The sequence below is a fragment of the Camelus ferus genome, chromosome 6 (genome assembly GCF_009834535.1).
Source record: "Camelus ferus isolate YT-003-E chromosome 6, BCGSAC_Cfer_1.0, whole genome shotgun sequence".
Taxonomy (NCBI): Eukaryota; Metazoa; Chordata; class Mammalia; order Artiodactyla; family Camelidae; genus Camelus; species Camelus ferus.
In genome coordinates, this window is record NC_045701.1 from 51711705 (window position 1) to 51953923 (window position 242219).

The following is a 242219-nucleotide window of genomic DNA, read 5'->3' on the forward strand; positions in this document are numbered from 1 at the left end:
ACTGAAATCTGTTCAAGTCAGCACTTTCCCCCTCTAGCTTGGGAGTGGCAGCGGGGCGAGGGTCCTTGATCATTGAATTCCACTCTAACTGGGCCTTATAACGTGGGAGATGGAGGATTACAGAGCCTGCCTTGTTTTATGTTCCTTATTTCCATCCTTCTCCCAACTGGCTCCTACTTGAAATGGTGGAAAGTTAATGGATGTGGGAATTATGAAAATAGGCAATTTGACACTGGATATATTACCTCAGTACTTTACCATCTATCCCATTCCAAATGCCCAGCATCGGGATGGGTGTTTGCCCTGGAAGCAGTACCTGAAGAGAGAAAATTAGCATACTGTCTATGAAACAGGGACCAATCCGGTGCCAAGCAGAATGCCATTAAACATAAATCTGAATACCATTCAGGAAGAAGCTGGAGCTGGGAGGAGAGGGATTGGTGGCTGCCTTGAAAATGGAGTGGCATACAGATGGGGCCAGGGATGGCCTAGTGGTGGTCTGTGAACCTCTTAGAAATTGTATGCAAATGGCAACCACTGATGTGTTTTTTGTCTCTATAGCGTTGCCTCTTCCAGAATGTCATGTAAATGGAATTACATGTTATGTAACTTTTTGAAGCTAAGCTTTCATTTAACATAATATAGTTGAGATTCAATCCCTGTGTTTATCAGTAGTTACTCCTTTTTATTACTGAGGAGTGTTCCATTGTACGGATAAACCACTGTTTATCCATTCCCAGTTAAAGGACATTTAACATGTTTCCAGTTTTGGTGATTATAAACCAAGCCACTATAAACATTCATGCGTGGTCTTTTGTGTGAACATACTATTTTCATTTCTCTTGGGAAAATAATACTTAGGAGGAGTATTGCTGGGTCATACGTTAAGTATATGTTGTAAGTAATTGCCAAAATGTTTTCCAAAGTTATTGTACCATTTTACATTCCAGCCAGCAATGTTCCAATGACTCTACATCTTTGCCATCCCTTGGTATTTCAGTTCTTTTGATTCAGCCACTCTAAAACGTGGGTAAGTGGTTGCTTGTGGGTTTAATTTGCAATTGACTAACATTGAGCAGTTTTTCATATGCTAATTTGCCATCTGGATGTTTTCTCTCAAGTTCTGGAAGGTTTTTGTAAATTCCTTGGAGTTGTCTGTGTAGACAATCGTGGCATCTGCAAATAGGGAGAGTTTTCTTTCTTTTTCTTGCCTTACTGAACTTGGTACATCCTCTAGTGTAGTATCAAATAGGAGTGGTGAGAGCAGGCATCCTTTTTACTGATCTTAGGAGGAAAACGTTCAATCTTGCACCACTAGTTACCATGCGAACTAGCTTCCTTTGTAGATGCGATAGGCAGCCTCTAAGATGGCCCCTAATGACCCCTGCCTCATGGTATTCATCGTCTTGTATACTCTCCTTCCATTCAGTGTAGGCTTGATCTAATGACTTCATTCTAAGGAATAAAACATGTTTAAAGTAATGGAATATCACTTCTGAGATTAAGTTACAAAAGGGACTGTGATTTCTGCCTTGAGGATTCTCTTGTACTCTCTCACTCACTTCCTTTGACGGAATCCAGATGCCATGTTATAAGCTGCCCTATGGCAAGGAATTGAAGAGGCTGACAGACAAGAAGAACTTAGGCACTCAGTCCACCATTCGGTGAGGAATTAAATCCTTCCAACAAACTTGTAAGTGAGATTCAAAGGGGATCTCCCTGCTACCCCCACTCCAACGAGTGTTCAGATGAGATTGTAGCTCCAGCTGACAACATAAGTTCAATTTTGTGAGAGATTTGATTCAGAGGCACCTAAGTCATACCTAGATTCCTAGCCTCCAAAAATTGTGAAATAATAATCATTTGATATTTATGTTTCAGGGTTATTTGTTACACAGCAATACAGAACTATCACAAAAGCCCTTTATTAGATTGAGAAAGTTCTCTTTAATTGCAATTTGCTGAAAGGTTGTTTTTGTTTTGTTTTGTTTTGAATAAGAAGTGAGTGGCAAATTTTTTGAAATACCTTTCTGCATCTATTGAAAAGATAATACAACTTTCCTTGTTTAGTCTGTTGATACAGGGAATTATACTGATTGATTTTAAAATGTTGAACCAACCTTACATTTCTGGGATAAAATTAACTTGGTTATGGTCTTCTATAATTTTGATAGATTGCTGGAGTTGATTAGTAATATTTTACTGAGGATTTTTACATTGTTCCTGAGAAATACTGATCTACGGTTTTATTTTCATGTCTCTGTCTGGTTTTGGTATCAAGGTAATGCTGATCTCATAAAATCAACTGGCAAGTGTTTCCTTCTTTATTTTCTGGAGAAGCTGATATTAAATTGGTATTATTCATTCTTTAAATGTTTGGTAGAATTTGCCAGAATTTTCATTGTTGAATGTTTTTAATTTTAATTTCAAATTCCACTTCTTTAATAAAACGTAGGATATATATTTCATCTTGAGTGAGCTTTGGTAGCTTGTGTCTTTCAAGGAATTTGTCTATTTCATCTAGATATTTGAATTTATGGTCATAAAGTTTCTCATATATAATAATATTACATTATTATTCTTTTAATATCTACAGGATATATAGTGTTCTCTCTTGTCATTTTTTATATTAGTAATTTGGGGTTCTTTTCTCTTCTTTTTCCTGATCAGTGTGACTAAGGCTTATCAATTTTATTGATTTTTAAAAAGAAATAGCTTTTGATTTAACTGAGTTCCTCTATGGTTTTTCAATTACATTGATTTCATCTCTTTATTATTTTCTTCCTTCTTTTTGCTTTGCTTTAAGCTGCTTTTTCTGTTTTTTTTCAGTTGGAAGCTTAGACTATTAATTTTAGATCTTTTTTCTTTTCTAATATAAGTCTTTTAATGCCATAAAATTTCCTCTAAGCATCACTTTAAATGCATCCCAGACATCTTGATATGTGTCATTTTCATTTTCATTCAGCTCAAAATAGTTTATAATTTCCCTTGTGACTTTCTATTTGACCCCTGGGTTATTTTGAATTTAAATGACCCCTGTGTCATTTAATTTCCAGCTATTTTTAATGGATTTTTCCAGATATCTTTGTGTTATTGATTTCTAGTTCAATTCTATTTCTTTCAGAGAAACCCCTTTGTGTTATTTAAATTCTTTCAAATGTGTTGAGGTTTGTTTTATGGCCCAGAATATGGTCTATGCTGGTGAATGTTTCTATTTGACAATTTAAAAAATTATTTTTAAATGAGGTGGGAAAGTCAATGTGAATTTCTCCAGAACTACCTTGTCTGAAGTTCATTCCAGGCTAAAGTTAGTCTGGAAAATTAATTTTATGGACTCCACAAGGTTCAGTACCCAAGAAGCCTGGAACTGTGCCAAGCCCAGTGGTGAAGCAGGGAGCAAGTGTACCAGTTATTTATGCCTAACGAAGCAGTGAACCAGAAAGCTGGCCGAACTTGCAGCTGCACCAGTTGTTTTGTTTGGAGGAACCTGGAGCAAACTATGAGAGAACAACTTTGAAAGAAAGACAAACAGTTGATGTCACCATTTGGCCCCAAACAGAGAAGATACTATGGAAGATACACTGTCAAATCACAGGCAGTCCTTTCACCTGGCAGGGCTGAAACTGGTTTTGATATTAAAGAATTACAACTTCTGGGAAGTACAGTTCCTGGGAGGCTGAAAAATGGTCCGATACATGGGCTGTTTTTCTCAGGCAAGTGCAGAGGACAGTGAAACAACATTATTATTTTCCATTTGCAGTGACTGTTGATTTGCAGCTCTGCATAATTAGAGTGAATAATACATCAGTGCTCCTGCATAGCACAAACAGTACTGCGGTGTTTTAATCATTTAAGGAAGCAATAAACATTCAGCAGAGTAACACATGGTAGGAGAAAGAGCCTGGGATTTGGAGTCAGAAGACCTTCTTACTAGTGTTTGATCTCGTGCAAGATAATTACTATTGCCTGAACAACAGCAACAACAACAGTATTTATTTAAATAGTGCTTACTTGTGGCAGGCATTACGCTAAGAATATTTTACATGCGAGCCTCACAACAACCCTAGGAGACAGGCATCAGTACTATCCTGGGTCTCAGATGAGGAAAGTGAGTTTTACAAGGATAAGTCCTGTGTCTAAGGACACAAAGCTAGTGAGTCATGAAGCGGAAATCAGAATGGGGCAGTCTGACTCCAGAACCTTTGCTCCTAACCATTTTGCTAACACTTCCTAGCACAATAGGGGTGGTTGTCAGGATTTTTGAGGTAATTTATAAGACATTGGGAGTTGAGCCAAAGTACTTACAGTGCACAATGTAGTACCCTCCATTTTTTTTTTTTAGTTTTTATTTTTTTCAGTGAAGTATAGTTGATTTACAATGTTTCATGTGTATAGTAAAGTGATTCAGTTATACATACATACATATATACATATATAAGTATGTATTCTTTTTCAGATTCTCTTCCATTATAGGTTATTATAAGTTATTGAATATAGTTCCCTATGCTATCCAGTGAGTCCTTGAGGTTTACCTGTTTTATATATAGTAGTATATCTGTTAATCCCAAATTCCAAATTTATCCCTCCCCTGCTTTCCCCTTTAGTAACTGTAAGTTTGTTTTCTATGTCTGTGAGGCTATTTATGTTTTATAAGTTCATTTGTATCATTTTTTAGATTTGACATATAAGTGATATCATATATTTGTCTTTCTGACTTACTTCACTCTATATGATAATCTCTAGAACCATATATGTTGCTGCAAATGGCACTATTTCATTCTTTTTTATGGCCGAGTAATATTCCACTGTGTGTGTGTGTGTGTGTGTGTGTGTGTGTGTGTGTGTGTGTGTGTGACACCTTCTTTATCCAGTCATCTGTTGATAGACATTTAGGTTGCTTCTATGTCTTGGCTATTGCAAATATTGCTGATATGAACACTGGGTGCATGTGTCTTTTCCAGTTGGAGTTTTCTCTGAATATATGCCCAGGAGTGGGATTGCTGGATCATACGGTAACTCTATTTTTTATTTTTTAAGGAACATCCATACTTTTCTCCATAGTGGCTGCACCAATTTATATTCCCACCAACAGTGTAGGAGGGTTCCCTTTTCTCCACACTTTCTTCAGCATTTTTTATTTGTAGAGTTTTTGATGATGGCCATTCTGACCAGTGTAAGGTGATAACCTCATCATGGTTTTGATTTGCATTTATCTAATAATTAGTGATGTTTAGCATCTTTTCATGTGCCTGTTCCCCATCTGTATGTCTTCTTAGGAGAAATATCTATTTAGGTCCTCTACCCATTTTTGATTAGGTTGTTTGACTTTTTTTTTGATATTGAGCTGATGAACTGTTTGTACATTATGGAAATTAACCCTTGGCACTCGCATCATTGGCAAATATTTTCTCCCATTCTGTAGGTTGTCTTTTTGTTTTGTTTATAGTTTCCTTTGCTATGCAAAAGCTTTTAAGTTTAATTTCATTCTTTTACATGGAGCTGCCCAGTTTCCCCAGCTTCCTTCTCACAGTGGCTCAGCAGCTTCTGTATGCAGCTCCCACACTCTAAAGAGCAAACCTCCATGAAGTTGGGCAGAATACTGAGGCCTCATCTGAGTCCTGAATCTAGGGCAATGCTTCTTTCCCCCCACAATTATGTTTCCCGTAAGGAAAAGGGAGCTTAGTCACTGTGATCTTAAAATGACCCTATACAGTCACTTGAGGAAGTACTTGAATTTACTGTCTCTGCTTTAAGTGGATTTAGAAATTATTTCCAGGGCACATATAGAAAATAGTTAATAACTACCATTTTGAGGGTACTTATGTTTCAGGCCCAATACCCACATTATCTCTAATCTTTATAACAGTTTTATCTGGTTAACTGGTTGGAATTATTAATTGCCCCATTTTATTAAAGAAGAGCCTCTGAGAGGTTGGTCCACACAGACAGGGCCACCCAGCTGTGTGGGGCAGACAGCAGGTTTCAAGCCTGATTCCACCTGTTTCCAAAGCCCATGCTCTGGGGGGTGGTGAATGGAGTTATGACAACTAAAAATACCTTGTGAACAACCTAAAGAGAAGCCAGGTGTCAGCCAGGTTCCGCCTGACCAGTCACTGCCCAAACGTTATGAAACCAGGCATGCAAATAACTTTCCCCTTTACCTGGAGATAGTAAAGGTAAATCAATGTAAATATTGGAAAATCAATTTAAATAAAACAAGTGCCTACCATCCTTGACTGTATATGTGGGCCCAGTCAACGATGGAGTACAGTGTTCTCATCCCTAACTAACACACCTTTAGTTATTTTGTGTATATTTTTCCCTTTCTTTACACTCCTTGCATTTTATATATGGTAAGCCACTCTTTTAAAGCACCTCTTTCTAACAGCTTTCTTTATTTCTGAGTCTTCCTTTAATAGATGCAATACTTTTTGCATTCTCAGATTTTAAAACAACCACCCCAACACTTTTGCCAATGAACTCAGAAGCTGGGAGAGCTCGGCAATATTAACATGAAACCTTGGAGGGTTTGCGTGGGCGGCACTGGAACACCAGTGGGTGAGTCAGTGTTACGGTGATCCTTCTTCAGGAAATAAGTCTCCAGCTGTATGTCTCTTTGCCCCTTTGGACAGATTACTGCTAACTACACCTAATCATAGGTGATCTATGTACATTTCTGTGCTTTTATAATTTTTGAATCATTATAATCTAGGGAAAAGGTAAATTTCTAAAAAAAAAAAGTATGAGAATAAATAAGAAAGAACATTCATTACTTTCTGAACTTTGGCTTACAGCTGTGACACAGAAATAGCTGTTTGGACAGCAGGCTTTTCCTGAATGCTGACAGGGGTCAGACAGCATGCTGGGCTCTGGAGACTAAGAAGAGACTTTCCTCAGATCAAACACGGTGTCAGTGTGCAGAGCCTGCTCTCCTGCCTCCTCACCCAGTGAGTTTCCTCCATGGAGGAAACTAGACAGGAGACCTAAGAGGGCTTGAACATTGTACTTCTGCTTTTCAAAATACTTCACCAGGCTCTGTGAAGGAGAGAGGGCATGTCTGGCATTTGAGGAAACAGATACAGAAAATCTAAATTCTTTTCTCAGAGTCAAACAATGAATTGGTTCTAGGCAACAAACAGGTCTCAATTCTGAGTTGTATTCTTTCTACCTGTTGTACTATACTATACCTGCAATTAGATAGCTCTAATTTTGTGGTTAAAGAAATATAAATTTACCTTAAGGGAACCCAGTTTCAAAACAAACATTCATGTGTTTGACAAGGTGCAGAAAGAGGGGAGGAGAGGAGAGTAAGTTAGTAGTGAGATGTAATAACATCTAAAATGAGGCATCTAAAATGAATCCACATGTAAGTCCTTGTAAAAAATTAAACAATTTAAATCATGTTCCAAGTAATAAGAGATTCTTCACTTTAAGCAGCAACATATTTATTTTTCTACAATATCATCTGACCTGATGTTCCCAGTAAGAGCATAATTCCAGAGGCAGACGGCCTGAGATCAAATCCAGCTTTTCTGTGAAACATCTGTGAGGATTCGGGCTAGTTCTGCAACCTCCTTCGGCTTCATTGTGTTATCTACAACACAGAAAAGAGCTACCTCTTCTAGCTGTTGTGAGGGTTAAATGAGTGCTGTAACTGTGTTAGCTTTGATTGTTACGATCGTTATGATACTAGTAATCTTGGTATACTATTTTCTGTTCAGGTGGGAATTTCATTTACACTAAAACGTATTCCATACTTTACTGATAACATGTAAATTTATAGATTCACTTGACACCTACCAGTTAGGGAAAACATCTTTCTCACCACTCAAAGAACTAAGCAACACTCCCAGGGGTTTCTACTGAGGAAACCAGCACTTCCCACTGGCAGCTATACCTTCCAGGGGGAGGGTATAGCTCAGTGGTAGAGTGCACGCCTAGCATGCATGAGGTCTTGGGTTCAATCCATGCTACTCCACCACATCATGCAGCCCATGGGACGATCTCTAAGAAAGGGGACAGTGTGTGATGGAGGACAAACCAGACCTGGGCTCTTCTCTAGCCTCTACCCTTTTTGGTTGTGTGAAATCAGGAAAATTACTTCATGTCTTGGTCTGGGATTTTGTGAAGGTTTTTTTTTTTTTTTTTTTTTTTTTTTTTTTTTTCAAATGAACCTTTCTTAGAGTATAACTCGGTGGTAGAGTGTATGCCTAGCATGCACAAGGTCCTGGGTTCAATTCCCAGTACCTCCATTAAAATAAATAAATCTAATTACCTCCCCCCAAAATTAAAATAAAATTAAAAAAAATTAAACGAATCTTTCTAATTTGAGATAATTGTAGATTTATATGGAATTGTAAGAAATGGCACATACAGATCTCATAAACTTTCCCTCCAGATTCCTCCAATGATAACATCTTGCAAAACTATAGTATAGTATCACAACTGCATATCCACATTGTAGCTTGATTTTTCAAGCTACAGAACAGTTCTGTCACCACAAGTATCCCTCATGTTGCCCTTTTCCCCATCCCTGACCCCTGGTTGTGAATAAATTTTTCTGTGGGCATACGTATTCATTTCTTCTGGGTAAATACCTAGAATTGGAATGGCTTGATTGTGTGGTAATTATGTTTAACTTTCTGAGGTAATGCCAGATGGTTTTTCAAAATGGCTGTACCATTTAGCATTCCTATCAGCAAAATGTGAGAGATCCAGTTGTGCCACATTCATACAACATTAAAAAAAAAAAACCCAACAAACTATAAAGCTTTATTTAAAAAAAATTATAGTAAAATGTACATGACCTAAAATGTACCATCTTAACCAGTTTTAAGTGGATAACTCGGTGGCACTAAGTACTTTCACACTGTTGTACAACCATCACCACCATCTGTCTCTGAACTCTTTTCATCTGGTGAAACAAAAACTCCGTACCCATTAAAGGATAATTTCCAGGGGGAGGTACAGCTCAGTGGCAGAGTGCACGCTTAGCATGCATGCGGTCCTGGGTTCAGTCCCTGCTACTCCTCTAAAAATAAGTAAATAAATAAACGTTATTAACTGCCTCCCCCCACCAAAGCAAAGCAAACAAAACAAAACAAAACAAAAAGAATAATTTCCCACTCCCCTCACCTCCAGCCTCTGGCAACTACTGTTCTACTTTCTGTCTCTGTGATTTTGACTACTTCATGTAACGTTCACATTTTAGTTATTGTGAGTAATGCTGCTAAGAATATGGGTGTACACATATCTCTTCAAAACCCTGCTTTCAATTTTTGGGGTATATACTCAGAAGTGGGACTGCTGGATCATATGGTAATTATATTTTTAATTTTTTGACGAACCACTATACTGTTTTTCATTGCAACTACACCATTTTACGTTCCCACCAACAGTGCACAGGATTCCCATTTTCCCACATCCTTGCCAATACACCTTTCTTTTCTTTTCTTTTTTCCTTCCTTCCTTACCTTTCCTTCCTTCCCTTCCTCCCTCTTTCTTTCCTTTCTTTCTTCCTTTCTCTCTTTCTTCCTTCCTTTCTTTCTTTCCTTCCTTCCTTCTTTCCTTCCTTCCTTTCTCCTTCTTCCTTCCTTCCATCTTTCTTTCCTTCTTCCCTCCCTCCCACCTCTCTTTCCTTTTTCTCCTTCCTTCCCTTCCCCTCCTCTTTTCTCTTCTCTGCCTGTCTGTGTCTCTCTCTCTTTCATCGTAGTCATCCTAACAGTTGTGAGGTGAATCTCACTGTGGTTTTGATTTGTGGACTGGGATCTTACTTGCCAACCACAGAACCCACTTCTGCTAGTTGAAGGATTTGTTAAGGGATATTAAATAGTTTGTGGAATCTCTGAAAGAGTCAGAGTCTCTTGTGAGGCTACACAGCCAGAACTAATGCCAAAATCACTATGCAGAATTGCCTCCGCCAGACCTCAGTGCTGCTGCGCCTGGCGCTACAGATCACTGGACACTACATACAAGACTCTCCATCTTTCCTGCCACTGAAGACCACACTTCTCTCCATCATCCAAGCCAGAAAAATGGGTTCAAGACAGCACTTGCTTCCTCATGCTGCTCTCTTTTCGACTGAGACGTGTGTATGAGTAAGTCTGGTTGAGAGAGCCCGCACTCTAGCTGCTAAGGTGTTGGGAAAGGGAGTCTGGGCTTCTGCCTCGGAGAGTCTAGACTCATACGGTGGGAAATTGATCTGATGTAGTAAGGGTTTTCAAAGACAGCCACAAAGCATGAGAAATATCTACTGTACTTTTCTACCCTATTTCTAACTATATGACTTATTATATTATGTAAAACTTTATAATATAAATATATGTTTATACATATAAATAGGGATAATAATAGCTACCTCATTGACTTGCTTTAAGGATGAAATGAAATCCCATGTGTAAAATGTGTAACACTGTCTGGCGCAGCACAGGGGCCAAGATGTTACACTTGTTTCTCTCAGTAAGACTTGAGCTGTGAGTCGTTACTTCCTGTGTGACATAAGGCTGCTATGTAGGCAGCTCTGTAATACAATTTTAGGAACCTCCAAAGAGCTCTATAACCTTCCTCTAATATCCTATTGAACATAAAGTTCCAAGTTACTGTTTTAGCTTAAGTTCTGATCTTGAAAGAAGGCAAATATCTGAAAAAGGAGTGCTATTTTAGGCTATAAATGACATTAATGCAAGGCTACATTATATGTTAGAAAGAGCACTCCTTTGGACATTAAAAGGCCTGAGTTCAAATCTCATCTCCTTGTAACTAACTGTATGATCCCGAGAACTGATTATCCTGTCTTGGCCTCTCTCCTCTGCTATGAGGAGGGAGAGGTACCGACTCACCATTTAGCTCCGTAGTGCCATGCAGCCATAAATGGAGGCTCTTGAGAGCAGGTTTTTGTGTGAAGCAGAAGGGAGAAGGCAGGAATGCCCTGGTCCCTTGAAGAAGTATTTAAGGGCTCCTGGGAAAGAAAAGGACACCAAAGTGATGGAGGGAGGGGTGCTTTAAGCTGGAACTCAGGACTGCTACCAGCTGGAACTCAGTAAAAACATTACACAGTAAGTGGCAGAAAAGTTAAGATTTTGTGGATTACTTATACTGAAATTCTCTCTTGGGAAGTAGATAGAAATAGAAATAGAAAGTTACTGAGTAACTATTTCCTGTAGCACACTGTAGATACAAAGTCAAATTAACAGTTTTTATTCCCAGGCATTAATTCCAGAGGCTAAGACAGAAATATAAATAATTAGAATACAGTTTGGCAAGTCTCAACAGAAGCAAGTACCACAAAGTGTGGCATTAAGTTATTTGCATTTTGGAGAGTTATGTATGGAAAGATCAACAATTAAAAGCAATTTCTTCAAGTTTTCTGTGGTCTCGTTCCTATCATTATCTTAAAATCAAGCAGAGATAGTCTGATAAAAAAGAGTACATGTGTGTTAATCTAACACACACACACTGTTTCAAGTTGAGAAGACAAGATATAGCTTTTAATATAATGGGAACCATAGCATGCTTGATGCTTGAGATAACATTGGCAAAGCCTTCTTCAGTTTGTCTCACAAAGAAAAGCGAAACCAACGCTAAGACCCAGGTCTAATGCCAGATTGTACAATGCGTCTTACCAGATCTCCCAGCTGGAAACGATCTCCACTACACCACTAGCCTGCCCGGGCTTAGAGCTATTTTGCCTGTGTTCATCTCAAATTAGACTCTATGCTCATCAAGTGCCGACTCTGTTTTACTCAGGTTTGTGTCTCTCCAAGTCTGTAGTTCGTTGCCCGACTCATAGAGGGGATTGATACAAATATGCTGAATTAAGCTGACTGTTGGAAGGCTTTCTCAAAGGATATGCCAGCCACAGGCTAGAAATTAGAATCCATGGGTATTTTCAGAGGCTGAGAGCAGTTTAAGCTTATCATTCGATTTGTGGAACTACAGTGAAAAAGTAGACTGAGTAACTGTCTTTTGGTTAATCAGAATGGATTAGCTGATATTTCATTCATTGTAACATATACGTCTAGACTATCAATTTACTGTTGCTTTACCAGATGCTGAAAATGTCTGTTCTAACTTGCTCTGCTAAAATTTAGTGGTATGGAGGTATAGACACTTATGCTGAAATGTAAAAAAAAGAAAAAAGAAAAAAAAGAAATCTGCAGAGATTTTTTTTTAGACATTAGTTGCCTATCAATATCACGAGTCTTCCCTTATTAAGTCTTCCTAAGAAGCTGTTTAAAGGGCCACAGTAAAATGAATGTAAAGCAATTATACCTACACCTAGTGTTTTTAAAATTCCAACTTTATTGATATTAGAAAAGAAAGTGCTAAGGGAATGTGACAGAGATAGAACAAGTGACATTCTTGCCATTTGCATCGTTTTAGGTGGCGTGTTAGTCCCTCTTGGGGGGTCATATTGAAAGTGGTCCCTACATAACAATCTAGGTCAAACACTGCCCCTATGTATGTTACTTGCCTGTTCAATGTCTTTCAGCTCCAAATGAAACCTTTTATATTCTGTTCTGTTATACAGGGTCTAGAACTCTGCAAACTGTATTTTCCAGAATCCATCCAGTTAGGTTGGACCAACTGGAGACACTAAGAGAATGGACAGGAAGAGGAAGAAAAACTTCCTTCCCTTATCTTTCTATTCCTTAACTATGGAAAAATTCCCTAAGTCTAGCTTCTTTTAGCCCTTCCAGAACCAGCCTCATTACACAGCTTCACAGGTACCAGCAGCAGTTCCTCTCCTCAAGCTCTGAGCCCCAACTCTGTGGGGCCTCTCCTCTGAGCTCCTGATGAGCTGGTAGCAGCCAGGCAGCAGACCCTCCCTGGGGCCAGAGCTCCAGCATCGCAGCTCTTCTCTGAGCCCCCAGGTTCTAGTAATCCCAAGCTTTATCTCTTTATTCCTCCATCAGTGGTAACTGCCTCTTGTGGTTGTTCTCTCTGTTATCTTCATGTTCTATTTTTGTTCTATCACTCCTCCAACATCTGTGTAACAATTCCCTGTATCAATTCTTTAAACTCTCCTCTAGTAAAATACCTATTTTGTTGCCTAGACCCTGAATTACCCTAGGTTTTGAGCCTAGATACCTAGGCTTAATACTCTCAAATAATTTACCCACAATACTTTCCTCATTTTTAGAAAACCGGCACATTTTTGTAATGTATCTGCATTTTGCAGGAGCTAGACTCTAATAAGAGTCAAAGAAAATTTTTCTTAGAGTTACACCCATGAATGAGTTACTCCATGACTGACTCACGATGCTCATTCTATTGCCATTTGACTTAACAAACATTTACTACTCACCTACTATGTGTCAGGAACTGTCAGGTGTGTGGGATGCAAGTATCATTGTTCTTATCCTTAAGAGAAAATAGAAATACCTACTTATTATGTAGTACTAGGAGCTTCAATCAAGGGTGCACAAGGGGTTCCGGGATCTGGAGGAGACTTTGGAACTGGGCTTTAAGGAATTTAAGTGGACACTGGTATCCACTGTGGGTTTTCAGAAACCACGAACTGAGAATAATCATATATTTAAAAGCTTGATACAGAGTCAGTGCTTTATATGGAGCATTTAAATGTCAAATGGCTGGGATGCTCTGGCTCAATGACTAACAGATCACTGGATTCCCTGTGTCCTCTTGTCATCACAAGATAATCACAGGAAGTAACTAATCCAGGATGAAGTCATGTACCCAAAATTAAATGTCATATTTAGAACGTGCTAAATCTTACACTTACCAAAATTACTGAGGAAAGAACTGGTTGGTTGAAGATCATAATGCTTTAATGAGCATTTCACTCACACTTAGTGAGTGGATTTTTTTTTAAGCTTCACCAAATGATGGTTTATAACTGTACAGGACATCGGCTTCTTTTATCAGCCCAGCATCCACTCCTTCTTCTGCTCTGGTTTCTGTCTCAGTGGGACTATCGTTCAAGGTACCGCACTTTTCATGACCAACGGATGACCAGACCTAGGTGGAGGAACCTGAATCTTGCATGAAAGGACACACTGGAGAAGTCTTTCGGAGTGGATTCCTTCTGAGGGCCCAAAGAGACTATCCACTGGCTCCTGCCCCTAGGTCTTCTCTGAGCCCAGTTCCTCAGCTTTTTAAATCCTTAACAACCAAAGAACCCTGATACAGGAGCTTAACTCTCAATTATGTTTATTTCAGATACAATTTCCTCTTCCCAGAATGCCCTTTATGTTTCCAAATACTATGTTCCCTTTAGAGATATGGACTTATTTAAAAGTTTTCTTAGATATTTGAGCTACACTTGATAGGTCTTCATTTAAGCAGTCATAAAGGGGCTGTCTGGATTCAGACAGACAGATGGACCTGAGATTCATCCCATCTTTCCAACTAACTTAAATGTGTGAGTGTGGCAGCTAGAGACATGCATCGGTCAGATCTCCCTTCAAGAGAGAACCTGCTGTGAGACATTAATCTTCAGAATTCCTCTCAGCATAGGCCAAGCCTTCCCCGGGCTATTCCCAGCCAACAACCGAGTTCTGTACAGGTGTGAAAGCTGAGCAATTTCTTTCTAACATGGGATTCCTCAAGCCAGCAATCTGCTCTGGAGCTCCCTATGACTGGCCAAGATGTTCTCAGAGCGCATTGCAGTCTGCGCCTCTCTCCAGTCCCTCTCCCTCCCCTTCTCTTTTCACACGTGTCAGATCTGCAGTCTCGCTGCTTACACTGCTCACTCTCCCTTTTGTTCTTCACACAGATGTTTTCCCAAATAAATCTGCACTTTTAATTCCACCTTGATGTTTGCTTCCAGAGAACCCAAGCTGCGACAATGACTAACCTCTGGTTTTCTCATTTAGAGAACAGGAACCCTACTACATCATAGGATTAATATGAAAATTACATAATAGTTCTCCCCAGTACGGTTCTTGGCACAGATTCTAATAAACGTTTTTATTGAAGTATAAGTACATACAGAAAAAAAAAAGCATCAATCATGAGTGTACATCTTGCTAAGAATTGAAAAATGTTGCATTTCCAGCACCTCAAAAGCATCCCTTCATGCTCCATCTTGATCATTATTCCCTTACCGCTCAAAGGTAACCATTATCCTGACTTCTAACACTACAGATTAGTTTTCCTGTTCTTGAACTTCATTTATGTGAAATTATACAGTATACTTTCAATGTCTGGATTCTTATGAAAAATTTTAAGTTTCTTGAGGATTAAAATCCATGTTGTTGTCAGTAGGAGTTCATTCTTTTTGATGGTTCTGTAGTATTCCACGCTGTGAATATACCACAACTTACTTATCCTTTCTACTGTCGAGGGACATTTGAATTGCTTCCAATTTTTGGCAACTAGGAATCATGCTGCTGTAAACAGCCTTATGTGTCTTTTGGTGAACATGTCTTTTGGGTGCAAATCTAGGATTGGAAATGCTGGATTATAAGGTATGGGTGTGTTCACCTTTGGTTTTTCAAAAGCATTGTACCAATTTACACTCCAATAAACAGTGTATAAGGGTTCCAGTTGCTCCATATGCTCATCAACACTTCATATTGTCCTCGTTTCATTTTAGTCATTCTGGAGGATGTGTAATAGTACTGTATTGCGGTTTTATTTTGTAGCAGCATTATTGTTTAATTTGCATTTCCCTGGTAACTAATGAAGTTAATATCTTCTCCATTGTTTACTGACCCCTTGGATGTTCTGTTTGGTTTTATTGAGGTATATTTTACATACCATAAAATTCAGTCATTTTAAGTGTGTAAAGAAACAATTCTTAGTAAGTTTAGAGTTATGCAACTATCACTATGATATAATTTTAAAATATTTCCATCATCTCAAAAAGAAACCTCACACTCATTTGCAGTCACTCTTCATTCTTAATGCTTGCCCCATGCAATCACTAGTCCACTTTCTGTCTCTGTAGATTTATCTTTTCTGGACAGTTCATATAAATGGAGTCATTACAACATGTGATCTTTTGTGACTGGTTTCTTTCACACTTAAAATATTTTTGAGGTTCATCCACATTGTAGCATTATCAGTACTTTGTTCATTTTCATTGCTTAATAGTATTCCATCGCATGGGCAAGACTCATTTTATTCATTTACCAGTTGGTGGATATTTGGGTTGCTTCCAATTTTGGGCCATTGTGAATAAAACTGCTATGGAAATTGGCATACAAATCTTCATGTGGATGTGTTTTTTCCTGGACAGATACCTAGGAGTGGAATTCCTAGGTCATAAGGTGAATCTATGTTCAGTATTTTTAAGAAGCTGCCAAACTGTTTTCCACCATTCCCACTAGTAATGTGCAAGCACCCCCATTTCTCCACAATCTCACTAATACTTGGTTTTATTCTTTTGTTTTAATTTGTGTTTCTCTATAGCCAAGGAAGTGACTACATCAGCACATATTTATTAACTACTTGGATGTTACCTTTTATGGAGTGTTTGTACAAAACCCTTCGCCCATTTTTCCATTGGCTTGTCTTAGTTTATATCTTCTTGGTAGGTCTTTTATGGTTGTATGTAATGCAAGCCTCTTTTCCATTTTGTAGCTTGTCTTTTCATTCTTGTAAAGGTGTCTTTCGATGAACAGAGCATCTTAAGTCAATTTTACCAGCTTTTTCTTTTATAGTCAAAGTGTTAATGATCTGTTTAGGAAATCTTCGCTTACCCCAAGTTCATGAAGATATTATGCTTTATTTTAAAGCATTATAGTTTTATATTTTAGATTATTTACAATCTATTTGGTATTTTTGTTTACTGAGTGAAGTAGCAGTCAAGATTCATTTGATTTTCCATTATTGTTTTCAATAATTTTTCAACAGAATTTATTGAAAAGGCTATCCTTTCCTTCACTCCGCTGCAGTGTATCTGTCATCCATGAGGCGACTAAGTGTGGGTCTGTTTCTGGACTCTCAATTATATTTCATTGTCTATCTTCATGCTAATGTCACACTGTCTTAACTGCTATAGCAGCTTTATCGTAACTCTTTAAATCTGGTACCTAAGATTCCCAGGCTTGTTTTTCAAGATTGCCTTGGGTATTTCTGGCCTTGTGCATTTTATAACTTTTTAACCAACTTGTCAATTTCCACAAAATATCTGCTTGGATCACAGAGAATCTTTAAATCAACTGACACTTTTACAAAAGCAAATGTAATTCATTGACATGGAGTAATCTGCCATTTATTTAGGTCTTTTTTTCAGTGACAGAGTTTTAAGTACAGAGATCTTGCATTTAATTTTCTTAGATATTTGACAGTTTTCAATATTGTCAAGGTATCCTTTTAAAATTTCATTTTGTTTATTGCAGTAAATGTACATATAGTTGTTTTTTACGTTGATAGTGCATCCAGCTGCTTTTCCAAATTCACTTATGATTTCTAAGTTTATTTGCAAATAACGGCATTTTTATTCCTTTCAGAATCTTATTTTTTTCTCAGTTTTGCTGGTTTCTTTGATCGACTAGGACCTCTGGTACAATGAGTAACAAGCGGTGACAGTGAGAATATTTGATTCATTCTTGATATCAATATAGTAGATTTTAAACAAAATTTCTTACTCTTCTTCTAAGTAAGTTCCACTAACAACAGTTTGAAATTCTCAGTAAAACTTAAAATGATCCCTTGTGCTAGGGTTGGTATGCAAGTTTCTTGGACCTTTGACACAGATACCAGTTATTTTTCTAATGAAAAAGCAGGTAAGGAATTAGAAAAAAGCAGAATTCTAAAAAGCCCCATGATAAGTCTACTAATGTGCGACATACTGAAAGGAACAACTAAAGAATCAAAATGCACTCTCTATGCCCTTAATGAACTTTTTGGTGAAAAATAAAGGAGCTGACTTTTTTCCCCTCTCACCATGAGCAAAAAACTTTTAATGTATGTGATCTCATTTAACCCTCCTAACAACGGTATGAAGTGGCCATTATTTCCATTCAACAGATAAGGTGATGGAGGCCTAGACAGGCTGAGTAATTTGTCTGAGGTAAGTGGTAAATGCTAAATGGTTTGGCTGATAAAGTGGCAACTGAGTATTATGCTGAGATGTATAATCTATATGTGCTGTAGAAGTTCTAGAAAACAGAAAACAGTCTGGCTAAACAGTCATGTAAGAATTATAGCTTGAGTGAAGTAAATTGAGTGCCTTGAGTGAAGAAAAGGATTTAAATTTTTGGTAAAAAATCAGAATTTCACAGTGGGAGAGCCATTATGAGTCAAGCAATAAGGCTCAAATGGTCATGGTCTCTATGTGCCAGCGTTCCAGGGTGTCTGTGGAGTAGGAGAGAAGGCTGGACAGGAGGTTTTGCAAAAAAAAAAAAAAAAAAAAGTTTGATAAAAATGCTTTCTCTCACAAGACCTTCTGGATTTATTTAACCAGCTCCCCACCCCATCCCCTAATTACCTAGCCTTCTTCCACACTGTGCATAGATCAGCTATAATCAGTATTTAGTGAATGCCTACTATGTGTAAGGTATAGTATAAAAAGATGGACCTGTATGTTTGTTCATATTGTTTGAAAAAACAAATGTAGGCATACACATAAATAACCAAATAGTCCTATAAGGTTTGTCATTAAAAAAAAGCTCCTCCCACAACTCTCTTTTCAAAAACATTTTTTCCTTCTTTCAGCAGATTATTTTATTTTGATATCACTACATAAGCTACTTCTTGACTTTTAATTTTTAGGTTTTATCCGTTGATTTCCCACTGTAGAGATGAGGATTCAGAAAACTTTTCTACCTCATCTCCACAATACCATATCCTCTCCCAATATAATTACGTTATAATTTTGACTGGATTATTATTTACTATTAACACTGTCATGCCATTCAACCACTGGTCATAGTTTACCTTATCTTTCCTATACAACATTTTACTTTCCTGGAGTTAATAACTGCATTTTTTGTTTGATTTCAGTGTTAGATAAGTTTTTGCTTAGAAACAGTATCATCACTGACTGAATCCCTCCACCCACTTGATTTCAGCCACAGGGCAGTGGACAGTTCTATTTGAGCTCAGATTCGTCTCCTGCTCTTCCAGTGTTCTGCTTCAGGGTGTTCTCTGACACTGAAGGGACCCATGTGGCCCTAGCGCAAGATGCAACTTAGTACTTCAGGAGGTAATGCCCTGGCGGCAGCTCAACCAGGGAGGACTGAGGGTCTGGATAAATGCTCCAGCCACTTGTCTTTCAGGAGACGATTGGGGGAACTATTATGGAGCTTCTTAGAAGACCTGGTGGAATCCTACTTTCACTGTCTACACAGCAATGACCTCAATAATGCACCTTTATGTTGACCATTCCCCTTCTCCATTTCAGTATCACAAGTCCCTCACTCTGACTTTTTGGAGTGCGGAAGATGCATCAGGTAGTTCATAAGTTTAAACTTTCTGAGTCTCTCTGGAGCTTCTGATCTGCTTCACTATGTTCTGTATGCCTGGTGTGGTGCCATCCTTGGATATCTCATCACCACTGTCTGGGGACTTCCTTCATCTCTCTCTTATGCTGAAGCCCAGTCTTTGTACCTTATGTCTTCATTTTGTTTGGTTTATGCCCTTATTTTTATGACGCACATCTTCTAGTAGCTTCTTGAGAAAGACCATATGAGACATAAAGTTTGTGGGACCTCACGCAAATAAAAATGTCCTCATTTTACCCTTAGGTTTGATTAATAGTTTATTTGGATCCAGAATTTTAGGTTGGAAATTTTTCAGACTTTTGAAGGCATTGCTTCCGTTCAAATTTGAAGCTATTCTGATTCTTATTACTTGGTATTTGACTTGTTCCTTTTCTTCAGAAACACAACAGATCTTCTCTTTGACCCCAATATCCCTGAAATTTCATAATGATGTGCTTTGGCATGGATTTTTTTCCCATCCATTGTGTTCTTTCGATCTAGAATCCGAAGTTCTTTAGTACTGGAACTATTTCTTGTAATACTCTACTGATTCCCTGTTTTCTGTTCTTTTTGGAACTGTGGGAGAATGGATATTGGGCTTCCGGGGCTGTTAATACTCTTAACTTTTCTCCAATATTTAAATTTCTTTTTGTTTCATTTTCTGAGAAATTTCTTTAACTTCATACTCTAAATCATCTCCTGAATTATTCAGCTGTGCTATATTTTTTCTAATAGCTCTGTTTTTTGAAAGCTTCTTTTTTTAGTGTCATACTCTTGACTCAGAGTTGCAACATCTTTCCAAAGATATTTTTTCTATTGACATTTTCTTCATCTTGCATAGTCTGTTTCCTTTAAGTGCTTTTTCCCCAACTGTTTTCTCTCTTTCATGTTAGAGGCCTTCCTCAGATGTTTTCTAACTCCTGGTTGTTTAATCGTTTTTAATTGCACGAGGCTAAAAGACTAACTGCAGGCTCTGGATGCATGCATGGGTAGTGGGCACATAGCTATGATTATCACTGCAGAGTTACCTAGCTGAGCAGCTTAGAGAGAACACCTCTGATGGCAGGATTTGTTTAGGTCTTTCCACTTGCACTGGCCAGATGGCACAGAAAGACTTCCAATATTGTTAGGATGGGAAGATCTGGCTGCCAGGATTCAGTGAGAGAAGGAGGATACCAGTCTTTGTATACAGAAGGTAAATACTTCCTGTTTTGAGTATGGTCCCCTGCCATGTGTTGTATCCAGTGTCCTTCATTCCAGAGGCCCCATTTAACAGACCCCCCAAAACAGCGAGACACTTACCAAAATCATATGTGCATTTGTAAAGGACAATACTTTATATTTCATTTGCATAACCTTTTATTGTTTGCATATTGCATAGTGAAAAGAATAGAGTCACAAGACTCATGGTGTGGCTCAACCATCAACTTGCTGTGTGAATTGGGTAGTCTTGTAACCTTGTTAACCCCTTATCTTCTCATCTGAAAAGTGGAGATGGTGATAATACCAAAGACTGAATGAAAAAAACTGTCTTCCTCTCAAGTAATTTCTCAAAATGAATCTATAGTTCGCTGTTGCCAACCCCCTGTTCATCATCCCAACAGTAACTGTTTTCAATAAATGCATTAAGACAACAGGTACCAATGTGAACCTTTAATTTTGAATACTAACAATAGCAGAAAGGAAGAAAACTCAAGAATGGCCCTATCCTTTCTTATTTTTAGAATACTGGTTTTTATAGTACTTATTTATACTATCCCATCAGGAATTAAACTTCATTTAAAGATTTTTTTTCCTTAAACCTACTCCACATGAATACCTACATATGTGAAAAACCCAAGAATACATGTGTAGTTGCTTTACAGTTTCCCCTATGGTATAGTATAAGTAAAATACATATCATGGGCAGTTAAATACTTCCCCCCCAACATTAGGGATGGTAATATATATGAAGATTAATTTCTTATGTATTATCCCTAATGTAAAAAAAATCACAGGTATATTATACTGCTTGTCAAGAATACATACACACGGTAGTCACATCTAGACATACACACTCCTTCTAATAATATTTCAACCATCATCAATACCTTCTGTATGACCCCCTACAACTATTTGTAGTTGAAAAAACAAAACTCCCTTTTAAGGCAATTCTGGATGATATTATATTACAAAATACTTGAGTTAAATAAAACTGCATGTATGTACTGAACCTCCAAACACACTGCCTTTAACCCCTCAAAGTACTAGTCTTAAAAGGTAAACAAAATTTTTATACATTATAAAAAAATTAAGCTGCTCTGCAACCCTCCTTTACTAAAAGTTAGATACATTACACCACTCCAGCAAGAGATTAATAAATAAGGATTAAATATTCTATTTTACAAAAACATACAGAATGGCCAATGTAAAAGTGAAAGGCTTATCTGATAATTTCTTTATCGAATTATGTTCATTAAGAAGGAATAAAACATGGTATAAAATGAGAAAACTGTCACTAAATTTCTCTCTCTCAAGATAATCACATGAGTTGTTATCTAAAAATATCATGGCACCCTTGTTACAAACATTATTTTTTTTTTAAAAGACCGTGTCTCCTGGAACTAGAGGACTATTTGTCTCATAGCTTTTATTAAGCAAACTTGATATAACCACCACACAGTGGCAAGAGATAGAATAGCTGTTTCCAGCTACAGAAAATATTGAATTTTACCTTAAAGTACACATCACTTGAGTTACCACCCATGACAATTAAAGCAAATAAGTGTAGTCTGTACTGAATTTCCTTAAGATTTTTTTGCTTTCAATGGAATGTATTCACTTTCCTGTCATTTGAGACCAGTTTCTGTCGCTTAGTAACTATTTTCATGTCCAGCCAAGATGTAAAGATTGCTGTGTGCAGTAGGATTTTCCGTTGGCCTACTTTCCAAAACGACAACTCTGCAATTAAACCAAAACAAAAGTCTTGTTAAAGAGTAAAAACAGAGGTTTCATCTTCAAATACGAACATCAAACCAGGAAAGAATATCACTGTTCACATTCACATAAGATTATACAGTGATCATAGGTGCTCGGTCCAATTCAGCTTTACATTTTATAGCATAAAAACAAAACTGAGTAAGAATCGATGAATTTATGAATATAAAATATTGAAAGCATTTCAGGATAGTCTCATTCTAACTAAAACCAAATTTGCTTACTTGTATATGCCAACAACAGGTATAATAAAGCTTTAGAATATACACTAAAAAGAAGGGGATGGAAGAAGGGCTGAGAGACTAAAATAGGATCCTAAGAGACACCCATTCACAATGTTCTTCAAGGTATTTGAAAATAAATAGTTTAAAAAAGTATGAAATAAGGCCATCTCCCTTGTCACTGGAACAAGGGCAGGGAAAGAGTTCCATCAAGGGACCAATAGGAAGAAAAAAACAATCAAGTGTCATATCATAGGATTGACACTGTGGGGAAGACAGGTTTGAGAACAAAATAAAAAAATAATATACACAGGCAGAGAAAAAAGTCTAGAAGGGGAAATGGGGAGGGGGGAAGTTGCAAATACACTTTATAATTTTCTAGTGTATGAATTTCCTACAACTGGCATATTATTACTTTTGAAATGAAAACAACAAAAAAGTAATATGTACTTAAATTATGCATTACAGAAAAGTAGGTGAAAATAAAATTACCTATAATTCAACTGTGCAATTTACCATTATTAATATTCCGACAAACTTAGCTTTTTTTCTCCTAGACACTAATCCCTGTATTTAAACAGTACCAATTTTTAAAATTACTTTAAAAATTAAGACAAAACAAAAACTTTGGTTAAGATATGTATATCTTAAAATCAAGGAGATGCTCAAGTAAGAAGATAACCAGAACAAGGCAATGGTCTAAAAAAAAGTAGTGGCAGAGAATGGAGAAACAACACAGGCAAAGAAGGGAATAGCTGAAGGAGAAAATTCCGGGGGAGGGGGTGGAACGATAACAAGTAACTATGAGGAATGGCTTCTAATGTGTACCCTCTATCAAGCAGACTTCTCTCCTACTATGTCTCACTAAAGTGCTGTCTGCGCCAGGATCACTGGAGGACCCACAATTCTCTTGTCAGCCCTTCCTGGAGAAGCAAGAGCCTCCCATTCCAGAGTCATTTACCAGGTGGTCCTCAAAGTCCTTCTTTTTTGAAGGACTAGTTAGTTGGTGGCCATGCTCTATGGGCTTACCTTTTTTTCTCACTGAGGTAGATGCCATTTTCCAAAAATCATCTTTCCCCTCACAAAAACCTCTTAAAATTTTTTCTGGAGTCATAACTCCATCCCCACCCCTTTCCTTAAGTGTGTAATATTTAAGCAATGATTCTGTGATAGACCGAACTTGGAAGATCAGAGGTTCTCAATCCTTGCCTCAGGACTAATGCACACCACTATGGCCAATTTTGCTGCAGTAACTACTTTTGGTGGCAAAATAGGGAGAATGGGTATTTTATTCACTATAGAGGTAGACAAGATAGACTTGAAGAACAAAAGCTATAAATTTTTTTTCATAAGATAGCACAGTTTTGGAACTTATCTTTCATTTTGACCACAGAGACCACATAATTCCTTCTAATTTAGAATGACCTCAGAAACTGAGTCAAATATTTTTTGATATAAAAGTAAATGTAAGGAGGTGCATATTCTGTTGGATTTATATAGTAATAGTTAATAGAAGTTAACATGCCAGGAAGAAATGACAAAAACCAAGGAGCCTGAACTACATCATGGTACTACAGACATAAAAACCTACATTAACATATTTCATCTTAGCTGAGTGTAACTATCTCTACAATCATGATCCTCACACTGACAAAAGATTGCTTTATTGGCTAATTAAATAAAACATTGCACTCTCTCTCTCAATAAAGATATTGGGACATTTCTGTAAGTTCCTGAGCCCTTTGAGAATTTTGTTTCACACACACACACAAATAAATGAACAAACCAAACAAGAACAAACACGTGGATACAGAATGGCTACCATGGGGAAGAGCTGGGGGCAGAGGGAGAGTGAAATAGGTAAAGGGGATTCACTGTATGGTGATGGAAGGAAACTGAACTTTTGGTGGTGAGCACACTGTAGGGTATACAGAAGTAGAAATAAAATGTTGTACACATGAAACTAGTATGTTATAAACAAATGTTACTTCAATAAAATAAGTAAGTAGGTAAATAAAAAAAGTTTTGTTTGAAACACAGTCAGAGGTTGACAATATAATTAAAAATACAATCGTTAAAACTTCTTTGGTAATAAAATAACCAAACTATTACCTGTCTGATCCTAATAAGCGGAAAACTCTTGTTTCATCTGAAATTTCCTGGGTAACCTATGAAAAAGGATACTTATCAGTAACACTTTAGTTCCCATATTATTTAAATAATAATTTAAAAGTCACTTCGAGTAATTATTAAACAGAATGATAATTTTTGATAGACTTAATTCCTCAAATGAAAGAAATTTATTAAGTTTTTTTTGACTGCTTACTAGTAGAAACAAACCAACATTTACGGAGCATCTGGTATGGGCCAGGCACTTTCCTTAGAAGAATTCTTTGTGATATGTATTATCATTCCCACAATATTAAAGATAAAACTAAGACACAGAGAAGTTAAGTAACTTGCTTAGGTCATATGACTGTAGACCCGAGATTTGAATACAGGTCAGCTGGACGGCACTGCCCTACTCTTTCTTTTCTATCACATCCCACGGCCCACCTCATTTCAGCAGAGCAGCAGACAGTCCCATGCACCAATGTTTTACATCTGTGTACCTGTGGCATTCCTCCACTCTGTCTTCTCCAAAGCTAGAGAAGGTACTCAGCCATGCACAGGTACTATTCTAAAGTGTGGATGTTTATACCCCTGGGGGTAACCCTTAACTAACAAGGAGAGCAGCTGGTATATAAATACACCAGCCTCCCCACATTTAAATGAGTCAATTCTGAGGTGTGTTCCACACTGTTCCTCAGTGGTCCTTAAGGGGTTAAGCCCTGGTTGTCCATAGTGGGAACCAGTTTACTAATCTGCTCTTTACTGGCATTCTGCCCCTCTCCATCTTACATTCCTCACTCTAGCACTTGTTTTCTGGGATCTACTCCCAAATAAACTACCTGCAGTTGAGTCCTTGTCTTAGGATCAGCTTTTGGAGGAACCCAAACTATGACAGTGTGGATATTAAATAAGTATCTGTCTGATATTAATGTAAGTAATAAGTAATAGTCTGATATTAATGAGTTTGCCGTCTAACTGAGAAGATGCAATCATAAACCCGAATGAGAAAATAAATTTGGTGCTATCCTAAGTGGAGGTGATTTTCAGAGTATTAAGTTCAGAACGTTCCAATCATTGTGGACTAGAGTGGCTGAAATGTTACTTTATGAATATTACAGCCAGGCCCAAGTCAAAGAATGAGAACATAAGCAGAAAGAAATAGGTAAGCAAGATGACTTAAAAACAGGGAGCAGAATCCGTACTTGATACGGTAAATACCAAGTATCTTCTATAGATCTCTAACCACAGTAGTGACACAATGAAAACAGCACCTAAGGACAATCTTTTGCAGCAGGTGGGACTGTAGGCTTCATTAAATGCAAGGGCCTGGGGACACTTAGTGACACGGTCAGTGACTAAAACTGACATATTCAAAGACAGATAATGTCATTTTCTCTGGGAAGCATTCTAATTCCACATTCATAGAAAAGGTGGAAACAGTTATATGTAAACAACAGTGTAAAGGTAACTCAAATAGAAGATTTTAAGCTTCAAAGTAAGTCCACAAATGAGGCCCTGGTGTATAAGAATTACACAGGCCCTCACACAAATGAGAAATGTCTCTGTTAGTACTATCTAAATTATTAGGATTCATCTCTCAAGGTGGGAGCCCAAGTCTCAGCTACATGAAATGTATCCTGATTATCTCAGTAGAAGTGATTTTTGGAGACCCTTCACATCCAGGCTCTGTCACTTAACTAGCTCTGTGCCTGTAAAAATGGGTATATGAATAGTACCTAACCTTACTGGATTACCTTGAATAGTACCTAAACCCCACTATGTTACTAGCCTTAAGTAAGTTAATAATTGTAAAGTGCCCAGAACAAAGACACATAAAGGTTTGACACTTAGTAATAGTGTCTTGCATGTAGTTGATACTCAATAAATACTTACTGATGAGTTAATTTTCTTAGTTCTGTGATCCAAAACATGCTAATTTAGCATTTTAAATATAACATTAAAAAATAAGTTGCATATTTATAGATTATGGAAAAAGCTTATTAAGTTTAGAAACGTTTAGTAAGCTTAGAAACCATATTTGTAAATTACAAATAAGAGGACTGAAGTTGTGTAAAGTCATGTTGGACAATTCCTTGTGGCTACTGAGAATTATACAATAAATACAAAACTGAACATTTGAAGGGAAAATCCTGGCAATTTTGTTCTACCAGTTCATAGCATTAAAGGCACTGTGAGCTGAAAGAAAATGCATAAAATGAATGTTTCAATATTTAAAATTATTAGTGGGAATCACAGGAGGTAATCTGAGATGCCTTACCTCATCTGATTTGAAGCTTTTACCCTGCATTCCATGTTTCCAGAAAGCCAGCACACTGTCTTGAAGGCATACTAAAAAAGATAAGGGAGAAGGGAACTAAAATAAAGCAGAGTAGTGCATTATACATCTTCCTTAGCAGTTTTTAATAAATGATGATGTAAGGCTATTCAAGTACGTGGTGCATAATTCCACTGTCTAGACCATTAGTTCCCAACATTTTTGTGGCTAAGTCATGTTGAAGCTCAAATAATTTATTGAGGCAGGGTCATGCAAGTTTTCAAAGATACATATAACAGGCATTTATTTAACAACGGGCTAACTTCTGATGAGCTAGATATCAGCATATTAACTTTTCTTTTATACAGTATCTATTATCTCAGGTAAATAAAATAATAAAAACATATAATTGGGTTTTTGGATTAAAACATGGTTATTTAAATACTGTCGTATATTTAAAAGTAGCTATTAAGGAAGCATCTTTTATTTATGCTCACATTTTCCCTATTACTAAATTATTAAAAATAAACCTGTCTCATAATCCCGAATTTAACAGCACACTGAATATTTATGATCTGTGAGCCAATTCTGATTCAGAGGGGCTCTCACTTACAGCACTCTGCTGCTGCCCTGGCCCTCTAAGGCCTCCAGAGACCCTGGGCCTTTGCCTTGGTCCTGTAGGCCCCAATGCCCCAAGATGGTTCACAGATTTGAGTCAAACTTGCCCACCTTCCTGACGGCTTTAGGTTCAGGAACGAACATGACCCCAAAGTGTGGCCACCCCACGACATGCCATGTCACCTCCTACTCCCCAGCCACTCCCACGACCCCCTGGGGTGGCCTGAAGGTCTTGGAGGGAAACCTGTTCTTGCTGCGCCTTGTCCAATTCTGTGTCCTGTTTGGTGCTAAGCACAGGCCTGGGCCCATGGAGGGACACATATGGGATCATTTAGTGAGTGGTTTAGAAACAGAGTGGCAGGACCCCCAATTTGGGGCCCAGAGTGGGGTAGAGCAGGGCCTCTGGGTCCTTCCTGGCAGGAGGCTGAGTCATTAAAGCAGTGAAGGAGAGAAAGAGAGAGGGAGAGAACCCATTTGATTGTTGGAGAGTTAGCCATAAACCCTATACCAGTAAAGGTGACAGGAGAAAGTGACTAAAATTTATTATATTTCTTACTAGAATATTGATCCTGTAAAAAGTTAATGTAAGAATGTCCTGGAAACATAATTTAGCTCAATAAAATCAAAGTATTTTACAATAACAAAACATACAAGTTTCACTAACCATGAAGTAAAACCCAGTTACTGATTTTATTTTTAAAAGGCGATTTAAAGGGACTCTTTTTACACAGGTGGGTCCTTGTAATTATTTCAAGGTTCACTGGAAAGGAGAGATGGTAGCCTCAGAAGAACAACTTTTACGTAACAACTAATATTCCCTAAAAAATGGGGCACATAGGAAAAAGCTGAGGTAGGGACTAGAGTGTTTCAGTTAAAATCAAGAGAATCTAAAGATCTGTATGTTGGAATCTCTACTGAAAATATTAAAACTCAGAAACTGGCATGCAATATCTAGCATATAAAGCAGTAAAAGAAGAAACTAGTTCCAAAATTCCTTTTGTCGTGGTATCTAAAGAAAGGTTAGGTTTTCTGCTTGAATACGTTAAAATTTCCAATCAAAACCAAATTACTTCTATGTAAGATGTTTACTCAGAGGGATGAATGTATTTTGCGACAGGTCAAAACTACATTTGAGAAGCCATTAAAATATTAAAAAAATAAACAGAAAACTTTCTAAATAATGAGAAACAACATTTTTAAGATTGTATACAATTGTAAAATACAGATTTTTTTTTTATGGCCCAAACGAAAATTGCCAACTTTGTTTTAACTGTTTTTGACTTATGGTAGAATCATATCATAAATTGTTCAAAATGTTTCCAGCCACAATATTTTTTTCATAAGTTCTATCACCCCTGAGGAAAATACTTACTGATATATAACCAATGAGGATGCAAATAAAATATAATTTTTACTATAAAACCAATGAGTATTACAGAGTAAAATACTCATTGAGACAAGGAAGCAAATTAAAATGGCACAGTAGTTTTCAGGTCCTGTGGGAAACTAGTTATTTATAGACCTAAAAGCAAAAAACCATCAACACACTTCAACCAGAATCTTATACGGCAAAGAATTACAGCATACCTAACACTGTTAATCACAACACACAAATACCTTCATGACTGGGAAAGAATTAGACGAAGTATAACTCACTTGACGCAGCAAAGGAAACAATGAACAGAAACTTAAGAAATGATTTCATGTTTTAAATATTCAAGAAACAACAATAAAAGATTCATTATGGTCCAGATCTGCACGGTCCCATATGATAGCAACTAGCCACATGTGGCTATTTACATCAAATTTTAAACTAATTAAAATTATAAAAATTAAAATAAAAATGTAGCACTAACCATGTTTCAAGTACTTAACAGGTGTGGTTAATGACTACTGTATTTAAGAGTACAGAGAACATTTCTAAATCAAAGAAACGTCTGTGAGACACAGTGCTGGTCTAGATAACCCTAAGTAGAGAATGAACAAAAAATCAAGTACTCTAAATGCATTATTTAAAAAAGGAGACTTACCTACAGATTCAATGCGAAAATCAAAACTTAGCTCAGAGGCCAGTTTCTTACTTGATTTTAGTTTTCCTTGTAGATTTACAATTTTTACAAATTCTTAAAAAAGAAAAAAACTGTCAAGACTGGAAATACAAGTTTGCTAAAATGAACATAACTTGATATGTGGATTTTACATAGATATGGAACAATATTCTTAATAAAGTTCAACCATTTGATTCAAGCATGCACAGTGAAAAATTCTCATTGACATGTTCTGTAAGAGAGCCTCCTTTAGTAAATGGCAGTTCCACTGCCATATTTTTCTTTTTTACGTAGTATATACTGAATACCTACATTCTCATTTTTTTAAAAGTACAATGCGTCTTTAATAGTGGTTACCTTGGTGCCCAAATATTTAGCAATAAAAGTTGATTTTTTCCCCTTACAAATTACATAAGGTATTATAAATAATATTTGCAGTACTTTTATTTTTTAACAGTTTAAATCTTATTTTTTATTCTCCTGTGGTATGCTATGTTTAATGTTAACAGTATGGTTGCCAAAACTATTGAAATGTGACCACATGTCCATGTCTAAATGCTGCAGAACAGTATAACTTTATTTAACAAAAATGGTATTTTACAGCTGAGGTCTTAAACTGATGCCTACGTGTACCGCCAACCACAAACCTGGGTGATGTTTATTACCTAGTACTTCTTAACTTAGTATATGAGTAATATTCTACAGAAGTACAAGGGAGAAAAAAAGTACTCTTAGGGGTCATAATTTCTTTATAAGTAAAACTCTGGAATAGAGAACACACACGAATAATTTTCTTTCATTAATTTATTTTTAATTAACCATCTTAGCTCTGACTTAGAAGAATCTTCTCTCTGCATTACTTTCTCATCTGTCTGCCATGATTTGTGATTACAGGCCCACCTCCGTTGCTGCCTAGTAAGACTGATTTGTACTGTATACTTGACAAGTAATTTTTGAAATCTTACACTGCTCCTTAAAAAAAAAAAAAACCAACTCAAGAAAGTCAACTTTCCATTTATCAGGAATAATTGGGAAATAGAAGGCCTATTTAATCAAAGGTTAAGAAAAATTTTTGATAAAGTACATAAATCAACAAAATGAAAACTAAGTACAATTTATTTTCCTTGGATGACTCAGAAGGTATTTAGGGATTTAATGTTAAAAGTTCAACATTATTAAATTTTGATTATCGGATTATTTGGTTAATCAGTACTGAGCTTTCTACTTGTTTGGGTAAAAAAGAATTTATCAAATTCACTTAAGGGTTACCAAATAACACTCCAATCTTATCAGTATTCAAAGAATCAAAAGTACTTAAAGAAGGGATGATGGGCAAATGAAACATACTGGGTTCTGGTTTCCTTATCTATAATATTAGATGATCTTTATGATTCTATAAGGTAAGTTCACTAGGGAAAACTTTAGAGAATAAAAATTAAGACAAAAATACAAATTCAGTAATGGAACAATTTAAAAAATAACCCTAAATATCTATGGGCAGGTCTAGTAATTTTAAAATATCAGAATGAATCAAACCATAGCAAATATTGCCAAGTTTCAAATACAATTCCAAGTGTGGGTAAATTTCACTTGCAGGATTCACTGCCTAAAAATAAGATGGGTTTCAAGAATTAAAGTGATTTGCTTGCAAAACTGAAAATACTTCTTGTTAAAGAATTTTTTCTGTCTCTCCACTGCATACATAGTACAACACACACATCTATCAGTAACATCTCTCCCTGCATCCAAAGAATCACATCTAGCAGATGGAGGTGTCAAATCTATTTGTACATTAGAATACCATACTGACATGATTCCAAAAGTTCATGTTATATGACTGTAAGTGACCATATTAGTATAACCTGCTATTTTTTAATTAATTACAATGAGTTATGTGTTAAAACCCTCAAAATAGTTTATACAGAATAATTTTATACAGAGGTTTTATCCCAAGGTTATGGTAAGCTGTTCTAGTATGTTTGTCCCTCCATGTATCCATGGGGAAATTGGTTCCAGTAACCCTCAGATACCAAAATCCATAGATGCTCAAGTTCCTCATATAAAATGTCCTAGTATTTGTATATAACTTATATACATCCTCCTGTATACTTTGAATCATCATGAGATTACTTATAATACCTAATACAATGTAAAGGCTACGTAAATAGTTGCCAGGCACTCAGCAAATTCAAGCTTTGCTTTTTGGAACTTACTGGAATTTTTTTTTTTCTGAATATTTTCAATCCATGGTTGGCTGAATAGAGAATGTGGAACCCACTGATACAGAGGGCCAACTGTATAATGTTTCCAAACAATAAACAAAAAGGTCACAGAGGATAGTAATAACAAATAGATCAATTAATTACTGTATCTGTAGCCAATTTAGGTTTTTCACCAATAAAACAAGCCACTCAAGGTAGAAAAGTGAAAGTCTACTCTCTTGATTCTATCAGATAAATCCATCAATTCCATGAAAAATGTTGTATCAAGTAGTATACTTAGAATAAAATTTAAAAATAATACTTACTATCTAAACACACTAAAACAGTATCTCTCTCCAACTGTGTTACATGAATGGAATCTAATTGCTGACTGCCTTGGGGGAAAAAAAACAAGGTTACAGTTATGCAACATGCTTTAAAAACTATAACTTAGAAGAGAAACACAAATTTTGACTTTATTCTGTGATTTTAAACGAGTCTTTGAAATTTAATACAGAAATTATATTTTGTAACGCTATATTATCTTCTCAAAAATATATGTACCTTGATTTAAAAGAACAAAGGAAAGTCTTAAGCAAGGCTGAGTTGAAAAAGGCTCAATGTTATATTTAATTAATACCTCAGCTAGTTCTAGAAAGGCGAGTTACAGAAGTAAAATGAAGCAAACGGTAAATATGGGGAAGAAAGAAAGATGCATGTTCTACAGTGACTAGATTTTGCTCTGCATTTTATCATAGCCAGTGGGAAGATGAAAACACCAGTTAGTGAATTGCTGTGTTTCTGATATAAAAATAAGTCAGTAATTCAGAAAAAGTAAAAGGATTAATTAATTAAACTACGATCAAAGAGAAATTTTCCTGGTACTGGTGTATGTGTGTGTGTGTGTGCATGTGTGTATGTGTGTAGGTGGTACGTTCTTTATTAGCAGGACACCAAGTAGCGTAATGAACAATTCTGTCAACATCTTTGCAGGAAACAACTTTCATCACTGTGCTACTTCTCTTAACATTCACAGGGCTACTTCTCTTAACATCTACTAATAGAAATGATGACATTTTTGCAAAACATTTTTGGTAAAACAATTCATTTTAGCCACTCAGATTGCTTGAATGGTCTAGCGGAATCTAAGAGAAGATTTTAGATTATCTGGAGTAGTCATTATTAACTACATCTCTTCAGGAAGCCCATGGATCCTCTCTCTTAAAAACTACACATCTAAGCATAAGCACAAAATCTTACACATTATTTTGGGGTGTTTGTGGACCTTCTAAAGCACATATAGTGAAGAATCCAGATCTACAGAATCAGTTAAACTGTTTGTCCCTCACGCAACATTTCAAAAATTAGCTTTTCTCAGTAAATCTATGTTCATGCATTTATTCAACAAATATTTATTGAGTGCTGATGACAAGCGCTAAGCACCATCCTTGGGGATTAGGATACTGAGATAACAAATCAAACTAAGATGAAAAGAGTCGTTGAATAGGGGATCACTTTAATTGTTACAACTGCTGCGATTTCAAGGCATGGCCCCAACAATAAACACAGCTGGGAGGTAGATTAACAATCATTTGTGAAGATGGAGAATTCTAATAAAGACAATCTCTGCTGTAGGGTGATTTGACTGTTTACCCTCAGACAGAGTCCTGGCTCTCCTCAGGAAGTAATTTTGGGTCTGCCTTAATTGAGTCTAGACAATGTTAAAAGTGGGTAGAGCAGTATACCTCTGGCATTTAAAGACAAAGCAGACAACAAAAAGCCCTCTACCTCGACCCCCCAAAATTCATGAGAAAACTCACTGACTGCCTAGCTTTGAGCAATGTAACTTTCTAATACATCATACAGAAGAAAGTAGTTGCAAACTCACATTAGATAACTGTATGAAATGACTTTCTCTACACTTTCTATATACCTAACCAGCAAAAACAAGTTAGGGCTGTCTGCCAAGTATGATCTTGGCTTTTAAATAAATTGACCTAAAATGCTTCTTTTTAGCGATAACTACATTATAGGAACACGTTTCTATTTGGGCTGATAAAACAATGTCATTTGCACCTTTCTCTTAGCTATACCAGGAGGGTATGCATCTAACTCAACCAAAAGCATTAAACAATAAATTAAAAAGAAAGGTGAGTGCAGGTGGGGTGGGAGGGGAAAGAATACATTCCTCTTTTGTTCTACTGGAAATTACAACTTGGTCCATAAAGACAAGGATCATAGTCCAGGGCATGCTGGAACTGCCTTGTACTGGGATGATAAACGTTTAAGAATTTTGTGAGCAGGATGACATCAAGTTGGTAGTTTGGAATGGGCCATGGTGGGAGTATTTATACCACAGAAACAGGCAACTGCTACAAACCAGGCTTCTCTGCACCCCAAGAGTCTGCTGCTAAACACTTACTAGGACACCACTAGTTCATACTGATTCTTATTCTGAAAGTGACATTAGCGTGGTTCTACATTAACTTCAATAGCTGGATTGTACAAAGAGTTCTTATAATTTAGCCTATAAATGATCAAAAGCCAAAGATACTTAATAAGAACCTTCAAACTTGTGATACTTTTAACAGACTTCTTCACAAGGTGATAAAGAATATAACAGTGGTCAGTAATGAAATAGTTATAACTAAAGCTTGCTTGACTTCATGTGTAAAAATAGCTTGATAAACCTGGGGTGACAAATGATCAAATAATATACCAGCACAACAAAAACAGTAAGCTGGCAAAATGAAGACCCTCTTCATTTTACTTATTATGTTGATTTTTTACATGAATTCTTGATTGATTTATCCCAATTTTAAAGTATGAAAATAAACTTCCCAACCTTTTCAGAGCTTTCATTGAAACACGCTTGATAAAATCCTGGGCTAACAAATCATTCTCAAAAAATCCAAGTGATATTTCACTGTATCTTTAAATGGTAAAGCTTGGACCCCACACACGAGAAGCTTCTATTCAAGTCTGAAAAGTACTAGAATGCAATCATTTTAAGAATGTGCAGGAAAAAAACTGACAGGAAAAAAAAGGTAAATTTCTTTGCTTTAGAAGTTGATAAAATTTGAAAATTATTTTCGAAAACCTAATGATTTAGTAAGTTCAAAGATTAACTGATAACAACTAAGACTTTAAAATATCAGGACTCATTAAAAGTTTCCTTGGTAAAATACTTTGTATCAACTTGCCTCAAGCAAATAGAGATCAAAAGTATATGCCCATGATCCTCTGGGCTTACTTGGGAATCTTTATTTGAAGAGCTCACGCAGGTTGAATCTATTCTGCTACTTTCATAAGCAAAAGCATTAATATTTTAACATAAAGTAAAAAACACTTACCTGCACCAATTTCTGTAAACCATGAAGAAGCAGAGTTCAAATTGATTGTCTCAAACTGAACGACCTGATTTGATTCAGTGCCCTTGCTAATAGCTACACAGACCATAGGGTATTCCTGTTCTGGTATGACCAGCATTTCAAAAACATTCAAAGGACTTGGCAAGGGAAAATCAAAGTGCTGCAAAAAATAAACAGAAGTGTAATTTAGAAACACTTTACCCATTCATACTGTTGTTGAATAAATTCAACAGAAAGGCTTTCCTTTTCTTGAAAAAAAATGACTACCTCTTACTGGCACAAAAATAGACATACAGATCAATGAAACAGAATAGAGCCCAGAAATAAACCCACACACCTATGGTCAATTAATCTACAATGAAGGAGGCAAGAATACACAATGGAGAAAAGACAGTCTCTTCAACAAGTGGTGCTGGGAAAGCTGGACAGTTTCATGTAAATCAATGAACTAGAACACTCATTCACACAACATACAGAAATAAAATGGTTTAATGACCTAACCATAAGACATGACACCATAAAACTCCTAGAAGAGAACATAGGCAAAACATTTTTTGACAAAAATCTTAACAATGTTTTCTTAGGTCAGTCTCCCAAGGCAAAAGAAATAAAAGCAAAAACAAACAAATGGGACCTAATCAAACTTAAAATTAAAAGCTTTTGCACAGCAAAGAAAACCATAAACAAAACAAAAAGAAAACTTATGGAATGGGAGAAAACTCGTGCAAATGATGATGCGACCAACGATTACTTCCCAAAATATACAAACAGCTCACAAAACTCAACATCAAAAAAACCAAACAAACAAAAAAACAAATACACCCTAACTAACACAACATTGTAAACCAACTATATACTTCAAAAAAACTCAGAATACCCAAATCAAAAAATGGGCAGAAGACCTAAACAGACATTTCCCCAAGGCACATGAAAAGATGCTCAACATCAGTAATTATTAGAGAAATGCAAATCAAATCTACAATGAGGTATCACCTCACAACGGTCAGAATGGCCATCATCGTAAGTCAACAAATAATAAATGCTGGAGAGGGTGTAGAGAAAAGGGAACCTTCCTACACTATCGGTGGGAATGTAATTTGGTGCAGTCACTATGGAAAACAGTATGGACATTTCTCAAAAAATTAAAAACAGAGCTACCATATGATCCAGCAATCTCACTCCTGGGTATATATCCAGAAAAGACGAAAAGTCTAACTCAAAAAGATACATGTACCCAATGTTCACAGCAGCACTATTTATAATATAAGACATGGAAACAACCCAAGTGCCCATTAACAGAGAACTGGCATAAGAAGATGTGGTGTATACATACACAATGGGTATTACTCAGCCATAAAAAGAATGAAATACTGCCATTTGTAGCAACATGGATGGACCCAGAGAATATTATGCTTAGTGAAACAAGTCAGAGAAAGACAAATGTTGTATCACTTACATGTGGAATCTAAAAAATAATTCAAATAAATCTATATGCAAAACAGAAACAGACTCAGAGACAGAAAACAAAGGGGAAAGGGAGTGGAGGGGGGAATATTAGAAGTATGGAATTAATGGATACAAAATACTATATATAAAATAGATAACAAGGATTTACTGTATAACACAGGGAAGTATATTCAATATCTTATAATAACCTATAATGGAAAAGAATCTGAAAAAATATACATGTATATCTGAATACTTGGTACATCTGAAACTAACACAATATTGTAATTCTTCAATTAAAAAATGACTACCTCTAAATGATCATAAGAATCAGTTCTCCATAAAAAATGTTTTAGAGAATTGGCCATATTCTTCTTTATGGATGTGATGTTTCTGGAAGTTTAACATAAGTTAAAGATGAAATCTTAAGAAGAACACAAAAACCACAAGTCAAATAAACACCTATAAATAACTATAAATGTGTTGACCATAGATGGTGGCAATGGGATCTTATTATTTTAGGTTCAGTTATGCAGCGTTTTCTAAAGAAGAAAAATGTGAACAAAGTAAACTATACCTTTATCAACATGAATTTCTGCATTGGCTCATACCACTGAAGTAAAACAATTCCAGACTGCAAAGCTCCACAGAGGTATTTATGTCCTGTGTAAGGGTTTCTTACTGGAAAGAAACAAAACAGATACAACCAAGACACTATTTTTATATGAAAACATAAAGTTTAGCTAAAAGCAATAACTGAGTTATATTCACCTAAAAGCTAAATGAGATTTCTTTATAAAGGCAGTGTTGATATATGGGATAAAAACAATTAAATGTGGCCTGCCATATACCAAAATATGAATGGAAGAAGAACCAACTGAAGTGTTAACTTAGCTGATAAAGGTTATGTTCACTGGAATGATAAGAGTGGGCAGAAAGTAAAGAAAGATGATGTCTTTTTCTTTTGGCTTTGTTACCCTTCCCTTTCACCTTATTATCTCAATTTTAATTTATACATTTACTTCTAAACATCTTTAATGTACTAGATTCTTAAACACAGGAACTTTTTAAAAGAACAATATTTTAAGCACTAAAACACCTAAATTATTATACAATCTAAAGATCTGCTTCTTAATTAAACTGACCAAAAGAATACATTCTGACAAGAAAGTCTAGGAGACAACTGAAATGTATGATTCCATTTTCCGTGTATTAGTTTACAGCTGTCCACTTCAGACAAGATGAAAATAACTAATTATTTTACAACTAATAAAGACGTAACTTCCTTGACTCAAACTATAGCAACTCACCGGGTCCTTACTTCTGCCCAATTTGATTCCAATCAACAATAATTTTTTAAAATTATAATAGTAGTTATTTGCAGTAAGCTCTATCTTAATATATTTATGAGTTTATATCTCAGATTCTAAGTGTCTAGACCTTTATTAGAAGTCATAGATCTTGGGAATCTGATAACAGATAAGGACCTGATTCTCCCTAGAAAAATGCTCATGAAATTTACTTATAACTGGAGAGTATGCTGTGCAACTTACACAGTGCGAAGATCAATGTGTAAGCTCACTGATTAAACAAAAAGAATACACAAAAAGTTAGGAGCCCACGATCTGAAATCATAGACCAGGTCTGATCGAAGGTTCTTCTACCAGTGACATATGTACCATGAGTTGTTTGAGGGTTAAGTAAGATAAAATAATTATATAGCACAGAATTTAACCTTGTCCCAAAAGAGGTCTGGTCTTTGCCCTCCCTTTTGGGAGTTAACCTCTATACTTCAGGAAAGTCATGCCAGATAGGAGTGCCTTTGCTAGCTTGGGGCTGTGGGTCACTGTATACTCAACAATATGATTTAGAGTGGGGACTGGCGACACTCGATGGTCTCAGGGTGGAGGATGGTCATGCCAGGAAGACCAACTATGCTATTTAGGCTAGGGGCTTTGGGTCAGGCAGTTACCACCTGACCTCCAGAGGGTCTAGACATTGAGATCAGCCATGTGGGCAAGGTCTGCATCCTTGTTTATAATAAACACAAATATCTAGGGGGAAAGCATGCCTATGTGATAGAGCCCTAATAAAACCTCTGGACACTGAGGTTCCTGAGTAAGCCTCCCTGGTTAGCAGTGCTCTGTGTGTACTGTCACACATCACTGCCATAAAAGTAACGCGGTCCATATGTTGTCCATTATTCCCCAGAGAGAGGACAAAAGAAAACTCTACATCTGGTATTTTTCCTGGACTCTACCCTATGTATTTCTTCCCTTGGCTGATTTTACTCTATACCCTTTTCCTGTAATAAGCCATAACCAAGAGTATAACCACTTTCAGTGAATTCTGTGAGTCCGTCTAGTGAATTTTTGAACCCGTAGGTTGTTCTGGGAACTCCCCAAACTTGCAGTTGGTGTCAGAAGTGAGAATGGTCTTGTGTGGACCATTCCCTCCAGCTTTATAGTTGCCAAACTCATGAAATAAAAATGCTCATAAAGCAATAAACAGTAACTGTTAAATAAATGGAAGTGTTAAATGAAAACTAGGATATTAGCAGAGATAGAGCCTTATGGGCTATGGTTAAAAAATTCGAGGAACATTATGCTCTGAGAAAGCATCAGGGATGTTACCTTCAAGCATTTTTCTGCCATGTCACACTCACTATACATTGTTGAGTCTCAATGGTCCCTGAACTCCTTATTTAAAACAAATATAAAGCCTACCTTCCTTCAATTAACACTATAAGAGTCTTCAGAAAATTTTAAAGATGTTAAAAGTTCTAACCATGTAGTTTGAGAAATAGCATTTACTCACCTATGCAACATTTGTGGCAGCCTTTTGTATCAGGAATCTTTGTTGTTAAAGCGAACTTTCTGAAAACACAGGACAATATAAATGTACTCTCCTACAGTGGTTCCCAAACAAGTGATCTGTGAATCACTTCCATTAGAATCAGTCAAGGAGCTTAAAAAAAACTGTCTTAAACTCTGACCCTAAACTGCCTGATTTTATAGACCTGAGGCAGGGCCTGGGAATCTGTACTATAAAACTTATATGGGTGATTCCCACGGACAGGCAAGTTACAGAAACACTGATCTTTTGAATTCTACATGACATTTACTTTAGTGTAAACTACCTTTCAAAATTAAGACAAAGGAGTTTTTCAGTGGGCAGGGAAGATGGGCTGTTTTAAAAATAGACACTAATTCCCCTCAATACCAGTAGAATCAAAATATTTTGTACCTTGGTAGTATGCGGTCTGGAAACCTATGAGTTTGAATATGGGCAGCAAGTCCTGGTTTTTTGGCTTGTTCAAACAAAGCTATAAGATTATGAGAGTAGAGCTGAAAGGTTTTTCCTATAAAAGAGAAACATGTTATTTTTATTAGAATTATTTACAGCAAAGAAATATAATTTTCAAGCAAAAAAAAAGATAATTACCTTCTAAAATGATGAGTCCAGAAATGTTCAAAAAGCCAAGCAAAATAGAAAAACACAGTTAATACTATTTTGAAGATAATAAATAAAATGAATTTCAAAGCAAATAAATAATTGTGTTTCCCAACACATAAATTAGATATACTCTAATAGGTGATCTGGGCAGAATATGTAAACCATAATGAAGCCAACATAGAGAAATTGTTAAACATCTTTGTACAATGGTTTGAGTTACAATGATGTACATGTGATTATTTTAGTACGACATGGACAATTCCGTAACTATATTACGTTATCTTTCAGAGACAGTCCTATTTACCAGTAATCTACCACACTACCTTGGATTAAAGCTGTGAATGAAGTCTTAAGGATAACAGATTGAAATACTAAGAAGGGGATATATGGTAAACATCTTCTGACTCCTTATTATACATGATATGGTATTATAACAACCCAAATTAGTATTTATCACTTTACTATTAGAAAACATGAAAAAAAATATGGTCTTATCCTCAACAAAATTTTCTGTATTTTTTCAACATGCAAACGTTCTGCCTGACACTATACCACCCTTTCTCTCTCCAGTCCCCCTTCATATATAGCTCGCTACCCAGGCAGCTACACCCATGTACATGTATGTGTGTGTATGCACACAAATGCAGACCCTTAAGCAGAACATTTTCTCCTACCGAGCACTGCTACCTACCTTCATTCAGTGTTATGGGTCATTCTAACTAGAATTTGGGAAGAACTATCTTACAGGCTAACGTTTCCTTGCTTTTCTAAATATATAAGATGCACTCTGTGTGACTTTTAAGGCTATTCCCAAAGACAGGTATGAGTAGGGATAAAAGCAGTAAGAGTTAGAGGAAAGTGACCCTATACGTATATAATTCAGAATTGTTAACCCAAACAGAATTGGGTTTAAATCCGTTTTCATAATAGTAATGTAATATATTAATGTCTTATTAAATAAAAGTTAAAAAATGGGGGAAAGCATAATCAAAATCAAAGAGATTAAGTACTCTTTTGAGGACCCTGGCTTTTTAAAAGACATTTACACACAATCAAATAACATGCTCTTCATCAAATATACTTCAATTAAAAAAAATGGCTCTTTATAAGCACTGACATCAGCTCAAATACACAAATTCCTGAAGAATCTCTACTATGCGATGGTTGGTAGAAGAGTTTAAGTTATACACACACACACACGGTTAAAATTATGAAAATGACATTTCTTATAATAGGCCACAAATTACTCATCTACCTGTCAGTGAGTTAAAACGGTATCAGCACTGATGCTTTAAAGCGTAAGTAGCTGAAAGGTACACTTAAAAACAAAAAGCTTGACGGCACAGTAAATAGGAGCCCAGGATATAATCATCACACATCTACTGAGATACAGACCACAAAAGAGTATCAAATAAAACCACTGAAAAAAATTTAAGAAAAGGTAAAATAATTTAATTATTCAAAGCAAAGAAAAGAATGAGTGCTATTTTAAGAGCTGATAGCATTAGGATTAGCAAAGGACAGAGAGAAATAATTAACTGTCTTGTACAGTGGTCCCTCCATATCTACAGGGTACTGTTTCCAGGACCCCCTCTGGATACCAAAATCTGAGGATGCTCAAGTCCCTTATTCAAAATGGTGTAGTGTTTGCATATAACCTGTGCCCATTCTCCTGTATATTTTAATTTGTCTCTGGATTACACATAATACCTAATACAATGTAAATGTTATGTAAATAGTTGCCTGGTGCCTGGCAAATTCAAGTTTTGGTTTTTTTTTAAACTTTCTCGGATTAAAAAATAATTTCTATCTGTAGTTGGTTGAATCCGTCGATGTGGATACAGAGGGCCATACTATTAGAATGAAAGCAAGCAGCAAACCTCTAAAATGTAAGAAAACAGGTTTTGGCAGGTAAGAATTAGGGGGTAAAAAGCCTAAAACATCACCCACCCACCCACAACAACAACCAAAAAAGAAAAACACAAATAACAAAATTAGAATAGGTTGCTCTGGAACCCACTTGCTTACTTATAAGGCTTTAAAGCATTGGTCCAAGTTGGTTAATATGTGGTACAGAATGACATGAACTGTACCAGTGAACACCTGTAATACAGTTTCCTAAGTACTCAGGGTATCTCACTTAGTCCTCATGGCCACGTCATGAGGCCGTTATTGTTACTACCATCCTCATTTTACAATTAAGAAAACAGTGGAGGGACAGTGGCTGGCTGGATCCTCCGATTCATTCCCTTCAAACACTGATTCTCAATAGAAGGAAAGGATAGTGACAGTAATAGGACTGTGGAGAAGTCTGAGTAGAGGGGACAGTTTAAGGTACCAGTCGCTGTCATGTTGCCCAACTGTGTAGTCCCTGAGCAGGAGTAGGAAATACTACTGTTAAGTGGCAACAGGGTCCCTTCTTAAAGTTTCTTCCCATTCTAGATTGGTAAAAACGTCTTCAAGTCTCAAAGCCAACTATACAAGATTACAATTACCCCAAATAACACTTAAAAATAATGTGTATTAAAATTACATTTCTTTGTCTATGGTTTATTTTTCATATTATTTTCATTATATACATACCTGACAATGACATTAAAGTATTATTGATAACATAGAGCCAAGTACATTTCCGTGGAAATAACTATAAAGAAAAAAAGATTAATTAAAACTCTCCAAATTTCATTCCCTTACTCCTTAACCTCCAAATTCCAACAGTCTGAAAGGGTAGAAAAATAACTAGTTTCTTTCAGTAAAATATCAAAACCTTATGGAAAAAAATCTTTCAAAATGAACATGTAAAGAGTACAGGTTCAACCCTTTAAATAACTTACATCAGAAAAATGAAAACTGAGGCCCATCTACATTGATTTAAAATTAAGACATTCCCTTTATTCAACTGACCTAACCCAAATTTTTTAGTTAAAACTTCGAAATTACCTGTTCCATCGTTGCCTCATGTAGCTCATTGAGATTCAATGTGTAAATACCATCTTCAGTTCCAAAAATAATGTACTGATCTAAAATAGTTGAGATAAATCACCAGAATTTACTATCATTTTCTGAAATTATTCACTAAAATGATGACTCTATATTTTAACGGTATGAAGAGTTAGAAAGCCACCCACCTATCCAAAGAAAAATTATTTTCTAAAATCCATGCCACCCTGTTTACCTGTTTACCTAGAAAACAGTAAAACAAATGCAGCAAGACAGAAACAAGTGACGACTCTGAGCACATAGGAGTTTCTTGTACTATTTCTCTAAATTTTTTGTAAGTTTAAACTTAAATCAAAATACAAAGTTAAAATTATAAAAAAACCTCATTTTCTTACTGTTAAAAATATTTTTTCTGTTATACTTTATAATAGTGGCATTTAAAGCAGAAAATTATATGACCTGTCTTTATGACTGTGTTGAGGTAGAAACAAACATTTTCCGAACACCCTCTACTGCCTAACCTCTGTTTGCTAATTTCCAGACAACTAGGTAGGCTCCTTTCTACCTAGCAACAGGTGAGTGTTATGAGTATTTATCTTATAAATGATCATACTTAGAACCAGAGGTGTTAAGTATCTTTTTGAAATCACACAGTAAGACAGAGAGGTATTTCAAACTCAGATGTATTTGATTCCAAGTTTTTGCCTCTGTGTACTATGCTTCCTTATTTTAAAAATATAAGCCTAAATTTTTTTAAATAAAATTTTTTCAAGTTATACTATGTGTGGCCAATTCATTTTACTTTATTTTTTTTATTGAAGTACAGTCGATTTACAATGTTGTGTTAGTTTCTGGTGTACAGCATAGTGATTCAGTTATACATAAACATATATATTCCTTTTCATGATAGGTTATCATAAGATATTGAATACTGTTCCCTGTGCTATACAGTAGGTTCTTGTCATTTATTTGTTTTATATATAGTAGCTAGTGTCTGCAGATTTCAAACTCTCAATTCATCCCTCATACCCCTTCCCCACTGGTAATCATGTTTATTTTCTGTATCTGTGACTCTGTTTCTGTTTTGTAAATAAGTTCATTTGTGTCATTTTTTTAGACTTCACATATAAGTGATATCATATGGTATTTGTCTTTCTCTTTCTGGCTTACTTCACTTGGTATGACCATCTCCAGGTCTATCCATGTTTCTGCAAATGAAATTATTTCATTCTTTCTTATGGCTGAGTAGTATTCCATTGTATAAATATACCGCAACTTCTTTATCCAGTCATCTGTTGATGGACATTTAGGTTGCTTCCACATCTTGACTATTGTAAACAGTGCTGCTATGAACATTGGGGTGCATGTATCTTTTTGAATTAGAGTTTCCTCTGGATATATTCCCGGGAGTGGGACTGCTGGATCACATGGTAAGTTTACTTTCAGTTTTTAAAGAAATCTCCATACTGTTTTCCATAGTGGTTGCACCAAATTACATTCTCATCAACAGTGTAGGAGGGTTCCCTTTTCTCTACACCCTCTCCACCATTTACCACTTGTGGACTTTTTAATGATGGCCATTGTGACAGGTGTGAAGTGATACTTCATTGTAGTTTTGATATGCACAAATTTTATTTTGCCATCATTTCAGACTTTCAGAAAAGTTGAAATAATACAACAAATTCCTGAATCTCCTTCATGCAGATCCCACAAATGTTAACAATTACTGGTTTTGTTTTTATCCTTCTTTCTCTATCTGTATACACAGTTTTTCTTGTTTTCTGAATTTTTTAAGTTATTAAGTAGGATGCCCCTTTATTCCTAAATAGTTGTGTGCATTTCTTTAAAAAAAAAAAAAAAAAGAAAAGAAAAAAAAGGTCTTACATAACCACAGTACAATGATCAAAATCAAGGTATATATAAAATATATAAACAAGTTCATACTGTATAGCACAGGGAACTATATTCGATATCTTGTAGTAGCTTATGGTGAAAAAGAATATAAAAATGAATATATGTATATTCATGTATGACTGAAGCAATGCACTGTACACCAGAAATTGACATAACATGTAAACTGACTATACTTCAATAAAAAAAAAATCAGGTTATTAACACTGAAACATTATCTAATATGTTGACTTTACTGATTGAGACTATCAGTTGTCCCAGTATTGCCCTTTTACATAAAAGAAAATCCCATATTATGGTTACAATCAGTTGTGAAGGCTCTTTAGTCTCCTTTAATCAGAAACTGTTCCTATATACTTTTAAATTCTAATGCCTTAAATGAAAACTATTTATTTGGGTTGTTGCAGGTACCTAAACTATTTGTCTCTAAGTCATACTTTTAAAGTAAAAAACCCTCAGTTCACTGATCATAAAGAAACCTTCAATAATAAATATTTTGTTGGAGATATATTAAAGTTCAGAAATCTTACCTTTTGTATCAGGATGTATCCAGGATGTTGCACAATTAATTTTCAAAGGGCAGCCATCAAAAACTTTGGAAAAACAAGCTCCCATCTTATTTATAAAGAAAGAAACATTGACTTATTTGATTAATTTTATATATTCTTAGAAAATAGTAAAGATTATTACAAAATGCTAACCTCTTACTTGCATATACCTATGATCTGATTACAAAACAAAATTCATATTTTGATACAATTTAACCCCTTCTACTAAGACAGTCTCATACTTTTTCCTTCTGTAATCTACTACTTTAGGGCAAAAATATTAAATTTATCAAAACAGCTACATATGTCAATGATACACTCTTGGAATTTTAAGTCATTAATTATCTTTATGACTAACATTTAATAATGTGAAACAATGAATGACTCTATTGAATAACATTATAGTGATTATAATGACAGTAGACCTCTGTAATAGTGATAAGACAAAAAGACTAGTATTTATATTAAACCTTTACTGTACAAAAAGGTACAATTTATAAAGCACCCATTCCTATGACTGGCTGAACTACCTTACTGATAGGTTCTATTGAAGGGCCAGAGAACACAGAAGCTTCCCTGTTCCTTTTCATTGTATATAGTTCAATGTGAAAATGGCTTCAGGGGTAGAAAGATATTTAACCCACATAATGAAGAGGACACAGTACTATTAATAGGATCACATTAAGTTGGCCTTGGTAGGCTAATCTGAGAACTCAACTGCCCATATTTATAAAAAGTGAAACTATCCCAATTCTAACCAACGCACTCAAATTAGGATACATGATTTGATCCACAGTATATCCAAAATCATTTTTAATGCCTTTGTATTTTATGAATCCTTTCTTTCAATGGCTCAAGATACTGGATAGCAAATAAACAATCTTTTGCTGCTTTTCTGAAGAGAGAAAAATTGGCAAGTGGTTCACATAAAAGTACTCCTTACCAGTACTTTTGGGGTGGGCGGAAGGCCATTGATGACTGGTTTCTGTAGGGAAAATAATTTTTAATACTGTAAGACCTCTTAAAGTCTTAAACTTTATACATTTAGAAATCCAGTTATTCAAATTCTTGAATTAAATAGACTATGCTCCTTATATATAAATACAGTATTAATTCCAACTGATCACCAAATGCCTCTTAATACCTACAGGGAAATCTCGCTTGTCCTTTTTTCGTGGTAACTGTGGTGCTTGCGCTGATCCTTCTGTATTGTCACTAATCAGTTTTGAAATACCATCACCATTTCCTAAAGAGAATCATAGTTATAAGTTGAAAGACCACACAAATAAGTACCTTTCTTGGAAAATAATTTCCCCTTTCCCCCAATACATTTTCCATTAGAGTGATCCTTATTTGGGAAATTCTCCCTACTGTCACATGAGTTAAAGTGTCTTTGGTGCCTTTCTCTAGGTTCTGCAGAGGTACCACTGTATCTTTAGCAGTGGTCTTAATCCATGAAAACAACAAATGTGTTTCCATGTTGGGAGAAAAATGAAATCTGATCTACTAATACTGATAGTCAATACCTTCCATAATTGAACTTCAATGTACCTTTTTGAGTCCTATCTCCCAGTATATACCTTTCAAAAGCTCAAAATTCAACCATACTAAACTGTACTTCTAATACAATCTAGATTTTCCTGCTTCAGTGCATTTGCTCATTCTTTCTTGTTCTCTAAGGTCTGTCAGTACTTCCACTTACTGAAGGCTCACCAAGCCCTTTAACACTCTGCGACGGCCCACCTCCTCTTTCCCCTATCCTTATCTCCCTCAGAGATCTCTTGTCCTCAGTTACATATAGTTACTTATACTACAGGAGATACTTATACAAACTGTCTTGTCTGATGTTTTGTGTACATGGGTATAACTCCTGCTACAGACCCTGAACTTCTAGAGGGCAGGGACATCCATTCGTCTTTCTAGATCCTATAATATTTAGTAAGGGGTCAAATTAGGGTTGAATTGGATTGAATCTATTTATAGCCCATCCATGTGGAATTTTAAAGAAACTTCACAAAGCTTTAGATAGTAGTAAGACTGACTAAAGAAAAAGACGTTCTTTAAAATATAAACAAAATGTCTTTCTTTTCAGTTTTCACTTTATTTACCCAGATCACAGTATCTAGCTGTATGCACTCCAGGGCTGCTGATACTGCTAGCCGTACCGATAGAGGAAGTCTCGGCTACAGGACCACAACTTGGGCTACTCTGTCTTCTGAGAACTTGGGGAGCTTTGTTCTCTGAATCAGGACAGCGTTTTACAGTTGATGATTTTTCTTCATCTGGAAAGTTGTCTTCAGGGTAACTATTTATCCTTGGCTAGTTAGTAGTAAGACACAAAAGTACTTTAATAAATTTGGATATAAAATATTAACTAACACTTTGTTATTATTATGTATCAAAGATTTAAGGGGAGGAGAACATGCCTTTTGTTTTCCTTTTGTATAGTTCAATTCACTGGACCAAGTAAGCAAGGTAAGCAAGAGCTGAGTTATTGTCCCAACACGACTACGAACGTGCCATGTAACTTTTAATCAGCCTTAACACAGAACTGACAAAATTTTTATAACCAATAAAATTATATACACAATCCACAAAATACTTGATAACTAGAAACAAGCAAGGAAAATGACTTAATGAAATGACTCTAGTGAAATGTCCAATGCAGCAGTAAATGAGGATTGTAAATGATGAACCCTTTATCTGCTCTCCACGTGGTCAAGTATTTTCTCAAATGAGTATTTTTGCCTTTTTCTAATAGCTATTAAAATACTGTATTTCTCATGAAATCTTCTTTAAATATATATTTTACATCTTCATAATACACTCTTGAAGAAATCTGTATTTATCTAAAATATAGTTAAGGGAATTTTGAACAAATTCAATAAAACTTTTAAAAATCTATTTTATTATTTAAACAAGGATTTACTGTTGAAAATCTTTTCAGTAGCTCACCTTAGGAGGTAGGGGAGGTGGTACTGCACGTTGTGAAGTTGATCTAATACAGAAAAAAATGCAATTTAGATGGTGATAAATGACCGTAACACAAAACACAGAGGCAGCATTAAATGTGCATTAAAATTCGCTTATATTCGGGGGATATAAAAGACAATTAGATCATAGTAGAGTACTTTAAAATCTACAGGAAGACTTAAGATCTCATTCTGTCAAACTGTATTAGCATGACTATAAAATGGAGTTTTTATGAAGTCTTTATGGTATGCTTATACACTTAACATGTAATAAAAACTAAATTAAACTAAATAATAAAAAAGAGATTCAGAATTTTATAGTTGGAACCCACAATGAATCAGGTTCAAATGGCTGTATCACCAAACCCTTTGCTACTCACTCCAGTGAGGGGCCGTAGATCAGCAACATTGGTATGACCCGGAAACTTTTATAAATATACCCCTAGAACTACTAAATCAGAATCTGCATTTCACCAGTATCTCCAGGTGGTCCTCTAAGCACATTAAAACTTGAGAAGCACTGATATAGCCCACTGGTTCCATACATTTAACCACAGTCACTGCAATCAATTGGGAAGCTTTCAGGATTCTCAGATTCCAGTCCCCAAGATTATATTCAATAGCAGGGGTTAGCAAACTTTTTCTATAAAGGGTCAGAGAGTAAATACTGTAAGTTTTATGAATCATATGGTGGTCACAACTACTTAACTTTTTGTTGTAGTGTGAAAGCAGCCACAGAGAGTATATAAATTAATGAATACGGTTGTGTTCCAGCAAACCTTCACTGATGGACACTGAAATTTAAATTTCATATAATTTTCATGTGTAACAAAATAACACTCTTCTTTTGATTATTTTTTTCAATCTTTAAATAATGTAAATATCATTCTTGTTTGTGGGATGTACAAAAATTAGACACTGGGCCAGATGTGGTTTATAAGCCATACTTTGCTAATCCCAGATCTATAGGCTTAATGTTGGGGGGTGTCCAGGAATCTGTATTTTCAAAGAACCCTCTAGGCAATGTAATAGGTTTGGAATAACTCATCAGGGCCAGCCTTGTCACTTAATTGTTGAGGAAAGACATGTCTAGAATATGAAGTAACTATATTGCAGAGATGGAATTGGGGTTTTCGACTCCTACTATAGTATTTTTTCCCACGACATAATGTAGCTCATCTTTCAGTATATTAACATTACACATACTGTATTCTGATTTAAAGAACAAACCCCAAAACCTTAATGATCAACACATGATGCCTTCTGGCAGTTAAAAAAAAAAAGCCATAAGTTTTTCACTGACAAGAGGCACCTAAGCTCTTATAAGAAGAAAAATTAAAGCTTATTAGAATAAATCACTCCCCTACTAAATACTGTTCTTATATAATCAAGTAAAATAAAGTTAAAAAACAACTCACTTGCCAGTATTTGCACCATCAACAAAAGGATTCCACCGGAGCACAAAGTTTGGATCTGATGACACTCCCTGCGAAGGTTAAAAAAAAAAGTGTTTAAAATGTTACCTTATAATGGAAATTAATCATTTAATTCAAGAAAATATTCATTGTCATGATTAGCATCATCTTGACTTTCAATTTTTAAATCTACAGCTAGATTTTCTGTCATTTGGTATATTTAGGTCAATGACTCAGTACCAGTGAAAGAAATTCTGTAAACATACTAAACATAGTTTAAAATGTGACAAGCCCTCTTTACCAACATGCTAGTATATTCCAAAGCAAAAGAGAAAAACATAACTTTGAATAATGTGCATCACTACTCCACTAGCATGGAGAACTAAACACCGTATTATTAAATTATCATTAATTTATTGGTGCCCCTATTTTTTCCAAATAACATGGAAATTAAGAATTTATTGTACAGTAATATACACAGTAAGAAGATCACCACTTCCAAATGTTAAGGATGAAGAGATCCATTAATAGAAGACAATTACTCTAAAACTGATACTTTTACTAAAGTTAAAAATAAAGTGGATGTTAGGATAACATCTAGGCTGACTCTAATAATATCTTGCTCGAGCTATTGTTCTCACCTTTAATATAAAGGTTAACCAAACAGTAATCCCAAAATAAGAGAAATGGTAAAAAAAAAAAACAAGCTATGTTAACAAATAAATATTAAAAATAGTAAGGCAACACAAAAATGTTCTACAGACTTAACAGAATCAATAAGACAAAAGATCTTGAAAGCTTAAAGTTGAGCCTCAAATTCTATATATTTAATAACTTTATACGAATTCTTCAAAAGACTCAGAAGGATCAAAACGCATGATTAAAATGGCATATTACACATTGTACTCTGGTCAAAATAAAAGATTTTTCAAACTTTAATGTGTGAAATACATTATCAAAATTAATGCTTTGAAGAGTATATTATTTTGTTCTTTAGTCAAAGTATACGTAACTATAAATTTTCTCAAACTTTAATGTGTAAAATACTTTAAAAGCCATAATTCCTACCATTTCATCCCGTGCTTCCGTTTCTTTTCTCAGAGGAGGTTCAAATTGTAATTTGTCAACTGTAAAATAGAACAGATATTCACAAATTCTATTTTAAAGGACTAATCTGGGAAATGTAATGAGAAGCATGTGTATTGGGGAGCCAGGGAGAGAGAAGAGAATAAAGAAGAAAAGACAAAAAGTTGTTTTTTTTAAAACTACAAGAGTACCCCTTTCTTTATGCCTACCAAAAGAAAGTAACGATTTGGTACCTTCCTAACTACTCTTCTTAAGTCTTGGTTGAGTCAGGAAATTAAATAGTACTTTTTGTGTATTAGAGATTTTAAAAAATTAATTAAAAGTAGATGACTAAGCAAACACTTTAAGGATGTTTTTATCTAGACCAAAGACTCTGTTTTTTTTGGGGGGGAGGTAAATTGGGCTTTTATTTATTTACTTATTTTTAGTGGAGATACTGGGGCCTGAACTTAGGGTCTTGTGCTTGCTAGTCATGTGCTCTACCACTGAGCTATACCTTCAGACTCTTTCTTGCCACTAATTTAAACTAATACTTTATGGCAGGATGAACCCTCCAAAATTACCTATAATTATCTAAAAGGAACAAATGATATTTGTCAAATTAAATATTACGATGGCATTCAGGAATCTAAGATTATGTTTTGCTAAATGTGCATTTTATTTGGCCTCATCAGACTAATTTTAGAATTATTCCTAATATTGAAAGAGTAACTTCTTTTATAAGGAATATCCTATAAATGAGAGAAAAGGATGGGTTATTATCCACTCAAAGTACACAGAACATAAAAATTCTAAAATACAATGTGACTAAGAGACCAAAAAATTAAAATTAAAGTACTCACACTTGCATCATAGAGACACAAGTTTCCTAAATACAATCTTGGTAAACAAAATACACTAAAAAAAGTATTTTCAAAAAAGATCCAGTTGTCCTTATTCCTAAAAACATGATTTGCAAAGCAAAACAGAGTACTTACATAAATCATTACATTAGACAAAAACTATAAGTTATAAAGTTTTCAATGAAAGATATTCCGTAAAATACAGTATCTGCTTTTCAAAAATAATGTAAAATAAGAAGCAGTTGTTCATTAGTGACTGACTTAACATCATTTTAAAACTTGTTAATTAAGAACCATTACTAGAATTGGCAAAGAATCACTTCACTCATTTGAGACAGAGATGAGCTGAAGATTTTTTTTTGTCACAACTAGAAATATTGGCAAGCAGGTCTAGAGAAGAATTATAAAAGACATAAATATTGAAAGGAAAGAAAATAATCACTTTTAATAAAAATTATATACTCAGCAAATTTCAAGACTTAAAAAATTACTAAAGAAAATGAGTTTATAAATTTGATTTAAAGATATAGTAAAATATCAACTGCATTCCAGTATCAGTGATTGAAAAAAAATTTTCAATTCTACTTCTTTTATAACAGTATAAACATTTAAGATATTTTACTTTAACATGTAAGAAAAGCATTCCTTAAAAAATTAAATTTGAATTATGACAAGCCTATAATTACTGCAGCCATGACTTATGGCAAAGAACACTAGCGTCTCCAATATCACTGTTCTTGGTGGCAGACTGGACTCCAAGTTGTTTTGTTTTGCTTTAAAAAGAAATCCTGGCAGTACCATCGAGTGTATCTTTGGCCTATAAAAATATGAAGGTGGGGAGGTCCTCTAGTATATATTCTCATTTATCTCCAAAAGATGTTACCTGTTATAGGTATAATGCTGCTATAAACAACTACAACACGTAACACAAATATGTGAGTGCATACACCCTATACAAAGCAACTGTTTTAAGGCAATGGATTACACCATAGGGTTGTAATCTTTGAGAAAAGGGAAATATATGGTGGTAAGACCCCCATTCACCCTGGCTTTCTGCATGGGGGCACTTTCTAAGAAAGTGGAACCCAAAGAGAGAGTTTCACTGGGTGCAGGAAACAAAGATTGGAGTTCGGGGCTGCTTAGGCAGTGGGAATTTGAAGGGAAGAGTACCACAAATGAGAAAGATGCATTAAGAATGAGTTCTAGAAATATGCCAAGTGTTTCCTTAAATCTCTGGTGGCATACTAAATTGCCCATGAGCAAAGCAAGATTATTCAAAGTATGACAGAATATAGCTAACACACTGCCATGAGCTGAATGGAAGTTCTGGTGATCACAGAGTAAGAGGAAAAGACATGAGCTTCCACCCAGAGGAAAGGCCTTGCCAAGTATTGTAGTAAAACCTGACATGGGCCCTGAAAGGATCAAGATGACCTACCGGTTAATTTATGATTTAAACATTCTTTAAAATAAGACATCAAAATCAAGACAGTCAATGTTGTATCGTAACATCCAGGATACAATAAAAAATGACTAAGGACTAGGGATGAAGTTGAAAAATAAAAATCATAACCAGTTAAAAAAAATTAGAAATATACTCAGAGATGACACAGATGTTAAAATCAGCACACCAGGACATCTATTTAAAACACCTATTATAAATATATTCAAGGATTTAAGAGAAAAGATGGACATAATAAGCAAACAGATGGAAATTCTCAGTAGAGAGATTAAAACTATATATATATATGTATGTATGTTATGCATCTATGTATGTATGTATGTATCTATCTATCTACATCAATGAAAGTTTAGATCCAGAAAATATGGTATCTGAAATAAAATTCATTGATGAGCTTAAACAGCAGACTGAACACTACAGAAGAAAAGATCAATGAACTTGAAGTCAGGGCAACAGAAACTAAACTGAAGTACAGAGAACAAAAACACCTTATGCGTGTTTAAAGGGGCGGGGGAACACAGCCTCAGAGACCCGTCAATCAACATCAAGTTGTCTAACATGTAATTGGAGGAATCTGAGGCAGAAAATTTTAAGAAAGAGTGGCCCTAATTTTTCCAAATTTGATGAAAAATATCAACTCATAGATCTAAGAAACTCAATGAACATCAAACAGAACAAAAAGAAAAATGCACCAAGGCACATCACAGTCAAATTGCTAATAAACAAACAAACAGAAATCCACAAAAGTTTCATAGTACAGTACCTATTACAGATCCAAATGATGAACTTGGATATTTTCTATTTTGTGCCTTAAAAACAAATCTGAATTGATGTCATGGATTGGGTTGCAACCTGCAGTTTAAAAATCCCAAAGTAGAGGAACATATGGTGTGTTGTACTTCAGATAATTTTTCATAAATAGTGTTCCTGTCAACAAAGGCTTTTGTTTTGGTTATCACAGGTCTATTTCTAGGATGGATCAAAGTTTGTTTTAAAGGTTCAACTTGAACAATGGCTGAAAAAGATTGCTTGAGTTCGTGTTTCCCACCTGGGAAAACTCTAATTACTTATCTAGGAAATACTTCTCTAGAACTGTTACTAAGGAGATTTGTAAGAAAACACATCTTCCTCAAAATCTCCATTGTCTTTATCATCCTCAGTCTTCAGGTAAGAGAAAAGGACAAATGAAATTTTCAAACGTAAGCTGGGTAAATTTCAGAAATTCTTAGACCTCTTTAGCCTAAAGTGTTTTCCTGTTTGTTTGTTTGGCCTGAATGACAGTAAGGTCAGTTCTCGCAGGAGTCCATTAACTCTCTCCCAGTGAACACAAAACCGAGTATCTTAAATATCTAGAAATACTGCCCCTCCAACTCCAGTTTCTACATTATTAAAGACTAATATAGCTGAGTCTTGTATAGTACATAGTTTTATACTCAAACATGTCCAAGAAGCGTTTCTTCTGAAATAACCTTTAAATGATTTAAAACTCAGAGACTGCCTTCTGGAAAACTGCTTTCTAACTTCAATAAATAGAATCATGCCAGGTACTCTAAACAACTAACACAATGGTTAAAACAGAGTGATGATCTATGGCTCTCAATTACAGCGACATGGGCCAGTCTAAATCAGTGCAAGATTGTCTCCGTAGGACATCTCAAACTGGAGATGACAAAGAATCTTTAGAAGCAAATGACTGCAAAAAGAAGACAGTTTCTACACAAGTCTGTTGAATCAAGCTGATGACAACATGAAATCAATCATCTGCCCAGACCCTTGGAACAAGATGACCTGAGACACTGGCTGTCATACTTTAATGTGCATATTATAGTTCTTTATTTTTTTAGCTACCTTTTTTCCCTCCCTGCCATTTGAAGGTTTGGACTGTTGACAGACCCTTATTACCTCTAATTACGATAGCTGTAGAGTCCTTATTCTTAACATTGTTCTATGTAGCCTTAGTCAGTCTTTGGTATGCGTCCATTACCTGGCTAGAATTTACTTGTAAGTCAGCTAAAATCACATACTTAAATGAAATGTTGGTGAGTCACTTTCTTTGTGGATACCTCTCCTTTCCTTTTGGTGTCAATTCTTTGTAATCAGTTAGTTTCCAAGGTAAGTGGACTCAACCACTAAGTGACTTTTCAGATGACAAAAAAAAATTTTTTAAGTTAATTTAGGTAATACATCCATATCTGGATCAGACTGAGGAAGTAATCTGCCTTGCCATTCATCAGGTTGGGAGGACGGACACAAGTCCAAATGCAAAGTCAGGAAGAAACAAGTTTTCTCCAAGAATATGCTATATATGTAAAGCATCACATGATGACCCCCCTCTCTGAATTACTACTGCTTTCTTACTGAGACACATTATTCTCTAAAATCATAGACTGTCAGAAATTGCAGTATGAAGTCACTTGCATTAAAATGAACCATTCTATTCTTGCTTGGAAGATCAAAGTCATGGATGGAGAGAAGCAGCCTCAATTTCCAACCTCGATACAGAGCTTCAAATAAAGAGGTTTCTCAGTACGACTTTCCAAGTTCCCAAGGATACAGGACTCTGAGTCTATTTTTACAATATAGACCTGATGTTCACCCTTTCATATATCCCCACTTTGCTTTAAGTTTTCACTTCAGTTTCACCTAAAATGGTGCATACTGGATGATCCTATTTATCTGAAGGTCAAGGATCATGTAAAAACCAATCTATGGTGACAGAGATCAGAACAATGATTAGCCTCAGCAGTGGGAGGGCAGGTGGAATTAGAGGATGGAAGGGTACTGATTGTGAAGGAGCATGAAGGAGCCTTCAGGAGATTCTGATAGTATTCTATATCTGGATCTGGGTGGTAGTTTCGTGAGTGTATACATATTTAAAAATCATCTTGCAGTACACTTAAGCATTTTACTATATGTAAGATAGCTTAATTTAAAAAACTGAAAAAAAAACTAAGAATAGAACTAAGTAGGTGTGTACAAAATCTATTAAACAAACACAAACAAAATTATAAAATACTCCTGATGGACACAAAAGACTTGGGAAAATTTAAAGATAAACTGATCAATAAAATGACCTTCAACTCTACCATTTTTTATCTGGTACGTGAAGCACACAGAGCTCACTCCATGAAGATATTAGTACTCTGGACACTGATAAAAGAAATAAGTCTTGAACTTATCTCTAAAAAAGCCTATTTTGGTTAAGAACACAGAATATCATAAAGATGCCAACCCTCCCAAAGTTAATGTACAAATTTATGAGATCAACTAGATAAGTCGATTTTTAAGTTTATGTGGGGAAAATACAATAGCCAAATATGATTAAAAAAAGAACAGCAAAAATGTGTGTGCGTGTGTGCACGCACGCATGCACGTATGTGGAGGGGTGAGGGAGAGCAGGAAGAGGATTAGTTCTGACACATTTAACAGGTATTGTAAAGATATAACAATCAGACATGTGCAACTGACACACGACTAGATATATTCATACAACAGAAGAGAATTTCCAGAAAAAGCCCTAAAATACATGTGGTAATTTAGTACATAATAAAGATGGTATATCAAATCTATTAATGAAAATATTAGATTTTGAATAGATAGCATTGAGGCAAATGGGTACTCATTTAGAATTAAACTGAAGGTGAATCCATATTTCACACCTTCTACCAAATAAATACATAATACCAAAGACTTGAACATTTAAAAGATGAAACTGTACAAAGGCAAGAAGAAACAACAGTAAGGTTCTTTTATAACCTTAAAATCAGGAAGGCCTTGCTAAATATGACACACAAGCCAAAAGCTATATAAGGAAAGATTAATTGAATACTACACAGATGCATAAAAGAAAGAGAGCAGCTTTATAATGGAATACCAGATTTGCTACTTTTCTGTTTGGTATTTGAAGCCCTTAAGAGTTCATTTGGGATTATATAAGAAGATAGCATAAGAACATATCACCAATCTGAGACTAACAAAGAGAGAAAGTCTTGAATTACTGGTTTAACTACAAAAAGGCCGGACTGAAACAACTGACATAGGAAGAATGTTCTAACTCTCCGTTGACTTAGACTTCCAAAGCTGTACCCAGAAAGCTAGAAATACTTGGTTTCAAGAAAACTCAGACTTAAAATGCTCATATACAATAATTCTAATTAGCTTAAATATTTAATAAATTTATTATGGTTTATAATTTTTATTTATAGCTTATTTTACTGTAAACTACTTTAAATCTCTTTTGAAATAATTAGGCATTTAAGTCAATATACTTATACTTAAAAATTCTCTGCAAATCTGTTCTTCTAAATTAATGTGGCTAAAATGACAAACATTGTTGATAAAAAATTTTTGTCAGTGATTAATTTACTAAATAAAAATCAATTTCCCCTTATAAATATGCATTTTAGAAAATATTCATCTTAGTGCTAATCTGACTTAAAAAACTAAAACCAACTCAACTGTCCAACAATAGGGACTGTTTGACTATAATACATCAACAAAATAGGATAAAACCATTGAACGTAACAGCTATAAAGGCTAGGCTAATATATGGAAAATACTTCAATGTTAAGCAAAATTTTATGTATAGTATAAATTAAGCCATGTGAAAATATACATGATAAAAATCACAAAGGAAATTCAGCAAAATATTATCTGTGGGTTGGTGCTGGGTGACGTGATTAAGGGCAATGCTAATTTTCTACTTCTTTCTTTTTGCAATTTTCTGTATAATTTCTTTATAATTAGAAAATAAAAACTATTTAATTATAAACCAAGGGAATTCCATTATAAGCAAGAAAAGCAATTTTTATTTTAGAGGAATCCTGATATTGTTAAAGTATGTAGCCACAGTTAGTCTGAGATTTTATTATTCCAAAAAAATCCCACAAGAACACCCAGCTCAACCCTCCAAAACCACCAATTGAAAATGTATACCAAACACATACAATTTATTTCTGAAGCTGTCCGTTCAGCTCTGGCATTCCTGTTTGTAGATCTAATGGTATGACGAATGATTGCATGGGGCTGTGAATATAAACATAACATACACACTTAAAAAATTTCAGTAACAAAGTTAGGTCAACTTTCTCTTTTTAATTAAATGATTATTTATTGACAAGCATGACTACCTACTAGTAAAGTAAACTGTAGGATAACGTTAAAAAAATGAAACTAAGATACTTTAAAAGTTTATTCATTTATTCCATGTTTATACAGTACAAAATACTGAAGAGAGTCAAAGAAAGTCAGACGGAAATCTTATATTCAAAAGAGCTTATAGTCTAGGAAAATAAGACATACAAATACTTATAAAATTAGAAAATAAGTGTCATTCATTAAGATTACTATTAATGCCCAGAGGAAGGAGAAATGACTTCCATCTAAAGGGGTAAAGAAATTCTTCATGATGGAGTTATAATCTGATCTGGGGCCTTGAAGGACAAGTAGGCATTAATTGTGCAGCAATGTGGGCAATGCATTTTAGACAGCAGAAAGAATATGAGCAAAGTGATACAAGAAGAAAAGAAAATTGTGAAGGGTTTAGGGGAACTGAGTTGATTATTATTTGGCTACAGTGAACATTAGGTGAGGAGATGACAAAGCTGGAAAGGCAAACTTGAGGATGAGCCAGATCAGGAGAGGCTCTGAATGTTAGGCTAGGGCTCTCAATTTTATACTCCTGGTAAAATAATTTTTTGGAGATTTTACAGACAGGGAGTGACATCACAAGGGTCAGCTTTAAGAGTAATCTGATAAAGCATGTAGAGGGTATGGAGGGGAGAAATACTGTATGCAGGGAGACTGAGTAAGAATATTGTAGTAAATCAAGTGAGAAAGCTTACCTCTTTCACCCTTTTGTATAAATTCCTGATCTTACAACAAACAATGCCTTCAGCTCAACTCTTATTTACCAAATTTCTGATGACTTGCTCTCATTCACTGATGACTTGGACAGTGGCTCATACGTCTTTTTCTCTACTTTAAGATTCACCATCATACCAAAGGACTTCAAAAGCCCACTGCTCTGGACTTAAGTTTTCTGACCTCATCTCTAAAGACATTCTACCATAGTTCAATGCACCCAATACTACTAAGATCATATCCTGGACCTTATCAATTAGCTCTGATATATGAATTCACACAATACTCCAAACTTCTCATCCTTTAAGCTTACTCTCTCATTTACTCCCATTATACTTTTTAAATGTTCACACTGAAATCTCAAGTTCATCAATCCATTACTTTCTCACTCTTCATATGCATTTCCTCTATCTTCAGTTTTCTTCCTATTCAGTTGAGATTTGGCGGTCCAAAATTTCAAGCAATCTCTTGCATATAACCTAAATTTCATTTGTCCCCCTGTCCCTCAGTAAACTGGCATACCAAAATGACAGCCCTGGATGAATCAAACTAATCACCTTTGGTTTACATCAGGGGTGCCAATCACTGCTGGAGGAAAATGACACAGGAGAATACACTGAAAAGTCATCTCATCTGAGACTTCAGTTTTGCCCATAAATACTTCTCTAGTCATTTAACACATCCATTGTCCTCAGTTACTACTTTATAGCTTCACCACACTCTTCAAACCCACTTCCTTCACACTTTCAGGAGATGACATTGCCACCTAGCTCACAAAGAAAACAGAAATCATCAAATAGATGAAAACTTCTAGCTATACTCTCAACTATCTTAAAGCTAGGGAAGAAGTATTTCTTTTTTTTAAAACCAAAATACAGTTAATGTACAATATTATGTTGTTTCAATGCACTACATAATGATTTGACATTTGCATATATTATGAAATGATCACCACTATAAGTGTAATAACCAATTGTCCCCATACAAAAGTAACATAACACTATTGAACAGATTCCTTATGCTGTTTATTATATCTCTGTGACTTATTTAACTGAAGGTTTGTACCGCTTAATCCCCTTCACCTATTTTGCCCATCCCCACAACCTGTTTCTTCTCTGTATCTGAGTCTGTTTTCATTTTATTTTGTTTTGTTTTTTAGATTCCACTTATAAGTGAGATCATGTGCTATTTGTCTTTCTAGCTGACTTATTTCACTTAGCATAGGCCTCTAGATTCCATCCATGTTGTCAAAATGGGAAGATTTCATTTTTAATGGCTAATCAATACTCCATTATGTGTGTATATGTATATACACATACACTATATCTTCTTTATCCATCTGTCTGCTAATGGACACTTATGCTGCTTCCACATGTTGGCTATTGTAACTATGCTGCAATGAACATACAGGTGCATATATCTTTGAACTAGTGTTTTTGTTTTCTCCAGGTAAATACCCAGAAGTGAAAGTGCTAGATAATATGGCAGTTCTGTTTGAAATTTTTTGAGGAACCGCCATACTGTTTTCTTTTGTGGATGCACCAATTTACAATCCCACCAATAATGCACAAGAATTCCCTTTCCTCCACATCCTCACCAACACTTATATTTGCTCTTGTCTTGATGCTAGCCATTCTGACAAGTATGAGGTGATATCTCATGTGGTTTTGATTTGCATTTCCCTGATGATTAGTGATGCTGAGCATCCTTTCATGTGTTTGCTGGCCATCTGTATGTCTTCTTCAGAAAGGTGTCTACTCAGGCCCTCTGTTCATTTTATAATCAGGTTGTTTGTTTTTTTGATGTTGAGTTATATGAGTTCTTTGTATATTTTGGATATTAACCCCTTATCAGAATATATTATTTGAAAATATCTTCTCCTATTCAGCAGGTGATGTTTTCATTTCGTTGACATTTTCTCTGCTGTGCAAAAGCTTTTTAGTTTGATGTAGTCCCATGTGTTTATTTTTGCTTTTGTTTCCCTTGACTAAGGAAACACATCCAAAAAAAAAAAATTGCTAAGATAGATATCAAAGACCGTAATATGTTTTCTTCTAGGGTTTTATGGTTTCAGGTCTTACATTTAAATGTTCATCCATTTTGAGTTTATTTTTATATTTGATTCAAGAAAGTAGTCCAGTTTCATTCTTTGTATGTAACTCAAGTTTTCCCAAGATCATTTACTACAGAGGCTGTCTTTTGCCCATTGTATATTCTTCCTCCTTTGTCATAAATTATTTGCCCATAAAAGTGTGGGTTTATTTCTGGGCTCTCTGTTCTGTTCCACTGATCTATGTGTCTGTTGTAATGCCAGTACCATACTATTTTGATTATTGTAGCTTTGTAGTATAGTTTGAAATGAAGGAGCATGATATGTCCACAGCTTTATTCTTCTTTCTCATGGTGGTTTTGGCTATTTGGGGGTCTTTCGTATTTCCATACAAATTGTAGACTTGTTTGTTTTAGTTCTGTGAAGAATGCAATTGGTATTTTGATAGGAAATGCACTTAATCTGTAGATTACCTTGGATAATATGCTCATTTTAACAATATTAATTCTTCCAATCCATGAGCATGGTGTATCTTTCCACTTGTTTGTGTCACCTTCAATTTCTTTGACCACCGTCACGCACTTTTCCAAGTACAAGTCTTTTACCTCCTTAGGTAGATGTATTCCTAGATATTTTATTCTTTTTGATGCAATTGTAAATAGGATGGTTTTCTTAAGTTATCTGGCAGTTTACCGTTAGCATATAGAAATGCAACAGAGTTTTATATATTACTTTTGTATCTTGAAACTTCAATGAATTCATTTATTAGTTCTAATAGTTTTTTTTAATGATATCTTTAGGATTTTCTATATAAAATATCATGTTATCTGTAAACAGTGACAGTTTTTACTTATTATTTTTTAGTTTGGATTCCTTTTATATCTATTTCTTGTCTGACTGCTATGGCTAGGACTTCCAATACTATGCTGAATAAAAGTGGTGTGAGTGGGCATCCTTGTCTTGTTCTTGATCTTTGAGGAAATATTTTCAGCTTTTCACCATTGAGTATGATGTTGGCTGTAGGTTTGTTATATGGGGATCTTTAGTATGTGAGGTATGCTCCCTCTATACACACTGTTGAGAGTATTTAACATAAATGGATGTTGAACTTTATCAAAAGTTTTTTCTGCATCTACTGAGAAGATCATTAATTTTTATTCTTCGCTTTAATATGGTGTCTCACACTGACTGATTTATGGACCCTTGTATCACTGGGATAAATCCCACTTGATCATAGTGTATAATCCTGTTAATGCATTGCTGAATTCAGTTTGCTCATATTTTGTTGAAGATTTTTGCATCTGTGTTCATCAGTGATATTGCCAGTAACTTTCTCTTCTTCATCTCCTTTTTTCCCTGCCAGTGGTGCCCCTGTCTTATTTTGGTATAAGGGTGATGCTGGCCTTGTAGAATGAGTTTGGAAGCAATTTTTTCTCTGCAATTTTTTGAACAGTTTGAAAAGAATAGTTGTTAACTCTTCTCTAAATGTTTGATAAAATTCACTGCTGAAAATGTCTAGTACTGGACTTCTGTTTATTGGAAATTCACCATATTACTGATTTAATTTCATTACTAGTAATCCATCTGTTTATATTTTCTATTTATTTCTGATTCAGTCTTGATAGTTTGTATGTCTCCAGGAATTTATCCACTTTTTCTAGGTGTCCATATTATTAGCATATAATTGTTTGTTGTATCTTCTTATGATTCTTTAGTATTTCTACAGTGTTAGCTGTTACTTCTCTTTCATTTCTGATTTTATTTGGATCCTCTAATTTTTTCTTGAAGAGTCTGGCTAAAAGTTTATCAATTTTCTTTATCTTTTCAAAGAATCAGCTCTTACTTTCATTGATCTTTTTTTTTTAAGTTTCTATTTCACTTATTTCTGTTCTGATCTTTATTATTTCTTTCCTTCTACCTACTTTTAGTTTTGTTTGTTCTTTTTCTAGTTCCTTTAGGTGTGTGCTTAAATGTTTGAGATTTTTCTTGCTTCCTGAGGTAGACTTGCTATAAACTTTCCTTTTAGAACTGCTTTTGCTGCATCCCATAGATTTTGGATGGTTGTGTTCCCATTTTCATTTGTCTCCAGGTATTTTTTAATTTCCTTTTTGGTTTCTTCCGTGACCCATTGGTTGATTAGTGTTTAGCCTCCAAGAATTTGTATTTTTTTGTAGTTTTTTCCTTGTAGTTCACTTTTAACTTCATATCTTTGTGGTCAGAAAAGATGCTTGATACGATTTCAATCTTAAATTTATTGAGACTTGTTTTGTGGCATATCGTGTGATCAATCCTAGAAAATACTGTGATTGAAAAGCATATCTATTTTGCTGCTTTTGGATGGAAAATTTTATTTTATCCATTAAATGCATCTGGTCTAATATGCCCTTTTAAGTTAGTGTTTCCTTCTATCTGGATGATCTGTCTACTGATGGAAGTGGTGTATTAAAGTCCCCTACTATTACTGTTATTGTCAATTTCTCCCTTTATGTTTGTTAACATTTGCTTTATATATTTAGGTGCTCCTATTGGGTGCATATATATTTACAACTGTTAGCTCTTATTGGATCCATCTCTTAATCATTATGTAATGTCCTTTTTTGTCTCTAAAGTCAATTCTGTCTTTAAAGTCGGTCTGATATAAGCATTGTTACCCCAGCTTTCCACAGATTTCTATGTGCATGGAATACCTTTTCCCACCGCTTTACACAGTTTATGTGTGTCTTTAAATCTGAAGTGACTCTTATAGACAGCATATATATGGGTTTTGTTTTTGTATCCATTTAGCCACTCTATGTCTTTTGATTGAAGCATTTAGTCCATTTACATTTAAAGTAATTATTGATATATAAGTATGGATTGTTATTTTGTTAATTATTTTGTTTGTTTTTGTAGTTTTTTTTCTTTCTTCTTTTACTCTCTTCCCTTGTGATTTAATAACTGTCTTTAGTGTTATGTTTGGATTTCTTTCTCTTTCTTTAGGGTATATATCTATTACAGGTTTTTGGTCTATGGTTACCAAGAGGCTCACAGATAAGCCCCCCCACCACACACACTGCAAGGATTATTTTAACTTGATGATCTCCTAAGTTCTAACACATTTCAACAATGCTAAATTTTTGCACCCCACCTCTGCCCCATGTTTAATGCTTTTAACATCATATTTTACATATTTTGTGTGTGTGTGTGAATCCCTTAACTACTTATTATAGACAGAGAAGATTTTACTACTTTTGTCTTTTAACCTTCCTATTAGCTTTATAAGTGATTGGTCTATTACCTTTACTGTACATGTTTGTCTTTTACTAATGAGATTTTTTCTACTTATAATTTTGATATTTCTAATTGTGTTTTTTTCTGCTTAGAGAAGTCCCTTTAACATTTTTTGTAAAGCTGGTTCAGTGGTACTGACTTCTCTTAATTTTTGCTTGTTTATAAAACTCTTTATCTCTCCTTCAAAACTGAGTGATAGCCTTGCCAAAAAGAGTACTGTTGATTGTAGATGTTTTCCTTTCATCACTTTGAATATAATTTGCCACTCTTTTCTGGCCTGCAGAGTTTCTGCTGAAAAGCCAGCTGAGAATGTTATGGAAGTTCCCTTGTACAGAACGAGTTGCTTTTCTCTTGCTGTTTTTAAGATTCTCTCTTTATCTTCAATGTTTGACAGTTTAATTATAATGTGTCTTGATGTGGATCTTGGTTTGTTTCCTTTACCAGGTTAGGAAAGTTTTCAGCTATTGTTTCTTCAAGTAAGTTCTCTACCCCTTTCTCTCTCTTTCCTTCTTCTGGGATCCCTGAATGTGAATGTTAGTACATGACATTGTCTCAGAGGCCTCTTCAACCATTCTCATTTTTTATAATTCTTTTATCTTTTTTCTTTCCTCTTCAAATCTTCGGTGATTTCTACTACTCAGTATTCCAGTTCACCAATCTGTTCCTCTATCTAATCTAATCTTAGATAGATTCCTATTATTGATTCCTTCCAGTGTATTTTTAATTTCAGCTACTGTATTCCTCAGCTCTACTTGGTTCTCTTTTATATTTTCTCTTTTTTAAAATCCTTATTGTGTTCTTCCATCCTTCTCCTGTGTTAATCCAGCATCTTTATGAGTACTACCTTAAACTCTTTATCAGGCAGAGTGCATATCTTCACTTCATTTAATTCTTCGTCTGAGATTTTTGTCTTATTCCTTTGTTTGGAACATATTCTTCTGCCTCTGTTTGCCTAGTTCTCTGTGTTTACTTGTAAGTCTTAAGTAGATCAGTTATGTTTCCTGGTCTTAGAGAAGTGACCTTATGTAACAGACACCCTTGAGGCCCAGCAGCACACCCCCCTGGGCAGCAGAGCTATATGCTCTAGGGATGCCCCTAAGTGGGTTTAGTGAGTCCTTCTGTTATGGCAAGGCCACCCACTGTAGGTAGGCCTGGCCTCTAGCTCAGTTAGCTACTATGATCTGCCTGGTGCTATGGTGGCCTGCTGGTGGGTGGGACTGGGTCTCAGGGCTGATGATGGCCTACTGGTGGGCAGGGCCAGGTCTTGGCATGGCTGGCTGTGGGGGCCAGGAGGGCCCAGGGTTGGTGCCAGCCCATGGTGGGTGATAAGCCCCCAGGACTAATAGGGTAGAGGGAGAAATCCAAAATGGTGCTTGTCAACAACAGTATCTTAGTGGTAGAACAAATTTCCAATAATGGCTGTCACCAGCATCTGTGTGATTAGGGGGAGTAGAGTTGTCTCCTGCCTTTCTGAGAGGTTCTCCAATATCACTATGTGGGTCTGACCCAGGCTCCTTTCCAATTACTGCCTCTGTGTGCTAGAACTTGGACTATGTGAGATTTTGCACACACCCTTTAAAAGGAGAGTTCTTGTTTCCTACAATCTTCTGGCTCTCCTGTACACAAGCCCACACTAGCCTTCAAAGCCAGAAGTTCTGGGGCCTCGTCTTCTCAGTGCAGGACCCCTCACCTGGGGATCCTGATATGGCGCTAGGACACCTCTCTCCTTGGGAAGAATCTCTTCAATTGTGATTATCCTCATGTTTGTGGACTGCCTACCCAGAGGTGTGAGTCTTGACTATACCATGTCCCCATCTCTCCTACCGATCTCATTGTGGTTCTTGCTTTACATCACCAGTTGTGGAAAATCCTTTCTGTCAGTCTTCAGGACATCCTTATAGATAGCTATATTTTGGTGTACTCATTGGAAGAGGTGACCTCAAGGTCTTCCTACTCCACCATCCTGGCCACACTTCAAAAGAAAGCTTTTCAAGAAGTGTATCTTTAAGATTAAGTCCCTCTTTATAATCTAGATCCTGCCCTCTCCTTCCTTCTCAGGGACTTTGCCTATGCATTTTGCTTCTCTTGACTTTTCTATATCTAATGATTAAATCTTTTTCATAAACATCTAATCCTGTTCAACACTTTTTGCCTCATATAAAAATCAATCAATCAATGAATGGCCAATAAACAGACCGACAGATCGAAAGACAAACAAATCCACAGCCAACTTATTTTTCTCCAACTACTGCTCTCTTACTCCTCCCTTTCACAACTAAATTCATAAATGAATTACTGTAAGTATGTTTCAGTGTAATTTCTAGGCAGTCTTCTTGTTGGAACTTTCTCTGTCTTTCAATGTTCTTTATTAATCTTTTACTGTTCCTCTTAGCCTATTAGATTTTTTAATTTTGGGGAGAAATCTCAGGAAGTTGTCCTAGGTCCTCTTCATTTCTCATTCTATATGCTTCCTTCGGATGATTACATTTACTCCTTAAGTTATCAACTACAATTGTATTTAATGACTCTCAAATTTATATCTCTAGTCCAAGCTTTTCTTCCCAAGCTATACCCAGATATCTAACTCCTTATGAGCCTTCTCCATTTGGAAGTCTGGTGCAATATCAAAATCACCATATATAAAACTGAACTCATCTTTCTTCCCAAACCTGATTTTACTCTAGTATTATTACCTTGATAAGTGGCACTTTTATATCCACCTGGCTGTTCAAGCCAAAATCTGAGAGTAATCCTTTTCTCATTCTCCACTCATGTCTACCTCCAATCACCAACTCTTTCATATTATTCTTCTTTTCTTCAAATTTTTAGTCTTCACTTCTTTTTATTTAACTATAATGCAAACTTACCGTTTTCTCATAATTAAATGTGATTGTGTATTCAAAACTGTTTCTACACAACGAAGACTTATAATAAAAGGAACAAAAAAGAACATGGTACTGTAGTTTAGAAATTCCTTTTAACGTATTTCTGTGGACATCAAATCCACTTCTAATAAGTTTATGGAAGTACAGAAAGTGAGTTGCACATCAATGATGTCATCAGTTTCAGACATTTTTCAAATACAAGGGTTCAAATGACACAACTGCCAAGAATGAGGTCACGGTGACCCCTCATTACCTGGAAGATGTCACTGGCCTATTTTTTTTTTTCTTTCATATTATTCTTGAATCCACTTTTTTCCCTTGCCCTACCACCTTAGTCTGAAACATCACTATCTCTACCCTGGATAACTTTGTTTTTCAGGTTTTCAGGAAAGAATCACCAACCTGAAGTCAGAGACCTTAAAAAAAATGCTAAGGGAGTGATATTTGATTACATCACTCCCTTACCCTTTAATGGCTTTTGCTGCCCTTAGACTAAAGCCTCCAATTCTTAAAATTTGAAATGTCTAGCTTTGTAACCTCATCTCCCACAAATTCCTTCCTTGTTTTCTGTTCTAACACACTAACTTTTCTTTAGTTCCTCAAGTACACTGCCTTCTCTCTCATCACCAGGCTTTCAAACATGCTATTATTCCCTCTGCTCAGAACATTTCTACCTGCTTTTGTCCTCTAATTACCATTTATCCTTCAGGTTTTCAGCTTATATATTGCTTCTACAGTGAATTCCTGTTCCTAAAATATAGCCCGTATTTCCCCATTTCATAACAGTAATCACACATGTAAATTATTTGTTTGTATTTCTGTATTTCTTTTGAGACCATTCCATAAGTTCTCTAAAGACAGGGATTATGTCAATCTTATCCACTCTTGTGTCCTCAACTGCCTTGAACAAGGATTTCATTTCAAGGATTAAAAAGTCTGGCAATATCATTAAACAGAAATAGAGAATTCCAAAGGTAAGAGTGGATTTGGGAAGCCCAGCAAAATGGTGTGGGCAATAAAAGAGGAGTTTAGTTATTTACACAACCAGTGAAACACTAATTGGGGTATCAAGTAATATCTAATCCTATATTTAAGCTAAAACAATTTAAGTAATTTTGAATTTTTAAGACATTAAAATCTTATTACAAGTTGGCAAATGGTGGTTTAAGTAGGAAAAAATCTATATATGGCTGGTTTATTTAATATTTTCAATTAAAGTTCACTTAACATTCAACAAAATATTCATCAGGTACCTACTACATAATAGAACTATGCTACATACTATGCAATTATTAGTTTGCAAAGATTGTTTAATGACTATTTCTATTAAGCACATACATAGAAATGATGGTATATTAACTAAGAGCAGGTTCTAAAGTTAGTTTGTCTGGATCCAAATCCTGGTTCTACTACTTGCTAAGCATATGATCTTAGACAAATGAAATTACTTCTGATCTTTCTCTTTCATTTCTTATTTGTAAAATTGGGATAGTAATAGTACCTATTGCCACGGACTCTTTTGAGTATTAGATGAGTTAACATGGAAGTTATTTGGCCTAATACTTGGTACACAATGACTACTCAGTGAGTGTTAGTAGTTATCATGATACTTAAATGACATAGTTTAAAATTTAAGTACATGACGTAGACAATTTCTTTCAATAAACAGTAACACGTAAAGTTCAGTTCTATAGTCTTGCAAGAATTGAAGACAGAGGTATAAAGGGAAATAAAGACATAAAATAGAAATGAAGACACAGATTTAGAGAAACATAGAAATAAAAAGAAATAATAAAAGGAGAGGAAGAGACACTAGTGAAAAAATACAGTTGTGTTACACGTACAGGCACAAACAGGTATCTGACAATGGGTAAGAAGTCCCTCTTTCCTGATTTACATGTTGTGTTGCTAAATATATTCAGAATAATTCTACAGTATTTTCAGAGAAGGCAAGCATAGTTATGAATAACTCTATATGCAATTATATAACAAATAATAGTTTTGAATACATATTGGAAAAGACAACCTATGGGAACCTCATCCTAATTAAAAAAAAAATTGTATCCTGTTAATGATCTGTAGACTAGAGAAACTAAAGAAATGACCAATTGGATTTCTGGGGAGTCTCTTTTGTGAAAAAAATGTGCTCTGGCTAAACTTTTATCCTGTTAGTCCAAAGCAGTGTTCCTAAAACCTGTATTTCCTTGGAAATAGATGTCCTTTCTCTTTAGAGAAAGATCAAACTCTCACTACAGAAGTTGAGGTCTAGGAAGAAGAGAAAACACTCCTAGATTTCTGGGAGGGGAAAGGCATAGATCTGATTCTAATCTCAGCTATCTCTTAACAACTTTAAGCAAGCCAACTAAGAAAATAAAATGATATAGTGCTTTCTAGAAGTAGGATTAAGAAAAGTATCAATTGGTTATGTTATGTATATTATGCCATAATTTTAAAAAAGTATCAACTGGTAATTATATGCAGGATGAGTATAGTTTATATTGCTGATTAATCTTTGTTACTAAATCTGTTTTAACTAACTTAGAAGAGTGAATTAGAACACAAACTCTAAGGCCACGTTAAACATTCATTTCAAATATCAGACTGCAAACACTCCTTACCTCAAAGTCATCATCATCTCCTTCAGTGTAATGTGCATGGTTGTCTGGATTGTTCACTTTGTCCAACAGCTCAACTGCTAGGGCCCTAGAGAGACCTGGCTGCCCTACAAATGTATGCTAAGTAAAAACAAAACAAAACAAAACTTCGTAAGTATGCTCGTGATGTAAAATCTATGGCTTTTAGAAACTGTTATTTGTACTTTTCCATTCAGTAATTATCAGAGACAAGCATTTGGGAGCCTACTAACACAAATAAATTAGAAAATGTATTAGTAAAAATATTAATCAGAGAATTCATAATTGCATATTATAAAGCTAAAGAACCACTGTGAGGTAAGTTTATAACATAAATGATTTCTCTGTGTAAAGTTAACTGATTTATATTAGGTTGTCAAATTACAACTTTGGCTATAATGATGGCATTCATTACCCACGTCATTATAATAATATGCAAATGAATACTATGGCAGTTTGTATCACAATAAGAAAAAAGCATGTGTATTCTACACTTGCATGTATTTAATTCAATAAAATTATGATAATGTACAAAGACATAATTAAATTTTAGAACATTTAAATTGTTTTCTTCGATTGTTGTAATCATCTTTTTCTGATATAAAAGTATTTTAGAAACACATATATACACAAAGCATGCTATAAACTTACAAAAGAAGCCAAGAAAAGCAATTAATTTTAGATGAAAGCAATATTTTTAAGAGTTTTCTCTAAGGCAGGGGTTGGCAAACTACAGCCCACAGGCAAAATCTGGTACACTGCCTCCTCTTATAAAGGATGTTTTACTGGGTATTAAAGCCATACCCTTCATGTGTACTGTCTATGGCTGTTTTTGTGCTACAAGGGCAAAATTGAAGAGATGCGACAGAGATGGCATGGCCCACAAGTTACTATTGGCTCTTTACAGAATGTTTGCTAACCCCTGCTGTAAGAGACCACTAACATTTTTATATTAGAAACCTAAATATTGTTGTTGTAGTGATATGCCTAATTACTGCATGACTACAGAAAATTCTCCTATAAATTCAATGACTTACAGTCAGAAGTCTTTCAGCGGTTGGTCTTTTTTTGGGGTTTTTGGTTAGTGCTATTTTGACAAAGTTATGGAATGTTGATGACCTTCAAATAAAAAGAGACATGTACAAAAATATTTCACTAATATTAGTTTTTTGATGTTACTAAATAAAATTTAGGCAGTTAGAAAGACTGAAAACATGATTTTTTTCCTTAGGCCCCTTAGCGCTATATACATAAGCCAAAAAACTAAACCCAAAGCACAGTGTATTCCTTGGAGACATGTGTCAACTTCATCTCTTTAGTAAAACGCAATTAGTTAACAGAACAGTAATATATAACCTCAAAAATGTACACGAAAAACTAGAAGTGGGTAGGTGTGTCATCCAGAAAGTTTATAACCTTTTGTTCTAGGTACCACTTAAGAGTCAAAATGAGCTTTTCTCATTGCGTAGTTTATACAGTATGTACATGTTCTGCTATACTAAAAGAGGTGGATGGCATGGAGGTAGCGTGGTAATGCAAGAGATTATTTAAACTCTTAAAAGATCATTAAATTTCTTAGGAACAAGGGCAAAGGAGAGGGAGTGATCTGACTAACCAGATCAGTTTTCCTATCATCTGCATTGATCAAATGGGGAAAAGAAGGGGACATAAATTTAAAAAATCATATTTTGATTATTAATTAATGGCAGAAAGAGGTATTTGTACCACTGCTGAGATTCCACTGGAGGAGGGATTGGGCAAGAATCAAAGAGAATAACCTTAGTCATTCCCAATGATACCAACAACACAGCAGTCCTCTTCAGAGAAATCAAATCTCTGTGTTATATGTGGTGGCTTGTGGCAGATATACCATGGAGTGAGAAAGAACCTGAGACTGGCAAAGGTACTTTGATGGTAACAACTATTCTGGAATCTAACTGTGAATTTAGCTAGCATGCACTCCTGAACAAATATTCAGTCATTCCTGCCATAAAGTTCTCCAGTTCGAGTTGCTTAGGAACTTAGGGTAACAAGGAATAGGAAGAAACCCATGTCAATACAAAAGAATACAGCTGGCAGTAGGGAATAAATTTTATTTCCACAGTGTGATCTGCCTTTCACTCCCGGCACGATCCCCAGATGTCCTGGCTCCTAAGTAATACTATGCATGGACAGGCTAAGAAGACACAAAAAAGTGGTTTAGAGCCAGTGGGGACAAGCCTCTTAGATCTGAAGGAAGATATGGATTATCTCTCCAGAAAAAATAAATACACATACAGAATTCATATGAAGAATTATTGAATTTAAGAATTTGGAAACTTTTATTTGCACAATTTCTTTTATTAAATGTATGGAAAAACATTACCATTTTTATCATCTAATTGAAGATATCCTTTTGGACTATAAGAATAGGCAAACTGCTTTACTTTGTACAAGAAAGAAGAGATTAAGATGCAAACAAGTAATAACCTTTTGAATATTAGACAAGGAAGGTAGAGAAAAGCCAGTGGGGATTGATTTTAAGTGTCACTGTATCTGGGAAACATCGTCCTATCACCTCCCATGAAAATCAACATGTAATTAATGGAAGTAAAGGAATACACGGTAAACTACGAATCTCCAAAATCTTAATATATTAATTTCATGTCCTTGCCTTACCACACTTCTTATCCAAGCTGCCAAAATACTAACAAAATGATCAGAGTTTTATGAGAGCAGTACATCATTATAAAGGAACACTGACCAGAAAATAAACCTTGATCCTTGCCATAACTCTGCAAGTGAAGTAGATGTGCTAACTTCAGGGAAACAGTTTAATGTCTCTGGGTTTCGGTTTCACCACCCGTAAGACAAGGGAATTGAACTTCTGTCCCTTTCAACCATAAAATGCTATAAATCTATGTATTTTATAACTTACCATTTTGTTTTGTCCTTTAATTTTGGAGGCTGAAAATTACTTTTTGACATTAAGAAGAGGGCCCTGGAATTAAAATTTCAGTTAAAAAGCAATACAAAATACTTTTCTTATTACATCTAATAATCAAAATCAATATTCTATAATGAATTTATACAAGATTACTACAAATGTAGGTACTGATGAAAACTGGTATGGGATACGGAAGTTAATATTTTATATTTAGGATACTTATGGAAAATTTTTCCTGGCTATAGAGAGGATCTTTAAACTTCCAACAAGCTCCTATTCACTAGGCAAAGTGACCAAATGTTAGAGAAGATTCTTATTACCATACTGTTACACATATAACTAGTATTAGATCTTAAGCACAAGTCTACGTAATTGTACATCATTCTGCAGCTCACAGAGATGATATGTTACTCTAACTGTAGACTGTATGCTTAACCGAAGTTTGGCCTCTACCATTATTTTGGGTGTATAGGCAAATTATATTCACTTCCTAGTCTGTTTCCCTTTTTGGACAATAATTTCCCACATTCTGTTGTTATGAATGATACAGAAGTTAACCTGCAAGACAACTTTCCTTCTCTATGAATTCACCTTTGACCCATTTTCTATGGACTATGGGGGTAGAAGGATGGAGGATGTAAGAAGGAAGTTTTATTTCAGTATTTCCCACAAACCCCTTGCACATTTCCAGGCAAACTCTTTGGTATTTCTTTTTTAAATATCAAGAATATTTTTTTTAAAAATTAAATGATTCATATATAAAGCAAAATTTAGTCTAAAGAAAGAAAAAAAGTCTGTATTCCTCCCACCCTAAGATATTATTTAAAATATTCTGCTCTTCTTTTTAGTCTTCATCTAAATACTAACCAATTGCTACATTATTATAATTATAATAGGTAATATTATGTGCTGCTTTTTTCACTAATAATCAATTTTCCATGTTGCTTCGGTTTACTCATACATAATAGCTGCCCTTAACTGCTAAATAACTGCTTAACAATTCACGAAGGATTTGGACATTCATATATTTCCCCTGTAATCCTGAAATAGATAATTCTTAGCTTTTTCTTTTCTTAGATTATTTCCTAAGTATGATTTTCCCAAAAGTGGAATGAGTGCAACATTTATATTGCCCATAACAAATAACATTTAAATTATTTTCCTACAGGTCTGTACTTATCAGCATTCCAGCTAAAAGCAGATTTAACATGTATATCTTTAGTTACTTGTGAGGTTAAATAGCTTTCCATGTTTCTTTAGAATCTGGTACTTTCTCATAAACAAGTTATCTTTTGCCCACAGAGTTTTTGAACGAGTTACCTATGTAATATAAATGAATCTGCTGTCTATCACATGTTAGGAGAATACTTTGCCTATTCTGTTGATTTTCCTTTTTACTTTATACTATTTACTTCAAAAGTTTAAATTTTAGCCCAGTTTATCTTTTCCTTCAAAGTATTAAAAACACCTTCAAAGTCTCTCAAATATTTTTTTCTGAGACAAGATGCCCTAAAATATAAATGATTATACTAAATAAGCATCTACCTCTTCATTGGCAAAGTAAAAAGAAACAAAATCAAATGAGAATAGAAAAAAACTCATCTGCACTCTATCATTTGTTTATAACTCCACTTCGGACAAAAAAAGAAACATTTTTAACTGATGGAAGAATGAACAAAGACTTAGAAAGACTTTTTAAATGATAACTGCTATATCCTAGTATAATTATTAAGGGAAATTTGTTTTATGGAAAAGTTTCAGACAGTATGGATGATTCACTTCATGTTGTCTTAGAAACAGCAATACAAGAGATCAGGTTTTAGATGAGAAAATCCCTAGTCCTTCAGAACACCTTTACTGTTTTAATATGCTTTAAAATGAGCTTGGAAGACCGAAGTTATCAGTATTTCACTCTCCCTGAAGATCTCATTAATAACTGCATAATTGTAAAAACTGAGAACACCTCATTGGATGAAGATCAAACATAGGTGGCTGAAGTTCTCCGAGTTCAATTGCTGTTATTCCTACTGCCCAGATATCACAGAGTTGGTTGTAGCCACCATTCTTTTCTACTGCTGCAACTTCTGGAGCCATCCTAGAAAGAATCAATGAATATAACATTTTATTTTAAAAAAGTGATATGAAATCTGCTTTTTGCTATACTCACTAGACTGCTTGGAGGGAAAGAGGCTGAGAGGTGTTTATTAGGAAAGAAGAAACTACTAGAAAAGACTTAATAAAGACCACACACTGATGTATCCTTTTAAAATTTATTATTTAAAAATCTTGAATCCTTTCCTCTGAATACTGCTTCATCTGGAAAAAATTGTGTTGTCTTACTTTAGTTTCTGTTTTGTGAATTGTGTTTTATAACATGGGAAAAGAAAAAGAACACTTAAATCCCTGTGAAGGTCAGAGAAAAGTTCCCAAAGGAGGTGAGACTTACAGAATGAATCAGCAGGGAGCTAAGGGGGTTGAGGAGCCTGGACGTTTTAGTAGGGGGAAACAAGTACAAATCCAGGGAGATAGAAGAGCATGGAACACCTGGAGAGTCAAACATTATCCCATCCAAAGAGAGCCACTGTTTCACACATTTTCATCGACAAATTTTACTTATACACATACACATCTTCTATAAAATGGTATTTGCATATTCTACATTCAATCTTGCTTTTTTGATTCACAGTATATCATGAGACTACCCTTGGCCATCCATCTTTAACAACATGATTTTTAATATCAGCAACTTATTCCACTGATTTGAATATATATAACTTCCTTAACTAATTCCTATTGTATATGCATACTTTCTCTCAATTTTTCATTATTAAAGTATCATGACAAAATTCTTCATATAATATTTGTATGCCTCTCTGATAAACTACTAGAAGTAGAATTGAGACTAAAGAACATACACATTGCTTAAGGTTTTGAAAAATGTTATTGCCAAATTATCCTTCAAAACTGTTCTACTCACGTCCATTTTCAATGTCAAGTATTTAGTGATAGTGGTAGTTACTACTCATGATTCCAAATATTTTCTGATTTGATAGAAAAGAATATTATTGCTTATTTAATTTGCATTTCTGGTCATCATTAGGAGAAATAATTTTCATATTATATGAGATCTTAAATATTTTATTTGAATAACTGCTTCTAAGGAAACATTCTTTTTATTGATTTATTAAGAACTTACATATTAATTAAAACCTCATTTGTCATATTTTATTTCTTGGCTCATTACTTGCCTTTTACTTCTGTTTAAGCTCAGAGACATAGAGAAGTTTTAAATTTTCATATAGTTAAATCTATCAAATGAATCTAGCAGTATTTTATGCTTTTACTCCAAAAAAAGGCTTACTCAACTCTTGAAGTAGTCACTGATAGTTCTTTTAATTTCATTTTTATATTTATTTCCATATACAGTTTTTTTTATCAAAGTGAGGATTTTTATTTTATAACTAGTGAGTTTTATTTTTAAAGGAAAAATATTAACAATATGAGTTTTAAAACTTTATATAAAAACTTGCTAATAAGATAAAGTGTGAATACATCAAATTGAGTTTACATATCAGCCCTGATCAGTAACTCTGAGGTTCCATACACAATTTATTTTGGATTAGGTAAGAGGTATGAAGCCACTTTAAAATTCTCTCCAAATAATAAATTATCAAAGCACTGCATATTAAAGAATCCAATCTTTCATATAAACTTTAAATGTCACCTTTTATAATACTAGATCATTTTACATATTAAGGTTTATTACAAGGCTTTCCATTACATTTCAATTATCTAACTTCGTTAACAAAAGCAATGTTTTAGATGATTTTATCAGTAATTGGTAGAATGCATTAGAAACAAGGTGACTGGTAAAGACTAGTGGTAGGGTAGGATGCATGAGTTTTTTTTTAACAACCAGGAAATTGAAGTCCTTGATTAAATAGAAGCAATATCAAAAGAAAGGGTAACAAAATGACAAGAGATTGTAACACAATTTTCTTTTGAAAATCTCATACCTATGAGTCCTCTTACCACAACATCCCAGGGACAGTAGGAATTATTATCACTTTAACACAGGGAAAGCTAGACAATGAAAATGAGTATCAGAGTTCCCTAACCCAATCAGAGCTATGATAGTATCAAGGAGCATGCAAGCGTCCAGACTCCAGTCAAGTATGAATTGTATTACAAAGAATCAATGCTCGTCACTAAGATAGAAGAAATGAAAATGCACAAAATTCAATCATAATAATATCTTACCAATAAGGGGTGCCAATAAAAGATTTTCTCTTTGCAATGGTGGCTGTTATTTTTGCAGCCACACCAAAGTCGGCTGGTGGGGAAAAGACAGAGCAGAAAATTTTAGTTTTCAATACAACCACCATTTCTAAATTTTACCCTCAGGCATGCCATTATTAATAACTCAGATAGTAATGCTAGAGAAATGTATGTAAATGCTAGAGAAAATGCTAAGTATCTTCTTGTTTGGTTCATAACATAATCATTAAAAGAAAACAACTTATTGGTACTTTCCTAGAATGAAAACATACTTTATTAAAAACAAACTTAATAAAAAATTTTCATTAAAAGTTCCTTGAGTTAATTTGGTAAAAAAGAGCAAAAAATAAAACATCTACCTGGATTCCTTTTATTCTAACACAACCGGGTTAATATTTTAGTGCTATTTTAAAAAGTGCCTTTTTCTATGCATAAACTTTTTTTTATTGTTGTTGTTAAACATGGTTCTGAAAAACTGAAGACTCATATAGTTCATTTTGCCATTAAACACACTAGGGGATTTTACTCTTATTCTTATTAACTATTAATTTTGATGACAGAATACTGTTCCATAAGTTGATTTATCACAGTTAAGTAGTTTTTCTACTGCTAAACCTATGTTCTCATTTTTCTGTTATAAATAATGTTATGATTGGTATTTTTGTGAATATGGACTTTTTTTTACCTTCAGGATTAATTTCCTTAAATTTAATCTCAGAAGTAAAATTAGTAGATCAAAGATGAATCTTATTGTTGTTCTTCATATGAATATTAAATTTGTATAGTGTTAATTCTCACTTAAAATTTTATTAAAACATTTTTGGAAAAAAATTTAGGAATTTGAAATAACATACCTAATTTTACATCACCATGATCTGTCAGTAAAATATTTGCACCCTAAAACAAAAATACAAATATTATTAAATTAGCATCATAAAATTCCTATCAATAAAATTATCAAATTTAAACATATTGAGTTTAAATTGAGTTAAATAAACTTACTTTGATATCTCTATGCATTTTGCCTTTAGTATGCAAATATGCAAGACCCTGAAATTTAAAAAAAAAGTATGCATTAGTAAAACTGCAAACCTAATTTTCCACTTAAATTTTTGTTGAATAAGAAACTAGAATGTCCTTCTTTTGAGGATAAAAAAACCTAGATGAGTTTCTTTTCACTAATCAGTGTTTACTGTGTTTTAAGATTTTGAGTTCATTTTCTGGCAAAAATCAGAAATATTTTACTATGATACTATCACCACAACCAAGATAATTAATATATTATCCATTGCTCCCAAAAGTCCCTCTCACATACAAACACCTATCTATTTTCTGTTGCTATAGGTAATTTTAAAATTTTCTAGGGTTTTATGTAAATGGAATCCTACAGTATATTCCTTTTTGTCTGGCTTCTTTCATTCACAATAATTTGACATTCCTTGTTTAATGTGTTGTCAATTTCATTCTTTATTACTGAGTAGTATTCCACTGTACAGATACTACAGAATTTGTTTACTTATCCACCTGTTGATAGGCATTTGGGTTGTTTAGTTGTTTCTAGTTTGGGGCTATTATATATAAACCTGCTTATGAAGATTTACACCAAGTATTTGCATGATCTTTCCCTCTTGGGTAAATATTTAGGAGTATAATGGCTGGATCATATGGCGGTACAAGTTTAAACTTTTACGCAACTGTCAAACTGTTTTCCAAAGCAGCTGTACCATTTTATGCTGAAACCAGCAGTGTCTGAGAGTTCCAGTTAATCTACATCCTCACCAACCTTGCCAAGGAACTGGTATGTAGTAGTATCTCATTGTGGTTTTAATTCACATTTTTCTAATCACTAATGATACTGAGCATCTTCTCCATGTCTTTATTTGCTATCTATATAGCTTCTTTGGTGAACTGTCTGTTCAAATCTTTTGTCCATTTATATATTTGGTGGTTGTTTTCCTATTTACCTGAATTTTGAGAGTTCCTTAAATATTCTGGATTCAAGTCCTTAATCAGATTTATACTTTGCAAATATCTTCTTGTCTGAAGCTTGTCTTCATTCTCTTAACAATGTATCTTGAGAAGCAAAAGTTCTTAATTTTGATGAAGTCAAATATGCCAAGTTTTTCCTTTATGGATCATGCTTTTTTGTGTTATGTCTGAAAAGGCTTTGCTTAACTTAGGATTGCAAGATTTTCTCCTATGTTTTCTTTAGAAGTTCTAGTTTGAAGTTTTATATTTAGGTCTAAGTGATTAATACTCAGTTAATTTTTACATATGGTGTGAAATATGGTTCAAAGTTTCATTTGTTTGTATATGGATGTTCAATTATTTCAGAACCACTTATTGAAAAGCTCCTTTCTCCACTAAATTGTCTTTTCACCTTTGTCAAAAATCAGTAGCGATGTGTGGATTTTTTTCTTTATATTCTGTCCCACTAAACTACTTATCTTTCCTTATGCCTTAAACTACATTTGATTAATGCGGTTTTATAAAGTCTTGAAATTGCTACTGTTGGCCTTCAAATTTTGTTCTTTTTTTTTCACAGCTGTTTGAATATTCCAGGGCCTTTGTATTTCTGTAGGAATTTTAAAATTAGCTTGTCAATTTCAACAGGAAAAAAAATCTTCCTTTGATTTTGATTGGAATCGCACTGAATCTACAGGTCAATTTGGGCAGAATTGTTATCTTAACCATACTGAGTCTTCTGATCCATGAACGCAGGAATACTACAGATGGTGAAGCTCTCAGCTGATTTAGGTCTTTTTAAATTTCACTCAGCAGTTTTGTAGTTTTCAGTATACAGGTATTTACGCATCTTTCTTTTATGTATTTCTAAGAATGGCATATTTTTGTTATTGTAAGTAGTATTTTTTAAATTTTTAATTTCTGATTGTTGCTAGTGTATGGAAATCCAACTGATTCTGTCAACTGATCTTGAATCTTGTAGCCTTCCTAGCTGCACCAGTTCTAGTAGCTACCTTGTAGATTCTATTCCATTTTCTACAAAGATGATTATGTGGTCTGTGAATAAAGACAGTTTTACTTCTTACTTTCTAATCTAGAGGCCTTTTATTTCATTGCTTATTCTTTTTGCACTGGACAAAACCTCTAGTACAATGTTTAAAAAAAAAAAAAAAAGTGGTGAGTGCAGCCTTGTTTGACCATGGTGAGAAAGACCTAGTGTTTTACCACTAAGTATGATTTAGCTGTAGGTTTTTCATAGGTGCTCTTTATCAGGTTGAGTAAATTCCTTTCTGTTCTCAGTATGCTATGAATTTTCATCAGAAATAAATGTTGGATTTAGCTGAATGGTTTTTCTGTGTCTATTTGGATGATCATATTTTTTTTCTCTTTTTGTTTGCTAATATAATCAATTACTTGAACTGACTTTTGAATGTTAAATCAACATTGCATTCTAGGATAAATCCCACTTATTTATGATGTATTATCTGTTTATATATTATTGGATTATCTTTGCTAATCTTTTATTTTCCTTTTTAATTTTTGTATCTACGTTTATGAAGGATATTAGTCTATAATTTTATTCTCTTGTAAAGTCTGATTTTGGTTTCAGAGTAACATTCACCTCATAAAATGACTTGGGAGGTATTCTTTATATTTAAATTTTCTAGAAGAGTCTGTGTTAAATTGGCACTCTTTCCTCCATAAATGTTTGGCAGAATTTATCCATGATATCATGTGGCTTGGAGGGTTCTTTGTGGGAAGAGAGGACTATTTAGATGATTTTTAATTGACTGAGCTTTGACAGTTTGTATCTCTCGAAGAAACTGTCTATTTCCATTTCATCTAAGTTGCAGGCTTTTTTGGCATAAAGCTGTTCATAATATTTCTTGGTTATTGAATATCCTTATTATCCTTTTAATATTTGTAGATTCTGTCATAATGTCCCCTCATTCATCCCAAATATTGTTAACTTGTAACTTCTCTTTTTATTTTTCCCAAAAATCTGCATAGAGGTTTACAAATTTTCTTGATCTTCTCAAAGAATCAGATTTTGGTTTCATTAATTTTCTCACATTTTTTCTGCTTTCTATTTCATTGATTTCCACTATGATCTTTATTACTTCCTTTCTCTGCTTATTTTGGCTTTAATTTGCTCATCTTTTTCTAGTTTCTTTAAGTGGTAGTTGAGAATTTTGTTCTGTGAGTTCAACTTTTTTAGATTCTACATATAAGTGAGATTCTATATACAAGTGAGGACTTAGCTCCTGTGCCTGGCTTATTATTTCACTTAGCATAATGTCCTCCATGTACATCTGTACTCTCACAAATGACAGGATCTTCTTCTTTGTTATGGCTGAATAATATTCCATTGTATATACAAGGCATGCCTTTTTATCCATTCATCTGTTGACAGACACCAGATGTGGAACCTTGTCAGGATAATAGAATTTTTAAATTGGAACTAATATCTTGGAGGTCCCTCCCTTCCAAAGCCTCATTTTATACTTGGGGAACTACAACCATAGAAGAGATTATAGTTACATACCAAGGCCAGAATGCAAATGCAAGTTTTGGTTTTTCACTTCCATTTTGTACTCTGTCCACTACATAAAGAAGCAATGAGCTTTGGAAATTAAAATATATTAAAAAAAATCTGCTACGAATTCTTTGCTATGAGCACATGATTAGCTTTCTAGGATACAAAAAAGTAGATTTTTATGTTATGTGAATATTACAGAAATATATGTATATGTTGAAGAAATTTACTTTCATATATCTAACAATAAAATTTAGCATGGCATGTCTTTTAAAACATGTGGAAACCAACTCTTTTTGAAATGACTAGAGCTTCCTCTTAAGTCAGGTCAAACTCCTAATTTCTAAAATATCAAATAACATATAGAATACCAATTTCACTTCTAAACAAACTACACAATCTAGGAAATGTAGAGACAGAAGCAGCAATGAACAATTATCAGTTGTGAATTGCCAAAATAAAAAATACAGTCACCACTACTTATTCCACTTCCTAAATTAAATGCCTTAAAGTATATTAATAAAATTACTAACTGCTAATTTTCTCATTGAATAGTCTTTCAAGGAACTGAAAAAAAAAATGGGAAGAAATTTTGCATACTCTATATACCCACTGAAGATTCACAACCTACTTTAGCATCCTAAGAGTTCTCACAGAATCTGAAATGAAGAAGTAAGGAAATCTCTGTTTAATTTAACCAATGTTTACCAAGCTTATAAAAGGGGATTCTGATATCAGTAACACTTACTAATATCACACAGAACAAGGATTTCCAGATTACATTTGGGTTATTGTTATGCCACTTTAATTTCATTTTGGGAGAAATGGTAAAAGACCTCATGTCTTGTGCAAAAAGATTCCTTTTACTGACATAAAACTTGAAGGAAAAGCTTAGGCAACTTGTTATAATTGAGAAGTCTGGTAATCCATTCTTGAAAACCAATTCATACCTATGGCTTTCCTCAGCTTTGTACACAAGCAACTGAGCACCAAGCACCACAAAGTAGAACACCAAATATCATCATTGTGTACGTCAGCATCAGCTTACATGAATTCCTGAGACTCAGTCACAAAAGAATAGTTATTCTTACAGAATTACAATGAGAGGTTAACAGAAAAATTTTGTCTATTATTTTTCGTTTGGGCAGATCACTATTTTATAGTTTTCAATTGTGAAACTAGAACTGCATTTCTGTTTGTATAAGCAGATGTAGTACCTGTAAAGTTTCTCTGCATACATAGGCTATTTGCAATTCTGATAATGGTCCAGTAACTAAAAAGAAAAAAAGAGACCACATTGTTACACATTTGAATATAACAGATTAAAAACAGTCTACTTTAAAAATGACAAACTGTTATAAAACCTCTTCTGTACATATCATTGGGTGACTTCTCATCATGAACATATATTATTCTTATCATCAGGAAACCAAAATAGTAAAGTTGAAAAATTTTAAATGTACTTTAACAATGGAAGGCTCCATAACAACTTTTGTCAGTCAAAATAAACACCTATTATTACGTGTGAAGCACAGTACTGGACTTCACAGGATGTTCTATACAAAGCAATGGACATGATCTCAATTCTGAACAATTTTTTAAAAATAAAGCCCCTACATGAGAAAAACATATAATTAATCACAGTTAAATACACAAGTTAGAGGACCATAAAGAAATCGACTGCTGAAATATACTGTAAGGCATCACATATTTTTTTAAAGATCAAGATACTATTTCTTTAGCATAATTCTTTACTATATCAAAAGAGCAAGTTTGATTCAGTACCTTATCTAAGAATCTAAAAAGTAATCAGGTCACTTGTGACATCCAATCAGATCTCTCCAGGCTATAAAATATAAAATCCTTCTGCAAATACTTGAGTAGGGGCTTTGGAACAATGCCTTCCAATATCATGAGAGAATATTTGAAATCTGGGGTGGTATTTGCTGACAGTGAAATCAAAATCAGATACTTACATGTAAGCTTTACTTAAGACAGTATTTTACTGAATATTTTAATCACTGGTTCTCCACAACTACTCAGGAGCATAAAACTGATTCTTAGTAACTTGATGAAATAGCAGTAAAAGAAGGGAAACCACTTAATTAACAGTTCATTACAGGTGCAGTTGTTCTTGATTACTATGCTATTTAGTATATTATTTATAGGGATGAATACTTCTTAGATTCAATTTAATTCAATTAATAGCAGGCTTAATAATGCAAAGCAGACATTTCATAAAGGAATAAAACAAATGCCTCAAAACAATTCTTTCAGTTTAAAAGAGTAAGCAGTAAAAAATGCCAGCTGTATAGTTTTATTAATCCATATTCTTTAGTTCTCATTCTGTAAAACTGTGTTGTGGATAAAAATTATAAATACTGGATAAAAACTCTTCATATAAAAGATCACAATTCTTCATAAAATCATAGAAAAGAATTTTAAATAAAGTGGCATAGAGCCGTTTTCTACCAATAATTCTTAAAAGTCAATAGCAGGGGTAAAATAAAACAGAACAGCCATTTCACTCTAGTACGGTATAATATATAAGAAAATGAAAGATTATTAAATAAGGGAATAAAATATTTTTCTCTTTTAAAAAATGGGATTAGTTTTTGTTTTAAAAACTCTTCGTAATATTTTGTATATTTGTAACATTTATGTGGTATTAAATATTATTTTACATAAAAAGAGGCAGCGACCAAAGTTTAGACATCTGTCATGACTGTTTTTTTGTCATGGGTTATTTGTTATGACAAAATTAAATAATTATTGTATTTATGAATTTATAATTAAAGAATACATCAATATATCTTCATTATAATTCAAACTTTTACCTGAGTCTCACTTCTTTTCCCCTAGACGTAATGACTTACCAGTCTGTTATGTGTTCTTTCATTTTGTTACACATTTACATTCATATGTGTGCTTTCAAAAGTATAATTTTAAAAAGTCTAAGTGTGATCAATTAGTTTATACATATTTTTTCATGATTCACTTTTTCCACTTAAAAAGAGGCTTTGGGGAGATACACATCCAGGTCAGTATAAATGGAGCTACTTCATCTTTTTGAATATGCATAGTATTTCATATTATAAGTGCAGTGTAGTTTATTTAACCACTGTTCTATTGACTGACAGTTTAAAAATTTCACCCCTACAAGCTACAAATATTATTTAAACTGGAATAGCATTTGTTTTCACATCTACCATGGTTGCATTTGTAAACTGCATGACTGAAATCTGATAAGGCATTTAATATAAAGATTTCAGTTTAGGAATGTTTAAAAATATTTCACGTAATTCTTAACAAATTATATAATGTACAGTTGCATTTACCACTTAAACAAAGAAAAATTATTTTATAAGGATCTATCCGTAGTCTCATGAAATTGTCAACAACAAAACAAACTGGAAGCTAAACTGCAGAGGCGAAATGAAAACTATTCCTAAATAGTATTATAAGGGAAAATCAAATTCAATTCAGAAAACTGCTAAATTAACATAATGCTACATAAAATACTCCAAATTCTTAAAATTATATATTTTAACACAAAAATACTATAGCAACAACTAAATTGTTTCCTTAGTTAGCAAGTTTCATTATTATTAAGATATATATATATATATAATTTGCTTTATGTGAGAGTCACCCTTTGCATTTCGATTCTAATTTACAAGGAACTTTAGGCACTTTCATTTGTAGATTAAATACTTTCCTAGAGACTACATCTGAAAAGTAAAATCTGGATTGTTCATGTACTCTTGGACTTCTCAGTTCAGGCTCTTGCAATTTAACTGAATAACCAACAAAATACAAAATTAAGGTTTCTTTTATGGAATAGTCTAGAAGCAGAACAGAAGAACATAAAACAATAAATCTAGCTGTTTATAGCCCTTAACTAGAAATGTCAAACAACAATCATTAACGTCAAAGTCAGTTTTAAAATGTAGAGTCAAATTAACAGTACCATGGTAAATATCTTGAAGTGATCCACCACCACAGTATTCCATACAAATCCACAGTTTTTCCCGACTAATATGAAAAAGAAAGAAAATTAGTTAGTACTTTTCAACCACTGACAAACTTTGAAGGCATTCACTCTTCAGCACACGTTTAGGACAGACGGCACAATGCAAAAGGAAATGGCCCTGGCAGTCTTTCTTCAAGATACAGAAAAGCATATTAATTTCAGTTTTGTTCCCACCTTAAATTGTTTAGAATATGATTGGTTTTATAAGCTAGAACACTTAACTTGTAATCATTCATACTCTTTCATTAAGGTTGACAGATAAGGTATACATGCATAAATGAAGCTGTCATTATTAATACAACAGGGGAGACAAAAAGAAAACCTAATAAATTTTAGAACTTTAGGCAAGTAATTTTAAAAATTTACATACAAAACAGCACTTACATGAAAGGGAGGGAGAGTGGTAGTAAAGAAATATAAAATACAAAAAAAATAGAAGCTTTTTATTTTTTTACCTGAGATAGCTCCCAAAATAGGCAACTATGTTGCAATGCTTACATTCTTTAACCATAAATATCTCTTGCTGAATCAAAGAAAAATCATCTCCTATAAAACAAAATGATAATAACTTGATCACCATGTTACATTTTGAGTCTAAGTGGGAAGAAGGAAGGAAAACTTTACAGTAAGTATTAGATAAAGATGAGGAATTAGGCATTCTCAAATACTTTAATGGGAATGTAAACCACTACATTCTTTCTATAAAGCCATAAGCCTTAAACATGTATAAAATCTTAGAACTCATAATTTCACTTCAAAATTTATTTTCTTGAGATATGCAGAGATGATATTCTCTATAATGTTACTTAATAATGAAATGTGTGCTGTACACCAGAAATTGACACATTGTAAAATGACTATAATTCAGTAAAAAAAATGAAATGCTTAAATAACTTATGGTACAGTCATAGATATTACAGTACAGTTAAAACATGTTTTGATATGAAAATATTAAAATATGTTCATGATATGTTAAATGAAAAAGGGATATTTTATATATATTATGTAAGTACGTATGTATATAGAAAAAAGTCTCAAAAATACATATGATGTTTGTATCTGGGCAGTAAAATTTAAAGTAATTTTGCTTTCTTTTTTGACTTGCATTTTCCAATTTATCTATCAAAAACCTGTTTGAGTTTTTAATCAGAAAAAGTTATACAAAAATAAAATATTGGTTATTTATGGGAATTTGGTGGTTATTACAGGAATACAGCCTAGAATGATATTGTCACTATCAAACTTCATTTTTCAATAGCAATGGTGTTTACTCCAGTAAAAGGAGTTTAGGAATTGATAAAATGATTGCATTTGCATTATGTGAATGCAATATAATGTAGAAAAGCTCGAGGTCTGGATTAGACACTCCCAGACTCAATTCCCAACTCAGCTATTCCCTAGCAATGTAACCTTGGACAGTTTAACCCTCTGAATCATGGCTGAATCCATTAAGTACCATCTGGATTCATTCCACCTGTTTAGCTTCCTTATCTATCATTCCCTAAACATTCCCTACAGTTTGGTAATACCAGCTGCTGGCCATTTTTGTAACAGATTCTTATGCCCCTAAATTTCTGACTATGCAAGTCCCTCAGTTGGAAATGCTGTGAGAAAGAGTATGCAGTGCACTGAGTACGATATTTGACACAGAATAAATGCAATAGCAACACAACTACATGCTGGAGACAAGAAAGATACAAACAAAAATGTTCCTTGTTAGGACATCACCATAAGATTTTTTCATTAGATAGTGTTTTGTAATGGTCTTTGGTAAAACAACATCAAGTTTAAAACCAGTGATGTCTAGATAAGCTCCCCCTCTAACTTTAAGTCATCTTAGAATAGCATACAAGGCCAAGAAGGAAAAACTCAGAAGTTAGGACTTAGATAAATAAATAAAATCCTCACACAAATCAGATATTTTCCCCTTTATATTACAGCTTTTGATTCAGAATCAAAACAAAGCTTTAAATATTTTTGCCATGTCATAAAATGCCTTTTAAAGAATCAATCATTACTGATGTGGTTTATACATATATTTAATTTAGGTATGATACACCAAATTTATTTATAATCATTAAGGTACTCTTTTCAACAATCCCTTCATGTAAACGTTAACTGATAATTCAGTTAAGTAATTTAGTGTTAATTTTAAAGAACTAGATAAATAAGGTAACAATCTTCTAACAATAAAAATCTGAGTGAAAATCTTTAAAGAAAATTTAGCTTTTGTTTGTAAAATGGGAAAACAAGTATCCCGTGAATGGTTACATATAACAAACATATGTGCAACCATGGCAATATTTTACAGTAAGAAATTTATTTCAGCAAGCACTAGAGTTTCTAAAAAGTGAAAGAAAAAGAAAAAAATTATTTCTTAATAGTCTGCCAACGGGAGATCAATGATGATCCAAAATAGATGATAATCTCAAGTTCCCCATTATCAACTGAGGCAGAAGTGGGGAGTAACTCCTGAAGATTACAGTAAAAAGCCTGTCCACCTAGATGCGGGGAGTTCCTTTGTCCACTCATGGGCACAAAGAACTGTTCCTTCTTCCTTATTCTCCTGAGCGTCTTCCATTACAGTATTTCTCACTCCTCCACCTAAGCCTTTTCCCCTACACTGTTAAATATTATTCTTTATACATGCTAATTTCAACAAGCTGGCTAGATTCTAGCCCATCCTTCATTTAATCAAGAAGCCCTGAATTACAAAGGAAAGAAGAATAAAGAATCACCTAACTTTGTTAATATATACTTTGGATTTCTACCTACTCACTTAAATGCGCACAGAAGTTTTATACCTGAGCTGTGCTGAACAATTCTTCAGTTAAGTCTGGGGATTGAGAACGTATTTTCTCACAGGAGTAATTTCACAAATGGTGCCTAACTTCTTAATGACGTCTAAATTCTTAAACTAACCTGTAAAAGTCAATAATATTGCTGAATTAAAACTGTAAGTAACAAACCACTACTTTTTCAGGAATATTAGCTGAATTCTACATCACAACTGTGCTCCCAGTAGCAGCTATGTGAGGTTTCTGCCAGGAAAGATGGGGTCTTGGGGAGACTAAGCAACAGATATTAATGACTGTAGTTAGAAGCTAGAATTCACAAGAATAGGTCCTTAATAACTCAGGTGTTTGAGGATTGTGCTTTCTTTAATATACATAACTCAGTGAATAAACCCCAGTTTCATGCTTCTGCCTTAAACTTTAATGCAAAAGGGGTAGAATCTTCTGTGAACTGAAATTGTACCATGAAGCACATTTACATTAAGATAATAGTTTTATAGTCCACCCTGAAAGTCAGATAAACTAAATACAGTTATTTATCACAGATGTAGCTACTCTTTGATGGCTTACATCAGTCTTATCCAAATGACCTGAAATTTGGGTTTATATAATTCTTCTGTTTGGGTGATGCCAGACTACTGTTACCTTTCACTGAGATACAGCATTAAATCCACTAGGTTCAGAGGCCTCTGGCCTGTAGGCTCCACCTCTGTTGTTGATGCATAAATGGGTTTTGAGAAGTTATTTTCTCAAAGAAGAGAAGCTTCATTCTTCATACCCTGGCAGTGAAAGGATGACCACACTAGTAGTCTAGACTAGTTGAGAAACAGAGCCCCATATCTGCAGTTTTGACTATGTACCTGCTATTTTTCACCTGAATGCCTTGCTAGCACCTTGAATTTAATATGCCCCGGGGTACCAATATCTTCTCTTAAAAACCAATTTTCTCTTTTGAATTTCCTACTTGTGTTAAAGCAGGACTTTTTTCCCTAAAGGACTAACCACTGGCAGCCTGTCCACAGCCCTCGTAAGGCTCCATGTAGCAGAAGCTACTGTGTGTGCCATGGGATCTTCTACTTGCTGAAGGTACTGAGCTGGGACAACTGACTTGAAAAAAAAAAATGGGATGAGTTAATCATATCTGGTCTCTCGAAAATCTGAAGCATGGAGACTGAGTCAGTTGTTAGCTACAGGAGAACCACGTTAAAAGTAGAATATTAGAACAAGAGTCCATGAATGACTGTGGCTAAGGTCACTACAGCAGTGATCTCAGCCTCCACCACAGCGTTTCAAGGCTAACATTCAGAGACAGATTTGTTAATAAGGGTAATGAGCACTGCAAGATCCTGAAGGGCAAATTTTAAAAGTGGACAAACTCTACCATTGTCCCTAGTTCCTAAGCCACCTCCTGTCTAGCAGCACACTGCAACCCTAAACCACAATTTTTAACTGAAGTGGGCAGCCAATCCCCTACAACATACTCCTCTATAAGGTACAGCCTTAGTGTCTGGGGTCACTCTCAGGGCTGCTCTTTGTTCTCAGTTTCTTAGCTCCAGATACAATTAGCCAATGCCAGTGTTTACTCAGCTACCAGCTGCTTCTGCTACAGTCAGTCCATCGAAACAGGATTCAGACAGACTCTAACAACACCACACTTAAGAAATTTGTAAAGACATAATAAGGAAAGAGTAGAAGTCTTGGAAGGCAAAAGACTAGAACCGTAGGGCCTCTTGATGCTATCGGCAAGTTGTCTTAAGTGTTCACACTCTGGGAATAGACTGGAGTAAGTTGGCTGCACCCCTCACGTGTAATAAAGGTCCTCTGGATTACAATTGGATTCAATATCCTCGTAAGGGTTTTTGCAATCACATGGGTCCCAAAAAATAGTACTTAGGCAATGATTAAAAGCAGTAGGCACCTCAAATTTCAACAACAACGAGAAAGGTATTAAAAATCTGATTGTGGCAAAATGAAAGACAACAGTAAGATTCATCATATCCCTCCCTGAAATAATATGGTAGATCATTAATTTAATACTGAGCTAAAATTAAACCAATATTTATAATTATATAATTGTTCTACTGACCTACAGCAATTTAAAGGCTTACAGAATGAGCCATAGAAGAGTCACATAATTGCTTCAAACAACAGGGCAGTTTACAGCAAGAAAAGGATAATCCTAATGTCTAGAATGCCTGGCCCAAGACATAAAGAAAAACAGCATCGCTATGAAGCCCTAATCCAAAATCAGAAAGTGATCTCTGGAGTTGCTGCATCATAGCCCCAGCTGACTTTCCAACTGCAACTGGTTAAAAAAAAAAAAAAAGAATCCTGACAACTGGAAAGGGAATATCTGAGAGGAGGTTGAATAACTGCCAGGCCCCTGGCAAAGTACTTACTACTCTGCCCCCTTTCCAGCAAAAGAGGAACAATTACCTTATTGATGTGTGGCCTATGATTAGAATGCCAACATAGCATGGGCTAAAAAATAAACTCAGAGCAAGGAAGAGATTAAACCGAGAAAGAACTGCTGATTTCTAGGGAATGTAGTCAAACTGCTGATTTCTGGACATTCATTTCATGGATGTTAGACTAAGAAGAACCAAACATAACAGCTAATACCAATGTCATATTCCTCACCTCTGAACTTTGCTATAATTCTTTGAAAGAAATCCTCTGGACCGCACCAACTAATTTCTACTACTAGTATGCTCCATCTGACATTTCTAAGCACTCCACAAAAATACTAAAAAATTATCCTGAGAAGAGGAATCTTGGAATTTCAAAATCAACTTTCAAAAAGTATTTCATAAATAATCCCACTCTCATATCTTCAAAAGCACGCTAAGAAAAAAGGATGGATAGGTACTTTATAGTAAAGGAAATATAAAGGCCAATAAACTTACAAAGGATGCTTGTCCTCAAATTAAAGAAATGCAAATTAAAGACATTTTTTTGTCCCATCAGATTGGCAAAAACTTCAAAGTTTGAAAATACCCAGAGCTTGGAGACAGTACTGAGAAACTGCTTGTGAAAATGAAAAACTGATCACCCTTTCTGGAAGCCATCTGGCACTATCAATCAAACTTTAGAACACATATACCCAACAATACATACAAAGATGTTCACTGCAACACTGATTCTAACGGCAATAAACGTGGAAATAACCAAAATGTACATCAATAAGGGATTAAATTATGGTATATCTGTACAATGAAACACTCTGCAGCTATTAATAAGAACAAATTACAGCAATATATGCTGACATGGAAAGATATTCCAATATTTGTGAAGTGAGAGAACAAAAAAAGAAGTCTGCAGAACAGTATATGGGAAATGTCTGGAAGAAAACAAAAAAAAAAAATTGTAGCTACCTCTATGAGTGGGAATCAGGACATGCAGCCAGGAGAACTTACTTTCCTTACCTTATTTTCCATTTCAAACCACTCTGTGTTGTTTTAATTTAAAAAAACAGAAACACCATGAACAGTACTTTAACAAAAAACAGCACTCTAGTCTGATAATCTTTTTCTTTCACTTAGGTCATTTAACCGTTTTTTATTTTTCCAGTAATTACTGAAATATTTGGATATCTACCTACCTCTTATTTTGTGATTTCTGTTTCTTTTCTATGGTTCTATTTTATCCTTTCTTATCTTTAGATTGAGTTGTTGTTGCTGTTTGTTTTGTCTTTTTCTTTCTTTCCCTCCATTACCAGTTTGGAAATGACACCCTCTATGTATGTTCTTTAGAAGTTACCCTAGCAATTTTAATGCGTACACTTTCCTATGGCAAAGACTACACATAATTCATATCTTTATTCTCCTCTCAAACAAACAATAACCTTAGAATGCGGTAACTCAATTATCTCTTCCAACTCACGTGCTATTGTTGGCCAGAATTTTGGTCCTTTTCTAGAACCTCACAAAACTTCACCTTCATTTACATTACTATTTTATATAGGTATATTTTCCTTTTTCAAGATTTACCCATATTTATCACTTTCTTTGCTCTTCCTTTCTTTTTTCATCTCAGACTTACGAACTGGGATCACATTCCTTCTGCTTAATGTTTATCTTTTAGAATTTCCTTTAGCGAGGGTCTACTTGTGCCAGACACATTAGTTTTTACCTGAAAATGCCTTTACTTTGCCCTCATTATTGAAAAATATTTTCATCAACAGTCCTTCTCTTTCAGCTCCTTGAAGATATACACTGTCTTCTTCCTTCATCGCTTTGGTAAGTCACTGTTAGTCTTAACAGTCCTTCCTCTGCACTTAACATTGTCCTTCTCTATTTGACTTAAAGATCCTTTTGTCTTTAGTATTCTACAGTTTCACTACGACATATGCAAATACACATTTCTTTTTACTAATTCTGGCTGGAATTCTTAAATATTTGGTGTTTTCTGTCAATTTTAGAAAAAATTTCAACATAAATGCTTTAAAATACTACCTTTGTCCAATTGTATCCCTACCCTGAAGATGTAATTTAGATCTTTTCACTCTATTTTCCATGTATTTTATACTTTTTTCCTATTTTTCATTTCTTTATTTCTCTGTGCTATATTTTACATAGTTTCTCCATTCTCTCTTCAGCTATGCCTAACCTGTTACACTTACTGAATTTTAAATCTATCATTATTTTTCATTTCTAGGAAAATTTGCATTGATTTTTCAAATCTGCTTGTTTTTCAACAGTTTACCTTTTATTCATTTCAAACCAGTCTTTTATTTATCTAATCATATCATATACAGAGTATATAATTCCAAAATCTGGTATCTTCATAAGTCTATCCTACAGTTGTTTCTGCTGGCTCTTGCTCTAGGCACCTTGTGTCTTCTGTAATTTCTCACTCTGAGCTCTATTTTTTAGAACTTCAAGTGTGGAAATTCTTTGCAGCTTGCATTAAAGGGGAAAGATTACATTAGCTTCTGCTAGGTGGGCTGGATGTGCCCAGGAGATATCTGCAACTAAAAAAAAAACTAAGATTTTTAAAGCCAAACATATAGTGTGACTCCAATTCAAGACAAGTAATATTTTTTGTAATCCCTGGTTGGGAGATGGGCAATTTCTTGTTTACCCACACAAAAAGCCTTCTGGGGTTCCAGCTTTTTGCAGGGTAGCTTTTCACCTAGGATGGGTCTTGGGCTTTGTCTCCTATCCTTTATGCCCTACGTGAAGGACCTAAAACTCAAATCACAATTTTATTTGGTTCAAAACACGTTTCTTCAAGATTTAAGCCTGCTTCAATATCCTGCCTATTTCTCTAGGTTTTAGCATTCATTATTCCTTATTTTGTGTGCCTTTGTGTCTTAATTTTCTCATCTACGAATGAGGATATAATTAAATCGCAGAAGATGATCTTGAGAATTAAGTTAATATTTCTAAGATACATAGAAAGTATCACTTACCTGTTATTATTATTATTGTTTCTACTGCACTGGTGTATTTTAAAAGATTAGAAAAATTTGAATCCATCATTTTGTGTGTGTGTTTTTTTTCCATAATAAATTTAGGGTAAAGTAACTGGCTACTGAACAATTAAAAAAAGAAATCTAATCAATTATTTTATTCATAGCTTTTAATGTCAATTCTGAAAATGGAGAACTGAGTAAAGCTATATGTTGTTGCTCATTTTACAAGGAATATGAAAATAAACCCCTTAGGACAACTAAAATGTACTTTTTTATTAGTATTATCAACTATTACATAAAATTAAGGGCTATGCATTAGACTTGCTAGTTTAATTCTATTAAAATTTTAAATTGAATGCTATAAAGCACTGTTTTCCATTCTTAACCAATCATAAAATCAACCATTAATAATAGAGATTCCCAGGCTCACGCTTTACTCTCTGAATCACAATCTTCAAGGAATTCTTACAATCAGGCAAATTTCTGTTTTAAGTAATTTTGTTTGGATAAGTACTTCCTGAGTTATAAGTATCTAAATGATAAACAGTTTGTAACATCAGTTATTTATTTTGACACAACCTTTCCATTCCAAGGTAATGCATCTTCATTCTGTTTTGGAGAACCACCACCTGTCAGACAACTTTAACATTTGGCTACTAGTATACATAATTATTTGATTAAAAAATTATTTCTTTTGCACTACTTCCCTTCACACCCTTGGGTAGGTGGGGAAAAGAGGGAGGTGGACACACGTTATATATAATTTCTGTCTCACACCCTGACAGTTAATTCCGTATCAGGCAATCTTTCTTTCTCACAAATACATCTATTTTCCTTAATCTTCTTCCTCATTTCTCTCTGTCATCTAATTCCTGGTAATTTACTCCAGGAAAACCCCATTCTATACTCCTTGTTTTATGCATGAAGCAAAAATGTAACCCTAAACATGGCTAGTAAAGTTACGAACTAGTATGGCTACATCTACTCAAGGAAAGGAAAGTCAAAGTCCTGAAGTTAAACTGGACCAACAAACACAAAAGAACAGTACCTGTAACTAAAGCCTTTGCAAGTACCCAGAGATTTTGCTTTTTGGAACTTTTCGAAATTTTTCCCCCCAAATATTTCTCATCTGCAGTTGGCTGAATCTGAGGATGAAGAACCTGAGGATATCAAGGAAAACTTCCACAGGTGATTTTCATACATCCTCCTTCCCCCAGTAGAACCACTCTAGTATGACTCCTAGCAACCTGCCTGAAGTTATGCAGTCATTAAGTGGTAGATCCCTGTTTACAATTCCAGAGCCCTAAACCTATTGTGTGTGTCTTTTAAATTCCTAAAATTCTGTCCCATTCATGTCACCATATATTGGGAAAGGCCATGAGGTTGATTAACACCAGCAAAATATTTTTTAATATTATATATTGAGCTTTCAAGAAGTCAGCGTATTTTATTATTTCCACGAAAAGCATATTACCGAGCAAGATTTTCCAATTGTTACTTCATCAACTATCAACTAGTTTACGTGTTTTATACCTGCTCTAAGTATTTCTGCTTGTTTATATATTCAAAGTATTAATCATGATGCTTCTGAATTGTATTTCCTAGTTTAATCCTCTAATTATTAATAAATATTGACAGAAAATCATCTGAAATATGTCTAGTTCTACATGGGTAATCAATAATGGAAATTAACTTTTTTAAGCTAAATAAAACTTCTATATTTCATTCCTTATTATTGTATCACATAAATGTTCCTATCTTAGAAAAGTCAGCCAATATAGAAAAATATAAAGAATAAAGTAATTATCACCCATAAATCCACTATCCCAAGACACCCACTATTGGCATTTTGATATTTTCCTTCAGTCCTATCAAAAATAATTATACAGTTTCTCCCACCATATACACAAACTGGACTAATACTCTACAGTTTCACAACCTATTTTCACTCAATATATAGTAAGCATTGTGTCATTAAAAATCGTTTAAAAGGCATCCAAATTGGAAAGGAAAAAGTAGAATTATCTCTGTTTGCAGATGACATGTCTTATATGTAGGAAACTCTAAAGATTCCACAAAAAAACCTGTTAGAACTAACAAATTCAGCAAAATTGTAAGCTGACCCCAGAACAACACAGGTTTGAACTGTGCAGGTTGCTTATACGTGGATTTTTTTTTTCAATAAGCATACAAAAATGTATGTGCACAACCTCATGTGTAAGACTGTACTGAAGTGGGCAGCCTATCCTTACATCGGCATAAGGTGAGTGATAATTAGTACAAAATTAACAATGTGTTAGTTTTCTTACTGTTTAATAACTTTGCTTTTAAAGAACTATATTACTGTACCCTATGCCTCTCTATCATTGGAGAAACTGCATTTCAGCTTGTCACGAGTAAGTGGTTTTTTAAAAAATTTAACAATGTTTTCAAGACTGTATTATGTAACTATAATACTGCATGTCATAAAAAACTTATGAGTCACTCATTAGTGTATAGCTAGGCTACTATCAGTGTGAAGCAATTTTACTGATTTCACTTAAGCTACCATAAAGCAATCATACTGCTGCTTCTTCATTATCAATGCATGAACTGTTACACCTGCAAATAAAGACAAATCTCTTTCTCATATTATCTTTTCATTTTTGATGTCTAGGGTTAGAAATAATATGTATAACATCTGCAGTGTTTTGTGCCATATGAGACAACACTGATGTCAGTACTGATGATTCATCTTGTAAACAGATGATATAAACATACAGTATCAATAAATACTGTGAAATACTACAAACGTATTTTCTCTTTCTTACGATTTTCTTAACATTTTCTCTCTTATGGCTTATTTTATTGCAAGAATGTAGTATATAATACATGTAACATACATGTAAGTGAATCAACTGTTTATGTTAGCAGTAAGGCTTCTGGTCGATAGTAGGCCATTAGTAGTTAAGTTTTTGGATAGCTGAAAGCTGCACTCGGATTTTTGGCTGCACAGAGTGTTGGTCCCCCTAACCCCCATGTTGTAAGAGGGTCAACTGTAAGATACAAAATCAATGCAAAAAACAGTTGCATTTCTGTATACTAACAATGAATAATCAGAAAAGAAAATTAAGAAAACAATTCCATTTTTAATTGCATTAAAAAATACTTGGGAATGAACCTAAATGATGAGGTAAAAGATTATACACTGAAAAATACAAAACATTGCTGAAAGAAATTTAAAAAGACACAAACAGAAAGGATCCCATGTTTATTGACTAGAAGGCTTACTACTGTTAACATGTCAATACTACCTAAAGTAATCCACAGATTCAACACAATCTCTATCAAAATCCCAATGGCATTTTTTTGGAAATAGAAAAATCTCATCCTAAAATTCATATGGAATCTCAAGGGACCCAAAACAGCTAAAACAATTTTGAAAAAGAGGAACAGAGTTGGGGGACTTACACTTCCTGATTTCAAAATGTATTACAAAGCTTCAGTAATCAAAACAGTGTGCTACTGACATAAAGACCAATGGAACAGAATAGAGAGCCCAGAAATAAACCCACAAATATATGGCCAAATGATTTTCAACAAGGGTGTCAAGACCATTCAATGAGGAAAAGACAGTCATTAAAACAAAAACTGTTAGGAAAACTGAATATCCTCATAGAGAGAATGAAGTTAGACCTTCATCTTCCACTATATATAAAATTTAACTCAAAATGGATTAAAGGCCTAAATTCAAGGCTCAAAGTTATGAAAGTCCTAAGAAGAAAACATAAAGGAAAAGTTCCATTACACTGGATTTGGCAATTATTTCTTGGGTATGACACCAAAAGTACAGGCAACAAAAGCAAAAATAGACCAATGGGACTACATTAAACAAACATTTTTGTTCATCAAAGGACAAATCAACAGAATGTAAAAGCAATCTATGGAATTGGAGAAAATATCTGCAAAGCACCTGATAATGAGTTAATATCCAGAATATATAAAGAATTCTTACAACTCAACAACAAAAAAAAACTGATTTACAAATAAGCAAAGGACTTAAAAAGACATTTCTCCAAAAAGGAAATACAAATGATCAACAAGCATATAACTAGATGCTCAACACTACCAATCAACAGAGAAATGCAAATCAAAATTACATGAGATATACGCACTAGGAAAGCTACCATCAAAAAAAACAAAACAAAACAAACAAACCCCAAAAACCAAAAAACAGAGGATGTGTTGAAGTTGGTAGTAGCAGGGATGTGTTGAAGTTGGAACCCTGATGCACTGTTGGTGGTATTATAAAATGGTGCAACCACTACAGAAAACAGTACAGTAGTTCCTCAAAAAATTAAAAACAGAACAACCATATGATCCAGTAATCCCATTTCTAGGTAGTATATTTGAAATAACTAAGAGAAGATCTCAAAGAGATTTTTGTATGCCCATGTACGTGGGCACTATTCACACATATATATTCATATATTCAGAGCAGCACTATTCACAATAGCCAGGGCAGAAGCAATCCAAATGTTCATCAACAGATAAATGGATAAACTAAATGTGGTACAATGGAATATTATGCAGCCCTGAAAAAGGAAGGAACTCCCGTAAGATGCTACAACATGGATGTATGAACCTTGAGGACATTACGCTAAGTGAAACAAGCCACTCACAAAAGGGCAAATACTGTGTGATTCCACTTCTATGAGGTACCCCAAACAGTCCAATTTATAAATATAGGAAGTACATGGTGGTTACCAAAGGCTGGGGGTAAGGTGCCAAGAGGAAAAGCTATTTAATAGATGTTAAGTTTCAGCTCTGCAAGATGAAAAAGTTCTGTAGGTCTGTTTCACAATAATGTAAATATGCTTAACACTACAGAACTATGTGCTTAAAAATGGTTAAGATGGTAAAGGATTGTGTGTTCTTTATCAAAATAAAAAATAATTTCAAATTATGTAAATATAGATTAATTTATTTAACCATTTCATTATAGTTAGATATTTAAGTTTTAAAAATTCTCTTTCCAAACATTATTTATAGCAAAATTACAATGCAAAAAGTAGATCTTTTAATTAATACTTGCAATGTCAAGCAATGGCAAAAGATTTCTGCACTAAGTTCTAAATACATTTCTGAAGTTTATGAAATGAAATCAATGTTAAAAAGTAGATATTGAAGGGAAAATTGATTTTACTGTACAACTAATAAACTGGCAGTATTATCTTCAGAAAACCAATTTGTCCAATGCTAAGTATTCTGTCAGTTAATATTTAAATGTCCATGAAAAAATGTAGTGACAAGTGGCTATGTTATCAGTTTGACTGTTTTGGTTGCAAATAAAAAAATATGAATTTTTCCACTGAGCAAAATGGATGTAGAATATAAATAAGTCATTTCTAAAAAAACATTTTCTTTGAGATACCTATCTTAGAGTCTGAAAACATCAAGACAGAAAATCCCCACCAGTTTTAAATTCACTAATTTAGAATATGATATTGAAATTCATTTTTTTTTTTACTACAGAGTAAAAAGAAGTATCTTCATTTCAATTTTACCAAAAGGACATTGGAATCTAAATGAAACAGAGCATCCTAGCATTACAAGTGATTTTTACCTATTAAACGGCAGAAAATGTCTATTTAGCCTTTATGTTTTCTGCATCAATTATTTAAAACCAATAAAAGAACATTTTTTGTAGGAATATGTGACCTCAAATTAACATTTTCCACCAATTCAGACTTGAACTTTTTAAACAGTGAAGATAGGGTACCAATGTTTAAATATACATATTACTTTAAAAAGTCAAAATTAGATTGTTAGATTTTAAAATACAAGTAAATACTGAAAAGCACAAACATACCACTTAACCAGAATAGCTGACAGTTGTCCTATTTGGCCAAAGCTCCTACTTAGGGATTTTTTTCAAGAACATTAACAAGGCAAACTAATGGCTGTTTAAATCTTCATACACTTTCTGATTTTAAAAAATTTACTCTACTTTCTCCATTTATACTTCCAGGAAACAAGATGAGATACCATTAAGAACTGAAAAAAGTTTTAAACATCTATTCAAAGATATTTAAAGATTCTCACTTATTCTGAAAACTGTCCAATCAAGCAAAATATACTTAACTTGTTATTTTATGTAAATATACTAGACTATTTCATGAATATTTCCAATTTAGCATTTTTAAAAATAAACAAGCAAACAAAAGAAGTATATTGCATTAATCACTCTGGCCAATGATTTTTATTAAACTCCATCCCGGTATGCACGGCTCACAGTTTTAAACAAACTGTAATTCGCAAACCTTTAAAGTACTATCATGTAGTTTTACCATAAACAAGGGGTAATGGGAGGAGAGAAGAGAGGGGAAGGTAAAGTAAGATTCTGATGATCAGCTTTCCTAGAAGCTTGGCCATGTTCTGGCTGTTTGCTAATACCAGCTACAGACTTGTTGAGTAAAACAAGCATCTGAAAAATGGGTTAGAGGGTAGGCGGAAATTTAGACACAAACAGGAAACATGGACACAAGCATCATTATAGTATCTGCCTGCTTTTCTAGGGCAGTTGCCTGACCAAAGAGATGGAAAATGCAAATAAAACTCAAAAATGGTATCAATTGTATTGTTTATTTTCAATACTACTCACTTGGTAAGTAAACTTTATTTAAATGTCACCATTTATAAAATGGTGCCTATACTTAATAAGTATATACTATAAAAATGAGATAGAGAAATGGCTGTCATTTTTTAAAATAACCATCTGCTTTGTGTATACATACAAAGGCAACAGAAATACAGGGAGGAATGCTCACTCATTTTCTCTATCAATTACTTTTGTGGCTAATTAAAAAAACCCATTTCTCTGTGGTAATCTATTTTATTCTTAACCCTAAGGTTCACATTAGGATTTTTTAAGTATTAGGAAGAACCTCAAAAGCAATGTTTCAGTGAAATTTTAAAAATAGTATTATAAAAGTAAATTACCAGGAACAAGTCAGTAAATTTTTAATAAAATTCAGGATTTTAAAGTTACTATAAATTTCAATAATCTATTTTTAACTGGGGTGAAAAGTATAATTAAGTTTACAGCTGAGACATCATTTACTTTAAAAAAATTGTTTATATTTTATCAGACGCAAGGCTTTTTCTAAGTCATGTTGGCAAATAATTATCTTTTCACGTCTAAATAAAATTCTAAACCAGCTCATCTGTTAAATTAATACAGGGAATCACTTTTGCATTATACCGGCTTTAGAGCAATTTTTTAAAAAGCTGCTGAGTACAATCAAGAATTCATTTTTGATATACAGTTGTCTCCAGAATTACTTAAAGCATCTGAACTGAATGTTGGGAAAATTTGTTAAAATAACCACATTTTTAACCTAAATATTCCCTTAAGTCTATTTCAAAAATGTGAAAAATGCCATCTACTTTGGCTTTACTGGAAATGCTAAAAAAAAAAAAAAAAGATATAAAAACCTATGGTCAACACAGAAAACATTTTTTAAGTGGAAAAAACGAAAACAAATCCAAAAATAAAATGTAATGAAACAAACCAAATGAATAAAATCACTGTCACAAACAGGAGATTAATTTCTCAAATTCTAAAGCACAGATTATGAAAATAAATGAAACTACTAAAGCAACTACTAAAAGAAAGGTATATCTAAAGTATAAGAAAACTTATTCCTAAGATGACTAATTTTATAGTTGTTATTGACTAAATTTACTAAAATCAGAATTATTATTAATCATAAACTGAAATCTGTAGACATAATAAATATTAAGGCCTTATTTTCTGAGTATCACAGATTAGAGAAGATACGCATTAATAGTGCCACAATCAGGCTGAAGCTGCAAGTCACCTACAACAGGGAAAATACCACGCAAGCCTTACAGTTTTTAATAACAATGTTCAAAGGAAAAAATGCCTATAGATTTTTGAGGACAGGTGAACAATGTATGATGTAATAATTCTATACCTAGTCAACTGGTCATTCTTATTCAAAGGCAACTGAAAGACATTTATAACACCTGTTTGTAGAAAGATATTTACTGAGTGCCCACTATGTGCCTATACTGTTACAGGTGCTGAAATGTAACAGTAAGGACAGATCACTATTCTCATGGTTCTTACATTCTAGGAGAGACAGACATTAAACAAATACATATAAATAAATAAGAAAAGTGTCAGGCAGCCACATGTCCTAGGCAGAGAACTAAAATAACAAAGGCCTGGATGACTACTTTAAATTAGATAGTCAGAAATGGGTCTCTCAGGATTATAACATTTAAGCTGAAATCTGAATGACCAGGAGCCCTCTGGGCAAAGATCAAGAAAAACAGTACTTTAGGCAGAACGGAAGGGCCAGTTTAATTTTGGACTGTTCAAAAAGGAAAAATGCAGAGTGGGAAAAAGAAAAAGGTATAGGATGAACTCAGAGAAGTAGACAGGACAGATGACATGGGGTTTTATAAGCAAGGTTGAAAGTCTGAATATTGTTCTAAGTGGAATTTGGAAGCTCCAGAAAGGTATTAAGCAGGAGAGCACTATGATCTAACTAGTGTTTTTAAAAAGATCATTCTGGTGGCTTTGTGCAAACTAGAAAGATCATTCTGGTGGCTTTGTGCAAACTAGATGGTGGCAGATGGGAGGTGTGGGAGAGGAAACAGGGAGACCAGAGGGTGGAGATGATAGTAAAGAGAAGTAGATGGATTCAGGACTTGTTCTGGAGGTGTAGTTGAAGGAACTTGCTGACAGAATGACTCTGGAGTGCAAATGAAAGAGAAATCAAGGACAATGCCTACATTTCTGGCTTGGCTAACTGCTTAGCAAAATGGAGAAGATTGAGGGAAAAGCAGGTTTGAGAAGAACAATTAATTTGTAGATTAAAATTATATTATTCCTGATACTAATAGGAAAATTTGTATGATGGTATGATCCAACTTAACAACTGACAGAAAATACGTCAGTCAGAGTGACAAGGATATGGAATGAAAGGACAAGTAGTGACTACTGAATCTGTTTAAATATAAAACTAAGTCTAAAAAATATTTTATAATTTTTCAAAAGAAAAGATATGCAAACTAATGCATACTCATATCCCAGTATAATTAAAAAAAAAACCTCTGAGATTAAAACCTTCAAATAAACTAACATCTGAAAACTGGAAGATGAAGAGGTGGAAGGAATATAAAGTTCAACATCTTAACAAGGAAGTCAATGACTATTTCATTTCTTAAGTTGACAAATTAAAAACCCAAATTTAAGTATATTATTCCAAGTCTTAAAAGTCATCCTCTGATAAAACTACAGACTGTGTGCCTTTTAGATTATCAGCAATAAAAATAAAAGAAACCTCTGGCCATATTTTGTTTAAAAGCTTCAAAAAAAATTAAAAACAAAAAACCGCCACAACAGAGAAGATCAATCATCTTACTAAACAATAAAATAGTGATTGACTCATCTATTAAAAGGAAAAAGATTCAGACTGGGTTATAAAATAAAACTTAAATACAATTAGTTACAAGAGAAATACCTAAAAACAATGACCCAGAAATGATTAAAGTAGAATGATAGGCACAAATATAAGGGCATTATCCATTTGTTATGTGCTACACAAATACAAACAAGAAGAAAAGAGGGTTGGCAATATCAATGTTTGACAAAGTTATATGCAAAGCAAAAAGGGCATCAAACAATACTAAAAATACTAATTCTATTAGAAAAAATATGAATTCTGTAAGACTATCAGAAAATAAAACCATTAAATCAGTAATTCACATAAATATCAACAGTAACCAACTAGAGTATAAGGGGAGAAAAAACGCTATTCACAATAGCAAGAGTTACCATAAATATGAAGATCTATGTGGCAAAAGCTATAATATTTCCTGAATATCTGAATAAGAAAAACCCTTACTATTGTCAAATGCCAAGTCCTCTAAATTATTTTCACAAGTCTTTCTCTTTTCACTTTGAGAAAAATGGTTTTAAATTTCTCCTGGGGAAAAAATTATGAAAACAGAAAGGAAATGACTAAAAAATAAAAGCACTGAAGATTATAAAATGCAATGAAAGGTCAGAGCAGTCAAAAATAGGATAATACTGAACTACAAACAGGAGGGGGAAAAAAATCACTGGAACAGAAAACAAAACCCATGCTTACATGGAAATTTAGTTCATGACAAGTGGGGCATTTCAAACCTGTGAATAAAAGACAGAGTCTGTAGTAAACAGCTCTGGGAAACTGTCTAGCCATCTGAAAAAGAATAGATGAAAGCTCTGCTTCACAACTTAGAACAAAATTGTTCCTGATGGAGCAAGTATTTAAATGTTGGAAGGAAAAAAAGGGAAAAAAACTACAAGAAAATGCAGTTAAACAGCTTTAGAATTGTCTAGCAAAAAAAGCCTAAGTATGAGGAAAAGAGGAATACTGGAGAACTGCCAAATTTACCTAAGAGGAGAAAAGACTTTTACACAGAAAAGGACCATAAGCAGAGTACGAAGACAGAAGACAAACTGGGGAAACTTTTGAAACATATGAAGAGTCATTATTTTCAAAGTATAAATAGCATCTAAAAATCAGTAAGAAACTTCCTTCTCACAACTGCTTTTGCTGCATCCCATAGGTTTTGGATTTCCTGTTTTCATTTTAATTTATCTCTAGGTATTTTTTAATTTCCTCTTTGATTTGTTCAGTGATAAACTGGTTGTTCTGTAGCATACTGTTCAGCCTCCACGTGTTTGTGTAGGTTTTTTTTTTTTTGCAATTTTTTTTCTTGTATTTGATTTCTAATCTCATAGCATTGTGGTTGGAAAGGATACCTGATGTGATTTCAATTTTGTTAAATTTACTGAGGCTTGTTTTGTGGCCTAGCACGTGATCTATCCTGAAGAATGGTCCACGTGCACTAAAATGTGTATTCTGTTTCTTTTGGATGGAATGGTCTATTTTTATATATATATAAAAAGTTCCCTTGAATGTTATTTGTTGCTTTTCCCTTGCTGCTTTCAAAATTTTCTCTTAATCTTTAATTTTTGTCATGTTAATTACAGTGTGTCTTGGTGTGTTCCTCTTTGCTTAATCCTGTATGGGACTCTCTGTGCTTCTCAGACTTGGGTGACTATTTCCTTTCCCAGGTTAGGGAAGTTTTCAGCTTCCATGTCTTCAAATATTTTCTCAGGCCCTTTCTCTCTTCTCCTTCTGGGACTCCTACAATGCAAATATTAGTGCATGTGATGGTGTTCCAGAGGTCTCTTAAACTGTCCTCATTTCTTTTCATTCTTTTTTCTTTCTTCTGTTTAGCAGCACTGATGTCCACTACTCTGTCTTCCAGCTCACTGATCTGTTCCTGTGTACAATTTAGTCTACTGTTTATTCCTTTTAGTACTTTTTCATTTCAGTTACTGTATTCTTTATCTCTATTTAGTTTTTCTTTATGTTTTCTAACTCTTAAAAACTTCTAGCTTCTCACTCTGTGTCCAATTCCTAACTAAACTTAAAACCTTTCGCACAGCAAAGGAAACCAGCAACAAAACAAAAAGACAACCCTCTGAAGAAAATATTTGCAAATGATATGACTGATAAAGGATTAATATCCAACATATATAAACAGGTCATACAACTCAATATCAAAAAAACAAATAACCCTATTAAAAAATAGGCAGAATTGAAGACATTTTTCCAAAGAGGAAATGCAGATGGCCAACAGGCAACATGAAAAGACGCTCAACACTGATAATTATCAGGAAAATACAAATCAAAACCACAATGAGATATCACCTCACACCTGTCAGAATGGCTATCATCAAAAAAACAAAACAAAACAAAAAACACACAAATAACAAACGTTGGCAAGGATGTGGAAAAAAGGGAATTCTGTACACTGTTGGTGGGAATGTAAACTGGTGCAGCCCCTGTGGAAAACAGTATGGAGGCGTCACAAAAAAATAAAAATAAAACTATCATATGACCCAGCAATTCCACTTCTGGGCATATATCCAAAAACCCCAAAAACACTCATTCAAAAAGACAGATGCACCCCAATGTTCATAGGAGCATTATTTAAAACTGCCAAGATATGGAAGCAACCTAAGTGGCCATCAACAGATGAACAGATAAAGATGTGGTACACACACACACACACACACACACACACACACACACATAATGGAATACTACTCAGCCATAAAACAACAAAATTTTGCCATCTGCAGCAACATGGAGGGATTTGGATGGCATTATGGTAAGTGAAATAAGTCAGAGAAAGACAAATACACTATGATATCACTTATATGTGGCATCTAAAAAATACAACAAACTAGTGAACTTATTAACAAAAAAGAAGTAGACTCACAGGTACAGAGAACAAACCAGTACTTACCAGTAGGGACTGGTGGAGAAATATGGGGTGGGAGAGTACAAGGTACAAACTACTGGGTGTAAGATAAGCTACAAGGATGTATCATACAAGATGTGTAATAATGCCAATATTTTTTAGTAACTGTAAATGGAGTATAAACTTTAACAATTGTATAAAAAATAAAAATTGTTAAAAAAAATCAATAGCAAAAGACTAATAACCTGACAATATTGAGCAAAGCATACACATAAGCAATTAACGGAGTATTAAAATGGCCAAACATTAAAATCACACCATCAAGCATTTACGGGATTTCTATGTCGGCCTTTTTGGGGGAGGATTTTAAATATTAGTCACTTTTTGTATATGAGTGAACTCTAACATAAAGGCAGCAACTTTAAAAAGCAAGGCAGTGAGAAATTCTAACCTTTCAGAGAGTCTTAATTTATGGTCCCAGCAACTAATCCTGATATGTTAAATAATAACATCATATAATGATATACTTTCTTTTTTATGGCTTACTGAGAAGTCAGAACTGTAGGATTTTAAAAATATACTCATTAATTCATTACATGAACTTAATTAAAATTAAGCCATACCTTTAAGTTGAATAAGTGAAATTGTGCTATATAAGATGAGCCCTGTGTACTCACTAAAGGCAAAGAAGGGATAAATTTCTTTGCTTCCTTTGTGAATGCAGCCCATTCATTATCCAAACTATAAATGTTCCTTGAACATAACTTGAATATTTGCTCAAGTGACTCTAGGAGGGGTGAATGCTTGCAGAGTTTTGTTATATTCCTTACATGTATGTTAATGAGATTTTGAGATCATTCTATACTTATTAGGTGAAATTTAGTAAAAGGACTCTAAAATAGCATTATTATAACAATTTCTATTATCCAGGAAAAAAGGATACTGTGCCATATCTGAAAGCTTATTTTTAAAGTGTTGCCACATATGCTACCTCAGTAATATCTCTTAAGAGTCTTACACATAATGATCAAAATATTGTATTTAAGTGTAAAAACATTTTAACTGCCAATTCAGAAATTGTTTGGGATAATCATGGTCACACAATTACTCTACATGTCTAACTGTATGAAGCAGCAAATGAACAGATTACCACATATTTACTCACCTGGTCAAAAATTAGTAATTCTCATTCTAATGATATTTTTTTCAGAAATGGAAAAACCCACTGTAAAATTTATATGGAGAACTACAAAACATGACTAAGTAAATTAAAGATGATTTACAGAAATGGAAACATATCCCATGCTCTTGTATTGGAAGAATCAGGATTGTTAAAATGGCCATACTGCCCAAAGCAATCTACAGATTTAATGCGATCCCTATCAAATTACCCAGAATATTTTCCACAGAACTACAACAAATAATCCTAAAATTTACATGGAATCACAAAAGACCCAGAATTTCCAAAGCAATACTGAAGAAAAAGAATGAAGCTGGAGGAATAACCCTCCCAGACTTCAGACAATACTACAGAGCTACAGTACTCAAAACAGCATGGTATTGGCACAAAAACAGACATATGGATCAACAGAACAGAATAGTGAGCCCAGAAAAATATCCACAGACCTACAGTTAATTAATCTTCAACAAAGGAGGCAAAACTATACAATGGCGGAAAGACAGTCTCTTCAGCAAGTGGTGTTGGGAAAACTGCACAGCAGCATGTAAATCAATGAAATTAGAACACTCCATCACACCATACACAAAAATTAACTCAAAATGGCTTAAAGACTTAAACATAAGACAAGACATGATAAACCTTCTAGAAGAAAACATAGGCAAAACATTCTCTGACATAAATCTTAGTAATATTCTCCTAGGGCAGTCTACCAAGGCAACAGAAATAAAAGCAAAAATTAACAAGTGGGATCTAAGTAAACTTACAAGCTTTTGCACAGCAAAGGAAACCATAAGCAAAACAAAACAATAACCTATGAAATAGGAGAAAATATTTGCAAATGATGCGACTGACCAAGGTTTAATTTCCAGAATATAAGAACAGCTTATACAACTTAATAATTTAAAAAAAAAAAACCCAATCCAAAAATGGGCAAAAGAACTAAATAAGCAATTCTCCAATGGAGACACACAAATGGCCAACAGGCACATGAAAAGATGTTCAATATCGCTAATTATCAGAGAAATGCAAATCAAAACTACAGGGAAGTATCACCTCACACTAGTCAGAATGGCCATCATTCAAAAGTCCACAAATGATAAATGCTGTAGAGGCTGTGTATAAAAGGGAACCCTCCTACAATGTAATTTGGTGCAGCCATTATGGAAAACAGTATGCAGATTCCTCAAAAGACTAAAAATAAAGTTACCACATGATCTAGCAATCCCACTCCTAGGCATATATCTGGAGAGAACTCATTCAAAAAGATACACGCACTCCAATGTTCACAGCAGCACTATATATAATAGCCAAGACATGGAAACAACCTAAATGTCCACTGATAGATGAGTAGATAAAGAAGTTGTGGTATACAATGGAATACTATTCAGCCATAAAAAGAATATAATAATGCCATTTGCAGCAACATGGATGGACCTGGAGACAGTCATTCTAAGTGAAGTAAGCTAGAAAGAGAGAAAAATACCATATGATATCACTCATATGGGGAATCTAAAAAAAGGCAAATGAACTTATTTACAAAACAGAAACAGACTCAGAGACATAGAAAACAAACTTATGGTTACCAGGGGGGAAGTGGCTGGGAAGAGATAAATTGGGAGTTTGAGATTTGCAGATACTAACTACTATATATAAAATATGTAAACAATGAGTTTCTATTGTATAAGATAGGGAACTATATTCAATATCTTGTAGTGATCTAAGATGAAGAAGAATATGAAAATGAATATATGTATATACATGTATGACTGAAACATTACTCTGTACACCAAATATTGATACAACGTTGTAAACCAACTATATACTTCAATAAAAAAAAAAAAGTTATGGTATATTTCTACAATGGAATACTACTGAGTCATAAAAAAGAATAAACAATGCCATTTGCAGCAGTATGGACTGACATGGAGATCATCATTCTAAGTGAAGTAAGCCAGAGAAAGAAAAATACCATATGATATCATTCATACGTAGAATCTAAAAAAAGAAAAAAGAAGATACTAATGAACTCATCTACAAAACAGAAAAAGACTTACAGACATAGTAAACAATCTTATGGTTACCAGGGGAAAAGGGAGTAGGAAGGGATAAATTTGGGAGATCGAGATCTGCAAATATTAACTACTATATATAAAAATAGATAAAAAACATATTTCTTCTGTATAGCACAGGGAAATATATTTGGTATCTTGTAATAACCATTAATGAAAAAGATTATGAGAACAAATATATGTATGTATATGTATGACTGGGACATGCTGTACACCAGAGATTGACACAGTATAACTGACAATACTTCAATTAAAATAATAATACTAATAATAAAATTTATATGGAATCTCAAGGGACCTTGATTAGCCAAAACAATCTTGAAAAAGTACAAAGCTGATGACTCAAACCTCCCGATTTCAAAACTTACTACAAAGCTACTAAAATCAAAATAGTGTGACACAGGCACTTTATAGACCAATGGAATATAATAGAGAGCCCAAAAATAAACCTTCACATATAGAGTCAAATGATTTTTGACAAGGGTACTAATAAGACCATTCAACAGGGAAAGGACAGTCTTTTCAACAAAAGATACTAGGAAAACCAGATATCCATAAGCAAGAGAATGAAGTTGGACACTTACCTAACACCATATATAAAAATTAACTCAAAATGGATCAAGACCTAAAACTATAAAACTTTTTGAAGAAAATATAGGGCTAAGGCTTCATGATATTGGATTTGCCAATGATTGCTTGGGTATGACACTAAAGGTACAGGCAGCAAAAGAAAAAATAGACAAACTGGACTTCATGAAAATGTATACATTTTGTGCACCAAGACACTATCAACACATTAAAAGGCAACCCACAGAATGACAGAAAATATTTACAAATCATTTTTCTGATAAGGGATTGATGTCCAGAATGTAAAGAGAACTCCTAAAACTCAACAACAACAAAAAACAAACCTGATTCAAAAATGGGCAAAGGACTGAACAGACATTTCTCCAAAACAGATATACAAATGGCTAATATGCACATGAAAAGATGCTCAACAATACTAATCAAAAAGGAAATGCAAAAAAAAAAAAAGCCTACAATGAGAATCGTCCTCTCACCCATCAGGATGGCTGCTATAACAAATATAGCAGAAAAAAAGCATTGGCAAGGATGTGGAAAAAGTGGAACCCTTGTAGTATGAGTAGGAATATAAAATTGTAAAGCCATTGTGGAAAACAGTATGCTGGTACTCCAAAAAAAAACAAAAAACAAAAGAATAACTATATATCTAGCAATTCTAACTCTGGGTATATACTGAAAAGACTGAAAGTAGGGTCTTGAAATATTTACATGCTTATGTTCATAGCAGCATTATTCTCGATAGCTAAAATGTGGAAACAACCTAAGTGTCCATCAACAGATGAATGAATGAATAAGTAAAATGTGGTATATATGTACAATGGAATGTTATTCAGCCTTGAAAAGGAAGAAAACTCTGAAATATGTGACAACATGGATGAACCCTGAGGACTGTTTCACCTGGCTAAGCAAAACAAGCCAGTCAAAAAAGACAAATACTGTTATGATTCCACATATAGAGTAGTCAAACTTACAGAGACAAAAAAAAAGTAGAATTGACTGCCAAGGGCTGTGGGGAAGGGGCTAACAGGAATTTATTTGTTAATGGGTACAGAGTTTCAGTTTTATAAGATGAAAAGAGTTCTGGAGTGAATGGTGGTGATGGTAGAAGCACAACACTATGAATGTATTTTAAACCACTGAACTGTACACTTGAAAATGGTTTAAACGGTAAATTTTATGTTATGTGTACTTCACTAAAGTTAAAAAAAATTAGAGAAAAAGGAAAGCTACTACTGTTCTCATTAGAAACTTTTAGGTTATCAAAATAACAAAATCACTTCAGGTTTTATATAGTAGCTTTATTTTCAAAGCAAATTACTCAGTACATTTTAAAACAAACAGCCTTCCAATAGATAGAGGTATAAAAAAATAAGCATTAGGCTAAGACCAGAGTTATTAAACCTCTATCAATTAGCCAGGGAACAGCGGACATATAAAATATAATTATCTTGACTTTCACCAAATATTCCCCCCAAATCAATCAATACTTTACTAATCAAATTCTCATAAAAGCTAAAACTGTAGTTAAAGTAATTCACTATAATCTTAAAAGAAATTTACTTTAACATCGTTGTCTTCCAATTTCTGAATGTGCATATTTCAAACTTCATTTAGCAACAAAACTGCATCAAATTCATCCTTAATGAACAACCTCCAATGGAATTTAAATTTAATACAACTGTATTGGAAATACACTGCCCTGACAACATAAAAGATCTCTTTTGGAAGAAGGGAAATACAGAAGGAAATATGGAAACTCCTTTTAAATTTCATACTTATAAACTGCACAAGAAAAGTTTTCGAAAATTATCTTGAGAGCTTTAATACATACCAGGCTCCAATTTGATAATTTTTACTGCAGCCAACTCTCCTGTATGTATATTTCTGGCCTAAAATAAAAATGAAAGTATAATTTTTAAAAAGTCTATCAACTATATAAAAGTTACTTGGTAAAAACAAAAATTAATTATTGCTTATCAATCAGGCTTTTATCAAAGCTGAAAATCAACAAAATCTTTACTTCTAATGAAATGAGTATACTTATTTTCCCATTAGAGAAAAATACAGAAAAAACGCGCACACACACACACAAATTACCTTTAGTCCTGCCATCGAAAGTCAACTATTGTTTAAAATTTTGGTGTCCTTCCTCCAAGTATTTTCTTACACTGACTTTTCTTAATCAAAGAAAAACTCATAGTTTTTATATATTTTATAGGCCTTTAAAGGAAAATAAAAAACCAAATTATCTGTATCTTACTATACAGAGGAAAAAAGTCAACAATTAGCATACATATTTCCTTTCTTGCTCTGTGTATGTGTGCTCAACTGCATATGTGTTTTACAGGATGTACCATCACAGTCTTCTACAACATGATTTGCAATGCTGCCTAATTTTCCATTGGTGGTATATATAATTAATTTAACTTACCTGCTGTTTTTGGACATTCAGGGTTTTATCATTATTTTGGAATTATAAATGGAGGGATATAAATATATATCATAGCTTTATATATATCCATAGATTATTTGATTATTTCCTTCAAATAAATTCCTAGAAGAGAAACTATTTACTACTTAACAAAATATCATGGACAGACTTAGTATAATTAGTGCGCAATGATTATCACTGCAAAGATTTCAGCACATATCAAAGTTTATCAGTAAGGGAACCCACAAGCATAACTGTTAGGTTGAAAGATATGTGGATTTTAAACGGATGTATTGCCACATTGCTCTGAAGAAAATTATGGTGATTTATACTCTCACCAACCATGGATGTTTAAACTATGTCTGCCAAGTTCTACTGTAGGTACAAATTTTTATTCTTTTTTTTTTAAAGTTATGTACTTTCTCTGTGCTATACATAATTCTAAATGGCTATATAATAGTTCATATAATCATTCTCCCTTACTGCCAGACATTAAGGATGTTACACATAGTCTTTTCATTATTTAAGATTATTTCTTTCAAATGGATGCTAAGGTATAAAATTATTAGGTCAAGGGTATAAATATGAACATAAGGCCATCAACACACACTGCCAAAATAGTCTAATAGCAATGAAACATTATATTGTCATCACTAATATAAGTGCTCATTCTCACTGTACCCAGTGGTACATCATATGTGGAAATACAATTTAGTAATTTATAACATCTTTCATTTCACTATATTAGATTTGAATTTTCATACTTGGTATAAAAAATAAGGAGCATATGATGAAACAGAAAAGTATGATTATACTTACTTTGCTAGGCTAAGTAGGTCATATTACCAGAGGAAAGAAGAAAGTGGAAAAGAAAAAGGGAAGGGAATAGAAGAATAACAAAGAATGTAGGGAAGAGAGGCTTAGAAGGGCTATTTTTAGAAATAACACATAGAGTATAAGAAAAAGAATAGAATGGAGGAGAAGGACACAGAGGGAAAGTCACAAACAGAAAGGTAGAAGAAAAACGGGATTTTCTACAGCATCAATCTCAAATATTTGTGATGAGAAGTTCATATTTTCCTCATCAATCACGTAAGTAGGGTAAGGAGGAGTTTCAGGAAGAGAAAACAAGTATTTTAACACCCCCCACCCCTGGTTACTGGTTACCCCTCCCTCAACTGCAAATGTATTTACAGAAGTGGGGAGAGGTCAGCCAGAAGCCTCACACCACTCCTAACCTCTCCTCTTCCTCATCCTTGGACAGAAGAATTGCCTCAGGTCTTTTCCAGTTTCTAAGATCTTTCAGCATTTATTTCTATACAGTGGAATATTATTCAGCAATAAAAAGAAATGAGCCATCAAGCCATGAAAACACATGGAGAAACGTTAAATGCCAATTGCTATGTGAAGAAGCCAGCATGGAAAAGCTACATACTGTATAAGTCCAACTATATAACATTCTGACATTCCAGAAAAGGCAAAACCATAGAAAGTAAAAACAACAATGGTTGCCAGGGGTATGGGGAAGAGTGCTGAATAGGTGAAGCATGGGGAATTTTTAGGATAATGAAACAATTCTGTATAAAACTATATTGGTGGATGTCACTATGCATCTATCAAAATCCACAGAACTGTTTACAAAGAGTGAACCTTCCTGTAAATATGGACTATAATAAAATATCTATATTGGTTCAATAATTGTACTAAATATACCAAACTTAATGTAAGATGTTAATAAAAGGGGAAACTGCGTGGGTGGGTAGGGTGTGGATGAATGTAACTCTATATATCTGCTCAGTTATTCTATCAATCTAAAATAGTACTAAAATTAAATCTATTATTTTTAATAGAATATATACAAAATTAAAATTTAAGTATATCAGTACTTTTAGACACACTAAGTCAATTTTTATGATTAGAATCAACACTAATATGTTATATTTCAATTTAACAGAACCAAAATGAAGAGGCAAGAACCAAGAATGCCTTGTTTTAGACATTCTCAGAGGCTCAGAAAGAAACAGATCATTGGAAGGTTTGAACAATCACAGAACCACATAAAATAAAGATGGTATTTTAAAATTCAGCTACAGCATGCAGAAGCCAAAATATATTCTATGTCATTATAGAAATGAAAAGTAAAGAATATAAGGTATAACTCCCACTGATAGGATAAATACTTAAGTGTCAAGTCTCCATTTTTGAAGACATATGTCTTCTCTCTCCAAATGCAGAACTGATGGGTAAATGTTCATACTCTGTAATTTTCCAGCTGGAATTTTAAAACAGAAAGCAGTACCAGGCTCTTTTATAATGAAAGGCACAGAGGCTTTCAGAAAAAAAGATCTTCTAAACAGAGACTTTACAGATTCAATTTACTAAAGAGATCTTTCAGAAATTTAACTACACAATTTCACACTATAATCCAGTGGAGTCATACATAGCACTGGTTTCTGAAATCCAACATTTCCTTTCAACAAATTAAGTGTGATATTCTCAAGCATTTTCGTTTTTAACTTTAACACAAAAGAATTTGAAGATCCTGCATTATGTTAATAAAAGGAACTAACAGAAATGCCACAGCACCTCTACGAAAGGATCTAAGTATGATTCCTACTCATTTAGTTTGTTATTATTATACACTTTAATATTCAGACTTAAGGATATACTAAACACCCAGAAGTCTAATAAAATATTATACTATAGTTTATCTCTTAACTCTTTATTAATCAAGAATTAAAATTACTGGGTGGAAAAAGTAAACTAATAATAAATAGGATCAACGTCACTATAAAATACATAAAAGAGCTTTTACACTTAAGTTTCTATTTTCGTTGCCAAGGTATTTACTGTATCTCTTAATATTTCCAAGTCAATTTGCTACCAAGGAAGTATTTTATTGAAACTCGCCTGTCTTAGATTTTTAATTCATAGTAAAAAAGTTAAATTTCCACTTTTACCAAGAAAAAAATTAAAGATGCTTATCTTCCTAAGCCGTTTCTATTTCAACAATATTATGAAGCTGCCAGTTTTATAGGCCATGAACTTTCCCATGTGTAAAAATTTTAATGTGACTAAGAAATAATTAAAGGAAAAGTCTTGAGTTATCAACAAAGAACAGGAAGATAGGATTTAAGGCACAGTATGTCTCAGTACTGAGGAAGCCGGAGGACAATTTTTTTTTTTTTTTGAATTGGGGTAAAAAAAATATAACTGGCAAGTATTGATAGTCATCTAAATGTTATGGCAACCAAGATGGTCACCATGAAGATAAATGAGATCAGCTCTTGTGTTCCACTTCACTGTTTTTCACATTAAAGCCCCTCATCCTAAACCCAGTTAACCTCCAGCATTTTTTAGGGTTACAAAACTTTTCCATGAAGCCAACTGAGGGCATGAATTTCAAATATGCTCCCTTCCTCCAAAAATATTCTTTAACATGACAACAGAAAATCCAGATTTCTCAATATTTGACAATGGAATGTTTGTGGAACACTGTCTGACTGGTTCACTAATTCAATAAACATTAATGAATACTAAATATTACTATTTAATAAATATGTGCCAGGTACTGTTATTGATACTGGGGATGGAATGAAACAAAATAGTCCTGTCTTCAGCTTTTATCAGTGGAAAGACATGTAAGTGATAGTAAATACAACAATGTGAGAAATGCTCTCAAAGGTGACACAAGACAACACAGGAGGGTTCTAAGCCAAGTCAAAGCTGGTTGGAGAAAGCGTCCAGGAAAAAGTAAATCTACACTGGGATCTGATGAGAGCCTTTCCTGGGAGGAGAGGGGTGGGTAAGGAATTATAGCAGAATTCCAGGCAAAAGTGTAAAGATAGGAGAAAACATGGTCATTTCAAAGAAGTAAAATGATCTTGCACTAAGGAAACATAAGAGTGTAAAGAGGCAATGGTGAAATACGATTCTTCTGAAGCTCAAGCCAGACTGTATTACGTACTACCCTATTGTAGCTATCATCTACTAACTTCTTGGTCACCTCTTCTTGTTCATTTAAGATGTTATGGCTCCTGGCTCACGGTGTTCCTCTCTACCCCCTTCCTAGGCACCATTCTTAGAGGCTTCAATATCCAGATCTACTCTGAGTTTTCATTCTTTAGCCTTCTATCTGAACCCTAATTTAAAACATCTCAATTCCTGATCACAACCTATCTTTACAGCTCACTTACTCTAGTTGTCCCATTCCAGTAATTCTTCCACCTTATCAACCCAGTGCATTCCCATACAACTACTAATTATGTCTCTCAATTCCGCACATCTTCCCTTAGCTGTTAGGGTTCCATCATCCACCACTATTTATAGTCACTCCCTTGAAAACATCCTTAACTTCCTTTCTCCTCTTATCCTCTATCATACTAGCCTAGCAAAATCCTAATCTGATTAAACTCAATTATCCACTAATTCCATACTGATATTCATAACTAAATGTTACTGGGGGAAAAATTATAAAAAACACACGAACTGGTCTTATTTTCAAATCATAACACAAACCTCAAACTACAACTTCTCCACTAGGTTTGATTTCCTATTCTTTATAAGGAATATTTTATACCTCTCTCTTAAAATCTTCAGTCATGCCTAAGCCTCTTTGTTACTCACTCCTCTGTTACCTATACTAAAATGGAAGTTAACCATTTCTTTATATAACATTCTCCTATGTAGTCTTATGGCTTTAACATAACAAATCTCTCCTCCCTTAGCTCCAGACTCCTAAATCCATGGAAGCCTGACAGGCATGTCAACCCTAATATGCCTAACACAGAACACTCAATTATCCCTGCTCCACAAATCCATTCATCCCCAAATATTCCCAATCTAAATAAAATTTACTGCAGCCAGTTACTGCTTAAGTACAAAACCCTAAGTCATTCTTCATAAGAATTCTTTCCTTCACATTCTTCCCATCTGATCTCTCAGAAAATGGTGATGGCTTAAAAATATAAAGCAATTCCATTAACTTCCCTCTATCTCCTCTGCTATGCTCAAGTCCAAGCCTGTCTCCAATAGGAACTAGCAAACTATTTAACGTGAAATGCAAAGAAATAGCATGCCAAGGATAACCCCTAATTTCTGGATTGCACAAGTGAGTATACACTGCAATCCCATTCACTAAGATCACAAACACAAACATAGGAAGATAGACATATTTTATGAGTGGAGGGGGAGGACAGTGAAGGAACACAGAGGAGGAGCTCAGATTTGAACATATTTAAATTTTAGGTTTCTATGAAACCTAGAAAATATGAAAAGATCAATTACCAGTAATGAAATTAAATCAATAAAAAAAATTTCCAACAAAGTCTAAGACCAGACAGCTTGAAAGGTGAACATTTAAAGAGTTAACACCTATCCTTCTCAAATTATTCCAAAAAAAATGGAAGAGGAAGGAACACTTCTAAGCTGATTCTATGAGGCCAGCAACATCCTGATCCAAAACCTGACAAGACATCACAAAAAAAGAAAATTAAAGATGAACAGATGCAGAATTCCTCAACAAAATATGAACAAGCTGAATTTAACAATACATTAAAAGGATCATACACCATGACCAAGTGAGATTTATCCCAGGAACGTAAGGATGGTTCAATATCTGCAACTCAATCAATGTGATACACCACATTAAAAAACTGAAGAACAAAAATCATATGATCATCTCAACAGATGCAGAAAAAGCTTCAGACAAAGTTCAACATCCATTTATGATAAAAACTCTCCAGAAAGTGGGTATAAAGAGAACATATCTTAACACAATAGAAGCCATATATTACAAATCTACAGTCAATGTCATATTTGACAGCTAAAATCATTTCCTCTAAAATCAGGAACAAGACAAGGGTGCTCACTCTTGCCACTTATATTCAACACAGTTTGGAAGTCCTAACCCCAGCCATCAGACAAGAAAAATAAATAAAAAGAATCCAAAATGGAAAAGAAGAAGTAAAATTGTCACTGTTTGTAAATGACATATTATATAGATAAAATCCTTATGATGTCACCAAAAAACTATTAAAACTAATAAATGAATTCAGTAAGGCTGCAGGATACAAACTAATATATTACTCTAGCTTTATAGTATAGTTTGAAATCAGGGAGCATGATACCTTCAGCTTTGTTCTTCTTTTTCAAGATTGTTTTGCAATCTATTGTGTTTCTATACACTAACAATTAACTATCAGAAAGAGAAATTAAGAAAACAATTCCATTTATAATTGCATCAAAAAGAATAAAATACTTAGGAATAACTCTAACCAAGGAGGTAAAAGACCTGTAGTAAGAAAACTGTAAGACACTGATGAAAGAAACTGAAGACGACACAAACAAATGGTAAGATATACCATGCTCATGAATTGGATACATTAATATTGTTAAAATGGCCATACTACCCATGGCAATCTACAGATTCAATGCAATCTCGTCAAAACACCAATGGCATTTTTGATGGAACTAGAACAAATAATTCTGGAATTTATATAGAAACACAAAACATTCCAAATAACCAAAACAATCATGAGAAAGAAAAACAAAGCTGCAGGTATCACACTCCTTAATTAATTTATACTATAAAACTACAGTAATCAAAATGGTGTGGTACTGGCACAAAAACAGATCCATAAGTCAATGGAACAGAATAGAGAAGCCAGAAATAAGCCCACTCTTATGTGATCAATTAATCTATGGCAAAGTAGGCAAGGATATACAATGGGGAAAAGATAGCCTCTTCAAGAAATGGTACTTGTAAAATTGGACAGCTACATGCAAAAGAATCAAACTAGAAATCAGAAATCAAACTGCTTTCTCACACCATACACATATACCTTAAACTCAAAATGGATAAGAGACTTAAATGTAAGACCTGAAACCATAAAACTCCTGAAACATAGATAGTGCATTCTGACATTGGTCTTAGCAATATTTTTTTGAATATATCTCCTCAAGCAAGGGGAAAAAATAAATAAGGCTACATCAAACTTAAAGGCTTTGTTTTACAACAAAACAAAAATGCTGCCTATTGAATGGGAGAAGATATTTGCAAAAAATATATATCCCATAAAGGGTTAATACCCAAAATCTATACAGAACTCATACAACTCAACATCAAAAAAACAAACAACCCGACTGAAAAATGGGCAGAGGATATGAACAGACATTTTTCCAAAGACATACAGATGGCCAACAGGCATATGAAAAGATGTTCAATACCACTAATCATCAGGGCAATGCAAATCAAAACCCCAATGTCACACCTGTCACAATGGCTATCATCAAAAAAGACAACAAATAACAAGTGTTGGCAAGGATGTGGAGAAAAGGAAACCGTCATGCACTGCTGGTGGGATGGAAATTGGTGCAGCCACTATGGAAAACAGTTGAGGTTCCTCAAAAAATCAAAAATAGAACTGCCATATGATCCAGCAATTTTACTTCTGGGTATCTAAGTGAAGCAACCAAAATACCAGTTTGAAAAGATACATGCATGTCACTGTTTACTGCAGATTTACTTACAAATGTAAAGATATGGAAGCAGCCCAAATGTCTACCAATAGATGACTAGATAAAGAAGACAGGATGTGTGTGTGTGTGAATATTACTCAGCCATAAAAAATGAAACCTTGCCATTTGTGACATGAATGGACCTTGTGGGTATTATGCTAAATGAAGGAAGTCAGACAAAGACAAATACTGTATGATTTCATTTATATGAGGAATCTAAAAAACAAAAACCAAACAGAAATAGACTCATAGATCAGAGAACTAACTAGTGGTTGCCAGAGGGGAGGGGGTTGAGGAATAAGTAAAACAAGTGAGAGAGATTAAGAGGTACAAACTTCTGATCATAAAAAAGTCATGGCAATGTAATGTACAGCACAGAGAATAGAGTCAATAATAGCATAATAAATTTGTATGGTGACAAATGGTAACTCGACTTATCATTGTGATCATTTTATAACGTATAAAAAAACTAAATCACTCTGCTGTGCATCTGAAATTAACATAATATTGTAAGTCAATTATACCTCAATAAAAATAAGTAAATAGGTAGGTAGGAAGGAAAGAAGAAAGAAAACAGACAAAACTGAAACTATAACTACTCCAAAGATACTCTTCTATTAGAATCTCAGTTTGGAAGAACTTTTAGAAATCATCTAATTCACTTTTCTTTCTAAAAAGCAATTAATTCTCTTCTACTTAGTCTATGGAAGTCATTTGGTCAACCCAATACATTCATTTTTAGGATAATTTTGGTTGTATGAAGAATTTTTATGATAAGCAAAATCTACTTTCCTATAATTTCTCTTCAGTGGTCCCAATTTTGGTCTGTGAGGTAACACTGATTTAGACTACTCCTCCCATGACAAATTTCAGATACCTAAATTCATTGATTTATTCAGTAAGTATGTATTGAGTACCCATGGCAGTCAGAAGGCCTAGTTCTAATTTTAACCCTGCTCAGATAAAAACATAAAAGCTCCCTTCTATGTATGGATGATATATGCTAATTTCTTCAACATGCCATATACAGATTCCAGACACTTAGTACCATTCTGGTTACTATGTACTTTGACTATATGCTCAAAGTTTGATGTCCAACAAAATTAATAGTAGTTAAAATTTTAGATTCATTACAAAATTCACATTATAGGTGACTTTTCTTCAAATTTCTATAAAGTTATGATATTTTTAAAATTTAAAAACAAACATTGAAAAGTGTTATATTCAAAACAGAATGCAGTACCTTTTCCTGTGATAAGGGCAAAGTAAAGCGCTTCATTTCACTTTTATTATAAATCTTTTTGGGAAAAGAGGAGGTTATAAACACACATTACATAGTATATAAGTTATGTAGATTTCAAGGAAACCACTTCCAATAAGATTATCAAATTTATGTGAACAAAATATAGTAAGGGGGGAGTCACTGATAGCATATCCTCCATATGAAAATTCAAAATAAAGATTAATCATTCATTATTTTAACATGTATTCACTGAGCGCCCCTTATGTGTCCAGTACTTTAGGTATCAGGGTAGTATTGGTGCGTCAACAAAGAATTACAAAGATTTACCTGTCCTGTTTTAGTTTCCGTGGGACAGTTTTTAGATCAATACAGAAAAGTTTTCTACAGCACTTTAAAAGTAAAAGCAAATCTACTGCTTCTAAACATACTAGGTCCTTATTATTTAAACAAGTTAAAGGGCCCATTGTCAAGGACAGGGTAGGGATACATGTACTGTGTAAGAGGTCCCAGCCACCTCCCAAATCCCTTAATTTTGGTGGCGCAAGTTCTTCCCACGCTGCCTTCTACATAGTTGCCCATGTGTAGACAGGTGCTCTCTCTTCCATGGAAGGAGGCTGTACTGTAGTGTTTGCCCCACTTTTAAGCCCAAGGCCTGCCTGTTAGAGTGACCCCAAATCTGTCCATATGAGATATACCTTCAGGACACATAGGGAAATACTGGAGACAATGTGCTTGTTCAACAATAATGAATTAAAAATTGTACAATGATACAAGGAAATAATACACAAATATTAAATGTGTATATTCACTGACATGAAAAGCTGTTTGTGACATACTGTTATATGAAAAACATACATTATCAAATATACATGTTATATATATACTATATATACTGTGCTTATATATGCTCATATATAACATATATTATGATGTACATATATTATTATGACTTTTTAAAAGTCTAGAAACATATACAACAATATTTATCTTTCGATAAAGGACGTACATGTAATTTTTCATTTATTCCTATGTCACAGTTTTCTAAAATGAACACATATTACACTTTTTTTTTTTTAAAGGTAGGAAAGAAGGCTATCTATTCTGAAGCAAGGAAGAGAGAGACACAAATAGGAAGGCAAGTCCTACCCATGGATCTACAGAAAGAATAAGAAATTATTCCAGGGGGAAAAAAAAAGTGGTAAGGGACCCAAGCATCTCCACTGTAAATTACAATTAGGGGCTAAAAACCTTAAAATGCAGAAGTTGTTAATAATTTATTGCAAGTTATATCTATTAAAATATACTGTCATGCTCACATTTGATTCTTCTTGATATTGATAAAAGGAAGGGTTAAAAAAGAAGGGCAAGAAGGCACAGTGCACCTAAAAAAGAGGGTGCATGTGTGTGAGAAGTAACACACCGGTTCACAAAACATCCTTCTCAAGATGTGGCTTAAGTTAGAAAGAGGCAAACAGATGTAACCAGCTAATGCTACAGAAGGCAGGCTATTCTACTGCTTATAATGATTAGCATTTTGTTTATTTTAACTTGTAATAACATTACCAACTCTAGTCTATTGGACACGATTAATCTAGGTAACAGTAAGTCTGAAGTTCCAACAAAATGAGCATAAGAGAAGGCACATCAGGAGGGGTGTCTAACAACCAAGAAAAAGTTTCTCTTTTTAGTTATTAACAATGCAGAGTGGCTATGAGCTAAATTCATCACCACAGTAAAAGCAAACCAAGCCTGGGCTCCAATTTGGAAAATATAAGGGTAAGAGTAACAACCAGTGGGGTAACCAGGAAAAAGTGCTTCTGAAAATTGATGCTGAGACCTGAAGCTTATGTATATATTCGAATCAGTCCAAAAAAACCCCCACCTCTCAGCAGAGGGGTTAGGCAGCAAAGTCTCATCTGACCATCTGCCCATAACTGGTATAGAATTTATGTGCTAGGCAATGTGTTAAGGGCTACGTATACAACAATGAATTAAAAGATGCAGTTCCAAGGCAGCTTGGTATAGTAGAAACAACAAAGATTATAGAGTCAGAAGATCTGGAGTCATGTCTTCACAGTGCCACCTACTAACGGTAAGATCTAGAGCAAACAGTAGGTTTCTTTTGGGTAAACTGGAGATGATAATACATCTGTCCCATCTACCTCATAGGATTTTTGTGAGAAACAAATAATATACTGATTGTGAAAGACCTAAACAAACATTAGTCACTGTTAGTCATTTTAATCCGATTTCATTTTTATAAAGATGTTAGAAGGTATGACTCATGGGTCCGACACCTCCAAGGATAGACTGGGCTATCAGCCTGGCTTCCCATATCAACTACTCAAAATCTCAGTGGGAGATTATGACATTTAACAGAAACAGAGCTACATTAGACCTCAATTCATCTTGCCTTTTTCAGAGAGTTGTCTACCCTCTCTAACCTAAGCAGTACTTCACGTAATTGGAAAGCAATAGCCTTCTCTAATGACACTCAAACGTATACAAATACTCAAAACAGTCCAATGCAGCAAAGTGAAACTGCCTGCTCCAATTTATCTGATCCAGAACTAAGCTCTTAAATTGGCAACAAAGCCCTGAAAACACAAGCATCACTTGTTAATCAGCTTCATGTTTCTCTTCCTGTGTATTTGGTCTGAAACCACAATTTAAAGGTTAGAGTGATGTAAATCATCTACACACCCTCACACCATACACAAAAATAAACTTAAAGTGGCTTAAATACTTAAACCTAAGACAGGACACCATAAATCTCCTAGAAGGAAACATAGGCAAAACATTCTTTGACATAAATTGTAGCAATGTTCTCCTAGGGCAGTCAATAGAAATAAAAATGAAATAAACAAAATTAAACTTACAAGCGTTTGCAAAGCAAAGGAAACAATAAACAAAACAAAACAACAATGTATAGACTGGGAGAAAATCTTTGCAAATGATGTGACTGACAAGGCCCTAACTTCCAGAATATACAAACAACTCATATAACTCAATGACAAAAAAACAAAAACAAAAAAAACCCAATCCAAAAATCGGCAGAAGATCTGAACAGACATTTCTCCAATGAAGATATACACACAGCCAATAGGCACATGAAAAGATGCTCAATATTGCTAATTATCAGAGAAATGCAAATCAAAACTACAATGAAGGATCTCCTCACACCGGTAAGAATGGCCATCATTTAAAAGTCCATAAATGATAAATGCTGGAGAGGGTAAGGAGAAAAGGTTGGTATGGAATGTAATTTGGTGCAGCCTTTTTGAAAAACAGTATGGTGACTGCTTAAAAAACTAAAAATAGGCTTACCATATGATCCAGCAATCCCACTCCTGTGCAAATATCTGGAGAAAACTCTAAATTGAAAAGATAATGTGCGCCATAATGTTCACAGTAGCACTATTTACAACAGCCAAGACATGGAAGCAACCTCAACGTCCATCAACAAATGAGTAGATAAAGATGTGGTATATATACACAATGGAATACCACTCAGCAATAAAAAAGAATGAAATAATGTTATCTGCAGCAACATGGATGGACCTAAGTGAAGTAAGTCAGAGAAAAGACAACTGTCATATGATATCAATTCTATGTGGAATCCAAAATAAAAGACAGAAATGAACTTATTTACAAAACAGGAACAGACTCACAGACATAGAGAACAAACTTATGGTTACTGAAGGGTAAGGAGAGGGAGATAAATTGGGAGTTTGGGATTAGCAGATACCAACTATTATATACAGAATAAACAACAAGGTCCTACTATACAGCACAGGGAAATATATTCAATAACTTACAATAACCTATAATGAAAAAGAATATGAAAAAAATATGTGTGTGTATACAGGTGACTGAATCACCAATCTGTACACCAAAAACTAATACAACATTGTAAATCAACTCTATTTCAACTAAAAATAAAAAAATAAATTTTTAAATTTAAAAAAATGAAGGTTGGGGTGAAACTTTTATAAATTCTGAACGGAAAACTAAAATAAGAAGTCAAAGTCAATCTGCATTCTACTCCATTTGTCCTCATCAAAAACACTGGAAATGATTGTTAAAGTAAAAATGCTGAGCCTATGAAAATAAAAATAACAAGAATACTAGATGCATTATAAGCCTAAGGCAGAGGTTGTACCTAAAAGTCAATTTTGGAACTAGAATTTATATACTTGCACCAGTTATAACATTGTTTTATGTCTATTTTCACAAAGTTAAAAGTATTTTAAAAACTTCTTTCATAGTTTTTGCAACATTTCTATGAAAGTAGAAAGGAGTTTTAAAATAATTTGCCTCTAACCATGACCCAGAGCTTCAAACCCACCATCAGAACCATCTTCTTTTTTTAGGCAGTCATAACATAAGCCTACTTCTACACAGTAAGAAAAATAAATACAAAGTAAGAATTTAACAAGATGACTTATAAAACAGTAAACATCCGTAACAGTACACTTCACCCTAAGAAAACGTTTTATTTTCACAGTAAACTTGCACAGTATTTAACATAACATCTAATTAACTAACTTTAGTAAGATACTCACTAGCTTAATAAAAAATGTAATTTTAAATAGGATTCTTATTTCCTGCCCTTAACCTATGTTGGCAAGTTATTCACTCTCTCACTCTAACATGAAAACCCAATAGTCTCTCATGTCAGACTACCAGGACACAGAAAGGATAGTATACATTCACACAAACTGTGCTACTATCAAAAAAAGAAGGAAAAAAAAAGTAGATGAGGTTTTGATACCAAGTGTCAGAGAAATAACAAGCAAAATAAACGTCCATCCTCCATCTATCACCTTCAGATGTGTGGCCATTAGGCATGTCTATTTTATTAGCATTTAAACATTAGAGAACCCTGGTGGAGAAAGATATAGTAGAAGCAGCTATATATCTTTTTTTCGCAAAACCATGCTATTAAAAAATGACAAAGAAATGGTACTTACATACAACTGCTGAATTTAACTTAATTAAAATCACAATGACTTATACTCCTGCACCAGCCAATGAGATGTGATGACTGCAATAACTGTACCTCAGTTCTAATTCTTAACCTGAAGTTTACAATTCAGCTATAGAGATACGTTCAGGTGATTCAGTAAGACAGAGAGATATTTAAGACTTCCCCTCATTACCCAGATATCCGCTTGGCAAACTCCTCACTGGCTTCAAGTCTTTGCTGAAATCTACTTGAGGCCTAATACCCTGTCTATCCTAATGTAATTCCTCAACCTTCCCCATCCCATCCTGGCCATCCTGAACTCCTTAACTGGTTCAGTTTTTTCTTCTTTCCATATCTTTAATCACCTTCTAACATATCATACACCTTATTTATTACGTTTGTTGTTTATTCCCTCAAGAATGTAAGTTCCATGAAGGCAAGAATCTTTGTCTACTTTGTTTACTGGTGTATTCCAAGACCCCAGAACAGTGCTTGGCACAGAAGAGGCCCTCTATAAATATTGGCTGAATACTCCTTTCCACCCTGTCATCCCCCAGCTCCATCCCAGCTCCCCATCCATTAACATGCCTCATCCTAACCATACTCACAGGGGAACAACTGGGACTGGAAATCAATGGAGGTTCTATTTCAGAGAAAAGAGGGAAAGATGAAGGATGAGGAAAGGGGGGGGGGGAGGTTTTTAGTTTATTACCTAGTTTGGTCCCTAATAATCTAACCTAAATTTTTGCATTTAATCTTTCTAAATTTTCAATTCCTCCCAAATTCTTTGTCTTGACCTCCTTCTCTGTGGATTTCCTTCTCTACACTCAGCAACACTTCTGGTCTGGGTTATAAGTCAACTTTAAAGAATAATAACTGAAAAATTATAATCATTCTCACTGAAAGAAAAAGTCAGAAACAGTGGAAGAAACATCTGTGTGCCTCATTTCTTTTTCTCTTCATAGTTAAGCTGCTTCAAAAAGTGGTCTACATTCCCCCATTTCCTTACTGATCATTCACATCTAAATTCTTTAGCTCTTAATGGACCCTTTTGACTCCTTACTTACATGACCACTATGTTGCTCATTCCTTCAAAACATTTTCATTGAGCACTTACTACGTGCTAGGCACTATGCTAAGCTAGTTGATTTAGTGGTAAACACAAGTTCCTGGTCTTGCAGTCTGAGCAAAGGAGGAACACTGACTGCAACAAAGATGAGTGACAAGTGATAAGCATCATGTAAGAAGTCAAACAGCAGACAGATATGACCTTATCTAAGGGACAGAAAAGGCCTCCCGGAAAACACAATGTTTAAACAGAAATGCAAAGAGGAGACGATAGATGAAAGAGGAAGAGTGCTCTTGGAAAAGGAAATAGTACCTGCAAAAATGTAAAGGACAGAGAGCACATATAAAGAACTGAAGGAATTCAGTATGGCTAGTATTAGGATCTGCAGGGCCTAAAAAGGCATATTATTCTAAGACTTTATTCTATAGACAAGAAGAATAAATGAGAATGACACAAAACTTTGGATTTGTATTTTTGGAAAGATAAAAACATATTCCTCACTGCAGTTAAGAGTAGAAGGAAAAAAATGGATGCAGGAAATGATAGAGATGAGCTCTCAAAACTCTTGATTTCTACAGAAGGAACTTCCTCATACCTTTTTGTTTCTTCTCAAACGCCTTCAATATATCATTGTCCTGTTAGTACTATAAAACTACTGCCTTTCCTCAGCTTGCCTACAAATGTACTCTCCTGGGTGACCTCATCCATAGTTCAAAGGTATCTCCCCATAAAGTGATGAGTCCCCAACCTGTATCCCTAGACCAGCTCTCTCAAGGCCAAAGCTGCATCTCCCACCATCTGTTAGACATAACCACCTATGCACTATCATACTTCCAAAACCAAACACAAGATCTGGACACCATAAACTTGGTATTTCCTAATCTGTTGATGGCACCAATGTAGTCACCCACGCCAGAAATTCTAAATGCCACTGACAACCTGTTTTTCCCTCACTGATCACCAAGTAATTATGATCATCTTCTAAACATGACTCAAATCCTTCACCTCCTTTCACCTCTAACATCAGTGCCTAAATTTAGGCTTACATAAACTTTCATCTGGATTATTCAGTATCTGATCTCTATACTTCCAGAAACTACATCTAATCCATCCTCTCTACCATGAGAGATTCCCTCTTAAAGTGTTTTTTCAGTTTACAGTAAGAAGTCCAAATTCTTTGATATGACCTACAAGGTCCATTATCTGATCCTTTTCTGCCAAAATGAAGCTTGTGTCCTCCATCTTTGGAATCTCTACCAGGTTTGGTCATATCAAACTTAGAAAGCAGATACAGATTCCTCAAGACTCATCATAGTTTCTCAAGCCACCAGATGTTTGCACACAACTATTCCTACAGCCTGCAATATCTTTCCCATCTTGTCCACCTGGAAATCACCCCGTGTTCTTTTAAAATCTCATTAAATGTCCCCTCCTCTTCTAATTTTTCCTGGTTCACATCATAGTTCTCTCTCCTCTCCTCCCTTTCCCTGTTCCCACAAAAAACAGAGTTGGGCATTTCTTCCACTTCACTTCTATTCCAGCACTTAGCAAATTATGACTGTTCACATGCCTGTTTTCCTGACTGAATTATATGTTCCTTGTTGATAGTGTACTTTCTCTTTCTTGTGTTTGCGTCCCCATACCCTATCATACAGTTGGCACTCAATAAGTATTTCCTGAGTAAATGATGTTTACATAAGTGTGATGTATCAAGCTTTGTCTCTATACTATGGGATCCTGGGGTAAACTTTATAGTATCTAAAGCCAGTCCAGAATTGTGACTTCTGGCTTGGAGGAGAGAAAAGTAGGGCATAGATAAAAGAGGGATTCAATACAGTGGACCCAGTTCGTCCAGCACCCAGAGAATCCACAGAAGTGATAAGACTATGTGACAAAGGTTTCTATACAAATTATAACATTATTTAAAACTGCAAAAAAAAAAAATTGGAAACAACAAATATGAAACTTAGAATGATTAACTAAATTACAGTTTGTTCAATGGATCCTTTAATAATGGTATTTTTGAAGACTATTTAAAGACCAGGGAAAATGCTGCCATTCCAATCAAATAGGAAAAAGAGCTACATCATGATCTCAGTTTTACAAAAGCCATGTTTAAAAACATACTGGTTTAAAAACATTTAGGAAAAATGCCTGAAATAAACCATATTAAATTATTAACAGTATTTATCTCTGGATAATTTTCTACAATATCATTCAACAAATATGTATTGAGCACCTATCTGTCTGCTATTGTACAGTGATGAAAAGGAGACAGCTCTTCTTGTCCTCCTGGAGCTAAACATGTCACATTTTTATAATCAATCAGAAAAAGCAATACAGGTTACAAAAAAATACATGAGATTGCCCACTCTAAATTTATATCCCACAAAGACTGAAAAAGATTACTAAAACCTCTCTGGAATGTAGCCTGGGAACAATTTTACACAAATATTTGGATGAAGACTGCCTAAGTGGCTTGTGCTGCTGTGAACTGCATCGTGACATGACAACAGTCTAGAATACTATGGACAGAGGTAGTAGAGACACTAGATCTCCAGACTTCCTTTTCCTGTTAGCAGATCTAAAAATTAAGTAATTATAAATAAAATTTGCTCAGTTGAAATTTAATTCTTCATCTACCTTCCACCATGTTTCTTTTCTCTTTTGTGTTTCTTTCCCCTCCACTATTTCCTGCTCTCACCCTGTGATTTACCCCATTTATCTAAAAGAATCTGTATAGTATTCTTCTTTCAGCCAAGAAATAGCCAGTTTAAGATTGAGCTCTCCCTTCTTGGGAATTCTCAGAAAAGACAGGAGCTTCAGAGGGGAACTGTGTTTTTGAAGAACATAAAAATAAATTCACAAAATATCTCAAAGCTGTGGTATTTTTAAAGCTCTTGCTCCATAAGATTAAAAAAAAAAAAGTAGGGATAATATCTGACTAGAGCAGCAATTAATTTACGTTCATTATTCTTCACTGTAATTATTTTGCAAGTTTACATCACAGATTGAAATTCTTCTAAAACTTTCTAAGATTTTCAGCTCATCCAAAACACAGTGATAAAAAACAAAATTAAGTGCTCTTCAACACTACAATCTGAATGTTACATGTTTTTAGGCATATTAAGGAGCAAATATAAACTGACAAAATTCTGTGGGACTTAGTGTGCTGAAAATGGATATGCTATGATATAGTTTTCCAGAAATATTTTTCCTAGAGAACAATAATTGACATTTATAAGAAACATACATATGCATGATATCATAATAGGCATTACAAGAACATAGAGTATTAAAAGCTTAGTGTTGTGATATCAAAAGCATATGCCTGGAGAACTAGGGGACATTACTGATATTCGTTCACCCATTCATTCATCATCAAATTTTCAGAAAGTGCTTATTCTGTGCCAGGCATAATTCTAGGTACTATTAGAGTTAGAGCACTGAACAAAACAGATAAAACTCCTGCCCTCAGGGAGTATGTTAGTGGATTGAGATAGACAATAAATGAGACAAAAATAAGTAAAACACTACATTAGATAGTGATAAGTGCTAAGAAAAAAGAAGTAGGAAAAAAAAGATTTGAGAGGACACAACAAACAAGGAGGGAAGGGAGCAAGCCACGTGGCTGTCTGAGGGAAAACATTCTGAGCAGAAGGAACAGCCACATCAAAGGCCCAGAGGTAGGAAGATGCAGATTATGCTCAAGGAAAAGCAAGAAGGCCAGTGGGGCTAGAAGGGGAAGAGTAATCAATGCGGTTGGAGAGAACAGGGGGAGGGGCTGGGGCCTCCCAGAGGAGTATTTCAGTAAGGCTTTCCTAGACAGGTAGGATAATAACAGTTGGAAACGAAGGTGGGAGGTGATTCTAGGTAATAAGAACAAAGGGAAACAAAAGACAAGGAACCACGGTTTTGAGGATGTTTAAGAATCAGAGGCTGGCTTGGTGTGGAATGGTATACACATAAATGAGAGGAAGCATGAACATGAGGGAAGGGGATCATGAAGGGTAAAGGTGGTGTATGATAAATAACCAGCCTTCCATCCTCTGTTTAGGAGCTGTGGAAGAGAGATATAGGGCAGGGAGGCACCAGCACAAAAGGTAAGTGTTAGCTGCCCCTTTAATATAATCCTTTGCTTGCTTTCCCTGGCAAGGATAAAGTCCTGCTCCAGATATTCCCTTTGTTTGTGATACTTATAAAGAAAAAAGGTGGAGGTCTTGAGATTTTTGTGGGGAAAACACTTTTTCTTGTAATAGGGAGAAGAGAAAATATTTAAGAACTGGAATTCAAATTATTGTACTATTAACATGAACTGAGCTGGACTGATCTAATACGTAGTGAATCATAAGACAAAGATGACTAAAAAGTGGGACTGAGAAAGCAAATAGGAATTCCAGCTTTTTAAAGAGCATTCCACAAAATGGCTTATCCATGGATAAACAATTAAGAGTTAACTACGTCTAAGTCTATAAAAAAAAAAGAGGATTGTATAATTACCTACTTTGAATTAAAAGGTATTCACAGGGCAAAAGCTGGAACTTTCCTTACAATTCAACATCCCATACTAGGATAGTGCCTAGTACCGAAGATTCAAAAGCCTGTTTAAAGAATTAAAAGCCAACCCATTACCATCCATCTCAATAGAATCAAACAGTGCTAGAGCTGTCATAACACAACCTTGAACTGTTACTATTAATAGGGAGGATATTAAGCAAAAACAGAGAAGTTAGGAAGAAGGGATGTTTTCCTTCCATATTACCAACCTGTGCAAAACAACATTCCCCAAAGGAGTCTACTGGTTAAATACTCATGTGACACAAGACCATTTCAGGTATATGCACAAGTGCTGTTTGGAATAATGGGATACATAACATGATTAAATCCAATAAACAAAGCTGTTTCAAAATCAAAGGAAATTCCCTAATACACCCATATGAATTGCATTAATGCTCTCTTTTTGGAACAGAGAACAAAAAGCATAAGGCAATCTGAAACAATCTCTTTCCTCTTGATCCTTCAAGAACTCAGTGGACTTTAGGGAACTGGGTTTGCTTCTCTATGATGCCTTTTAAATTTCAAATTAATAGTAATTCATCCCCTCTTCCCGTTTGTCTCAAATAAAGCAAAAGAGCACAATTAAAAAGACAGCAGCTCTTAACTACTCTTGGTCATGGGATGTTATGAATCCCAGGGAGAGAAATTGTTAAAGTAGAAAAAGAAATCATCAACCAGATACAAACGATGAAACTTCTGCCAAGAAAAGCATCGTTCTACATAGGATAATGTTTGTGTACACTTCACTGTGACCCAGTATTAGACTGCTCACGGTTAAAACTGAGAGGCTGGATTTCACAGGACTTTTTAAACCAGGCTTGTCCATCAAAAACTTTTTTTATGCAGTGTTGGAATGTCGATATTTCTTGCTTCCAGGAAGCATTTTTTTCCACGCCAAGACAAGAACAACCTCAAGCACAACTCCATAAGCAGACGAATCTCAGTTCGAAACTCCCTTGGATACCATAAATAAGCTTTAAAAAGCCTTTATACCACACACACACACAAACTACATACCTTAAATAAGCTTTAAAAAGCCTTACACACACACACACACACACACACACACACACACACACAAAGGTGGTTTGCAAAGGTGTGCATAGTTTTGCTTGTTAGTCGCGACTACAACAAGCCATGAATACAGGAGAATAAACGGGACCCGGCAGCTGCACCTCCAAGATGCAACAATAAAAGCATCCTCCCCCTCCTCGTGCTTCCCCATAAAGTGGCCCAATTCCCGGGAAACAGCGGCCGCAGGAAAAGAGCCCAGCCGGCCTCACCTTATAGACGTCCCCGTAGGTGCCGCTGCCGACCCTCTGAACGAGCTCGTAGTCCTGCTGCGGGTTCCGCCTCAGGATGTCCGCGGCAGGCCGCAGAGGGGCCTCCATCTTCGCTCAAGGCCCGGCCCCCGCCGCCTCTGGCCGCGGCGCCCCGATTCCCGCTAACGAGGACCAGCGGCGCCGCTTCCCAACATGGAGCCTCTGCCTGCAGCTCCGCCTGCACGAGGGACGAGCAGAGGCTACAACCACGAACGGCCCAGCCCCGTCCTTTCCGCCACACCGGGGGCCGCGAACCGGCGGGCCTGGAAGGGTCCCCGGCGCCCCACCGCCGCGTTCCGGCCGCGGCCCTTCCCCCTCCCCGGCCGCCCGTGAACTGCCCGGCCCGCTCTGCCCGCCCGCCGGGGCCCTGGGGCCGGCTCGGTACCTGAGGGGGGCGGCCCCACTCTTTGTTGAGCGCCGCGCCCGGGACCTACTTCCTCGCCGGCGCCTACCTCCTACTTCCCGGCGCCCGCCGGCCACTAGGGGTCTGGCGCCGCCGCTGCCGCCGCCGCCTCCCGCTGCACCGCACGTCCTCTCGCGGGCGGCGGAGGCGCGTACCGTAGCCGCCGCCGCCGCACCACGTTCCCCACCCGGGGCTGCGTCACCGGGAGACACGTTCCCGGCCAGCGTGGGTCGGCGCCCAGCGGCCCGCCCGAGCGCTCCGGCCGCGGGACCAGAGTGCCGCCCTGAGGCCTGCTCGGGACACGACACTCTCCCGGCCGGGCCGCCGCGCCCCCGGGCCCGGCGCGTCCTTTCCGGGGGGGGGGGGGGGACCCAGGCCCAGCTCCCTATTCTCAGGGCTTAGGGACGCCCCCTACGCCTCCCCCCGGGCATTCGAGGGCCGATGCGCCTCCGCTAAACCGCCCCCAGCTGTGTCAGGTAAACTTGGAGGGTGACGGGTAGAGAAGAAGGGTGGGCACGAGAGCGGTGGGAACGCAGCCCTCTCAGTTCAGGAAGGCACGTTGAGGGCTCTGGGCCAGAAGTAACCTGGCAGCGGGGCGCCAGGGAAGGAGGTAGGGGAGTGCCAGGTTAACTAAGCCGCGGCACACCCTACTGCACCTTCCTGTTTTGCAAACCATTCCCAGTGGTACCAGTTTGAGGCTGCACTGCACACCTGCGCAACCTGTCTGATACTGAGTTTCCGCAAGATGTTTCTTGAAGTCTGAATTCCTAGGAAGTCTCGATGGCCTTTATCCCTGTAGGGGCACACTAGGTGTCTCAGCGCTCATATTGCTCCTTTAATTGAGTCAGGAGTTCTACAGAAGCTGAAACAAAGTTAGGGACCACAACCTGGTTCCGGCTCTGCCACTTCCTCAGTATGTGATCTGGGGCTAGACATCCTATTTGGCAACATCTCCATATCCTTATCTGCAGATTGAAGAGGGTAAGGTTTTGCCCAAGAAAGTGTTTACAAAGCATTTTACAGGATTATAAAGAGGGTTATCAAATATAAAAGGTTTTAAAATACTTCACAGTGCACAGAATATGGAACAGGAGTTTAGGGAAGTAATTTGGCTGATATTTCACAAGCTGTTTTGTAGTTTCAATTCCAGTCTTATTCTGAAGGTAGAAATAAGGTTGCCAGATTTATGTAGACTGGCAAAGTTATTTCTAGAGCGCAGGGAACGTTTTGAACGAAAAAGCCAGCTAACACTTGGCCAATGCTTTTAGTGACTGAGAAATCACAAAAGGCAAGTTGCATATGTTGGCTTGTGGCTGTGATCATCCAATTCCATTCCATTCCATTTTTGTGTGATCACTCAATTCCATTTTTGGGCAATATGCTCCTTGTTGATCATTGTAACTAGTTGTATATTGTAGAAATTAAATTCACACCTTAACAGGACAGGGAATATGTGTATTTTCTTGTGCTCCATGCACAAAGGGCACTTATTTAGGGAAGATAAGTAAGCTCAGACTTACATGCTCTATGGACAAAGCCTATGTGTTTGCTGCATTGAAAAAATTGTTGAAGAACAGTTCCTTCTTTCAAAGCTTCTTGGCACTTGTTTTGGTGGGCAAATACTTTTGGCTTCAATGACTCAAAATCTTTTCAAATGTTCTATTGGTATCCTAGTACTTGTTCACTGTCATAGATTCTTTTTTTCCCCTTTGACCCTATAAACATTGGTCCTTTTTCTAGTCTGAAATTTATTTGTTCTTACTTATTTATACCTGCATTATTCCTCAGAGAATTTGAGGCAGCATACAGATAATGCATACTACACCATAAGATAAAAAATTAGTAAGTGAGGAAATAGATATGATGTTAAAGAGAGGAAAAATAGGATATCAGAATTGCCCATAGCAGAGGGTTTTATCGTGGTTTTGAGATCACAATGAACTTATTGCTCGAGAGAGACACATCTTTTCCTGATATTGAGACTTTAGAAAAACTTACCTCATGAGCCTTCATAGAGTAGAAACTGAATTCCTATTTTCAAACAAGGATGAAATCTTTCTGATAATCCTTCAAACATGTTATTCTTGAAATACAATGTTTGATGTTAATTAGGCAATAAAATGTTTGAGGTCATAGGCTTCAACAAGACCATGGAGTGCAGACATTTTATGTTGCCAGTAGTGGTAGATCCATATGCTTTGACCATCAACCCAGGGGTGGATAGCATGGAAAATGTCCAGATTCTATGTGGTGGTTAAGAATGTGTCTGCCATAATCATTATTTTCCTTTACCACAATTGATGCAAAGAAAAAACATCTGCTTTATGCTAACTCTAAAAGAATCTTTAGAATTTTTAAATAACTTGTTGAGTTAATTTTAACAAGGTCGGTGAAGTCATAGCTTGTGGGTTAAATATTACATGATTGGTATAAAATTCAAATTTAGTTTTCTATAAAATAAACATACAGTGTGTAAATTTAACCTTCTAAACTATTAAGCACATGATTTCAAGGTTGAAGTTTACACAATAAAAATTATAGGTAACAGAAGAGTTTCTTAAAAACTGCCCAAATTTATAATGCCAGGGTATTGAATAAGAATAAATATGGCTTGATAGGCTCTTCATCTCAACCTGATTGTCATATATTCTTTGTGTCTTATAATGTCTGACATGTAAATATCTCCCATGCCTCACTTTTATCTACATAATGCTTTACTTTTATCTATATGGTTCATTCTATGCTTTATAGTGTTTCCCCCTTCTTTCAAACTTCTTTACTAAAATGCTAGTTATAACCTGAGGCCTCTGGTTTCAATTTAGCCAAGGCTGAATTTTTAAAAATTGGGGGACATAAAAATTTTTAACCTCTGCATAGGTGAGTTTCACAATTTGCTATCCAAGACAGAATGGCTAATTAAAACCCCTCAGTGTGACAAAATAGAGTATCAGGACAATAATTTTAGTATAGAACGTATAGCTTTAAGCAGTATAATCTCCTGATGAATCTTCCAACATAAACTAGTTGCAAAATGTAACTTTATGTGATTGAGTTTACCACTCCAAAGGTTTGCTAAGTATAAATCAATTAAATGTTGGAAGGCATTGGCCACAATTACGATTTGGATTTTCAAATAGTTAATCTTGAAGTATTCTTTCTGTTGCTAGTAAGAATCAGGTGTCTGTTGAGGCCAAAACTGTGTTTTCAAAGTACAGGATAATTCTATTTTGTTCTGGAGAGCAATAGAACATGTATCTCATTCAGAATCAGTTATCAGGTCATTATGATGGGGGTTTTAAAAAGAAGAGTTGAGGAAGGTAGTGCACACCTCTTTTTTAATCCAGATTGAATTGATTATCTGATATGTAACCTTGATCCTCAGGGTGGTTTTAAGGTTTATGTCAGAATTGATAGCAGGCTTCCTGTTTTCAGCTCACAAACAGGTCCTGTGTACAAATTCAATAGCTAAGAAAAGATATAGATAATCTTACATTGTGCCTTATCAATTACCTTGCAACATAATAAGTGTAACGTTCAGAAGGGGTTCCTAAAGTTTGCTTACACTTCATACAGACTAGTGTTCTGGGAAGCCCTAATGTGCAGAAGAAGCTGCAATGCCTGGCTTTGCATCCTAAGCTATATAGCTCTTCCAGGATTCTAATACGCTGTCTTTCTCCTTGCCCCGTTAGGGCAAGAATGATAGTGGCTTCCTATTGTAGCCAGTCTCAGAATGCTTTACATTCCTTGTTGGTCCCTTTAACCCTGTCCACATTTTTCACAACTCATCCTTTCATTAGATTCTCTTTTCATGCTGTATCTTTCTTGCCAGAACCCCAGTTGATAGTTATAGAAATTGGAAGTAGACTCAAGAAAGAAACCCTTGCAAAATTCTTCAGTAAAATGCTAATTATAATCAGTGGCCCCATATATCTGTTGATTATCTGTATAAACTACTTGCCATGGACGATGAAACAATGGTGTTCCATAGTATGGAGTGGCATCACAATTAAATAATCATCAACGGTGGCATGAGGTGGAGGGCTGATGGAGCACTAGCACTTGGCTGCTTTGACAGTGAGGATTACTAAAATTGTGTTATTTGCTCTGATTGCTTCTGTGAGAATATATGGGGAAAAAAAGACAAAGAGAGCCTTGAGTTCCAAACTTAAGGCATGAGTAGAAAATCAGGAAGCTTCTTTGACAGCTTTGAAGAAACCTTATTTCTCTTGAAGCTGCAGGGCAGATGTGGTTGAGGATCAAGCCCTGGTGGTAAAGGCTTCAGAGTTACAATAGCATTTAAATGTGTGAACTAGACTTCTTATGCTCAGAGCACTGATGGGGAAGGATTGGGATCTGTGACGTGAAATTAGGGGCATTCGGGCAGATATGAATGAGGCTAAGAACTTTGAACAAGAGTTAGATTTCAACAGAGCCCTGATGGAGAAGGACAAGACTTGTTCTTGGAAGAGAGAGCTTATGTACTGAAGGAGTTACAGGATGTTACCAAATACTTATCTGTGATTCAGATTTTATTTGTTGATGTGAGTAGTTGGTCTGTATGCTGAGATACTGGAATTTCCCTGGCATACTGTAGAAGGAATATGAAGTCTTAGGGAGATGGGAATTTTGGACCTGCTCTATTATGTGCATCGTGCTTAGTCATGCTCTATCCATACAGTCCCTAGAAGGGCCCTTAAAATTGACCCTTATCAACTCATCGAGTAAAGTCCATAGATATCCTTGAAAAATTCTTTGGTGGCTGTCCTTAGTTGGTTAGAGGTGGTGATGGAGGTGCCACAATGAAATTGGGATCCATGATTTCAGTGGGAATATTGCGCTCCTCAGTACAGAGTAGGGAATCGAGGCCAGGTGGGAGATTCTTAACTGTCAAAGTTATGTTCAGCACAGTTGCCCTAATAACCCCCAGGAAGAAGTGATAATCAGGGTGTTTGACTGCAAGGATATTTGCTGGTGGCCTATGATCACCAAGTCTCTAGGAATGAATGAAACCCGCAGCCTACTTAAGTGCTGTGTGACACATGTAAGCAGAAGAATTCTAGGTCTGATGAGCAGAAATCTAACTCAAGTCACTATAATGGAGATTCAAGACATATTACCCAATTCCTAGACTAAAGCCAGTTAACAGACCTAGAGTCCCTTAATTAAGAGCAATACCAGGCTTCTTTGAGGAAGGATTCTGCAGTGCAGCCAGGTATAAACAGTGAATCTTCCCTGAGGCAATTCTTAGAGGCACTTGTGGCCTTTTCCCAGGGGATTACAAACTGAGGAATGGGAAATTCCCACATCTTCTAAAGGTTAATAAGTTTTAGCCCTGAATATTAATCCCTGCAGTCTCAAAATGTGACCAAAATTCCAATGATTAGAGTAGAGACTTAAAGTCAAGAGTATATGAGCAGCTTATACAACTTAATACCAAAAAACCAAACAACCCAATCACAAAGGGCAGAAGAACTGAATAGACATTTTTCCAATGAAGACATACAGATAGCTAACAGGCACACAAAAAGATGCTCAACATCACTAATTATTAGAGAAATGCACATCAAAACAACAATGAGAATCACCTCACACCTGTCAGAATGGCTATCATCAGAAAGTCTACAAATAACAAATGTTAGAGAGAAAGTGGAGAAAAGGGCACCCTTGTACAATGTTGGTGGGAATGTAAATTGTTGCAGTTGCTATGGAAGACAATATGGAGCTTCCTCAAAGAACTAAAAATAGAACTGCTATATGATCCAACAATTCCACTCCTGGATATAAATCTGGGAAAAATGAAAACACTAATTCAAAAAGATACATACACCCCAATGTTCATAACAGCATGATTTACAATAGCCAAGACATGGAGCAACCGAGGTGCCTATCAACAGATGAACAGATAAAGAAGTTTTGGTATATATATATATATACCACATTGATATATATATATATATCAATCACACATGTATAAACAATAGAATATTACTCAGCCATAAGAAAGAATGAAATTCTGCCATTTGCAGCAATGTGGATGGACCTAGGGAATATTATGCTTAGTGAGGTATGTCAGGCAGAGAAAGACAAATATTATGTGATATTACTTATATGTGGAATCTGAAAATTGATACAACTAAATGTATATGCAGACAGAAACAGACTCACAGTTATAGGAAACAAACTAATGGTTGCCCTAGAGGGAAGAAGGGAGGGGCAAATTAGATTGTGGGATTAAGAGATACAGACTACTACATACAAAATAGATAAGCCACAAGGATGTATTATATAGCACAGGGTATTATAGTAATTATCTTGTAATAACTTTTAATGGAGTATAATATGTAAAACTGAATCAGTATGATGTATACCTGGAACTAATATTGAAATCAATTATACTTCAATTAAAAAAATTTTTTTAAAAAAGAAAGCAAGAAAATCAAATGTAGTCTTGGTTCAGGTCCATTTAATAGTGGGTACAGTGGACCTGAAGACCTATGTGGGGTTATTTTTCTAGTCCCAAAATGTCCATGGGAATAGCTCTATGCAGTAGGAGAACCCCTTACATACATTTATGTGGAGTAAAAGTTAATGACTGGAAAGGCCATGTGAAACCTCCCTAGCTGACCCCTCTCCTGTGCCAAAGTAGAAAATCAAAATTAAACTTTATCAGTGGGGGAATTACAGATATTAATGCCATCATTAAAAATGAAAGATGTTTTTCCGTTTTAACTCATCTGCTTGGCTCACTCACTAGCGAAATTAGTTTTGAAGAATGTGGACTATTAAAAATTTAATCAGATGTTGATGTCAATTACAGCTGTAGTTCACATGTGGAATCTTTACTGGAGAAAATCAACACAGCTCCTGGCGCCTAGAATGTAACTATTGACTTGAGACCTAGAATATAACTTTTTTTCTAACTTCCATCAAAGGAAATAATCGGAAGCAGCTTGCCTTCACGTGACTGGGACGGCACCGTCACTGTCTTACCTCCGGGCTGTTTCAGCACTTCAGTTCTAATATGGTTTCATTCCAGAGAGACTTTCATTTCCTTGCTCTCCAATTGAATATCACACTAGTCTTGATGACATTGTGCAAATTGGATTGGTGAGTGGGAAGTAGCAACCATCCTAGATACCTAAAAAGACCCTTATATCAGAGGATGGGAGATAAACCCAGTTCAGAGACTTGCACATTTGTGAAATTTCTAACAATCCATTGGAGTTACAGTGCTCCACCTTGCGTCTTCCACCCCAAAGGAAGATGCACAGTGCTTCTTGCAGTGCTTGATTGGCCTGTTTGGATTTTGATGCCATGGTATTGCATTTGCTGCTCTCTGATCCATTTGCCACGCAACCTATGTGGCTGCCAGTTTTTCATGTAACTTCGGAAAACAGAATACCCTACAGAAAGTCCAGGTTATGGCACAAGCTGCATTTATACTTAAGATTTAGGATTCAGCAGACTCCATGGTAAATAAGGATACTATATGGAGTTTCTTGCCTGCCCAATAGGAGAATCCAAGTGCAGAGGCCTAGGGTTTTGTAATAAGAACATGCCCTCATTTGTTGACATCTGTTCTCATTTGAAAGGCACCTTTTGGTTTGCTGTCAGGCCTTGGCAAATACTTAACACCTGACCACAAGATTCTAAATGATTTTGTGATGTGAACTGCTCTTCAGGAATTGGGTGTTATTTAATTTACTGAATCATAAATTGAACATTAGCAGGAGACGTCTGTTGTCAAATGGAAGGGTATTTACTGGGTGGCCTGAGCTGACTGAGTAGGCATAAGTAAATTACACGGACTAACTTTCGTTGTACCTGCCCCTACTTCTTTGCCACCTTTTTTTGAGCCAAATCTGTGGGCTCATGGTCATTTAACAGAGGAAGGAAAAGCTTGAGCCTGATTTATTAACGGTCTGGATGATACACTGGCACCAACTAGAAACGTAGAGCCACTGAAGTGTGGCCCTACTTCATAATGAAGTGGTCCTGAAAAAGTGATGAGAAATTCTCCCGGTGGTCGTAATTTTGAATAGAACATCTGGTTGTCCTCTTTGTTAGGCATGAGAGATAGCCTGAGGTATGGAACTATAGTGATTTATGCACAGTAGTTAATAGACTGACAATAACTTAGAAAGAAGAAGATCAGAAATAAGGAAGTCAGTGGGAGATGTATTATGGATGGGTTCTCAAAATTGGCCTAGAATGTGAAAATATCTGTGAACTATTTGCCCACAAGGGGGCATCCATCCCAAAAATCAGGTATACAAGATGATCTATCCTATAGATGTCAGTCTCCCTTTACCCAGTCATCCTAGTATTAGTTCAGTGAGGCTATGTGGCAATAGGAATGGAGGCTAAACATGGATTCAATGGCATGGACTTCTACTTGCCAAGGATAATGAGTTTACTGCCACTATGGAGTACTTAACCTGCTTATAGCAGAGGCCATTGCAGAGACCCTTGTAGGGTACTATTCCCCAGATAGAGCAATCACCTGTTGGCAGTTTAATTAAACTAAATCTCTTTGCTTATTGAGGGAAGAGCAGTTTGTCCTCATGAGAACAGATACACATTTCAGATACAGGTTTACCTTCCCTGCTTGGAAAGTTTCTATTAGTCCCATGATTCATAGACTTATAGAATAACTTATTTCATCACCATGTATGACAAACAACATTAAATTTGAGTGAGAAACTAATTTTACTGTGAAGGAATTATGGCAATGGAGTCATACCCACGAAATTAACTGATTGTACCTCAAACTTATCATTTAGAAGCATCTAGTGTAATAGAATGGAGGAAAGGCCAGCAGAAGGATCAGCTGACTGAGAGATAAAATCCTGTGAGGATATGATGTAGGATGTAACTCAGTAGCCAATATATGTTGCCATCTACCCTATATTAAGAGTGCATGGGCCTAGGAACCAGAGGGTAGAGGTAGGAGTGGCTCTTCTATTATACCTAATAATACACTTGAAGAATTTTTGTCTTTAAGACATTGGGCTTGATGGATCTAAAGGTCCTAGTGCCCAAGGGACAGGTACTTTCCCCAGATAACCCAGTCACAGCTTCATTAACTAGGAAGCTGATGCTCCTTGGCCTGTATAAGGCCACACACTGAGGATGGTAGGATGCAACCTTGGTCCTTTTGAAAAAGTCTGCTGGTATTCTCCAATATCCATTTCCCTTCTGTCTTTAGTATTAAACCTCCCAAATTTTAGTTAAATCCATGATGTATTTATCAACTAGGTGGGGTATGTACTGGTCAATGATATTTGAGTTGAAGTGATATGTGCAACTTTTCGGTTGTACCCTTAGAATGGATATATCCACTTCTTATTTTTCTTCCCTTCTATCTGGCTAGAAAGAGAATATGAATGCTTAAGCAGACATCTTTGATTATATGATGGACATCCCAGATTAAGGATGGATTAAAATATAAAGAACTTGGGTTCCTTGATGTTTTGAGGCCACCTTATTAGCCCTGGATGGCTTATACTCAGATTATTTCATGAGAGGAAAATAAGTATCTGTCTTAAGCCACTATAAAATTTTTTTACAGCAGCCAAATCATTATTCTAACTAATATAACCTATGATGACATTGAGCTGATGAATGTACCACCATAGAACCAACCTATCTTCAAAAAATTGTGACAGTAAATGTTCTTTTTATTTAAGTCATTTTGAATTACAGACAAAAGCATTCTAATTGATAAACTTTTCCAAGATTGCTAGTTACAGAGGGAAGGAGTGAGTTGGATCATCAACTATTGAGAAAGTCCTGATTGTGAGAGCTCTTTTCTTAAGATTGGGGAAATGAGAATGGTGAAGGAACCAATGGAAGAAAAAATAATTGAGGATACAGAAGGAGAGGAATAATTTATGGAGTAATTTCCCAGAGGAGTCAGGAAGAGAGAGGATCTGTAGTACTAAAGTACAAATACCTTTTCATCTTTTTTTCTGTTTTAAAATAAACTTGACCTTGACTTTTTAAAAACAGCCTTATTGAGATACAATTCACATACTGTATAATTTACCAATTTAAATTATGTAACTCAGTGATTTTTAGTATATTTACAGAGTTGAACAGAATTGATTTCACAATCAATTTTAAAACATTTTATCACCCCAAAGAAATATTCAGTAGCAGTCACTCTCCAATTTCTCCCTAACCTCCCACCTACCCTCTCTAGGCCCAGGCAACCTTTAATCTACTATCTCTATAGATTTGCCAATTCTGTGCATTTTACATAAATGAAATCATACAATATGTGGTATTTGTGATTGGCTTCTTTCAGTTAGGATAATGTTTTCAAAGTCTATCCATGGTATAATATTTACCAATACTTCATTCCTTTTTATGGCCAAATGATATTCCATTTATGGATATACCACATTTTGTTTATCCATACATCAGTAATTGGCATTTAGGTTGTTTCTACCTTTTAATTACTATGAACAATGCTGTTACGAACAGTCCTGTCCAAGTTTTTGTGTGAACATACGGTTTCATTTCTTTTGAGTATATATCTGTGAGTAGAATTGCTGGGCCATATGGTAACTCTATGTTTAACTTTTTGAGAAGCTGTCAGACTGTTTTCCAAAGTGGCTGCACCACTTTATATTCCCACCAGCAGTGACAGTTTCTCCACATTCTCACCAACACATATAATTGTCCATCTTTTTTATTATAATCATCCTAGTACGTATGAAGTGATATCTCATTGTAGTTTTGATTTGCATTTCCCTAGTGAGTAAAAATGTTAAATCATCTTTTCATGTGCTTGTTGGTCATTTGTATGTCTTCTATGGAAAAATATCTATTTAGATCAATTTTTACTGTGTCATACTGATACCTCAGATTCCAGTTCAACACCACAGGGTTCATTCTGAACTTCCCCTTTCCTTACTATAACTTTATCTTCAAAAGCAAGAAATCTGGCCCTGATTAGGCACCAGGTATTTGTTCAAGCCTATTGCATGCATAAGTAATTTCAGAATTGCTAACCTATGTGTGTCCTGGGAGAAAATTAAATTATGAATGAAAGAACAATGCTTGGGTACAGTTTTTGACTTTAGTTTTATAGTATATGATCAAAATGCTATTTTCTAAAGCTGCTCAAGGTTTAGAAAACCCTTCAGTGTAGTTATGTTATTAACCTGAAATACAGTTAGGTTCACTTTTTTTTTTTTTACTGTTTGTAATTCCGTTTTGAGTTCCTTCTAACCCTCGTCCCCCATATCCTGATTGATTTTTAGCTATTTATTTATTTTGGAGAATGTGAAACATTACCATTGCTCTAATAGTCAGGGCTATATAAAAAAAGAAAGGTTAATTTGGAGAAGTGTCATTCCTCCTAATCCCTACTACCCTGTTCCCATACACTTATTGCTTTTATCTTTTTCCCACCCATCTCCTGGGTAACTGATCTCATTGGTTTCTGGTTTATTTTTCTTTTATTTTTTTTGTATAGATGAGCCAGATGCATTTATATTTTTATATCCTTTTCTTTCTTACAGGATGGATAAAGTCTTTGTGCTTTGGGTTTTTTTTTTCCTTTCCATTTAACAGTATAGTCTAGAAATCAGTATGTATCAGTTTATAAAGATCTTCTATATTCTTTTTTTTATAGCTGTATAGTATTACATTGTGCAGATGTATTACAATGTATTCAACCACTCTCCTATATATGGGCATTTAGGTTTTTTCCAATATTTTGCAATTACAAAAAATGCTGTAATAAATTGCTCTGTGTGTATATATTTTCACACTGTTGGCAGTATTTCTTTAGAGTAGATTAAACTTATGGTTTATGGTTTTAAAAAAAATATATATTCTAACAATGTCCGCTGAAAGAATCTTGAAACAGTGAAACTCCAGCTAGCAATGACCACAGCTAGCACCCAGATCTTGGTTTCTAAATACCTTTTCTCATTAAAAGCAGCCAGAGTTTCTTGGAGGAGTGGTTAATCCTAGTTCTGAGGCAGAGAAAAAAATATAAGGGAAACTTGAAATGTTTTCTTGTGCCAGAAAACAAGGAAAATGACCAAAGAAATAGGACATGTTAAAAAAGAAAAAAGGAAAAAAAAAAAAAAACCCACAGGTGTTAACCTGAAGGAGCGACCATTGGCCAAATTGAGGGCAATTTGTGGATTAAAAAGAATAATGATGGTAAATAATACAATAATGTTTTTTAGATTTCATAAATCCATAGTGGTACTCAACAAAGTTGGGAGAGGAAATGTCAGCTACTAAATGTAAAATGTAAAAGAAGTGGTATAATTATTTTAAAAGCACCATTTTAAAATCACTAATATAAAGTTGATTCAGGCAAGGATATCAGTGGATGTTAAAAACCACTGGATGAGAAGTTCTTGGCTGAGATATTCAGAGTCTCAAGTATTATCTCACAGATTACTTATTAATTATGAAGGAGAAAGTTTTTTTTAAATAAAATTTTCAATTAGAAATAGATTTTGAATTACATATATAACTTTTAAGGATGGAATCTACTATACTCTTTTTTAATGGGGTTCCCCTGAAAGGGATTATCAGGTTGGAATATAAACTAAGAGTTATAGTAAACAAATACAGGAAGAGCAGAATAGCCTTCTTTTCTATGAATTTGGTTTGTAGGTACAGCATGAGATAACATCTGTCTTCCTATGTTACTTCATTAGTGTCTAGGAAATGTAACTCGACTGAACATAGTCCCCTTTAAAACCATAATGTAAACTTGTAAACAATGTAATGGTTTACAGTGTTCTGAGGTCATAGAACCATTAACTGAAATATGGAATACATAAGTTTTGGCAGTGATGAGTGGGTTTTGTTTTTGACATATTGATTTTGAAGTGTCAGTAGGAAAACAAAGTGAAGATGACCTCAGGCAGTTATAAAGTCAGCTCTGGAAGGATGATTTTCTCTCCTTAAGAGAGCTTAAGGCTAGAAGAATAGATTTGGGAATCAACAGCATGGAGGTCCTATCTGAAGCCATCCATCTATGAGGGAACATAGAGTGAAGAGTTGCTTATCATGAGGAATAAACAGAGATCAGGGATCTGATAATTAAGAGGCTAGCAGTAATCTAGGCGGAACTGATCTGTGTAGAGTGTGGGCAATAACTAAATGCAGGAGAAAACTGTGAGGAGGTGAGGAATGGGATGATGGTATCTTGAGGGTCAAGTAGCATGAAGGGACAGTGTTTCTAGGACACTGAAAATTTAAGTTCATAGGTAAAGAAGAAGCCAGTGAAAAGGGAGAGATTGAGAATAGTTTTATTTTCTTAAGTATTTATTGCCTTTTGCTTTCCATTCAAAATTGCCTGCAACCTTTGTTACTGCCAAGACTCTCCCTGACTTTGTAGTATGACTACTTAGAATATTTGCCAATATAACTCCAGACTATATCTCTGCAAATCTAGTGTGAAATTTTGCCCACTAGACATGGAGTTAGTTACACATTATGATGAATCTCTAGCTTTCATTTATCTTGATCTTCTTAATCTAAATTTTGTTATCCTAATTTTAAAAGATAGGCCTGTTCAGTATACAGTACAAAAATAGACAACACCCTCTTTACTAATATGACCTTGCTTTTACATTATGGGGGAAATGGTGCCTGGTAGATAAATGAAGATTATTTAAATTTTTGGGCTGTATAAATATTGCCAGCATGTTTATACTAATATGTAACTGTTCTAGGAAATAGGTATTTGAACATCTAGTATCGTGCAGTATATTGGTTTGTGTATTTCCGTGACCGTATAAAAATTCTTTGAGGGTGTGTAAGGGGGTGCTGTTTATTTGTGTGTGTTTTCCAGTGAAAATGTTGCAGTACGTCGTCTGTCACTGTCTTCGGGCTATGGGGGTGGGCTGAGATAGGGAGGGTGTGACGCTGGTATTTGTGTGAACTCAGGCTTGTGATGCTGAGCTTGGTTCATCCGCTTTCTCCTCCCTTCTCCTCCCCACTCCTTCCCACCAGCGCCACAGCAACATCCTCAGAGTCTGAGCGAACTGCTCCCAGCGCGGGCACAGAGCCTCCCACCGCCGGCAACCTGCGGCCCGGGAGAAGAGCGAGCGCAGTGACAGCGCCCCACCACCGCCAGTCCCCGGACCACCATGGCCAAGAACCGTAGGGACAGAAACAGTTGGGGTGAGTAGCATGATGACTTATGCAGACCGCCCTCCGCTTTCTGCTTCTGGAGAAAAGGAGGGCCAAGGGCTGCTTGGCGCCAGCATCCAGCGCTGGGAGACGGCCACAGGCGAGCTGCTCCCTGTCGGGCGGGAGGAACCATGACCGAGGGGTACCAGTGGAACCGGCATCGCGCTGTGCGGCCAGGGCCGCAGCTACGCGCAGGCCGGAGACTCTTGCTTCTCACCCGCCCCCGCCCCCAGCCCAGTCCTCCGCCTCCCAGCATTTGGACAGCACCCACTCGGTTGCCTCCGGGTTACTCGTTGGTTCCGTTTTAGCGGTAGGTTGGCAGAGAGGCGAAGAAGGTGGGCAGGGGGCTGTAGTTACCTGGCCAGAGGGGTGAGGGGCGAGGGTCAGAGATCCCCAACCCTCTTCCCTGGGAGCTGCGAGCTCGCGGGCCTGGCAGGGCGCGGACTCCCGGCGGGCGGGCGGGCTGGCAGTGTTGGAACAATGAGGCAGAGCGCGCTGGGCCCGGGTCCGAGCATTGCAGACCCGAGCAGCCTCGGAGAAGGGGCACCCACTTGGGAATCCCCCAGCGCTGCGGTACTCGTTTTAATTTGGGGGTTGGGTGGGAGATTTGGGAAGAAGGGAAGCAAAGTTGTGGTTTCCAGCCTTCTGCCCCACCCCAACCTGGTACCCAATTCAGGCCAGCCCAAGGGTGGCATTGTTCTTAGATTTTACCTTTTGGAGATATTGGGCTCATGATTCAGCACCAGGCCGAGGGGAGGGGGGAGGAGAGGCTAGGCCCAGTGGGTTCACGCCGCGAGTGGGTGGGCGGCGCTCACGCAGGCGGAGAAGAGAGAGCACAGTGATGCAGGAGAAATCAAAGCCCCGCCCGCTCTGCTGCTCCAGACTCTGTTGAGGACGATTAGTGTCGGCAGGTTGGGCGTCTTTTTCCTCTTTGGGCTCCCGACTTATTCCAGTCACAATGCTAAACTCACTGCCATCTTAGGCCGTTTTATTATCTGCACCAGAGCAGATCTCAGATCTCTGTGGCTTAGTAAGCAGAGAAAGATTTTGTTCATTAGCTTTGAATTGTTATTTGGAAAGTTTACATCTGCTTGAAGTTCAAAGCTCCTTGATTGATTCTCTTCCCTGTCTCATAGAGATCTCTTCTGTAACTGTCCATCAGAGTAAGAGATATAAATTTAAATTTAAATTGGTTATTTTGGTTATCTTTTATGAAAATTGGTTATCTTTTATCAAAAGATCATATTTGTCCTTGCCTCTGATTGGTCACAGGACCAACTTAATCCCAAGTAGGCCAAATTTACATTTGAGAGATTATCCAAGGTTTATGGTAGACGTGGGGAGTTGGAGCAGGGAGGCCTATCTTTCATTGTCCAAGTTTAAGAGAAAGCAATCCCATTTTCTGTTATCACCAAATCCCAATTTTAGTAGGCCTGACTACTGTAATAACACCATTTTCTTTGGTTCTCCTGAAATACAGGTAAACTTTTTTAGAGTGTTCACTTTCCATCCTTTCTCTTGGCCTCTAGAGTAGGAATTTCTTAAATGCTCACAGTTAAGATGTGTATGTTCAAGTCAACTTTGGTCTTAATCTCTGTGCACTATTGATTCAAACCCTGTTAAGAGACAGGCATGTGAAAATTTATTCTGAGGATTAAAATTTTCCTCCTTCACAAGCTTTGGATCGTTATTCTTCAGTATTTCCTTTGGTTACAGATTTCTTATGTAGTGGAGGTTTTTTCTTCCACTGAGAATGTGGTTCTCAAGTGAGATTTGCATAAAAATCACATTGGGAACTTATTAGAAATGCAGACTCCCACATCTTCCAGCTTGAGCTTTTGCATCAATAGGTCTGCAGTAGGGTCTAGGAATCTGCCTTTTAATTAGCATTCTAGGTGATTGAGAAGCAGATAGTCTTTGGATGTTACTTTTAGAAACACTATCTTAGATTATTTACATTTGTTAGAAACATATCCCAGATAGTTTACCCAGAAGTCATCAAAAGAGTTTTGAGTCCAGTGATGATTAAGAAAAGAAATTCCACAGTCACTGTGTGTTCACTGGAAATCTTACAGAAAAGAAATAGCAGAATTATGGAGTCTTACCTTGATGCTCTATGGAAGTGCTTTACTACTCAGATTTTTCTTTGCTGTAAAGTATATGTAACATAAATGACTTAGGAAAAAATATAGCATGTGGAGTAAGAGATAGAGGTTTTTGGCAAAGATATTAGTCGCGTCTCTCTTGATTCCATTTTAATACCAGCACCTGGTATAATGCCTAACATATAATAGGCATTTAATAATAGCAATAATAACTAACATCATTGAACTAATATTGTATGAAGTTGGGATTAAAATCCTCATTTTACATTATTAAAAGGTAAATAATAGGGCTGGGACTCCAACTCTGGTAGTCTGACTTCAGATTCTTTTATCATCACCAGTATTTTGTTGAATGGATAATACCTTTTGCCTTGTATAAAACTACAGTTTTCCAGGCACATTCACATGCATTACTGCATTTGATCTTTAGCCTCTTAATATGTCAGGACGTGTTCTCTATTTGCAGATGAAAAAACTGAGTCACAGGTAGGTTAAATAATTTGGTGAAAGTCACATAGTATTTAGTAAGTTAAAGGACTGAGATTAGAACATAGAGTTGTCTTCTAATTTATTTTCTATAACATAATGCTGTGGAATGTTTTTATAAGATAATGGGACATGGTGTGAGGGTAATAGAGAAAACAGGCCCTCATAGAAGCCAGAGAGCTCTGATGAGAAAAAACTCAGGTGATAGCTTAGAAGACAGTGAACTGTCTGTCATCTAGTTAAATACATATTTTTCAGATGAGTTAGAAAGCAAAGGGCAGAGGAGAAAGGTAAACTATCCAGAATTGGAAAATGTAGGATTTCCAAGAAAAGGGCAAGAGAGATCTTTGAAGAATTTGTACAGAGGACCTAAAATTCAGGTAAGGACCCTGTTGAACCATGTAACAGGTATTATTTTTTATCTGAGTAGTCAAAGACCTACAAGGGCCATGGAAGCTAGAAAACAGGAAAGCATCTCTGCTGACACCCAGAGTCGGGGGTGGTGTTTGAGGATCATACTCAGAGATACAACTGGGAAGCAAGTCTGTGCTTCCCAAACTAAGAATCCTACCATCTATACCTAAATCTACACTGAACTAGAAGTTTGAGTAAATTTAATCATTTTAAAGTCAATTCTTTAAAGGTAAGCATTATTTTCTTTAATATATAAGGAACCTGAGACTCAGACAGCATTAATAACTTCCCAGATACTCGATAATTTATAAGTTATAGATCTAGGATTTAAATTTATAGTTGTTTGCCTAGTCCATGTGATAAGGACAAGGAACTAGAATAGAATGCCAGTAGATGCCACAACAAACCTATCAAGGCTTAAGCTGGTAAAAGAAATCAGTGCTCTATAAACTTGATCACCTTGGAATAGAAATGAAGGCAAAGAATGTGCTAGCGTGGAAAATAAAGGAGACAAATAAATATCAGAGATGGTAACCTAGAAAGCATTCTTTAGTGTTGGGCTTAGAGCTTAAGTACTCCCAGAAACAAAACAAAAATGCACCCTTTTTTGTTTGTTTCTGATAATTACATTTGCTTTAAAACTTGGGATACCACTTGGGAATTTGAGTTTTCTACAATGTAACTGGAATTGTTTGTGCAATATTGCTTTAGAAAAATAATGTTTGCACTAAGGTGTCAGCTTTTCCTGCCCCTTAAAAAAAAACCTATTGTAGCTTCACAGTAAGTATAGGAAATTTGTTGAAAAGACATTTGTTGGAAATTAATTTTTAAGTTTCTGTGTTTGTTTTTGGAGGAAAGATTCGAAACGATCTTCAGTTTAGTATAGTTATCTCTTGATCTTTCTTTTCCAACTGTATTCTATTTTCCTTGAAATCAGACTCTGTTTTTACTTGCCTCATTTTCTATATATCTGTTCCTTCTGGCTAAACTTTCTTATTAATTCTACTAAATTGCCTTTTGATATTTTAGGATTTTCTACATAAAGAAACCTATCACCTGTAATAGTTATTGCTTTATTCATTCCTTTTTAATCTTTGTCTTTTATGTCCTTCTCTTGTTTTAATCAGATTAAGAATGTTCTTCTTTATTTCTAAGTAAATTTTTAAAAATCATCATTGTATATTGACTTATAATGAATGCTTTTTCTGTAATTATTGATTTTGGACTATTGATTTAACTTCTGTATTGGTTACAGAACAATTAGAGCTTTCTATTTCTTCTCAAGTCAGTTTTAGCAATTTATGTTTTTCTTGGAATCTGTCTATTTCATCAACTTGGCATGAGGTTGTTCTCAATTTTGTTTATGTGTAACTTTTTAAATTTCATCGTTTATTGTTAATCTCTCCTTTTTATTTCTTTTGTATTTACTTAATTTCTGTGCATCTCTGTCATTTCCTTCTTGTACTTTCTTTGGTTTTATTCTATATTCTCTTTTTAACTTAAAAAGTTGAATAGTGAGCTCATTTATTTCTAATTTTTCTTCTTCGTCTAATATATGCATTTAGGGCTATAGGTTTTCTCTAACTATCAATTTTGCTATGTCCTATATGTGTTGATATGCATTAGATTGATTCTCAATAAGTTTTAAGTATTTTAAATGTCCACAATGATTTCTTTCTTTACCTTTAAATATGTAGAAAGTATGGGTTTTTCTAAATTATATTTTTGTTATTGATCTCATACTTAATTTTATTCTAGTCAGAGTATATGTTGTACAGTAGCACCACTTGCTGTGGTGATGAAAATGTTCTATATCTGTCCTGTCTAATATGGTAGCCTCTAGTCATATGCATCTCTTGAGCATTTGAAGTATGGCTACTGAGAATGAGAACCAAACACTTAATTTTATTTAATTTTAATTAATTTAAACAGCCACATGTAGCCAGTACTGCACAGTTCAGGTTTATAGAATACGTATGGTTTAAACTTTGTTGAAACTTGTTTTATGTACTACTACATGTTTAATTTTTATAAACACACCACATAAGTTTGAAAAGCACTTTTTGTTTACTAGTTTTTGATGCAGTGTGTTGTATATGTTCATTAGCTCAGGCTTATTAAATGTATTATTCATATCTTCCAAGCTCTGATTTTCAGACTGCTTGATCTACCAGGTATTGATATTTGATAGATACTTTAAAATTCTGAGAGTTGTTTTAAAACATGACAGTGAATTTGTCAGGCTTCCTTTAATCTTCCATTAAGCCTTATTTGTGGACTTTTGAGCTAAGTTGTTAGGCGTACATAAATGTGGACTTGTTACAACTTCCTGATAAATTGAGCCCTTTATTTTTATGTAGTGAGCCTCTTTATCTTTAGTAATGCTTTTTGCCACAAGTCTGTTTTATCTGATATTAATATGGGTGCTTCACATTTCTTTTGCTGAGTTAGTTTATGGGCCTACTGAGCAGGAGTAGTTGGAGCAGGAGGAGGCTGACTGAAATCCACAACGTGAGTCACCTTGTCCATCTGATTTTTGAGAGCCTCTTCTACAGTGAATGCCCTTTGGTGAGCATTCACATGGGACCAAATATTCTTATATTCCATGCCCACTCCAAAGGTCCAGGCATATTCTTCTTCAAAGTACTTGACCATCTGGCCAAAATGTTGGCTACTACCTGTGAACTGGTACAGTTGTGAACCTTGGGCATGGCATGTGCTAGAAGCCTCATAGGTGTTATCTGCTCACATATCTGTCCACTCTCGCAGAACACAGTAGAGGTTTCTTCTTCACTCTCTCCTTCAAGTGTCATAAGTGCCTTTTATGGGCAAAATCTAAACCAGAACTCTGCTAAGAAGGGATTATAAAAATTGTAGTACTGTAGTTTCCACACTTCTAGTCTCTGCAATATAGAGAAGAGCTTAGAATGGTGGGCATGACACGGACAATAGTCAGCAGGAAGAGTAACCACCCATTTTCAAAATAGCTGACTCAAAGATGATTAAAGGATGAAACAATTCCATAGGAACCAAATACTTCTAAAATTGACTTTTTTTTCAGTGACTGTAAATACATGCAGATTTATTTGTTTTTATAATGGGAATTATACTTCCCATCTGCTTTTTTTCTTAAATCTGTGAACATGTTTTCTCATGATTAGGTATTTTTGTATAACATGTTTTCAAAATGCTTCATATTTTGCACAGTATAGCTGTGACATAATTTATTTACAGTATTCTACAATTAGGGAATTTAGATTGTTTCCAGTTTTTTGTTATATAAATAATGCTGTAATAAGCCATTATATAGATAAATACATATGCATAGCCCTGATAATTTCCTTAGGATAAATTTCTAAAAATGGAATTGTTTCATTAAAGGGTATAGATATTTTTTAGTGTTTTTGAATGTTTCCAACTCTGAGTATATATATTTTTTAACTTTTGTAAGTTACAAAAGCCAAAATGTTTCTATCCTTTAAGTAGCATTTCTTTAATTACTGGTAAGACTGAGCTTTTCCCTCTATGATTTTTAACCATTAGTATTTCTTCTTTTTTTAGTTGCTTATTTTTCTGTTGAGGTCTTTTCATGTACATATGTGAATATATATGTTTATATATATACACATGCAATGCCCTAATCATGATGGCATCATTCTTCTAGAGGAATCATTTAATAGTTTATGGAATGCTTTTGTAGTCAATAGACATAAACAGCCTGTTAAATGATTTACTTCTTTCTTCCAAGGCTCTGCATCATTCCTTTTAACCCTCTTCTTCAAGGGTGTTGTTAATAGCAGAATGATCTGAGAATCTGCATGGTAACGTTTGTGATCTGTTATGTGTAACCATCTCATTGTGACTTACATCTCTACTCCAGCTCAAACATTCTTAAAATTCATTTTTTGTTAATACTTTGTTTCCTCAATTCTGTTTGTCCTTTCTGTACAAGCTCCCTTTCGCTGTGTTTTTGAAGTCATTCTCAGTTACTCATTCAGACAAATGTTTTTTCTGTGATTCTTCAAATTCTGCTGTTAGAAAGAGACATAATAGTTTAAGAAAAATAATATTTCCTTTTAATTTCAGTTGCCAGGAGACAGTTTCCTAGGTGCCATATCTTTTCTCTATAATGGCTTCAGTATACTCAGAGTTACTCATCTTGTGGGGTTTAATTTTTGCTGGAAAGATGAAATATAATTTTCTTTTACAAAGTTTACAATTAAAATTAGAAATAAACACCCACAGCATTTCTAATGTATTAAAATGATTTCTCCATATATAAATTTTTGAAGATTCCCTTTCAGCATATCTTAATTCAGTAGCTGGGTAACCAGCTTCCAGTGATTTAAAATACCACATAGAATGGAAAAGTCCCCAAAACCCCTTTATTGAACATAAGATCCAATATCTAAAAAGGTGAAATGATACCTATTTTTTGGTTCTTGCCTTGTGAGCTATACATTTGTATTACCCATAGTAAAATGCTAATTCCCACCTAGTTTGCTTCTGACTTGTTTCCTACCTTTTAAAGATTTATATAGTACTCTGGGATTTGAAACTAAGTTTAGTAAAACATACTTAAGAAGGTAGAAATCTGGTGCTACAGAGACTTGGCATGCATTCCAAAGGACTTTTGGATTCTTTTAAAACAAGGATAATATTTATTGCTCAGATAAAATATAGTTATGAATAATGAATCAAGGATGAAACGTTTGTTCTTGATTATACTGTGTATTCCAATACTTTTCAGAGTTATTTTCTATTAAATTCATATAAATATTTTTTGGGTGCCTACTGTGTGAACTTCTGTTACAAGCTTTTACGAAATGCGAACATGAGTAAGACAGTCTCTGTTTTCCAGATATCTTTAGTCTGTGTTTTCAATTTTGACCTTTTTTACAGAAGCTGAAGTGTTTCTAAATAGTTTTTTAACAAGTTCATAGAGATGTAATTCATATACCGTACAATTCACGCACATAAAGATGTACAATTCAGTGGATTTTAGTGTTTTCAGAGCTGTGCAGTCATCACCACAATTTTAGAACATTTCATTAGCCATCATCCCCTGATCCCCCCCTGCTCCCTATCCTAAGCGACCATAATCTGCTTTCTATCTCTATAGCTTTGCGTATTCTGGATATTTTATAGAAGTGGAATTCTACAGTATGTGGTCCTTTGTGACTAGCTTCTTTCATGTAACATTATGTTTTCAAAGTTCATCCATGTTTTGACATGTATTGGTTCTGCATTTTTTATTGCTGAATGACATTTCATTGTATAGGTATGCCACATTTTGTTGGTCTATTCATCAGTTGATGGGCATCTGTGTTGTAGCTTATCTAAATAGTTTTATATGTAAATGTTGATTACCGTAAATAATGTGTATAGATTGATGGTAGTAGCAATAAGTTTCAGATAGGAAGCCTTTCTTAACTTTAGGTGAGATACAAGCTAATGATTATATATTTATAAATATTCCACAAATTTATTCTATTCCAGTTTTCATTCTGCTATTTAATAACAAAATATTTCTGAATTTTTTAAAGTTTCCTTACCAAAAGGAATATTTAATATGGTAATTTGCTTACATTATAAAGAGACTTCTTCCCATAAACTATCTCATTACTTTAAAGTCACGACTCAGATATTGTTTTATTTTACAGCATACTTATGTCAAACTTACAATCTCCCTCCTCATCATTAGGCCTGTTGGTAACTCTTCAGTCCTTGAATAAATAATCTGAAAAGTTCAAAGTTCTCTATCTCGTCCACACCTAGTATATAAAGGTAGAATAGGAAAGGATAATCATATACCAACATCCACTGATGTGTTTTCTCTTTCTCTCACCCGCAACATCCATCCATTCTGTCCCAAGTCCTTTTAGATCTTGGTTTGTCTCACTTTGCATCATCTGGTCCTTCATAATCTTCCCAGCTTGCTCCATCCATACCATACTCCTTGCTCAGACATGCCAAACACACTCTCCTACACACCTTTTCCCCAGTGGTATCATACTATACACACTGTTTTATACCTTGAATTATTTTTTCATAATACGTATTGATAATTGTTTCAAATTAGCTTTCTTATTCTTTATAACTACCGTATATTTCATAGATGAATGAACTATAGTTTATTAATCAGTCCTTTGTTGATGGCCATTAGCATTGCTTCTGGTATCTTGCGTGTGTATGAGTCTGTCTGAAGGATCACTTCTTTGAAATAGCATTGCTCAGTCAGGGAGTATGTATATTTGTATTTTTGATAATTAATTGCCAAATTGCTGCCTGAAGATGCTGTATCTATTTAAATTCCCACCTGCAGTGCCTGAGGGTACAGATTCACATCCCAGCTAATGAAAGGAAATATCACACTTCGGATCTTTGTAAATCTGATATATAAAAAAGTATCAATATATTTTTTCATTTTTTATTTGCCTGAGAATAAATATCTTTTCATATATATAACCCTTTGATACCATTTTTTGTCAATTGTTTGTTTATATCCTCTGTCTACTTTTCCTATTTCACATTTAGATCTAAGATATTTTAATTTTGGAATTTTTATTTATGATGAGTGCAAGGGATAAAGGTTCCCTATATGAATATCCAGTTGAATTAGCATCACTTGTTTAAGATCATCCTTTCTTCATTTATTGCAGTGGCACCTTGTTGTAAGTCAGGTGATCGTGTATATGTGGATCTTTTTCTGAAATCTCTAGTCTTCTCTATTTGTCTACTTTATCCTTGTGACAACATTGCCCTGCCTTAATTACTGTAGATTTTAAATATTTGTTGGTGTCTGTTAGCGTAAATTCCCTAATTTTGTCCTTCTTTAAGATTGTCTTTGTGTTCTTGGCTCTTTGCCTTTCCATATGAGCTGGTTAATCTTCATAAAAAGGATTTGTACAAGAAAGAAATAAATTTGTTAATTTGTACTAGAAAGATTGCTGAGTATTTGATTTATTATAACCAATCTAAGAATCCAGGGAAGAGCATTGACATGTTTATAATAGTCTTCTAGTCTGAGAACATGTATATACCTCTTTTACTAATGTTTTGTATTTTTCTGACTTTACCTTTAGATTTATGATCCATTTTGAATTAATATTTTATATAGGGTGTGATATATTGAGGTTTACTTTTTTGCGTTTAGATATCCAATTGTTCCAGCACCATTTGTTGTGAAGACTAGACTTTTTCTATTGAATTGCCGTAGCATTTTTGTCACAATCAGATGACCATCCTAGAGAAATGAAAGCATATGTCCACACAAAATCTTCTTCATAAATATTCATAACAGCTTTATTCATTATAGCCAAAAATGGAAACAACCCAAATGCCCATCAACTGGTGAAAGGATAAACAAAATGTATATCCATACAATGGAATACTTTGAGCCATTAAAAAATGAAGTACTGATACATACTACAATAGGGATAAACCTTGAAAACATTATGCTACATGAAAGAAAACAGTCACAAAAGATGACATATTGTGTGATTCCATTTATATGAAATACCCAGAAGAGGCAAATCTTTGATAGAGTAGTGGTTGCCTAAGGCTAGAGATGGGTAAGGGAGAATCGGGATGACTGCCAAAAGGTATGAGTATTTTAGGGGAATGATCACAATGTTATACAATTAATCATGGTGACAGTTGCACCACTCTGAATATATTAAAAACCATCAAATGGGCTTTTGACTTTAAATGGATGAATTATATGGTATGTGAATTATATCCCAATTGAACTGTTATAAAAAATCAGTTGACCGAGAACATATCAGTTGACTATATATTCATGTTATTCTAAATTTCATTTTGTAATTGTTTGCTGCAAATATATAAAGAATATTTTAAAAATCAGCTTCAAGAGGGAAGTTACAGCTCAGTGGTACAATGTGTGCTTAGCATGCACAAGGTCCTGGATTCAATCCCCAGTACTTCCATTAAAAACAAATTAAATTAATAAGTGAATAAACCTAATTACCTCCCCTCCAGTCAACTTCATATCCAAAACCTTAGCTAAATTCATTAATAGTTATCTGTATATTCTTCTGGACTTTCTACACATTCAGTCTTGTCATCTGTGGATAATGATACTTGTTTATTTTCCAATTTTATTTTTGGTTATTCTTCTTGCCTATTGCACTGGCTAAGTCTTCCAGTATAATACTGATTAGAAGGAGTGATAGTTGACATCCATGTCAGATCCCTAATTTCAGGGAAAACCGTATCTCAAAAATAAGTGTAATATTAGCTGTATTTGTAGATACCATTGATCAGATTAAGGAATTCTTCTTTTCCTAATTTGTTGAGAGTTTTTTTAAAATCAGAAATAAGTATTGTATTTTCATACTTGCTTTTATGAATCTACTAAAATTATCGTATCGTTTTCTCTTTTACTTAATGTAGCCAATTACATTGCTTGCTTTTTGAATGTTAAACTAACCTTGAGTTCCTATAATAAATACTATGTAGTTGTGATTTTTTTATTATCTCTGGATTTGATTTGCTATATTTTCTTTAGAACTTTAGAGCTTTTTCTTACTGACAAACAACCTAGTAGGAAAAATGAGCTAAAGGCATGTGCTCACTTCATAAGCATTTAGAAAAATATACATCAAGACTACAGTGAGATACCACTCACTCATTTTATACCTACCCAATTGACAAAAATTTAAAAGTCAGCAAAACCAGGTGTTGGCAAGAATATGGATCAATAGACTGTCTAATAAATTGCTGGGAGTTGTGGAGAGTGAAAATTTGGTACAGCCACTTAGAAAAAAATTCTGAATATGTTGTAAAGTTGAATATTTGAAAAAAATTACAAGCCAGAAATTCCATTTAGAGTACCTTTTGCATATATGTAGTTTGCTACAAGCAATCGTAGAGAATTACTTCAGTCTGTAGAAAGTTGTGATATAGCTTTCAGCTCTAAAGATGTTTTTCTGTCCAAAATATTATCTAGCCAGGGTCCTAGATTCACATCAGTTGTGTACTTAGATTGTAGCTACACCATAAGTAAGAAGGTTTATCAAAGAAAATGTGTTATTTGCTATCCTCAAAAAAGACCTTTTGCTGAGGCTGAAATTAGGTGGACAAGTAGTACTGGAATCAAATATGAATAGGTAATAGTAGATAATAGCAGTCACCATTATTAGACATGTACCATTTGTCAAGGCTCTTTGGTCTTCATTTAATGAACATTGCTTCATTTAATTATCACAAAGCCTCTGATATAGGTACCATTCTTAATCTCATTTTTCAGATGGAGGATAGTGAGCCATAGGGGGGTTAAATAGTTTCCACAGCTTCATATATGTGTAAATTGTGCAGCTGGAATTTAAAAAGACTCTGACTCCAGCATCTGTGATATGGCAGTATAGAAGCTATTATCTTTGGGATATAAAACCAATTTTTCTTAACTTTGCAGAGAGAACAACCCTGATCTGTGGCTAACGCAATGGTTTTATTGTGTCCAGATGCTTTGTACAATTGTTCATAAAGTATTGGTGTGTATCTATCTCCACTAATGAAAAACTAAAATTGTGTGTTAGATTTGCAATATTTCAATAGCACTATGTTATAGATGAACAGTAATATACATGTAGTTATCAGTGTGATACATATATATACATGTACATCAATGTGATCTGAAGATTCATTTAAAATTATCCCAAGATATATATAATTGCCTTGTTTTTATCTAGTTATAAAACTTCATATCAAATAGGCACATGAAGAATGTCTATTTAAATATATTTTCAAAAATTTAGATGAAAGCTTATTTAAGAGCCGAGTTTGTTTCAAAATTAATATTATTAAGGGTTGATTTGAGGCTAGATCACATATCTGATCTGAGGAATTAACTGGTGTTTCGTCTTTCTGTCCTTTTGATACAAAGCAAATGAGCCCATTTATGTGTTGTCCAAGAGTTATTTAATTTCCACTAAAGAGACAGAATATTATAGTAGAAAGATCTGGGATGGAAGTTCAGTTACCTGAGATCAAATCCCAAATTGACAGTTACTGTATGAACTCTAGTGGGTATCTTGAGAAAATTACTTAATCCAATTCTTAACTTCCTCATGTGTCAAAAATACAGATAATAATATATACCCTGCTGGAATATTAAAAGGAATAAATATATAACACAAGAGAACATCCTGATATAGAAATTCCATTTATTTTTCTTGGACAAGGTCAGTTACATATTTGGCTTTAGTTTCCTAAATCTGTAACAATACTAATAGCATTTATTATATACCAGCCAGTGTTCTAAGTGTGTTACATGCATTTATTAATTTACAACAACCTTATGAGGTAGATACAGAGAGGTTAAATAACTTACTAAGGGTTATTCAAGTAAGAAATGGGGAGGCCTTGATTTGAATCTCCGCAGTCTGTTTCCAGAACTTGTGTTTTAACCACTATACTATACTGCCTTTCTAAAGGAAGCAGTTGTAGGCTGTATCAGTTATTTATTGCCTGTTATGGTACATAATAAACAATCACAAAACCTCAGGGCCATAGAACAATAGTATTTATTGATCACATGTTGAAATGGTTATTATGACAGCTCTATTGATCTTGGCTGGACTCCTTCACATGGCTGGGGGTTGGCTTGCTACAGGCTTTGTCTGGAACCGGTCTCTCATCCTGCAACAAACTAGTCTGGGAATATTCTCATGATGAATGACAGTGGCAAAAGAGCAAAATAGAAACACACAAGTGCTTTTTCAAGCCTCTGCTGTGTCATGTCTGCTATAGCAAATCACATGACTAACCCAGGAGTCAAAGTGGGAGGACATTCCAAAGTTACAATACAAAGGCTGTAGATATAAGAATGTGTCACTTGACACACTGGAGTTGCTTTGTAATATACTACAGATGTTAAGGTCTGGGTTTCTAACATTCTTGTATGTTAGGGATGATTTCTAAAAGTAGACCTCTATCAAAAACAACATTTCTGACAATTAAATAGAAAACTGAAAACAGAGAGTTGAGAGATACATTTCCTGTTATTTTGTGATGATTTGCTGAATAAATTCTTGTTTTATTCAACAGGTGGGTTTTCAGAAAAGGCATATGAATGGAGCTCAGAAGAGGAGGAGCCAGTGAAAAAGGCAGGACCAGTCCAAGTCCTCATTGTCAAAGATGACCATTCCTTTGAATTAGATGAAACTGCTCTAAATCGAATCCTTCTCTCCGAGGCTGTTAGGGACAAGGAGGTCGTTGCTGTATCTGTTGCTGGAGCATTTAGAAAAGGAAAATCATTCCTGATGGACTTCATGTTGAGATACATGTATAACCAGGTAGGGAGGAGGTGCTTTAAAAAGTTTTCTGGTTTCTGTGCTTTTGTCACTCTTTTTTTGGTGGTGGCTGCTATTTCCATTTCCCTTATTATGAACCCTAAAGGTAAACTACTTAAAAAATGCTGTGGTGTAACCATTTCAACTTTGGTGCTTTGGGCACCAAGCTATATAGGCCACTTTTGTCTGAAGCCACTTTGCTACATTTCCCTTAGAATGTAACTTATTTTTTAAAACTCCATTAAAAATAGACACAGACAGTGATATGATTATAAACTTTACATGTTACAGTGTTTAAAATATCAAGTAGCTTTTTTCATAACTTTTGTATTGTAATAAATTTTCCTCAACATTTATTATGACATTTTCCAAGCATGCAGCAAAGCTAAAAGAATTGTACAAAGCTTGAATATCCACTACCTAGATTCCACCTTCAACTAATATTCTTGCTATATCACGTGTCTCCAGCTATTTTCCCTCTTTTCATCTATTACTCCGTCTTATTTTTTGATTCATTTCGAAGTAAATTGCTGACTTCAGTACACTTCCCTATCTTCTATAGGTATACTTCTATAAGTATTTCCATATATATTATGATATTTTTCAGTATTTATTTAGGTTTTTTGTTATAAATTTTATATACAGTGACATGCACAAATCTTAAATGTACATTTATTTATTTATTTATTTATTTATTTATTTATTTATTTATTGAAAAATGTAAATATCTGGGTAGCCCCAAATCCTATAAAATATATCTTGCTGTTACCCACAAAGTTCTGTTATCTTTTTCCACTCAGTTCCCACCCTTACCCCATACCCAGAGGCAGCCAACAGTGTCATAACATTTGAGACAACAGTGTGGCACAGATGTGAGACTTTAAGAGACCTGGGCTAAATTAAAAGCAGAAGGACAAGTAGGAGATTAGAGCTGGGGAACAGGGGGTTTAGATATAGCATAGCAGTATTTTTCCTTCCCTTTTACCTATAGCAATTCTGATGTAAATGTGGATATTGAGGCAGAATGGACACACTAGCCAAAGAAACTTTGTATTATGTATTTATCCCATAATTATCCATTTTGGATTGATCTTTTATAGGTAGGGCATTTTTAAACAATTTTGCAATGTTAACTTTAACATCTTCTAGCTCTAGCCTCAGTCCAAACAAATCAAGAACAGAGCTACCAAAATACTTTCAGGCTTTGAAAGCAAACAGAACTCTTACCATTTTCTATTTTTAGCATACCAGTATTAATATGTGCTTAACAGGGAAAATGAACAAAATTAGCATACTTTTCATTCTTTGGGATTTTATCATTTTAGGCATATTTATAATTTTATGAATCAGATAATTTTGTGAAATAAAGATTAGAATGAAATACTCAATAATGCTTGTCGTGTTGCTTGAGTTAAATAGCATTTGCTCAGATTAAAGTATAACAGATTTGTTCTATTTTTGTTCTTCTGCATCTACTACCAGGTGCCTCTCCTCTTGGTGTATTCACTCCCACCTCCCCCAGTACCAAAGCATTTGTGTGTATTATTATTGTGTATATCCTGGCATAATGTGCTCTCTCATACCTTTCTTTCTTTGTATCTGGAATGCCCTCCCTGAGTTAGGAAAATTCCTAAACATCCCTCAAGTCTTAGCTTAAACATCACCTCTCCTATGAAATCTTAACTGAATAAGAGTTAGTTGTTTCTTTTCCTACACTTCCATGTATGTCTGATATACACACCCGTTTTGGCTTGCATGTATTGCGTCATAATGGTCTGTTAGCATGTCTGTCTCCCTGTTAGGCTGTGAGCTTCCTCTCATCTGGAATGATGCCTATGCCAGGACCTAGCATAATATGACAGATGGTTACTCCTCCGTAATTATTTTTTGGATGAGTAAATAAAGTAATTGTATCAATATAATAGCATCTGTGCATTATGTTGTTTCCTTTTGACTAGAGTTGGAGAGGGATACAAACCGGAATGGATGAATGGAAAAACCTGTACTATGTATCTAGTTCAATATCACAGACTTTCTTAATTTATAGGAATCAGTTGATTGGATTGGAGATTACAATGAACCACTGACTGGTTTTTCATGGAGAGGTGGGTCTGAACGAGAGACCACGGGAATCCAGATATGGAGTGAAATCTTCCTTATCGATAAACCTGATGGTAAAAAGGTATGATGCAAGCAAATTTCACCTGCCAACAGTTACCGCTTTTCAGGATCATTGAAAATCCTCTTTTGAAAACTAACTTTGGCCATTTAATGTAAGTTTAAAAGGGGAGTAGGTAGCATCCTATTGCATGTTCCCTGTTTCCCTTTCTAGTGATCACAGTAAGCAAAATCGTAGAGGCAATAGAATGGCAGATCAGCTAGCTAACATCTATCTGTATTTTGTTTCAATGCTGTTTCTAGATGTTGGATTACCAGTGAAAACCATTACAATATTCAGCAACTAATTAGTATCTTTGTTTTCTGTGGCATTCATGGCACATATGAAAAATTACCTGTTAAGCATTCATTGTTAATGGTTGCTTCTTATGGTGTTAACCTTGTGGTAATCCTAATACCCTACATGTTCTAAAAAATGTTAATAATGTACTCTACTTGCCTATAGGTTGCAGTCCTGTTGATGGATACTCAGGGAACCTTTGATAGTCAGTCAACTTTGAGAGATTCAGCCACAGTATTTGCCCTTAGCACAATGATCAGCTCAATACAGGTATGGAATAAAATAAATCCATTTTTATGGGTGTTTCTTTAACTAAAATTTATGAATATATGTATTCCTACATACATGTGGTAATGAGACAACAGAAATGGTAAATTGTATATATTACTTAGCTCAATTAGCATACCAGTTCTTATGACTTCTATAAGAGTAGAATTGTTTTTGTTAGTATAATCTAACTTTTATCAGTTTTCAAATTGCCTACTTTAGTCAGAAGAAGTTATATTATCTTATTGATCTTTTTTCTGTTTAAAGCCTACAATAAACCTAATAATATTCAATTTTATAATGTATGCAGATATGTTGGGACCACCTGTTATAAGTTACATATAATGAAACATGATTTATAAGTGCAAATTTTGTTTTACATAGCCAGTAGAAACATTTCCCAATGTGAAAACATTTATATGTGTTCACAGCTTTTTTAAATGCCTGAATATTCATTTAAGAAAGTAAATGTTTTAAGAGAAGACATTTCCCTTTTTCCCTTTTTTCTTTCTCTCTTTTTAAAAGTATTATTTTTGAGGTTACTGTAGGCTTTATAAATTGTCCTGAAAGTCCTTGAGAGTATTATTATGATCATAGAACACATAATATAAAATTTTTAAGACAATTTTTAGATGTTTTCTGTTCACTGGAAAGAACAAGAAGAGATAGTGATCAAGAAACAGACTGCTAAGGAAAGGTAAAATAATTTTAAAAGGTAGGAAAGGAAAAGTGGTTACGATGAGTAAGTCAAGTCTGAAGTTACAAGCAAGTAGACAGAATGGAAGTAGTGAAACGCCAACCAGGGCATCATGTGTGGTTAGGACAATGAAAGAGTGGGTAGAAGAAAGACTGATTTTTTTTGTTTAAATAAAGGACTTTACAATAAAAGACATATTATAACCAATGATTGACTAGATTTTTAAAAAATTATCACATAAGTTTCAGGTGTACAGCATTATAGTTCAACATCTGTATGCATTACAGAGTGGTCACCGCCACAAGTCTAGTTACCATCCATCACCATACAGTTACCCACCTTACCCATTTTGCCCAGCCCCCAGCCCTTTCCCCCCAGGTAACCATTAATCTGATCTCTGTATCTATGAGTTCATTTTTGTTTTATTTCATTTGTTCATTTTGTTCTTAGATTCCTCATGTGAGTGAAATCATATGGTATTTGTCTTTACCTGTGTGCTTTATTTCACTTAGCATTATATCCTCAAGGTCCATCCATTTTGTCACAAAGGCAAGATTTCCTTCTTTTCTATGGCTGAGTAGTGTTCCATTATGTGTGTATGTGTGTGATATATGTGTGTGTATTACATCTTCTTTATCCATTTATTCATTGATGAACACTTAGGATGTTTCCATACCTTAGCTATTGTAGAAGATGCTTCATTGAACATACGGGTGCATATATTTTTTGGAATAGTGTTTTTGTCTTCCTCAGATAAATATCCAGAAGTGGAATTGCTGGATCATATGGTAGTTCTATCCTTGATTTTTTGAGGGATCTCTATACTGTTTTCCCTAGTGGCTGCACGAATTTACAGTCTTACCAACAGTGAATGAGAGTTCCCTTTTCTCCACATCCTCTCCAACATTTATTATTCCTTATCTTTTTAATAATAGCCATTCTAATAGGTGTGAGACAGTATCTTTTGTGGTTTTGACTTGCATTTCCCTGATGATTGGTGATGTTGAACATCTTTTCATGTGTGCATTGGCCATCTGTATGTCTTCTTTAGGAAAATGTCTGTTTAGGTCTTTTGCCCATTTTTTGATTGGGTGGTTTATTTTTTTGATATTGAGTTGCATGAGTTCTTTATATATTTTGGATATTAACCCCTTATTGGATATATGATTTACAGATATCTTCTCCCATTCAGTAGGTTGCCTTTACATTTTGTTGATGATTTCCTTTGCTGTGCAAAAGCTTTTTGGTTTGATGTAGTCTCATTTGTTTATTTTAGCTTTTATTTTTCTTACCTTTCAAATCAGATTCACAAAAACATCACTAAGATGGATGTCAGTGAGATTATTACCTATGTTTTCTTCTAGGAATTTTATAGTTTCAGGTCTTACATTCAAGTCTTTAATCCACTTTGAGTTAATTTTTGTGTAGAGTGTAAGATAGTGGTCTTGTTTCATTCTTTTGCATGTGGCTGTTAGGTTTTCCCAGAACATTTATTGAAGAGACTGTCCATTCTCCATTGTATGTTCTTTGCTTATTTGTCATAAATTAATTGTCCTTGTACATATAGGTTTATTTCTGGGCTCTCAATTCTATTCCATTGATTTATAGGTCTATTTTTGTGCCAGTACCTTACTATTTTGATTACTGTAGCTTTGTAGCATAGTTTAAAATCATGGCGTGTGTGACACCTCCAGCTTTATTCTTCTTTCTCAAGATTGTTTTGGCTATTTTAGTTGTTTTTGTGTGTGTGTGGTTCCATAGGAATTTTAGAATTATTTTTTGTAGTTCTTTAAAATATACCACTGGCATTTTGATAGAGATTTTATTGAATCTGTAGATTGCTTGGGTAGTATGGACATTTTAACAATATTAATTCTTCTGTTCCATGAGCACTGACTATCCTTCCATTTTTTAATGTGTCTTCTTTATATTGGTGGCTTATAGTTTACAGTGTACAAATCTTTTCACCTCCTGGGTCAAATTTATTCCTAGGTATTTTATTCTTTTTGGTGCAATTATAAGTAGGATTGTTTATTTAATTTCTATTTCTGATAGTTTCTTATTAGCATATAGAAACGCCACAGACTCCTATCTATTGGTTTTGTATCCTGTGACTTTACTAAATTCATCTATTAAACTAACAGGGTTTTTGGAGTTTTTTTTTTTTTGGTGGAGTCTTTAGGGTTTTCTATATATAGTATCATGAAATAGCAAATAGTGACAGTTTTACTTCTTCTTTTCCAATTTGAAATATTTTTATTTCTTTTTCTGGCCTAACTTCTATAGCTAGGACTTCAAATACAATGTTGAATAAAAGTGATGTGAGTAGGCATCCTTGTCTTGTTCCTAATCTTAGAGAAAAAGCTTTCAGCTTTTTGCCATTGAGTATGATGTCAGATCTGAGTTTGTCATATATGGCCTTTATTATGTTGAGGTATATTCTCTCTATACACACTTTGTTGAGAGTTTTTATCATAAATGAATGTTGAATTTTGTCAGATGCTTTTTCTGTGTCATATGATTTTTATCCTTCATTTTGTTAATATGATATATTATATTGATTGAGTTACAGGTGTTAAACCATCCTTGCATCCCTGGAATAAACTCCACTTGATGGTGGTGTATGATCCTTTTACTGTATTGTTGGATTCAGTTTGCTAATATTTTGTTGAGGATTTTGCATGTGTGTTCATCAAGGATATTGGTCTGTATTTTTCTTTTCTTTCTTTCTTTCTTTTTTCTTTTCTTTTCTTTTTTTTTCTTTTTTTATTTCTCTCTCTTTTTTTTTTTTTTTTTTTTTTTTTTTTTTGTGGTTTCCATCTCTGGTTTTGACATCATGATAATTCTGGCTTCATAAAATGTGTTTGGAAGGTTTTCCTCCTCTTCAGTTTTTTGGAATATTTTTAGAAAGATAGTTATTAAATCTTCTTTGAATATTTTATAGAATTTGCCAATGAAACCATCTGGTCCTTGGCTTTTATTTTGGGGGAACTTTTTGATTCCTGTTTCAATCCCTTATTAGTAATTGGTTTATTCAGATTTTTTTTCCTTCACAGTTCAGTCTTGGAATATTGTATGTTTCTAGAAATTTATCCATTTCTTCTAGGTTTTCCAATTTGTTGACATATAACTGCTCATAACAGCCTCATGATCTTTTGTATTTCTATGGTATCAGTTGTAATTTATCCTTTTATTTCTGATTTTATTTACTCCTCTCTCAATGTCTTATTAATATCATTATAAAAGAATATATATGAGAGAGTTTGATTTTGTGATCATTAATATTTAGAAAAATAGAGAATGACAACAAAGTAAGTGCTTAGGATGCTACTAATTATTTTCTCATTTTGATTTGGTTTCTTAATCAAGGTATATAACTTATCTCAAAATGTCCAAGAGGATGATCTTCAGCATCTCCAGGTAGCAATATTTACAGTCTTTTTTTGTATATATAGTAATTTTGGGGGCATGTATAGCAGAACTTTAGGATTTTGTTGGGTCTTCTTCTGCTTGGAAATGTAACAGTTCAGAAAGGTTTAAAAACATAACCAAATGGAGGTTGTCCCATTTCCAAGTTTCTTATTCTAGCCCTGTATGATTATATTCTTTAGAAATCAGTTTTCAAAGACCTTTGTTTCAATAAAGCTACTTGCTGTCAACCCTATATATGTGAAAATATATGACAAATTAGAGTGGAGAAAGAACCTTTGGTTTAAAAATGACCCAAAATGTGAAATTGAAGTCTTATAGGCAGAGATTTAATAATTGTTAGTATGATATCAGTTGTATGCCAGATTTTTTCCCTGTGGATCACTTCACAGCTAAGAACTACGAGGAACTACCTGATGATAACTCATAGAATTCTATTTTAGATCTGAGAGAGACCTCAGTGACATCTAATTTATCCTTAATATTTTATGGATGAGAAAAATTTTTCTAAAAACAAGTTGACTTACCTAAACTCATGTGGCTAATTAGTGGCAGAGTGGGAATAGAAATCTGATCTCTGATTGGACTCAGTGCTCCTTCCACTCTCCAAGCAGCATTTAAATCCCCCAAAAGTAAAAGATTAGATATTCCCAAAAGGTAGTTCACATCTCTGTCATACCCTCTGCTCTCTTTCAATTCATGTTATTCTTGGTTACATAGCAAAACCTATTGTTTCTCTGATAGTTTCCCTCTGCATATTTTATAGAAAATTTTGCTTTCAGTATATTATTTTTCATTGCAATAGGAACCCTGTACAATTTAACAGATAGCAAAGACTGATAGAGCAGGGTAATCTGTGATGCTGACAAATGACATTGAGAGTTCACATTAAGCATTACTCCCAAATATGTTTCTAGTACATCACACTGACCATTTATGACAAAGAGGCAATATACTGAATAATTGTTAGATGTTTCTTAGAGTAAATACAATTTCTTCTTTTTAAAAATATTTTTATTGAAGTATAGTCAGTTTACAATGTTGTGTCAATTTCTGTATAGTACAATGTTTCAGTCATATAGGACCATACATACATTTGTTTTTCCGTTTTCTTTTTCACCATAAGTTACTACAAGATATTAAATAGAGTTCCCTGTGCTATTTTTTAATATATCAATATCTGCAAATCTCAAACTCCCAGCTTATCCCTTCCCACCCCCTTCCCCCTAGTAACCAAAGTTTGTTTTCTATGTCTGTGGACAATTGCTTCTTTAGGCATGTGTCATAACCTAGCCAGTTACTTTCTAAGTTAGTGACATGGCACTATTCAATACCAGTTTAGGATTTCTAAAAAAGGACTGATTTTGAACTTTGATATTGAGTAAGTAATTTTTTTTGAGATCGTTTAAAAATTCTCCTGTAAATAACATCTCATCCTTTTTCAAAAAAGATTGTGCATTCAAATAATGTTAGTAAATGATTCTAATGAGAGGATCTAATCCCTGGAACAGCTGCCTTTTAGGCATGATATTCCAGACTTTCATTTAATCAGTGTAATCAGATGCCTAGTTATTATCTTCTGCTTTCTAGATTCCCATAGTTTTTACAGGAGAGGCTGTGTGGTACTTTGGGGTTATTCTAAAGGGGCAAAGGATGGGAGTCCTCTATGCCAGCATTCTTCCCCAGCTCTGAAAAGCCTCTGTGGTTTGGTACCCTTATGTGATGAAATAGCATTTCCTGTGTACATATGGAGAAATCCACTTGGCCAGTCTGGACAATACTCTCACCAGAGGCCAATCACAGTCACCCACCTTAGGTGTATATTCTCCAAAACCTTACATTTCTGGCAACACCAAAATGATACGGTACCTCTCAGTTGAGAGCAGTAAAAAATAAAAGAAGGCGGTGTATTTGATTCTCCACTTTTTAAACCAAATACCTATATGCCTTTGTAATAAGCTGGGCTATTGTACCATTAAATTTCCTCTGGCAACAACTTTTGTAAATTATCCTACTTAGTTTATGCCTCTCTGGTCTAATCTGTACAAGTTCTGCTTTGAAAGGTCATTTAACATGTTTCTTTCTCCCCCATCTTCCCCACAAAAAATTGTCCTGCATTCTAGATATAAAAAGTGTTACCTTTAAAACATAAACTTTATTTTTGAAATGCACTTTATGCTCTTAATTTTTAAATACATAATTACTGTAGCTCTGCTTTATCTAATACTTAGTTCCTTAAAATGATTATTGTAATTTAATAATATAGTATTATGTTACAGCCAGAGGGAAAAATGAATGGAAGAAACCCATGCAGATACTGAGTTTTCCTTGTGTGTGTGTGTGTGTGTGGTTATCCTTCTAGCTGTTCACAGAGTATGGCAGGCTGGCAATGGAGGAAACGTTTCTGAAGCCATTTCAGGTGAGTGGGTGTAAAATGTTGATAAATTCTTATAATTCTTTCCTGAAGACTATAACCAGGTATGTTAATTGACATGGTCATGTTTCTTTCTTTCTTTCTTTTTATTCAAGAAATGCAGTTTTGAATACCTGTTTAATGCTATTTGATTCAAAGGAGGAGACAGAAATGGGAAAGTAAAAATTTAACAAATTATGTTTTTAATGTGGAAATAAAAATATGAAGTAGGTATTTTGGTTCCTGCAAGAAATTTTCCCCCTGAACCCTACCTTAGAGATGTTGTAGAAACCAAATTGATGACTTTGTACTTTGTAAAACATAAAAGCTAAAAATAGACAAGACTCCTGGGATAATAGAAGGTAGTTCTAAGTCATGGCAAAACCTGGCCGATCACCAGAGACAGGATATTGGGTAAGGGCAAGTTTTTGGAAGGTGCCTGTTTCTTTACTATGCGCTGACCTATGTGAACCATTGCCTGCTCCATTGCACTGAGGATCAGAACAGCAACAAGCTGAGCCTCTGCTGGGGACTGCAGAAGAACATCAGGGCAATATCTGAGCTTGGACTGAGTGGTATAAGCAAACTGTCTGGCCCTTTAGTGTTCCTCCTGCCCTTACCCTCTTTATATACCAAGAACTGGTAGCATATCACCAAGTCAAATAACTCTTAAAAATAATACAGAGAACAGGTACAGATTTAAACACCAAAGAATATCTACCTGAAGCATGATGGCTTCAGCGTAGGCTTATTTGAGGGGGCCCTGGAATTCAGCCCCTCCCTGCAGATACACATCACCAACCAAGATGGATCATACCCTGAGGGGAATGAGAGCATACCAGGAAAGTGAACAACTGATAAAGGGCAAAGTAGAATTAATGACTCAGATGACAAGTAATTTAAAGTGAGCTGTACTAGTTATTTATTACTGCATGACAAATCACCCTAAAACTATGAACTTTTATTATCTCAAATATTTTTTGAGGGGCAGGAATCTGGAGTAGCTTAGCCTGGGTGCTTTTGGCTCACAATCTCTCATGAAGTTGTGCTCAAGATGTTGGCTAGGGAGACACGCTCTTAAGACTTGACTAGAGGGTCCACTTTCAAGCTCACTCACATGGCTGTTGGCAGGAGGCTTTAGTTTTCACCACATGGACCTTTCCTTTGGCTGCTCATAACAGGCTTCCCTCAGAACAAATGATCCTATCACCAGAGGAAGCAGCCAAGAGAGAGGCTGCAATCTTTCCTAACCCCATGCTAGAAGTGAAGACACCATCAGTTCTGCCAAATTCTGTTGGTCATATAGACCAACCCTGGTGTACTGTGAGAGGAGAAAAACAAAGGTGGGGAATACCAGGAGACAGGGATCTTGGGAGCTGTCTTGGAGGCAGACTAACAGATGGGCATATTAAATATTCTTAAAGAAATAAGGGATGAATGTCTTATGTTTCCAGTAATAGACTAGATAATTTCGATTGACCGTCTTCCTGACAATAATCAAAACAACTTGATAGAAAATTAAAAATTTGTTTGAATGAAAGAATATCAATAAGATGGTAAAAAATTGTTGAGATCTGAGGCAAGATGGGTGAAGGGATGAGTAGCATGTAAACCTAAGTCAAAAGAAAGCTAATGTACCTATATATCAAAATAAATAAATTTTAAGGAAAAAAATTACTAAAGATAAAAGGCTATTTATTAATAATATAGGAAAGAGCTGTGAGTAAACAAATTGGTAAATATGTAAACAAACATTATAAATGCAATAATAATTTCTAATTTATAGCAGTTAAAAAAGATAGAACCAAAATACTGGACAAAATAGCATGTAAGTTTTGGTCCTTGTATTAATCAGGAGGAGTATTAAAATTACCTAAACTTAAAAAATTATATGTGATCATCAAAAGTTTAAGGGTTACCACAAGAATAACAGAACTAGAGTATATTGCACCCAGAACAGTAGAGGGGGAAATGGTATTAGGAAAAAGCAAACAAACAGATAAAACAAATAAATATTGCAGTCATATCAAAGAGGACAAGAAGAAAGAAAAGAGAAATGAGGAAAAAGAAGAACAAAAAGAAAGCACAAAGCAAAGTGGTAAAGATAAGTCCAAATAGTCATGGTTTCAATAAGTACAAATAGATTTAAATCACCCATTAAAAGAGATGATCAGTTCCTATAAAAATGAAAAGTCCAGCTATGTGTTATTTATGAGAAACATTTAAAATGTAATAATGTGTTCATTTGAAAATGAAACTTTGGAAAAGAATATACCAGACACTAAGTGAAAAATTGAGTAGTTATATTAATGTGAGACTTCAAGTCACTAAGAATTACTTAGAATAAAAAAGTTTATAATGATAATAAGCTCACTTCACCTGGAAGATGTAAGAATTCCAAATTTGTATGTCAAATAGCCTCAAACTGTGTAAAGAAAAAAATTTGATAGACCCATAAGGGGAGACAGGTAAATTCATTCAAACACAGCTCTCCTAACTAATTATAGGTCAAGTGAACAAAAAATTGGTAAAGATAGAGAAGATATGAAATAGGGTTATCAAACTTGCTTTATTGGACATGCATAATATACTGTACCTAACAAAGAATACATTGCACTTAAGCACTCAGATGCATTAGCAAAAATTTATCACACACTAAGCTGCAAAGGAGGTCTCCACAAATTTCAAAGGATTGGATTCATACTGACTTCATTCTGTGACTATAGGATAATTTAGTTAAAAGTAAATAAGAAAGTGCTCATTTAAAAAAACATATTTTGGAAATTTAAATATTTACCTTTCAAAAATCATGGTTCAAGTCAAAATCATAATAAAAATTTGAAAATTCTAAGAACAGAATGATTTTTTAAAATGGTATATGTTGGAAATTAAATGCTATAGAGAAACTAGCACTTGGAGGAAAAAATACAGCCCTAAAAGTTTATATTAGAAAAGAAGAAAGGAAGAAAATTAGTGATATAAGCACAAGCCAAGAGAAAAAAACAACAGAAGAACCCTAAAGAAAATAAAAGAAAGACCATAGATAAAAGCCTCATGCTTCAAGATGAATTGATCTTAAAAACATAATGTGGAGTGAAAAAAACTAGTTGCTTCTCAAAGAGGCAGTATGATAGCATTTTTATACAGTTCAGAAATGAGCAAAACTGAACTAAAGAGCATATTGTTGAAGAACACATATACATATATTATACAGCTATACTGAAGCAAAATTTAGGATAGTGGTTACCACTGGAGAGAAATGAGGATGCATCAGGGAAGGACACAAAAGAACCTTCAATATTACTGATAACGTTCAATTATTTAGGTGGGTTTGTGGATTGACACGTGTTCATTTCATTAATGTACTTAATAACATACATATATGTTACATACGTTATTTTGTAGGTGTGATATCACAAAATTTTAAGATCTTTTAAAAAAAAATCAGTAGTATGTCTCAAAGCCGGCAATTACCAACTAGCAAACATTAAGTTTTTTAAAAGTATACCATTTACAAGTCCAGGACCGGATGGCTTCACCGGGGAATTCTACCAAACATACAAAGAAGAACTCATACCAGTCCTTCTCAAACTCTTCCAGACGATTGAAAAGGAGGGAATACTCCCAAACTCATTCTATGAAGCCACCATCACCCTGATACCAAAACCAGGCAAAGACACTATAAAAAAAGAGAATTATAGGCCAATATCACTGATGAACATAGACGCCAAAATCCTCACCAAAATTTTAGCAAATAGAATCCAACAACACATAAAAAAGATTATACATCATGACCAAGTGGGGTTCATCCCAGGGACACAAGGTTGGTTCAACATACCCAAATCAATCAATGTAATACATCACATCAACAAGAGAAAGGACAAAAACCACATGATCATCTCAATCGATGCAGAAAAAGCATTTGATAAAATTCAACACCCATTTATGATAAAAACTCTCGCCAAAGTGGGTATAGAGGGAACATATCTCAACATAATAAAAGCTATATATGACAAACCTACAGCCAGCATAGTACTCAACGGTGAAAAACTCAAAAGCTTCCCACTAAAATCTGGGACAAGACAAGGATGCCCACTATCACCACTCCTTTTCAACATAGTCCTGGAAGTCCTAGCCACAGCAGTCAGGCAAGAGAAAGAAATAAAAGGGATCCAAATTGGAAAAGAAGAGGTAAAAGTGTCATTATATGCTGATGACATGTTACTATATATAGAAAACCCTAAAAGGTCCACACAAAAGCTACTAGAGCTGATTGAAGAATTCAGCAAGGTAGCAGGTTACAAAATTAACGTTCAAAAATCAGTTGCATTTCTTTACACTAACGATAAATCAACAGAAAAAGAAAGTAAAGAAACAATCCCCTTTAAAATAGCACCCAAAGTAATAAAATATCTGGGAATAAATCTAACCAAGGAGGTGAAAGAATTATACACAGAAAACTATAAACCATTGATGAAGGAAATTAAAGAAGACTTTAAAAAATGGAAAGATATTCCATGCTCTTGGATTGGAAGAATCAATATTGTTAAAATGGTCACACTGCCCAAGGCAATCTACAGATTTAATGTAATCCCTATCCAATTACCCAGGACATATTTCACAGAACTAGAACAAATCATAATAAAATTTATATGGAACCATCAAAGACCTAGAATTGCCAAAGCATTACTGAAGAGAAAGAAAGAGGCTGGAGGAATAACTCTCCCAGACTTCAGACAATACTGTAGAGCTACAGTCATCAAGACAGCATGGTATTGGTACCAAAACAGACATACAGACCAATGGAACAGAATAGAGAGCCCAGAAATGAACCCACAAACTTTTGGTCAACTCATCTTCAACAAAGGAGGCAAGAATATACAATGGAATAAAGACAGTCTCTTCAGCAAATGGTGTTGGGAAAACTGGACAGCAGCATGTAAAACAATGCAGCTAGAACACTCCCTTACACCATATACAAAAATCAACTCAAAATGGATTAAAGACTTAAACATAAGACAAGATACAATAAACCTCCTAGAGGAAAACTTAGGCAAAACATTATCTGACATACATTTCAAAAATTTTCTCCTAGAAGAATTAAAAGCAAGAATGAACAAATGGGACCTAATGAAACTTACAAGCTTCTGCACAGCAAAGGAAACCAGAAGTAAAACAAGAAGAAAACCTACGGAATGGGAGAAAATTTTTGCAAGTGAAACCAACAGAGGCTTGATCTCCAGAATATATAAGCAGCTCATACGACTCAATAAGAAAAAAATAAACAACCCAATCCAAAAATGGGCAGAAGACCTAAACAAGCAATTCTCCAAGGAAGACATACAAATGATCAAAAAGCACATGAAAAAATGCTCAATATCACTAATTATCAGAGAAATGCAAATCAAAACTACAATGAGGTATCACCTCACACCAGTCAGAATGGCTGTCATTCAAAAATCCACAAATGACAAATGCTGGAGAGGCTGTGGAGAAAGGGGAACCCTCCTACACTGCTAGTGGGAATGCAGTTTGGTGCAGCCACTATGGAAAACTGTGGAGATTCCTCAAAAGACTAGGAATAGACTTACCATATGACCCTGGAATCCCACTCCTGGGCTTGTATCCAGAAGGAAATCTACTTCAGGATGACACCTGAACCCCAGTGTTCATAGCAGCACTATTTACAATAGCCAAAACATGGAAACAGCCTAAATGTCCATCAACAGGTGACTGGATAAAGAAGAGGTGGTATATTTATACAATGGAATACTACTCAGCCATAAAAACCGACAACATAATGCCATTTGCAGCAACATGGATGCTCCTGGAGAATGTCATTCTAAGTGAAGTAAGCCAGAAAGAGAAAGAAAAATACCATATGAGATCGCTCATATGTGGAATCTAAAAAAACAAAAACAAAAACAAACAAACAAACAAAAACAAAGCATAAATACAGGACAGAAATAGACTCACAGACAGAGAATACAGACTTGTGGTTACCAAGGGGGTGGAGGGTGGGAAGGGATAGACTGGATTTCAAAGTTGTAGAATAGATAAACAAGATTACACTGTATAGCACAGGGAAATATACACAAAATGTTATAACTCACAGAGAAAAAAATGTGACAAAGAGTATGTATATGTCCATGAATGACTGAAAAATTGTGCTGAACACTGGAATTTGACACAACATTGTAAAATGATTATAAATCAATAAAAAATGTTAAAAAAAGTATACCATTTACAATAGCAAAAAAAAAAAAAATCACTTTGATGGTTAACTACCAAAATCCAAAATATAAAGACCTTTATGGAGCAAATATTTTCAGAGCTTTATTAAAGATCAAGGAAAATTTATATAAAACAGAGTTATAATATGATTCCACATGGGTTGATTTAATGTTGTTGAGAATTTAATTCTCCCAAGTTAATCAGTATGCTCAGTGCAATTCCAATTAAAACTACAACAGGATTTTTTGAGAAATTCAACTCATTTTTCTATAACTTATGTGGAAAATTAAGTTCTCTTTTAAGTCAGTTTTTAAAAAGAAAATCCAAATTGGAGAATTGAATACATACTAGAAAACCACAGCAATGAAAATGGTATGATTCTGCACAGATAAAAGAAAAAAGCCCAGAGGAACTGAACAGAGTTCACATATATTCCCGTATAGATGGAAGCCTGGTATTCAGTAGAGGTCATATCAAAAAGTGGGAAATGGATGGACTAATAGGTAGGATTTGGAAAACTAATCTACTTTTTGAAGAAAAATTTGGATTTCTACTAAACAACACTATGGGAGTAATCTCCAATTGGATTAAGGAACTAAATGTGAAAGTTAAAACTATAAAGTTATTAGAATAAAATATTGGAGAATATCTTTCTGAACTGGGGCGAAGAAACACTTATTCACTAAGACTCCCCCCAAAAAAATGTGGTAAAAAATTGATGGGTGTTACTGTATCAAAATAGAGCACTTCCATTTATCAAAAAACTCTATGAGCAAAGTGAATGGATTGGCAGAAGATACTGACAATGTCAAGAGTCAACAAGGGATTAATATATAGAATATGGAAGGAAGTTTTTGCAAATAAGACTTGGATGCCCATCAAAAATAGGCAAAGGAACCGCTACAAGCCTATTAGAATGGCCAAATTTTCAGAGCACTGAAAACACCTAATGCTCCACAAGTAAGGATGTGGAACAACAAGAACTCTCATACATAGGAATGCAAAATGGTATAGCCACTTTGGAAGATAGTTTGGTGATTCCTTACAAAACTTAACATACTCATACCATACAATCGAATAATCGAGCTCTTTGGTATTTACCCAAGGGAGTTGAAAACTTATATTCACACAAAATCTACACACAGCTATTTGTAGCAGCTTTATACATAATTGCCAGAAATTGGAAGCAACCAAGATGTCCTTCAGTAGGTGAATGTATATATAAACTGTGGTATATCCAGATGGTGGAATATTATTCAGCACTAAAAAAGACATGAGCTGTCTGCCATGAAAAGACATGGAAAAACCTTAAATGCATATTACTAAACAAAAGCCAATCTGAAAAGGCTATACACTGTATGATTCCAATTATATGATATTCTGAAAGAGACAAATACATTCATAAAATATGGTGAAAAGCATACTCTAAAATATTTTGCAACATCCAAAGGCAATGAACCCAAAGTATATAGAGTAGCATGAATAGAGTGTTAAAATTTATATTGAATTAAGTAGGAAAAAAGTCTGAGATCTGTAACATGATACTATTTGTGATTATTTAAAACTCTCTACATATGCAAATTAATATATGTTAGAGTAGGTGTGGTTGAGAGTAGACAGTTGACTGGCAGTGAAGATCTGGGAAAAAATTTGATAAAGTAAAGCAAGAAAAGGACCTTTGCATGGAAAGATGCTGGTGTGTTGTGAGTGAAAGAGTATGAATCTCTCCTTTGAGGTCTGGAAAAGCAGATGGGGAGAGGAGGTAAGGTAGAATAAAACCAGCCCCTGCTTACAACCATCTATATGATTTACAATACCTATTAGACTCTGTTGTCTTTTTAAAAAATAATTTGTCAAGTTGATAGTTGAACTGTTGTATGGTAATTAGGCTATTTGCTTTGATTTTTCTCTTCTCTGAACTTGTTACCTCAGGACTTACTGTCATAGATTGGGTAACTCCATAGTAAATTCTGGAGAGGGATTTTAAGTCTCACCAGCAGGTGTCACTGCATCTTACACTTTGCTAGCTAAACTGAAACCAAGAGACCAAGTGCTCTGTTAAGTAGGTAGGTAGGCAGGTAGGTAGGTAGGTAGGTAGATAGATAAGCAGGCAAACAGAGTTACTGCCTTTGGTAAAAGACAAAAACAAAACAAAACAAAAACAACCCACAGTGAACTGAAAACAAGCTGCAGAAAAAACTTTAAGAGAGCATCACTTATTGGTAAACTGTTGGCATTATAAAATATCAGCGAAAAGAAAAATTTTGACTGAATGAGTCAACAGTGACTCCTAAACAAGTTTGGACTTGTAAATCTAAGTGTCTGGAATTGAAATGAGAAACTCAGTAAGTAGCATAAGTGGCTTCCAAAGCTATCTAGTAATATTTAAGATTAAAGCAACCAAATTCAAAACAAAAAATACTACACATCATGAAATTGAGATAAAATGCAAATATATTCATCTCAGAACAGCATTTAAGATAGCAAAATAATTCACACTGAAATTAGAAAAAGCATGGAGAGAAAAAATTCCAAATTAAAACAACTTTTAAATGAAAGTCTAGATCAATAAACTTTTTTTTTTTCCTGGTGGGTGGAGATAATCAGGTTTATTTATTTTTTAATGGAGATACTGGGGATTGAACCCAGGACCTCATGCATGCTAGGCATGCACCCTACCACTGAGCTTTACCCTCCCAACTAATTCAGTAAAATTTTTAACAGGTCACTCTTTCTGTCCTCTTCCTCTGTCTAAGAAGATAGCAGCTTTATTTATTTGGATAAAATTGTGGAGAGATTTTAAATATTGCCTGAGAAAATAAGGTGAGGGACCATGAAATTTTAAAAATAGTAATTTGTACTAAAAGTAAATTTAACAAGTTTAAAACAGAAGAATTCTTAACTCTGAAACAGTGAAGTTATAAATAATAAACAAGCTCTATCTCAGGCAGCAAAAGTGAGGGCAACTAGCCAATGAAACGAATAGCTGAATTAACAGGTTACTTTGATTCTTCAACCAAAAGTCAGTTTATACCAAGCAAACAAAATACCTGTCACTGTATTTTAAAACTATGTTTTTAAAAAGAGAACCAAAAGCTAAGTGAATTCAGCTTTAAAAAAGTTTTGAGGTGTAAAGTGAAGGCAGTGGTGTGCTGGTAAATGTTTACAACTAGCTGGGGAAGAGAGGTGATGGAGCTGATTTGTAGCATTTACTCATTTCTGTGGTGTAAACACTTTCACAATGGCCAGGTTCAAGCCACCAACATGATGTCACCTGACTTGTAAAATTTCTCAAATTTTAATAACTCTTCCTAGTGAGCCCATAGAGCCAATTCTGAACTATTTAATACACTCAAGAAGTGTAACCCGTATTAGGACATAGCATTCTCTAGGTGACATGACTTATTTTCTCACTTGTTTTGTTCACTATGGGCACTTGAATCTTAAGAATAATAATCCAGCAGGAGCAACCTCATCAGTAACTATTCTATAAATAACTAGGTTCTTTAGTTTCTCTACCATAGGTCTTCAAGAGGTTTGGTTGAGAATGAATACATTTCCATTAACTTAAACATGATGGTGTGGAATACCCAGGCATATCTGACAAGGACTTTAGATAATAATTTCCCATTTGCTTTAAGGACCTGGTGAAAATATCTCATCAGTTGGAGTAGGAGATTTGTCTCTACTTGGGTCTATGAATTTTTCTTCCTTGGTCATTTGGACCTGTACAAGGCACACCTGGCGTGACATACCTCTACTCTGAGATGATTACATCATTGGGTCAGAATCCTTATTACTAATGTAGGAATTTTTTAGATTGTTAGATATTATTTGAAGTTCTCTTTAAATGAACTGTTTCATTTATAGACTTTTTCAACCAAGCCAGACAGTCATCTTCTAATGCCCTATGCTACGTGGTTGACCACTAGTTACTTCTTACCCTGGGAAAGGCTCATTTTTCATTTGCATGGCTCTACAGCTTTCTCTCTGTGTGCTTTTCACTCATGTCCTCTTAATTCTGCTGGGCTGAGGTGGTGGAGAGGGTTTTTCACTTGTTCTATAATGTGGTGATAACAGTAAGTTTGCTGTTGGGCCTGCACTGAAAACAGATTCCCCAGTATGCTGGAACGTGAACTCTAAGAAGCCTCTGTGTTACACCATTAAATGTGCTCTTTGGCTGGAGCAATCCAGAAGTTTGCCATTTAACCATTTCATGTCCTCTTACTATATGGGCTACAAAGAAATGGAAACATCCCCCAATTTACTGAAGTATATTCTTGATATTCCCTTGAGCCAATTTTTTAGATGCCTGCATATCCCAGTGGCATTTCTGTATGGTAGGTATCTTTATAAGTCTACAAAAGCCTGTCTAATCTGTTTAAATACTAGCCACACTGTTCCTAAACCCTGGTCCCTTTATCCAGAGCCCTGAATATATCCAATTATTCCTGGACCTCTCTGCGGCATGGAGCCCTGAAATAGACTGGTGAGATTACTGGCAGTATTTAGGTTGTGTGGCTAACACAGAAGGGATGAGTGTTAATGAGATCTGCACCCTTGGTGACAGACACAGAGCAAGATTTTATATGCACCTAGATTAGAATTACCTGGTGAGCTTATTAGATTTCTGAGTTCTGTTGAATCAAATCCTTGCATTTGGGACCAGGGAATTGGAACTCTCCAGGTCATTCTTAAGCACATAACATTTGCAGACTGAATTAGCAACTGAGCACACCTGGCAGAGGGCATATGGTAGGGGAGGTTCTGGTAGCAAGAGATGGAATACCATTTCTATGTATATTTCTATGTACAGGTAGTTAGTAAATTAAGATTTGCCTGCAAGAGGAAGAAGGATAAACCCTGAAAAAATTTTCCTGCACATAAACTTGAATTCCCTTCTCTTAGAAGCCTTATTCTTGAGCATATGTTTTAAGATTAGTTATATTTATTCTCTTCTCTTTCATCTCCCCAGTATTAAGTACTCCACCTTCTAGATTAATTCATCACAGTTTTTATCCAGAGCATTTTCAGTAACCATTTTTATACACTTAAAGGCCCACCAACATCTTAGGCCTTAGAAATAGATTTGATTCACCACCTACACACACACAAATGATAAGTATGTGAGGTGATGGAGGTGTTCACTAACCTGATTGTGGTCATCTTTTCACAAAATATACATATATAGAATCATCACGTTGTGGACTTTAAATGTACACAATGTGTTAAATGACAGTTATATCTCAGTAAAACTGGAAAAAAAGATCTGAGTTCTCTTTGTGAGATTAGAGTGAAACTCAATTCTTCATGCTCCTTTCAGTGGAGACGTAATAGTGAGCAGGTCAGTCCATGCCAGTCTTAAGGTTAAACTGAAGTTTGCTAGAAAATAACAGTAGAGGAAGCATATGATAATGTACCTGTTACATTAGGAGAAACCTGTGTCTCACAATTTCCCATTCAAATTGGGCCTACATATGGAAAATTAGGAATTATTAATTATGTTTAAGGACTCTTTATTCCCATGATTTAAGAATGTTCATCTACAGAATAAAATTCTTTGATAGTGATTTCAGCTACTTTGAAACAAAACGTCATTTGTCAAGTATCTATGATGGCTGTAACTGCCAAGTCACACCAGAGAAATCCATGATTTCACTGAGAAAATGAGAGGCTGTTGTTTGGCTGCTTGGGCTGTAAATGAAAGGAGAAGATATGTTGGTAGTAGTGCTGAGGAGAAAGACAGCTGTCTGGGAAAGCTTCTTTATCCCATGTTCTGTCCAGAGAGCAATTTAAGTGATCTGAGAACTGTATGAATTAGAATAGAATATTCATCTGGACACAGAATGAGGTCAGTGGTACAGACCAGGATTCTCCCAACTGTCCACATTTAGGTACATGAAATGTCTAGAAGACCTACATAATAACAACAGTTTATCATTTTGTCCCAGGCACTGTGCCAAATATGTTTCTTAATGTGACTCAAATTAATGTTCATTATAGTAATTATAGACAAATTGGTCAAATTATGTGCTTATGAAAAGCATCTGGTTCCCCAAACAAGCAGAGGTTGAAACAGTGCTGTACAATCAATAATCTAACAGTCATTGATCCTGTATTATGGACTAAACAAAGTGGCACACAAATTGACAAGTCTGAGAATGTCCTCTTGAAAGTTTTGTAGAATACCCAAGGCAAAATTTGGCTAATTACTTTGGCATAAATTTGTTGCCAGTTTAACAGCCTCCAACCATAGTCTTTCAAGAGGGTATCTTGATTGGTCTGGAGGCTTAGGCCTGTGCCTCTATCTGTTCCTTATGGAACACTTCCTTATACTTTCAGCAACACAAGACAATTCAAGACAAAACAAAATACATGAGACAAGTCTTTGTATGAATTGTCAAACAAAGGAAGACAAAGCAAACTGCGAAATCACAAACAGATTAATGGCAAAAATATTTACTGAGTGGCATCCCTCAAAACCAAAAGTTCTAATAACCTTATGCAAAAATGAGGTATAATTATTTATCCAATGAATGTCCTTCCAAAACTAAAAGTTGAATTACCCAATACAAAGACTTAGAACTAATGATCCCAATGGGTCTTTATAACAAAAATCCTAGAATGACAAATTAATCAGGAATAAGAGCACAGTGAAACAAATCAGAACTCAGATCAGATAATTGTTGAGACAAATTCAACTGGAAGTAAATTTGAAGGACAAATGGAATTTGGGAACAAGGGACAAGGAGAATGCACATGTTAGTCTGAGTGTCATAGGGGATGCTGCCAAGTGAGCAAGTTCAAAACTATCTTGGTGGGACTTCCAGAATTGCCAAAGGATGACACCATCACTCAAAATCTGATACGAAAACCAAAGCTGAATTTATTACTTAATTAAATATAAGAGCTATGCTTGTGAGGCATAGTCTCATTGAGCAAACTAATGATTATATGTAGGATTTAAGGGCTTATTTGTTTTGGATTTGCATGGTTTCAGAGACAAGGATGGGTTGACATCAGTTTTTGAGTACTTTTTGTTTTATTATTTTTTTTAATACAGAAGCATGTTTTATATTGGTTGTAGAGATTAGAAATGGGTTGACATGAGCCTCAGTTAATTTTCTGGAGCGAGTCTTCTACTACTTAGCTGACTTTTAAAGAATGAAGCTGTCACTGGTTGGCTTTCAGTGGGCTGTTGATTGAAGTGAGTTGTTAATTAATTAGATGGGTTTAAAACAAGTTCTGTGTTTACTTATTACCTGAAACTGAAATTAGAACTGAAATTGACTGCTTAAACAGGTTAAAACCAATTCTTTACTGGCTGCATGGCCCTAGAACAGATTTTCCTGGGAGTTTGGGAGTATCTTCACATATTTATAATGGATGTGCACATAAATTTAGCATTATATTTCAAGTAACATTATTTCATGCCAGCTCTTTTATACTGACATAATCAACTCATGTATTGATATATTCCATATACTTGTTAATATTAATAGCTACATAATATATTATCATATTAATATGCCATAATTTGTATAGCCATTCCCAGTTGTTGAGCATTTGAATTTTTTTCCCATTTTTCACTATAACTCATAGTATTGCTATAACACTCCTTTTGAATAATTTCCTGAAGGATATAGTCTCCAAAGAGAAGTTAACAAAGGTTATAATGTTTTTTATGATTTAAAAAATAGGATCATTTGTAGGATCTGCACAGCATAGGTTCATCATTTGCCCCAGTTGCCTGACTGGCTTTAATTTATTTTTTAAAAGTTTTTATGACTTCAGATATTTTTATCTGAGTACATTAGGGTAATTTGTGTTCTTGATTTTTTTCATCTCTGCCTATACTTATGAACAAAACAAGATTCAGCAGTGGAAAAGTGGATGACTTTTGAAATAAGGACTTAGATTCATAGAATTCCATACAGGATAAATGTAAAGGATACAAATTATTTTGGGAGGGGATGGGGCCAGTGGGTATACTGTAGCTGGCTCCTCCACTTTGAGAGCTAACTAGTAAATATTTAGGAATTGTGTAAGCCAATTATTAAATCATTAGTAGCTTGAAATTAGCCATGGGGGCCTTATTTGCACCACAGAAGTTGTCAAATGCTACAAATCAAGGAATGTTTTCTTGGAGAACCAGTTTACACCAGCACATCGCTGGATGGGAGCATTAGGCGGGGAACTTGGAATCTGACACTATAGGTAGACAGAATATAGATTGCTAATTTAAGAAAATAAGACTTCATATTTGATCCTGTTCTACACATGGTCCTCATTATGTTGACTTGGGAAGATGCCCAGTGAAAAAGACTAAGACATGAAACTAAACTTTCCCAAGAAAAATGCAAAATACAGCCAAATCCACATACTTGGTTTCATTTATCCTGGTTTGATGAACCTCTATTTTGCAAAAGTTGCTTCTTAGCTGACCTCCATTTTCAAAATGCATGTTTTAGGCAGAAGTGTTCTTAATACAAATTATCATATTTTATTTTGACAAAAATATTGACAAGAATGGACATCTATCTAAAGATAGGAGACTATTTAAAGATAGTATATATGGATATTTTAAAATTCTCCTCTCCACAAGAATTTCTCCTCTCCCCACAAGAATCCACAGAAAACACACACACACACACACACACACACACACACACGAGAGAGAGAGAGAGAGAGAGAGGCTTCCACTGTAGTGAAACAAGAAATAGCCATGATGCAAACTAAGAAGTGTCCCTACTTAAGGAAAGATGTTCAGTCAAAGATTTTTATACCCAGCAAAATTGACTTTCACGTATAAAGGGCATAAACTGTTTTCAGCATATAAGAATGCAAAGGATGTTGTTCCTATGAGCCCTTAATGAGAAATCTAAAGAATAAGCTTCAGTTAAGCAAAGATGACATAGCTTCACCAAAGGAGAAATATACTGTGTGCTTCCTGATAAAATAACACTCTGCTTCTTATAGTCTTGCCAAAGAAATAAAACCAGAGCAAGTTTAAGCCTCTGTATCCAGCTGCAAGTTTGCAGGACATCCAGAGGACAAAAGAACATGTTGAAGTGCCCTGTGAATATATAGTCAGCAAGGTCCAGGTTACGGACCAAATTCTCCAGGTCAAATTCCCAGGTTCTTCAACAGATAAACTGTAAAGGGAAAATGGGGCTGAAAAAGGAACCTGTAGTTTAAAAGAGAATTAAAAGAGATATCAGTGAATTTTAACGGACAAGGCTAAAATATTCAGTTAGTAACCCAAAGATATAAACTCTAAGAACATTTAAAGATAGCTAATTTCATAAATATCATTCTTTTTTCTCAGCCTTCTACATTTTTTTCCAGAAACTAACATTTGAGGTATAACTTAATCTAACTTATAAAAGAATGCTTTAATGCCTCAGATTGTAAACTGTATGTTTTATACTTAACTTTGAGGCAGTGCAGCAGGAGTTTTGAAGTAAGTCCCAAGTTTAAATGCTAGCTCTTCCATACTGGCTGTGTGACTTTGGGCAAATTGCTTCATGTCAAATGGGGGTGGAAGTGATTTTTATGTATTTCTTTTTAAACAAATAGTAAATTATAACCTCTCTTGGAGCTGTTGCAGGAGTGCATGAAATACAATGTGTATAATTCCTGGTATTGTTGTTGGCTTATAATAGGCAGTCAATAAATGAAGGCTACTCTTACTTTGGTTTCAGTAGGTGTGGTGTGGGGCCCAAGAATTCGGTACTTTTAAAAGCCTCTCAAATGATTCTAATGGTTGTTCTAATTTGGGTAATGCAGTCCCTGATAAAATTCTTCAGGATGTGAGCAAATACTCAGCTTGAAGGATGTTTATCAATGCATTTCTTACAATACTAGAAAAACTGGAAAACATCTAAGAGAATGGCAAAATAAACTGTGGTCTATCCATGTATTAAAATATTATGTGGCCATTAAAATTAAAATCGAATAGCTCACGTAGTGTCATGTGTCAGGCACTGTCCAAAATACCATATATATATAGTCTCATTTAGTCGTCCTGTGAGATGGGTTCCATTATTACCTCTATTTGACAGATGAAGAAACTAAAAATGTACGTGACATTACAAATAACAAGTTAGGAAGCTGAAACATTTCTAAACTATTAATATTAAGAAACATTTTTATAATAAAAATTTGGCCTTGTTAGAGGAAAGACTGAATTAGCTGCCTAACAAAATATTTCAAAATTGTCATATGAAGAAGTGATCATAGTTATTTACAGCCAAAAACTAGGGGAAAATAGTATTACAAAAGTATGTTAGTTATTTTTCTGGATTTTTTTTTTGTATGTGTGTTTGTGGTATTTGTCAGTTTTTTTAAATTTGTTATTTGTTATTTTTCTCATTCTAAATAAATGCTATCTTTTAAGCCCTTTTCTTATTACGCCCTCCCCTGAACAGATTGTATAAGCTTCAGGCCCCACAAAACCTGGATCCTCACCCCTCTGCCTACCACATATGCATCATGAGAGCCCCGAAAGAGAGACTGGGACAAATGCAATATAGGAAAACTGCTTAGACAGATGATAGATGCAAATAATCTTCGTAAAAATCTTCCCCAAAACTAACAGAGGTGCCCTACACTGGCAGAGGGGCACTATGTAACTTTAATCAGTTTGGGGGCTGCTTTCTGTTCACATCTAATGGAAATGGGTAGGATGATCTCATAGGGGAGAGATTGCTCGGAAACAAAACTTTCAAAGTTTTGTTTTTCAGTTCCACTATGTGGCGTACACTATTCAGATGACAGTAATATCACTTAACTGGTTTGGAGAAAAAGCAGGGAGGCAATTTAGAGTCCCCTTAATCAATCCATTCTTCTTTGTTTCTTAGAGTCTGATATTTCTTGTTCGAGACTGGAGTTTCCCATATGAATTTTCATATGGATCTGATGGTGGCTCCAAATTCCTGGAAAAACGCCTCAAGGTTTGTTAGATATTTAGATGCATGAAATATCCCCAGTAGTAATCTAGAATTATTTTTGTTGAATGATTTGCTGAATACTCAGTAGCCACAATCTCATTTAACCTTCATAACATCTCTGTGAACAAACTAAGACTGATGTTTAATAAAATACTGTCGGTTACAATTTTAAATATTATCAATAATTATGGTACAGAAAAAACAATAGAAGAAAAAATAAATAAAGAACAAAAAATTATGACAGAAAAAGAGTTCTTTAGTAGATATCTGTAATATAATGATTTATTCCTTAAAGCTGAAACTTTTAATTTAAAGAATCAAATCAGTTCAAGATTGACAGTAAAAATAACTGGATTCATGTTTTAGTAGAGTTTTAAAGTCAATTTAACAGAAATATTTCATTTTGAAATTCCCGAAGTAAATCTTAGAACATTTTGGTAGTAGTTCACAGAAAGTGAAATTAGAAGGCTTTCCATTTTCTATGTCAGGATAGTTCAATATTGAATGAATTGCTTACACCGAACAGATATCGCCCAAAATACCTACTGAGTAATCAGGAAAAAAATGGAGATTAAAAAAAAAAGTTCCTTGATAATCAGAATCTTTAAGCTTACCTTTTTTGGTTTATTGTTATTTTTAGGGTAGTTTGTCTTTACTATTAACTGTCAAATATATGTTTAAAAAAAAAAAGGCAGGGGAAGCAATCTAGCTTATAAAAACACCCAACTATCCAGATGCCTTTCTAGAATTTAAATATGTACCTACCAGGTGACAAGAGGCTGTCTTGAGTATCTCCTAAAATAAGGTAAGAATGTCTTATGATCTATTCATGTCTCCCGTGAATACTTTGAATTAAAATTTGAATTTGTCAGAACTAGCTAGAGTAAAACTCCACTAATTTGTACTAAACAATGGGAAGGCTCACTGAGTTAGCAAGAATAGACATTTGTTAATCATAATAATAATGCCATATGTATACTATATGTAAGATATGGCTGTTTTCTTTCTTTAGTTTCAGCCCTGTCATGTCATTTTTTTATCATTGAGACCAGACAGACATAGCAAATACAAGATGCCACAGAATTCTTCTGGAGTTTGATTTATATTGAAAGTAGTTTAAACTTCAGAATGATTTACTGCAGGTCTCAGGGAACCAGCATGAAGAACTACAGAATGTTCGAAAACACATCCATTCCTGTTTCACCAAAATTTCCTGTTTTCTGCTACCTCATCCTGGCTTAAAAGTAGCTACCAATCCAAACTTTGATGGAAAACTGAAAGGTTTGTCTGTCTTTTAATGAATATGTTTATGTCACTTAGTCTGAGTACAAAAATGTCATTTTACGCACAGGGCTTGTGGCTGCTAGTTTAATTTATCAACTGATGTGAGGCCTGATGATTAGAAATTTTCAGGAGAGCTGGGAATCCTGGGCTTATGCTCAAGCACCTCCTTGGTGAACTGTGGGATTCTGTAGGTGCCGAACACATACACTGAGAAAATAGGCCAAATCCTGCATTCACCTGGGAGGCATTAACCTTCACGCCTTCTCAGAGGTTGCTACTCACCTCTATGCTCCTTAAAATCTTCCTGTTCAACTTTCCTTATTTGCATTTAAGAGGAAAAATACATGTCTATATTTTTGGAATGTTGTATTAAATTAATATAATTAGAGATAGAAATATTGCTTAGTACTGAAGTGAAGCACTTTAAAACCGCTGCTAAAAATTTAATTATAAATAATTTAGAAACTTCACTAATAATGAAATCCTCTTCTGAATGAGAACCAGTTTCAAAAAAAACAGAGTGTTTTTCAAATAGTATAAACTAATAGTATGTAATTATCTCTTGAACAGAGGTCTGACTAGCATTTTAAGATTCCAAAGCAACTCCATTTAGTTTTAAAAAAAGGGGGGTGGGGGTGGGGAGGAAGAACTTGGAGGCAGGGATCTGAGGAAGCAGAAACTAATCTTTCCTAATAGATAATCGCTAGTTCCTTAGATGTTTGCTTTGTAGTTAATACAAGGTAGTAGAAAGACATTTCTGATTTTTTCACTTGTAAGCCTAGTGTTAAGTCCATCACCAAGTTCAGACATTTGCTTAATTTACTGCAGCCTTTTTTGCCTTGTGCCAGGGGTAATGAGAGTGACATGACAAGCTTTTCAGCACAGATGTGCTCAAAGGGCTTTAAAATGGACAGCATAACTCGTATTCAGTTTTTATGGAACTGGCAAGTTTGAAAAGCAAACCTATTTTTTCCCCCTATATCCATGGCGTTTACTCTCTAGATAACCATATATTTAACTATAGCAGTTAATATCATAAACAGAATCCCAAATTTCTGAATCTTCAGCATAGTTTTTATACATGTTTTAAATTGTCTTTTCTTTACACAACAGAACAGATAGCCATAGGCACATGTTAATGCATGGATTATAGGACCCTATAATTCTACTGTCACTTCTGAATTCCAACCCACTAGTGAGCACACAGACTTCTTGATACCGTGCAATTACCTAATGGCTTCAATATGTTTTGAATAAATTCCATAAAGAGAGGGTTCCCACAAGGCCGTTCTTTCTTCTCTGTAGTTGGGGAGCCATAAATAGGCAGAGCAGGGCCAGGCCTTCAACAGCAGTCCTTTACTGGGACAAATTGTGCTTCCTTAGCAGCTCCAGTTAGACTTCAGACAGCATAGCCAAGCACCAGTGCAAGGTTATTATTTTTAAAAAGGTATTTCTAATGACTTGTCAGAGTCAGATAATCCTGAAAAAATGCCTTCCTTGGTTGGTTTACACAGCAGCACCACACTGGTGCATCTGCCCTGCGGGGTTCTTATGAAGCATGTATCGTCGTCAGTTATCATGACCGATGATGACTTTGGCCTAGCTCCTGAATTCCTAGCAAGGTTTTACTCTTGTGGCAGAAATTGTTGAAGAAGTGATAGAAACAGAACATCATCCTGAATAATCACCCACCCGCACATATTACTGAACACTTGCAGTGAGCCAAAGCTGACTAGCGTACCTCTGCAAGTTGATCTGAACTGGTCTGCAGATGTTCTGGGTTATGGATTTACTTGTGTTCCATTAATATTGTTAGCTAGAGCTCCCCACTTGTGTGTGACAGGAATATAATGTTCATATTTTCTGAATCCAAAATTGGACTACCTGGCATTGGTGAGAATAAAGTTAGACTATGGCTAATGCCATCTTCAGAACACATTTTTAATCCAAATGTGTGGTGCTGTGCTGGTTATTTTGATGATAATTACCACACTTGCTGGTGCATTAGATATGCAGGTGTATCTTACTCCATTACAGTTTTATAAGGAATTTTTTTTTGGAGGAGTAGAATTTAAGTCCATGTTTTGAAAGTGGTTTTATAAAGAAAGAGAAAGCTTTTTGTTTTATACAGATATTCAGGGATAATTCATATATTCTAGATACATAGTAATAGTCTACTAATGCTGAAAAAAAGCATAAAATCATAGAGCGAAAAAAGAAACCTATTAGCATCAGTGAATACAGATACATAGTAGGCAACAAAACACAACATAGGAACATAGTAACATAATATAAATACCAGTATTTAGAGAAAACTAAACTAAAACTAAACTAAACTAGTAACTAAAAAGCAGACCACAATAATAAATACATTTGAATAAACCTATAGTAATACAAAGCACAATTATCAGTAAAAATTGGTACAGTGCAAACAGAAAAATAAATTTGAACAAACTCCTCTACAAGTACTCATGAAACATGGACACAAATTTCAAAGCTGCACAAAACATGAAGTAAAACAAATCAGAAGGATTTCCAACATCATGCTCATACACGTCATAAAAGCAGCAAGCAAGGGGAGAGAAACATGAATTCCTATGTAAACTGGTATTTCAATATACGTTGGGGCTATAATAACAAGGAGGGAACGTGTAAACAAATCATAAGGTTTGACTATTTACCCTTAAGGCCTCAGAAATAACCAGTCCCAAAGCCTGAAAACTCAGTGACTCTTCTGAAATTCAGATTTAAAAAAAAATTATAGGAAGTTAAACAATAATTTTAAAAATTAGACTGTGTTCAAAAGATGTCTCTGAAGATACTTTCTGTGTTACTTTCCTAAATCTGTAATGTTAAGCTTGAACCTAACTCTGTAACGTGGGTTATGTGTCATCACATGCACCAAACACGGTAGGTCGGTAACTCAGACTGCCTCTAATCTGCTGGCTGCCAGGCCTCTGGTGCCTTTTCTTAACAGTGTTATTTTGTGTTGCTGAGTTTCACCACTGCAGACAGCATCAGCATCAGTGTCTTTTCGAACTTGAGTCCCACTTCCCACTCCCCACCGAGTTCCATACACTTTTCATAAGGTGGGCACACTAAACACAACTTTTAGATACATTTTCCCAAGGGAATACCTCCTATAAAATCGTAAATATCTGCCCTTTCCCCATTTAGGAGCCCATATTATATACATATACTTTTATATAAACCATGAACAAGACTTAAAGATATCAGAATACATGAAATGGTTATGTGAATGGGGTATAAAACATTTGTATAATGTATAATATCAAGAAAGCTATTTTATAAGTGAAAGACAAGATAAAAATGTAATTAGAGCAGAGACAAGAAAGACCAGCAATAGGAGTTTGGGCAAGGAGGATCGTTTAGCCTGAGAAAAGTGGGTTTCAGGAGTAATTTAGATGATGGGAAAGTGACAGCTTTATTCCTGGGGAAGAAATAGAGGAAGTCAAAGGATGAATAATTTTATTGTATGGCATGGAGGACTGGATAGGATTTTTAAAATAATGATGAATTTGCTTTTACTTGTAGAAATAGATGATGAATTCATCAAAAACTTGAAAATACTCATTCCTTGGCTACTTACTCCCGAGAACCTAGATATTAAAGAGATCAATGGGAACAAAATCACCTGCCGAGGTCTGGTGGAGTACTTCAAGGTATCACTCTCATTTCTAGAGCGTTTGTGAGTACTTGGGTTTGACATGTTTGGGAATGCAGTTCCTACCTGAAACAAAAAAAGAAAATTGTAGACTCTGTAATATGAGGTAAAGGTATTGAGGTCTATAAAAAATGATAAAAATATTATTAGACTCCCAAGAGGAGCTTGTGTTCTGAAAAAAATTTTTGAGGAAACTCCTTGAGGTAACTTTACTATCTTCTTTTATCGTGACAGAAATATATTTTGAAACATAAAGGTATCTAAGAGTTGGAAAAGTCTGTTTCCTTTTAGGGGGAGGAGGTATTTCCCAGGGTACATACCACATAGTCCTCAGTCATGACCTATACTGAATTTTAGCTTCATTCTGAAGATTTTCCCCAAGAGGCTATACTTTGCCTTCCTACTGGAGAACATTCTTCCACATTTCCTGCTCTCTGCACCAAAGGCCAATTTGAAGTGGAATCTATTTTAAATTTGCATTAACCTGTTTACCTCAGGTAGCCCCAAATACAATTCTTTCTTTTTTAACCAATGCACATATATAGCAGAGGATTTCAGTTACCAATCTATGTGTATTGATGCTCCAAAGACTGAAATATCAATTTTTTAAATTCACATGATCACAAAATATGATCATATGCCTCCTATGTGATTATTTACCTTCATCACTCTCAGCAATGAATGACATGTTATTTATTTATTTAAAATTTGAATCCTTGGCTGTGCACAAAACAGTGTGGAGAAGCTTAGAATTTAGTAGGAGATTCAGGGCCCTTGCACAGATATATTCCATAAAGCTTGTGGCAGCAGTAGGTACAAATTCCTGTGGGCAACTGAAAGAGTAATGTTACTCCTAGCAGAGGGATCTGAGAAAGTTTTAAAGAAGGTGACAGTGAGTTAAGCCTTTGAAAAGGGTAGGATTGGCAAGTGGAGATGTGTGAAAAGGGACTTGCAGGAAAAGGGAACAAAAACTAAGAGGGAATTAAAAGTAGAGAAAGAGATAACTGTTCCTGAAACTGTCAAGGCCTTTTTTAATTTATTTTTTTTAATTATCAAGACCTTAGACCTTAGAATACAATTTAACAGACTAGAGAAATATTGAATGGAATTACTTGAACATGAGTCTTTTTCTTATCTTTTTTTTTTTGTGGGTCAATATAAACCATTTATTTATTGAGTTATAGTCAGTTTACAATGTTGTGTCAATTTCCAGTGTAGAGCACAATTTTTCAGTTATACATGAACATACATATATTCATTGTCGCATTCTTTTTTGCTGTGAGCTACCACAAGATCTTGTATATATTTCCCTGTGCTATACATCTTTTTCTTTCTTTTTAAAATTTTTTTTTAGGCTTACATAAAGATCTATCAAGGCGAAGAATTACCACATCCCAAATCAATGTTACAGGTATTTATTCATCAAGAGGCATGATATTGTAAAAACATTGTCATGGAAGCTGCGCCAAAGATATGCTCCAATCTGGCTGTCAGAAATCACTAAATAATACTAGTGGGTGGAATGATTTACTGGAAGATTATTTTTCTAATAATTACCCATTTGTGTTCATCTAAACATTTTCACATACACGTACAGCAGCCTCATTTGTGCTGAAATATACTTTATACCAGAGTCTTCATTCTCTTTGAATTAAGTTTAGGAAACAGATTCATACTGTGATTTAGATTCACACATGTAACAGGAGGTAGAAAAGCAGGTCCAGGTTTTAAACAAGTGGACTCTACAAATAAACATTTAAAAAAGGTAAAACTCGATGTTTCTCATACTTATTTTTTAAATTTCTGTAAATTCTTAATGGTCCCTTTTTGTTATCAGTGGTACATTGTTCTATCAGTAGTAACCCTTCAAGTTGACATATTTTTATGCATATTATGTATGTAAAATGTACTACACATTGTTTCCCATGTGTTTGGATTTATAGATCCCCTTCCCATATTTGGTGACAGGCTTAAAAATATTTTTAAGAGGAATAATCTTCCAAATGAAAATTCATTTTAGAACCATGGTTTATTGAGTAAATTTCTATGTTTTATGCATTTTGAAATTTTAAATTACTAATTTTAAAAGATGTAGTGGAAACATTTCAACACTTTTCAAATTATTTGATGACCTTGGGTTCTTGCACATTTCTTACACATGATGCTCGTGTATGAGAACTGCTTGTGGAAGTTTAATAAACATGAATTCCATTTTACATCATATTTTGTACTTTGTCCAAAGGCCACAGCAGAAGCTAACAATTTAGCAGCCGTGGCAACTGCCAAGGATACATACAATAAAAAAATGGAGGAGGTAAGAGTTAAATAATATCTATTTCTTGTATATATATATATATTTTATTGAAGTATAGTCAGTTTACAATGTTGTGGCAGTTTCTGGTGTACAGCATAATGCTTCAGTCATACATGAATATACATACATTCATTTTCATATTCTTTTCCACCATAAGTTGCTAAAGATAATATTTTAAATGTTTTGCATAAAATCAGTATTTCTTCCATGAGCTCATTCTTCTTTCTTCCAAGTTACACTGTACACACATGCAAAGAGTGGCTTTGACTTACTCTCTCAGCCTATCTGTATCCCATTTCTTTTTATTACATTCTTAAAATATTTTAAAATAAACATGCCAAGAACATGATGTATGCACAATTCTAAATGTACTTTAAATGAGTTATCTCTCTTTATAACAGAGACACATTTTTTTAAAAATTCACTTTGTAGGGGTGGGGGGGGGTACGTTTCCCACTGTTTACAAGACCTAGTGGCTAAAATAACATACTGTCCTCTCTACATTCCACAATTCCAGTATTTCTATCTTAAATATAAAAACTTGTTAGCAAAAAAATAGACTTCGCAGGCCAGTATCTCTAAATACTGTATTTCCTCTTTTTAACATTCTGAATTAGGATGCATCTAATGATTATTGTTTACATCTACTAATGTGATAAGTTTTCTTTCACTATAAAGTGAAAATTATATCAAAATTGATCGAGTCTTAGAGTCGAGGGAAATATAGCATATGGAATGGTGTTTACAACATAATTAAAGGGATTTGGAATGAGAGTCTCCTTTATATCACTAAATCTCAAATAACCAAAGTGGTATGGGTAACAGATTTCTCTTGTAACTTTTGAAAAAGTTGAAAATGTGGTCTAAGAACATTTAATATGCTTCCATTTAGTCTCTTGAAGAAAGTACTCAATGGGTTCTATTCAAACAAAAATTAGTGAAACTGCCAAAGAAAATGTTTTTCACAATTTTATTTTAGAGCTGTATAGCATTGCTCATTGTTTTAAATTAAACTTCATCGGTCAAAATTATTCAGTGTAGTTAGAATAAATTTCCTACAGGAACTTGGATAAAAGTAGTTTTCTTAAATTTGGATTCATTCTATGAATGAACTCAGTTTGCAGTTCTCTTTGTATCCTGCCTTTTCATTTTGAGGAACTTGGATTAAGTCATGGGTATTCCTTCCTGTGTCTAAAAGAGAAGAAAAATTAAGAAAGACTTTATATAAGTCACCTATAAAGTACCAGTCCCACTTATAGTCATGCCTGATAGATGTGGAATGTGGAAAGATGTGGGTTGACAAAATATAATGCAGCCTCCCTCTCATTCTTGTGTTCTAACAAATTCAACTAGCTAAGTGAACATGTTTGACACTGTTGCCGATTTTACTCTCCACTTCATAAACAGTATTTTTCTACCTGATACAGATTTGTGGTGGTGATAAACCATTTCTGGCCCCTAATGACCTGCAGACCAAACATCTGGAGCTTAAGGAAGAATCTGTGAAGCTCTTCCGAGGCGTGAAGAAGATGGGTGGGGAGGAGTTTAGCCGGCGTTACCTGCAACAGTTGGAGAGTGAAATAGATGATCTTTACATCCAGTATATCAAGCACAATGATAGTAAAAATATCTTCCATGCGGCTCGTACCCCAGCCACACTGTTTGTTGTCATCTTTATCACATATGTGATTGCTGGTGTGACTGGATTCATCGGTTTGGACATCATAGCTAGCCTATGCAATATGATAATGGGACTGACCCTCATCACCCTGTGCACCTGGGCGTACATCCGATACTCCGGAGAATACCGAGAGCTGGGAGCTGTCATAGACCAAGTGGCTGCAGCCTTGTGGGACCAGGTAGGAAGACTTCTAATTCTTTTCAACTAAATGCAGCACACACTTGAATGCCATCTATGTACCAGACACTATGTTAGATGTTAGAAATAGGCAGATGAACATGACTTGGGCCCCAGTCTTCAAGAACTTTAGAATCTGTCAAGATGGTCAGACACAGACAACTAACTACATGTGAAGCCCTATACAACTATTTTCCAGTCAACATTTCAGTATTTTTCAAAAATATATAGACTGGGTAGTGTTTCTACTTTTTCTTATCCTAAAAGTTAAAGCTGTTAAAAGAAGTGAGAAAACAGTTTTTATTAACTGATGATTGTGACTCAATTATATGTTAACATTACTTCATACTTACAGCCTATCAGTTGACTGGCATTGGCTTTGTTAGAAGCATATATAAACCACTATTGTAAATCGTATCACTGTCTCTTTTAGTAAAACCCCTAAATGCATTATCTGATTATTTCAGACTGTCTCTATTTGAGCCATAGATTTGTACCAGGCCTAGTATGAGTCCAGGTCAACCTCTGGATCAGCTGCTTATGCGTCAGTTGTCCTTTATGGTCCAATTAAACAACCCAGGGAGTCAGAGTCACCATGGTCCATTGTTCAAATAATTGATATGGACAGGGGAGAAATTATAAACACATTTAGAATAATAATCAACTCACTGTATCATTCTGGAAGTGTCTTCAATTACTTCAGTAAAGTTTAGGGGAACTTTGTGAGGCGAAAATTGAGAATCCTCATAAAATTTTGGAGTTAAGACTTGTGACTATTTATGGTCTGCAGGTAGCAAGTAGTAACTACAATTCTCCCAGCGTTAAGAGTACACTTACACATACTCTTTAAAGTAAAACTGTAACTAATGGATATTCTGGGTCTCTTTGGAGAATCTAGTTGAGATAAATGGTAGCACTATGGGAAAAGAATGAATTAAAACTGGACCCTCTGAGCCAGTGCGTCAAACAGCCCCTTAGATGAAGAGGAGCTACTTGAGGTAAATCCCAAAGCTCTCCAAGAGTATGCTGCTGAAACCTATGAGGAATATACAACTGAGTTCTTCAGAAGATTCAGATTAAATATGTAATCTAAACTGAAAAAATCTGCAGGGGTATTTGTTCTTAAATGCTCACAAATGACTACTGTACATAAAATTGACTATCATAATGCTGTTAATGAAGCAGGATATATACTTCTCTTTTCTCCCTTTTAAACTGCCTTTGCCACAGGGAAGTACAAATGAGGTGAGTTACATTTTTTAAAATTAAGAACTATGTATTTGTAAACATTATGATATTCTTATTTTATAAACCAACTAGCCATTGAAGGATGTCTTAGTGTGGATTAAAAATCTTTGGTGATTACTGCTCCAATTTTACTTGTGAATTTTGGCCATGGTTCTAAAATACTTATTTTATTCCAGACATCCTGTGTGATTTGATCTGCATATGAAACTCAAGAATTTATTATCATGAATATTTTATGTTTTGTTTTCTGAATGTTTAGAAAATTTCAAAATTCTTAAGCTCCAACATCGTGCATTTTGCTTTACTGCAGAACGAAACAAGTACAGTTATGAATCTTGAGGAAAATTAACTGCTGGAGAGTAAATGGAGCTACAACCTTTAGAAGTTGTTTTTAACTTTGGCTTCTGAGTGAGTTCCCTATACCACTTTAAGCAGGTTCCAGGCCAGTATGCAGTGTAGCTTTCTTGGCATACCTTGACCTGACCTGTAAACTGGTGTTCATTCCTCCCACTGCACATGTGCAAAGCTCTGTGTCTGAGGAAAAATCTGTGCTTCATGAAGGAATCATTTGTTGCATAAGAAAAATTATCTTTGTGGAGTCTTTTGGTTGTTTTGCTCAGGAAGCAAAACTGATCTTCAGCAACTACAGAGACAGCACGTAATTCTTTCCTCAGTTTCTGCTATTATATATAACCGGATTATGTCCTCTAATACCAAGAATACATTTAATATTTACAAGTCAATATGGAATTATTTTATGTAAAATTTAGTAAAATGAATTCACTAAAAAAGTAGAAACAAATTTCAACTTTGTAAATCAAACTTTAAAAAAATCTAAGCTTTTAAGAGAACACAGATTAAATTTAATGTGTTAGAATCAAAATATAGTAGAACTAAGACATACCATGTTGCACCAAATATACATTTGTAGAATTGAAGATAGTACTATTCAGACTTAAGAATAATAGCCATACAGACTCAAAAAGATAAAAATGAATGGACTTTCCTGGGAATTGTTTACTATTAAAGGACATCAAAAGCTTTATCCAACTTTTAAAAATATTCAGACTTTTTAGACTCCAGAATTACATCAGATAAGCTGGTCTTAACTGAATGTCCATTATGTGAAAGTTAGAGGAAGTAATGAATCTTAGACTGATGAGGGAGGGAAAAAAGAACATACAAATATTTGTGGATACTTACACAAAGCAATATGTAAAAATTCCTATGATTCAGACACTGTTAACTGGTCACAAAGAGTATTCACACAGGTAGTTTTAATGAGGAAAGGCTTTCTGAGGTAACGTTTCTGAATAAGGTTTTGTAAGATATGAACTAATTAATGGAAACAAGGCAAGCGAGCAAATTCAGGGGATCCCAATGTGGCGGGGGACGGGCAAGAAACATGCTTATTTACATGACCATGTCAGGAAATAATGGAAAATAAAAGTGGTCTCATTCTTAGGAATGAGAAAATCAGGAAGCTCTGATAGGAAGTGGTCTAATTATGTATAATAGTTATTGGCAGTAAGAAGTTGTGAGCTCCTATAATTCCTCTAAACCTGATAATATTCACAATGTGGGTTTTCAGCACACTGGTGGGGCACAGTGGTTATGAAGCTCTGCTCCGAGTGTGAAAGGCAAAAGAAATGAAGATTGAGAATAGAATATTTACCACGAAGATAACCCACAAAAGTAGTAACATCAACACACTGGAGAGTTGAAAATACTTTTGAGGCCTAAGATATTAGTTATTAATGTATATCTTTTTAGTTGAAAGTTTTAATTTAGTTCCCAAATACATTTCATATGACAATCTTACATAAATGTTCCAGAACACATGGGCATTATCCAGTTTTACTTATCACTGGTTGGCTAAGGCTTAAAGCAGAGATGCGTGAGGGGACCTGCTGGGAGGGCCTAGGTGTCTTCCCCAGGCTCAGGCTCGGGCTCAGGCTGACTGAGGCCAACCCGAGGTCTTGGTGGCACAGCTGCAGAGACAGCCTCTGTCTCTGATTGATGATATAAGGATTCCAGATTTAGCATGCTAAATTTTATATGGTACCATAAACTAGTGTATCTGTGTATTTAATGTTTTATAATCTTGATTCTTGTATTTCTAGGCTTTATATAAGCTTTACAGTGCTGCAGCAACCCATAGACATCTGTATCATCAAGCTTTTCCTGCACCAAAGTCAGAATCTACTGAACAATCAGAAAAGAAGAAAACCTAATCAAATTTTTAAAAATACAGGTGCATGACCGAATTGTCAGTTAAATATTGTTTTATGTCTCCATGCAAACATTCAAAAGTGCTTCCATCAGAACAGAGTAAAATACCAAGCACCTCTGAAGATTGCAAAATGGTTTTAGTTCTTTTACTTCAGTGTTTAATAAGCAGATGTATGTATGCATGGTTATATCATTTTGTTAACATGTACAGTTTCCTGATTTTTGTCTTTAAATATGCTGTTATGATTTAAAGTATTTGTCTATTTATGATAACAGTACATGTGTTCTGCTTGAACTTACTAAATTCTGCTACCAGGTTATAGTTAAACCATGTAGTAATATTACTCCACATTTGGATATGCTCATTTAATTTCTACAGAAGAATTTTTAAATTATTTCACAGTCACCTGTTAAAGCATAGCATCGTAACTCAATAGGCTTGATTCAATCTATAGCATTTTACATATATCATTAGCTCATATTTTAGAAGACATTTAAGAGAGCTTTTCAGTTGCTTTATCAAAAACTATATATTGCTTCTTTTATATTATGATTTAATATAGAATATAAACCTCTTGATCAAAAATGCACAAAAATCACTTTGTATATGTATTTGAGTTTCACTGCATTGTATATTTTTTCATTTGGTACACAAAGAAATGTATTCATCATAGGTTTATTCTTTTAACATGTGAACTATTATTAAAGTTTACTCTGGTTCCTAAGATTAAAAACAACTGAATTTGGAAATGTTTGAGAGGTATTGATAAAGAATGATTGAAGATTTCTCTTTTTCAAATTCAAAATGCCTTTTTAAAAACGTTGACACCATTACAAATTCAGCTTTCCATTTTAAGAAATGTATGCTAATCTCTTTTAGGTACATTCCAGTTCTTTTACATCAGTGATTCTATATTGTATTTCCAATTTCCACTAAAATTTGTAGTGGAATTTCAAGGAACATACTTTTTAAAGAGAGAAAAAAAGTGTGGTAATGAAAAAAGGAAGGTAATGCCTCTTATCTGGGTGCTCTATAACAGTAATTTCTAACTTTCTTAGAAACGGCTAAGCCTTAAATGGTACTATTAAGTAAGGAGTAGACAATGACCAGGATAGAAGAGTGTGTGAGGGTTCTTAAGATATATAAACTCACATATTAGAAAAGTCTGATCAAATGCCCTGCAAAATAAATTCTCCCACTGATAAAATTCCACTAACCTATTTTCATTTTTCAATACCCCTTTCATTATACTGCTTCCTTTGCCTATGGGCCTTCTGAATGGAAAAACAGTATTTATAGCACTATGCATAAAACATGGACTCAAACACAACACATTTAGTTTCCACAAAAATATATTTAATAAGCTTGTTATATAAAATCAAACATGTAACATTTTCAACATTTTACCAATAATTCAAACTCAATGGTATCTAACTGGGAGTGCTTTGTATTTTGGAAGGTTACCTAAACTAAAAATTTATTTACATATTTACAACACATCTAAATATAACTGAATAGCTATTTCAATAAGTGTTGAAATTCACAGAATTCTAGAGATTTATAGGCTAGACGTGCCATAAATTTCCTGCAATCAAATATACTGTGCTAATTATGAACAATGTCTTAGTAACTATTAAGCCAAAAGGAAAAAAACTGGAAGGGAAATACTGGGTTTTAAAGTTCTGTGACAAACTCTTAGAAGATAAAAGATATGTAAGATCAATTTAATGACCAAGATTTCTTAATGAATCCCTGATTGTCATTTTTGGCAGCTCAATCCAGTCTGTTAGGATGGCAACGTGCTATGCTGTTGGGAACCCTCCGCTGTCTCATCAGAACCATGCTACTAAATGCCATAAGAGCCCTGGCCCACAGTGAGGAAGTAATGTTAGCAACTTTTGAGTGCTGTACATAACTTTCCCACACAGGCTAAGGCCTTATGCCTAAATTTATTCCTGAAAGATTACAGGCCCTTCACCCTTTCATACCAAAAAATACTTTTCTCAACATGTTTTAAAAGGGTTCTTTACATTTGGAGGGGGGAAGAACCCCACACATTATATATAAAAATTTATCACAATAAAGGTCCCAAATACCATCTTATGTTTTGAACTACACGATGGTAGTATTTAAACCATCCAATTTCAGACAGTATTCCACACTAAAGCAGTAAACATCTTTTTTTAAATACTGCATAGATTATCTCTCTGTTTTTTAAAGAAAGGTACTGCTACTGGAAGAGTTTACCAACTGATCACTTCCCATTTAGTATCTGGTTAAATGACATTTCTTGCTGCATTTGTCTCCATCGAGAATATTCAAAGTAGTTTCCAAACATACAGCATTTAGAAATGTTTGCCATGCTGGCTCTTAAAATGATAAACTCATTTTTTTCTCAATAAAAGAATATTTTTAAAAATAAAATATATGTAAAATTAGAATTTTATAATTTCAAAAAAGCAAGCTGCCTTTATTAACCAAAGTACTTGTTTGCAGTTTTTCATCTGTGAAGATATTTTAAAGCCCTTATAAAACTTAAATTTTATTTTTAAAAATTTAACTTAAAAATTCTTGCCATGTTGCTGAGCATACCACTGCTGTCTCTGCTTGCGATTTTCCAACTCTGTGAGAAGAGCCTGTCTGTAGGCTTCATACATTTTAACAATCTGTTCCAGTTCTTTCATGAAAAGCAACTTTAGCATTCCCTGGTATGTATCCAGGTCAGCCAGCTGGAAGAGTTCCCACTTCAGAATGTGGTCATATCTGTTTTAAAACACAATCAGACATATGTTCACAACACATACATAAATATGAACTTATAGCAATAAACTGGTCTATTTTTATAAATATGAATTTTATTATAACTAAGTAAACTATAAACTGTAATTAAAAATAACTGAGCTATTAACTGCTAGTTAAATACACTATTTTTTAGGGAGAGAAGAAAACTGCTAATGTTACTTCATTTCAATTTAAGTTAAAAAAATACCCATTTCTGTTCATCTTAAGTATCAGTTATTCTAATATTAACAGGTAGACAATAATGAACACATATTTTAAACCACTGTGGTTCTATAATTTCTGAAGAACACATTTCAAATTATTCGTAAGTTCATCCAAAGTTAACTGTCAGGAACTTAAGAATACTTTAGATGACACTGTTTCTACAAAGAACAATACACAAAAATGGGCAAGATCATTTGTGTCACTAGTGTTGATGAAGCTTTTTGAGGCATGCTGTTCACTACAGCAAACAAGGAAATAAATAGAGGAATGAAAAGGAACCATCATTTGTGGGCTGAATTTTCCTGAGGTTGAGTATACAATATTAAAAACAAACAGAAAAACTCAAGTAGAAAGGGAAGAATAAGCTCTTTTCAAAATGAGAGAATAAGTAGACTGTAGAAGACTCCACAATGTAGGGATGGACTCACGTAAGATTATATTTATAGACATTTCAGAAGGCATTTAATCCTTCTTCAATGGTAAGCAGATCACATACTGACACGGAAGTATGCAACAAACTACTAAAGCAGTAATTTACAATTCACATTGAAAGAGACCTAAAGACAGCACTCTAATCCAATCTTCTCACTTTTTTGATGAAACCTAAAAAGGCTATATACATATCTCTTGCAAAATTGTTTAGTGACTAAAAGATCAGAAAGGCAGAGAACTAATGGACCAAGGTGCAGCAGAGTAATAGTGTTGAATGTTAATAACTACTAAGATTAGAGAAAAAAAACTAGAACTAGAGCAAGGCATATACTTACATAATTTTAAAGCTATACTTCTCAAATCATATTACGGAGCAGACATAATAGGAAGACCTTTCATTGTAAACTCCAGTAAATTTATTCTTTTTTTAAGATACATGTAATATTTTATTTTATTTTACATTTTTTTATTGAGTTCTAGTCATTTTACAATGTTGTGTCAAATTCCAGTGTAGAGCACAATTTTTCAGTTACACATGAACATACATATATTCATTGTCACATTTATTTTTCGCTGTGAGCTACCACAAGATCTTGTATATATATTTCCCTGTGCTATACAGTATACGGTAAATTTATTCTTAATAATCATTTATAACATTTCCTACCCAATGATCCTTTGCTTGGTAATTCATTTAATGTCTTACCTGCCTCCTTAGTGCAGTAGGCTGCGTGTCAGTCTCATTTGCATTTACTGTCTTATTCCAAAATCATCTTTTTTTAAAAAGGTTTTATTTTTAATAAAAAGAAACAGTACACAAATACAGAGAAGCCAGTATGAGCCACATACTGTGCCTGGCACGTCCACATATATTCCTGTACAACTTGGGTATGTGTACCAGGAATATCAGAAGCATGTTACATAAAATCACAAGGTAAACATATTTCGTTGGATCCCAAATTTACCAATTTAATGAGCATTGCAAATTTACTAACAGATATACTTGGTAGAAAGCTTTATATTCTCTTTAGTTGTTAACTCCAACTACTTGCCAACATAAATTGGAGAAATATTACCAGAAATACTTAATAAGCCTCTATGAAGCCTCTATGAAGAAACAGTTGCAAGGTGTTTCCTAGAAACTCTGCCCTTCATGTACCTTAAAATTTTACTTGTTTGAAACAAATTCATAATTCCTAACAAAAAACTTTAATCTTTCTGAGTCTGAATTTCATAGCTAAGGGACATTTCAGCAATGTCTACTGATTCAAGTTGCTTAAATTTATGCCAGGTGAACTGTAAGAACATTAAAGCTTATGTATCATCTATATACTTTCTAGCAAGGAAAAAGGAGAAAAATAAATATAGTAATATTAGTAAATGTCACACCTGTCTTTAAGACATGAGTATCATTCTATATAAGCATTCAAGTTTTTTTTAAAAAGGAAAAAAAAAAGCTTCAGACAGTTTTCTGACTCCCAATCACAGCATTTAGCATTAAGAATAGGATTTTGGGTAGAAGTAACAAAATCAGAGTAATTAGTAAAAATACTTTGAGAAGAAGAAAAAGCATTCTGGGGGTAGGTACAGCTCAGTCGTGGAGCCCATGCTTAGCATGCATGAGGTCCTGGGTTCAATCCTCAGTACCTCCATTAAAAAAAAAAAAACACCATTTAAAAGAAAGAAGAAAAAGCATTCTAAAGAAGAGCACAGACGAGAAAAGTATGCCATGAGCCAATTTCCATTCCAAATTCTTGCCCCTGCAGTTTCTATATAGTTACTGCCTTCTGCCTATGCCTGCCTTTTTTTTTTTTTTTTACGAGAAGTATGTCATTCTCATTTTTCTCTTCTTAAGGAGTCAAATAATCTGCTTCAGTTTAACTTTTAGTCACTATACTCTAAATATACAGGGAAATCATTCAGAAAATAGGCTATAAACTACTCCAGTAACCTTTTCTTATAGTATCTCTTTTACTGTTTTTCCTAGGGTAGTATTCAAACAGTACTTGTAAATAACCCATATAAGCAAACAGCAATTGCTGTAATGCTACCAAAAATCATGTTCACACTCCAGTGGATGCTACCTTCAGGAGCCAAAAGTGCTGCTATTCCCAGCCCCGGGTATCATAACATAGCCCAAGTTCCTTGTGCCTGCCTTATGTAAAAGCATGCCCACTCTTCCTTTCCTCCTACAGCCAGAAGTGAGTCAATGGTGATAACACAGGATCACCAAGACACAGGAATAAAATAGAGTCAGTACCACAATGCTATTGGGGACTGGTGTTGGTGGCGGGGGCGGGGGGGGGGGGGAGGGTGAGGAATACTGGAAAGTAAATAGTTCCTAATGGTCTTTTTCCTGTTAAAGATTAAATCTTACAATTTTATCCTATAGTTCAGTTTGACTAAAGTTATATGATATATTAGGCTCTGTGAGCAAACTTAGAGCTATAACTTTACTAAAATTAATAAATAAAAATTTAGAATATTATCTGTTCTAAGGTAGTTCTGGAAGTATATGCAAAAATTATTTTGGTTAAGTTACTGCTAGAGATAGAATCAAAGCATTTTAGGAAGTTAGAAGATATTGACTGTTTATTAAACAAAAGGAAGAAACAAGCTAGTTTTTTGGCTAAAATCTCTTTTTTCTCCATTATCTAATTCACAGATAACAGCTCACCTTTCATTGACAGAACAATATTAATCATTTCCATCCTCTTTAGAGACAAAGATTTAGGATCAGCTAAAAAGTATCAGGTTTTAGACCTCTTGTTTTAAGCAGTAAAGAAGTACTTGCTCTCTTCTTACTGGCCCATTCTGGGAGAGTTCTGATCTATTTGAAAAAAAACTTAAGTTGCTAGTTTCCTGAAGTTTTATAGCTAGCTCATAGAACCAGAGTGGAAAGGGACTATAATCTTTGGGAATCATTTCTTTTCATAAGAAGCAAAGAATTCCATTTAAGTACTATCTTTTTCCCCAAAAAGGAAAGCTTTTTATGTTATTTCTTTCTAACAATGGTCATAAAATAGAAATAACATAAAGTGGAAAGAATAACCCTCCTCAATCTTATCAACTCCCTAAAATAACAAAGGTTAACAGTTAAGCACATATTCTTCCAGACTTAAAGAAAATATAAATACATGCACATATTATATATGACTTAGGATCAGCATATGAAACAAAGGCTATACACAGTAGTAGGTCAAGTGGTATCAGGAATGAGAGAAGAGGAAAAAAGGAGAAGTCCATCTGCTATCATTCCTCATCCCATTCCTATACTATATGGGTATTATCAGATACAGAGGCTTCTGTAGGTTAGCTCAAATACCAAACTGTGCTTAATTTCTATGGATAAATGTGTTATGTAATTTCAAATAAACTAAAACCAAACTTTTGACAAGCACTGTTTATACCAGGGAATAATATCTATAATTAAAACCTTTGAAAAAAATTACACTGACAAGGCTTAAATTTGACTCAGGAAAAAAAAAACTGATGCTTTGAGACCACAACCCTCAAATATCATCTTCTCTCACTGCATCAGGCCACAACTATGAATTTACAGACTGAGAAGATCAGAGGGAATGTAAGAGGATATTTATGCTGGCTAAAAATTAACAAATAATTCACAGTAAATGACCAATAATGTTATAAGATTTAAATATTTCATTCTAAATTCACTGTACAATCATCTTAAACTTTCTAAAACTCTTCTTCAGGCTATTTTATGCTGATAATTTTGGGTATTGAAATACAAAAGGAATATTAAGACTAAGGCTACAAAGTTTCAGCTTATATAGTTGTTAATAGTACTATACATGCAACTATTATGTATAAAATGCCTAGCAAAGTGCCAGGAATTTAATAGATACTCAGTTAGTGATTATTATTATTAAATAAGAAAGTAGTAATGACAAAGGTTAACGGCATGAACTTTGAAGTTAGAGGTGAAAGTTTAAAATCTACCATTTTAAAATCAACACGCAATAGTTGTGTGATCTTAGCAGAGACAAAGCTTTTTTCACCTGTAAAATAGGTTTGGGGAAGAGTATATGAGATAACACACCTAAAAGTTGAGCATAGGAAGCACTGGATTATCAATAACTATTTGCTTTCAAACACCCCCTTTTCTGAAATCACAGCACTTTGTATTACTACTGTCACTAATCCTTATCACATTGGGTTATTGATCTGAGTAACTACTTCTGTTTCCCAGAAAAGAGAAGCTCTCTGAGGCAAATTTCATTTATTCATGATTACATTCTAAGAACAGTGCATACTATGGCACCCAATAAATATTCTCAATGAGCCTAGCACACTCATCAGCATCTTTAAAAACTAACCCATGTATTTTTCTCTTTAGTGCAGTCTTCCTTGCTCACTCATATTAATAAGAAACCATTACTGAGGACTTACCCAAATCAGCCACTGTGCCATTTGCTTTAAAATGAATGGTCACTTTGAAGCCTCACCATACTGAGTAAGGGAGGTTAGATTATTATCCCCTGTGTTTCAGTAGAGGAAAAACACTTAGAACGAAGTTCAAGAACTTACCCAATGTCATTCAGTAAGTAGGTGACGGAGACAGAAATCATACTCAGTTTCCTTCCTGAGTGACCTTAACCACAATTCTGTATCTTTACCCCCCCAAATAATAACAATCACTTACTAAGCTCTCTCAGTGGGCAAGACAACCTCAAAAGTAGGTATTATTACTATATCCAATTTTCATAAGACAAAACTATAGATTAAGCACCCTGCCGAGGGTAACACAGCTGAAGTGTCAGTAACCACAGATCACCTCATCCCAGAACTTGCGCACATACTATTTCCTTAACACCCTTGTGTCCTGCTTTGTTTCACCTCTGTGCCTAGGACTTACTTGGGTCCTTTCTTTTATCACACAAGGTATTGTATCACTTATTTACAAGTTATTGAGAATGTACGTCCTTTACCGTATCCCTATAATAGCACAGGTCTGCACACAAAGAAAGTAGAGATTCAATAAACGTAGAACTTCTATTTCTAATCAATGACTTTCAAACTTTATAAGCTGTAATATCCTTTCTTTAAATATTATTTAAAAGCCAAATATTATTAAGAGAAAAAACATCATGCTGTGGGGGTTAAGCAGCCCAGACTCCATTCAGCCCTCCACTCACCCTTCAACAAAGCTTTGTGCTGTAAATTCACTTACTTCACAGGGGCTCGAGCATAAACCTGAAGCCAGTCAGGAATTTCTGCAGTATGATATGGATTTGCAGGTACCAGAAGGGACTGATTTCTTTCAGTTTGCTGTGGCTGGTATGTGACAGGAGGAGGTTGATCATACCGAGGTACACTAAAAAGAAAGAATCAACATTCCTTAGCATAAAGGCCCTAAATCAAACAAGAAACTATAAGAACAACAACATTTAAGCATTTTTTAATGTGCCTCTTGCCCAAACTTCTACTACCTAAAAAATGTAGATATGCCTTTTTTTTTTTAACCATACTATAGAGGAAGTAAAATTCACCTTCTCTTGGAAACTTGTAGGTCATTAGTGATGGATATAAAACCAACCCTAAACCTTAACATATTCTATAAAAAAAAAAGTCAGAATTAAGTTACAATCTTTATATAGAAGCTTAAAACTAGAATCATAAATTTCAGTAATAATTAGTAATTAGCTGCAAATTTTTCTACCTCCTTTAGGCTGAAAAAGGGGTTTGGAATAGGTACTACAGTAGGATGAGTACTGTGTTTGAAATACCCACTGTACTATTATTTCCTTTCTGCTTTTACCACCTAAAGACAGCATATGGGAGTCAGAGCTGATTAGAATCTGTTTTAAATGAGAAACTTAAAAAAAAAAAACATGCTTTTAATTAATTCTAATGGCCTGTATATGCTGAGGGAAGGAGAGAGCAGCAAGCTGGTGTGGAGGCTATTATATGGGAAAATGCTAAAGGAAAGCACTGAACCACTGGAAGGTTAAAGACTGAATTCTGAGAGACCATAATGGCCTATTCCAGACTTGGAGACAAACTGGAAGAGCCTGCCTCCAAACATAAATATTTATGTGTATATCAGAAAAGGTCATTTCAATACTAAACTAGGACTAAAGTTAAATGTTGGATTAGACTGTGGCTAGCAATTTAAAGATCAATGTGCAAATGGCACTAAATTTTATCTTCAACTCAGCAAAGTGAAATATTCCTTGACAGTACAGCTGGGAGGTAGGAAAGAACTGAGGTTTGAAGTCAGATATACTTAGGGGGTTGGGGGGTTTAATCTTAGTTTGGCCACTTACAAATTGTATGAATATAGGCGAAACTGCTTCACTTCTCTAAGCCTCAGTCTCCTTATTTGTAAAACTTGAATAAATTCATACCAAAGATGACTGTCAAGGATTAAATGACCTAATATATGTCAAGAGTTCTGTATAAAGATTAGCATAATATAGACAATCAAATAGCTATTTATTAATACTACCTATCTGAGGTTAAGGAAGGTGTTTATTCTTTCCTTTTTTAAAAGTCTACACAGTTATGGAGAGAAGCAAATTAACTAATTGTGAAAATGCTTTGTAAACTATAAAAATTCTGTAATAATATAAGATTAACGATGATAAGAAAACTAAGCTCAATATACACTCTCAAATTTAGTTCTACAAACCAGAAAGCCTCTGCCACCCAGTGATAGCAAACTATAACTGCATTTCTTTTCTTCTCTTTTTTTGCATTTCTATCATTTATTCATTCAACAAACATCTATCTGTGTGCTTGTCTCTGTGCTGGGTGCTGGGGACACAGCAGGAATAAGTGGCCCTTGGGTGGGGATTGTGATCAGGTGGGAGGGAAGCTATAAATTATCTCCATGTTCCAGGCCTAAAAATAGAAGCCAGGGACAGCAGCAGCCTGCTTGAGATGGTAAGGAGAGTATGCAAAGGGGCTAGAGCCCAACACAGGCAGAGTGGGTGATTTGGTTCTTCTGAAGGGATGAAAAATTTAGTTGTTCAATAAACACTGAGTGCCACTACATGGAATCACTGTAAAAAACTGCTTTTCAAAGTTGAATAAATAAATCCAAATATGTAAAATGATTAAAACAGCACAATGACAAAGTTTAGTTTTCTGGGTGATATTAAAATTATTTTCATAATGATTTTAATGGTTCTAAATAATGCACATCTGCTATAATCAAATATCTGTATGATGTGAGATGATACGAAGCAACACCTATCAACATGCTGATGATACCCTACCCATTTTTAATCTTATGTCTCAGTTCTTGAGAACTCAAATGCAGTAAACTGGAAACATTTGCAATTTCATTACTAGACTAACACTAACTTTTTATGTACTTTGAAATCCAGTGTGTATTTTACATGTATAACACATCTCAATTTGGATTAATCACATTTCAAGGGCTCTATAGCTATATGTGACAACTGGCTATAAAATTCCTAGGGCTCAAAGTCTGGCTATAAATGAGATGTAATGATAAGCCCAGCATCAATCAGAATAGTCCAAAAGATCACTGGCTGCATTTATCAAAAGATCTGAGATGTTCTGTGCAGTTCCAATTTTCACTTTCTTGCCTGGCAATAGTAGGAAACAACATAAAATATTTATAAATTGAATAAAAACAGCAAGATGTTACAATGCAAAAATATATTCTGATACATGAGAAGGCAGGTCTGTTATTTTTTTATGAGTTCAAAATCTATCATTAGATAATCTCAAAACAAAAAGTTAAAATAAATTGATACTCTACCTAGGGGCACAGGGATGCCTATATTGAGCCTTCTTATTTGTGTGATCTACATAATAGGTTCCAAATTCTGATGACTCAACTCGCTCCCATCCAGGAGGAAGTCCTTCTCGCTCAAGAGGATGGCTCCAGTGAGTTGTATTTGTGTTGTGATCTATATAATATTTTCTCCCTCTCATTGTCCAGTCCACAGACCAGCCAAGAGGAAGGGGTAAATCTTCAGAACCATGGTTAGTTAAATTTCCTAAAGATGTAGCAGCAACTCTCCCAATACCTGAGAAGGAAAAGAGAAGAAATAAAACAATTATTCACAGCTAAAAAATATGCCATCTGAGAAAGTTATAAAAGTAATTCCCAAATATACTCTTCTGTTAAAAGTCACAATTTTATCATTAAAAATAAAAATTTTCACAAAACTAGCCAGTATTAACTATTACTTAATTACAGAAGAAGGGAGGAACTAGACTTCCTCTTTGATAGTGGCACAATTTACAATAGCCAATACATGGAAGCAACCCAAGTGCTCACAAATAGATGACTGGCTAAAGAAGATGTGGTGTGTGTATATGTTTGTATACACACACACACACACCCCGAAATATTACTCAGCCATAAAAAAAAAGAATGAAATATTGCCATTTGGAGCAACATGGATGAACCTAGAGACTATTATGCTTAGTGAAATAAGTCAGAGAAAGACAAATACTATATGATATCATTTATCTGGGGAATCTAAAAAATAATACAAAACAATCTATATATGAAACAGAAACAGACTTATGACATAGAAAACAAACTTATGGCTACCAAAAGGGGAGAAGAAGTAAGAGTATGAGTATGAGATTAACAGACAGACACAAATTATTATACATAAAATAGATAGGCAACATGGATTTACTGTAAGCACAGGGAATTATAACCAATATCTTATAATAACCTATAATGAAATATAATCTGCACAAAACCCAAATCACTATGCTGTACACCTGAAACTTATACAATATTGTAAATCAATTATAGTTCAATAAAAAAAAAAGGAAGGAGAGATATAGCTAAGCTGGTAGAGTGCATGCTTAGCATGCATGAGATCCTGGGTTCAATCCCCAGTACCTCCAAAAAATAAATAAATAAATAAACCTAATTACCCCCCTCCACACACACACACAATCTTAAAAAAAAGTATATATATATGTTCATACATACATGAATCACTTTGCTGTATATCTGAAACTAACACTGTAAATTGACTACACTTCAATAAAAAATAAGAATTAAAAATATAAAGTGGACAAGAAAAAATAAACTAAAAAAAGGAAAAAAAATTTTTAAAAAGAAGGTATAATCCCTCAATCTTATTTATTTTTATATATATATACACACACATATATATAAAACTACCAAATGGAACTGGGCTAGAAGAACAATAAGGAAAGAAGTGGAAAAATAAGAACAGAGCACTGTGAAAAATTACATATCCCAAAACACTATCTTGAAATAATTTTTCCTTTTCCCTACACAACCCCCTAACCTCTCTGGCAAAGACAAGAGCCAATTTTAAATAACTAGCTAGAAATATCCAAATTATTCAATAATGTGTAATAAGAACAGCACAACACCAGTTCTATAAGAAAAATTAAAGAGGCAAAAAGGTACAAAACTCATTAAAAAGAACATTCAGAAAAATGTTGTCCCAAAGCAGAGAAAAAAGTGAAATATTCTGCCACTGTCATAAATTAAAAGAGTAAAAAGATTGAAGCAACAACTCCCTGAAGGAAGACCATAAGGAAAAAAATGCAAGAATCCAAAACACAGATGTAAAGACTATAGACATAAAAGGTATGCTCAAGAAAGAAACAACAATGAAGACAAAAACTAGAAGAACACGCAGTGTTTGTTATAGTGGAGAAACCTGGCAAATCTTAACCAATTGCTGAAGGTTAACAGCACCAATAACGTCATATAGAGATCATATATCTCTTTTATAAAGTATGATGAAAACACTTCACCTCTGTGGTATTCTTTTCATAAACCAATAAGCCAAGTCTAATCATAAGAAAAACATCAAAGTCCCAGTTGAGGGACAGTCTACAAAATATCTGACAAGTATTCCTTATAACTGTCAAAGTCATGAAGAATTAAAGACTAAGGAATTGTCATCAACCAAAGAACACTAAGGAGATATGACAACTGAATGCAATGTGGTACTCTGCACTGGATCCTGAAACAGAGAATGAACATTAATGAAATAACTGGTAAAATCTAAATAAAGCTTGGTGTTTAATTTTTTTTTAATCCCTGAGTTCATAAATATACTAAAAATAAAAACTCATTGGTTACCTTTGGAGGTGGCTAGGGTACCAATTCATTATTCTGAAAAAATAATAAATAAAAGGAAAAAGCTAGCATTTATCCTGTCTTACATGAACAATAATTTAAAAAGTAAAGGTCTTCATTATAGAATTTCAACTAATAAATAAATAAACAACAAAATTAGAGTATCACTATTTGCAACACCTAATGAAATACTGGATCTAGCCAATAATCATTAACGGCTTTCAAATCAATAGGTAAAAAGTTGACGGAGAACATCATGATGGATGAATTCGGATGACATCTTATTCCATGATCAATTTTAACATCACAAAAAGAGAAATCAGTCATTATGTGTCTCTGGAACTGATGCAATAGAATGTACGCAACACCACCTATGAAGAACTCTGGCAGAAAAGAAAATGCAAGAAAGAAAACAAAATCATTCTTGCTCAGTACCCTTTAGGAAGAAAGGCATACATTTCTAAAACATACGGTGACTATGAAACAAAACAAAGCTAACAGGCCTTGGCTTCTGTCACCTGCAACTGAACGTTTATTTAATAAGGGTAGCTTAAGCAACTTCAGTACTTAAAGAGAAAATATTTAAACAGAAAAAAAATAAGCCAGTGTGCTAAAGACATGCACATAGTAAAACACTAAAATCACATTGTATAAGCATGCAATGGCTTTATACTTTCTCATACTTTCATCACTAAAAATGTTGTAGTTCTAGCCATAGCCAAGAATAGCAATTTTTTTTAAAATTATAGTCAATTGAATGTACTCAAATTGAGTTATTAATAAGAACCATAACATTTCGGCCTGACAAGAGGTCTGCCTGGGAATACATAAATAGATTTCTAAATGCAGCATTAAAAACAAAAAACTATTACAGTAATTTAAAATTGTACAGGCCTAGGAGTATTAAAGTCTGTGGTAATTTCATTCATCTGCTTAGAAAATTCAAATTTCCATGTACTGAACTTGCCTCAATCTAGAAACACAGGTACTTTTACATTTAAACAATAGTAGGTACCTAACACCAGATTTTAAACCATGGTAAACTTGAAATTCATATTTAGAGCAAACACAAAGACCTCTCTATAAGTGTAAAATCTCTTGTATTCAGCAACTAAACCTTGACAAGTTGATAAGGGAGCCATAAAGTTCACAAAGTTCCAAACAGACTCACTGGCTTTACCAACACCATGTGAGACCATGATTCCTAACCTTTTTAGGCACAGATAAAGTATTACTTTGTCTCTCCACCAAGCTTTCAGTAGATATGCCTCCAAAGAACTTAATCTCATACAACTAGGCAGATATCTACAAAATCTGCACTTACAGACAAGCTCAAAAATTCTAATTTCCTACCGTTGTAGTCGCTGGAGAATAAATGGAATCTGGAACTCCAATGAAGGCTATAAGCTCCAGGGTAACAGACACTAAACATTACAGTACATGTTATAATCGAGATGTTGATAAAGAGATAAAAGTATTTAACCAAGTCAAATGCCTTTTTCCCTCCTCTCCAAAATTTAATTACAAATAAAGTTGTACCCCTAAAGATTATTAACACTTCCTCCAAAGAAGATTCTGGTTCACAAAATACTTATTTATACGTTTCCTGGAATAAACACAACTCCAATATTTTTTTGTAAAGCCTGGAACATTTTAATTTGATTTTTATAACTTGACTTCTTTAGCTGTCTTTAAAAATGAGTTACAAGTTTGTTACTTAAAATTGTACAGAACTAAATTATTAGGACAAACAAAGGAATTCAATTTGCCTTTAGTATTCCAACTAAAGATTTCCTGTTAGCAGCAGAATTCCTTCCTTTGGCACATACAGTAAGTGCCTGACTGGTATGTAGGCCAAAATGTTAAAGGTCAAATTTCACAGCTAAATGTAGAACTTGCTAGGCCCTAAGAACTTTTAAGATATTATACAACTTTTTTTGTACTTCTGCCAAATACAATGAGATGAAATTAACCCTAGAGATAGGGTATTTCCTAAAAGTCTAACTAATAACTAATTAGCAGGAATACTACTCTCAAATCATACAAAAACTATTTTCTTCCATACTTTTTTATTCTTATTACATTAGTAAGAGCAATCAAAATTTAAACCTCGTGAAAACAGATCTGTCCATAGAACATCCTTACTCTCCCACAAATTTACTTTCTCCTTTCCATTCATTCAATTCCTTAAACTCTCTCCAGCATAAATCTTGAATATATAATAAGTTTCAAACCTTTTCAAGATGAATTCAAGAAATTTCCAGCTATTGTTTCACACTCAGATTTTTTTCCTTTCTGGAAAAAACAGCTGTTAGGCTTTTCTGTTTGGTTAATAATTGGTTGTTAATCCTTTCCTGCCACTTAAGAGACTCCTGCAAAGAAGTACTGTTTTTTTCTGAAAGGTAAAAGCATCCTTACTGCCCTGATATAAATTAATGTTAAGTGAAATTTATCAAGCATCTATCACTGCCATAATAAATGCAAATCTTTTTTTGAATGACATTCTTTAATCTGAGTAAGTATCCAATTAACTTGTATTTTGTTTATTTCTAAATTGTGATTGGAAAAAAAATAAAAAAATAAATTGTGATTGGAAAGTTGTTTAAAATGTGTCATTAAAATTACAAAAACTACGTTAGATTGCATAAGTAGGTTCCCAAGAGAGGATCAGTAGAAATTCAGTTTTTACAGCATTTCCTCCATGATATTTTGCAAATCAGAATTTTAAAACAAGATTTTAACTTGGTATCATTAATTCTTCATACTTCAAGCATGAAAGTGTCATGAACTATCAGTGATGTTTGCAACATAAATATACATGGGAAAGGAAGTGTGAAGAACAACAATCTGTATTAACAGCAGATTGTTATAAGCTATCCCTCAGCTACCAAAAGTGTCTTAAGACTCCAGACTTGAAATCTGTGGATCCATTCACTTATTCAACCATTTTTTTAGGAGCACCTCCTACACAGCCAGGGGCTTTGCTAATCTTATCTGATTCTTCTCTTTCCCTCATCCCTCAATCCCCAATGGGGTGAAGGCCCATCAAGGCAGATGTGTCCCACTTCTCCCCTTTCCAAATGTCCCCAGTCTAGGTCAGGTCCTCATTAACATTTAAAATATTAACCACTAAATGGTGCAAGAAAATTATGGATAATTGACACTACTCATAAACAGTATATAACATTAAGAACTCATTCAAGTAAAAAAGCAGGGATATGAAACTGTATAGAGTATAATCACAATAATGTAAAAAAAAGAGTATCATTGAAAAAGATGAAAGAAATAACTAAATACAAGGAATCTCTATTATAATGAGTACTTTAACTTTTCTGCATTCTGCAAATTTCCTATAATAAGTAGATATTACTCTAAAAATATATAAAAGTGAACTTTATTTTAAAAACTTACTATTTTGATTGGATAGCAAATTATTTCTGAGGTTTAAAACTACACATTAGAAATAGCCAAAATAAACACTGAAGTATGCAACTGTCTAATCCTTTTAATCTAGTTCTTTAAAAACGAAAAAGGCACCCACCTGTTTTCATTACAGCATTTCTATATGCCTACAAAACCGTTCTTCAATGTCCCAATGAGATTTGAATGTCAGCTTTCACAAAGTAAGCTACTCTTGCCAACTATTCCACACTACTCTTCAATTTTCAAAACTTCAGTGATTTATTTCCTCCCAAAACTGTAATTAAGTCTCATTTTTCCTTCAAAAGTATCATAGATTTGCCCTTTCTCTCCTCTACCACTGATACCTGCAGTCCCCTTTTTCTCTAGTAATCTATCCTAAGTACAACTAGTAAACTAATCTTTAAATACTGCTTTCATAAAATGAAATTCTTGTCCTTTTGAAATCTGCAATGGCTTCTGCTTGACTCAAGTCTAAATCCTACAGCCTGCTGGAGCACCACTAATCTCCATTCCACCTTACAACTTATATCTTCTAACTAGGTAGAACTACACAGTTCCTTGGATTTATGTCACGTCTACTGTTTTCACAGGGTTATTCCTGATTTTCCACCTAATGTCCTTCCTATATCCCCTGTTATCTAAAGTCCAAGCTCAAAGCACACAGTTCAGTTCCTACCTTTCCAAGAACCATTCTTTAAGTATTCTAGCCTACCCTGATCTCTCTCTTCTGACTTCCTATTGCACTTACAGTCAGTGCCACAAAGTGTAACAACTAACTGTTCTGTGATCATTTTGTATATATTGGTTTGTTCTCTTAAATACGGTATCAGAAGGCAGATACTAAGAGGGTCAGGGAAAACGTTAGACCCACATAAATGGTTAATACTAAATAAATGAAACGTTTTCTACGCTCAGAACACTCATACTCCAAACTGTTTTGTTTTTTTGGTTTTTTGGTTTTTTTGGTGGAAGGAGGTAATTCTGCTTATTTACTGATTTATTCTTGAGGAGGTACTGGGGATTGAACCCAGGACCTCATGCACGCTAAGCATGTGTTCTACCACTTGAACGTATACCCTCCCCCAACAAACTGTTTTTAAGTCACCTTATTTGCTTCAGTTTATCCAGGGTAACATAGTACTTTAGGAATAATGGAGAATTGTTCATTTCTCCTAGCTCTTCTGTTTCTTGTCCAATTATCCCCAACTAAGCAAATGCAGAAATTAGATTTTATAAATTACATGGAAAATATTTTTGCCCATTCCAAAAAGAAAAACAAAAGGACATGCTTAACACAACAATTAACCATTTGACAAAAATGTCTTTTTGACCAACTAGGGAAATAATTATTTAACTACAAAACAGTTCTGTGAAGAGAAACACAGAAGGTTCTAGCTAAGTATCGATGCAGCTGCCATGGTATTGCCCACCATGCCCCTTCTTCCTATTTGCCTTTCCTTTTGTGGGTTTCAGTCTAGTTTCTCTGAAACCCTAACCTTCCCATTCTACCAAATCTAAACCAAGATTCAGTCCGACTGTAGACATTAAATTCTCAAGGTTTTCAAGGTTCACAGTGTTACACAGTCTACATAGCCTTCAGATAAGTACCAAGTTTTTATAAAATAAGTTGATTAAATGAGTTAATGGACACAAAATTCTTTCCCTCAGTGTAGGTTAATTTGCAAGGTGGTTTAGCAAGTATGGCAAAATGGAGAAGTAGTTCTCTAGGAGTATCTACTGGCTTCCCAAGAAAATTCAGAAAAGAACACCTTTTCAATGAAGTGTTAGTATGTCCAAACACAAAATAATGTAATATTTATAATTTTAACTTACCTGAAGCATGCCTCCCCTGATTCTGTGGCATTCTTTGGAAGACATCATGGTTATATTCATAATATCTATAGTCTTCGTGTGTGCGATCCCCAAGTGGGCGCCTCCTCTGACCATCAAAATAATTATCTGAATAATAATATCGGGAACCAGAATCTCCATTTTCAACAGCAAAACTAACTTCTGTTAAAAATGACTGAGAAGAGCCATATTCCCTAGGGACATCTGCTAGACTCCTGGCAAGATAAGAAGGTGCAGATAATCTATTGCTTTCTCTTCTCATTATTTCATGAGGTGTTCTTTGAATTGGAGTTCTAAGGAAACTCTGGTTTCTTGAAACTATTCCATCTCCAGAAGCTGAAAAGGCATTAGAGCTTGAATCTGGAAGACAGATATCAGTTCGTCTTGGAATTGTCGGACCGTGCCGGATAAATGAAGGCATGAGATCTGTAATGAAAGAATAAAATGATTAGTAAGTAATACACTTTTCAGAAATTGGTCATTTACATCTATCACCCCAAAATGAAAAATTTCAATGGACTTAGGAAAACACAATTTAAATTTTAGGATATTATTTGGGTATTTTAAAATTTAGACTGACATCTTCCCACTCAAATGAATTTATAATTTGTATGAATGTGTTATGTGTAAGCTCTGCCAAAATCAAATATTCTGCATATTACCACATATAATATGAGGAAATGTCAATAAGCTTAGCTATGAAATAAATATTAATGAAATACTCATGAATAAATGTGTAAAAATACTAAACAATCTAACAAATGGATACACAATTTATCGGCATAATTTAACATTACAATTTGTTTTGTTGATTTTACTTCATTTTCAAAATTCCCTAAGTCCTTCTTCAAGCAAACACAATTAAAAAAAAAAAAAACAGAACCCAATGCTATTCCCAAACATGCAAAGGTAGACTCCTTTAAAAAGATTTTTTAAATTATCAATCTGGTCTTCCTACTCTTGAAATTATGCAGCACTAGTACAGTAATTAAGAGCTGGAAAAGCTAAAAATTTAAGTATAAAAATTAAAAAATAAAAATGTCTCATTTCAAAGATGCACACAAATGTTGAATCAGTTCAAAAACACACCAAGCCTGAAACTGTGGCTCCTTTCAGAACAATTATAATTCAAAGCAGAAGATAACGGAAGAACAATGGCTTTAAGTAAACAGTACTTCTGAATACAGAACTTAAACAGTTTAGGCATTCCTGGTTAGAAAGCAAATAACTTCAAAACATGAAGAAAACTGGACTTGGAGACCGTTTTACTAGTTCATTAAGTAAACACTTTCAGAGAGCACTCATATTAGTAAGCATCAAAGTTAACTCTAGACAAAAACTTAATATCCCAATAAACAAGGCTCAACATTTGATTTAGAGTGGTGGGAATAGCTCAGTGGCAGAGCGCAGGCTTAGCACGCAGGAGGTCCTGGGTTCAATCCCCAGCAGCTCCACTTAAAAAAACCACCACCACCACACACGTATTTGATGAAACTAAAACAGAAACAAAATACTATATCAAAAGTTATTTGCTTAAAGGTGTGGCAAACATATTTAACGATTTCAAGTAATGTTCAATAAATTTTATTTGCAGCAAACTGTAAGCTATCATAAAATTAGCCAAAATCAAAAGAGAAGGTGCAACTGAAAATTAAACTGTTAAAAAAAAAAGTTTAAAAATCAAGTTCAAGATTACTGGGATACCCATCCGATCTGTTCTGTTCTTTAAGAAAGCACTGCAAATACAAGGATAAATCTGGAAGGTTGATGACGTAGTTACAATGGAAAAACATGCTCTCCCCCCCTTTTTGTGTGATTTTGGACAAACATTACTAGGAACCTCTATGACAAGCTTTCCCAATTACAATATGAGGTAATGCTTAAGTCACAAGGTTACTACGAGCTTCCAAAAAGGAAACTTACACAAAGGGCCCAGCATGCAGTATGAGCACCAAAAAATTAGCTCCTTACCTCACAAGCAAGAATTAAAAATTCAAAAGATTCAGCTGGAAAATTAGAGTCAGAAACTTAAAATGAACAGAAGAAAAGTGCCGGAGTGGGGTAAGAAAAAAAAGCATTCTGTTAAAGTTTTAAAAAACAAACAAACACACTTTTTGGTAATTTCCCGGAAATATGAAAAAACTATTTTGAGTACTCTGCCTTTTTGGAGTCGGGGGGGGGGGCGGGGGGTTATTTGAAGCAATTCTCACAAACATAGCCAAATACTTATACTTTTTGCTCTTCTACCCTGAGATCTACGATTGATGAGGCTTTGGGTAGCGGCTACAATAGCGACAATCAGCTTTCACCTCATCCAAGAACATCCAGTAGCTGGGCTAAGGAATTCTACCGAAGAGTTCGCACAACTTCCAGCACCGGCGAGTGACAACCACAATGTTTGCAAACACAAGGCAAATCTCGACGTAACTGGAAGAGGAAAAAGTACGCCCCAGTCTAATCACTTTAGTTCCTATAGCATCAGGGGATCAGCAATTTAAGCGTTTCCTAAAGAGCCTCTTTCTCCCAGTAATCAAAACTAATAAAGGGACGGGGAAGTCTGTGCTTATTTGGGGACAGGGGTGCGGGAGTGGACTAATCTAAGTTTCTTACTCTTTGTCAGCTTTCAAAGAACGAACACCCTTCGGCGTAATGAAATTAAAAAAAAAAAAACAGTATTTCACAGAAACCAAAAGGAGTAAGAAGGCGCGAGGAGCAGCGCTCGCCCGGGTCCCCGCAGCCCGTGGCCGCCCCGGCCAGGTGTGGGCGCGCCCCTCCCGACACTCACTCCGCAGCAGAGGCGACGTCTCCTTCTTCACGTACTTCCCCTGCACCTCGGCCGGCTTGGACACTTCGTTTTTCGTTTTCTTTCGGGACAGCATCCTTGTCCACGAGGCTCCAGGCCACGCCAAGCAGCCTCCCTAGGGCTCCGTGCCAGACGCCGGGTGTCCCGGCCGCCACCTCCGCCGGCGCCGCCGCCTCCTTCCCTCCCGAGCCTTCGCCGCCGCCGCCTCTCCGCAGCCCGGGGTCGCCCACAGAGACTGCCGCATGTTCGGGGCGCTATGCGCGCCGGCCGCCGCTCGATCGCTTGTCAGTTCCTTCCCGGAAGTCTGCCCGCTCCGCGACGTCTCCCCAAGACTCGGAGATGAGAGGCCAGGGACGCCCGGCCAGGGCCATGGTCGGCCGCGGGCCGCCTAGTAACCGCTACTGCCGCCGCCGCCGCCTCCGCCGCCGCCTACGTCCCGTAAACTTTCCCCGCGGCCGCTGGGAATTCTGGGAAACTCGACGCTGCGCGAGCGCCTTCGCCCCTCCCCCTCCCCAGTCCGCGGCGCGGCTCGGGCTGCGGTATGACGGTCTGCGCCCTCAGCTAACGGCCTGGTTCCGCTGTCTTCCCGAGGAACGGCGGCCGCCTTCACTCCCCGTCAGCGAGAGGCAGTCCCGCGGACACGAGAGGACGAAGAACGAAGCCCACCGGACTGAGCCCTGGAGGCCCTCGCGCGCTCCTGCGGTGGAGCCTCCTCTACCCACAGATTTTTCTCTCAGGACCGGGACGGAGCCGGTAACGCCCCCTGAGACAGATGCATTCGCTCCTCGTGCACCAGAGAGGACATCCCTCTTGGAGCGTTTTGGGTTGGTAAATTTAGGTCCGAGATAACGCAGACTGCCCGCAAGCGTTGAAGGAATACCACCCTTAGGCTAGTGCCGCACCCAAAAAATCTAGATGACTCTTAAATTGAAAACTTTAATCCATCCGATACTAATGAAACAAGTATAAATCTGTAGTCTCCTGAGTGACAGGGAGTGTATCTTTCTGATAAAGGAAAAAGCCAAAATGGAGTTTTTACTATGGTTTATTGAAGATAAATTTCATATTAATATATTTTTATTTAATCATCGGTATCCTTGTTATACTTACTAGTCACATTATTTCCTCTTGGAGTTGTCGATGGAAACCATTAATCTGTAATAGGAATAGGAAAGAGTTTTATTTGTGCCAAACGGGGAACTGTAAGCCAGGAAGACAGCCTCTCAGATAACTGAGGAAATGGTCAGTGTAGTTCTGTATCTTGTCAGAACAAAGAACATTAAACAAGTCAGGGATACATTCCTTTAAGATTAAAAAAAAAGAAAAAAATAGATCAGCATAGAATACAGAGTCAGTATGGCCTTGACACCTGGGAAGGGAGTCTTACCATTGAAGGAGTACCAGCATTTCCCAGGAAGGGAGGCATTTAATTTTTATTTCTAACACAAACATTCTTTACTTCTGGTCAGTGAGCCTTTGTCTTTAATAATTAAAGCAGATGTACAATGTATGTTGGCTAGGCCACAAACAGGCTATTTTATTTTATTATTTTTAACACATTTATTGTGGTATAATTCCTGTACAGTACACTGCACATATCTCAGATGTAAAATTTGATGAATTTTGATAGATACATACACGTATGACCAGGCATTTTAGCTAGCATAAAATTAAAGTTAACTCATGTATAATCCAGAATGACTTCCCCATACCTCCATATGTATGTATATTTTCAATATGTGAAAATTTCTTTCCTCATAGTTAAATATTCCAATCGTAGATTTTTTTTTTTTTTAGAATTTTGAGCACTAAAGGTAAATACCTGGGATTTTTGAGTCTAAAATAGACCTTACTTTCTTCTATATAACTTAGCAGAGGTGCAAAATGTACAGTATAACATTTACAAATAAGATGAGATGCACCCTCTAGTGACCAAATTAAGGCTTTAGCAGTGGAAAAAATGCTTTCTCTGGGATAGGAGATGTGAACAATTAACAAAAGCCAAGGAGTTTTTTACTATGCAAGACTAGGAACATGATCAAATTTTGTTTTGCCATGGACAAATAAGACATTTTATATAGTGCCTGTCTCTATCTTTGCACGCTGTTATGGTCCCTTGGCACAGATCTCTCACAATTCATTCAGTAACCAACAAGTATTCATTGAGCACCCACTATGCTCAGCCCTGTCCTAGATGCTTGTGATAAAGCAATAAACAAAGAATCCCTACTCTCTACTCTCATGGAGAAAAGAGACAGTAAAGAAGAAAAATAAATAAAACATACTATGCTACATAGTAATAAGTGCTGAGATGAAAGAAAACAAGAAAAAAAGGGTTAGTAATTTTAGATAATATGATAGAATGACAAGGAAGGCCCATGAGGAGAAGACATTGGTGTTAAGTGACAAAGGAAACTGGTAACGCAGCTATCCAGAGGAAGAGTATTCCAAGCAGAAAGACCAGCAAGAGCAAAATCACTGCAAGTCGCCACATTCCTGACAATTTGGAGAAATATAAGAAGTATGTAGCTGGAGCAGAGAAGAAGAGTAGTGGGAAATGACGTTAGAGAGATAACTATGGCACCTAGCGTTTTGTGGGTCATTGTAAGGAACTTCATTTTGAGCAGAGGAGTGACATGACCTAACAATGTTTTGAACAGGATCGCTTTGGATGCTGTGTTGAAAACAGGCTGAATGGAAACAAAGGTAAAAGTAGGGAGATCAGTCAGAATCTGTTGCTGGCTTGGACCAAGGTAATAGCAGTGGAGATGATGAGAAGTGATCAGACTTTGGACAAATCCAACAGGATTTGCTGACAGATTGATTATAGAGTGTCAGAGGGAGACAAATCAAGGATCACTCCTGTGGGTATGTAAATCTTAACAGTAGAACAGAACTATTACATATAAAATAAATTAGCTACAAGGATATATTGTACAACACAGGTAATATAGCCAATATTTGATAATAACTATAGATGGAGTATAACCTTTAAAAATTGTGGAACACTGTGTTGTATACTTGTAACTTATTTAATATTGTATATCAACTATATCACAGTTTTTTTAAAAAAAGAACAGAATGAAGCTCAATAGAATAGCAGATTTTACTCTGAGAGAAACATAAGAAAAGCAGTTATTTGTTCCTATGGTTCACATATAAGGACTAGTACTAAAGTGTTTGGTAGTGTGAATGAAGAAGAATGATGAAACGTAAATGGAGAGACAATGGTGTTTTGTTACACATAGGACATGAAGGTGGGAGATGAAGGGAGGGAAGGGGGCACCAAAGAAGTGCCAGGTTTCTGCCCAGGGTTTACCTCAGAAGGATAAGAAAACAAAAGCATATTAAGACCTTGTTAATAAAGCCAGCTCTTCACACTTGGGTTTTCCCAGGGACTGAAATACAGAATACAGGATACCTTTCACATTCATGGGTCGGGGGAAGGGGGAGGCTGAATCATAGAATTTTATAGTTCGAAAAGAATTCTGAGATCAGCTAGGCTGACCTCACTTTATTAATGTGGAAACAACCAGAAAGATTAATTGTTTTGCTTCAGATTTTATTCCTGGTTAGTGACAGACAAGTCTCAGTTTTCTATTCCCGTTTTGGGTCTTTTCCTGCTACATCGCATGAAGAACCCCACTAATGTGAGTCCAGATTCTAATAGTTATTTTGAAAGCCATCTATGTTGCCTGCAAAGAATTCCCCTTTTCAATGCTATTTCAACTCTTTGAATTACATAGAGAGAAAGCTGCAATTAGGTGCTCTTTTTTTAAGAGCTGTAATTTGCCTTTTTATCAAGGAGGTGCATTCCAGAATCAACGATCTGCATACAGCATCAGCAGTAGCAATGTGTAGCATTATGTGAACTTTGAATTTAAATCCTTAAATGCAGACACTTTGAATTCACATCTGTTTTCTAGAAATCACTAGACTTCTGGTAGTTTATATTAAGGAATCTAAATTTTGCAGCTGTAATTCTTCAGACATAGCTTTTGAGAAAACTAATATTATATTACATAATAGTGATATATTTTCCCCTTGCAGTTGCATTCTCAGAGAAAACAGACAATTAGGGAGTTACTTATAACTTATGTCTTAACTATTTTTTATTAATTAAGCATTAAAATTTATTTTAAAGGAGGCCATAAGGGGTTAACCTAATAGCCTTCTGGCTGTTAGTTTTCTCACATGGAAATTAAAAATTTGGACTAGTTGATTTCCACTGTCTTTCAGCCCTACAGTTTTGTGGCAAGTAGGTAGAAGGAAATACACAAAAGTAAAAACAGTTACCCCAGTGGTATAATAGGCACACAGGTAATTTCTCTTCTTTAAAAATATTTATTACTATGTTTTTATTAAAAAACTGTTAAAGCAAGTGTTAAAATACCAACATTATATAAAATCATCATTAGCATAAAAATAAAATTTTATGCCAAGTTGCTACTTTCAAAGAGAGCTGAAATTGTTACACTATTTTTACTTACTTTTTTTTTAGTTTCTAAAAAATATATATTTTTATTGAAGCATAGTCAGTTTACAATGTGTCAGTTTCTGCTGCACAGTACAGTGCTTCAGTCACACATGAACATACACAGATTTGTTTTCATACTTTTTTTCACCATAGGTTACTACAAGGTATTGAATATAGTTCCCTGTGCTGTACAGTATGAACTTGTTTATCTTCCTGTTGTGGTTCTGTCTCAGTGTTTCCAGTTGAAGCAGATCTTTTTGCTAGGCTCCATTCTTTTTTCTGGATGGCTGTTCAGAAGTCGGTTGTGGTTTTGTTGTAGTTGCTAGGAGAGGCGAGTTCGTGGTCCTACTACTCCGCCATCTTGATTCAATCTATTTTGCTTTCTCTTGCTAGAAGCATGTAAAATTTAAAAGGATGAACTATCTAATAGAGGATTGTCCAAGAAATAACCAAATGGAAATAAGTGCTACATGTGGAACCTCTTAAGAAAAGTAGAGAATCTTCTATTCTCCAACCCACTCTTCTTGGTCATATAATAAGATAAGTTTAATCTGTCTCAGGAGGAAGTAATAATTATGCTAGAATCTAGGGCTCTTCAAGCCTCCAAAGTTTTGCTTTTGAAATCTGGGAGGGTAAATTCCTGAGTAACCTTACAGAAGCTTTAGTTGTTTCTTTTTTTCTTTTTTCTTTTTTTTTTTAGTTGTTTCTTATGAAGGAGAAGGATGTGTGATATCTGTACAGCTCTGAAAATAAAAATACCTAGCATTAGCAACTAAGTTAGGTTCCTAAACTCCTCTAGTGTCTGTGAATCATCCCCCACCCCCAAATAATGTAGAAAATTAGTATCACAAGTCTGATCAAAGGAATCAAGCTGGGAGTTTGGTGTTACTAAGCTTAGCTCTTGTTCCTGTATACTGTATACTGTATATAGAGGTCCTCTGAAACTGTGATTATTAGCTAAGATGAATCTTTTCTTCTTGGCAGTGCTAGCCTTTGACTTCAGTTGTCTGTCCTCATGGGCCTTTCTATCTCTTTGCCTCTCTAACCCTGGACACTTTATCTTTCTTCCAACATTGGGCTTTATCTTCAGTCACTTTCAACTTTGACTATTCTTTGCAGTGATTAATATTTACTTGGCTTTTAGTTTTGGTTTTTTTTTTTTTTGAGAACTTAGTAAAAACTTACCCAGGATTCTCATTATGAGGGATATACTGATGTGTATCTATGTGGAAACACCTGCATCCCTTCTATGCCACGTGGAAGCCAGGGAATAATCAGAAACATAATCTAATAAGCTACACCACTATTTCTTTTTTGCTGTGGCCACTCTGTGCTAATGCAGAGGCCCCTGCAAATTATTTCCAAGAGTCTCAAATTGAGATGGAGATAAAGTATTCCTCTGTCTTTAATAGCTGTGCATATTTCACTAGCCTTTTAACACTGTCTCTTACTCAAGCCTGGAACATATTCTGTGCTCAAAGTCTTTTCCCTACCAGAATCTCTTCACTTCCATTTCATGTCTTGTGGGAACTTCTTGTGTATCACTCTTCCCTATCTTGTGGACTGCTTTCTTGACGGACCCACTGACCTTCTTTTCTTGGGCAATAAGCTTTAGCCTTGGAGTGCAAGGTAAACATACTTATGGAGAAGGAGGGAATGAAAAATGCATTTGTTTAAATATTTTCAAGAAACCAGTTTAATTAGAATTCTTGCGATTAGAGCCAGAATGCAAAGCTTTAAGAGAAAAAAATGGAACTATCCTGTTCTATGTGGAGACTGGCCACATAAATATATCTTCTCTCCCTCCTGGAACCCCGCTTAATTGACAAAGAATAAAAGGGGAATAAAATCATAGTTATTATGAGAACACAAGGTGAGCCATCTGTAGACATGACATCAATGAATTTCAACTAGAGAGTGCTGGGAGTGAGGTAAGGTGGAAAGGAGGTGAAGAGAACAGATGAAGCCGGACGGAGGAAGCCACAGCCTAAAATACTTGTGAAAGCACATACAGCCAAAGATCTAGGAGAGACTTAGAACTCACAAGTATCTGGTTCAGTTAAGAAGTTAGGAAAGAAGTGTAGAGCTGGAAAAAGGTATTAATTGAAAGTCAAACTTCCACTCTCTATCCTCCAAAGAATTTCAGGCATTTAGGCATCTATCCCCCAGACAGGGAATCTTAGGGTGCTTTTCTGAAGAAATCAGTGGCCCTAGAACAAAAGTCTTCACATTCTGTTATTTGTAGGTCACACAATAAAATAACCACTCATCTCATGGAGAAGTCATTTGGGCAGTGGGCCCTGATCCCTCACACAGAGCCTAAGTGATTTCTTTTTTTTAATGTGCCATTCTTAAATATAAACACACTACTGAAGATTACTAGAAATTTTAGGAAATTTTGCAACATAAGAGATAGCAAGATAAATAGAAAACTAGACCCGAAAGAAAACAGATAATTCAGATAGATGAGGGTATAAGATGAGTACTTTAAGTACTTATTAACATCAACTGAGAAATTTAAGAAAAGATGTTGCATCTGGAGGTCAACAACAGGATACTACGAAAAAGAAACAATCAGAAAGCAATAAGGAGCTCTTAGAAATTAAAGATAGGGATTGCCAAGTAAAATATTCAGAAGAAAGTTAGGAGAACAGATCGAGCAATTCTCCCAGAACAGAATAAAAAGAAGTATGAAATATGAGGGAAAATATAAGAGAAATAATTTCTACATAAGAAGCCCAATATCCTGAAAATGTGAGTTCCAGAAAGAGATAGTAGAGAAAATGGGGAGGGCATCATCAAAAACTAATATAAGATATTTTTTCAAAATGAAAGAAAGGAATTTCCCAATTGAAAGGGTTTCCCAAGTGCCCTACAGAATTAATGAAAAAAGATTCATGTCTCAATGTGACATTGTGAAATTTCAGAACGTCGAGGATAAAGAGAAGATTCTAAAAGCTTTCAGTGAAAGTAAAGGTCAATTATAAAGGAATGAAAATCAGACTAGCATCAGATTTTTAATCATCAGGGACTGCTATAATATGATGGGAAAATGCTTTTAATAAATGAGGAAAAAATCAGTTTTAGTTTACAGTTCCATATCTACCCAAAGTGTCAGTCAAAAGCTAGGGGAGAATAAAGACATTTGGGGGCATGAAGGGATCAGAAAATACACTTTTCATATACCCTATCCTATAAGTTACCAGGAGATAAGTTCTAACAAAATGAGAGAATAAATTCTCTTACCCACAAAGAACAAACAAAACAAAAACAGGGAAATAGTGATTAAAGAAATAGTGACTAACTCAGGAGAAAAATGAATTTCTCAGTATCACAGCTGTACAGCTGGAACTCAGTCCAGATTGGAATTGGATTTAAGAGGACTCTAGAAGGATATACCTAGGAAAAGAAGGAACTTAAGAAATCTGTGCAATTTGGAACTAATTAAGAAGATGATAAAGACTGAAGATTCAAGGAAATAAAGCAATGAAACATGAAAAACTTTGGGGAGTACAGCATTGTGACCCTTTGGAAAAGACCTACTTGAGGGTGAAATCCAACAAACCAAGAGATTAGTCAAAATTTAAAACTTGGGGTTGGAGGAGTAGTTGAAAATGGACTGGTGGTAAATATTAAAAACATTTTAATATGGAAAAGCCTAAACAATCGTGGGAATGAAGATTTTTTAAAGAAACCAGACTTTGCCTTGGGTTTTCCCATGTCAATACCTCTTTAAAATTTTTTTGCTTTAAAGAGCTTAGTATCTTTTAACACTTCACCCAAATCATGCATTTAGTCAAGACAGGTCTGAACAGGACATCGAATATTAAGATCCTCTGCCTTTGGCAAGTGATGCTGTTTACCTCATGCTGATTAAGATTGAGGAACTAACAGTAACATTGTAGACAGAGTAGGTTCAGTGTAGTGAGGAAATTGGAGGGCATGAATAGGAGGTTGTGGTCAGAGGGGAATTTCAGGAGTTTTAAATGATAGTTACCAAGTATGACCACATTAGCCAGTAGTTGTAGTAGAGGTGGAAGTGATGGAGAGGAGAAAGTTAAGGAATGTAAAGGCAGCATGTCAGAAGGCATGGAATTTGCTAAAAAACAAAATATGAGCCATTGAAAAAGGATGAAAGGAATGTCCCAGAAATTAGTAGAAGAGGAATACTAAAGGATAGTATAAATAAAAGCAATAAAAATAACAGATTTCTTCCTTATGATTCATGTATTACTCAGAGGCCTCTGAATTCCTAGAACTTCTATTGAGAAAGTATTTTTGGAATTTCTGTTCCAAATCACTTAATAGTACCATTCAAATATTGTATTTCACTAATTTGTTTCACTGTTACATTCTCAATGCTATTAGGCTTCTAAACACATTGATCTTCAGGATTTCCATAATAGTCTTGAAACAGGAGGGAAGACGGCAGGGCACAACCATTGAAAGAATGACACAGCCATTGAGGATAGGACAAATACTACTTAGAACCAGTTAGGCCCAAGATGGCAGAAGAGTCGACTTCCAGTAGACCTTGGGTCTCATTACACACTCATTGTAATACACTAGCATGCTAAGTGGCTCACCCAGAGGCACCACAACAGTTCTGAGATTGACCATAAAAGGCCAAAAAGTTGGTGATGGCCCAATGTCTGGAAATCCCTGCCCCTTCCCCAAAATAGTTGGAATAATCCTTCCACTTGTATAAAATTACCCAGCCTATAAAAACTAACTAACCCCAAGGCTGCTCTCCCTTCTGAGACGGACTGCATTCTATGGAATATGTATCTCTCTAAATAAACTTGCTTTCACTTTACTATGGCTCACGCTTGAATTCTTCCCTGCATGAAGCCAAGGACCTTCACTTGGCAGGGCCTCTCTCAGGGACTCACCCAAGATCTGGGACATGACCATCCTCTCGCACCCCATTTTTCTGCAAGTCTCCTCCAAATTTAGAGCATGTATTGACTTGCATGTGAGGGCCTGATTATCTCATACATGATTAGTTAATAGAACTGAATGATTATATCTGGCAGCCAAGACAATTAATTACAGTGTCATCAATCTTTCCAGTGACAACTTCGATATTTTTGGTTGGGATTACAATGACTGAGAATATAGGGGGAAAAGAGAAATTTCAACCTACTTTTTTTTCTTTACTATCTCCATTTCTTTCACCCCATAAACACACACATCATTCCTCACAAAACTGCTTCCATCTAAATCCTAAACTTCATTGGATTCTAATGGTAATATAACTAATATTTGAAATACTGACACTACTGAGTATAATACGATGATCCATGGCTAGAACAGTTCAGATAAACTACAAGCACTGTAGCTTTTGTTATGAATATGGAGAAATTCCCTGTTCTAGCATCAAATTAGTAATTGGTTCCTCATGCAAATAACTCTTAGAGTTGAACTTCTGTGTACGTTTCCTTTGGATTAAACTCTTAGAGGCAAAATATCTGGGTCAAAGAGTGTGGTAGGCTAGATAATGCCACCCAAAAAATGTCCACACCGTAATCCCCGAAACCTGGGAATACATTAACATAATAAGGGGGACTTCACAGATGTGATTAAGTTAAGAATCCCAAATGGGAAGAGCAGCTTGGGTTTTCCAGGTGGGCCCAATGTAATCACAAGGATCTTTATGTTACCGAATTAAGTCTTACAGACCCTGCTCAGGCAAAGAGCCTCAGCGGGGGAGGGTTCTTTTTCTGTTCCGGTTTGAGCAGCCAATAATAAAACCGAAGCTGAGATTGACACAGCACAAGCTTTATTCAGTGGCCAAAGAATGGAGAAGCCGTAACTAAGTTTACAGTTCAACTTCTTGCCCACCTGGTAAGAGCGGTTTAATTTTAAAGAATGAAAACAAAGAGAGGAGGAGGCTAAGAATGGGGAATCATATGCATTAGTCTACTGGGGAAGGGGCAGTGCTTTTTTGAGGGAGTGGGGTGCCACCCCCTTTTTATACTTTTTTGGTCCTTAATGCCTGGCACCAATAGATGTGTCATTTCATATGCTAATATAGTAAAATATAATGAGACTCAGAGTCTTTTGGAGTTCAGATTCGTGGCTATCTTGGACCCAGCTGGTTCCATCTGGGTTGTTTGTTGTAGCTTCCTTTCTTATTTCTGGACCCTTTAACTTAGAGATTTATGTTAACTTCTGCTAAAGGTTGGGGTTGGAGGTTGTGAGTAAAGACCTGGAGCAGCTCTGGCAACATTTAAAATAGGTGATGTGATGATGGAAGCAAGAGGTTGCAGTGATTCGAGGAAAGAGCCGTGAGCTAAGCAGTACAGGTAGCCTCAGAAGCTGAAAGAGCCAAGGAAATTAATTCTCCCCTCAGAGCCTCCAGAAGGAACCAGCCCTGCCAACACCTAGACTGTATTCCAGTGAGACCAGTTTTGAACTCCTAACCTCCAGAACTGTAAGTAATAAATCTGTGTTGTTTTATGCCGCTAAATTTGTAGTAATTTGTTACAGCAGCAATCAGAAACTAATGCAAAGGGTTTACAAATAGTTTCAAGGTTTTAATATCCAAAATTTCCCATCAGCAGTGTATAAGAGTATCTATCTTTAATCTCTGTTTTTCATATGTTCTTCTCATATAAGTAATCTTTAAACTTTTCTAGGGTGTAGGATATCTCCTCTCTCTCTTTTTATCTCACCCAAGTATCTTGAACCTGATAGATCCACAAAAGTATATATTAACAATGTGGATGAATTTCAGTAGAGTAAGAAAACACTGAAGAAAAATTTGATCTGAATTTTCTTTGAAGAAATGAGTAAGTTCTATTTTTGAGTCCTCTGAGTGAAGTTGAGTATATCATGTGTTTTGGTGTTAAAAAGAAAAAGCATCAAGTAGTATGTGTAAATATATCAGGAATCCCTTGTCTCGTGCTGAAAGGGCAAGCTTAGGAGACCTACTGTGCTGTTGTTACCAAAATGAGACAAGGTTGGAAAAACAATTATAGGAAATAAATAGAAATATACTCCACAAATCTATGTAAACCTGAAAATAGATCATGATTAACGCATTCTTTTTTCATCTGCATTCTAACACAGGTTTCTATCAAGTTGCCCCTTTTTTCTTAATTGCTTTATTGAGGTATAATTTACATATAATAAAGTGCACGTGTTTAAAGTATACAATTTTATAAGTTTTGACATGTATAAAACCTGAGAAACCACCACCATGATGAAGACAATGAACATACCCATCACCCCAAAAAGTTTCCTTATCCTCTTTTGTATTCCCCGCTCTCCACTCCTTCCCACAAGCTTCCATCTGGTCTACTTTATGTCACTACAGATTAGTTTGCAGGTGATTAAGGTTATATAAATGAAATTATACATATATACTTTTATCCTCTGGTTTCTTTTACTCAAAATAATTCTTTTGAGATTCATCCATGTTGTGTGTACAATACCCCGTTGCTTTTTATTGGAATAGTAGTTCATTCTGTGGACATATCACAGGTTGTTTATCCATTCATCTATTGACAGACATATGAGCTGTCTTCAGTTTTTGGCCATCATAAATAAAGCTGCTATGAACACTCATGTACATGCCTTAGTATGAACATGTGCTTTTGTTTCTCAAGGTTAAATATCAGGAAGGCAATGACAGGGAATATATATGTTTTTAACTTCTTAAGAAACTGCCAAACTGTTTTCCAAAGTAGCTGTACCATTTTAGTCTCTTTACTGTCAGTGTGTGTGTGTGTGTGTGTGTGTGTGTGTGTGTGTGTGTGAGTGTGTGAGAATTCCTGTTACTCCACATTCTAACCCATACTTGTTTTGGTCAGTCATTTTTCATTAGCCATTCTAGTAGGTATGTCGTAGTATCTTGTGGTTTTCATTAGCATTTCTCTAATAACTAATGATGTTGAGATTTTTTTCGTGTGCTTACTTGCCATTCTTACTTGGTGCCTGTTCAAATCTTTGTCAGTTTTTATTGGGTTTATTTATTGTTGAGTTTTCAGAGTTCATCATACTTGACAAAAGTCTTTTAAAAGGGAATTTACTTTGTATGAATTGAATCCTTTTAAATGCATTGAGATTGGTTTTATGGCTCAGAACATGGTCTGTTTTGGTAAGTGTTCCATATTCACTTGAATGTGCTGCTGCTGTTGGGTGGAATGTTCCATAAATGTCAGTTCAAATTTGTTGATAGAGTTCAAGTTTTCTACATCTGTGGTAGGAAGTTTATAATCCCTCAGATATCCAATGAGGTATCACCTCACACCTGCCAGAATGGCCATCATTAAAAAGTCCACAAATGATAAATGCTGGAGAGGGTGTGGAGAAAAGGGAACCCTCCTACACTGTTGATGGGAATGCAGTTTGGTGCAGCCATTATGTAAAATAGTATGGAGATTCCTCAAAAAACTAATATACTTACCATATGATCCAGCAGTCTCACTTGTGGTCATATATCTGGAGGGAACTCTAATTTGAAAAGATACATGCACCCCAACATTCATAGAAACACTACTTATAATAGCCAACACATGGAAACAACCTAAATGTCCATCGGCAGATGACTGAATAAAGAAGCAATGGTATATTTATACAGTGGAATACTACTTAGTTATAAAAAGAATAAAATGTCATTTGCAGCAACATGGATGGCCCTGAAGATTGTTAGCCTAAGTGAAGTAAGCCAGAAAGAGAAAGAAAAATACCATATGATATCACTTATATGTGGAATCTAAAAAAAAAAATACTATACAAATGAACTTATTTACAGAACAGACACAGACTCACAGACATAGAAAACAAACTTATGGCTAGCAGGGGGGAAAAGGGGTAGGAAAGGATACATTGGGAGTTCAAGATTTGCAGATACTATTATATATAACATGTACAACAAGTTTCTTCTGTGTAGCACAGAGAACTATATTCAACATTATCTAGTAACCTATAGTGAAGAAGAATATGAAAATGGATATATGTATGTGTATGTATGACTGAAATATTATGCTGTACCCCAGAAATTGACACAACATTGTAACCTGACTGTGCTTCAATTTAAAAAAAAAAAAAGAGAGAAAACTTGTGAATGAAATGGCTCAACTTCTGTTAAGGACCTTTGAAAAATCATGGAGAATGGGAGAGGTACTGATGGGAACAACAGAGAAAGGATACCTGGTAATGTAAGAGAGAAGGAATAATTGTAGGAAAATATCCTTGAGAAGGCAAGAAGGGACAAGATCCAGTTCATAAAGGTGTTGGCCTTGGGAACAAGGACAGTTTATTCACTGTAAGTTATTAGTGGACATGCAGGGGACTGGGTAGAATTGGAAGTGAGTAAATGAGATTGTTTTCTTATGATTCCTTTTAATTTCTTAGAGGATTATTAGTTGAAAGTAAGGAAGATAAATGGGAGTATTGGAGATTTGATTAGAGAGAATGTGTAAAACCATTTTCTTGGATAATGGGAAATCAAATTTTTCTAAAGAAATGCAATGGAATTGTTAGGCAGTGCTGAAGGGTCACTGGATATTGGTGTTTATTAATTTAAAATGAGACCAGTCAGAGCAGTTGTCTGGCTAAAGAAAAACATTTTTGGTTGCTCTGGTATAACTGCAGAATAGGGAGAGACTTGGGTTTAACCAGGGTTGGGATTGTTCCAAATGAGTATAATGGAGTTAGATGAGATCAAACAAACTGTTTTCAAGGGACTGCTTATCTGGATGGATCACGGGATATAAGCTGGGTGAAGAGATTTATGCGGATATGAGGTAGGGGATTAATGATCAATGGATGGAGGAAATGACTTAAAAAGTAGAGAAGAGGAAAGATAGGCAATATTCAAAGAGTTGGATGCTTGAAATAATAAAGATATCAGATATGTTGAAATTACGAGTGATGATAAGGTAAGGTGGAGGAAAAGATGAGGCCACATGATTTGGATATATCAACTGTGGGATTTTAAAAGTGCTAGAAATGGTGATAGAAGTACTAGAGATAAGACAGTGACCCAAGTCAGTGAGGGGGAAGGCTAGGAGGTAGGTAGATGACTGTAGCAAGGTGTGACTAGTCTGTTTTAATTATTGCCTCCTGTTTGGGATTGGTCTCTTGGGTAATTAGTAGTGATGAGTCTGAGGTTTGTGGTATCATACTAGAAGAGCGTGGCCTAAGCTAAAACACACAGAGCATTCTTGGCTTATTTATAGATTTCAGTGGATAATTTCTCAGGCAATGAAGTGGCCATCCTGGAGTAGAGGAAGAGATTAAACTAAGGGAGAGGAGTGGAGTAGAACCCACTAGTAACTTTTGGTAGACTTTGTACTCAGAAAATTTGAAAAAACTTAAGTGATCTTTTCAAAGGGAGTCTTCAAAAATGCTCTCTTAATGTATTCTGCTATTTGTTTGGGGCTTTTCTTGGTTTCAGATTCCATTGGAGTGATTGTTCTAGGATAAGAAAATCTATGTTTTGAAAAAATCAACAGCAATAAAACCCAAAACTGGTGCCTATGTCCTAATGGTACTGCTACCTATAGGCAAAAACATCATGGCTTCTCTTCTAAAGACCCTACTTTCAGATATCCACTGCAGTTCTTAGGATAAATAGTGCCAGAAGGTCATCTCCTTAATACCATATGTGTGACTGTCTAGTTCTCTCTATTGTTCAATGATAGTATGACCAGTCTTATTTCAGGGTCAAAGTGCAGCCAATGTAGCTCTACTAATCCAGAGACTATAACATTGGATGTCAATGCAAAAATAAAACTGCTGCATTTAATTAGGTTCCAGCACTGCAGCCTACTGCTTCTGCTTCTCTCCCTCTCCAGATTCCACCACTTTTGTTCTTCCCTAGTGGATATGTCACCTTTAAACATAAAATTTACCCTGTTCTCTCCAGGAAACCAACCACAGAACTAAGCTCTATTTTTCTTGGTCGTCCCCATCTTTTCTCAGAGTGGCAAGTGAGAAGATCAAGACCTCTCTATTCCACCCCAACATCCGACTAACTCTTGGTCTCAGTTAGGATTAGATTTGGCTGCATGTGATCACAAAATCTAAAATAATAGTGGCTTAAGCAAACTAAAAGTTTATGCCTTTTATGTAAACAAATCCAGAGGGATAATTTTTTAAATTTCTCATTTTAATTTCTAATTTGTTTAATATCAATCAATATACCCACATAAATAAAGCTCTTTTGAGCCTATAATAATTTTTAGAAATTTTAATTGACGTATAATTGACATATAACATGTTAGTTTCAGGTGTACAACATAATGATTTGTTATTTGTGTATTTTACGAAGTGATCACCACAGCAAGTCTAGTTAACATCATTACCAGACATAGCTACAAATTTTTTTTCTTGCGATGAGAACTTTTAAGATCTACTCTTAGCAATTTTCAAACATTTATTGACTGTACTGTACATCCCCAGGACTTATTTATTTTATAACTGAAAGTTTGTACCTTTTGACTTCCTTCACATTTCACCTACCTCCCACTCCCTGACTCTTGCAACCACCAATCTGTTCTCTGTATCTATGAGGTTGGTTTTTTCGTGTTTGTTTTTTAGAGTCTACATATAAAGGATATCACATGGTATTTGTCTTTCTTTGTCTGATTTAATTCACTTAGCATAATGCCCTCAGGATCCACCATGTTGTTTCATATGACAAGATTTCATTTTTCTTTAATGAATGAATATTCCATTGCAGAGGGACTTAATTCATACCTCACATGACAACTACTTGAATTCATCAGTCATTTCAGCCTTTTCCAGTTCTCCACTCTTCCATTGATGGGATGAGGCCCTCACCTTCATGGTCCAAAATAGCTGCTAGATCTCCAGTCATTATCTTCACTCCAGACAACAGGAACAAAGAAGGCACAAAGAAAGATGTATCTTATCCCTTTAAGGCATCTTTCCAGACTTTGTATGTATCAGTGGCTAAAACCTAGTCATATGGCCACATCTAGCTTCAGAAGAGGCTAGGGGATGTAGTGTTACATTTGGATAATAATATGCATGGTTTAATTTCAACATTCTTATTTTAAGGAAGATGGGGAGAATGGTTAATTGGAGGCAAATGCTTGTCCTGCTTTTCCTTCCCTACTCAATACACAGACACAACAGCAAGAGACAGCCTTGCCCTTTGAGAAGTTGACCAAAGTTTAATATGGTTTAATTACTGTGGGGTGTGGGGGATTGTGAGCAGAGGTAGGAGGTTAGGTTCTGAGACTGAAGAGCCTGTAAGTCATGTTAAAAAAACAGAGAATTAGCTTGAGGACATAGGGAGCCACTGTAAGATTTTAAATAGGAGTGTGACATGCAGTTTTATTTTAGGACCACTTTTGGAGGCTGTGTGGATTACATGTTGGAGCAGGGCAACTTTAAGAGATTCATAGTGACGTTGGTAGGCAGATTTCATGAAATGATGGGGACAGGCATCTGACAAGAAAGCAATCCCAAATCTTGGCCTTTCAGACCCTTGATCTCCTCACTTTTGATCTTTTCATCTACCCACTTTATTACTATTATGTGGATCACTTCAGAAATCTTTTAAACATAATTTTTTACCTTTCTAGCTAATCTGATTTAGCACCCTAACTTCAGAAAGTCTTTACTCCCAACACTGGCTATATCACTTTTCAATATACATCTTGGTTTCTGAGGGGTATTGGTTGCAGGACGTCACCACCTGCCCCACCACCTGATACCAAAATCTGTAGATGCTCAAGTCCCTAACAGTTGGCCCTCTGTATATCAACCACTTACCCACATCCAACTCCTGTCCTCATGCTCTCTTTACCTAGTTTAGCTTCCATGCTTCTTTCTAAACCTCTCCCCTGGACATATCTTCAGTTCTCTCTCTCTTTTTTTTTTTCCATCTTTTTTTTTTTTTTAAGTTTTGGACATATCTTAAATTTTCTTGTCTGTTTCTCTTTATCATGACCTTTGGTTCTGTTAGTCCCTCTTTTTCTGATGGCATATTCTCACAGCATTTAAACTCAAGTGTCTCCTATCTGAAAAACAACAGTCAGAAATTTTCTCTAGGACACATGTTCCCCTCCCACCTACTCTCCCTTCTCACATTCATGGCCCAGCTTATTTGTTGCCCCAGCTGTTTACTTCCTCTGAACTCTTGGGATCTACAAGGAAATTGAAGTCACCAAGAATAACGAATGACAGGAATATTCGTTGAGAAGATAATAACTTAGGGGCTAAACTCCTCAATAAATGGGGGTAAAGGAGGGTGGTGGCTTAAAGGTTAGGAGATAGGACTCTTATTACAATTTTAGAAAGGACGACCATCCAATTATGACCAACCACTGACATGAGAGTAAGGAGCTTGAAGCCAGCTTTACACTAGTTAAGGGAAATAATGTGACAGTTTTTACGTAGGAGGAGGAAAACCGTTGTGGAGGAAACCGTATGTGCATGTCTGTATATGTGTATGCTGTCATTTATATAAAAATGTGTAAGTATGAATGTGTACATGTGTGTGCATATGTAAGCATAAAATTATGTCTGGAAGAGAGTTCACCAGAATATTAATAGTGGCTACCACTGGGTGGTAGGATTTGGGTTAATCTTTACTTTTTTATAGTGTTTTTTTAATGCTTGAATATTCTTTTAAAATATGTATCATCTTTGAATTTAGGAGAATGCAAAGTTATTTATCATTTGGGGAAAAAATTTTAATGGGTTGTTCTGAAGTAGCACTGGCCTTATCTTTGTTTTAAATACATATATAATGAGCAGGAGAATAGAAATAAAGAAGAGCAGATGGGAAGAGACTTAGTCTTCTCGTATCATGGGATTATAAGATTTAAGGAGGTGGATGAAGATTTGCTATAGGAATGCATTTAAATCACATCCTGGCACAAACCTAGAGACAGAGGTTCACCCCACTGCATGAAATCAGAACATGAACCAATTTTCAAGTTTTTGCTTCCATCAGAAAAATGAGAATATTGGAATTTATTAAATAGCAAAATCTGAACAGTTGCAACATTATATGAGATAACTTAAGCCAAGTATCACGACCAAAAAAAAAAAAAAACTGCTAGAATTTTGTCCTTTTCTTTAGAAAAAGTGATATTTAACTTGTTTGTTACAAACCACTAACCTCAGTAAATGTCATCTGCTTATTGTCAGAGTTATTAGATTGCAGTTTATGGGCCCAAAAGGGAAATGTACTCTTTCAACTGCTGGAATATAGCAGTTGATTTTTATTATGCTGAAGGATGATTTTTCCTTAAATTACTTGGTAAATTTTACTCAATTCCTTTCTAATACATTTTAAAAACTGATCCTTTAATAAAGAATAAGGAAAAAAAACCACCACTAAATCATATACATGAAACAGCACACATACTTTGTGAGTGCCATTACAGGATGATAAACCCAAAATAGAAATGTACACACTCTTCCATTCATGTAATGAATATTGAGCACCAGTTTTGTTTCAGGCGTTGAATTGGCAACTGAGAATACCATGATGAATAAGACAGCAGTTATTATCTTAAAGGATCTGAGTCTCATGGAGACCAGACAAGTTAGTAGGCAGTTACACAGAGTGGTACTTGCTTCCCTGGGAATGCACAGGGTGCACATGTGAACACATAGGAGGGGTTCCTATACCATTCTTCAAGAGTAAAGGAAGGTGCCTTGAAAAAGTTCAAAGAAAGACAAATATCCTTTAATTATGTTTTTTAAAAGACCTTTAACTTTTGCATTCTCTGGCAGTGTTTGAAATAAGTTGCTACAGGATTGTGTCGCTTAAGTAGGATATGATGGGTGGCATTTATTATACCCCTGTGACTTGGATGGACACCTCGATGAAGTACAGAGAATATGTATGAATCAGGACAAAGAAGTAGGCACAGGGGACAAGGACAAAAGCTAGGATAACATAAGTAATAGTGAGTGACATTTGTCATAAGTGGTGTTTTTTTTTAAGT

General features: G+C 35.0%; 3 protein-coding genes across 9 annotated transcripts; 1 reads left to right on the forward strand and 2 right to left on the reverse strand.

Moving 5' to 3' along the window:
• Nucleotides 1-21032: 21032 nt before the first annotated feature.
• MAP4K5 (mitogen-activated protein kinase kinase kinase kinase 5) lies at nucleotides 21033-133815 on the reverse strand. Of its 4 annotated transcripts, none has more exons than XM_032482007.1 (33): nucleotides 133678-133815; nucleotides 133187-133403; nucleotides 111948-112005; nucleotides 86188-86278; nucleotides 85670-85734; nucleotides 82917-82972; nucleotides 78201-78248; nucleotides 78053-78095; nucleotides 77181-77253; nucleotides 74884-75015; nucleotides 72912-72974; nucleotides 71032-71113; nucleotides 69980-70096; nucleotides 58241-58319; nucleotides 50973-51031; nucleotides 49908-49975; nucleotides 48473-48515; nucleotides 47626-47836; nucleotides 46666-46763; nucleotides 46461-46502; nucleotides 45500-45584; nucleotides 43059-43138; nucleotides 42702-42762; nucleotides 40107-40109; nucleotides 39909-40023; nucleotides 39480-39538; nucleotides 37240-37343; nucleotides 35199-35376; nucleotides 32172-32240; nucleotides 29627-29719; nucleotides 26982-27052; nucleotides 24704-24759; nucleotides 21033-22334 (listed from the first exon to the last, which is right to left on the reverse strand). In XM_032482007.1, exons 2-33 carry the CDS (start codon nucleotides 133292-133294, stop codon nucleotides 22247-22249), a joined length of 2598 nt encoding a protein of 865 aa, XP_032337898.1. In that variant the 5' UTR covers nucleotides 133295-133403; nucleotides 133678-133815; the 3' UTR covers nucleotides 21033-22246. The 4 variants fall into 4 exon arrangements, with proteins under 4 accessions (XP_032337898.1, XP_032337900.1, XP_032337901.1 ...); XM_032482009.1 differs by having other exon boundaries at nucleotides 133660-133813; XM_032482010.1 differs by having other exon boundaries at nucleotides 47683-47836; nucleotides 133611-133769.
• Nucleotides 133816-133987: 172 nt separating this feature from the next.
• On the forward strand, nucleotides 133988-201944 carry ATL1 (atlastin GTPase 1). Of its 3 annotated transcripts, none has more exons than XM_014566498.2 (15): nucleotides 133988-134104; nucleotides 147624-147794; nucleotides 161879-162126; nucleotides 164171-164305; nucleotides 164747-164851; nucleotides 168915-168965; nucleotides 171337-171393; nucleotides 188484-188576; nucleotides 189716-189854; nucleotides 193413-193540; nucleotides 194897-194953; nucleotides 195785-195856; nucleotides 197284-197715; nucleotides 198945-198959; nucleotides 201086-201944. In XM_014566498.2, exons 2-15 carry the CDS (start codon nucleotides 147761-147763, stop codon nucleotides 201194-201196), a joined length of 1677 nt encoding a protein of 558 aa, XP_014421984.1. In that variant the 5' UTR covers nucleotides 133988-134104; nucleotides 147624-147760; the 3' UTR covers nucleotides 201197-201944. The 3 variants fall into 3 exon arrangements, with proteins under 3 accessions (XP_014421984.1, XP_032337902.1, XP_014421985.1); XM_032482011.1 differs by lacking the exon at nucleotides 133988-134104 and adding an exon at nucleotides 134515-134609; XM_014566499.2 differs by lacking the exons at nucleotides 133988-134104; nucleotides 198945-198959 and having other exon boundaries at nucleotides 147255-147794; nucleotides 201086-201221.
• A 585-nt stretch (nucleotides 201945-202529) lies between these two features.
• Nucleotides 202530-223251, reverse strand: SAV1 (salvador family WW domain containing protein 1). 2 transcript variants are annotated; one of them, XM_006193251.3, is made up of 5 exons: nucleotides 222780-223251; nucleotides 219977-220420; nucleotides 212390-212660; nucleotides 209828-209971; nucleotides 202530-203958 (listed from the first exon to the last, which is right to left on the reverse strand). In XM_006193251.3, exons 1-5 carry the CDS (start codon nucleotides 222871-222873, stop codon nucleotides 203757-203759), a joined length of 1155 nt encoding a protein of 384 aa, XP_006193313.1. In that variant the 5' UTR covers nucleotides 222874-223251; the 3' UTR covers nucleotides 202530-203756. The 2 variants fall into 2 exon arrangements, with proteins under 2 accessions (XP_006193313.1, XP_014421983.1); XM_014566497.2 differs by having other exon boundaries at nucleotides 203821-203958; nucleotides 209793-209971; nucleotides 222780-222911.
• Between the last annotated feature and the right edge of the window lie 18968 nt (nucleotides 223252-242219).

What these genes read in the sequence shown, in the direction of transcription:
- ATL1 (XM_014566498.2), top strand. Translation starts at nt 147,761, where the DNA reads ATGGCCAAGAACCGTAGGGACAGAAACAGTTGGG. An exon ending in TAGGGACAGAAACAGTTGGG is followed by an intron (nt 147,795 to 161,878) that starts GTGAGTAGCATG and finishes TTTATTCAACAG; the next exon opens with GTGGGTTTTCAGAAAAGGCA. An exon ending in ATGATCTTCAGCATCTCCAG is followed by an intron (nt 168,966 to 171,336) that starts GTAGCAATATTT and finishes TTATCCTTCTAG; the next exon opens with CTGTTCACAGAGTATGGCAG.
- MAP4K5 (XM_032482007.1), bottom strand. Translation starts at nt 133,294, where the DNA reads ATGGAGGCCCCTCTGCGGCCTGCCGCGGACATCCTGAGGCGGAACCCG. An exon ending in GTTTACAGAAATTGGTGCAG is followed by an intron (nt 32,241 to 35,198) that starts GTAAGTGTTTTT and finishes TTTTCCCCCAAG; the next exon opens with GCAGTCAGCAATTAGATTCC. An exon ending in TTTTCGCATTGAATCTGTAG is followed by an intron (nt 27,053 to 29,626) that starts GTAAGTCTCCTT and finishes TATCTTTTTTAG; the next exon opens with TATGCCTTCAAGACAGTGTG.
- SAV1 (XM_006193251.3), bottom strand. Translation starts at nt 222,873, where the DNA reads ATGCTGTCCCGAAAGAAAACGAAAAACGAAGTGTCCAAGCCGGCCGAG. An exon ending in GACGTCGCCTCTGCTGCGGA is followed by an intron (nt 220,421 to 222,779) that starts GTGAGTGTCGGG and finishes CTTTCATTACAG; the next exon opens with ATCTCATGCCTTCATTTATC. An exon ending in TATGCTCGAGCCCCTGTGAA is followed by an intron (nt 203,959 to 209,827) that starts GTAAGTGAATTT and finishes GTTTTAAAACAG; the next exon opens with ATATGACCACATTCTGAAGT.